Source organism: Camarhynchus parvulus, chromosome 18 (assembly GCF_901933205.1).
Source record: "Camarhynchus parvulus chromosome 18, STF_HiC, whole genome shotgun sequence".
In the NCBI taxonomy this organism is placed as follows: Eukaryota; Metazoa; Chordata; class Aves; order Passeriformes; family Thraupidae; genus Camarhynchus; species Camarhynchus parvulus.
In genome coordinates, this window is record NC_044588.1 from 135,952 (window position 1) to 424,309 (window position 288,358).

At 39.6% G+C, this 288,358-nt stretch overlaps 1 protein-coding gene across 1 annotated transcript; it reads right to left on the bottom strand.

Annotated features, from left to right (window-relative positions):
• Positions 1-4,617: 4,617 nt before the first annotated feature.
• Positions 4,618-217,249, bottom strand: CA10 (carbonic anhydrase 10). Its single transcript, XM_030962298.1, is given in 10 exon segments — positions 4,618-4,828; positions 5,698-5,872; positions 8,091-8,245; positions 13,646-13,718; positions 15,311-15,354; positions 15,357-15,405; positions 44,983-45,168; positions 131,716-131,858; positions 177,630-177,704; positions 216,687-217,249. Coding segments are annotated over 10 exon segments (984 nt in total). The 5' UTR covers positions 216,748-217,249; the 3' UTR covers positions 4,618-4,805.
• Positions 217,250-288,358: the final 71,109 nt, after the last annotated feature.

Genomic DNA, 288,358 nt, shown 5'->3' on the forward strand with positions numbered 1-288,358 from the left:
TGCTTTTCCTGTTAAATAAACAGTTTTTTCCACTTTTCTCCAAGGAGATAATTTTCACCAATCAGTTAGGAGAGGGGCCACTTAAATATTTTTTTCTAAAGGAAAGCCCTTTAGAGGTTTTTCTCTCAAAATAACCCTAAACCAAAACAGTCCCCTATGAAGAAGTTCTCTCTGTAAGACAAGAAACACATAAGGAGTGGAAAGAGTCAATTTCTGAAAGCTGAAACCTGGAATTATTCCACAGTTCTTCATCCTTTGTATTTGGAATTACATAGGGATTCATCAAGACTTTTAAAAGCCAAAGTCCTGTTGTTCTGTAGCTTGGACTACATGATTTAACATCTCAAGCGGTGATGCTTGCCTTTAATAGTTCACATGCTTCCAGGAGACACTACTGCCTGCAGGAGGGCCGAGTCTCAGTGATTTAGTTTAAGTGTCTCGGCTGCCCATCTTTGTGGGAGGAACACAGGGAGCAGTTGGGTGAAATGTTTGTCAATGGAGTTCAATTTTTGTATCTTTTCTGCAGCTCGAGGAACACAGATATTAATAAATAAATGTTTAATGAGAGAGGTTTCTGGTATTGTGAAACTTTGGCATGAATGTCTGAAAATGCCATTATTACTCCTAGTGCCATCAATTTTAAATTATGTCTGAAAGGAGGCAGCAAGCTGCAATCAGCTTGCTGCTATATTGCTGCATCATTAAGGAGAAAATTCAGGACAGAAGGAAAAGATTGATCTTTTCCCCTTGTGATTCTCCCAAACTCTGTTTTCTGCCATTGTGCTTATGACTTTTTGTGTTGTCTTAACATTCCTTCATAAGATTTTAACAGCATTTTTGAATATTAATACTATATTTCCTCATCATTTTGACATATTCCTATCTCTTTACCATGTGGGGTTTACAACTGTTTTCTCATCCAGAACATTAAATCTTGCACTTATCCAGAAGTCCTTTAGGGCAGCTTTGCAGGGATAAACTTCCAGGGAGTCTCACTAAAGCTTAGGTGGGACAGCAAGACAGCAAGTGAAGCAAGCATGAGGCATTTCTGGTGATTTCTTTGCAGAATCCTTGAGGAAGGTTCACAAAATCCTTGAGATGGGTTCACAAAATCCTTGAGGAGGCAGATCCAAAATGGCCCTTGAGCAATTGGGAAGGACATTCTGACCCTGATTCAGTATGACCTTCCCTTGACCAAGTCATGGTCCTGGTGCATTTGGACATGTGCCATAGGTGCAAATACCTGAATGCTTCAGAAAATGGGATGTGAGGTGTTGGCTGTCTCCTTATGCTGGGAATACCCACCCAAGGGTGAATTTCATAGCCTTGACCTTCCTTCTGGGGCAACTACACTATTTTCCACTGTAACTTTGCTCCCCTTGGATTTACTTTTGGCTCCAGCTCTTTCTACCCTAATGGGGTGGGAGCATCTGCCTAAAATCATAAACTGTGTCTATCAATATTTTTGCTGTTTTTCTAATACTTCTAAGGATTTTTTCCCCTATTCAAAACCTAAGTGTTATTTTCCTGTCCTTACAAGATATATTATCCTGTTTTTCATTTTCTGTTCTGGGTATGTGGTTGACACATCTTTAGTTATTAGAATAAAGCCTGACATTGTAGGAAATAGAAAACGCTTGCCTGCATTACATTTCATATTATAAATGGTGCTTGTTCTTTGCCACAAACAGGCTCCTTGAATAATTTTAGTGTGTTGTTGAGAACTGTGCTGAGCCATTTGCCAGTAAATCAGCATCTTGTACAGTAAACTCTCCAGGCTTTGTCAGCCACTACTTATGGGGAATGAAATCTAATAAAAAATCCAAACATAGAGCAATTAGAGCTTATCTCCCTGAAAAACTTAGTTTTTTTGTGTTTAGGAACCAAATATCTGGGGTTTTTTGGGGTGCAGTTGTTGTAAAGCTTTGAGATGGAAAGTAAAATGTGCAAAACATCTGCTTTTTGCTGCAAATCTGGTATCTGCAATAAAATACATTGGCCATTTACAGTTTTCCTTTTAGTTATTGACTTTTGGGGAAGGTTCACGTCATGAAAGCTGTAAAATTTTCAGCTTTGTGTCTCAGTTTGGGACAAGTTAGGAGGAAATGTCCTGAAAGGAATGTCTCCTCTAAAGAAGGCAAGATTAGGCACTCCCTCTCCCACCAGTGATACAAAAGGAATTTCTTGGAGGAAAGTGAAAAAAACCTGTTTATTTAACACACAGAGTGCATGCGGGCACGGGGAAAAAAATGAATAATGTTAGATATTAAATCCTCGCTGCGAAGAAAGCTGGTGGATTTTAAGAGTTCTGTTCGGCTTCTCCCGAGGTCTGGAGCCGGGATGAGGTATCCCGGGGCCTGCCCGCCGGCTCCCGGCGATGGTCCATTCTCAGACCAAACCGGAGCCAGGGCTGAGCGACCACGCGGCTGCTAACCATAGGCTGCTGGCGTGCACCTTCCTCTGGAGCTAGCCGGGCTCGGACTTGCGCGCGCCAACATGGTATAATTGCTCCGTTTCTCAATTTGCAGGGTTAATCCAAAGCACAGCATGATTCCTTCCTAGGAAAAGTCCCTTCTATCACATATCTCCCTCCCCTTAAATCCCTTCTTTCAGCTTTCATTAAAATAGAAAATACGGTTTATTGCTTATTACAAGCTTTATTATCGAGGCCTGGCTTGTCTTCCTTCTGTTATAGAAAAACTTGGACCAACAACTGCTGGATATTTGTCCAGAAATATAGATTGATGCATTGTGGATTTTATGCTCTCAGTAACTTTATTGTGCACCATAAGTGAAGCTTAAAAACAAGTAGGAGAAACAAGTTTGTAAGTTCACTCAAATATATTGAAGGCATGTGGCTTCCATTCTTTTTCAGTTTTTATTAGCTAGGTAAACCTTGAGTTGGAAATGTTGCTTTTTTTAATTACAAGATTTGACAGTATTAATCTACACTGTAATACTTGCTGTGTGACATTCCTGTGGTTGTGTTGTGGATTTTTCTGTCACTGTATGGTGTTGGAAGCCATTCAGAATGCTTCAAATGAAGTAACTTGAGAATCACGTATTTTACAGGTCTGCAAAGAGGATCCTGGGAATTAAACACCTTGACAACCAAGTAATTTACCCATGTTGCTGAGAGAATCCTAGGCCAGGGTCACTGGTCCAAGACCCGGTGCAGACAGGGCACCCTTGTGTCAGCCCATCTCACCCAAGTCTTCCTTGCACTTTGCACTGAGCGGTTGAACTGTTGACAGTTCTGGGTTACTCACCGTTTTCTGTCTCCATCCTGAGTGTCCCCTGAAGGCCAGTCCTGGCCTCTTCTCACTTTTCAAGCTGAAATCTTCCCAAACCACAGACTCTCAACTTTCCTGTCAGGTGCTCCTTACACTGTTCTCTTCAGGCACAGATAAAATAACATTTTTGTCACATTAAAGCTCCCTGGCTGTTCCCTCAAACTTCTTGTAGTGCCTGTTCTTCCATTTGGTGTAAACAATTTCTTGGTGCCAGAGCATTGTTTGGCTTCATCTTGCTTTCTGTAAACTTAAATGTGGTACAATGTGAGCATTAGGAATGGGAGATCATGAGGCCTGACCAGACTGAAGAAATATCAGTCAAAAACCAACCTGAAAAATCCCTCAGTATTCAAGAAGGTCAAACATGTGCTGTGTGAACTTGTTAAACACATTTATTGAGTTCTTGACAGTAACCAAACACAGTGAATGACCGTTATAAATAAGAAAAAAAGCATTTGCTTTTACTAGACCAGCTCCTGCTTTATCTGTTAAGAAAAAATATCCCTTTCACCACCAATTTACAGAATTGAATGTTTGTCCCAATAATGGCTTCAGCAAGGAAAATGACAATTTTAAACTGAGATATGTTTCATCTGCTTTCTGCTTCTGAGCCCAGTGGCGTTAAAGTTATACCACCTTTAAGTGCATTCCCAATTGTCCTTCACTCACTTGAATGGGCTGCAAACAAAGAAATTAAGTAAAAAAAAAAAGAGAGGAAAACAAATAAAACCACAAATAATGCATCCGCAAGTAGTAAAGACTTGTCATTTCAGAAAGGAAAAAAATCAAAACAACTTAACTAAATTAATTTGTTAAACACATTTATTGAGTTGTTGATAGTAACCAACACAACGTATGATCTGTTGTAAAGCAAGAAACAGAAAATGGATATATTCTGATTTTGCCAAATCCTACTACAGATATGTGACAGAGGGAAATATTTAAATTTCCTTTATATTCTGCAGTGATATATTTACAATATTATCTATCAAAGTCTGTCCCTTTTAAAATTAAATTAACAGAAAGATCATACCTAGAAATGATTTCTTTACAGGAGTCTTGTTCTGTCTTGTCAGTATCCATTAATGATAGTGAAATGATGAGACCTTTCCAAGATTACTTGGCACACAGAACACAACTCCACTTTGATGCTGTACTGATCCACCTTTTTTTTTTTTTTTTTTTTTTTTTTTTTTCAATTGAGGGAGAGAGAGGGAGAAGAGAAAGAATTTCATATATACAAAGTCTGAAAAGTCTTTCTTTGTGACTCCAAATTAGTTCAGGAAAATTGTAATCACATTTACTGTAATACTTTTGTTTTGTCTTGTTTTGTTTTGTTTTTAAATGGCCACCAATCACATGAATAAATTTTGAGGAGTTTTCCAGCATGGCAGCTCTTTTCCCACAGCACAAGGTGCATGTGAGCCAGAGAGGGAGGTTGGGTGCATTGTAGATTATTTCAATTCCCAGAAAAAGCATTCCACTGAGGATTTGGATTTTGCCTGCTCTGTCTCATTTGAGGAGCCATTCATTTACTGGAAGAGAAACAAACAAAACCAATTATGCTTCAATAAACTCCAAATATGAAACTGGTTTAACACTGTGAATCAAATTTAACTAGTTTCACACTGCATTAGGCACTTAGACAAAATGTCTTTAAAAAGCCAGGAGGTTCAGTTTCCTCCTTTTTCTAGAAAAGAATTAAGTCTGAATGACTCTTCCTTTGAAGTATTGCAACACAGTCATCTGCCTTATTGCTGAAAATGTCCTTTCTTTTCCTTTAGTTCTTCTTCATAATGATGGTATTACTGTTGTGAGGGCACTTTAACACCATTATTTCAGGCAACACAGTTGTGTGTCTGGGCTCAAAGATGCATGAGACACATTAAAGCTCAGTTGTGAGCCACAGCTGTGGCAGTGCAGGACTCCAACTGCAGGTGACTGAGCTGCTTCATTGTTTATATCTCCAGCTTTATATCTACTTAGCAATTTAGGTGTTTGTTATGGTGGTGCACCTTGAAAGTGAAATTAAGTCTTATCAATTACTAATTTTGTTTGAGATCAGTTGTCATCAAGAGTAGCTCATCCCCCTTTGTGGATGAGTAAACCAGGGCAAAATGCACTTTGTAAGGGGAGAAGACTTTAAAATGAGGCTAGAAAATCTAGGGCCTGTCCTATTTACTTCTAAAAACCGTCTTTGATGTCCCAGGCTGGTTATTTTGTCATGCTTTTCCTGCACGTTTACCCTTCTATTTCAAATGTGTGGCATTTGACTGACACAGTTATTCCCCAAGATCTGGAGTTTTATGTGTTTTTATTTGTGTGCCTTCTTATGCCCTCAGATTTCTCAAAGAAAGGAGCTCAGTGAAAGCATAGAAAGGGTTATTCTGGAGGTGGAACATACCTCTATACTGTAGTTTCTGTGCTCTATTGTTTGGACAATCTTTTCCCTGTAAACTAAAGTTGATATTGGTTCGGATACATCGATTGTTGAGAGGCTGGACTGGTCTGAAATTGTCGCTCATGCTCAGAAATATCTGTGATGGCTGATTCTGGCTTAGGAGTCGCAAAGAATGCATCTATAAAGACAAAACAAGGGGGTTTTAGTACTGCTCTTTGCTGTAAGTAAACAACATACAACACTATTAAATAGATTAGTTAATAAATGGAAGTAAAACAGAATTTCAGTGAAACAGAATTTCAGTAAAACAGAATTTAAATTAACTCTGCCATTTTGTAGTCAGAGGTAACTTAAAACCATTCCTTGTGTGTTCCTCTCTTTCTGAGCCCCATTTTAAATGAGAGTAACCAGTTTTGTGGGGAGTGAATGAAAATAGTATTTTGGTGTCCTTGGGTGAGCCAGAAAGTAATGGAATAAACAGTGCTGGATGGCAGCAGCTGGTATGGAGCAAATGAACTTGATGAATGACAAGAGCTAATTTCCTGAACAGTGTAGCTTTCAGTTGAGAAGCCACAGTTTTGGTTGGTGTTATTCAAGAACCAGGTAGGGGCAGGCTGGATGGGAAAGAAAACTGACAGTGATGCTGCTGAAGTCGTGAAATTAATGATGGTAAAAAGTGAGAGCCTCTTTTTGCTGACAGGTCTGTCATGATACAGTCTGTGCTGTGACTGTGAGTGTTCCTACAGCAGACTCCAGCCTTCTTCTGAGCTGGTTTCACAGCACAGAGGGAAATAGTGAATCATCCTGTGCATCCAGCGCTGGTTGGCAGAAATGGCTGTAATGGTGACTATGCAACTCTTGATTGATCCAAGTCACCAAAATCAGAGAGGGAAAAAAAAGGTTTCAAGTTACAAACCAGAAATCCTCAATATTTTGATTTAAAGATATAAAAACAAATTATCTTCCACATTAGTGTACAATTTATGATGTTTGTTTATGGCATTTAATGGGGAAATCCAGTAGCTGGGGTTTATGTACTGGAAGTCTTTAATAACTTTTAGGGAAAACTTGAGCTGGGCATTGCTTTTTCAGTATGAGTACACAACATAATTAGTAAGTATTCCACAAAACCAATTTTCAGCATTAATAATGGAGGATATAACTAAGTATTAATGGAGGATGTGATTAACCGTTAAAGCATGACAAGGAGCAAGTATCATGAGGTTATAACCCATAGGTGGCAGCACAGACTAGAAATATTCAAATCCTTATTTTGCACATTAATGTTGGACCTAAAAATGTTGCTTGTAGGAAAATATTCAGGTCTTGTGTTTGAAAAGTTCGCATTTTTGCCTCTGCTCAGCTGTGTCATTCTCCCAAATCACCCATTTAGAAAGGAAACAAAGTGCTTTCACTACCTCCAGACTGAACTGGACAGAATGAATATCACAAAAATAAAACATCTCAGGCTTTTAAAAGTAATCTTATTTACAATGTTAATATGATTTTAAATCCCAAAATGATATTTGGGGTTGTTTTCTTATTCCTCATTTCATTTCTCAGGCCATATTTCTTCTGCTGCCTGCTTAGGCCAAGCAGATGGTTGTTCAAGTATACAAGAGAGGAGGTTTTAGTTCAGCTCACAGCTCTGCAGGCAACTCACTGATGGAAACTCTGGAGAAGAGGCCAGTTGGTGTTAAATTTGCTGTTTTCTGATGCCAGGATTTGGATTGTAAGCAAGTTGTACAGAAATTTAGTTTTTGAGATTTTTCCACTAGTGTGTTTTCTCAATAGCTTCCTTTTGGATGTGAAGTTGTGTTTTCTCTTGCATAATTTATCTTGCTTCTCTCTAATAGGGGCTTCAATACTTCAGTCTGATCTTTCCAAAGGTATTTGTGGTGTGTGTCCTGTAATTTTATTCTATACCAGAAAGCATTGGCTGATTTTATTTCCAGAAGGCTCCATATACTGTATCTCTGTCACATTATGTGCTATTGATACGTGTTTATTCAGACCTAGGAATGATCTCTGTAATCCTTAATAACCTCAGTTATGTTTGTACAACACTGATGTACTTGTTTTAGAGTCTCTAAGTAACTGTTCACAGCATCATAGAATGATGCAGTTGTGGAGAGACTGCTGAAAACCATTTGGTTCAAACCCTCACTGAAAACAGGGTCCCCCTTAAAGTTTGTGTGTGTAGATACTGATGGAGTTCTTAACAGTTAGTATTTTTATTTTGACAAAAAATCTCTTCAATGCTTTTGCAAACTGTATAAATGGCATGCAGGGATCCCTACAGCACAAAAGTTGAATCTAATGTAAAGCTAGAAATATTATGTTTAAAATAATACTTTGTACCTATCCTAGATTGAGTAATTTGTAAATTGCTTTACCTGCATCCTTGTTATGTAGACAGGTTTGTTCATTATTATCCAGCTTGCTGTTTCATAGCAGGGTGGAATTGTCATTGACCCATCATACGTAATGAAACTAGATGTCTCTGGATAAAGTTCCTCAATATTAAGCCCCTGTAGTAAGTATGCATCATCTGGAGAACAAAGGAGGAAAACAACTCAGGTAAAATAGCAGCATCACAAAACAAACAGCAAAAAACCCCAAACAAAACAAAACAAAACAAAAAAAAAAAAAAAAAAAACAAAAAAAACAAAAACCCAAACAAACAAAAAAAACCCACCCAAACAAAATCACCCTTTTCATGTCTCCTAATTGCAGAACATGATGACATGATGTTCAGTTCTGCCAAAGAATGAAGTTTAACAGATGCACATTTCTGGATGCTCCAGCAGTTTAGACAAGAACAAGTAACACAAGTAATACCCCTCACCCTGCTGGGTGGATCTGCACTGAGATTACCATTCACACACACTGGGAACTGAGCACAGGCACTCACAGGGCAACTCTAAGTCACATTTAGGGACTGGAGTCAAAAGCTTCTTGAAGTTGCAGTTATTGATTGAGATGCAGAAGCCTTTGAAGAATGCTGACTTTCCATCTTTTGGGGTCATTAACAATTTTTGCTCGACAAAGCCTCAGGAAGGCCAAGAGAATTAAAACTTAATTGCCTTTCTGGCATGAGAGGAAATTGCAGTTAATGCATGAAAATAAAGCTACTCCATGAAGCCTCCCAGCCTTTCATGTGCACAATGGTGTGGGTGCAGTGCCAGCTCCCTCAGAAAGCTAAACTCTAGGTTGAAGGCTTGCTGGGAAGCAGTACCAGGATTCCTGCTTTTATTGTAAGGCTCTCTAGGAATTAATGAAGTGTATTCCGCTGCAACAGAATTTATTCTGTGGATATGTACCTAAATATAATGAGATGTATCTTTCAAAATTCATCAGAGTTCCTCAGTGTTTTCTGTACTAGCTGCGCTATTTCTCTTGGGTAATGCTGGCCTTACAGTACTTTTGGCAGTGCTGTCAAAGCTAAAACTCAGATTTTCCTGCCAAATCTTAGGCTGTAGGCTGTTCATCCACTCAGGGATAAACATATTTTATTACTGATACACTGCTGCTTGTATGTATCTCAGAGAAAGCTAGGGTGGTTATGATTTGTAGCATTGTGAGTTCTCTTTGAACCCTTTCACCTGTGTGTGGTGTCTCCAATTTGGTTCATTTGCAGAGGAAACATTAAAATGCAGGCAAGGAAAAGTGCACACTGAGGTGTGTTCCCTCTTTCAATGCTCAACATAAGCTGACCTTGATTTATAGACAAATCCAAATGATCAAGGAAGTGTATAGGAGCTAAAAAAGAAACGTGCAATTTAACTTGAATTTAACATATTGTAGCTGAAGGATATAACTTCGATGAGTAAAAGACTTGTCTTGTACAACCTAATGGAAAAATAAGAAGAGCTGCAGATTATTGTCTTGGGCTACAGAAAATCAAAGAATACAGGCAGAGAAAATGTGACCTTGTTTTTTTTATTTTAACACAGCAAAGTCAACATGGTGTACAGGGTTTTGGGGCAACAATACTGGCAGCTACAGCGTCAGTTAAAGTGTCAAGGTGAGAGTGTAATGTTTCTGCCTCATTGACCAGGGCCTTACTGTTATTTAATATTTTAAATGTGTTCGTTTCTTACAAAACAAAATCTTGGCAAGTCCTCTCATGTTTGTTAGAAAAAGAGCCCTCTGCCCTGCCCTTGCAGCCTGAGCTGGGTGATTGCAGTGCTGGATGGCTGGCTAGATCCTCAAGCAGAAGGGGAAGTGCCATTAGTGTCTGGGAGGTGGCTGACTGTCCCCTGTTTTAATATGACCAGGCTTCAGTGGCCTATGGCCCATGACAGCTTCTTTCTAAACCCAAATCTTCCAGACACAAGCATGAAATCACAGTCAAAATATATATTGACTGTGATTTCATGTGATATATTCAGTTATATTTGAACAAGTAGAGATGACTGAATACACCTGGTCATTAAAAACATTATTTGCAGTGTACTGGTAATTTTGCTAGAATTGCATTGGAAGAGAACTAATGGACTTTTTTCACGCCAGTGCCTGTTTTCAGTGAGTCATCACACACTTTTCCCTTTCCCACATGAACATCCTGTTCATTATTTATGAGCCATGGAAAGTGGTGTGTTTTAACACCAAGTGGCACAGAGTCAGGCAGAAGAGATCCCTAAAGACCAAATCTGCTTCCTCACAGCCGTATTGGCTTCAGCTGGGCTAAAATTATTTCAACCAGGTAGAATTTGCCCTGAAATGTTTACTAGGAGATGGAAAACTAACTGAAGATTAATATAGATGAGAGATATTCCTATGAGAAACTGGAGGAAAATATCACTTCAGGAAAAGTCAAAGATAGGGGTGAATGAAATAAGGGTTTGTCCAAGAAAACACAGTACTTATTAATGCCTGTATATGAGTTATATTCCCATGGGAAGTCAGATGATTCCATGAGAGAAGATGACACAGTAAGAATCTGGTTACCAACATTTTTCCCATGAACAGGTCTGTCCTTTCCCCACATCTTGGTAAGGGTTTCTTGTTCTGGGGTTGAAGCAGACCTGATGGGTTAGTATTAACACCAGACTGCAGCCCTTCAAATTCTTGCTTATATTTACTGAAAATACATTCAAAATGCTCAAAATCACCCTGTATGATCTCTTGCCAGTGACAAGCTTCCTTTCATAAATCCATCCAGCCTTTCCTGGATCCTCTACATCATTCCTATCTGCCGTCCACAATGTGTTACTCTTGATCTGCTGATGCCTTACGGTGATTTCCAAACCCAGGAATTTTTCTCTCTACAAATTAGATTTCATTAAATTTCACATTCATTTATATAAAGGCCTTGACTCTGACAATTTACCTAGGAAATTATGTAAATCCTTTTATCCCTAGGCTTGTAATAGATGTGTGGGATTGGCTTTCACAGCAAAATCTGTGTGTGTTCTCTTTATAATAATGCTTTTTATAGGGAATGGAATGTTTATTGACTGGGAATAGAATGTTTATTGAGTGCATTTGATTTTAAAGTTCATATCATGATAATCCAGAAGAGGATCTAGGTTAGATTTACAGGGTAAGGAATGAAGAGATCCTCAGTTTCTCTGCTTACCAGACAATGAGAAGACCAAATTTTTATGTGGAATTTTGGGAATCTAAAAAGTTAATTTCTTCCCTGATGTTAAGCAAATACTGGATGAAAGCTCATGTAGCATAACTGTTTTGAAAGAAAACTAACTTGTCCCCTCAAATGGCACACTTAATGAGGAATAATAAAACAGTTTTCTTTTGAGATACCTAGACAGCTTCTGACTAAAACCTGCTTGAAAAAACCCTTGTTTCAGCTTGCTCACAGTTGATTCTTTGGGCTGCAATAACAGAACAGAAGAAACATTTAAAATCTCCGTAAAAATTCCTTGGAGTCCATTTACTTCACTGTAGCCATTAATATCTGTAAATAAACATTTAATATCTAAATAAACATTTAAAATCTCCTTAAAAATTCCTTGGGGTCCACTTACTTCACTGTAGCCATAACAGTAGAAATTTCCCTTTTAATGCTCTTGGCATGTGGAAATTTCACACAGCAGGAGAGACAGCACTTAATTTTGTTGCTGTTCTTTAAAAAAAAAAAAAAACAACAAAACCTTTTATTTATGTTATGAACTGTCCTGACTTTGAGCCAGCATTCTTTTTATCATTCCCTCCATGCTCCTCTTGAGCACATGGGGCCTGGGCATTTTGTCAGCACTGTGCTGAGGACTGACTTCAGGAGTGGAGCCCTAAAGCAGAAGCTGCAGAACTCCAGCTACTAAAGGCACACTAGAAATCCTTGCAGTGTAAGAGGTAAAATTAGTTTTCAGCAATGATGCTATAATCCATCATGCAAGACAACTGCAAAATTACTTTCAATAACACTTTCATGTTCCCAATTTACACTAAAAATTCACAGTCAATACTTGTTACTACAGTAAGTAACCCAATGCCTTGTGGAATATTATGTGCATTATGTCTACCAGTGATTTAATTTTAACGGATAAACTTAGCAAAAACCGTGGTTAAAAATTAAATCTATTCTGTTAATCACTGATTTTCCAGCCTGTGTTTTATGTGTTCATCTTCATGAGAAATTTCATTTAGTATACCCAAATTAGGTGAGATTGGAATAGTGTTTCCCTTGTAAAGAGACAAAACAAGCAATGGGAGGTAGTGGGATGCTGCCAGCTCCGGGGAGGAGGAGTTTCCACTGGAAATGCAGCATACAAATGAAATATTTAGTTTTGGGAGGGTGGGCCCCATGGGAGAACATCTGGCTGGTTCCCAGAAGCTGGGAATATGGAATCTGTGGGTGAAAGAGCTGGAAAAAGCACTCTCAGCCTTAACAATAATTCCTTGTTTCCAGGATGCTGCAGCAGCACTGGTAGGCAGGAAGCTCTTGCAGAACATCCTTGCTGCGTTTTTGCAAGGAATCAGGACAAGCAGTTTAAAAATGGGACTGATCTGCTTCTTCCATGCAGAGAAGATGACATTTGATACTGATAGAAAAATCTGGAAAAAACATTCTGAGGAGAACCCTCTGTTGCATTCCTTTCCATAGGTATTTTAGAGAACTGAGTTTCATGATCATAGAAGCCTCTTATTTGGACTAAAGGTGTAATGAGATTTGTTGACTCTCAGGTAAAAGCAGAGTAGCCTCGGTGTGAAAGGTGTGTGTGTTGCAGGAGAGAGCAAGGAATTATTTGTGTTATCTGTTTTCTGTGTACTTTCTGAAAGTTAAATTCTGCTGTTGTTGAACTTGCAAACTTCATAGCAGCTTAGAATATTTGACAAAAGAAACAAGGTTTTCAGGAGAAGAGGTTTAATTTATATATATTTTTCATTATTTTCTCTAAAATATCTTAATTAAGCTCCGGTTTTCCACAAGGTCAATATATGAACATGGAATTATTGAGGATCATCAGTTAAAGGCTTTCCAAATGTGAATATAACAAACATACAAGCTATGTTAATAACCTCCTTCTATATCTGTTAAATGCAGCAGTAGTTGAATGGGAATGTTGTAACTTTTCTTTCAAAAAGAAAACACTGATGAATACTAAATCCAGTGAATTGTGCAGCATCTTGACATAACCAGATCCAATATAATCCAGGCTGCTACATGTCCCTTTTACTGCTAACAGTAGACAGGTTCTCCTGAGCATTCTATGTGAATACAGTATATGTATGTGTCAAATATAATTTCATTAATTTGTTGCTGCACCTTCATATGTAAAACAGACTTTGAAGTTCAAAATTAATTTGATAAAGTGATGACCTAATGAGCTTTTTCGCATTCCTGAGTTTATCATGCAGAGTTCCTGACAATGCAAACCTGGAATTACTGCCCATACTGAGATGCCTCTTGTTTCGGGATCACTAAATATGTTATTTGATAGTGAAAGAACACAGCTGTTTCCAGAGGAAATGAAAAGAAACTTACTCTTATATGTTATTCTTGTTATGGTGTCTCTGTTAAGCATACGATTTAGAAATGGATTTGATGATTCAGATACCTACAGAAGAGAAAATGCACAATGTCAAAATCTTCTCACAGACATTTCCTTGCCAGAACTGCAGCTCTTCCATGTGTGCACACAGACACTCTCTGATACTCCTCCAGTTGAGTTCTCCTTTTTTTCATTGTTGTGGGAGAAGGAAATAATTACTCACTTGTTTTTCTAATGAAGCTTTATAGAAAGTTGGTAGAATAAATAAAACACAAGGAACAAGGCGAACAGAAATCAATGCCTGAATGAAAGCATGAGCACAGGTTTCTTCTTCCAACAGCCTTGATGAAATTTGCAGGTGGTTGATATATTAGGCAGGATTTTCACTAGTATTCTGTTATTTTATTTATTGATAAATATAATTTCCTTGCAGCAGGCTATTTTAATTGCAAATTAAAGCTCTCTTCCTCTGGTTTATGTCTAGGTAATATATGAGGTAACACCTTATGTTCAGGTGGAACTTTCCATGTGTCAGATTCTGCCCCCCCTGTTGCTCAGGAGCCCTGAGCAGAGCCTGGCCCATCCTCTGACACGTCCCTGCAGGTACTTCTAAATATTGACAAGATTCTCTCTGTCTTCTCTTTAAACTTGCCTTTTTCATGAATGCAGGTCAGATTGTTGGGTCATAATACAATACTTTTTGGATTAAAAAACCAACAACAAAAAAAGGTAGCATAAATATCTTTCTTAAATATTAGACCCATGTGAAAATAGCCCTTTTATGTCTAATTATTCAGTATACTCTGTGAAATGCATACTTTATATCTGAGGTTAATGCTTTGTTAGGACCTTTATGAAATGGGATTAGAGTACTGAGGGGAACTAATAGATATCCCATACCTAAAGTGTGATGAAGTGAACTTCAGCATTACTCAAAAATACACACTTTTTTAGACTGATGAAACAGTGATATATAATGACAGAATATAAACAATATTTGGAGGGGAGAAATAATTTTTTTCTATAAAACGAGACAAAAGGTTTCTCCAGTGTAATTAAAGAGGCTTGGGAAAACCATGAAGTTTAGAGTTTAGTGTTAGATCACTATAAATTATAGACTTAACTATGTACCTTGAATGCAACAGGATGGAGACAAAATATTCACATGTCTTTGTGGTTCTGTGAAATGCAAGATACTAGAAGTTCTACTTTTAGTGTTCTTTCAGTTTTCATAGTTTCAAGATGTTTTAAATAACACAGAAAAAACCTGATTTTGCTGGCTTTGAAACATCAGCATGACATGCCCTCTCTCCCAGGGCCTCAACCTACTAGAAGGGATTTGAATGAGTAACATTTCATGAAGAAACACTAAATCTGCAAAGCTAGTGACTTCTGCCATAGCCATTAAAGTGTTATGAGTGATGTTTATGATGTAAGGTTTTTTTTCCCCCACCTCCCTTACCCCTTTTAATTTTCTTTATATTGTAAAAGCTTTGGAGCAGAGATGGCGTGCTCAGTTTAGAAAGAAGCTGTCTCTGGGTTCCAGATCAGAGCCTCTGGGCATTGCTGTAGCATAATTAGGAGTCTAACGCCTACATTTACAGTTCATGGAAAATTTACTGTCCATATATTAGGAATCTGTAATATGGAATACTTACTTTCATAAATATGGAAACTACCACCAGCCCATTTGGACTTTTGCAGCTTCTGTGACATTTGTGTACAGCTCATGGTTATAGTGGATCAGCTGAACCTGAAAAAGGGTGAAGGGAAAGATTACAATTATCCAGTGGCAAATAATCCCATACAGAGTTTGCAAATACTACCCGCACACTGCTTGGTTTGTATGGCAATCCCATCTCTGCTTTGGGTACTTTGTAGCAGGGTAATTTTTCAGGCATTTGCAGCATATATCATTTTAACAATTTCAATCACCATCTGGCTCCAACTGGTACAGCATCAGCATGTTTTTCTCTAAATTGCCAACCACTGAATTCACCCACATCCAGTTACAGATTGCACTGCAGGGGCTGGCATCACTTCCCTGTTCCAGCAGCACTTGCCATGGGCGCCAAGTAATCCGTACTCTGTAGCCTGAAGCCAACCACAGAAGAATCAGGGGTTGAAATATTTGAGGAAACACATGGGATATGGGTTTGGAACTGTGAAAACCACCACTCACAGAATTCAAAGTACTGGTATTCATTTGCCCCAGATTCTGCAAACTTGGTTACAGAGGCTCCTACAGTTAAGCACTTACTGTATTATTGTTAACCAGGTTCTCCTTAGCACCTGCAGCTTTCCTTCTGCTTTTTAGTTTTATGATTGGCTGGAAGTTTTAAATTACAAAGGCACAGTTCCCTTCTCTCACTACCTATGTAAAATATCTTACCCAGAACCTTGATATTTGATTTGTCTGGGATCACCAGACAGTGTTAAAATTTGCATTGCAAACTTTTCTTTAAAAAAAAAAATAAAAAAAAAAATGAACAAATTTAATGAACTCTGGTGGCAGTTAAGTACTTCTGAACAGATGAAAGCTGGTCAACTTTATTTAGCCTAAAGATCTTTCTTAGTTTTCAGATGTCAGTTAGAAAAGGAAGGTTCTTGTTCTGGCATTGTCAGAATTGCAGCAGCCTGATGTTCGCATTTAAAAATCAGGTCTGTCTTTCATGTGCTGATACTTCCAAAAGCTGTTCAGAGAAATTTCTGGACTTACATGGTGTGAACAAGATCAGTATTCACTTGGTTTATATCTGGTAATCTTTTTAACTGTACAAACTATACAAGACTAAGAATGCCAGTAAAGAAATTTCATTATAATGTACTGTCCAGGTTTACAATGAGGGAAAAAATCAACCCCTAAACATCACTGAAACAGGGTTTAATGCCTGTATTGGTGAAATCATCTTTTGGATGAATGTGAGGTCTGGTTATTCAGTACTGAAATGTAATTGTGAGCATTTTTCTGCAGGAATGATGTTCCTATAGGATCTGAAGTGCACAATCAAGTTACACAGACTAAACCTTACTTTGCCACCTAAAGGGGAAGTCCAGCAATCCATGCTGATCTGATTATAGCAGTATCCCAAGTTATGTATAACCTATACCATTATTATCTCAGTCCAAGATAGGGTAAGAAATAAATGATGAGTTCAAACAGTTCTATTTCCCACGTTCTGCCCTGACTGCAAAATGTATTATTCTTTTAAGTAAATCTTATCAGCTTTATATAAAAGGCCCTCAAGCATTGTCCTCTCACCACCCCCGAAATCCCTTTGTGATGCTGTTTTAGTGCTTGTATATAGATGTAAAAAGGGGCAGTGGAAACTCTGAAAGAGAAAATTTGCATTGGTAAGATCAGAAGATTTTTGGTGCATAGCTTTGCTATTTACACCCAGCAGTTCAGAGACCAAATAAATAAGGTGAGGGTCAAAAGTACTGCCATGATGTGTTAATTTCAATTACTTTTGTCCTGTCTCAATTGGGAACTATCTAAAAAATGTCAAAGGAGTCAATGGAGTCCTCTACCAAATTCTGACAGTGAGAAAGCAGGCCAAGTGAAGGTCTTATACAGCCACAGAGGTTATAATGCTCATTCATCATCACTTTGTGGTACTACTGAACTTTGATAACATCCCTGTTCTGGGGACCGTGCACTCACTGAAATTTTTAGGCTTAGTCACATATTTGTCTTTTTATGTACAACTCTTTATCCTGGCACCCAAACTAACTTGTGAATTATCAAGGAAATAAGTGATGAAATCTGCTTTAGACTAGACCTCCTTCTGTACAAAGTCCCAGAATAACAATGAATTAGATAAACTCATTTTATATAACAAACCAAAATGCTGGGTGCAGGAATGGCTAAAAGCAAGGGACAAATTCTCCTTCCACCCATGGGAACCCTGAGTCGACATCAAACTCTTGTTTCGACTGATGGCACTTACAGAAGTAAAACCCCTCAAGTATATACAACCACATACAGGATATTTGTCCCAAACAAAGGTCTCAGTGCCTAATGAAGAGACACTCTTTTTTTTTTTCTTCTCAAACCTGTCACTTTCTCTGTGCTGGAGTTGTATCCTGTTGTATCCTTCCTCCCTGCTCCCAAATTAATTTTAAAGCTGTTTCCATGGTACCATGGTTAAATTCATTAGGTTTATCTTTTTTTAGAAAAAGGTTGACCATCTAAGGAGGCATAGTTTCAAAGTTTCTCACATGGAACAGGCTAATTTAAAAATATTCAAATGAACGAGTGTCTTAAACATAGAATACAACAGGGTAGAAAACTGTAATTCCCTATTAAATTTCCTCTGAGAATAATTTCTTTAAGTTGCCTAAAATACCTGTAAGCATTTGGTCCGTATAAAATATTACTGGGATCTTCCATGAAGGTGAAGCCACAAAAGTAAAATTGCTCATATATGAAAATCTCACTTTTCAAATGATGACACTGTATTAAAAGCACATCACAATAAGAGCAGACTTACAATGTTGAAAGCACCCTTTGAGTTTAGTTTGGGTTTCGGGGCTCAAAGGCAATACTGAATCATGTTTTAACCCACTGATTTTCTTAGGAAGATTCCCCCTTTAAGATTAATTTGCCACAGAACAAGTGATACCTCTTTGTTTTGCTCTAGCTACAGAAGATCTGTTTTGCAGGAAAAAGATTAATGAAGATTAATTACTCTCTGATGAAAAAACAGAACGTGGCCTTGTTCCACCACCCAAGAATGTGTACTGGACCAAGACCACAATCAGAAATAGAGCTTTTTAGCCTCTCAAGACCGTCCATGTTCCGCTGCAGCCAAAAGTGGAGCAATAGGAAACTGAGGGAATTTAGAATATTGCAGTAGTTCACACACAGTTTTCCACAGTCCTCTTGGGGATAATAGAATACCCTTTTTTTTTTCACTTGAAAAATTATAAACATTTTTGATTTGTAAATGACAATGGCAGCAGGAAACAGCTCATCTGTAACCACAGTATTTATAGTATGCAGCACTACCTGAGAAACTGTTGGGGTATCTCACTGAGAGCAAGCAGAAAGTGTGTTTCCAGCACAGCAGGAACAAAAGCAAATGGAATTGTTCAAAAAGACCGGTTAAATGTTTGTTTTGATTCAGAGTTCCTGTAAGAAGTTTCTAAGATATCTTTAAGGAAAATAATTATGCATTTTTGTTCCTCCAAAGTTTAATAAAAACAACAAAAGAAATGTAGTTTCTGCACGGTGGGTGCCCGCAGAGGAAAATAATTGTACTGAGTTAAAAGCTATTAATAAGAACAGTTAAAATATAGTTGCTCTTACAGGTTTTGTAAAACCTAAGTGTTATTTATGGCACTAATTTTGTGGGTATGAACAGGTATGAGATCAGTGCAATTTGTGTGACTGACAAAACTGTTTTTAAAGTTGTCCTAAATTAAATTAAATGTACCTCCTGCTTTGTGGAAAGGCATAGCACCAGCTGGGAGAACAGGGACCAGCTCTGTGGTCCTGATTTGTCTTGTTTTCCTGGACCAGTCCCTGGCAGTGATGCGGGGGAATTTTCTTATCTTTGAAGAACAAACCCATCTTTTCATGCCCAGTGTACTCAACCATGAAATGTTAGTGTTTGATAAGGTGGTTTTACCCATTAATTAATCCACAAATGTACCTTTTACTCTTTATGTATATGCACACAGCAATGCAGTGCTCTTGCTTTGTTAATAAATTGATAACATGAATTGTAGATGATCACCTGTACTGCAGTTTACTTTGCACTTTAGGAAACTACTGCAGTTTTAAGATTAAAATCTGTTTAAAAAACCCAACTTTGCTATATTAAGCTAAGGAGAAATGCAAAAAAACAGTTGCTTGAAATAAAATTTTATCTCTAACTCTCTTTGAAGTTCTCTTTATTAAAATGCAGGTTATTTAGTCTTTTGCTGACAAATGTGCTTTGTGCTTTGTTTTGCATTTTTTACTGATTTCGACAGTTATTTTTTGATTTAAAAGAAATGTATATAAATAACTGGTTTAATAGGCTTGTCATCCACATTTATAGCTATATGTCAACTATTTTATCCTAGATAAATAAGCAATATTAGAATTATTTTTTACTCTAAAGAATAAGACTAAGAATGCATGGAAGGAACTAATTTTTCTTCTGCTTCTGAGCAGACAGCTGTGTAGAGAAATGCAATAATCGTGCAGTAAAGTGGAAATACAGTTGGGTTAACTACTCTTGGCTGCAAAATCTACTTTATTAGAAATAATGGCATTCTTGGAATTAGCACTGCAGCTATAAATGGTGTCTAACCATTTTATTAGAGCAGTTGGTAACAAGAACTAACTTGCAATAAAGGGTGTTCAATAGTGAGCCTCAGCCAGTGTTCCTTGGTAGCATGTTAACATGGGATGTTATTTCCAGCATGTATTGTGGCTCCTAGGAATGAATCTATAATAAATATAGAAAAGGTTCTGCCATAACCTGCTTTAGGGTTGAAGTAGTTTTCTCTGGTTATTTCTAGATGCCATTTGGTATCTTAGAGCCTAATAAGGATCTAACAGAGCCTTATTTCTTGTTTATATGCAACCACTGCAGCTAGAAAATATTAAAAAAAATTACCTAAATGAAATGTAGACGATTAAGTCTTTCTCCTTAATATTTATATATACTCTGAATACTTTCCTAAGTCTTACTTTAATTTATTTGCAAATAGGAAACAAGACTAGTTTAGGTAATATTTAAAACTTGACATTTTTCTTAAGCATTGCCAGGACTACAGTAAAAAGTAAAAATTACTGTCTGAAGAGACCAGATTGGCCGTGCTTATCTCAGAATTTGCTTTCAGGACTTTCACCTTTGTGCCAACAACAAAAAAAAATTAAGTAAATAGGCTGAAAAAATAAAAGTGAGTGGTGATGGATTCCTGACATCCAAATGCTGCTGGAACTGTTGCAAGTTTTACAACTATTTGCACTCTCTTCCACACAGCAGAAAATTCAAGGAAAGAAAAATCCAAATTGAGCCCCAGAGGTACAGAGGAATTCCTAGGCTGCTTGTTACTGACTAACTCGGGGAGGGTTTTTGATAGGGGAGTCATTGCTGACCCAATTGCTCCAAACATGGGCATTTTTGGCTGACCTGCCACTCAACCACTCTTGTCACTCATCATTAGCAGATGAGCAAGACCTGGATAAACATAAATAAATGACACTTCTCTGCAATTTGCTTTGTGTGAGGATCAAATTGAAGTTTGAGGCTCAAATGCTTAGTGTTGATTATGTCTTGGCTGATGCAGAATTTCATTGCAAGCTGTAATTTGGCACCGACCCAATCCATCATCTGCAAAAGTTGTATCTTAAGAGAGAATAAGGGTAATATAGGGGAAAAAAACACTATTAGATGAGTCTGTCATCATTTCTGGATTCGTGCAGGACTTTCTGACTAAACACTGCATTTAAATTGTTTTCTCATTTTAAATACTGCAGATGGTCAGACACCATGATGATGAACTCGGTATAAATGCTCCATTTGGTAGATTCAGTTACATAATGGTGCTCTGTATTTCTGTTGGAATTGTGTTTCTTTAGCAATGAGCCTAGAAAGCAGCAGAAAATGGTTCCTGCATGTCAATAATGTGGGGAAGTGGTGATTGATGCTATTTCTGTTATTCAGTGCATTGCTCTGAGACACTGAATACAAAGGATGCCAGAGGAGATCACTGACAGAGGAATTAGCAGTTCAAGCCTTCTCCAAAATCCACCAGACCTCTGAGTCCACCTTGTTAAAGAACCATCTGTAGTTCCATTTCTGTTCAGGGGTTGGGCATGATGGACAAGGGCAGACAGACACATCACAGACTGATGAATAAAACGATGAGTACAAAAAGTTAAGAGAATTTGGTCTGGTGAAAATCTAGATTTTGTCCCTTTTGTCCTCATTTCATCATCTAGTAAGGAAAAAACTAAGTTTAATTAACAAGTAAATGTTAACTAACAAGTAAATTTTAGTGGTAGGGTTTCAAACCAGAAGCAGAAATAAGGCAATTATCAGTCTGACCTGCACTCTTGAGCACAGAAGTGCATTGTAAATTGAGAATGTTATTTTTCTTTTTGTGCCAGAAATGAAGCATGGGATTTTATATTCTTAAGATGCCAGCAATATGTGTATGAGGAAAGCACAGAATAAAACTGAGGATGTATTTTAAGAAGTGTTTGGTACTGTCCATTGGAGAAGATTTTTTTTTTCTCATCGTCTTCTCTCAAGAATCTCCTTCCACTTTAGTGACTGAGTTGCTCACCTGTGACTTCAAAACTTATGTTCAAGTCGTAGTCTGCCTTTGAGCAGATCTCCTTCCCATCTTGGCCCAGCTTGTCAACTCCAACATGAGAATAGCTGCATTTTTCTCCAGTATCAATATTGTGAGAGGATCAGATGTAACATTACTGGTATTGGGGAAAGCATCTTAATAATGAATGCTATGTTATGTTATGTTATGTTATGTTATGTTATGTTATGTTATGTTATGTTATGTTATGTTATGTTATGTTATGTTATGTTATGTTATGTTATGTTATGTTATGTTATGTTATGGAGTTCAATCTGTGTCATTGATCCATGAGAATGACAATTTGTGACACATCACCAATAAAAGGCACAAAAAAGATCAGAATCCAAATAGTTCTGGGAAAAGACTGTGGGATTTCCACTTGCTTTCCAGCACCTCAAATTATGGTAACAGGAAAACTTTTAAAGCCTGATAGAAGAGAAAAAACTGAAATGGACATAATTGCTGGTTAAGTTACTGTTTGAATGTAAGTTGAAAGTTCAATTACAGAAGAGTTTGAGAAAGCCCAGCCTGATTCAAAATAGCCAAAAGCATTCCTGGAATTATGCTTTATTATTGAATTTTCAGAGGTCCTTTAGGATATTAATGCTGTGTTAGGTGAGACGACAAATTAGAGTAAAAATTTAGAAATGATTCTGAGAAATGTAACACCTGTCAGAGGTGCAGAGACAAAGATTCAGTGAAAGCTGGCACAGATCTGCCCTGCAGGCAGAAGGTAAGTGGTTTTTTTCCATTTTTGTTTAAGAATATCCTGGAAGGGCATCCTAAGGGAAGTGCAAGTGCAAGCACCTTTTGCTGTTTATATGAATTGCAAAAAAGCCAGTTTCATGTTTGTAATTTAATAGGCAAATATGAAGTGGAGAAACAGCAAGCAAGAAAAAAAAATACAAGAGAACAGGGATTATCTAAGAACGTGAGATAATACAGCTTAAGGCAGACAAATACAAAAATACCTTGTTTCTGAATGAGTTAAATGTTATTAAACTCAGTAGGGAAGATAAGTGACACTCTGGAGCCAGAACAAAGCCAGTTATCTTTCTAAAGTAAGCCCTTTAGCTTCCTCTGAAGACTTTGGTGAAAGAAGCAGGTTGCTGGTAAACACTGCTGAACAAATGCAGGACATTAATGTATGGTGGTGGAAGGGGCAGCAGTAAAGTCGCATTTGCAATTTTTATCAGCTGATTTTCTACATCAGACAATGAAGTCAAAGCTTTTTTTCCCTATTACACAACACAGTCTGTATTCATTTGCAGGTGAAATGCTGAAGTGCTGAAAATACTGGAATGGAAATACCTGAAATGCCAAAGAGATATTTTGCCTTAATGAAAGAAGATCAGGGAACATGCAATGCTCTAACATGCTGAGTTCTTGAAGAACCAATCTTCTGTTTGTTGGACTTTCTGCAGTTAGAAAAGATGACTTTGGGCAGCGATTTAAATAGAATTCTTTGAAATTTGTTTTGTCCATGTAGTAAACTCTATCTACTGTCAGAAAGCCAGATCTCAGTTGGGCTGTGAAAGCAGCTCTTTACTCTGGTTGGCAAAGTGCCTGGCCTTAAGAATGTTCCTGACTGCCATGCAAAAAAACCCCACTATTCACTTCTTGCTGCCACCAGCTCCCACTGGGAGAGCTACAGACTCCTGAAATACCGAGTGGGGATGTTGTGGCTTCCATGGGAGAATAATGTCTGAGTGGGGTATGAAAGGTACAACCTACTTCCATCTCTTCATGGAGCACCGTGTCCTTTAGGACAGCACCTCAAGGTGGTGAGCAGTCAAAGGTTGGACTCAGGGGTCTTTTCCAGCCTGAATAACTCTGTGGTCAGTGAGGAGGGCAGGCAGAGAGCAGTAGTTGTGCCTGCACCTCTCCCAACCTGACAGCAGCCACGCCCCCTGCCAGGACACCCTGGGGAGGATGAATGGTTCAAAGAGTGGATGACACTGCTGCTGTCCCCAGTTTGGGTGCTTCCAGTGTGACTGGAGTGCTGCACTGTGGTAAATACTCTGGTTCCCTTTGAATTTATGCCAATCCCATAAAATCATGCCAATATTTGACTGTGCACCATGATGGAAATGTGTTGTTCTTTTGTAGGTGTACAAGAAATGATGGCTTTATACAATCAATGTCTCCTGTGGGTTTCTCTTAGTCTTTCCCCCATGCAATTACTATTCACCAGTTCTCCCAGATGCACTTTCTCCAGTTAGCCCGAGTGCTGTGCCTGACACCTTTGCCTTTATTTAATTTCTTTGTTATGTACCATATCCTCTGGTATGGCTTTTGCACAGCGAATTAAAAAAAAAACAAAAAACCAAAACAAAACAAAACAACAACCCGTTCTCTTAGTGCACAGATGAAATGGAGCTGAAAATTACTGGAGATAAAAATCCAGCTCTTTGAACTGTAATCCTAAGAATTCTTCAACAAAAGTAAACACCTAATTGAAGATAATGTTGACTCTCTCTATAACTTTATTACTTTGTCAATCTTTCATCATTAAGCATGTATTTAATTTCATTATCCTGCAGTAAACAGTTTGTTGTTGAGGTGAGATAGACTGGTTTGTGGTGTCTGTAGGCAAAGCTGTGTTTTACTTTAAATGCAGGTAGTGCTGTCTTTAGATTTTGAGTTATGTAAAAACAATGTAATTATCCTATTACCTTGCTAAAACATCTGATAATTTGTCAATGATGTGAAAACATGAGAACTTAAACGTGATAAATTCAAATAGGAATGTAGCTGTTGTTTTCTTTCCATGACACTTTAACAATATCAATTTGCCAGGCTGTTGTGAGGAAAGGATTCCATATGAACAGCGTATCCCTAAAAGGATTAATAATAAAAGATTTCTTTCTGATTTTAGTAAGCTTAACATAAATGCAAAGTTTGTGTTTAGCTGTATAAACCATTAAAATATATACAATTTAGTTTTACTGCATAACAAATTATGTGCCTCTTTTCTCTAGGCTTTGCAAAGCCCATTATCTCAAGTTTAAAGGGAGACACATAGAAAGAAGGCAAAGAAAAAAATCTAGTTCTTCCTACTTTAAAATAAATGCTGTAGAAGTGTGAGCCCAGTATAAATTCAGAATTCTGTCTCCAGAGTTCCCTGATCTCCTCAAGAAGTCCCTGAATCCTATTAAAAATTGCTGGTTTCTCAGCAAACAGCATGAAGAGTTTTTCCTGGGAGAAAGGTTTTAATAATTAAAATTAGTCAATACTGAAGTGCAGAAGGTTATTTGATCTTGCTCAGAAACTGACACTTTCCAGAAGGGGAAAAAAATGCAATCTGTCTAGTAAATCACTTTGTGCAGAACTGGGAGTCAAGTAGAAGAAATTTGCTGCAGAAGAAAAGAGGGCAACTCACCAGGGAAATAGGTTTGCTGAAAACAATTGTGAGTTTGAACATCAAGGTTGAGATTTTTAGGACATTTCCTGAAAAAAATCTCTAAGACTATCAAGATGAGATGTAAAAATGCATTTGTTAGTACTTCAGGGCATTACATCTCTCAACCACATTATATAAAGTTGCTGTTGGCTCTGGTGCTCCAGTCCAAATTTCAGTTTGTCTACTTTCCCCCTGTAATTCCAATTAAACTCAGCTGTTTTATCAAGTCAGTCTATATTTCTGCACAGAACTGAGGCTTCCCACCTTCATTTAATGGACTGAAATTTTGCTCCCATCACCCCTGTCAGTTCTGGACAGTGTCAGCAGATGACGAGATGAAATCAAAGCCATGCCCATGGCTGTCTGTGCCCAGCAGAGCTGTATTCCCTTTGAGCCTTGCTCTTTTCCAGCCTTTCTTTTGATGCTGCATGTGCCATACAAGCTGTGGCGTTTTCCTTGTGCATGTTCAAACCAAATATTCCCATTTTTATAAACACTAAACCTGTCCTCTGACCTTTTCTGATCCATTTATTTCTGTCACTTAAAATCTGTCATTCTTCCAGCATTATCACTGCCATCCAGCTGTTCCATTCCCCACTGTGCATCTCCTAGGGAGGCAAAATGGTCCTTAAACACACCCTGGTTTCCTATCTCAGAGGAGGTCAGGGGTTAGTGAATACCAGTCTGAGACCAGGCCTCTGCTTTTCCACGGGGTTGTCACAGTGGGAAAGGGCAGTGATGCTGCTCCACCATCTGCATCACCCTGGGGATATTACAGGTGGCTGTTGCAAGTGCTTCTGGAAGCAGAGAAGAATCAATTCAAGTGTTCTGGCAGGTTGCAGTATCTCACCTTTTCTTTGAACAGCTAAATTGTGTCTTTGCATTCTGAATTTTAGCACTGTTGTAGCATAATTAGAATCAACAAATTTCAGAAACAAAAAAAGTATACCAAATGTTGCATTAACTGTGTTACAAAAGTATTTTACTTTATCATACAATGAGGGCAGCATTAATGTACAATCTAAATGTACAGTGATGCTGCAATTTAGTAGAATTGATGTGGCTGAGAAAACCCCTGACCTTCTGAATTACTTTAATTTGTTTGATTCACCTTGTTTGACCTCTCTCTGTGGCAGATCAGGTAAGACAGCAAAGAGGGAGGCACAAAAAGACTGTCAACCAAACTAAGAGACGCACAACCAGCTTTTCTGCTCCCACTTCCCAACTCTGGAGCATTAAACTTGTGCATTCTGTAATTTTTTAGCTAAGTTTATTCTGTGTTATTTGAAGCACCACAAAATACATGCATTGTTTTGGAAAAAAAAAATTAAAAAGACAACAGAAGAACTGCCTTTAACTCAGAAGATAGCTGGGAGAACAGGCACAGGCTTAATCTGCTCATACTCTGAGCAGGGAGTAGAAAGTACTATATTTATACCCTTGATAAATGATTTGATGTTCTTATTATATTTTCTGGATCTTCTAATTTTTAAGTAAGGAACACTAAACAGAACATATTTCTTAGCATCTTTCATGTTTATACCATACTTTACAAGTGAAGTACTCAAAATTCAGTAAGTAACAGAGGAACATCTTGGAGACGGGCATCTGGCAACTGTCACAAATCCTGGTATCGGGAATCTCATGACACAGATTATTCTGCAGGCTGAGGTGATTGGAGTAGTTTGCTCACAGATCTGTGCAGTTTTATACGCTTATCATATTTACACTATTATTGGCCAACCAAAGGCCTGGTAAATAAACAATTTAATAATAAAAGTAGATCTAATTGGACAAGGTAATTGCTACTACTTGAAAAGACTCAGATAAAACCATACAGTCCCTGCATCTGAGGCTAGATACAGGTCACTGTTGTAGTTAGATGAGAAAATGTTCTGTGAGAGATGCTGTGGAACAGCTCAATTGCCAGTGACTTTTGCAGGATCTGCTTGTACCTTCGAGGAACTGTCTCTCAACAAAGTACTTTTGACCATGCAGGTCTATCTGTATTACAAAAACAAGCTCTAATCTCAGTCCAGACAAGACACCAGAGCAAAAAAAAAGCAGGAATGAAGATGGTGCTGCCATGGCAAAAACTCCTCTGCAGGCAGGGGAACCAGCAGCTTGGGTTCTGCGAGTTCCCCAAAATCCCATTTCCTTCTGGTTCCTCTACTGGTAATAACAAATGGGGAGAAGGATAAAACTGCCAGCAGCGATAAAGGGGAAAAGAATTCAGTGCAACATATCTAAAGCAGCAGCAGCTCACATTGCTTCAGAACAGGAGGATCAGGAGGAGCAGAAGGAGGAGTAGTAGGAGGAAAATTTTTCATGAAACAAAACACCAAAGACAGCTTCTTAATAAACATAAGAAAATATTTTCACCTAACCAACTATTAAATAGTGGATTATTCATTCAAACCAGCTCAGCATTCACCTGTTGCTGGTTTTATCTCACGTTTATATAGGTATGCACACACACATATGGTTTTTAGTTCTCACTATGCTGATCATTTGAGAAAATTTGGCCCAAAAACCTGAAGGTTGATGTATTACAGTAGGTCACAGATTTCAGATTACAAAGGCTGTGCTGTTTTTTTCTCAAGTTGTTGGCAATAGTTTTACGGTGTGAGGCTGGAGGTGTTCACCCAGCCATATGTAGCTCTTTTTGACACTTATTTACAGTGTCACTTATTAGTGTCACTGCTGTAAATAAGATTTCCAAAATGAATTAAAATTACATGGGAAGCATACTATTGTTGTCATAGTGCAGTTTGCTTGTCAGAAACTGGTGCAGCTCCACTTCTCCACAGAGAGATGGTGTAAGAAAGGTGTACAGAGGAAATGTGTGCATGCTAAGGATAACTTTATTTGCTTCATTAATAGCCAGTTTGATAAACAGCTGTTCAGTTACAGGTCTTCTGATTAGAATCCAAGTGTGAAGACTGTCAAAATAATTAAATGGTTCAATAAATCTGAGGCTATACATCCAAAGAAAAATTACTATACATTAGAGACTTTTTAAGAGGTATTCACCCCATCTTTGAAGTTCCATGAACTTCAAAGACACATCTTGTAAATTATTTTTCACTGCTTCATTGGTTTTTAATATTGTCAAATACTTATGGCCCTGCAATCCAGAAGTACTTTGGGATCTACTGAGGTTGGTGTATTTATTATACTACAGTCTTCTCTATCTGGCATCTTTTTTATCAACCTCTTTTTCTATATTTACAAGTTTGGAAATTTAAAAACTAGCTGGTGGGAGGCAGGTTCAGGTATGGATGATAAAAGGCTTTCTGGTTGGCACAATATTGTGTATATATGACAGGAGGTTCATAACATACACAAAATTGTGTATATATGACTGTTCTTTGATGCAGTTGGATGTTGCAGCTTGCACAATGCACTGTCTTAGGATGATGAACTTTGACTTGAGCAGCAACAGTGCAAGTTCTGCCTACTTAAGGTGCCCATTATTATTCTGTTCCATATAAATGGAACAGAATAATAACAGAATGAATTTTGAGAAATCAGGTGGCCAAAATTTCTGGGTCTTTGCAAACACCATGAGCTCTCGTGTCTTCACCCTGCCATGCCTGTTGTCCTGACCGCAGTTGACTCACCCTCTATCATTTGTAAACTCAGCACAAGAATTACCCTGTAAGGTAACTGGTAGTTAATGGAGAAACGTGCTAATAGCATTCCAAGGGCTGTCATTAGTGTCTGTTGTATGCAGCCATCAGCAGTTCCAAATTTCCAAGGGGACCATGACATTGACAGCTTCCAGCACTGGACATTTCTGAATTAGGGTTTTGGTTCAGGCCCAGCTTGAAACAAAACAACAAACTAAAAGGAGACAGATGGTCTCTTCCAGCTCCTCACTGCACTTTTATTTTCCTCTTCATAAACATTAAAGGACAGATTTTCAGCTGATATAGGATGATACAGCTCAGTAATTCTGTTAGTTTTCTTGAATTCTCCTTTTTTTTTATTATTTTATTTTAAACTATGTACATCTTCAGATTTAATAATAGTAATTCACTTTTAGTCATAAGTTGCCACTTATAAGGAAAAAACAAGCACAAAATAAGGAATAGTGTCTAGCAGTACACAGATAAAATTGATCTACTTCAAGCTGCCCAAAGATTGTTTGGTGATCACAACCAAAATATTGATGAGTTTAAAAGATCATTTGAAGGACAGATGACATAAAAAAACTGATGTGATATTCTTTCTAGGAAATAAGCCTGTGTCTTAAAAATTCTCTTTTCACCTTAATCTTTTGGTAATTTCTACAGTATTAGCAATTTCTGGATACTTTATTATTTGGTAATAGCTTGTGTACATAAAGTAAGAAAAAACAAAGATCATGTAAAAGCTCACAATGGAGTCAGCATTTTAAATTTAGGTGAATTTAAGTATTTTGAATCCTAGAGATTGCATCCTATTTTTTCTTGTATTGTGACCCCCATAGTTTATGTGCTTGTAACAGTTACAACATACATCCCAAATTACATCTGTCATTATCCCCATGGTTTCACTTATTTCCAGGGGTTTTTTATGTATATGAAGATTAGTGGGAATAAACCCTGAATATGCTGCCTGACAGCTCAAAATTCTAATGAAAGATTTCCAACTTTCTTTGAAGTATTCATCTTCAATACTGACTATATCTAAAAAATAGTGAGGTATTTTCAAATTGGCCATGGGTAAAAGGCTTTTGGAACTGTTTGTTGTTGTTGCTGCTTTTGGTTTTGGGGATTTTTCTGCCCTGCCATTTTTCCTTTCATCATTTTCCTGGATTTCTGAAAGAAAATCCTATGAGAATAGAATAGACTGACATTCATTAGAATCTGGAAGAATAAGGGTGATTCTTTTTTATTTCTAATTAACTGCGCCAGGGAATGGCTCTACCAGTCAGGACAGTTCCTCTATTGTGCCTTTTGTGACTTAGGAACAGTACATGGGGAGGCTCTAAGCTATAAATCAAACAGTGAAAATCCTCTTAACTGAACACACCCTTGGGCTTCACACAGAATAAGGGTTTGCACTAATCATACGCAGAACTAGTTGGGGTTTTTTTGCTGAAACAGGGTTTTGCTGGAAAATGCTTATGTGTCAAAACCAAAGTACCTTGTGGAGGGAACTTGATAAAAAAAGAGATTTTTTTCTGAAAGACAAGCAGAGACTATCAGAAATTTCCCTGATTTCCTGCCAGTTTGTTTTGTGATTCATCCAAAAGCGTGCAGATCAGATGCCTTCAGGAACTGGCTAGTTTTCCTGTGATGCCCCTCCCCAAAGAAGGGCTGGCTGAGTGGGAATAAAATTATGTTTGTGGGTACAGACAGACACTCAAAGGGACAACCTGGGTACCAAGAGCATGACAGTTTTAAGGCTCCTATAGAGTACTCTGACTTACACTAGAATTCCTGGGGTTAGGCTGTGATTTGCAGCCTTGGGTGCAGATGGAAATATTCCTGCCTGATGCATCTTTCATGGCACTAATTGTGCCCAAATCAGGAAGGGTCAGGGCTAGGTTGCACTGCTGAAACCACAGCAGCACCACCCTCCCAGGCTTGTCCATGAGCCACCTCACTGGAAATATCTCACTGCCTCCACTGCTCTGAAAGAAAAAATGGAACAAAATGTGCCAAAATTTAAAATAACTGAAGCAGTCTTAGTGTAGTAATTTGTGATTTGAGTAAAATTGGCTCCACAGGTGAGTGCCACAATACTCTTCAGAACAGCCCACGAGCTCCAAAACCACAATACTCAGAACTGGGATGAGAGATCTGCCTGGCCCTTTGATTATTAGTTTTTGTCTTTGAAATACAGGCACATCCTGCTAAAGGAGTGTGTGGTAAAGAGGGCTTCACGTTCTGCCCATGGTGGATTTTTCTGCAAATGCTTTATGTGTTTTTAATGATATTTTTATTGGTAGCATATTTTTGTGATATTTTATTGATCCTTATTGTCACAGACATTTCTTTTATGAAAAATCCTCTCTCAGGATTTTTCCTGCTGAAGCTGAGTAGTTCAGCAACAAGATGTAAATAATAGGTTATCTGCTGCTGTGGAATTCAACAGGTCCGTCTGGATTGGCCCATCTTGGATGTTTTTAGTTAGTGGCCAATCCAGGACTGAATTCTCTCAGTCAGAGTCAGAGAGAGCTTTGTTTTGATTCTTTACTTTTCTATTCTTAGCTTAGCAAGCTTCTGAAAAGCTCTCCTGCTTTTTCTTTGTAGTATAGTATAATGTAGTATATATATCTCATAAAATAACAAATCAAGCCTTCTGATCATGGAGTCAGATCTACGTCTCTTCCTTCATCCTGAAACCCCTTGTGACAGCCGTCACACCTTACCTGTTTTTTAATGTGAAGAGAGCAAGCAATGAACACTAATCTGTCTTCTAAAGCACTTGACAGTGGTACACTTAGTAGTACTAAGAAGTCTGTTATCCTTCTCTGAATCAGAATTCCTTATTTCAGGCAAGTATGGTAATTTATCATTTATGCACATTACCATAAGCTTTTCTGTTCTCCCAGAAAATAAAATAAAAAAGAGGGTAGAAGTTTGCTTCTTCTGGAGAATCTTAGCAGACCCCCAATTTGAAAGCCATGCTCCTCTAATGTGTTATTTAATGAATTTCAGTGCAGTGCAAGTGCTGCACTGAGAGTTTGGCAGATTGGAGCAGGAAGAAGTTGGGTCTGCACAACCTCACCAGGATACTTCAGTCTTCAGGGGGGCAAAAGAGCAGCAGGTAATGAGAACTGGGTGGTTGAGCTCCTGTAGCCATGGATGCTGTCAGATTAATTCTTGTGTCAGCATGGGAAGTGATGGGACCATCCCCCCATGCTGTGCTGCGAACATGGATTTCAAAGCATCAGGCTGGGCTGGAGGTGCTGTATGGGACTGATAGCTCAGGCCTTGATCACTTTGTGGTTTGATTGTCAGAGGAAATGGGAAATAAATGGCTGAAGTGGAGAAGAGCAAAGATTCATGTAACAAAATACACCAAATATATACTGTTCACAATGAACATGCCTTGGAAAAGAAATTTTAAAAAACCTATTTTCGTTATTCATAAGAATTTTGCATTTGAGAGAATGTGACAGCTGCTTCTGGCCAGTCCCACAATGAAGGCTAAGCAGATGAAGGCTGCGTTGCCAGCTGGTTCTGTTATTAGCAGAGTAGTACAGTAGTGGCATGTTCATACTTAGATAAGAAAAAGTAAATAAAGCTCAAGATGATGGAAGGAGATGGACAGTAATGGACTTGCCTTTTCTAGCTAAAATCCAGAATTCTCTTTGCCTTTGATAGAACTTCCAGAGTAAAAACTTGCATATGGCAAGTTGTGCCTATAGCAAATCATCAGTGACAAAATGTTTTCATGGCAGGTACATTAAAAACTCCAACCAAAGCACTGAAAAGTACCTGAACATAATTAATTAATTCCTACTGAATTTTAAACCACCAAATCTTGGCGGGTGTATGCTGTAAGATCCAGTTAGTTTATACAAAGAATAATGCAGACAGATAAACATGGGATAATAAAAGATAAATGGAAAGAAAACTGACTTGGAATAAATGTGGTTTAACCTTGTCAATTTTAATTCTTCAGAGTGTTAGCACTGATGCCATTGTGGCTGCCAGCACTTGCACGCTGTTTTAAAAGTAGCTATGCCTGAGAAATTGTTCTAATTTAAATAATTTTAGGAAGACATCCTTCTGAAATGATAACAAAACTGAATTTTCCTTCCCTTTATTGTTTGTAAAACATCCCAATCCCTTATCTATCACAATTTTGTCTAAAGAAAACAAAATTTAGAAGTATTTCCTTCTCAGAATTTATGGAAATTACAGAGATGGCTAAAATGAAACACCCCAAATTTAAAGTATTTTCACTTTCTGGGAGGCAGTGCATGCTAGGAAAGGTCTACAGTGATGGAGGAAAGTCAAATCAGTATTCTAAATAAAAATTCCAACTCTGCCACTCCCAGCAATCCCTAAAAGTGTAATAAAAAGGCAGCTAGAAATGATGACTTAGTTGGCTTTTTGCCATGATATTAAAATGTGTCATAAGAAACTGTTAAACATAAAGTAAGGGACAAAGACCTATCAAAAGAGTCACTGAAGCTACAGAAATAATCTGAAAGTCAGGGACCTGTGTATTAGGAAGCTGGAATGCCTCCTGGACTCATTCAGTCCTAGACGGATGTGGTGCTCCCACTCCCCATTCGGGTCCCAAGGGACAGTGACCAGCACATCTATTTGGGATGAAGAAAACCTGCTGTGCCTGCCTCCTATGCCTGTCCTGGGTACAGGAATGAGCCAGGAATTCCCATCTCTCACAAGAGACTATGCTGCAAGTTCAGACTCTGGAATTAGGGTCAGATTCATTGTCTCAAGCTCTTCCATTTTTACAGAGTAAAATAAAAATTACTAAAGATAAGTTTCCAATTTGACTCCCCACTGTCTGGATGCAAGGCCTGAGCTTGCTCTCAGAATTATTTTGGTTTCATCCCACTTAAGCTTTTACTGAGACAAACTTCTGTAGAGTGTGACTGTTCAGCACCAAACACGCTCAGGAACTTCACTGGATCCACAGTGTTGTGGCTTATCTGTCATTAACCCTGGACTCTCCTATTTCTTATCTGATACCTAGCATCCTGCATCCATCTCGGGGGTGCTATCAGTGAAGACAGATGGGGCTAACAGGGATTTTTGCAGTCCACACTTAGTACAGAAATACCAAATCATATTTTTACCCCAGACCAGTCTCCATAATGGCTTTGCCCAAGGTAATGTTTACAGTAACTGCTTGCTGATTTTTTATTGTTTTGCTGATTATAACAATAAAAATGCTTTTCATTGCTTCTTATTTTCTTTTGTGGTTGCCCATAGTAGCTGCAAGGGCTTTTGTACAGGTTGTTAGTAGGATTGCTCCTTTCTTTGGAACAATACCTTAGATATATTTGGGGAAAAAGTTAAAATTCACAAAAGATGTAAAGGAAAACTGATTACCAAGTAACATAAAACCCATTTCAAAATGAACCTAGTTTTTTGCCTGCAGAGGTAAATTGCTCTTTAATTAAAGAAGAGTGTAGCAAGTGAAGTCACCCCAAGGAAATGATAATAATTTGGAATGAGGTAAAGTGAATACTCCAAAAGTGAAACTGGAGGTTTAGAGTGCTGAATGTTTTCATGTTCCAGTGGTTTAAAAAAGCAAATCCTACAGCTGCTACTCTAAGCAGAAAAACTCCACCTTATTGCTTTATGATGCTGGATTTTAAAATTGAGGCACCAGAGGGATTTAGATTACGGTCAGTGACAGACTGTCCTCTCAGTACATTGATACTCTCTTCAACTTCTCCCTCCACCCAAAGAAGAGAACAGCTGGTAACCAAAAAGTAAACATGTGCAAAAATATGTTTATTACTAAAGGAATTTGCTTCACTTGGTATCTAAGAAATTCAATAATTATTATTCCATGCAGATATTTTGCTGTGTCACATGCTACATTAATGAACTGACAATGTCATAACAAAGCTTGGCATTTGTGTGGATGGTTCCTGCAATTCTTCTAAAGGATGGAGAGTTCATAAGATTCAGAAAACTAGTTTCCAACAAAGGAAAGTTTTCTGGCAAGAAATGCCCACATATGTGTAGATAACAGAATACAACCCCTCTAAAAATCTGCCTGTAGAATTTTTTGCAATTCAGTATAAAGCAGACAGTATCTATAGGGCTTGTATCCCAAAATCCTCAGAAAGCAAAAGACAAAAAAAAAAAATGCTGGCCCTCAGAAATGGAGCTCCTTATAACAAGCACCTGGAACTTGCTATGTAGAATCCAGGAACAATCATGTGCTTTAGTAAAACATGAAGAAATCTAGCATATGTGGATGTTTTCAGGCTTCAGTGAGCAAAGAGAGAAACATTTCTCGTTCTTGCTAGAACTAGAATTCACTAGGGAGTGAATGTCCTGTTGCATGTCAGTGGGAATGACAAAGAGAATATCAATGTAGTAGCAGCTGGTACCCAAATTCAATAGCCTGGCATTCAGTTCTTGAGGGGAAACTCCCTTAAATACCATACACAAAATTTTCAAGTATTTAAAGATGCAATTTAAAGATTAAAATGCACAAATTTTTCAAATATTTAAAGATGCTGTCTAGAAATCAGCTAATGATCTACAGAAATTAGGTGGCTTCTGTATTGTTTTGTTGTCTGAAATTAATGTATTCAATTATTCCAAAAAGGTTTAGTGCAATTTTAGCATAACTAAATTATCAGAATGATGATGTACTAAAAGACTGTTGTAAAGGTTCTTCATTTGATGTCAACTATAACTTTTCACCTCCAGTGACCATGCAAATACCTCAGTAATCTGAGAAAACGGAAGCCTAAAGCAAAGATCAAAATCCTACTTGGATACCTAAAATTCAGTCTCATATTTTAGAAGGCGTTAAACACTTGTTCTGAACATCATTCAATCTCCAAATGGTTTCTAATGATTGTTTGGGATTATAAAATTACATGACTGTCCCTTTCAATTATATGTTATTGTCAGTCTTTCTGCTAAAAGACATAAATACGTCATTCTGCCCCTGTATCTTTTTCTTAGTTTGTATCCATGAAGAGCTACAGCTGCGCCAGGTCTATTCCCAATTCCTGTTGGGGCAATCACTGAGTTTTTGGGATTTATGCACCAAAAGAAACACCCTTTTACAACTTGCTACAAACAAAACCATCTGACATTTCCTGTTTTGCCTGAACTATCATAAAATGCACACTTAGGCCTGTAGTATGCACTGTAACTTCTTCCCTTGGAAAAAAATCAAAATACTTATTTGTATTTCCACTGCTAATCAAGTTTTGGAAAGGTGAAAAAATAGCAGAAATGCTATTTATTACAGAAGCTGATTATACACAAAGTAAAATTCTTTATTACTGTTACAAAATTTGGACATCATATAACTTGATTTGTGTAATTAAGTGTTTTTTCTAAGGGAAGGATAAAACAGTCTGTTTCTAATATCTAATTTTCCTTTAAAAATGGCAGCGTGGCTACAGTGGCACTAAATGTAAACCTGTGACTGTGAGAGTATCCTGGTGCTGCCTGGCAATGTGGCCATTTCTATAAAAATTAGTTGAATTTTTTTCTATTTATAGATTTATGATCAATGATTTATAGTTGATACACCTCCAATTGATTATAGAACTTCTCCTGGCTATTGAGGTTTGGGATTTTTTATTTAACAAGTGTATTTCACCTGTAACTTGAAGATGTAGCTGTCTAGACAAAAAATTACAGGAACATAAGTTAAAAGTCAACTACTCCAACAAAATTAAACATGAAACTGCTTTTGAAGGCCAGTAAGGATTAAGATGTATTTTTATCACTTACTGTCTTTTGATGTAAAATACACCACAAAAATTTAAGTTCCCTGTTTTTGGAAAGTAATCTTTCTTGGGGGCTCCAAGAGTAGTTCAGAAGGAGAGGCTTTCTTGGTAAGAAACACCAGATGCATTTTGTTATATTAACAAGCAGTAAAAGCCCATTTAACTTAAAACATAAAATTGAATTTGGTTTAGAAAAACACAATAACCCTGTACAGGCCATTCACTTAAGGGTTGCATTTGATGATCCTTGTGGGTTCCTTCAATGCAGAATATTCTGTAAATAAGTATCTTTTTGGACTTCAACTCTGCTTTTTATTGATATTGTATAAAATTTTGGGTGAAGCCATCTGTAATCTTTATGAGGACAGAGATGCATTCTTACAACTGAAACACATATTCATGTCCCAGCGATTTTGAATTACTCACGTGAGCAGTCTCCCTATACTTTAGTGATGACAATACTACCACCTCTCCCTGATTTATATTCTGTTGCTATAGCAATTTAACTTGTTATCTACTGACTTTCTCCTTTGAAGCTCAACATTAATTTGAAGGTTATAGAGATTTTACTAAGTCTCCCTTCCTTTAGACACATGTTCCTCAGCTGGTACTTCTTCCAGAGGCTGATTTTTCAACATTAATAAGCATTGGAATATTGTAAACTTATCTTCTGGCTGAAATACGTAAAAATTACCTTCTCTACTTCCAAGAGAGGCTCCAAAATGTAATACCAGTGGCCTGTGACAACTGAAAAATCAAAATTTTGAACTTCCTTCTTCAAACTGTTAGCAGCAATGCTGGGGTTAACTGGTGTAGTAGGGGCTGCTCACAGCTGTCTCTGTGAGCACCTGGACGAGTGGGATTAGGAAGAAGCACGTGATTCCTGTCCTCCCTCCTCACTGGCATCACTATCTGATTTAATCCTCCTCCCTGAGGAAGAGGAAGGTGATGTGCTAGTAGAATCTGATTTCAAGCTTTTCCTCTATATATGACACCACCATGAGGTGTTTTGTGGAAGTTGTTTGGAACTTCACAGGCGAGTCTGGAGTGTACAGAAGGTCTCAGTAACAGAGCCACTGTTTGTGATTTAACAATTCAGAGTACTCTGATTCTGGTACAGGCTGGATTAAACTATCCCAGCTGGCTGTCTGGTTCTCATAGGCTGTCTATCTGACAGTCCTGGTTCTAAAAATATCCCAAGTTGGATTTACAACACTGATTTCCCTATAAGTAATCCTTTACTAGCACTAGAACTCCCCTACTCACACAAAACATGCAGTTAAAGAAATGGCAGTAGCAAGAGGAGACTGGTGTTTCAGAACTTCCAGTTTCTCCCTTTTATCTTCGTTTTCTTTTACTTTTGTGTTGGCTTTCTCAGCAGCTTTTAGCAGTAGTAAATCTCAGTTCCAAACTGTGTGTACAGCAATACTTATCCATTTATTCAGATCCTGTTCTCACTTTCATTTTAATTCTTCTGTAGCAAATTAAAAAATTGTCTGTTTATAATTGGTCCATGGGTTTTTGGAAGGGTGGGCAAAGAAGAAATTCGATTTTCTTTTTCTAATGTGTTGTGGACTATGGTCTCTTGTTTGAAAGTCTCCAGCTACTGAGTTTGTGAAAAGTGCATAACCCCAAATAATTAAGCTCCTTGACTTCCTGCCTTGGCAGTGATAAGGCTGCCACAATGCACAGCTGCGAAGTGACTGGAGGTCTCCTGCAGCATATTTTTCAATTTTATGCTTAGGAAAATAAAATGACCATAAAAGTCTTTTATGACTTTGCCACATGGTAAAGTTAAAGGGTCCCATTTTTACCATGAACCTTTTGAAAGTTGCTATCTTTTTATTTTAACAAGGCAGACAGTGCCTGAGCTATGGCACTCAGGCCAATTCTGCTGATTAAATGGAAAATGGGCTTTTTCATTATAGATACAGACTCTGAAGCATTAAAACCTGTTTTGCATAGAGGCATTAGGCAGCAGACACAAATGATTGGTGTCTTAGTTAGAGACTTTGCCTAAACCAAGATTTTCTTTTAATCATTATAATACAGTAGGATGCTCCTGCAAAGAACAGAGAATTAAACTCACTCGAGTCCATATCACAGGGACAAGTAAATACTCAATTTATTTATTTAAGCATTCCAAAGTCTGCCTGCCTTTCCATATTATCAGTGCCAAACATATTGATAAAACTGATACGCAGTTTTAAAGCCCTTAAACTTGAACCATTTAAACATTACTTCAATTATTCTGTCTACTAAAGTGATAATTGGGGGCTAAAAAGTAACAAGATTATTGTGGAGATATCTTTTGACAGCCTCTAACACCTAGCTGTAAGCTAAAGCCTGGAAATTACAAGCTTCTTGGTATCATTCAGTCCATAGCACATTCTGAAGCATTCTGCTATTTCTAAGCTGGTTTTCATCCCACATTACTACTCCAGTGCTCTTCAACTTGCTTTGAGTGCCTGCCCACTTGCAGAACTAGGCAATAAAGGTCCCTAAAATAAACTACTTCCTTAGTGTGGACATCAGGTAGGCTTTCCAGATGTGTAAAGAACATTACAGGTGGTTCAAGTGGATTGGGGCTGTTTAAAGGCTTCTGCTTTGTCTGGACTTGGATTTAATTTAGGCCTGAGCCAATCTAAGTCTTGCAGGGCTAGGAAGGAGAGGTGCTGTACTGTCACCTGTCTCTCTGCAGTGTCTTGTTTCTAATATGGCTTGGAGACCTCAGTGAAAATGAAGGGAGAGTCATGGATGGGAATGGAGGAAAGGAGAAGCAGGAATAATTCTGATTGTGATCTACTGGAATAGATGAATGTGGTGGGTCTAGCGCTGGCTGAATGCTATGCACCCACTAGAATATACTTACTTATTTTCTGCTATGAGACAGGATTAGGAGAAGAGCAAAACAGGCTTAAACTTTAAAGGGTATAAAGAAAAACTTCATTAACAGAACTAAATGAATAACAAGACTCAGACTAAACCCTTCAGAACAAGAACACTTCTTCTCCCCCCCCCCCCCCATCCCCCCACTGACAATGTACAGAAACAATTCAGTCCATTTATCACTTCTGGAATAGTCTTTCTTCAGTTCACTTAGGGATAGAAGTCTCTCTTGTTATGCTATGGAGATTTCTTCACAAGAAAACAGTTCTCTCATGGCTTTTGATTTCCATGAAAAGCAGCCCACCAGAAATCTGCAATCATGAAGCCCCTCCCATCTTTTGCAGCCTTCCCACAGCTGCCTTTATGGGCCATGTCAACTTATGGGGTACTATTTTAAAGATGAGTTGTTCAAAAGCTAAGGTTCTCTTTATCTATCTCTGAGATCATCTTCATCCCTGGGAACAGAGGTCTTCTTCTTTCTATGGGGGTGTTATGAACAAGTTTATGGGATAACTAAGTAAATCAATGTTTGGCCTGTTTCTTGGGTATTAAATGTTGATTACCCAGTTGAATGTGTTGATTCTGTTGACTATCAATCTCGTTGGTCACCTTACCCAGTGGCCCCTTGCCTGTGCTTTTTTTTCCCATCCAGTGTTGCCTCCACTGTTTCCCAAAATGGCTTTAGCCATAGAGATGGTGACGTCACATGCGTAATATGTAAACTGAGACACAATGTACAATTCAAGACAAGAACCCCGTAAGAAGACGAGCCAACTTGCAGTGTAAGGGACTGAGTGACATGTCCTACTTGGGAAGTCTTGCCACATTCCATCGGTGTGATTTCAGGTTGTCACCATAACCTTACAAGAACAGGACCAGGATGAGCACTTCGGACAATGAACTTAGAGTTGTCTTCCTAGGCACGCTCATGAGGATGGAAGCCCCAGCTCTGCTACCTAGCAAAGCTGTTTACCTCCTCCTCCACGTCACCAAAGGGAGCAGCGGCGGGGTGTGTGAACCCACGGGCCCCCACCGAGATCTGATTTCATAAATAAAGGCGTTAAAAAGGAGCAGGTCTCCTTGCCCATTTATTTCAGGGGAAAAGGGTCCACTATTATTTCTCTTTCCCTGTTCTCATGGGATCACAGCTACTTCAACATCTGCTTGCTCTAGCATAGATGCCTTTGCTCATATTGCTTCATCCCTCCATGCTTTTCAATGAGTTACAGGGAAAAGGAGTCTGATATACCAATTATATCTTCTCTACAGCCTTACAAGAGGATTTCAGCCCAGGACTGAGGCATCTCCTCAATCCTCCCATCTGGGACTTCTTCTTTACTGACCTTCAAGTCTCATGTTGGTCTCTCTGTATCTTCAGTCTTTTCTTTCACTTGAGAGAAAGATTTGATGTTTGTAGGTTTCATCTGTGCACTAAAAATGTTAATATCTTGCCTGGGTGGAGGCTGAAGAAGTTGAGGTGGAGTATTTTAGTCTTCACTGGAGGGGCTGGGCCAGAATAGCAAGGGCCCAGGCCAGAACAACAGCAGCTGCTCTGGGTGGGGAGTGGATGGGCAGCTAAAATCTCGGCAGCCAGGCTAGAACTCAGAGGCCGCACCCATGGGCCAATGGCTTCCCCTCCCCCTTGCCCAGCAGTTTCTGGCAAAACTCAGCAGTGGCAGAATTGCAGCCAAACTGCAGACCCGCCTGGCCGCGCTGCAGGGACCCGGCTCAGCCAGAGCTACATTGGAGCAGGCCCTGTCCCTGCTGGGACAGGCCCTGGTGGGCTTCCTGGGAAAGGGCCCAGCCCCGTGACAGAGCCCATCTGGCCTGGCCCAGCCGCGCAGAGGGGGCCAGGCAGGCCTGTTACCTCTGTTACAAGTAGAAAAGTTGTCTATTTTTTTTAAAAAGGTTGCAGAGTTAACAGGTTAAACCAATTGCTGCTAAGTTAGTTTTTACTATTTGTTGTTAATAATTTCATGTTGTAGTCACCTGTTAATAGTTTTTCTTTAATTACCTGTTGCTGATGATTAGAAATCCCTCTTCGTGGAGTATCACCCTGCTGCTTCCTGGAAAATGGCACCCGGGACTGTGAGGAGGAAGTGACATCGGGGCTGGTATGCAAACGTGGAAACACCTCACCAAATCTAGCAGGAAAAACCCCTAAAACAATGAGCCACCATGGAATTAAGAGATCTAAGTGATGTCTAGAGGTGAGGAACTGAAGCCAGTGTCTGCTAGGATCCTTTTTTACCTTTCACCCTAACCAAGAGGATGTCGGCTAGAAAGAGGACCGCAAATGTCAACCTGAAAAATGGGAATGTCCTGGTGCTCTCGTGAGGGTAGAACCCCCAGCTCTGCCTGCAGACCAGCAGACACAGCTGCACTCTTCCTTCCCTTCTGTGCCACTCCTGGGAGTAGTGGTGGCGTGTGCGTGACCCATCTGTTCTCCCCATCCAAGCTGATTTTTAATAAAGGCATTAAAAAGGAGAAAGATCTCCTGCCCTATTTATTTCACCTGTACTCAGGGCAGAAGAAAAAAAATTTCCTGGGCTTTGTTGATTTTAAAATGTGCATCTCACAGGGGTGTGTTTTACTCTTTATTTGGCTTATCAGCATGCCTATTCTCAGAGCCAACCAGCAATTGGTTTTTGCCAGGCACAGAGGAAGCTCTTAACAGCTTCTCTTAGAACATCACTTCCGTGCCTGGGTTCATTCCCTCCTCACCAAAACTCAATTAATACAAAACCAGCACAATCACCCTTCTTGGGTAACTTGGGAATAGTTTCCCCAGTGAAACAGAGTTTTCTGGAAAGCCCACAGAGAGTTTGTCCAACACAGCTGAGACCAGCAGTAACAGGACTAGCCCTGGCAGCTCAGTCTGCAATTAGCAGACACACAGTGCAGTCCTGCAATGACTTTTTCCCTGGTTCCTAAAGCCTAAGCCAGCAAATATTCATTGCTATTCTTACCTGCACCAGCTAAATTAGACTAGTGAACCTAAGCAGTTATTTTTCTTTATCCTGTCTCCACTGACAGCATTAGCTAAGGCAGGCATGAATAGTAATTAGCATCAAGCCTTGAAAGCACCCGTGACATCACAAAGACACTCTCCCAGGAAGTCGCCTGGCTTGTTTACAGCATTCCCCCTCTCACTGCGGAGAGATGAAGATGTTACATCCCCCAGTGCTGACAGCTTGTGGAAGAGCCCTCATTTATACAGGCAGCACTTGCATGGGTGAATGGACACTCAAAGAACTCCATCAGCTGCTGCCCTTCCCTTGAAATCTGCAGCCATTCAACACCACTGATTTGCATCTGGCCTTGTACTTTGGAATACTGTATTCTAGAAATAAGACTTAACTGTGGAGGTATAGGCTCAAACTAGTAATTAATGCTTGACCTTGCTGGAGTTCATCTGTCCACCTGCCCCAAACAGATTTTGAAACCTTAAAAAACACACCTTCAAAGGACAGAATTCATCTCAGTATCTGAACGGGAGTCCTTGAATCTCAACTCCTCTGCCTGCTGTTTGTCTGTGCTCTGTTGTCAAGGAAAATGCATCTCCACAGAGTGATTTGCCCTGTCCTAAGAGACCCAGCTCTGGCTGTCGGGACTGATTAATCCTTTGAAGGTGCTGAGCTCTTTCTATTCAGTGCAGGAGGATTCAGACAACAAGATGAATCCTGCACATGCTGCAGACCCAGTTGTGCCTGACTGACTGACAGCAGTTTCCACTAAGGTCAGTTTTCTGCTCTTATTAAGAAATGTTGAGGTCTCTGTTAAAAACCACCAAATATTAATAGTACTTCAGAACTCCAACGTTCAAAACTAGAACAGCCTATAGCTAATAACAATAAGTACTGCCAGACAATGCTCTACATTTTTATATTGTTATAGTCTAGGACTGATGAATTAAAAACTCTTTAAAGCATCTGAAGTGGTGGTGATACATTACAAGTGCTGTGGTATGTTTCAACCAGATTTTTACTTTCATGTTCAGTCAACTTTTTTTTTTTAATATTGCTCTCATGTGTCCTGAACAGCAAAGCCAAGACCTTGTTTACTACAACATCCTTTACTTTCAGCGCTTAAAGGAGCAATACATGATGAGTTCACTTATAGAATTGAACAAAGGCAACCAAAATCAGTTGTGTAAGTCATTAGTAATTTCACAAAAAAGCTGCCACAGGCTATATGTAGCTCATAAAACAAAGCCAATGATTACCATCAATTATAACATTATCATGTAACAATGTTGCAATTAATTTCTTACTCTTAAATAACTGCTGTTGCTCAGTGCCAAAGAAAATGCCACACATTAAGTGACTCATCACCAGTCTGTGATGCATAGTACAGATGTTAATTTGATTACTCATCTCTGAGAAAATAAGTGCTTTATGATGAAAAAGCTTTTCTATTTTGGTATTCTGAAAGAGTGGTAAGAGAGTGACTTTAAAAATAATCCTTAAAGTAACATAGAGTTATTGTGAAGCATTATTTTGAGTTGTAGAGTTGGACACTGTGTAGTTCACAGTCGTGGCCCCAGCTGGAGGATGATGGGGTACTGCAAACCTCATGCATCTCTTATATGTGAGAATGTTCCTATATAAGGAAAATGGAAGGATCCCATTTTGTTCGCCCCAGAAAGTCTGCAAACTTTATTGTAAATCTTGAAAAAGGGCTCCATCTAAGCCACTAAAATATTTATCCAGCAAGAATAATGAGCCATTCTAGAATAGGTATCAGAATCAAGAAATTATGGTCTTTCTTGGGACAGGAAATACATGTTATGGACATGTATTTACCATAAAACATTACTATTCTGCCAGGGACTATGTATGCAGTTAACTTTATTTCTTGAGCAGAATTCTGTGGAGTCATCTCCAGAATCAAGTATCACCTTGTTTCTTCATGAATCAAAGGCAGGATGGTACTCAATGTGAAGTTTTACACACCATTGAGAAGCAAAAGTAGCACTTCTGTGGGAATTTGAAGCACTTCCAGCATTACTTTGTAATTAATCTCATACTTCCCTTTACAAGAGACATAAGGCCCCATCCAAAGACAACTGATTACTTTGTAAGTAGCACAGATGAGGATAGAGTGTGTCTCTACATAGAATAAACACAGCAGTGTCATTGTACATATGAAACACAAAATTTGCAGTGCTTGGTTAAAAAAGAAAAAAACAATTCCCCGATTTTCAGAATGGCTACAGGAAAACAATTTTTACAGATTAACTTGCAAATACCTTCAGGCAGAAGTAAGAGGTGGGTAATTCCTAGTGGTACCACTTCCCCACGGTGACATACCTCTCCAGAAAAGGCCTGGCCATTGAGGAGGTGCTCTGATCCCTGGCTGTCCTCGCTGCCAAAGTGTAACCGGATTTCCTCTAGGCGGTGACTGTAGGTCATTGGGCCCCCGGAGATGTTCACCAGGTGCTCCTTGTCTAACCGGAGGGATACGTGTCTCCCTGTGTTGTACATTGTCCCACTGACCTAAACAAAGCGGAGAGGAGAAAAAAATGATTTTTTTCAAAATAATCTCCAAAATTTACAAACTGATTGGGGATTTTGCTCTTTACACACCTTCACTCAAATACAGCGATGCATCTTGTGGTTGTGAGATGAAACAACCAACCTCAGGTCACACTTCAATTTCTGCTTTAAACCTTACATTGTGTATTCAAATATTTTGCTAAAACCCTATGTGCACATTTTAGCCTTGGGCTGACATGGTGAATAGGACTGTTGCACTTCTAATTAAGTAGGTTTTTAGAGTACTTTTCTTGCCAAGTCTGAATAATGGCTTCATTTGAAAATTTCTGCACAGAAAATGGGAACATTTCAGCTGACATAAATTATTAAAGTACACTTGAACAAATCTGAAATTTAATTTCCCCCCTTATTTTAATATTTATAACAAAGTTACCCAAAAGTAAAGGTGCTGCAAAAAGCTAAGATGCAATTTTTCATTAATATGGAACTCTATGTCTCCTGGAGCTGCAGATAAAAACTTTTACTGTCTTCCTATGCAAGTCTCTTTGTTTTGTTGTAAATATTTTATGTGTACAATTGTCAGGTCTTTTAGCCAGAGAAGTACAGAACTAATTCCAACTTCATTATATATGTCTAGTTCATGCTACACATCAAATAGCTCCTTAAGATTCATCTTTATTTTTTGAAAGGCTCAATGTTGTGCTTCATTTGTAAACTGATTTCCAGCAACTGTAATGAAAAATGATTGCAGAAATTTTTCATTTGGAATATAATTCTGTCATGATTTCCACTGTCTTAGAAAAAGTTTCTAGATCAAGAAATTCTTTAATTTATGCCATTAGAAAGTCATATATACCAGTTTGAATTAGAGTTATTATTTATTTAAAAACATTCTGCATGGATACAAATGTACACTTGAATAACATTCATTTAATTTAAGAAGCAGAAGTGTAGCAACAATATGCTTTGTTGCACTTCAATGTAAAATTAAAGACACTGACTATTATGTATTATATCCTATACTACATCAGTATTATGGTAATTAATGGTAATTATTACCATAATTAATATTATGGTAATATGCTGCAGTGTCATTTTATCTATAATACTAATTACTGAGTTTAAATTATGTGTTTTCTTTCACAGTATGTTGTAAAAAGTTACACGGAACAGACTGTGCACTTGAGCTAAATGGAGGAGATTAAACAGCTTTTGATTGTTGTGGTTCTTTACACTTTGATACAGCTGTTCTACCTTTTTTTTGGTGCTTATTCCAATTTAAAGTAAGCAGTAATAAATTTCTTATGAAAAGGCATAAAGACAGATATTCCTGTTTGTTGCAAATAAACCACAATGATTTTATTTATAAATCCTTCTTACTTTTTCTACTTGACTTTGCATGCATAATAATTAAATACCAAGTTTAGCTTAATAAGTCAAAGAAGGTTAGTTTATTGAACTCAGTTTCAGTACACTGCATATAAATGACACAAAATTGCTAATCATAAATAACAAATGGAGTTTAAAAACAAACAGGGGAAAATGGATAAATCCTCTTATTCACATTTGAAAGCTCATGCTTCACTGAACCCTCAGTTAAATTCAGCAGCTATGCAAAAATATTCAGAATCTGTTTTCTTACTTAAACAGGCATAAATCTCAAATAAGCTTACCATTATTTTCTCTCTCCAAGTAAAAGTGACCCAAATAACCCCCAGTGTGAATCAAATCACACTCCACAGATTAGAGAGGGGAATTGATAAGAGGCAAATTCATGAACAGGAGTAACATTTGTCTTTCTTATTTCCCACTTCATAAAAATGCAGTGCTCATAATGACATGGTACTGACTTTTTGAAACCAGAATTTTCCTGCATAGCTGCAGATGGGAAATACCAGTAAAGCAGTGAAGCATCTGAGGTGCCTCATTTCTGACACGATGGGAAGTGTGAACACTAGAAGTGAGACTGTTAAATTCTCCTGCATGGACACAGACTGCACACCAGGCAAAACAAAGTCCAAAATCTTCATTATGAAAATACAAGGCCTGGCCCTTTTATGTGCCTTCTTAGGTTTAAAGGCAGCGCTGGTTTTATTGTTGTGTGTGCCCAAAGAAGGAGGAGCTGCAGAGACAACTTGAGATTCAGCACCAAACTGCACCTTCAGGACATGCCCATTTATGAAGTAGGGTCTTATATTTTCCATGTATTGAGATTACAGCTGAATGAAAAGGCTGAAATATTGAGGAACATTTTTTGGTGAGGAAACATTGTGACTTGCCCAGGCTCTATAGTTGGCTGTGCTTGATTATGGGAAGGACCATCATATGTGAATTTCTTTCTTGCAGTTCAGGATATTGTCTGGTTTATACACAACCCCAAAATCTTACCACCTTTACAGGTGTACATTTCAAGTATAACCATTTACAGTTAGGACACAGAAACACTTGAATGTGTTCACCCTCTGTTTGCAAGTTTAATACCCACAAATGCCTTTTGCAGAGCAAATAATATATTTTTTTTTCCTTATGTATAGTGTTAACTGCTACTGCAGGAAAATGAGGTTCTGATCTTGTTCACTACTGGTAAGAGAAGGATTCTCCATATTTATAGTACTGAGCCTTTAAAGTGATGGTGATTCATTTCAGAACAGCTAATTAAGTTGGTTTTGAGGAAAGAAAACTTGCATGTGGCCTTACAAAAGGTTGCAGGTGTGGAAATTAACAAGGAAGTATTTTCTGCATTTTGTACATTACCCTACAAAGTAAACAGTATGGAGAGTGGGCACCTTATGGGAAAGATGTTCCCTTTTCCTGTCTCAGTGAACAGTCTCTGCTACTCCAAAAAGCACAGTATTTAATTTTTATATGCAGAGTGGATAAAATGTTATAGGGTAGTTTAAAAGGCTCATAAAAAAGACCTGTTAAGATCTATATAACGATTTCCTTAATTAGTCAGATGGATCTCAGGTGTTTCAGCATGGTGGCCTTTGTGCTGCTTCTTGCTCTACTTTGTTCTCTGCGTGCTTGACTTGAAAGTTACACAAAGATGAAAACTCAGCAAACAAACCTGGAGAAGAAATAAGCACTAAATCTTGACCTCCTCTTTTTAAAAAATATTAATATTCACATTTATCTTATGTGCTAGAAATGAGACTGCAGTAGAGAAAACATAATAAATCATCCATAAAGCTGGTCTGAGAAAACAGAAAAGTCCAAAATCCTACAAGTGAATGATTAGGCCAGAATCTCAGCTGATCTCATTTTCCTCACAGATTTAGAAACATTTCCAAACAGGTAATATTATCTGTGGCAAAATCCCCAGGCAGAAGAGAGCACTCTCATGGGCTTCAATCTTAATTATGGAACACTTCAACTTTGGTAGGCTTTAATTAATTTATTAATATATTCCTGATGTAGTTATTTTCTTTTTAATATCATTGCTTCTAATTCTTGCTTCACAGAGTTTTGTGCACATCATTCTCCAGCAACATTTTTCTCTATCTTGATGCAAAACATCCACATGGGCATAGGCTGCTGATATATTCGATACTTCATTTCTCAATAAGATCTGGATATCTTGTGGTAGCTCTGTATAACTTGGCCCTGCGACCACAAAAAAAGGCACAATTCTGCTCTTTGAAAGGTGGAACATAAGCAAAGTCAGTAAAAATGCACACCCAAGAAACACAATCTCTTTGCTGCACATTTATCTTGAAATGTTACAGACTTTATGGCCATTAGGAAAAACCCTGCAATAATTAAAAAAACCAGCAAAATCCCTAAACCAAAACAAAATCCACATAAAAACCAGTTCTAAAACATTCTTCTCACCCCTCCCCACCCTCCCTCCCCCCGCCCCTCCCAATGGTGGTTTTTAACCCAGCATCTGTGGAAACATTTTTGTTTTGTCCTAACTCTGTATCTTGTTCCCTTCGTCTTTTCTTCCACAGATAGTACTGAACAAAATACTTTTCAGAACTTCCTTTGTGGCCTACATCTTTATATTACAGCCTCTGTTAAAAGAGCCTTCAAAACCCTGAGCAGGAGAAAAGGAAGCCTGTTTCAGAGTGAAGCCATGCTAGAAATGTGAGCAGGGAATGCAAGAGGAAAGGGAATGGATGCTTTGCCTTTCAATTCCATGCTACATCTGCAGTTCATTGTCGCCTTCAAGGGGTGGCACAGATCCTCTGCTTCCTGGGGCCTTTACAGATAGTGAAATATTACCTTTTGGATTTATTTAAGTTAAAAGTGAGCTGCAGATTAGTTCCAAGAACATTTTTAAACTTGTATCAGAACCTGCCATTGGAGCAGCACTGAATGTAAGGGAGCAGGAAAATCAATTGTGTATGGCTGCCTTCTCTGGTGTCCTTGGATCTTATCTGCAATATTGGGTGTTCCTTTCTTTAGGATAAAAATAGATACAGTCCAAAGAAGGCTTAGTGCTTTGGAGGGAAACAAATCACCAAGGTTTGAGTTGTCTTTTGAAGGAATTATAGTGCCCTGGTTTTATGTGCTGCAATAACCAGTTTTTGATCATCTGCGGCCTGGCTTTTCCATCTTTTCCTCCTGGAGTGCCGTGTTCCAGCAGAACAGGAAAGCAGCTGTGCAGCCTCTGGGCAGGGTGGGAATTGTGGACTTTGCTCCTCTGTGAGCAGCACCTGAACCACTCTACCATTACCTTTGGTTTCTGCTCCTCGGCAATGGCAGCAGTGCCATAGGGATCCCAAGGAACCTGTGACGTGGCACTGGATTTCTGTTCAGCTCCTCTCCCTGAGCAGCTCCATGGAGGGACAGGTGCTCCATGAAACACCAATATTAAATATGTCATAGAATCCCCCATCTATGCATCTTAAAGTGAAAAAATGCAAAAATAAGTATGCAATTGTTTTTTTTGTTTCACTGGGATATGTCAACATCTTTGCCAGGGTGATTCATTTTCCTCCCGACAGTTAGGAAGAATTGTCCCATGGAAAATTTTACTCTCTAACTAATGTTATCTGAACTTGAGTTTCTATGTGCAGTAATAAACTGAATCATTCTTCTGAGCCCCTCAAGCAAATTGCTTTCATTTAATGGGGTTATTTTGGTGGTTGTTCATAGTATCTTGACCATGTCCTGTGATTTAAAGTTAAATCTGAAATCTCACTTTAGGGGCAATGTGGAAGCACTGCACCAAACCAGAATTTTGGAGGTAACCTGCCAGAGCAACCTGCTCTGCTCTCTGCAGCACAATTATATTCCTTTATTTCGTGTAGTAGCAGTGGCTACTACATGAGAATATTTGTTCTCTTAATATTGTGCTTATGGTATCTGGTTAGTTTCAGTAGTTTTATGGCATTGATTCTTTGAGCTGCTACTAGAGGGGGCCCAAGCTGGAATATAAAATGGTTTTATAGAGTTGTTATTAAACAGTTCTTTAAAGAAGAAGTGTTTTGAAGTCTTCTCTTAAAGAGGAGATTGCCATATTCAAATAGGAGACAGGTGTTGTATCGATTTTCCAAACTTTTGAGATCTTTATTCTGGTCCTGAGGAATTTTCTGTGTGTATGGAGATACATGTACAAAAGAACTTTCAAAATTGTATTTAAGCAGTTATTTTCTACAGAAGATGCAGTTTTATTTAGGTGCTTTCAATTAATATTTATAAATTTGAAGAGTTATTTTATCCTAATACCTTTCCCCGGCCTTTATGCTTAATTGCTGTATGCAACATTATGTAAAGAAATTGTGGAAATGCTTTATCTTTGAAAGTAATTTTAGGGGAAATTCCGTTTCCTGCATGCTTTCCTTGCTGCCAGCAGAGAGCAGTGTCCATCCATTCCACACAGCCTTTACCTGTATCCCACAGGGATGGCCACAGCCAGGAAGAAAAGGAAAATTCATCTGGTTTATATGGCACGGCTGTAGTCTGCGGCTTTAATTCAGGAGTGGTGGATTCAGCTGTGGGACAGAACTGTGGGATCTGTTCCACAGCTCTGGAAGAGTTTGGGGGATTCAGGCTCTGCAAGTTTCTTGGTCACCCAATAAAACATCCAGAGTGGCTTTTCTGGCAAGAATTCAATGGACCTTATGTTGTGTTTATGAAAAAATAAATGTGGAGAGAAGGGAAATAAAGATAAGAAAACACCACTTACTGGGAGGGAGCTGCAATCTAATTGCTGGGCTTTGAAGAACAACAGGCACCATCATCAATATTTGATTAAAAAAGGCCCGTGTGAAAAATGTAAAATGTAAGAGAGAAGTGTAAAGATTAACATAATCTTTTTATCTTCTCAGTTGAAAACTTTTTAAAAGGAAATGATGTTAATGAGCCTAATTAACCCATTTACCGGCCTAATGTAATGTGTCATCTACCAGTATATGGCATGACACACTTTTTTTCTGCTTTTAAAGCCCCATTTTCAGCAGGAACTTTTCCCATTCACTCCTCTGCATTTTTGCCAGTTTACTTCCCCTAAGTGACTAGTCCATAAAAAATGTGGAGTTAACCTCATAAATTAAATATTTAGGCTTACTGGCTGATGAGAACAATATGTCAAATTTCAGTAATCAAAATAATGTGCTTCAATAATATATGCTCCATTCTGTAACACAATATAATTTTAATAGAGGACCACAGGGTCATGGTTAGTCTTGAGAAAATTATATGCCATAGGATGTGCAGGAATGAAATTGCTCCAAGGACACTGGTAACACCCCACAGAGTGCACGAGCCACATGCTGCCTTTTAGGGATAATAAAGTGCTTCATTGTGATGCCTTGTGAAGGCTGACCTAGAACAGAGACTAGACAAAGCTAAAGAATTCTTTAGACAAAGCTAAAGAATAAAGTAGGGTTTTATTAGGAGACCTCAATAGATCCACCTTGGGCAGCGCAAGAGTCTAGCCAGGGCTATGCCCCAGGTGAACCCAAAATGGTCACAAATATGGACAACCTGTCATGAGGCTTCACACTTTTTAAAGTTCTGGTCCATTAGCATATTGGAGCTAATGGCCCAATTACAGCTCCAGCACATGAAGTCCCATCCTTCTTGTTTTTCTCTCTTCAGTCCACCGTTGTTTGTGCTCTTGGGCCTGAGATCTGGATCGGTTGTCCTTGGGTCCCCAGCTAGAGAGGGAATTGTTTTATCTCCCTACTCTGTGAAGAGAGCTTACTATCCCTTTATATGAAGCCTAGACCCACACACTAAAGCAGCACAGAGTCTGAAAAATATAAAAGCTAAAACCTGAGGCATCATTTCTGTTTCCACTACTCCATTAATACAATGATTTATTTCTGCTTGTTAGTAACTATGGAGCCTAAAGCAAATGCAGCCAAATTTATGGTGTCTTGCACTAATAATTGCTGGGCATGTTGACACTAGCTTTGCAGTGATATCATTCTCTCCTTAATATAAAGCATTCCATTGTGAGTAAAAAAGATATTTTGGGGCATTCTAAGCCAGACTGCAGAACTCAGCTGTTAAAAATCCTGTGTGTCCACTGCCACTTTTTTACCACTGATAGCAACCCTCATCCAGTGCTGTGACAGTCACAAGCATTACATGAAGGAGGGAAAAAATACATTTGCATGCTCGTCTTAGTTTATTAACCTTAGTTTATAAATAGGCTAAGTCAAAAAGTAATTAAAGGAATATTAAGGGTTTTGGAGAATTCCTTACCCTAATGTAGTCTTGCAGTCTATAAAGAGATTTTAGTTTGGTTTTGTTTGAAGAATCTGCATTAAAACTTGTATTAAGGATAATTTTTATCTCTCATAAAGGGATGTCAAAAGAGCTGCCTTTTCAAAATCTGAAGGATTACATAAATATTTAAAAGGTTGTAAATGGCAGAGAAGCCAACAAATTTATGAGAAATACAGATCAATGAGAAATTGCTCTTTCCATTTTTATGTGGGTTCAAAAGGTAAAATTGAGTATGTTAAAAACAGAGGGCCTGAGTTCCTTTTTAGTGAGTTACATTGATACACTGACCTTTGGAGCTGCCTGATTTCAGAGCTCTTCTTTCAGAGAGGTCTTGGCTTGAAAAGCTAGAGGTTTTCCAAAGGAATCCAGATCAGACAGAAATTTATAGGATGTATATTGAAATTAGTGTGTTTTAATTTCCTTATGTTTACCATCTAGCAAGACAGACTTAGACATTTGATGCTTAAATCTCATTTGATCAACTGTGTCTTAATAAATATGTTCCAGCTTTCTAAGATTTTGATTTTGCTTCTACATTTTCTTCAGTACTTTCATTCCTAACACATCCTTCCCTGCTGAGAGGATGAGATATAGCCAGTTGATTGAAATTCTCATTTAAACTGTTGGTGCATCTTCTACTTTACTGTTTGTGCATAGTATTAGTAAAAAGGCTGTGCTAAATTAATTTGAGAAGTATCTTTCAGGTTAAGTAATTAACAGTGTAGTGTTGTGTAGGTAATTAATGTACTCACTGCTTTATTTACCTGGATCTATATATCTTTATACATGTATGTATATGTATCTCTATATATACATCTATAGAAGTGAAATATTTTATTTTTTACTAACTTTATTAATAGAAAGGAGGAGAAAAAATGCCCTCTTACACAGGCCAAGATTAATAAAAAACCTTTGTTCTTTGTTGTTGTTTTGCATGCAGAACAGCAGATCCAAGTGCCTGAGAATCACAGAGTTTCCTGCCCAAGGTAAAGGATGTACCCTCAAAGCTCATCTGTTTTACACCACAGTCAAAACACACCATTATTAAGGTTAATGATTCAATTTTCCAAGAGCTAGAAAACACCACATGTTGCAGTTATTTATTCCTCTAGTCCTTTGCTGCCAGGATGTTCGAATTTCTAGGCTTAAGTTTTCATAAATTCTCTAAAATAAGGAGGGGACTGCTGCTGTCTTTTGTGATCCTCTGCCTACTCCAGCCATGACCCATGAACTGATCCTAAGGAAAACCGCAGTGACTGAGCTGTGGTGTAGCCAAAGAAGAAGCATGGTGATGCTTTAATTAAATTATAAATGAGTGGAAATGTAGAGTTTATAAACTCAGCTTTTTAGCCATGAAAGGGAAAAAAGTTTTATGAGCTTTTTTTGAAAGTTTTTGAGAATAGTGTTACTTATAATATTCACTGCTTCTCAAATCAGTGCCAAGAAAAAAAATTCATAATTATTGCAATATAATTTCCCGAGCCCTGTATCTCTGGAGGTAAACTAGTATTTAGATAACTTGAAATTTGACCTCAATAAAACTCATTATGTGTCAAGGCAAATCCTTTGTGGCATGCAAAAATTGTGGGCTATTCTGCCTAGTAGCATATTTTACTGGGAGGTTTTTTTTTCTTTTTGAGCAGCAGAGAGCTGTTTTGTCCTGGCCTGCTTTTTCTATTTCTTTAAAGAAGGTGAATAAATTAGCCTTTCCAGTTCAAATTATTACTGTTCCAGTTCAACAGAGAATTGTTTTACTGTTCTCATTTTGTCTGCCTCAAAAGCATCTGTGTACTTTTTATGTTAAGAAAACAGCAGAACTGCAGAAGAGGTAGAAATAAAAGAAAAACAAACAACCAATCCCTGTCCTGAACCTATCTTTGCTTTTCTTGTCACTTCCCTCTCTGCCAAAACACTTCACTTTTTCTCCTGTCAATGCATAATGCAAGGCGGATAGAAGAGTAGGAAATTTGGGTTATAACATAAATTTGAGCTCCAGATTCACTTAGGAGCACTCCTCTGCTTAACTTGGTCAAGAAATTCTGTGTTAACTCTTTCCTCTTTTGTTTTAATTTTTGGTTGGTTTGGGGTTTTTTGTTTAGTTGGTTTGGTTTTTTTCCCATTCCCTGCCATGTTTATGGATTCCATGGCTATGGGGGAAGAGCCAGTCCTTTGTTCCACATACCAATCTCCTGTAAAGCTCCATGTACACAGCAGTTACATAAATCAGTATTTTTACAAGTAACCAAAACCAAGGCTCTGGATACCAAGAAGAACCTTTGCCCTCTTAGATCATTCCCACATATGCCTTATTCCACGTAGAGTGAAAGACATTTTTCCATTAGCTCAAATCCTAAAGAAATTGTGAGAAACTATTCTGAAAAGGGCTATTAGAAAACCAGTTTTACTACTGTGACAATTTGCCATCAATTCCCCTCAGTTTTCTTGGTTTCTGTGCTTACAAAGTACAGATTTATCTGGCTCTGCAAAAGAATTCCTAAGAAAAAGAGGAAGGAGTTATGGGATAAAGTTAGCTAGGAATCAGCATATGAAAATGCTTTTTCAATACAGATACCATTTAGACTAGAGAGAATCTCAGCTTTTCACATAGAAAAGTTAATTTTTAAGAAGTATTTTATCACCTACATTCTAAAAGTTTCAGGAATGTTTCATCTGTTGAAACCTGTTGACAAGTTCATCTTTATTATCTTCCCAGGAAGACTAAATAGTCCATTTTCAGCTATGGATCTACAATCTATTTATCAGCAATTGCTTTTCCTCCTGTTTTTTTTTTAACCTTTTTTCCTTCTTTGTGGCCAGCTGGGGCTGGATGCTCTCAAATGCCTATGTAGGAGGATCTTCCCCACCTCTGGGTGTTTGCTCACAGTTCTATTTGGGATAAATTAAAACTGAGGAATTGCGAGGTGCTGAACATCTTACTGACAGTGTAAAGACAGCTTTTCTCTCTTTATCCCTAATGGAAATGAGTTTTAGAGTTTCTTCTCACACTCAGGTTTGCTGTTCTTGCCTGCAGAAGAGGAAAATACTTTAAATGTGCTTATGTTCATACTAATTAGACAGTGCTTAGGATGAATTGAAGCTTTCAGAAATTAACTCTTGCAGATCAGAATAAATATTGCTTACAAGAGTCCAGTGAAAATTTCAGCACACTTGGTATTTTTAATGGTTTTAAATTCACAGATTCTGCTGCCCCTGAGCCACTGGAATCTGTGAGCATTACCAGGTTGTAATTGATGACTAATATAGGCTAAAGTAAAGCTAGGAATTGCTCCCAACCCTTCACTTAGAGAAAAATGTCCACTCCCTGATGTAATTTAAAGATTTGTATGTCTAATATGGCTTATGTCTTATTATTTTCATACCAACTATTACTAAAGCCTAGATGATGCCTAATAAACAAATCCTTTGATAGCCTTTAAAATGACAGACCTATTGAGTAATTTAATTTCCTCCAGCAAGATATTACTATATTCATTTTAGCACCCTGTTTTTAAAAAACAGAGAGTGCCCAGAATTACTTGCTATGATAGTCTTGAAAGTAGGGCATCAACAGACTTGGCAAAGGACTGAATTTATAACGGGAAGTTTTTGCTGGAGATCTAATCCATTATCCCTCCATTGCGGATATTCACTTGCAATGAGAACACTGGGCCAAAGTGCCCAATACTTTGAGATAACATTCTGGCTCACAGAGGAAAGGTGGTGGGAACCTCAGGGCTGGAGGAAATGGTCAGTGAACATCCAGCTTTTCACTTCCACAGCACAGTGCTACCTAGTTCCCAGCTACCTGAACACATTTTTCTCCCCACCAAGGTAGTGGGACAGATTACAAGTTCTTATTTAAATATGGATTTGGTAGTGCTGCAAGAGCATCTGAGGTAGGAACAATTTAAAACACATTGTCAGCACTGACCTACCTTCATTCCTGAATTTGAAGGCATGAACATTCTGTTCTTTACTGTGGTTGCAACCTGGAACTCTCCTATTGGAAGTGTCAGAAGCAAGATCAGGTGATAGTTGTCCAGATAGTTGTTAAATTTGAGTAACTCTTTATTAAAAAACCTCTATCTCCATGGAAGATTCCTGCTTAACCATAGGGAAGTTTAGAAGCTTCTCTAGAAAGCGTGGGAAAAAAGACAATTATGGTCCTTCTTTAGGATCCTGAAAATATTTTGCTACAAAATTTGATAGGGACAGAATTCTCTAACATATGTTTCAAATGTTCCAAACTGGGAGACTTCAGATTCTGCTCCAGGGTAAGGGTGAAGGAGGATGCTTGGTGGCTACCTTTCTTACATCTCTATTTGTTAGGATCATAGAAGAGGCCTCTCCACTTATTTTATGTATTCACAAAATAAATTGGAAGATATTTTATCAATGTCTAGTAAAGAAAAAAAAGCCCCACCTCTTGATTATACAATACGTACTCAAAATATCTGCAGAATAATTTATTCTTATTCCTAGAAACAAGATATTCACTTGGTACCCTCCTGCCCACTATCCCAGCACTGCTATTTGTAAGTCTAATTCCGGAATAAATACAAAAATAAAACAGCCCCAGCTGTGGCAAAGAGATTGAACAAACCCTCGTGAAACACAGAACAGAGCATGGATTAAAATCCTGAATGACTTCACATACTTTTAATGAATATTTTAGCTGAATATACCAGCCCACAGAGAATAATCCTGGGCATTCTCTTATTCCAGCACGAGGCTGCAGTAAGAGCTAACCTACCAAAATGCTGCTTCCAGCAATTCAGAGACCTAAAACTTAATCTACGTCATCTAGAAAGCATGTGTGCAGAAAATGTGTAATGCCAGATCATACTATAAAAAAGAAGATTAAGGCTGAAAAAGGATTAGAAATTAATTAAGGAGCTTCTTCATGTTTCCTGATATCCTTCTGATCTGTGACCAGCCTATCTTCAGGGTCTCTGCTACTGATGCAGTTGTTATAGTTCAAATCACAAACACTACAAAGGATTATTATTAAGCTTTAGGAAGAGCTGCAGCTTGGTGGTTTGGGGTTTATTTTCCTGTTCCACACTTACAGATCTATTGCAGGGATCAGGGGGAGAGCTGCAGGCTGGAAGCTCAACTCTCCAGACTCACACTACGAGGTGCAGCAGTTCTTTGGTGGTGGCAGAGGTGAGATGATATCTCACTGTAGGGCTACAACAGGGAGCTGATACAGCTCCTTCCAGAGGAGCAGCAGAGTCCTGACACAGCCCCAGCCAGGGAAAGGGGCCAACAAAACAATGGGGAGGTCTGAGCTCCTCTCTGATCCATTTCATCTGTTCTCCAAAATTAAGCAAAATAATCCTGGGCTCAGTTTTGTGAGGGGGATGGCTATAGGCTGGTTTTGCAGATGATGGTATAGACACACCATACAACTACAAAAACAAGTTAGACACTGAGAAGAAAAGTTACATCTTATGAATTTCAATTCAAGCTTTGCAGCGGGCTCACTGAAAGTTTTAAACTACATGTACTTGACTTATAGGTTAAGAGTATGCATCAGGGAAGAATTAATTCTGATTGATATTAATTAATTCTAGTAATATTAATCAGTTTTCAATTACAGTATTTACTATGCAGGTAGTTTCTTACTTTTGACACAGCAGATTTCCATTTTCTGGAACCTGATCATACTCTCAAGATTCAACCCCAGTCGGACAAAATTATTATTATTTTGTTTGGAATTCCCAACTTAATTTCTACAATATGGAATTAACATGACTGTAAGAGATATTCTATAAACAGGGCCCTCATGCTTGTTTCAGTGTAAATCAAATGTATTTTATTACCTTTATGAATAAACAGCTATAAGCAGGTTCTGAAGTAGAGAGGGTATCATGTGCACTGACAGCCTTTATGAAAGCAAGTGACAATAAAAGAGCAGTAAACAATTTTTAGCGAAAGATTAGACAGTTTGGTTTCAAAGAAGTGAGCAGGGACGAGCTGGCTTGTCAAGATAAAAGATTTTTCCTGATTGTATGAATTCCAGCACAACCAAAAATTACTCCTCAAGCCCTCCTAAACTCATGATAGTGATAAATCAGACAAAAAAGAAGCTCTGAATATTAAACATTTCCTTCAAAAAATGTTAATGGTATCTGAAAACTAGTGCTATTACTATAAGATGCAGCATGATTCAACATGAATTGAGACAAAAATCAAAGCATTAACTTCTTTGCACAAAATGTTATTACATGAGTAATTCCACAGACCTATCATGCTCAGCCCTGTGAAATTTACTGCATTCCCTTTTCCAGGATAAATTCACAGGTGGAGCCTCTCCTTTCTTGCATACATCTCAGGGGTTGTTTAAGTTTCCATTTTCAGCTGCAGGTTCCCACATTACCATATTGCAGAGTTGAAATTTTTTTCTATTTTAACTCTTGTGGTGCAGTGTTTTGGGGGGATAAAGGAGGACACTTTTTTGCATCAGCACTGACACATCCCTCAGATGTGGCCTCAGGGGACCAAAGGCCTCTGTCCCCTTTTCCCTGTGCTTGGCTTCCTATCTCCAAGATGTGCAGGACATCTCCATCTCAACCTTGGTGCTGAAACCTTTGTGTCTCCATGAGGTGTTGGTACCAAACCAGCTTTGCTTCCACTTAAACACATTCCAGGGAAACAAAATGAGATCAACAGTGATCCTGTCCCTGCTGCCTGATATTTCCAGCAGAAAACCTGGAGTTGCTGATGGCAGAGACAGCCCTGGAGCCACAAACAACATGATCCCACTGGCAGGTAATTGGTTAAATCTGTTTAGCTGGAAAGCTAAATCTAGAAAGTTGTTTTAAAATTGTCTTTGCTGAAACCTGTGCAGCTGTGGGTTCACACTGTCTCTGACATGCAAGGTAGCTGCTTCCAAACTGCTGTCAATGGATGTTAATTTTGCCAAGAGCCCCAATGTCTGAAGTCTCTGCAATGCCTGCAATATGGTGCATTGATAATTAGGGAACTACCTCTTCATTGTTCTAAAGCAAAATCCTATTTACAGCAAAACCTGTCACTTCACAGAATCTACAGAGTTCTAAAGAGAAAAACTTTTGCTTACAGCCAAAGAATATAGTAGGACATATAACTTCAGGCAATATTTAACAATACCTGCAAAATACAGGATTCCAGTCTGTGCCGTATTTAAGTTCATATCATGTGACGGTGGTCACAAGGGTTTTGGGGTGAAGGAAGAGACGAGATCCTTGACTCCATTACAGAAGGCTTGATTTATTATGTTATGATATATACATATACTATACTATACTAAAAAAGAAAAAGAAAAGAGAGTTTCCAGAACCTGCTAGCTACCTAATCTAAGAACAGAAAAGTAAAGTATGATAACAAACCTTGCTCTCTTGGACACAGTCCGAGAGAGCTCTCAGTTCTGGATTGGCCATTATTTCCAAACATCCAATCTGGGCCAATCCAGACAGACCTGTTGCATTCCACAGCAGCAGATAACCTATTGTTTATGTCTTGTTCCTGAACTTCTCAGCTTCAGCAGGAAAAATCCTGAGAGAGGATTTTTCATAAAGGAAATGTCTGTGACAATATCATTTTTTATTATTATTATGTGAAATACAGCTAGCAGCTGTTCCTCTCTTCTAACATTAAATTAGTGACCATTTTGTGGCATGTGTGTACAAATATTTATTTATCATTAGCTTTATGAGTCTCTTTCTCTTTTTGAACACTACAGCTATTCAGCTCCTCTAAGTATTCTAACAATCATGTAAAGATGCCATTTGGGAACCCTGAATTGTAAATTTTCCCCATATGTTGTACATCCAACCTGCTCACATATACATATAGATGACTGCATCAAAGTATGTTACATTTCATACAGTAAACCAGTTTCTAAGCATTAGCATATAAACATCCAGTGAAATGTAACACAGTCTAAACAGACTTTATTAAAATGTATATACTAAATAACTTCTGTCAAGTGGAATGGACTCAAGGAAGCCTCTTGCCATTTGTTTCTATGGAGCCTGGTGCTAGCCTGGGACTTTTTTTATTGATACCAATGGGGAATTGACTGATTCTCTTCTTGTGGTGGCTTTACTGGCAGTATAAATTTACTGGCTTCAGCAGAGCTTCTACTTCTGATTTACACTGTTGTGAGAGGAGTATCAAACCTGGAGTTTACAGCTGAGGATTTGCATCCGATAAAGCATCCAGAATGCACAGGGATAGGCCCCTTGTGAAGATTAGTGGTCATTCTTTATGTATAGATCACTTGGTTTCCTTCTTTAAATACTCAGTTGATGACCATTTATAGCAGAACACATATAAACCAGGCTTATGAGGTATTAATCAGATTTAGGGTAAATTTTCAACTTGCCCTAAATAACATGGCTGAAAAATTGAGGGTATATTTACTAGTACAAATCAAGTGGCCACTCACCCCTTGTTAGCACAGGCACACAGGAACTATGAATTTAGGCAAATGCATTTGGCTAAACAACTATGGTGATCCCATGGCAATTTAGTCCACATACATGAATTTTGAGTTGAAATAAAGTATTTCATGATGTCTAAATATTTTTTGTTCTTTATGATTCAAAATTCCTTGGATTTTTTTAATGAAACATTTTCTAGTAGTACAAGAGATTTGGGGATTATTGGGAAATACAATTTTGCAGATATGTGTATTTACAATGAGTTAATTAACATGCAGATTTTCCTAAAAAAAAACCAAAAAACCACCAGGTTTTGGAGCTGATCAAAGATCAGCTGGAATGAGGCTCTTTCTACTGAGGAAAGAAGCACCACACTATCCCAATTTCTTGTGAAATTTTCAACTCTAAGCAAAGCATAAAATCTTAGTTTTTGATGGACGGACTCTGCAGTGAGGCTGAAATGCCACCATACCATCCCAGGAACAAGACCCACCACCCCCCCCCCCCCCCCCCCCCCCCAGCTCCCAACAGTGCCCCTTTCTGTGCCTCCCTGTTTGCGGACAGTTTTATAATCAGCCAGGGTTCATCATGTGGTCTGTGCAGGACATCACAAAATGCCCAAAGGGCCTGACTGGGCCCTTCTGGATGTATTGAGGAGGATGACAGACCTTGAGCCCTTATGCTCAAATGCCAGAACTTTGTATTTAGTTTCAGGAAGAACAACACATTTATAAGCAAGGATGCAACATAGCTTTTGCTCATAGTTTAGGATGGGTAATTTTCCACCACCAGATGTGTGAGCAGCACTGCACAGATAAAGCAGCTTCATCTCCAGAGCAATCTGTAATGAGCAGGGAGGGTGTACCAGGTAGGGGATTCATGGGAAACAGCTCAGTCAGGCATCATTTCATCAGAACACTTGGAAAACAACCTTATAGTTTGATTTCCCTTTGCCCAACACTCTTTCTTCACCCTGCCAATTTAGAGCTCTTGGAACACTTTTCCCTTTCGATTTTGTTCCTTGTGTGGTCTCACCATTTTTGTATTCCTCGTATATAACATCCAAATTTGTGTGTGTGTGTGTGTGTGTGTGTGTGTGTGTGTGTGTGTGTGTGTGTGTCTGTATATGAGAGACCTGGTTACTTCTAGATTAATTTACTTTCATTGCCTCAAGTCTTGATCTGGAAACTGTGTAAGAATTTACATGGATTTACTTTAAATTGATAGGGAAACTAAGCACAAGACATTGTTTAAGAGGGACTTTATCTACAGAACAAGGCTGATTTATTGTTACGTAAACTGATACAAACTGCAGTGTAGACAGAACCCTTGGATTTGGAGCTCTGCAAGCATCAGTGGGAGCTGGGGGAGTTTCAAACCATGCCTTTTTCACTCAAATGATGACAGCATAGGCACATATCATTTATTTCATACATCAAGAGAGATTTTAAGAGGCCTAATCACTCAGAAAATGCAGACCCCAGTCCACAGCTCTCCTGAATAAAACAGGCCTTCCCTGAGCTGTGTAGATGGCTTAAGATTACCTCCAAATGACCGCGAACCTTTCAAAAGCTGGCAGCTCATACATGCTGCTCTTCAAGGCAGAACATTTATGCTCGGATTCCCCCATGGTCCTTCCCAACTCATTCCCTTATTCAGGGTGTGTTTTGAAGTGCCAGCAATATGCACAAGGCAGCTCTTCCTCCATCAATAGAGACAGTGCTGCTGGGGTATCTTTTCAAGTTCTGAGAGACAACATAACAGCACCTCTGTCTTGCCTTGTTCCAGGCAGCTGAATAGAGGAATAAAGCTAAAAACTGGATAGTCAAAGAAACAGGATTTTACTAGCAAGTGGCATTAGTCACCCAGTGTAGCAGAGGCTGCCTGCTCAGAAACCTTTAGGAAACTGCCTCTGTTCCTGAACACTCGCAGGGTGTCAGGAACCACAACACAGTGTGTCCTCAAGATATTAATGACTTAATGGGACATACTCAGTGTGTGAAAGAATTCCCTCCACAGTCTGGGGGAAGAATTTACTAATGATCTGAGCAGTTGCAATTCCATGATTTTACTAAGGTGCATATGGTTAAAATCTTAAATAAACATATGCTGAAATGAGCCAAGTAGGAACGTGTGTAATCGTGTGGTGGGGCAAAGCTGAAGGGTTTTAAGAAAACACTAGTTTCTCACACAGTGAAGAGAAAAAGCTAAGATCACCCTGTGCTCCAAAGTGCAGCATTTGGGCACGTGCCCAAGGGAGCCTGAGCGGTTGAAGCCCAGCTCCCAGCAGGGAAAAGAGGTGGAAGGTGGCTCCTCTTATGTTTCTGGAGAAATATTTCCCTCACTGCTGTCTCCAGACTCTGGGGAAAATCCTGCTAACTTGCACTGGGCTGGCAGTGACACACAAGGACATCAGTCATAACAATGACTTTATCACTTATTTTCTCCTTTGCAAAACAATATTGTGCAAGAAAAGACATTTGGTAGGTTATTTACAACTGAAATGAATCTAATGATTTTGGATTATTTACTATTGAAATTAATCTAATGCTTGTACAGAACTTGTAAAGAATAGTCAGGTACACCTGGCAGTTTATAAAGATATCCTTTTTTGCTTGTCCATTCCCTTGGCAACACACTATGATAATCTAGAAAATACTAAGGAAGTTTCCAAGCAACAGAAGAGAACTTGAAAACATTTACTATATGACTAAGTGCATCACAGTAATTAAATTTCCCAAAATCAAGAGGAAGAATTAAATTAATGGAGCAATAGTTTGACAAGTTTGGTTGCAGTTAACAGGCTTAAGCAAAATCATTACTTAAGCATATTGTTAATTATGTTTGAATCAAGAATAAATTGAGTGATAGCTGTTAATTAGGCCTGTGTGCACAATGCTGGGAGGTGTGAGTGAGGGAACAGGAGGGCGTGTGGGTGTGAGGCTGGAAGCAGGTGCCTTGCCTGCTTGGTTTCAGATGAAAATTATTTTATTTAATTCAGATGAATGAACAGAGGTTTAGGTTCTGCTGTCAGTTCACTCTCTGCCACTGATTTTCATTTTTCAATTAAACTTGCCAGTGAGAAAACCCAAAGAAGATTCATGATCCTGATGAAGTGCAATCCTCACACACACTTTTAGAGAGCCAAGGATCTCAGTCCCAGAGGAGCTGATGTCCAAGCAGTGGGATGAGGGCTGGGTCATGAGGGGGTAGAGTCTGCCAAATAGGTTGGACCCTTACATATTTTGCATCCTACAGACTGTAGTAAAAAAGCTATGCAGGTGTTCTGATAGCTTTAAAGTCTTGGTAAAGGAAAATACTTGGTTCTGAAGTAGATCAAATAGTATTTATTGTCTGTGTATCACTCTAAGTCACTTGTGTCCACATCCAGATGTGTCCATAAACAGCCCAGGAAATGAAAGATGAACTTAGATTAACTGATTGATTTGGTGAACCAAGCTGAACCATTCTTCTTTATCTGTGTCCAGATTTTTCTCAATTAAACAGTTCAGCTAAAAGGACAGAACTTGTGAATGGGGTTCTCTGGGACATGAGAGTAACCAGGTAGTGAGCTGACCTAAACCTGATGTCACCATCACAGCAATGGGAACAGGACAGCTCTGTAGTTGACATAACCTGTGAAAAAGGTCTTAGGAATTTTGCATTTAAATTGTTAAAATTTCAGCCTGGGCTGGCTTGTGGTCAGTGTGACAGTAAATGAAAAAGTTACACACTTCTGTGCCTTCCTATGTCCTTTTACCAAACCCAGCTCAGTGGAATCTCCCTCACTGTAAGAGACCAGAGTCTTCCCACTGCCAGTTACAAAAATACCATCTGAGGTGCCCTGGTCAACATTTCTCCAGTAAGTTTTACTTGAGAAATCTGAGGTACAGCTTGACTGAACAAAATAAAACAAGATTAAATATGGCCTGGTATCAGCCTTGGCAATGCAATCAGGGTAAAAACTGTCTCCTTTCATGGAGTTCATGCAGCCAAACCACAGCATTAGACCTAAAAACCAAACCCTTCACCTTACTGAACCCCCCTGCCCGTGCAAGAGAAGGCAGGGTGCAAATTAAACCTCCTCCACCAGCTCCTTCCTATCTCCCACAGCAGGAGACAGGACTAGCAACACAATTTGAAAAGCAGCAAAATTTAGTTACTGTAATGCAGTGCTTGGATTTATTTCCAAAGTTCCAAGTTCCTGAGACTCTGCTATCATAGCTTCCACATTCTAGCAACACATAAAAACTGGACCAAAGGGAGAAAAGGGGAGCTATGGCAAGCATTGGCTCCACATTAAGGAATGATTTGTTTTTCAAACATGCAAAAATTTATAATAAATGGAATCCAAAGCACTTGTACTAGTGTTTGAAGTATGTCGCAGACATTATCAAGCCTTCTGATAATGGAGTCAACCATCTCGTCTCTTCCTTCACCTGATAACCCTTGTGAGCACCGTCACAATTGGTGACCCCTTGACTGAGGAGGACATTTATCACTTGGTGAGACCACCAGAGGAGCACTGCTACATTTGGGTAAACCCCGAATATGTGGCATTGATGGTCATCTCACAGGTGACCACAGAAGTGGATTCTAGCCAGGAGCTGAAGAACTGAAGATCCTAATTTGGACAGAGTTCACAGCAAGGCTGACCACAAAAAGGACCTTTTGAAGCCTCCAGGAAGATGCTCGGAAATCTCAGCAGCCTTGAGCAGCAGCTGGCCAGAGCGTGCTGGATTCTGTCACAAGGTACTGTTGGTTTTTCCCTTCCTGAAAATGCAGCCCTGTGTAGACTGTGGCTGCAAAGGTAGACAAATTTTCCCACTGAGGCCGAGGTCCAATTCTCCCCCTCAGAGGAGAGACTTATTGCCCTCTGGCACAGATGGGGTGAAGAGGATGGAATTTTCCTGTTAGAGAGACATTTATATGAGTTTTTTCGATGGGCAAAGTTCTTTGGATTTTTTACAAATGTGCTCTATGCCTTTGATTCGTACTTATGGGAATGCATGGAATTCATTTGCCAAGCTGTTTGGGACTGGAGCTTCCATTGCCCTCGCAGTTACCGGTCTTCCAGGCACTTTTTCCGGTTTTGAAAAGGAGAGCAGCTGCTTTTCCTTGGATCGCTGAGGCCAGGGAGCAGGCCCCATTCCCCCCGCTCCCGGGAGAAGACCCTCTGGAGAGGGACAAACGGCTGCTTCCCAGGCCCCCCCATCGCAGCGGGGGTGTGAAATTTCGCCTGCTGAAGTTTTTTTTCCTGTGTCTTTGGAGCATGCTCAGATGGAGTCGCCTTCCCCCCCTCCTCGCTGCTCTCGGAGGGGGCTTGAGTGGGGGGGCACTGCCTCCCCGGCCAGCGCCGCAGGCCCCACCCCGGTTGGGCCCGTGGACCCCGCCCCGCCCAGAGCTGCGGGCGGCACTGGTCCATGAGGCCCTGCCGCCTGAGTGTGCGGGGCTGCCCCAGCCCGCCCTGCGGGTGCGGCCACCTCCTCCCAGGCCAGCCCCGACTGCGGCTCTGCCGGCTTCTATGCCCACAACCTCCGAAACACCTCTTCCCGCGGCTTCGCCGGTGTTGCTAGGCAACAGCAATCCGGTGCTCCTTCCGCCGTTTCCCGCTTCTGGTCCGGTGTTGCTAGGCGACCCACACGTTGACGACGGAGATGCAGCACCACCCCCGGCCCCTCCCGGGCCAGCTCCACTGTTTTTGCAGACTGCGGCTGCACTTACGTGGTCGATCTCAGAGCCAGGGGCAGAAGATGCTGCTGACCCCGCGCCATCCCCGTCAGCCCTTCCCGCAGGGGCTGAGCTTGCCCCTGCGCTGCCGCTTCCGGATCCAAGCGACACAACAGCGGCGCATTCCCGCGCAGCCGCGCCTCCCGCCGATCCAGTCCCAGTTCAGGATACTGATGAAACCGACGCTGACTCTGCGGCTGCACCGGAACCCCCAGCGGCGGCTGCCACAGCGGCTCCTGCACCCAGCATGGCTCCCACCCCGAGTTTTTCAGGTTGTCCCAAGGCTGCCCCTGTGGGGGGAGCTGGGACAAGGGAAGAGGGCATCAGCCTCTCCCTTCGTGGAGTAGGCATGGCCCAACAGCTGATTGCAGGCACAGCCTGGCTGCCTGCCTTCAAGATCAGAGTTTTTGGGGGGTTGGGGGTCCTTCTTTGGAGATTGCCATCTCTGCAGCCCCTCGTGCGCCCCAGTGGTGAGGGGACGGTGGGTCCCAAGGGGTCTGCCTTTGGTCTGCAGCCCAAGGGTTGGCGTGGAGCCAGGAGGCAGATGGGAAGAAGGACACCTTTTGCATTTGCGTTGCAGACCCAAGGGGAACGGAAATGTTTGGTCACCCGTTCTGCCATTCCATTGGCAGTGTGGTGCCGGGTTGTGAAAATGCAGAGCCCGCCTGGCGGGCTGGGCCTGGGCCGTTGGGCTCGGATCCCTGGACCGGGGCCACCTCACAGCCTCCAGTTGGATATGGGGGCTTTGCTCCCGCCTTCAGGTCATGGGCCAGGGGCCCCCACGTTTTGTGGGCCAGGTCTGGGGATCCTGATTCTGCCACATGGGCCAGGGCCCCCAGGGCCTCTCTGGCCTCTGCTGCTTGCTGCTGCTGCTCTTTTCAAAAAAATAAAAGGAAGAAAAAAAAAATTAAATTAAATAAAAAGAGTTGAAATAGCTGGCAGCAGCTCAAAAAAGCATTGAAGGGCCAAAAATTAGCTTCAGCCCAAGTTGTTCAATAAAGGGCTGTGTCTAAGACATTTCAGAAATTTTCTAAAAAATTTTTGAAACTGTTTGATGCAACAAGCTTGTTTTCAAGACCAAAAGAGACTTTCAGAAATGGCAAAGAACATCTTCAGGCCATGGACTTTTCCCGAAACTCAGCTGTTTGGACTTGGACTTTGTTTTGCATTGTTTTTGCATTTTCCTATATTGTAAGATGATTTTAGTGATATCATAGAATTTTATGTTTTACAGGTGAAGAAATTCCCTGTTCACTCCACAGCAGCACTTGATTGAATTTGATTGGCAACAGATAACCTGTCAGGTGTTTGTTCTTTCCTCTGCACGGGCTCAGCAGAGAAAATTACAAACATTTTTCTTTTTAATTTAATTAAATAAAAGGGTGACATGTCACAGACATTGTCTTTGTGAAAAATCCTTTCCTTAGGATTTTTCCTCCTGAGAATCTGTGGCCTCAGAGATAGACATAAACAATAGATTATGTGCTGCTGTGGAATGCAATACGTCAGTCTGGATTGGCCCATCTTGGATGTTTAGAAATAATGGCCAATCCAGAACTGAGAGCTCTCTTGGACAGAGTCTGAGAAAGTGGGATTTGTTATCATTCTTTACTTTTCTATTCTTAGCTTAGCAAGCTTCTGAAAAGCTCTCCTGCTTTTTCTCTGTAGTATAGTTACAATGTAATATATATATATCATAAAATAATAAATCAAGCCTTCTGATAATGGAGTCAACCTTCTCATCTCTTTCTTCACCCAAAAATCCTTGTGACCACCGTCACAGCAGTAGATATTTAATCAATTCTGCAGTATATCTTCTGCACTACATTATTACACAGAGAGCCAGAAGCCTCATATCATCAAACTTACTGATGGAAATGACCCATATGAAGCTATGACAACTTTTTTTTGGGTGTGTTGACAGACCAAATGGGTGCCAGATAACAGCTGGCCTGAAGGCGTCACAGACACAAGTAATCCTGACCTTGACTTGATCAGCCTGTAACTGTGAGGAAAGGAAATAAAACATCTTTAAGGAAGAGGGCACTGAAAAGCAGAAGGACTTAACTGCAAGGAATAGATGCTGGCCAATCTTTGGCAAGCATGTACACAGGCAGCTATTGGCCGATGAACTGGGTGGTAACCAGTTACCAGCCAATTGGGACTGGATGCATGATTTTTGAAAACCATCTAAAAGTGAGCTGTGAGCAATAAAGATTGCTATTGTCGCATGAACATTGAAGTGTTGTGTCATGTTGGTCTCAGCTGAGACATATAGTGACTTTGATAGGATCAGTAGAACCCGGCTGTGTGAAGAGCCAGAGCCCAGCAAGGAATAGCAGCCTGGAGAGCTGCAGAGAGTGGGGAGACCTGCAGAAGTCTGGACGTGTAAATAAGAAGGTGAGCTGCTGGAGACAATGGGGACTTAAGCCTCAGCCAAGGAAAAAGATGTAGTGAATGTATGGACCCTTATGTTAGGCAAACAAGAGTTAAAATATGATGAACAGGCACTGTGAACTTTATTGCTTCAGTGCAAGACCCAAGGGTAGATACCACCATAGAAGCCACATCAAGTATTAAGAACTGGGAATGTGCTGGTGCATTGATTTTTGAGTCAGCCTCTTGAGGCAATGAGACTGCTAAAAATACTATGACTGCTTGGAGGACTGTGTGTGAGGCACTCATGGGGCATGCGGCACCCACAGACTGGACAAAGAAGGATGCTTGTGCCACCATGGCAGCTGTGCCAACCCTTCTGCAAATGACCATAAGTCTGCCAGGGCTGTGGAAGGAGAACCAGAAGATGGCCTCTGGTCCCCCAATCTGTTTGACACTGGAGGGGACCTTGATGGTATCACAGAAGAGCTCTTCCTGCCCTGTGCCATGCAGCATCAGCTGGAGCAGTGTTGTGGCAAGTGGCTGGAGCCGGGAGAGCCCTTTCTGTACCATGTATTGCATGTTCCATCTCTGTTCGCCCTTTGCTAGAGCATAGTGGAGGCAGGAGGGGAGTGTGCGGAGCTGCTGGGGGGTGGTGCTGTAGTGGCCACAGTGAGCACATGGTACCAAGCACATGGCAGTGAGCACATGACCACGCTCTGCTGACGACCACATGGCACAGCTGGGTGACAGCGGCAAGCAGTAGGCCACCTTGTCAGCGGGTCTGGTGGGACAACTGCAGCTCTCTGCATGTGGGCAGTGAGGAGATGACACAGGGAGCCTGGTGGCAGCGGAAGGGGCAGCACCACGCCTCTGCTCCCCTCAGGTGGCTGGATGTGCCTGGGGAGGCACAGCTGCCATCTTGTGTGCTGGTGGAGCCCTGTAAGCCACCCCAGCACGGCCCAGACCTGCGCCACCCCCACTGCAGCCAGAGCCCCCCTCTGCTGCGACCCTCATGAGTTAACAGTGTGCTGGAGAAAGAACGTGGATGGACAGGTAGACCCTTCCTCAGGGGGACTGCAGCATTTGCAGTGGCTTGTGCCACTTGCAGGGGTGGCTGTGGACTGGGCATGTCATTCCTGCAGCTGGTCCATGGAATTCTCCTGTTTTTTACTATTCAGATGGTGATTGCTGCATGGTTTGGGGGGTCAGTACTGTTGTTGTGTTTGTGTTACCACTATCCTGGACCCTCACTATTAAGATTGTCTTTTTTACCATACCACCTTGTGACCCCCTGCATTGCCTGCATTGTGCTGATTGCTTTTTGTGATAGATGCTCCTGTAATAATTCTAAATTGTAAGCTATCCTTTCAAGTGGAAATTAACTGTTTTTTCAAAGTACCCTTTTCCTACCTGGAGAAACTGGAAGAATGGTTCCCACCTTGCTGTCTCCTTGATGTAGAAATGGTTACCCCTGAAATGAAAGACCGTAACCCTCTCATCCTGCAGCAACTCCTGACTCAGACCTTGTTACCTTTTGAAACCGCTTAGGTAGTTAATATAATTGTATTGTCCCAGGCCTGGATTTATATACTTTCTGTGAAGGAAAATTGGCAAATTTAGGTATTGTTAAGTCATTTTCTGCTTTTGCTAAAAACTTATTTTCACTAAATGACTGTTCATTAGAGAAATTTAAGGTTAGCTATGTGATTGTAGATCTATACAGCATTAATACATAAAGTTTTATAAAGAGGTTTAGTTGTAAGATAATTATTTAATCCTACTTATATGCATTCTTTGATTATATTAGTAAAGGTTTGCTTGTAGGTATTTTAGGGAAACCCTCTCAGTCAAGGATTCAGGCTCTGGCCAAGCCCGTGCCCTAGCTGACTGGGGATTATCCTATCATACCCAGGTATTTCTGCATTACAAGTGTAATCAAGTCACTTTGACTTGCTTATTTGGTCTTATAAAAGCTGGACCCTCTTTTTGAGGTCAACTTGGAAACCTTATCTGGAAAAGGTTCTCCAGGTCATTGCTGAGAAATGGGGCTCCCCAGTGATGGCAGACTCTGGGTGATGGTAAAGTATTTAGGCAGTTGTAAGTATTACCTTGTTGATTTTTGCTCAGTAGAGCTTGTTGTTTTATTATGTGTATTGTTTTACTGTTCATCAAAAGAAAAGTGCATGTCATTTTAAACACTATCCTGAATTTAATAGGTTGAAATACATTCATGCTATAGTTACCACAAAAAAGATGGAGTGCAGGGATGTTATATGCCCCCCACAAAAGCCTAATGTTGGGAGTTAGAGATGAAGAATTTACTGGACAGATATGTGCCATGATATCAACACCTACTCCACCTGTAACCATCCCATCTAAAAGTTGCATTGCTCAACTTGTACTTTTTAAGTCTTATGTCCCTAAAACAGACTCAAAGCTGTGAGGAAACTGACGCTTCAAATCGACAAGAGAGCCTCAAGTATACTGAACTCAGGTTGTATCTGATCAAAGACCAAACATGATTTGTACTCTTACAATGCTTTAGGCAAATCAGTCCAACATTAAGGTTAGTGGGATGATAGATACCAGAGCAGATGTTACTACCATATCTGTTAACACATGGCCTCGGTCATGGCCTACCACAGCTGTGGGATCTGTTGTTGCTAGACTCAGAGGTACCACACACAGTTATTTAACTAGTAAATCTGTGTTAGTTAAGAATACAGAAGGACAGATGGCCATGATCCATCCCTATGTTACTGCTGTGCCACTCAACCTATGGGGAAGACATGTTGCCAGCATGGAGAGTTTGGATAGGAAGGGATTTTTAATGAGGGCCACTGTGCTGAAGGGTGTAAAGCATCCTACATTAGTCTTGAAGTGGCTCATTGAACAACCTGTGTGGGTTGATCAGTGGCCCCTTGAAAAAGAAAAACTAAACACCCTTAAATTGTTAGTTCAGGAACAATTAAATCAATGACATACTGAGCCATCAGCAAGTCCATGGAACACTCCTGTGTTTGTAATTAAAAAGAAATCAGGCAAATGGAGGTTACTTCATGACTTATGAAAAATTAATTAAGAAAGTATGGGTGCTTTACAGTCTGGGATGCCATCCCCAACTACGATACCTGCTACCTGGGACATTTTGACTGTCCACTTGAAAGATTGTTTTTTCACTATTTCTTTATGTCCTGATGATAGCCCAAAGTTTGCATTTACAGGGCCCTCTATCAATCATGCAGTGCCAGTCAAATTATATCAATGGAAAGTGCTGCCACAGGGTATGAAAAATAGTCCAAGAATTTGCCAATGATATGTTGCACAGGCACTCTCAATAGCGAGAGAACAATTCCTGGGAGCATACTATTATCATTGTATGGATGACATTTCAATAGCAACCCCAACAAAAAAGGCCTTGTACAGATTCAGCCAAAATTCATGCAAGCACTGCAAGAGTTTGAATTGCAAGTTGCACCAGAAAATGTGCAGCAACTCCCATGGAAATACCTGGGAGTTAAAATATTAGCTCAAACAATACAGCCACAAACAATACAATTTTCAACTGAGGTTCAAGCATTGAATGATGCACAAAAACTTTTGGGTATCATCAACTGGGTATGACCCTGTTTAGGGTTAACCACCCCACAGTTATCACCCTTGTTTAATATTCTGAAAGTGACCCTGAGTTAACTTCTCTAAGGAATCTACTATTTTTAAGTTAATTGCACAATTAATTATTAAATACAATCAAAGGTGTTTCCAGCTGAATGCTAAAGATCCCTCAAAAATTATTATACCAGCACAACAAAAATATTTTGAATGGTGATTTGCAAATAGCACAGCACTCACTACAAAGTGCCTTACAAAACTTTACAGGGCAAATTACCTATCACTTAGTCACAAACTGTTGCAACTGAATGGGACGACTGTGTTGTCTTTAAAGCTGCTAAACAGCTGCACACCCTTGAAAGGCCTCACTGTTTTTACTGATGGGTCTGGGAAAACAGGAAAAGCCATCATGACCTGGACAGATGACAATGGATGGCAAACACTAGAGGGCTGCAATAGTGGATCACCTCAGTTAGTCAAATTACGTGCTGTAACCATGGCTTTTCAATTTTTCCCTCATGTTCCCTTAAATACTGTAACTGATTCTTCTTATGTTGTAGACATCACACAATAAAGGACTGAGCATTATTTAAAATAATTGATAATGCTGCAGTATTTGAATTGTTAAAAACTTTGTGGCATGCAATCAAAGCCAGAACTTGTCCCTATTATGTGTTGCATGTTCAGAGTCATAAAAATTTGCCAGGCTTCATAGCAGAAGGTAATGCCCAAGCTGATTGGTTAGCCAGCCCTGCCTGGACAGTGCCACAGTCTGATATGCTAGCACAAATGAGAGTGTCACATGCCTTTTTTCACCAAGGTGTTTGAGCCCTACAATAACAGTTTTTGTTAGCAAATACCAAGGCACATAATATCATTAATAATTGTAGTGATTGTCAAGACCACACTGCGCCACTGTAGATGAGTGTTTACCCTGGTGGTCTGCGAGCTTTACAAGTCTGGCAGACAGATGTTACACACATTTCTAAATTTGGTCATCTAAAGTATGTACATGTTTCAGTAGACACTTTTTCATCTGCTATATGGGCCTCAGTTCATGCTGGAGAAAAAAGCTGTGATGTTATTGCATACTGGCGACTAGCCTTTGCTGTCCTGGGCATCCCCCATACTGGAAAAACTGATAATGGTTCTGCGTATGTCTTGCAGAACACTCAACAGTTTCTGCAACTCCAGGATGTGTTGCACCTTACTGGTATTCCTCATTCCCCTAACCAGTCAAGCCATTGTTGAGCATGCCTATAGCCTTTTGAATGCATCCTCGAAAAACAGAAAGGGGGAATATGTGGTGAAACCCTGCAGAGTGGGGTGGCCAAAGCTCTGTATGCACTGAATCTCATGATGTTGCTGAACTCCCAAAACCCTGTTATTTTAAATCACTTTTTGTCATTGCAGTCGTCTAGTGACATCCAGTTACCCAAGCCTAAGGTATTAGTATAGGACCTCATTACCAACAAGTGGGAAGGTCCTTAAGACCTTCAATGGTCCTAGGATGCAACCTACCGCGGGTATGCTTGCATTTCTACAGATGCCAGCATTCGATAGGTACCTCTATTTTGCCAGCATTCAATGGGTACCTGCCCAGTGTGTGCGCCGTGCTCTATACTCTGCTCTGGATCACAACCGGCAACACCTCCCTGAGAGCCCCACAGCTGATGCGGTGGAACAGTAACAATGTTTGAGTATGTTGCTCCATGTATTGAATCAGATGCGATTTCATGCATCTATGGCACGACCAGAACAAGCTTTTTGCACCTGCTCAGTGGGAGTACCCTTGAATGGCACACAAGGTATACAAGTACTACAATATGTTGTCAAAATGCGACGCTCTTCCCAGAACAACTGTAATAGCACAACCTGCTGTATGGAACTATGGGATTTTTGGAATGATAATTTACCTGTTGTTTCACTTGAACCCCAAGAGTTAGACAGGGACGTATCAGCAGAAGGATGCGTACTTTTAATTATGCACCAGGACATGATATGTGAGACCAAATGGAAACCAGAAAGCAAAATGTTACCCCTGATAGTTTCTGAATTAAATAAATTGGCTTGTTTTGTAGCAGAAAAGATAAATGAAACTTCCTTAATTTGGAGTGCTTTGGCTATAGATGTAGATAGTGTGTGGCATGCTACCTTGCAATATCATGCTACTAATTGTTTTCTTTTGTTAGCTCATGGACGTGGTTGTAAAAAATTGATAGATCACTGGCTGGAGAGTTAGGTTTATCAAGCTGGGTTAAGAGCCTTATTCAAACTGGGCTTATAATTTTTTGTATTATCATAATTATTTCGCTCATTTTACCATGTTTGTTACCCTGTCTACAAAGGGCCCTGTAGAGGATGATAAAGACCACCTTTATAGTTGTAAAACAAAAAGGGGGAACTGTGACAGCTGACAGCTGGCCTGAAGGCCTCACAGACACAAAAACTCCTGACCTTGACCTGATCAGCCTGTACCCATGAGAAAAGGAAGTAAACATCTTTAAGGAAGAGAGCACTTGTTGCGGTGCGCGAAGTTGGTTTTAAGCAGTTGGATGATGTGTTTGTTCAGTTCTATGTAAGCTTGGATCAGTTTTATGAGTTACTGTTATATGTTCAAAATGGCGTTTTAAAACTCGGGTTTTCAGGGCTCCCTCCCCTCCTTCTTCCCCGCAGTTAACTGCCACTCACAAAGTTCCCATAGCAACTCCCGCCCTTTTGTATCCATTTGTCCATCCATCAGTTTTCCCCTCCCTTGTTTCCCTGGCAACCCCCCTGTCCATCACCCTCTTCCCACTCCTCATCCCTAGAATCTTCCATCAGGGGCTGAGGGTGATTGGTGCAGGGTGGGAAGCCACTCCCTAGTTGCTTTGTCATTCGTTAGAGTCTCATGCCTTTCATTTGTACGTGTGATGTTATTGGTTCTTTGTGTTTCATCCCACCCCTCGGGGATTCCTTATCTGCCCCACCCGAGGGGCGGGCTTTGGGCAGTTACTCGCACCCTCCTTCTGGACCTGTGCTCCCCTTTCCTCAATAAACCCTGTGCTCCCCTTTCCTCAATAAACCCTTCCCCTGCTGCGAGTTTCTGCCTCCTTCGTGTCTCCATTGCCTCACCGATTCAGCACTGCTGCCGTGCGCCCTTTCCAGCCTTCCTCAGGGACGCCTTCTCCTGCCCTACCGCAGGGGAGGTCCCTGGCAGCTGGCCATCTCCCCAGCTGCTCTTGGCAAAGAGCCCACACTGCCGTGATCAGCTGGCCGGCCCAACCAGCTGGCAGGCCCAACCATTCCTTAACTGCAGGGAATGGACACTGGCCAATCTTTGGCGAGCATGTGTGCAGGCAGCTATTGGCCGGTGAACTGGGTGGCAACCGGTTACCAGCCAATTGGGATTGAATGCGTGATTTTGAAAACCATATAAAAGTGAGCTGTGAGCAATAAAGATTGCTATTACCACGTGAACCTTGACGTGTCATGTCTTGTCCATCTCAACTGTGACAAATGGGCATTCACGTTCCAGTGTGTTTCTTGTTAATGGTACGTTTTGTTATTGCCCAGGTTAATGGTTTGGTCCAAATTATACCCTCCCACCCCCAGTGTCAATTTACCTTGATACCTGCCCCTTGCTTCAGTGTGTTCCCTGTCAATCCCACCTTGTACCAACCCCCTGCTTGGAAATCCCCTGAAGTTCAAAGTCCCATTAGTCCAGGTGACCCAATCCTCACCCTGCTACTTCCCTCACTGGACTATGCTTTTGTGAACCCTGCCTTTTACTCCTCCCCATGATATCCCCAATTAGTTGGTGATTTGTACCCTCCCTTTGAACCTCTCCTATATTTAAGTTATTGCGCCCTTGCCTTTTTGTCTTTTGCCCCCAGATTCCCCAGAATAATAAATCCTCTTTTATCCTATGCAAAAGGCCTCCCCCTCATCTTTGCCTCCTCAGAGCGCAGACTGACAGCCAAAAAGGCAGTAGAGCAATTGCTCTAGCCACACCTTGGGTCATCCTGCGAGAGTGGGGTGTGACCCACTCTCAGTGCCAGCCGTAGTGGTAGAGCCAGTGTAGCTCTGGCCGATGCCAGAGCTCATAACAATTCTGATCTTGTACAAGAAAGCTCAGAAATTTCACTTCCTACTTCAAAATTCTTAAAGTTTCTATAAACTAGGTCTCCTCCAATCTAGGGTAGAAGAGATCTTCCATGATACAATAATAAAGATATTAATCATGCACAAAGTAGTTTCTAACAGTAGTTATTGTAGGAAGGAAAATGTTGAAAACCATCTAAGTTTCTCACACATTACAGTGCCTGAATGCACTTTACCTTCTTCTGATAGGAAACATTTCTAATGTATGCAATTTAGTTCTTACTATTTTTGCTGCTTCCCATTACACAGGTAGAAGGAAATTAAAGGTTATCATTAAATTGCACAAGTTACAAATTAAAGGAAATGTCAGTCAGTATTAAAGTAGTTTAAAAACTGAACAGATGTTGATAGGTAAATTATTATATGAAACAGTCTATCTGTGGAGAAAAGACAGTTTCATCCTCCCTGGTGTCACCAGGCACTCGCTCCCTTTCACTTGTGACTTTTCTCCTATTTTATTTCTGACCTTTCTTTGTCAAGTGCTCATTGAAGTTGAGGTTTGCATTTATCCACCCACTGGGTTCCCATCTGCTTCTGAATCATCTGAGACCCAGACACCCTCCTGGTCACCAACCTGACAGACATGGGCAGGTTTTGTGTGCACTTTGCTTTTCATTGCAACCACTGGCAGCCTGGAACTCTTCAAGAGCTCAGGAAAAGTGAGCAGATTTGAGATGTCCCACTCAAGATGTTCTGTGGGACAGAGTTCAGATGCTGGGATGTTCTTTGTTGTGTTCAGATGGTCCCAAAACAGGTTCAAGGTCATGTTTATGTCACCTTCAGTACAGGGATGCCACATGTGCTCTGATCAGGCTCAAGACGCCCATGAGGGCTGTGTTTGCAGCAGTGTTTTGAACCCAGGAACTCAACCTGAGAACAGCAAAAGCTGCTGGGGTTTCAAAAAGGGTGATAGTTTCCAAACCATCTACTACTACTTTGAAAATCTGACTAAAAAAGCAAAGTGCATCCAAAATACTGGTTATTATCTGTTAAGACATGATTGATAATAAACATCAGACATTCAAAAGACTCACCTACACATTAATATAAGGAAAACAAGATACATATAAGCAGTTATCATTGGTTCTTTTCATTTTTTGGCCACTCCTAATTATTCCAACAAACACACTGAAATAATAGTGGCTCACAAAATATATGGAGGGATTCTTTTTTTACTGACTTTTACTGTTTCTATGTCATATTTCCATATTTTTCTTACATATCTATTGGAAGCAAGGACTTTTTTTAATACAGAGAAGGCTTCCTTTTGTGTAAATCCACTTCTTAGATCAAACTGCAGGACTTGGTGCAATTACAGGAACTGGGAAGCCATGTTATCGTCACAGTGGAAATCAGGTTTGTACACTAAGGCAGTGATAAAAAATAACACAATTCTTGTTTTTACTCCAGATATTACTAGGAAAACTTCCCCATAAAAGAGGGCTTAACTTTAAAATAAAAATCTGAGAAAGGGTGTGAATGACCCCTTGTATTTAAAGCACAACTTTCATAATTATAATTCATAAAGTGAGAGAAAAGCATTCAACCCTGAGCATAGATTTCCTTTTCCCAAAAGCCAACCAAGCTCAGCACAGCTGAATTAAATATCCATGAGAAGAAATCAATAAAAAGACTGAAGAAAAAATAGTTATAAACTATAGAATATATTGAAAGTCAAATATAAGGAAACAACATTATGCTTTGAAAGCATTCAATGAAAAAGTATACCAAGAAATCAGAAGGAAAGTAAGATCCTGATTAAGTAATGTTAATTAATAATAGTGTGTAGGTCTCTTCAGAAGGAAAACACCTACAGTTAAACAATGAAGTTCAATTAGTAATTACCATCCAGTGTTTCTAAGTATCATGCTGCCTTGGAAATGCAGATTCATGAATTCTGATTTCTGATACCTTGAGGTAAATACACAGTAACTGCAGCCAAATTATGTGGACTCCACCAGCCATAACTGAAAGCAGAATTTGGCTGTAATCTATGACTGGTAATTCCCACTGAGTTGATTATACTATTTCAAGCTCAGTCAATGATGTGCTAAAAGAAGAGCCCCTATAAAAATGTCAGTGCAAACAAAAGGTAAGATTAGGATGATTTCCCCAGTGCTGATGGAGTTCCTAGTGCTCCAGATGCTCCTCAGCTAAACTGCTAAAGGCTTTTCCCTGCTACCTCAGAAGGCATTTCTGAAGAACAAATATTTTGCTGCAAACGAATTAAATTGGCCAGGATTGCAGGCATTTTGAAGGCACTTTCCAGGGTGGTCTCTCACCCAGGCAAGTCATAATTTTCTACCTCCTTGTTATAAATGGCAAAACACCTAAGAATAATAACAGGATTTGGAGGAATGTTTCCAGAAGGTGCGCAAACTGCATGCCAGGTCTCTGCGCTGCTGCCTGCTGGAAGAGTTTCCCCAAACTCAAGAGGAAAGTGAATGAAATAACAGGAGATTGGAACTGAGTACATTTCTGTATTACAAACTCCAGCATTTGCCCAGACATCCCCAAAGATGAATTCTGAAAATTGTCCAGCCGCAGCAACATCTTTGTAGGAGGATTATTTTAAATGTTGAAATGTTGTTTTCCAGTTTATATTTTATCCTCAACACAAAGTTAAAATCCAAAGCCAGGTACCAACTTAACCAACCCAGATAAAATGTCAGCAATAGAATTATGATGGCCAAAAAAGTGAAATCAGAATACTTCTAAAAGATTCTGCTATCCTTCTCTGCCTCTGAAACTCCTCACTAGTGACAAGAACTTTTCCTAACTACAAGACCTTGGGTGAGATGACACTGCTCCAAATACCAGAAGTTTTGGATTGCTGGACAAGGATCTTGCTGTGAGAAGTGTGTTTTTCAAATGCCTTTGAAATCCCCTGCACACCCCTCCACATCCTCATCCATGCTGCTGCCCACAAACATAGTGATGTCAGATTTTTCTGCCTCTGCTCTCACATTGTTTGGTTCCCCCGATATGAACTGAATCTCAGTGAGTGGGGATGAGGAATTTGCTTTGAAAGCACACCTGGGAGCTGAACTGACATTCTGAGGTAGATGCACATTTTCAGAACTCCAGATGATTTTCCAGGACTAGGTTGTGCAGATTTTTGCTGGAAATACTGACTTGCTGCTTACAGCTCTTAGAAAGTCTAACCAGTGCAATCATGGCAGCTGCAGGTGATTATACAGTTACCAATGGGTTATTAAATCTCCTCAAAATCAATGACTGATCTGGAAAAGGATTTAAAAAGCTGGGGAGATGCATAAAAAGCCAGGGGAATCATACAGAAGCCATCTGATATTTTTTGAAAAATCTAATTAATTTGACCCCACCAAGACCATCGTAGCAGGGATGTCAGAGAAGGAGCACTAATTTACCTTCCTTCCTATTGATTTGTGGAATGTAACTGAAAGAGACAGGTATTTTTAGTATATCTTAAAAAAAGAGTTTATAAGTAAAGCCTGATTGGTGCTCAGTGAGAAGAATCTAAACAACATTTTAATGCCTTGTTCTGCTGCACACTCTATTCACATATTTCAGCAGTAAGTAGATTGTTAATAGCAGTGAAGATGGGCTGGTCTGTGCTGTCAAGTTTTAAAAGGCTGTGCTGAATTTTACACAAACCTGTCAATACAGCACATGACATCACCATTCTGGAGCTCCTCAAAGACATAAATCAGCAAGACATCCCCTCATTCTTTACTGCAGTGGTAGTATTTGTCTGGTATTAACTAACTTCTGCTCCTGTTTATGCCCTGTTGGTTGTGCTTTCAGAACATTTCAGGCTCATTGTTGTTGCTCTACCTGGTTCTGCTCTCAGTAATAGAGCAGCAGCATCAATTTAAACTGTGATGTTCTGGCCTTCTCCATGTCTGAGGACATGCACAATGGCTGGAAGTTCAAAGAATGGAATCCCAGCCTCCAAACAAATACAAAATCTATATTGATGTTCTTCAGGGATTTTACAGCTGCAAAGAAGATGGGATGGTAAAGCATAACATGAAAAATGGCTTAATTTTGCCTGGTGCATCTTTTTAAAGCCTTGAACAAGAAACATGTTGTAATTTTGATGTCTTTGTGAAGACAATGACAAAATGGGACCTGAACTAGCAAGAAGTGAGAAATTACTTGACTCAACTACCAGGCTGGTTTTCAGACAAAGCCTTTACTGTTGTGAGAAATGCATTGTTTCTGAGATACCATGTAATGATGCAGGTATTTAATTGAAAATATATTTTGCAGAAACTAGGAAAATTACTTCTGATCTTGCCTAAATAATGTTAAAACAACAATTAAATAGTAAGATTTCACCAGGTTTTAGCTGTGTCTCCTTTGGATTGGCCACATCTAGTAACATACCAGATGAGCACTTTATCTTTGAACAAAATGAGCTTTCCAGCTCGGTGTCACAGTACCCTTGGCTGTGCTCTAGCTCTTATTCCAAAAGAAAAATTTGGGTTTGGTGTTTTAAAAGTCACCTTCTCTCCATTGCATTAATCTGCCAAAGTTGGACAGCTGCAGTTAAACTCACTCCCACAACTGATCACAAACACACACACACATAAACACAGACTCTCTCACTCTATCTCTCTCCCCCCCTCACACTACTCCAGCTTATTTCTGGCAAATAATAGGTTTTCCTTTACATTTAAATCTGTGTTTTAATTTTGGTTCCCTTTCTCAAAAGCAGAAGCTTACAGTCTCCCTAGTCCTAATTTTTGTTCCATTTGTCTCTAAACTGCAGGGTAGATATTCAGTGTTATGATAAAGTGAAGCACTTAAGGAAAAATTCTTATCAAAAGTCTTGTTTTTCAGAAGTAAAAGCTAATGCACAATTTTGAGAGAAATACTGCAGCTGCAATCCTGTACAAATAATGCAACTATTTATCATTGCTGGCCACTTTTGACTGGATGATTCAGAATTTACTTCATTGCTTCAAGGCATTTACAAGAAGTTAAAAGATTTGATAAAAGATAATCGCATACCTTATAAATAATGACTTCTCTGGTGTCACCATAAAGTATCTTATAATAACAAACAAAAGCGAATAATTCACACTATTTTCTCTTGGTTTGAAAAATGGGATTGTTTTTTAAGAGCTAAGGGAACAATAAATTTCAGTCCCTAATGAGCAGCAATGCACAAAGCCTCCAGCTCTTATGCAAACACCTACATGACTAAGGGAAATAAGAGCAAAGCCTAGTGAATGTTGCCATTCTCTGCTTTCACGTTATGCCAAACCAGTATCACCATAACACTCTCTGGCAGGGTGTGCTCCACCCATTTAATGATTTTTAAAGTCTTCTCAAGCCATTTTCAAATACCTCTAAAGTTCTGTTATAATTGTTATTCCAATGACAACTGAAGTATTACAGCAGCAATCAACTAGTTTGCTCCTACATTTTAAACTTGTGCTTTCTTTTTCCACAGATAGTTTCTTTCTTCAGAGAAGTGGTAGGTGCCTTAAGTTCTTCAATAGATTTGTAGATTTTTTTTATTGCATTTAGCAGCAAATACAATTATTGTAAAATACACTGTGGGTGCAACTAAATAAAGGCAGAGGCTGAATCTCTGCTACTTCCTAGTCAGCAAGGATGACGCAGCATCCAGAAAGCTCAGAGTTTAACACTCTAATAAAATTCAAGTCAACCCCAGTGATTTGGTCTGATGTATTGTCTACTAGGTTTGGGTAATTCTATCCAGAAATAAATAGCCTATTGGAACAATAAGTATTCATATCAATGTAGTTGTGAATTGTTACATGCATACATGAAATCGCATGTGAAAGACAAACAAGGCCCTAAGGAAGGAAAATTCCTGCCTATTTTAATAATGTTTTCAGAATTAAAAACCCAAACAGGGAAAAGTAGCCTATTAATAGTAAAGTGATTGCCTACAAAATTAAAACTCAAATCCAGGTATTAGAACATTTATTATCCTTTTAGCCCCTTCCAACAGCATAGGAATTAGTTTTCCCCAACTGAAACAATTAAAGAAATGAAATTTGAAAAAACCTCTCTGATTCTAAACTTGCACAATATCTATTCATCATGACAGAAAACTCCTTGACACATTGTGCAATGGACAGGAAAGAAGATTATGGCTGTGGTAGTTCACTGTGGTGGCACAAAAGCATGTCTTAGTCACCAAACATGTCAGCTGAATTTTGGCAAGCGGCTTTTCCAGTAAAGAAGGGTTTTCAATGCCAAATGGGTCCTTAGGAATATAATTCCTCCTTGTGGCTTTGGAATATTTCTGCCATAATCTGGATGGAGCTGCAGGGCACAGGTGCAAGAGGGCCACGGCACATGTAGGGGGGGTAAAAGACTCCTCTACTTTCTCACTAGCACAGAAAATTGGATTTTCTTCTTAATATTTAGCAGTTTTCTGTGCAGCTGCAGATATATAACTGCTTCCCTCCTTGTATCTGAGGACTGTTTATCTTTGTGTCACACATGGACTGGAGGGATGGGGACAATCAGGATTTTGCTGGTGCCACCAGGACACTCCTGTGAATCCACAGCAGCTGACCTCAAGCCAGGAGCCTCCAACTCCAGCCAGGCTGTTTAATGACCAGTATGTAAAGCTGCGCACCAGGAGCTCTCCAGTTTTAATGTTGCATCCGTGGCTCTGTCAGCTGGCAGTATTTGGGTTAATAGGAGCATGAGCTGACCACTGACTTCTCACAGATTTGGATCCAAACGCTTTCCTCAGGCCCTGTTGACAGCTCAGGGCACAACTTCATCAAATCTCCCCTTTTTAACAGCTTGGTTTGGCTTGCAAATTGTATCCAAGTTGAGGGTTTTTTGCTGGAAAAGAAGCCTCGTTTCCTTGACATTAGGAAGGAATGTTCCCAAGTTTTCTTTGGAAATTAAAGGTGGAAGGAGTTTGCTTGAGATTAATTCTCTAGGTCTGGACTTGATTACATAAACAATTCCAGGAGAAACAGCCTCTTCCCACTCCAAAGCAACACTCTTCAGTAGGAACACAGTTCCATACAAACAGCAGCTTGGCAACTGCCAGGAGTGACATCCTGGTTCTGCTGAAGAAAAAGAGACTTCTACCATGCATTTCAGTGCAGCAAATTTTCTTTCCAGGTAATGTGAATCCCTTTCTCACAGCTGGCTGCCCAGGTTTCAAAGCAACATGGAATGGGTTCTGGCAGTCGGATGCTGCTGGAATACTGGATTCTACATGCCTGCCTGCTGCATTTCTTCAGCCAGAGCTGGTATGAGGCAGCAGCAGCTGCAGGCTGCCAGTGCAGAGACATTTCCTGACTAGGAAAGGGATTTTTCAGGTTTACATGCATTTCCTATCTGCAGTTATGGCTGCTGGAAACACAGCACAGCTCAATGTGCTGATGATCACCCCATCTGTGGAATTTTCAAGGAAATACCATGTTCTGGTATTTAACTGACAGTAAAGGTAAACACAACTGCTCACTGCTCTGCTTAATGGCTATGGCATAAAAGAATGTCCTCATGGTAGGAGATTCTAGCAGGCTTCATGTTGACTAATTCTATAATCAATCAGTGAATTTTCATTCATTTTTCAGCAAGAGAACTGGCCAGTGTTAGGCCAAGAAAGTCAGCAAGTCTTTTGATGCTTTCAGTTCTTCATGCTCTTAACTTCTAACTAGCTCTATGGGTACCAAACTGAGTTTTTCAGGGAAGCCTGAGGAAATTAGAATAATTAGGAAATTATTGAACTTAGGAGGGATTTGACGCCCAATTTTTTAAAGGTCTACCTAAATCTACCTTCACAGAAGTCATAAGAAACACAGGCATCTCTTTTATCCTAAAAATATAATCTTATAAGATCCTTGAATCATCAATATATGAAACATCTGGAATTACTTGATCACATCAGTGAATGTTCTCTAAACCATAGAGAATATTTCCAACATAATTATTTCTTCTGCAGTATTTTCTCCTTTTGGACTTCACAACTAACAAACAAACCTTTCTTTCAAACTGATATATTATCCTTCTTCAACTGAGAAAAACCCCATTCTGACTTGTGTGTAGTCACTAACACTAGTCACTTACAGATGTTCATTAGTTTTCCTTCCCTTGCCATCTTTCTTGACATTAAAAATACTGTCCATTGTTCTGCAGCAAAAAAGTACATTTAGAATATTCATACACACATGGATATATGTTCACCTTGTGATTGCTATGTGATATGAAGAATAAAAATATTTTCAATCATCTTCAGCCCTAACCCATAGAAGAGATTTAAGGAAATGTGCGTGGGTGATCCAGCTACTACTGCAGGAGTCTGGAATGACTGTGTATTTTGAACTTGTATAGATTTTTTGTTGCTAACTTTCAAGTTCAGAAGCTGTTTCACAGTGTAAACTCTTTAAATTTAGGACAGGGTTTGTATATCTATTTTTTTTAACTGTCAGAAAACAGGAGTTGGAATGATCTCATGTTTTCATGTTAGGAAGTTTGTAAAAAATAATTTTTTTCTTTATGTTCCACTTTGTTTGATGAGTTCTTGTGGATGATCTTGACAAATCAGATTTTCTGCCCCAGAACTTGCAACAGAACTTGCAAAAATCCATTTATTGTAGAAAGAATTTAACATTTAATGTAGTTGGATTCATCCCTGCACTGAGCCTTTCCCTTCTTACTCACTCTTTGCTTCCAGGTTCTCTTTACAGCTGTTTAAAACTGAATGAATAAGCATAATGAAAATAGAAAAGTACCTTTTCCAAATGTGAAATTGTTGTTACAGCCTGGTTTCAGCTGCAGAGTCCTTGCAATGCATTAGGATTTCTGCCCTACTGCTGAATTTGAAGGGTTGGGATGTGTTTAGACATGGGAGTGAGAGGTGACTGAACAGTGCTGCGTCAGGAGAATTCTTTGTGTTCATTTAGCCATCCCTGACTGTAGTCCTGGGCATCCAGGGCAATGAGCTGCTCAGCTGCCATCAAATTTCAATTAGGGAATGGTCCCCCAGCATGACCAGGGACTTTTGACAGTTGCTCAAGCCTAAATTGTCAGGCCCAAAGGCAATGAATGGTCAGCTGTGCCTGGGCTGCTGTGGCAGCTCTGGGCACCTCTCTGCATCCTCAAGTGCATTTTAATATTCACATTCCCATGGACCTGTGGAGATGCAGAATGAGCTGCCTTTATTTACTGGGTCCCTGGAGGAATTTGGGAATGAGCTGCATTAAGAAGTTGCTGATGCCTTGTGGGAAATCACTGAAACACATTTTGTTTGGAATCAGTTCTTTATGTGCCCCATAGCATATTTTCTCTATCTCTTTTCTTTTGCAGTAGAATCCTTATGAGATAAGTTGTTGCCCTTTTGGGGGCAAGATTTCCAATTCATCTCAGACTGAATTTCCATGTTTAAGTATATGCTGTTTGAAGCAGCAATTAATGCAAACTCTATTCCCCTGAAAGAAGAGGTTGGGATTTTTTCTCAGGGAGGATGAACAATAAATAAGGGAGAGGTATTTGCTCAAAAAAATATGTTAACTTGCCTGATGAGGGTGCAAGAGGGATATAAAAGAATGAGGAGAGGTCTTTTCCCCTCCTTCGATCCTAGCTGGTAATTTTTAGGCACGTTTTTGGTTTCTCCTCAGGATGACCTGAGAGGGTTTCAAACCAAGGCCATGTTCTGCAGCATTAAATATGACAGAAGACATGTCATCACTTAATTTGTTTTAGTTTTAATTTTTTTTACAACACAGATAACATAGCACAGTAAGTGCATTGGATATTTTGGGACTCCACTATCTCCCATTTCACTGCTGTGATCTCAGTTTGTCAGCAAAACAGTATTTTAATAAGAATGAGCCAAGAATGTTGTCCGGGATCCAGGACAACACGTGAATCTATCTATGATTCTATGAATTCTTCCACTTTCATGTGACTACAAACTCTACAGCTATGGTTAGACAAGCTCTGTCTGCAATTACACATGAGCAAGTGTATTTTCCATAGATTACACTTTGAATTACTACCAGAAAATATTAGTCCTTGTCAGTGTAATGTGTGATAGGGATCAGGTGGAATCACAGCAGCATTTATTTGTCATCAGAATATGGTGTTGAGGTAGTGGTTTGACAGCCACAGGCCTAGCCAGCTCTCCATAAGGGCTGGTCAGGAAAATTAAATCATTGATGTAATTAAATTACAGAATCAGTAAAATAGGGTTAAATCTGGACTAAATCCTTACGACTTAACTTGCATTTCAGAGGTGAAATTCTGTTGGTCTCTTCCAACCCAAGCCATTCTATAATTCTATGATAATGACAACAGAGTGACACAGAGAACTGCAATTTCTTAACTTTTGGTTAACAGTGGCCGCTGCTGTTGCTACTGCATGTATTTCTGAAAATGAAATTTTAATGCTGAAGAAAGTCTTCACTTGCAAAAAATACACAAAAAAATAATGGTAATTTTTAAATTATGGAATTTATGTTTTAGGATTAGATCCAGTCCTAAATACAGCTGGATAATATCAGTGATTTGTATATAATTAAAAGGTGAAAGATCTTCTCCTCCTCTGATGGTTATTAGAGCAAATCCCAGATGGGAGCAGGAGTAACAGCATTTGTCTCTTTGCAACTGAGAAATCTAATAAAGAACGACTTTATCCTGCCTTTGTAGAGTGTTTCATGAAGCTGAACTGAAATCTCAAGTAGCTTTATGTTTGTTCAAAAATACTACACAATATTTAAAGGTGCTTTACCAGGACTAAGCTGCTTCTGTTGCCTAATATTGTGCAATTGCTCCCATTGGAGCTACTACTGAAATAAGATAATTTTCTAGAATAAAGGAAGAAAGAAGTGCATAAATAGATTAAAACATATGAAACTAAACAGTTTATTACTGTTGGAGAATTAGCTGTATATGTGATTGCACAGGATTGCCTGTTAAGGATTTATTCCTTCATTTTGAGGATGCTCAGTACCCTAAATGTTATTTTGTGTTTAATAGCAAATTCCTAAAGCCATTGGGAGACCCATTTGTAGAGCTACTGCAGTGATTTTCTTGCCATTCTGGTTTTATATGGCTGCTGTTCAGATAGGGTGAAGTATAGCAGTGCCAAATTCAGAAAACTCTTATTTTCCAAAAGTAACATAAAATCGCTTTTTAGCCACTGCTTTCAGTTTTCAATGAGCACTTCTGCTAAATATATTTACTGTTTTCAAACCATTACACTGCAAAAGTGTAAATGACAATTTTCAATCATTCATTTGCAATTAAATCCATCTTTTAACTCCATTAAGAAAAAAAGGTTGAGGTTCCAGTGACCAGAAATATTAATTTTATTTATACATGTATGTCAGAGCCTTTCCAGAATATGGCACATGCAAGGACCTCATCCCCTATGAGCAACACCCAGAAGTTAAAAAAGTACTCAGTAGTACTCCAGTGCTACTGAGAACATATCCTAATTTAATATATTGAGAACTTTTTATTAATAGGCAGATTGTAGGAAGGAAAAAAGGGATGCAAAATTAGCATAGCATTAAAAAAAAAGACTGTCAGAGAAAAATCCACCTTTGGTTTCAGAGCACAGAGTGGATGAGGAGGGTGAATGAGGGAAGAGTGGCAGCAGAAGTGGCTCCTCTCTTTGGAACTACCAGAGACACCAGGGAGAATTCCCTTGGAATAAAGAAGAGATGCTTCACACTCATTATTTTATTTTCATATGATCATTTTTAAGCAATATTTGCCCTCCTACCATGTGACGTTGCCTTTTATTTATTGCTATTAGTACAGATTTTTGCACAGAATTGAAGTCGGAAATTTGCAGAAATGTTTTAATGACTCTGAAACAAATGGACTTTCTCACAAATCCTGGGGATTTTACTGCTGGAGCTGCACCATGTTCCAAACGTGGCCAGGTTTTATTGCTCCTGTGTTGACTCCAAAACACATCAGCCTGTTTGTTGTCAGGCACATGCTCTAGGATCCTCATTTTCTGCTCCCAACTGTGTGTACAGTGCAACAGATTCCAGACCAGCACACTGAACCCCAAAAAATGACATCAGCAATTATTTCTATCCTTTCACTCTGCTTTTTACTACCTTTGGATGTGATTCATGCTTTTTTTTTTTTTTTTTTTTTACATTTTAAGGTATTCTTTGGCATGATTAACTTAGTTGCTATTTTAGAAAAATATAATGGCAACATGATTTTTGAGGTTATACATATCTATGCATAGGGAAAAGGCAGAAACAGGTGGCCAGGAAAAAAATCTGAAATTGCTATCTCATTTTATAGTCCTGAATATTACCTTCAGAAACAGCGAGGCAAGACACAAGTGGTTTATATTTTTCAAATGAGTGTTTTGAAGCAGGTCTTCACAGAAGAATGGTATACAAATTTTCACTGATTATTTATGATAAATGATAAATGTTTTTTATCTCAGCAGGAAACTCACTCTTTACACTTACTGTAGCACAATGTAAAATAATATTACAGTTTGTTGGCATTAATTTATCTTGATTATTCTAATGATTTGATATTTTTATTGGTATGCTGGATTACAGAAAATGCAGTATAATTTATTTTTTATCATCATATGGTGGAGGAATTAAAATGATGAAAGAAGTGTTATGCTAAGATCATAAAAAAGGATGAAAAGATGATTTATGTTACTTTCATCTCCTATTTGCAGTTCATTATGTTACTGTCTTCTTGTAATGACCAAATGAAAATTGAGGTATTTCAGAGAAGAACTTTGGGTTCAAGCATCATTAGAAGAAGAGAAATGGGTTCTTTGATGAACTTGACTGCAGAAATCTATAGAACACAACTTAATCAGACTGCACATTGATCTCTAATGCTAGAAGGCAGACCTATGATTGAACAAATTTTTTAATACATATTTTTTCTTTAAAAAGCATGATATGATGCATGAGAATGATTTATTTTTAATATATTTCCAGTTTATAATGTAATATGATACCCTGCACTTGGTTTTTTTACTCACTGGAAACTGAAATCTAGAATAAAATAGGTATCTCTGAGGTTATGTATCTCCTTTTACTCTCTCTATTATGTAGGATCTGTGACTCTGGGAAATGGGATATTGTTTCTAACTAATGAACTCCCAGTTCACTCAAAAAAAAGCATCATTTACATTCCTTTGAAACATGATACATGAGTTACAGTTAGATAACTGTAGATGGTAAAAATATCTTCAACCTATTTGCTGTCCTTTCTCCAAGAAGAGTTTTTTAACAACTTAATGAGATGGTAGGTTGAATTCCACTCAGATATTTGAAATGCCTCTGATTTTGTAAGGGTACTGCAAGGCTGTAATTCATAAAATCTAATTCATAGAATCTGACCCACTGGAAAGAATAATAAGAATTTGCATGCAACACTACAATGCAGTGTAGTAGTGATTCTGCTCCAACAATTTCTACTAGTGTACAAGAGAAAAAAAGCCTACATCTAAATTTCAAAAAGAATACAGACAGTTAGAATGGAAATCTAAAATCATTACTTATGTCTCATAATTAAGACAAAGTTTTTTAACACTTTCATTCCAGAAGGATCCCTTTTCTAAAAACTGTAATTCTAGGGCTGCATTCCACAATTTCTACTTGTTTGTTCCAATTACAAAAATATGATGTGCTAAAACAGCAATAGCAAATTTTAACATGTTTCCTTTCCTTTTGGAGTTCAGGACTCAACACTCTTGGAAAATCTTGGCACTACTCCAGTTCAATTTTTTTTTGTTTCATTGGTTGTAAGTGCAGACATGGAAGTTGGAGCCAAAAGCATCCTCCCCAGATGTCACTGTAAAAGAGCTGTACCAGGACAGGATGGAGCTTTCTGAGCCTCCAGGAGTTTGCTCTAGTTCCATGTCATGCCTGAGGAAAAACCCTTCAGCATTTCGAGCTATTTCTGAAGTATAGTCTCCCTTTTTCCCATGAAACTGTTATTGCTGGTCAAATAAACCCACCGGGAATTGAAAAACTACTTCTAATATTACCAACTTTTTTTTAGTTTCAGCTGCTCCTGTTTCCCTTCTTTTATCTGCTGCTGAACTTGCCTATTCAACAGAGCAATCCCTTCTCAGTGTAAACCAATACTGCCTCAGCAGCAAAGCTGCTGGCTATTAAATACAGGATGATGGAGATAATTTTTAATCAGGTTAGTGCTTTAATTACTATAAATTAGATTTTATTTTTCTAAGCAAGCAAAGAGAATTATTTGGGCTATTTAAAACAGGAACTCTTTAAACAGTCAAAGTCATTTAGAAAACAGATAAACATTTTCATCTTTGTTCTGATGTGACAGTAACTTCATGCCTTGAGAAGCATTTTTCTGTGAAAATACGTCTCACAAACACCATGAAATTGAATTTAATGCTCATTGATACCAAGCCTCCTAAAGTCAAAAAACCCTCTAAGATTAAGCATGAAAACAAATTAAAAAAAAAAAAAAAAAAAGAAGTAACATACTCATAGGGAAAATTCAGTACATAAACCAGTAATTCCTGCCTGGGAACCCCTGTTCTATCTTTTCATGGAATTAAGCCCTGTAAGCAGTGCATTATCCTCATGTCCAACACTTAAGATTCCCTTGACTGGATCTCTGCACCCCTACACCCTTTTAATCATAACTGAGTTCAGAAAATGCAGTTCCCAGAACAAATTTTTTGTGTCAGCCAAGCCACATCTAATGAGCAAAATGGTTTTATCTGGAATCATCTCAACGGCTGCAATTTCTGACAACATGAAAACACTTTGCAAAAGGCACTGCTGATCTGCTAGTGACACATTTTACCCAGAGGTATCCTACGCTTAAATCATTTTGTCCAAATTAGATGTTTAAAAGAGATTTTTTCCCCCTCAAAATGCTTATTAAAACTTGCCTAAATGTAGGACTAATAAAGCCTGCCCCTGAATTTCAAGATAAGTGCCACATAATGGACATGAAAAATAAATGTGTGACGGGTTTGTGTGACAGAAGGCATGACAAACACCTTGTCACAGCTTCATACAGAAATCAGATGAAAAGGTTTCATGTCTGGATAATGGGAAATCTTGATCTTTGGCAAGCAAGACTTTGTTTTTCAGCTAAAGTAACCCTGAGTCTCAGTTTTATGCCCTCTGTTTTGTTTTATAAATGGAAATAACAGATAAAACTGAAGGTATAGAAAATGAGATGTCCCAGCAGCTTTCTTAACTGCTCAAGACTGTTCTGGACTTAAATTTATTTGGCACAGTGCACTGTTAACTGAACCTTTGGAATACAGACAGGATGGGAGCAGAGAGGACTTAAAAGCACTTATATCATTCAAAACAAACCTGTAAAACAAAGTGAAAGATGGAGATAAAGTGATTTATAAACTGACAAATGACTCTTCAGGTGTTTAGTCTTTGCCTGGATTCTGCTAATCAGTAGTGTTGCCTTTGTTGCCCATCTTGTTTCCTCCACCCCCTTTGGTTTTGGGGAGTCAGTAAAGAGATTCTATGAAAACCCCTCGATTTACAGTAAGTCTGAGGATGTGAAAACTTCAGGAAACTTCTCCTACTTTCTTTGTAAACCTCCTGACAGGCAGAAATGCTCAGAAGAGACCCTGCAGTGGTGTAATTTTTGGAGCTCTGCTATTAAGAGATTGCAAGGATGCTCTTGGCCTCAGGTAGATGTTGGTGCTCTTGTGGGTAACTGGACTTGAGACACAGAGTTAGCTGAAATCACACAGTTTCTGAAGGGATTGCAAGAAGCTAATATTGAGGAGGCCCAGTGAGAAACTTTGGCAAGCTGAACACAGTTTTTGTTTTTACTTTCACAATGATGCATCAAGGAGTATCTGGGGTATTTCATATCTGGGCTGAAAAGGATGTGTAATCAATAGACAGACTGTAAGAATATATCACGATCCTCTTGTATGTTTAAAAATTAAACCCTTCACTATCTTTAGAGTAGGAATTCTCTGCCTTACTCTGTGATCCTGGGATTCCATTTCACTTCTGAGAGTGACAATGACAAAGCTTTCCTCTGTCCTTTCCCTCCTTCCATGCTTGTGGTGTGTTTAAAGCTCTCTGTTACATTTCTGACTAATGTTTTCTTAAGAGATTTTCTGAATGTTACTCATGATCAACTGAATTTGAAAGAATACAATATTGTGTAATAAAAGAGGATAATTTTGATAGGTTTTATATATATTAGGTGATCAGCTTCAAAGATGATCAAAGATTAACTTTAAACGGATGCTGCTAAGAAAGATCTTCAGTCTTAAATCAGCTTTTCTGCTTTAAACCTTTCTCTTTAATCCTCAGCTTCAAGTAATTTTATCAATAGATACAATTGGAAAATCTTCTAAACTACAGAAGTATAATATAATCCGATGACCCTCAATGCTATCTTTTCTTTTCTTGAGATAACTGTAAGAGAGCATACTTTGTCTCCTTATAAGCTGCCCTGTACATTAGCAATGATATAAAATTATTAATAAACAAAATCTGGATCCTTTTGAAAAACAAACTGAATGAACCTACAGCCTTTTTCTCAGCTAAATAATATTTCAGAGACATTTCTATGTCAGGATTTAAGGCCAAGCTATACAGTCCCAGCAGCACCTCCCAGCATACATGTGCAGGACTCATAAGGGCTGCAATGACCACGTCCTGCACTGCGCTCAATGCACCTGGACAGGAATGGAAGATAGTCAAGATCATCAGTTCCACCAGTTACCTCATCCACACCACAAATACTTATGCAGTGGCATAAATAGCACCCAAATGAAGGTTAGAAGATTTTTTTCTGAGATGGTTTGCATCATCTACATTTTTCTGAGTAATCTTATTTTTGCTGTTTAATACCTAATTATCTTGCTTTAAACTAACAGTCTTCTGAACCATCACGCTTAGGGGAGAGCAAAGGGTACCTAGAGTGTACAATTTGCTCGCCCATCTTTATTGATCAAATTGCTTCTGGAAATGCCCTTCTCTCTGCATGGATGCAGCCTCAGTGAAACTCAACAATTCCAATCACAGGAGCTGAATCCCACTTTAGGAATCAGATCATTAACTCAGCTTCATTGATATAAACCTGGAGTAGTCTGAGTTGCATTACTCAGTTTATGCTAATTTCCCCAAGCCAATCTCAACCTCAGCATGCTTCAATCAATTCCAAATACCCAGCTTAGTAAGGAAACGTTAAAACCAGATTTGATATGAAAACATTCCCTGAGATCCTTGCCAGCTGGTGCAATATCATATCCAAAATAATGAATAATAAATGCAATAATGGCAAAATGCTATCGCTACTGAAAAAAAATCCACATAAAATGAGAAAAATTGATTATAGGAAGTGTAACGAAAGGAACGAAAATAACCAGGATTTGGAAAATATTTTATGCCAATTTTAATTATTTTTAGCCTTGCTAACAGCAAGTAAAAGGTAAACAGTTCTCAAATTAAAAAGTCATCTTTAAACCTCAGTATTCTTGTTTATCAGATTGGGAGATCTGATTTTACTGGTATTTAAATTGGGTTTGCAGAGATATTATTCCACTATTTCCAGTGCAGTTAGTCCTGATTTGTAGAGTGTAGGAGAAAATACAATCCTACACTCTTTGTTTTGACAGTATGCATATTTTTCCATGCAATTTAAATAATCAAATTCCTTTTCCTCCTTATCCATCGGTCACATTTCATGAAGTTGGTAAATACTTCACAACTCCAGTAAACAGCAGAAGAGGCATTTGGAAGAAAAACTACACATAATCATCAAAAGACAGAGCATAAAAAACTACCAGAGCTGTAGGGCAGCATTAACATTATAGACAAATTCTACATTTCTACTCAGTAATAGAAATAAAACCTGATAAAAACTGTCACACCCTGTGCTATGGAGGCTCAACCTGCAAAATCAAACTGCAAAGATATGAATCAAGATGGTTATAAACTGCTCTAGAAAAGGCTACAGAGCCCACTTACACATTTGAGGTTAAAACATTTAAGATGGATGTTACAAGCCCTATGTTTCTAGGAAGAATAAATAAAGTGGAGCTGAGAGAAATTCCTGACTGAAAAATAAATGCCCTTTGTTGTGTATATCAGACAATGACAGGTACCAATTGATGAAGACTTCATATAGTGAGAGAGCAACTAAATATTTCAGCTGAATATTTTTAACCTGATGTAATAACAAACTTAAGGAGCATCACTGACAAGTAGAGGAATGGAGGCTTCCCCTCAAGGCCATAGTGCCTTGTATACATGAAGAAAAAAGGATCATTTTGCAAAAGTTCTTCAGGATGTTCCTCACAGAATACTTTGCCCTGCTCAGTTTTGAGACTCTCAAGTACTAAGAGGAACAACTGTTTCACGTGGGAGATTCCTCCATAACCTACTAGCTCTCACTGTTGGAAAGTTTTTCCTAATATACAGCCTTAATTTTCTATTTATTTCTTCACATAATTCTAGGTATATGGTTCTTATGGCTCAGCAGTGTAATCCAGGATCAAAGTCTTACTCTTGCCTTTTACTATTTTAATGCCTTCTTATAATTTACAGCCTGCAAAACTCTCTAAGGAGATACTCAAGTGACCAATTGAAGAAGAAGAGGCATTTCCATGCCTTGGCACTGTTACCTGAGGAAAGAGAACCTGTGATACATTACTCCTCTGAGTAGGATGTAGTGCCAGGCACAGATTTGCTATCCTGCCTCCATAACCCTGCCCATGAGTAGTGTTTTTTTTTTTTTTTTTTTTGTTTGGTTTGGTTTGGTTTTTTGTTATAATACATATCTAGGGCTAAATCGGACTCTGGTTCCCCTTATCTGAGCATGTTAGGAACAAAAACACTTAGCAGCAGTACCTGGAGCTATTGGGATGGCTCAGAGCAGACACATAACATTTCATTTGACTTAAACTTGAATCAGCACCTGAAACAAACTCAGGTGTTCAGCAAGTTTTGAATTCTCCCTCATAACTTTCAGGCAATTTTTCTTTATCTTGTCCCACCCATCCAGTGTCGATTGATGAAATCACAGAAACAATAAAGGTGCCATGGCAGTTGCTTTCATTTATTCCTTGCTTATTGTTTGAATCCCATCTTGATGGTGCAGAGTATGTTGGATTGCAAGAAAATACAAACAAAAGCAGAATGGTAACGATTATTCATTCTGCTGGCAAAGTATAGAAATCAGGGATTAAAGCCAAAGACTTGTAAGGATCCTTGTGCAGAACTTGTATGTTTTACTGAAGTTTGTATTATCACACGAGCTGGTGACTAAGCAAGTCTATACCATGTCACATTGGTCTCACTGACCCTCTGCATGCTGTTTTTATCCTTTCCATCAACAACAAAGTCATCCTTAATAGAAACCTATATTAATTATTAATGCTATGTGAGTAAATAAAAATGGAAACCTGGGTTCCTTTTTCCAGACCTAACATTTTTAGTCTAACACTAAACCTCTTGTACTGCAGCACTTTATTTGTTAAAGTTTAATATGGTTCCAGTGCATGTTTCAAGCATTCTGTATTCAGCCATACTTAAAAAGCAAGTAAGATAACCAAGTTTTAAACAGTCACATAAAAATTCAGTTCTTTTAAACAAAGAGCAAAAAAAAATGTCAGTGAAGATGAGCTACACTTTTTCTTTATTAAAGCTAGATTTGATTTTACCCTCTTAAGATTTCGGCCTGTTTGACCTGGACATTTTAGTTTCTAATTAAAAGAGAAGAACAGATTTATCCAGACAACACACTGTCACTCAACTTTTCCAAAGCTCCAAACCTGTGTGCTCCATCAGCAGTTTATTCCTCACTGAATATTCCCAACACTGCTGTAAATCTCCCCTGCCAGCTTTGAGGATGTCAGCCGCAAGCAGGCTCCCTCCCTGCCTCGCTCCCTTCCCTCTCCCATTCCCTCCACGGAAAAACATTGCCATCAGGTATCCACACTCTTCAGGGCAATAAAAACAGCATTATTGCTTTGATGTCAGTATTTTATAGCTCTGTGGAGCAGGTGCAGCCTGGAAACAATGGAGCTGTATCCTGAGAAGTTGTGGTGCTTGCTCCTCCTCTGTTGCATTATCTGCATTAATGTGCTCTGAGGATGCAGGAGGAGACAAAAGGAGTAGGCAGAGCTGGTGCTTCTATTTTAACCCTCCTAAGAAGGTAGATTGTCCCAGTTTAGGAATTTCTGAGCATCTCAAAAGGTCCTCCTATCAAAAAACCAAATCATTCATAAAGCTTTGGGTTCAAAAGAGATGGAAGAACAGGCCCTGTGTTCCTTATTTGTAAGAGGGAATGGGAAAAATTTGGCAAAACCAGTTTTGGACAGCTTTTTCTCACATATTTCCCTCTTTTATCCTCAACTTCAAAGGACATAATGTGACCCTTAGATTTTATGCAGGCTTTCCAGGCTAAGTTTGTGATGCTTCCAAGTGAGAACCCTCCCAGAGTATCAAACTAAAACTTTTGGGTGTTTTGCTTTGTCCAAGAGAATCTATGGGAATCAAATTAGGCCGAGCAGCAGCCTTAGGGAGCATGATTGCAGGGGGGTTTGTGAAACCAGCCAAGATACTGCCGTTAGCTCTGTAAATCTCCATTATACAACCCCTGAACCCTGTTTTAATTTTTGATGATGCGTTTGTGGCCTCCACAAAGCAGCTGCTCACTATTATGTTTCTCCTGTTCCTGGGGATTGCTAACATGGATTGGGCATCATAGCCAAGTGCTGTGAAATATATAAAGCTATTTCCCAAAGAGAATTGCTTCCGTCATATATATATATTTTTTTTCTTTTTTTAAACAACTGTTAAAATTCCTCCTGTAGCTATCTGCCATCTCAGATATGGCATGTATATGCATCTCACTCTGGAAATGCATTTCTCAAGCTGATGCTTCAGACAGCTTTAAAGGACAGCCTGCAGAGGAGCACAAAGAAAGTGAAGAGAGATCACAAGATTGAAGATTTTACTTTTTCTTCTATTAGTATAAATCTGGAGTAATCTTAATGTCCATTGTGCATGCACTGGTGTATACATGATTTCAGCCCCTAATGCTTTGCTTTGCTCCCCTCTCCTTGAACATGCTGGGCAGCTACACTGCTAATGAGATTATTCTGACTTCACAGCACTGCAAAAACCAAGACAATAGCTAAATTCAACTTTTTTATTTAACTTTTTTTTATAATCTCTGCATATATAAAGAAGCTATACCTATATAAATGCATAGGAAAGCATCCCAATAAAAATGTATACTGAAAAATAACCTTGATAAAAACACACTGGCTTTCTGAAGAACCACTGATAAAAAAATACGTATAAATGATGCAATGGCTAAAACACATGACTGAGTATATGTTGCTTTTCAAATCAGTAATTAGAAATGAAGCCTTTATAAACACCTGCTTGGCTGTTTGAAGAGCATTTCATAAAGAGTCTGAAGTAACAAGTTCAGATGAAACTGGAAGGGCTATACAGGTAACACACAGCCAGTTCTACTGAGAAAGAAGTACCACAGGAGGCTACTGGATGAACCACTGCTGATATTTTTATGTTCAGAATTCCAATTAATTTTGCTCTTTATGGACAAAATGCTTGTTTTAAAATGGATAAAAATAAGAATATTCAGCTGCTGCCAAAGTGTCATGAGCATGGCAAACCCCAGGGGGACAGGCCTATGGCTTCAGCTCATCATCTCATAATTCTAAGACTTTCCACAACTACCTGTAAAGTTTTAGACTGCCAAATTTATATAGTGGTGGCTTTTCTTTTCCCAATTCAGCTCTGAAAAGTTCCCAGTAATCCTAATTTCTCCTCTTTCTTTCTCTTCCTGCCATCATCATGTACTGTGGCAGCTGTGTAATGTGTAAACTCATGGCTTTATTTCTGATTTTTACACAGACTTACACAGGACTGTCAAGACAAATATTCTCAGGAGAGCACTGATTTGCCACTGGTATCTCAGGGCATGCCCGTGGCTTTGGAGTCATCACAGTGAGAAAAGATTCCTTTATCCCTTACGAATATGAGAAACTCTCTTGGCTTGGTTGTACTATAAGGGGCTGATCATGCAGGTGAAAAGGGATCCTTTATCAGGAAAATTCTTAGAGTCTGATATGAGGGGCTCACCTGCTGTGGAGAGAGGTCTGAGGAAGCACTTGAAAACACAATAAGAAATGCACCTTGAATGACCATCTGTGCAGGTGGGGAGTGTGTTATTAACACGGAACATTCTCAGCTGTGAGACCTGGTGAGCTCTTGGGTGGACACAGTTTCCCCTTTGTCCAGGGAACTGGATGTGAGGTTCACAAGGGGGTTTCACACGTCAAGTTATTTTCTTGTGCATGTGGTGCTCTGCTCTGGCAGTGAAAAATGGTATTGTCATTAGGTGATTGAGCATGGTTAGAGAGACCAGAAGTTTTCTTCCAGCTGTCAGAAAGTCTAGATATACGGGGAAGCCTCTTACTAGTGGAGTGTTGGTCCTGGGTCCAGGACCAACATCACTGAAAATGGGTGGAATGAAGAAAAAAACGGACAATTATCCCACAGATAGTTTTTCCATTGAGTTTCTCCTGATGTTTCTTTGCACAGCAGATGCAGCCTGAATGAAACCTGAATGCTTGATAAGGGGTGGGTAATAGCTCTGTTTTCCCAAATCTGTCTATTACTGCTCTTCCTTAATTTCCCCTCTGCTTTTCACAAGACCTTCTTTTTATTGTTCTGCTTTTGAGGCTAGAGTTCTAAAAGCTGAATTCCTGATTAAGGCCTATTTTGCCTTTTCCAGATCTGTATTGTGTCTTTAACCTTGCTCCAAGACAAAGCCAGGCAGAAACAACCCCTGCAGTGAGTGCTCAAAGTGCTCCTGGCACAGGGGCTGGAGGGAGCTGGGATTCCACCCTGACAGGTTTCTGCCAAGGCTGCACACAAGTACAGGTGCAGCAGGACACTTGATAGAGAAGCTTTATACTGGACTACTCGACTACTCTGCTAGTCAAGCTTCTGCCTTGAGAAACAATTCCAAGTGCTCAGTGAAGTTCTCCATGCAAACAGCAGAACATTTTCACGGGCACTTCTTCTGTCAGCATGTCTGGCCGTGTAAAATAACTTTTTCTGGAGTTATCTGAAAGACATACTATCTTTCCTTTCCTGTTTGTCTGCATTTCCTTGAAGTACATCTGTTCTCCAGATTTCTTCATAGCCTTCTCATTTGAAATACAAACATGAGGAGGGTGAAATATAAACACTGCCTTGACATTCTGCCCTCTGGTCCCACTTCCTCTAGTCTGGAACCTGTCTCTTCTAGAATAACATTTTTATTTCTGACAGAGCTTTCGCCATATTTAATACAGAAAACTGCAAATCTGACCAGTTCAAGCTCGTAACATGAATGTGGCTATTTTTAAATGGGCTAAAAGTGGGATGGTGGGGATATGCATCAGGTTCACTAATTTTAGACTGGAAGATTAGGAAAAATTATAAAATGGGCAGAATGTGCTGCTCTAGAAATGCCTGTATTTCCAAGGAGACAGGTTTGCAAGTACCTCTCTGATCAGCAAATTAGTCAGTTGTCTACCAAAGAGAAACTGAGCATAAAACAATGCATTCAGTGATAGGCTGAACAGAGAAGTGGAACAGGGTCTTATGGAAATACTTTAAAAACACAGATTTTTGGCATTCCAGACAGGTGTGAGAAAATAGGTTTGGTTTGTGAATGTTCAACAAAGCTGAAGTCTGTCTGCTCAGTAATGTGACATGTTTAACCGAAACATTTCTAAACGGATTTGCACAGGGGATTTTTTAGCACTGTATTAATTCAATGAACAATGTAAACATGTGGTGTCAGAGTAAAACTGTAGCTATATATCCATGGATTTACATCAGTACATGTTTATTTTAAGCAATTTCAAATAGGCTTAACTCATATTATGGGTAGGTTTAATTTCTTCTGAATTAGTAATGTACAACCTGTATTTTAACAGTTCTCACCTGAATTTCAGAGATGTGAAATGGTTCCAACTCACTATGAACATGCAGTACAGTCAGCAAACTCCTCATTTCTTAATGGAGTACTGGGCAGAAATATCCTACAACATCTTTGGAAACATTTACATTCTCTTGACAGCACAACTTAATCCTGTTAACAAGAGGCTAGTGGCACAAAAGGCACAATCTGTGGAAACGTAGTGTTTCACAAGTCACCAAAGATATTTAGTTGATGTCAAATTATGTGTGGACACATTACAGGAACATTTCAGTTCTACTCATCTGTAATGCTAAAGGTCAGCACTTTATTCATAGATAAAAATAAGATATTTCTGGGTTGTGTCCTGGTGTTTCATTATTCATTTGAAAAATGCATTTAAATAAATGCAATAATCTCTATAAGGGAGGAAAAAAGTTGGTTTTGTCCCTATATACACCATTATCACCATTATTACTTCTGAAAATCAAAATATGCTATAGTTAATGGAGTTTATATTAATGCTGGACCCACCCTTTCAAAATCTACCCAGAGGACTAGTTCTCCAAAGAGATATTACCAGTGGTGCCACATGTGTGTGGGAACCACAGGCAAAGTAGAACAGAATATGAACATATTTTTTAGAAATTTCAAGAGCACACAGACATTGCTGCCCTGACCATCAAAGCTGCTCATTCTTTTAATTTCCTAGTAAACAAATTGCCATTTTTACAAGTATTGACATTTCAGAAACATTCGTTGTTCTGAAATCATAGGTGTTTAGAAGAATATTTATCAGTCATTTCCCAAATCCAAGGCCCAATCCCACAAACACAGGAAGGGTTGTGGGATGAGTCACACATGTAAATTCAAAGCAGCTCCATTGTCCAACTAATTATTTTTCACAGCATGAACCAAGTGCATTTTGACAGGTACAAACATCCACCTCACCCAGGTGGGAGTGGAAGATGAGGCCCATCAGAGAAATGCTGCCTCACAGGTAACAAAGGGTAACTCCATTCCAAAGGAATACATCTCTCCTGATGGAATAACAATTTCCTTGCAAAACTTGCAGAAATCAATCCTAATGCAGAACTGTAAGAAACAATTTCTGCCATTTACTCTCTGCAGGATGTAAATTAACTTGAAATCCTCTGCAAGTGTTTGGGCTGCGAAAGGAAGAAAGGAGGGGAGATGAAACAAAAGAGAGAAGCACCCTTGACTCCAGCAGTGAAGCAAAAACACTGTTCCAATTAAGCTCTACACTCTGAATTTCTGTACTAGTCCATGAAGCTGCTCTGTGCTTCACAGGAATGTTTGTGACAGACTGGGAGCCACACAGGCACATTCCCATCCTCAGCACTGAGAGGCTGTCATGAATATGCACACAGCACAAATAAAACGACATTGTTTATCCTCTAAAGGATGATAACCCCATCCATCTTGTTCTCTTGCTGTGAGGTGCCTGGTTTTGTGTATCCTTCTTACATCCTGCTCCACCTGTGTGCAGGTTCCATCCTTCCACACCCATTCCACCAGGTAGGATCCTACAGCTATATCCCACCTCCAGCCCCAGATCCAGTCCAGCTGCCTCACCTGTCACACCAGCACTTGGAATACTTTGAGAGTGACAACTGTTCTTCTAAGATGGAGCTGACATTTATCCATCAAGGAGACTTCCATGGAGAAGCTGCAAAGCCATCTTGGTAAATTTTAAAATCTACCCACTACACTCTAAGTAATTAATACTTCATCATCATCATCTTCTTGTAAAATAGGTAAATACTGTCATTTGCACCTTCCGTAATTCAGGCTAAAACACTTCAGTGTCTTTAGATACCAACTGGGCACCTCTGGAAAAGCTGAAATGAGCCTGGGACAGAAAATTCCCTCTGAGGTTGAGCTGACAGCTCTCTTCACCGCCAGGTCTCTGGCTGCAAAACACTTCAAAGTTGACAGTCTCAAGCTGGGGTAGGTACCAAATAAACACTCTGATGACTGCCATGCTTGTTCCCTCTATCTTGCAAATATGGTGTAGGAAAACTTGGGTCAAATTAGATGTAAAATGCACTTTTCAAAATTACACACCAGATAAACAAGAGAAACTCCCACTTGCATCAAAAGCAGTTATGCTCACCTAAGCAAAGCTGTAATTTGGTTCCTCTGTTCCCAGATACTCATTTCTTAACTAGCATCTTTCTAGAAAAAAATATTGGTTTCAAAGCTGACAAAATAATAAAAATGCAAAGGGAGGTCACAGACAACACCCAATATATTTGAAAATATTAATTTCTCTCTAGTTCACAATCAGGCAGCTTATTTACATAAAAAGTGTAAACCAAGCAATGGACAAATGCAGGTTAAACAAAACAAGAAAAAAAAAAACCAGAATAAATCAATTTAAATCATACAGAAATTGCTAACCATTTGAAAATCATATAAAGTAGAACTGCATGATGAATCACCACAAAATTCCCATTTAGAAGAACGGACTTTTTCCCTCTCTTCCCATAGCACTCTCACTTTTTACCTCTCAAAGTGCTTTAATGAATTCTGTAAACTATTTCCTTGGCAGAAACCTCTGTGAATGAATCACCAATGCTACAAAAAGGGGAAAAGACAATGCTACAAAAAGGGGAAAAGACAATCTTCAAAATACCAGAATGAACAGACTTGCAGCTGCTCAGGTAGAATACACACAGAGAGGAGAGTTGCTGGTTCCACAGCACTCTGGTGCTGTGCATGTGCAGTCTGGTGTCACCAGTCTGTCCCAAAGGAGGACAGAGCAGCCTTGGTGACACTGTGACACATTTCTGAGACATTCCTTGAACCAGGAGCTCTTTGGGATATTGTGCCTTACAATTAACACGGAGGAGCAGTAATGGCCTGACCAAAGAAGTACAGTGAATGGAAATTAAAATACAACAAACCTAAGTGCTACACTGACTAAAATTCATTGTTTTAAAGGAATTTATTCTAGGATGCAAGCTTTCAAGAGAGTGGGAAAACCCAGGTGACAAAGGCTTGCTTTTCATTGATGATCTTGAATGTTACTGCTGGTTACCCCTGGCAACAGTCAAAGAACAGCTGGGTTTCAATAAAAGAAAAATGCAAGGGAGAGCAAGGACCAATATCACCAGTGAGTTTAATTACCCACTTTCATGTTTGTATTAACAAGCGGTTTCTAGGGTGCTGGGTTTTTTTAGTGTTAAATCCATGGGATGTTAACGCCATGTGCTGTTGCTGTTCCTTATGCAGGGCCGAGCGCCTTTTTTAGGAACAGGACGCTCTGGCAGTCCTGGATGGGGCAGCTGCTCCTCTCCTTGTCCCAGCCCTTGTTGCCTTCTCCTCTCCAGAAGGCTGCTAAGCCCACCATACCGTGGATCTGCCTTCCCTAGCACCAGTGTCTGATATTAGCCGTCAGAATAGAGTAAAACATCCTGTATTTCAGGGAAATAACCAGGAATATTTATCAGGAAACCCGGGCAGGGATTGAGACCTGGTTTGGTAAGCAGGTACTGTGCTTTCCTTTCTTGCCCTCAAGAAATAGTCAAATTAATGATCCCATTTCCTGACAAACCCAGAAATTCTATTAATTTTACTGATAAATCCTAATACAGTGATGACTGCCAAGAATTAATTTTGGTCTTTGATGTGTGGTGAACCTGATGTTATTTAAAATTGTAACATTGTAAGATATGTAGTGACATAGGATTGATTTATAACCAAAATTTAAATGAATCACATGCTCAATCACCTGGAAAAATTAGTTATGGCCAGTCAAAAAGAAAGAGATGAGACTGAAAACAACAGGGGTGTGGGTTGGAGACAGCTGAGCTTCCCCATATTGGTTGTCACTGCTAATCCAGCCAGGAGCACACACACTGGAATGCCTTTAAATCACTGTGCTTGTTGGGTGAAGACATTTTTCTTGGATATGAACACAATAACATCTAAAAAAGGTGTTCAACCAATCTGTAAGAAAATCTACTGAATAAATTCTCCACAGCTACCAGCTCACAAGAATCTTGGCGATCTGCAATCTCCAAATCAATCAGCTTTAAGGAAAGCTGGAATTGTTTCTCCTAAACAATTCAGTCACGTGATTAGAAGGAAACAGGTGTACGATGCAAGAGTCAGGGAAGAGATTGTACTTTGGGGTTTTGTTTGATCTGAAAAGCCAACCATCTCATCTGTTGCATTCATTCTCCTTTAGGAAACATTAATCTGCACAGATGGTGAAACCCAGTAAATCTCTGCTACCAGCTGCAGAGTGGAATTTTTAATGAAATGGGAGTTTAAAGGTTTTCACAGAAAGCACTAGAATCACTCCTATTATTTCCTGTGACGCCCAAATTACTTTGACTGTTATTTGACAGCCCCTGTGCTGTAAATACAACCTCCATGTGGGTTCAGTCACTGCCCAAACACCATTTCAAAACAGCCTTTGTTTGCCAAAGCCAGACATTGAAAGCTTTCCAGCCAAAAAGAAATAGGTTATCCACTTATAACCTGTTATTTGGACACTTTATTTTACCTTTCTCTGAGATTTAAAACAGTCTTGCCCTGTTTGTAAACTGAAGTGAAACCAGAGGACGAAACAGAAAATAGGATTTGTAAAGAAAGGTGACACTTAAAAGCCCCACCAGTCACCACCAGTTTTTCATCTTTGTGATGTAAAGATTTTGGCTGAAGTATGTATGCCAGCACTTAGGTTTTTGGATTAAAAAAATCACAACAAAACACAGAAACTAGCCAAAAAAGGAAACCTGAACTAGAAGTAACAGTTTGGAGAAGAGTTCCTTCTAAGTCACCCTACAACAGAGTATGTGAATTAACAGTTTTAAAGTCATAAAACTAGAGATATATACATTTTACCTTGAAATTCAGGTTAATAATGTGATTTCTTTATTAGCTGACGATACCTTTGAGAATAGCAGTAATTTCTATTAGAGAATTTCTCCAGTACTTCTTTTTATAGGACATTAGAATTACAGTGCAATTAATCATATTCACTGAGCAGGACTTTACACACATGTGCAGGACAGGTGTTTCTCTTCCTAATGAGAGATTATGGATTTGCCTTTCTGAAGTTTTTTTCTCTGCAACTCTGCCATTAAAAAAGTTTTGCTTCAGGGGTTGCAGGACTATGACCTACTATAGGAATATATTTAAGATGGAGTTTTGCATTTGTATCGGAATCTTTAAGTGTATATATGGGAGCAATCACAAATGTAAATTTAGTGTAAATTTATTGAAGGTTCTGAATGAGCCATAATCCCAATCAGAAACACATTCACAATTGTGAAAGCAGTAGGAAGTTTACTGCCAGAGGGACCAAATCCTGTGATAATCCCCAGGTTACACAAAACTCTCTTCATTGGCTTTTCCTGCATTGTGATGCAGGAACATGGAGAACAGAAAACCGGAAAACAAAACAGATAAAGGGAAAGAAATCTTAAAATATACCCAAAATTACTTTGCTATTTGCTCTTTTCTCTAAAAATATTTTAAACACTTTTTTTTTTAGGAGTTGATATCTAGGCTGCATTTCCAATTGGTTTATTAAGGGCTTCTTGCTAATCAGTACAGTAGAGTTCTAAATTGTTTCAAATTGAGGAAGGATAATGCAGAATGCCTGTTTGTGGGAGGAGAGTTTTAGGCTCTGCTTCTGTCTCACCATCACAGTTACCTCAGATATTGCAGGAAAACCAAGGTTTTGGGAATAAAACTTATCTTGCCTTCCTGCGTCACAAAGTGATCAAATTCATCCAGGGATGAGAGTCAGTATCATTCATGTGACTTCAGTGGGGATGAAATCTGGCAGTCCAGATAGAAAAAAAGAGGACCAGGAGGTGCTTTGGAAATTAGCCAAATTCAGGGCTAAATTCTGAAGTGTTTGCTGCGTTGTATTTTAAAGCACTGCAAATATGATAAGTAAGTAAGGATTTTACTCCTGGGGACTGAAGACTTGTGTTTTACCTTTGTCTACTGGTTAATCTGGTCAGAACCAAAAGCCCTGAAGTTCATAAAATAACCCAAGGGCAAGGTAAATAGTTTTGAAAATAATCAAGTAAATGATTTGCGTTATGTGTGTGCAGCCTCCATGGCAAAGGTGCCATCAAAGTGCTGACTCAAACCAACTCAATCGGTTAAAGTACTATAAAATATGAATGCAGAGGGAATAGATGAGATCTCGATGTGAATAATAAAATAGCCTATAAAGTACCTGAAATAAATCAATCTTCCTTCATGCAGCAAATACAAAATGCAGTATATTTCGTAATAACTCTGGATGACAAGAAAATCTATTCAGATTAAGATACAATATTAGAAGTCTATTTAATCTAGTGGAGGACAACACTGCCCTAAGCGATCATTTACTTCACAAAAGTTTAATAGTCAGAGTTTAAAAACTAATTCAGTCCTTGAGATGCAAATAAACACTTGAAGTGATTTTTGAAAGGCAAAGACATATTCTGGCACTAAATTCTGTTGATGGAAATGGGATTCAGAACATTTGTAAATCTTCATTAGGTATGGAACTATATTGAAAATATGGTCCCAGGAGTCTTGCAAAGTTTCCTCTGAAAATTCTGTAACGGGAATGGCTTTATGTTTCAGATAAAAAAAAACCAATCCAACAAAAACAACAACAACAACCCCCCAAAAAAAACAACAGAGGAATAGCTTTGTTTCTCTTTAATTAGTCTGTACTGTGACACTTATCTCTATAGTGCAGAAAAAAACCAGAATTTATGTTTTTAATTGTAATGAACAACAAACATTTTGATGGAAAGTACAATAGAGGGAGAAAGCCCCACCTAGTCTATTTCAACCCAAGAACTCCCACTAAAAGCATCTGGCTTTACTGAATGCTCATCAGAAAAACATTCTTTTAGTTATATATAATCTACAGGTGAAATCCATGAATGAAAAATGTAACATATCTGGCCAAAAAAAAAATCTATTTAAAAAATCAGTCTTGCTTAACTCAAAATTATTGAAAACTTAGAAGAATAAGCATCTTATCTTATTTCTACAAATCTGTTCTCTGTATTATTCTGACTATATCTGAAGGTACAAATAAATATCAAAAGCTACCTAAGGATGTTGTTTACTTCATATTCATTGCGTCCAAAAAGTCCAAGAGTCCAAAAAGAGAAGAGTAAATGGAGAGCAAAGTTTGATGATTAACCTTTATGAGAAAAAATCCAAATCACTCTCTGAGAGCTTCTTTCCCAACCTGAAATGGGAACAGCTCATATCCCTTTTAGAGAAAAATGAGTTCCTAAAATATGTTTTCTATCATTAGCTTTAACTCCCATTCTGAATGTGACACCTGAAATCCTTGGCATGTTTTCAAGTGATACCTGAGGATTTTCTACCTTCCCAGGAAGCAGTCAGTTGTACTCTTCCTCTTTCAGGATGTGACATCTCCCCTGGAAAGGCACAGCACAATCCACAATGAGAAGAGCAGTTACCCTGGATGTATCCCAGCAACTGCAGATGCAGCATATTTTTCCTGGGTGTGTTTTTCCTTATCACACCCATGCCTGCTCTGGTTTGCCTTCCCTAGGACTCAGCACAAGCCCAGCCCATATCTACAGGCAGTTCTTGCATTTTCCCACAGAGCTGCTGTGCCATGAATGTCCTGGTTGCTTCTCCATGAGGGCAAGGAATCCCCCTCTCCCCGCTGAGCCATGATTTTAGTGGTTCAGGATTTGCCCTAGATAACCCTAAGAGTGCACAATGGATAAAGACATTCAAGGATAAATTTGCATTTCAGTAATACTAGTGCAAATCCAGAATTATGCTGGATTTGTGTTTATCTGTAACAAGAATGTAATGTACACAGGGTTTTCATAATGCTGATGTGATGTTCTTCCATGTATAAATGAGTAAATACCAGTTTCCTGAAAACATTGCTCTTGTAGAAATTATTAAAGGACAAGATGAAAGAAAAAAAAAAATACCTCAGCCAATTCCTAACTGGAATTACCAAACAGATTTTTTTCTGATCACTTTATCTATTAATTCTGTTTCACAGCATACAGCTTCAGTCTCAGCTGGTTACCAAACTTAGATTATTCCTTTTATATTTTGCTTTCATTGAAGATACTGCCTCAAGGTCTCATTTATAAATGAGAAAGACTGTACTACAATTTTCAGCAATAAACAGCAAAAATGTTGTCTATGTGAACCACTACAAAATATTAAATATTCTTTCATTAGACTGTAAGTTTCCTTCCATTAACATCTATCAGAATACAGCTGGAGAGCAAGACTGAGTGCACTGCTCATGACTGAAGCAGATGTGCTAAGCCTAGTAGGCTGCAAGCCCTTGCAAGGCAGAACCCTGAAGGAGGAAGCAAGAGATAACAGTGTGCGTGGTATGTTTTGTTTTTGAGAAATCATGCAGGACCATAAATGCCTGTGCAAGTCTGTGCAAAGCTATGATTAAACAATGTTACTAGTAGACATAAATGTTGTGGTTAGTGCTATTTTTAGTTATAGCTGAAAACGTATATATACTGAGCTTTGTAATCAATAAGTTGGCTTCATGCATACAAACCGTGGAGTCCCTGTCTCTATCAATCACTGTCAGACATCCATAGAAAATTAGTCTTCTGTGAGGGCTATTGGCCTATGACATATTTATCTGCCATGCAGTTTGTGTCAGCAGGTAACTGAGTCTGACTGACACACACAGCCATGGTAGTATCTACTATTATAACTGCCAGTAAATTGGGGCTGGAAAATAATAAATGCAGCTTTATTCACTGCATTTGATAGGAAGACCCACAAGAATCTGCACAAATTTATCAAATGTCACTCCATTTAAATAAAAAGTGTGTTTTAAAGAAAATTCTCTTGAAGATCACAAAGTTTAGTAAATTATAATTGCTAAAAAAGGCTGTTTGGTTTTAGATAGCTCATCATTATCAAAGCAGTGCTATTTGTGGAACAGAGATTCCCTGGCGCTACAAATGTTGTGACTCATAATACTTGTCCTCCAACCTTTTCCTTGAAGTGGCTGAATGTTCCAGCCTCAGGCATTCTTGTTAGGAAAACTCCTCAAAGTGCTGGGGAAAGTGGAGGTGATGACACCATTGAAAAGAAAAAAACCTAACCAAAACAAAATAAAAACCAAACCAATAAGTTAAATGATGAAACAGACAATGGAAATAGTAGCAAGAGGGGAAAAATAAGCTGGGAATAAAGGGAGATTCTTGTGGGGTTGGAGAGGAAGAAAGGACTGCCATCAAGAACCTCCAAAGTGATTTGAAAAAAGACATTTTGCTGCTTTTATCCCAAGCAATTACTCAGGACCCATCTCCTGTTAAACCATGTATGAGAAAAAGTAAGCCACCTAAAGCATTAAAAATGAGAAGCAAAGATCTATTTGGTGGACAAAACCTCTCAGCGCTTGCAAGACAAGGCAGAAGCTTTTATTTAACGTTGTGGCTTTTTGAACACAGCTGACGTGTTGCTGTGCTTACAATAAACAGCTTTTGGGGTTTTCCAATGCCTCAGCTTTGCTTCAGTGTGTTTAATCACCTGCAAAAGCTGTTTATTGCCTTGTATACTTCCCTCATCATGACCATTATCCTTTAAGTATGAGGCTTTATGGTGTGTCTAAGCAGGGCACAGTACAAGGCACCATCAAAGCTGTGTGCAATCACAGATGAAATAAATCCATGTGAGGACTACAGACCATGGAAGTAGAAAGATAAGCTACAATAAGGCAGTGCAATGATTTCACAGGCACTCTGCTGATTGTTTAAAATGTATCCTTGTTTACTGAAAGCCACTCTACAACCCCATCTGCAACTGCCAAAGGAAGATGTATGCATTCCAAGAAAATTATGGATCATGAGAGACAAAGCCAGAAAGTCTCATAAAGGACGCTGTGTGTATTTTACTTCAAAAGGCTTTAGCTAAGGTGCTTTAAAACAGCTGCAAACATAAAATAGCGGAACACTGAGAAAGTATTTAAATGAGAAAATGTGATATTACAGAGAGCCCTTTCTTTGGCAACAGAGAAGCACTACCTGCACTTGCAAGGAACCTTTTCTAAACAGATACCAAGACCAGGAGAAGATAATCAAGGCTTTATAGGATAAAAGAGTAGTTTTACTTCCTGCAACAGGCAGAGATAGAAAGATGGTGCACTCAATGCAAATCTTGGAAGTTATTTTGTGTGGTAGACATCCTTTTCACAAAAATCCTTTCTTTAGGATTTTTTCGTTCTGGGAAGCTGAGGCCCCAGAAACAAAAGGTAAACAATAATAATCTGCTGTTGTGGAATGCAACAGGGTGATCCGGATTGGTCTGGTGTGGATGTTTTGGTTCAGTGACCGGTCACAGCAGAGCTAGCTCTCGCAGTCTGTCGGAGAGAGTTGCCTTGTTATCATTCTTTACTTTTCTATTCTTAGGTAGCTAGCAGCTTCTGGAAACCTCTCCTTTCTTTTCTTTGTAGTATAGTTATAATGTAGTATATACATATATATATCATAAAATAATAAATCAAGCCTTCTGATAGTGGAGTCAACCATCTCGTCTCTTCCTTCACCTGAAAACCCTTGTGACCACCGTCACAATTTTGCAAGTATTTTTACTTTGGTCAATACATCACAATATCAAGGTATCCAGGAACTGGGTTCAAGAACAAAGACTCAAAGTGGAGTCTAGCATAACATCAAATAAAGCAGTGATAGACACATCTCACTACTGCACAAAAACTCCAGTCTTACTAGAATTCCTGACTTATGTGTAACCTGGTAGCCAGAGAAGACAGAGAAGAAAGGCTTACTGGAAAATAGAAAAATAAAGCTGACATAAATAATGTACTGAATGCAAAGGCATAGGTCCAAATACCCTGCCTTGTCTTTAATGTCCCAAAATATTTCTGCATATAAGGCATTTTACAGCTATTAACAAGAAGTGTGACAATTCTCACTCTGTAGAAATTATGAATTTAGTACTCCTCTGTGGGGTTTGTTTTCTTTTTTTTTCAATATCTTCCTTTTATTTAGAACTTTGTCTGTTAAGTGTCTTTTCGATTCCTAGGAAATTCTAGTGACTATTTTACTTTTCTGTCAGGCTAATTCATTAAATCATGGTATTTAATCCAGTAATCATTTTTTCACTTCCAGTGATTTCTCAAGACAAAACTCACCATGTTCTACTGCAGAAACATAGACATCATAATTAAAATTATATTAAAATAATTACAGCCTCATTACATTATGATCCTTTCTTATGCATTAAACTATTTTCTGTTTCAAATAAGTCTGGCAAAAATCAGCGGTTTTTTACTCCTTAGCAGTATTTATGCTACTCAACATTTTGTTGTGGTTTAAAGGACAGGTGTCCATCAAGGAAGGCAGAAACCTCCTTTGGAACGGAAAATGTGACCCCCCCCTTCCCTCTAAATTGTTATAGCTTTGAAATTATGGGGCTTTCAGTCAAAGAGATGGGAAAAGGAGTAACAGTTCTTTACTAGCATGTAAATATACTAGCATATATATCCATATACGCATATGTATATGGCTAACAAGGCAAACAAACAACAGCAACAGCAGCAACACCCAAGAGAGCCACGAACACAGCGGCAGCCTTCTCTCAGCTGCAGGCACCTTCCCCTTCGGTGTCGTTCTGGTCACAGCCGGCAGGGGCGCTGGTGGCCCCCGTCCGGGCCGGGCAGGTGCCATGATCCCCCCACGGCTGCACGTGGGTAATGGTGGGGGGGCCGGCGGGAGAGCTAGAAAGGGGCTTCCTTTACAAACCCACAGGTGTAGCCAGTCCCGGTGCGCCTCCGGATAGCGAAATGGACTGTAGGGGGAACCTCGGAGCGGCTGCTGAAGTGGCAGAGGCGGGCACACTGGGGTAGCAAACAAATAGAGAAGAAACTCCGCAGCCGTAGCAGAAAGCTGCGGGGTATCCAGGTGTTGGGTTAAAATGCAGCACGAATCTCTGAAGCAGCAGCAGAGAACAGCGGAGCTGGGCAGGGAATCGCTCCCCTGGGTAGCGCACCGGCGATGGCTGATCCCTGGGTCGGGCTGCGCAGACGGGGCGGCCCCAGTGGGGGCGGCGTGCTCCCGACACAGCACGCACTGGCTCTGGGCTCCCAATCAAGGAAACGAGCAGAGAAACTAGCTGGCAAGCCCCAGTCACAGTGCCAAGAGAAAGGGAAAAAAAAAGAAACGGTCAAAGCCCACATGGCAACAGTATCTCTTGTTAGAGGCGCCGTGCCCCGTGGCCACAGAGATGATCACTCCACCAAAAGGCGCAACCATCCCCCACGCCCAAAATCCTCTCAGGAAATCCTGGCTGGCTCTCACCCATTGCAATACACCAGGAGCTGGGAGTGTGACCATTCCAGACCCAAAAACAGAAACAAAAACAAAGAAAAAAAAATGGATACAGATAAAAAACATCCCCAAGACACATATCCACCAGTTCTTCAACTAGAACAAAGACTGTTTGCTGCCCACTCCCAAATGCTTTCCTTTGATTGCCAAAAGCTGCTCTACTGACTGCAATGAGATTCTGTGTTAAAGAAAAATAAGTAAAATGTGGTTAATGAAAAATTAAGCCAGTGAGATGTGCTGCATCCTCAGCTTCAAAAGGTTGTGAAGAAGCTCAAACCCATACAAAGAGTCTCCAAAAGTTCTGAATTAAAAGTTAATTTTAAACACCAACAGGCCAGAAAAATACTTCTCACTGGTCTCTGTAGAGTCAGTGCAGAAATGCAGGAATTCAAGCAGAGAGAAAGGAAAAGGACAAGAACTAAACCTTGCTGTTTTAAGTAAAAACATTACCGTGGATTCTTTGTAGAAAAATGATAAAAAATTCTCTAGGTAGGCAGGGCTCCTTGAGAAAGTATAACTTGGGCAGTTGTGGCATAAAAGACCTAGTCATTTCAATATGTTACTGACTTTCAGGAAAGCAACATAAATATCAGTGTCTGGTTCTGGTTCTTCACCTGCATGGAATGATGTGGGATTTAAAATCAAGTACTGCCAGCTGAACCAGTAGGAGTCAAAGACCTAATGCTTGTAATACATGACTGTATTGCACAAAGTTGCAAAAATAATTAAATAATCTTGATTGTTAAAGAAAAAGTTATATCAAGTATATTTCACTGTGCTTCTAAGATGATCAGTGTTATTAGTAAGATAAAAATTAGGACCTTTAAAGCAAGAAATATTACAGATGCTAAATTACTGATTTAAATATGAAGTAAGGGTTTCCATAAATTCCAATCCATTATGAAAAATATATTTCTAGTGAATGCTTTACCCATTCATCTTGTCAAATTCACTGAAAATTTTTTTCGCATCTTTAATTTATGATGCATTTACTCTGAGTCTGAACTGCTTTATATTCAAGAAACAAGGGCGGAAATTAATTTCATTAAAGTGCAAGCATCTAAAAGCTAGTTTTTTCTAACCAAGAAAAGCAGGCATTTCCTCAGGCTATTCGTAGATGCCTGTGTTAAGCAGATGAATATGAGTTAATGTTTCTGGAGAGAAATCAGGATTAAAGCAACCAGGTTCTGCTCAACAGACAGACTAAAGGCAGTGCTGGCTGACAGAGTTTTCTGTCAGTCTCGCATAAAGCAATCCATGGCTTCATCCAGCTCAGCCTTTTTTCCTTTTCCTGTTGAGAAGGAAAACAGAGGGTGTCCCTGGCACGCAGTGTTCAGACAATTCTCACTGACTGAGTAGTACTTGTGGAAGTGCCAAATCAACGCACACACAATCAAGATGTTGAATTTTTGGTTAATGAAAAGCCCTAAGCAGCCTCAAGTCCTTTGCCCACTCAAAGACTGTGTCCTGAAGTCACCAAACAGCCCAGTGACAACTCAATTTTATTCAGCTAACTGGGACTGCAATGTGCCCACAAGACTCAATGTATGTATTACAACTAAGTGACAATTTTCAGCCACAACTGGCCTCCTTCAGATGGAAAAGTTTCTCCTGAATTTTTAAATCCATGAGCAGGAAGTGCTGAAAAGCAACCAGTGAGTGCTCAGCCAGTTCAGACTTTCTGGGTAGCTACAACTGCCTCACCTTGGAGGAGCACTGGTAGTGTCATATTTGTTCCTAAATCTTGCTAGAGAAGGAATTAAATTTACATCTTAACCAAGCATGAAATTATGTTTTCAATAATAATTCAATAAAAGTCACACGTGCTGGAAACAATTACATATCTCAATGAAGTATCCAGTATCACCAAAGGTGTCCACTTGAGTCATTAAATAATGTGTGATTGCCCATCTATAGTGCACCAGGACAGAAAGCTGATAGCCCAGTCAACTTCAATGAGCCAAAAGAGAATGTAGGTGTGAGAAATAGCTACTCACTTTTCTTAAATTTGGAAAGGTTTATTAAACCTTATCAAAAATACAACAGAAGACTGAAGAGAGAAAATATTATGGTGCCAGAAGCAAAGGATTTTTCCCACGGTGTGCTCGCCCACACAATGGAAGTTTGGCCGTTTAACCCTTTAACCCCTCCCAAAGTTCTGTCCATCGACTCCTTCTTTGCTATCCAGTGGTGGAGTTTACTTCCTCAAATCCTGATTGGAGGTTGGATGTTACCATAGTGACAAGCTGACCCTCCCAGATGCCCCAACCCCGGCTGTCCCTTGATAACAATGCAAGGGAAAAACATAACTATGAATCTACAGAACTTTTTTAATATACATGATATTTGTCTGTTAATTGTGAGATTAAATCATTGCATTACTCATCTATCACACAGGTCACAAAGCTTATTGATTGGGCTTAAAATACCACAAAAAGCCAAAGAAATGTAACTTTCATTTTGGAAAAAGTTGGAAAATGCATCTCTTTAATGCTTTGTGGACTCTTGCTATCATGGCAGATCTTGAGATAAGAACTATCCTTCTCATTCTGGAATTGCTGTTCCAATTCCCTTCTTGTTTGCAGCCAGTTTCTGTCTGCTGTAACTGGGAGCTCGTTCTCCTGCTCTCTATAGCAACATCATTCTTTTTCATAGCATTTGATGTGCAGAACTCCCCTCTGTCTTCTCATGCTATTAAAAATGATTGTATTCAGCCTAACAGTAATATTTATAAAGTTTGTTGCAATAATTTGACATACTCAATATTTCATCCAGCACCAGCTGGTTTATTCTCCCATTACAACCACCAGATGCTGTAATATTGTTCATAATTTCTGTGTGGACTGTTCAGTCAAAGGCTGCTGCATGTTCCCACACCAGCACAGCTCTCTGTCTCCAGCAATCACCTCTACAAGAGTACCAAACCTGAAGATAACAGATGGTATCTCCCAGAGGCAGGAAGAAAAGTTCAAGTTTTTCACTCCTTCCAGTAGTTCCTCTTTTTAGGAATCTCTTCAGTTCACTGCACATTCCTTTGCTCGTGATTAGTTATGCAGGGCACAGTGGGGCATTAAAAAAAGAACCAACATTATTAGACAAAGGATTTTAGATGTTGAAACAATATGTAGTTTTATAGCGAAAGGACTTTCAGGAAAAGACAAGTCTAAGTGGAGGAGAGGATATGTTACAAATTAGAAGCTTGAGTAGGCCAATATTCAAGCAGCAATCTATTCATTAATATGGTAAAGTATGAGCAATACAGTGCTGGGTACAGTGGGGAAGTTTTCCCTCCAACTGCACACCGATAGTTGAGGCTTACAGGTATTTATAGGGGTACTCATAAGCTTTCTCAGCAGTTTCTATTCCAAATTTTTATGTCACAATTCTATACACTATTGTGATTTAGTTTTCTCAGGATGTACATCCTGAAAGGAGTATCCCCATATGGTGGGGTCTGGCTTCCAAAAGAAGAAAGCATCCCAGCTGGTGAGGTCCAGCTTCCAGATGTGGGTCCAACTTTTAATTGCAAGGACTATAAATCTTATGATAGTGATGTCCAGCTTCCCTTGGTCGAAACTATTAATCACTGAGTTGATATTCATCTTCCTTTCTCAAGCTGCTTTTCATTGTTTTGTTAAGGCCTCGAGATAAGCATGTTTCCTTTTTATATTTTCTAAAGCTATAGTTTCAAAGATCCTTACTACAAGCAATATTCTAAAATTATACTTCAAAACGTTATTATTGCAAAACTCTTTAAGGCTTAGCTACTTGTCAAAAAGCAACATCTTAAAACTTTAATTCAAATGCTCCTGAATCAACTTAAGATTTATAAAAGTTAATTGCAAACAAAGGATAGGTTCAAAGGCCTTCTTCTATGCTTTACTTTCGTCAAGTTATTTATTAGAATTCGTCTTTATAACTGTCCCATGGTTGGTCTCCACACATCTCACAAGCACAAATACACGCCTGTTGCCTGTATTTACCTGACACGAAACACAGCTTTGTATTTCACAGATACGAGCAAAATCCATTAGTCAAAATAATACATAATCCTTTAAATGACATAATCAGTGCAGAACCAGCTGAGAAAAGATAAAAATACCTCATTATTAACAGCATTATTCACATTATTAATGTAAAATACCTCATTATTAACAGCATTATCAGACATCTGGGAATGAAACACCTTTTAATCCAAATAATGATGGAGATGCAAGTGAAACACTTCCTGACTTCCGATGATTTCTGGGATTTCTGGGTTCTGACCTATTACCTTTGTTGAGGGTTAGGATTTTTCCTTTTGCTTCTTTCTCTCATGGAATTTTAGTCCCATCTGTTGCTAACAGACAATAACCACCGGTACTTAAGAGAGACAAAAGATGTAGCCAAGGGGGAGGGGGAGGAGAGCCACTGGCTGCACTATCACAGCAAAGGGGCATTCTCTTGGGAAAGGCAGAGACATACTGCGAGATTTTGGCTGGGAGGTGAAGGGCTGGGCTCAGCTCGCTCTTGTGAAAAATGCATGTATTTTATGATTGGCTTTTCGCAAATATTAAAATGAATATTATATTTGTTGTGTTAGAAAGTAATGCTGTATTAATTCTCTTAAGTACTGTGGTAAATATAGTTTTAGGTTATAAAAATTGTTAAAATACAAACGATGCTATGTAGAATACTTTTTTTAAAGAAAGGACTCGCAGCGAGATAGCAGCCACAGGACACCTAAATCTTTCAGAGAAAAAGAATTTATTGCCCTCTTATCAGAAGAAACAAACTTCGCTGTTAGGATTCGGAGGAAGAAGCTGACGATGACCAGACAGAATCCTGTATTTGAATGGAATTTATGCATCATGTATGAAGTGTATGAATATGCAACAGGCTATTGCTTTTAAAGGTTAATCCTTTGTTAACGGGTGTCCTTTCTTGGGCTCGTGCTGCCCAGAAAAAGGTACCCGGACGTCCATAACTTTGTATTTGTTGTCTCATATTGTCCCAATTCAAACTGTCCAACTATTACTCTAATTGTATTACTATTTTTATAACCATTTTATTACTATTGAACTTAAAATTTTAAAAACAAGTGATTGGCATTTTTCACACTCTCAACATTGGAGGAGGATGGTTGAGCTGTTGTTTACTGCAGGAAGAATTCACTGCTGCTGCTGAAGCTCAGCCTTGTACTTCTTCTTCCTTACTGGGGGTGAGCCTTTGCTCCTGAGAGCAGCCTTTGCACTGGGACCTTGCTGATGACTGGCCTGACTGGAAATGACCCTCCTCATCTGCTTGGGTGCCTCCGAGGAGAAACCTGGGGCCTCGACCCCATCCCCCTTTCCGAAGGGCGCATCATCCTGGCTGCGTGTGGTGGCTGCTGCTACCCAGCTCTGCTGTTTTCTGTTGCTGCCTCAGGCTTTTTTGCTACACTAACACAGCATCCAGTGTCCACCTGACGCCCATGGCTTCTGCTGGGGCTGCAGAGTTTTCTGTTGCATTTTGTTTGCCATGCTGAGGAGTGTGCCTGCCTCTGCAGTCCCAGCTGCTGCTCCAAGGTTCCTACTGCAGCCAAATTTTCACCGTCCAGTCTGCGCGCCATTACCACGCGAGGGAAACACGACTGAACTCGCGCCACAGCGCCCCCTGCAGCCGTGGGGGGATCATGGCACCTGCCTGGCCCAGACGGGGGCCACCAGCGCCCCTGCCGGCTGTGACCAGAACGACACCGAAGGGGAAGGTGCCTGCAGCTGAGAGAAGGCTGCCGCTGCGTTCGTGCCTCTCTTGGGTGTTGCTGCTGTTGCTGTTGTTTGTTTGCCTTGTTAGATATATACATCTACATCTACATCTACATTTACATCTACATCTACATCTACATATACATATACATAGAACTGTTACTTCTTTTCCCATATCTGTGCCTGAAAGCCCCATAATTTTGGAGTTGTAATAATTTAGAGGGAAGAGGGTCACATTTTCCATTCCAAGAGAGGTTTCTGCCTTCCTTGGCAGACACCTATCTTTCAAACCAAGACAACCTTGTAGAGGTTTTCATTAGCACAGCCTTCAATAAGCATATTTTGGAGTTTGTAAGGAAGATATTCCTAAATGTGTTTCTGATATTATATTTTTGGCTTATTTTGTAGGGTATGTGGGGTAACCATCAGCAGTCCAGGCAGCCATACACACACCATGACAGTCACTGAGAATGAAGGATTGGTCCTTTCATGACGATATTATCCCTTCACTTGCAGAGTTGAGCATTCATCATGAAAATTATTTCAGACTTCTCCCTGCTAAATAATCTCTCCTCTTTCCTTGCACTGTTTTGGGACAGTAGGAAAAGGAGGCGATGAAGCAGCTGGACACATATAAACATCTTGGCAATATTTGCAGTGATATTCTAAGGGGAACTGAGCAAACCTTCAACTTCAAACAGCACTTAAAGAACATAATATTGGAAAAATACCAGTCCATACAAATATCCTACTGTTTGGGCAGAGGTTTCCCCCAAGCCATGGACACCAGTGCAGAGATGGCCACTGTGGCTAGCTGAGCTCCACAGCAGCTGTGCAGCGCCAGCTCAGACACCCTGTTTTCATAACTTAACTGATTCCTCTGCTGGTTCTCTGAGCTGGCTTTGGTACTTCTGAGCAGATTTCCTTGTGCCCCTTTGGCCTGTGAGCCTTGACCAACAAGCTGGGGAGGATTTTGGCTGTGCCCTTGCTCAGCACAGTCCTTACAGTGTCCTTGCACTGCAGTTTTCAGTGGCTCTCAGAAGGCTTTGTGCTGCTTTACCTCCCTGACTGACATTTATCACAACTGTAAGGAAATAGCAGATCAACAAGCAAATACTGCAGGATTTTCTAAAGCAAGAAGGAAAGCTCCTTAGGGTGAGAGACTCTGTAAGATTTTTATCCAAGCAATGTTACATTTTTACTAATTTATTAACTTCATTTTGCTTATGAGGATGAGTCTGTTGACGGTGGTCACAAGGGTTTTTGGGGTGAAGGAAGAGACGAGATGGGCTCCATGATCAGAAGGCTTGATTTATTATGTTATGATATATACATCTACTATACTATACTAAAAAGAAAAGAAAGGAGAGTTTCCAGAAGCTGCCAAAGCTAAGCTAAGAAAAGTAAAGAATGAAAACACACAAGCTGGCCTTGACAGACTCCGCAAGCCAGCTCTGCTGTGACTGGTCACTGAACCAAAACTTCCACAGGAGACCAATCACAGACCCACCTGTTACATTCCACAGCAGCAGATAACCTATTGTTTATGTCTGGTTGCTGAACTTCTCAGCTTCAGCAGGAAAATCCTAAGAGAGGATTTTTCATGAAAGAAATGTCTGTGACATGAGTCCTCAGTGCTCCCTGAAAGATATTGAAAATTATGCATTTCTGCTTGAGAAAACAGCAGCCAAACAGTGATGTGATAGGTGGCAATCTGCAGGATATGCAATTTCTTCCTTTAATATACATCTACCTATGAAATTCCCTGTTTATCACTTAGCTCCTTAGCTCCTGTCTTCACAGACACTGCTTTTAGTAAGTGCCTCTGATTAAATATACTGCAAATAATTCACTATAATAGCAAATTCACTATAATAGCAACTGTTTTGAGAAGAGTTTCCTTTTTCCCCACACTCACTCCTTTATCTCCTGGCCAGTTTTATCCAGCTTTGACAAAGAAGAAATCTCAGTATTTTGTGAAAATTGGCTGAAGAAAAAAGCAAACCAACTTTGTGCTGAGGACCAGGCAAGTAAAACTCCATAATACAGATTAGTATAGAGCTCCTGTCGGCAGCAGTCAACTGGGCAGTCAGCAGGAGCATCCACTGGCACAAAGAACTTGGAAATAGCCACAGCATCTTCTGCCTTTGTCTTTTAATGAAGGGATTGTGGAGTACTGGAGAACTGATAATGAAAGACAGAGGCTAAAATGAAAGAAGCTAAAATGAGATTCTGTAGAAAACCATGCTACATTATTTCTTCTGCTTATGGAACACTTTGTGTTAACAGACAACTCGTCACAAAAAGGCCTCTCAAAAAATCAAACAAGATAAAAAAATCACATGAATCACATGATGCTTGTTCAAAGACTTGGGAGGTTAGGTTGAGACAAATGGGTAAGTAGATGGCACAAAACTTTGCATGATAAGAGGAATATTCTGTCAAAAACTGGCATACATCCCTGTGCTTCCAAACAATATTCTTCTGTAAATATACATCTATAAAAGAAATGTGGTGTAAGCTGTGAAAAATCTGGATGAAACATCCATCTGGTCGTGGGTAGCCTGTGGGTTACTTTTACTGAGAAGGTTTCTAATAAGACAAGACAAAGTGCCAAAGTTTTAAGCCCGGAGTTGAGATTTAGGGGCATGGATTCCCTGTTGTGGCTGATGAATCCAAGGATCTCCAATATCACTGCCTTCTGTCCATGCCAAATCTATCTTGGCAGGGAGGTTCTGAGGGCAGAATTTCTGTCTCCAGCGTTCAACATGTCCCTGGGCAACATCAAACCAGGAGGGCTCTTTAACAGTGTTTTGGTGCTTTTAATTGAGCAATACCCAGTAAATAGCCCCATATCTGTCCAACAGTGATTTACATCCCAATCCATCTTCGTGCTACAAAAACCACAGCAGCTCTGTGGTTTTTTAGTACCATACTGAAAGAAGAGATCACAAATGTATATCTGATCATTTTAGTCACTCAAAAGTAGCAATTAATGTCCATCACATAAATAATATGCTTAACCAAAGTAAACACACAAATAAAGTTATTTCAAAGGGCTGTGACAATATCGTAAGTACATCTGTATGATTTAAAATAATTCATGTTTTAATCCTTTTTTTTCCCCTCAAAGGCTTCTTTGCTCAGTACGTTTGAACACTGTTTTTGGTAGAGGTCTTAACTAGTCCTATGTGACACAGGACTAGAAGAAATACACAGATAAAGCTAAACATTTAGTGAAGGCAAAGGAACTTCAAAGGACCTTCTAAGTGCCACCTCAGCACAGCTGTGCTGCCATTGGCATAGCCCTGGAAGATGCTGTGATTTAAAGTCATATATGTGACAGGTTTCTCTGTACTCTTCGCAGAGTGGCAGGAAAAGGGGGACTACAGAAATGTGAGTGCACAGGTTTAATACCATCAGTAGCCAATTACTGCGTTGATATGTTGCCTCCAGCTGCTGGCTGGGACACAGAAGAAAGGATAAAGGAGTAAAGGCTAAAGCTGCTCCTTTTTTCTTTTTAATAATTTCTTTTTAAACATCTTCAGAGAGAAAAAATACACAATTAGTTCTTATTAGCCCTTGTCCACTCTTCTCCTTCCCCTTCCTCCTCATCCCAGTGTATATCCCACATGTATCTCTGTGTCAGCATGACATATTACTGTGCTCTGTGAAACATTCTCTCCTGCTGAAGAGCCTGCCTGACACAGGTGGCACTGAGTTGTTACAATGAATAAGAATGGCGTACACTCTCTTCTTCTATGCAAGCTTACAAGAGAAAATGCTTATTTTCATCATCTTCTTCACATTTTCCAGTTCAAACTGCACAATGATTTTTGGCAGTCAAGTTAAACTTTATTATCTTATTTTCCCAGCTTAAAAGATAAAATGTCCATTGTCAGACCTACCTTGGTAGTTTGTGTCTGGTTGTTGTTCTGGATACAAGCAAGGACTTGAAAAAAATACCTTGCTGGAGGTAAAATGTTCAGTTCTAATTGATTCTGTTGGAAATTACATAACACAAAGAATTACTGATTCAAACACTTACTAAGTGACACAGCTACCACACACCAACAGCACCACTATGAGCTCTGAGTGTCTGTCACTTTCTGTACAGGAACAACATATACCAAATAAAAAAGGGAACACGCAAAAGGATTATTTAATCTTTCCAGTTTTCTTATAAGGCCTATAAGCCCCTGTAATACACACTGTCCTTTATAGTAAGAACAGCTTTATACCCCAAATTTATGTACATTTTCCTCCTCTGCTACAGAATCATCTACTGATGTTTTCCCTCAGCCTGCTGGATGACACACAGCTTAAATGTTCCCACTCCTCCACCCTCTAGATCCCATGCCGATCCACAGATTTGTTTTTGATTATTACACAGTTCACTGATGACAATTTTTCAGTTTTCCCCCTTAAGCTCCTTTCTAGTATCTAATCCTAAAATACGTTGTTTAATTCTTCCATCTATAAGCAAACTGTGCCTGCTTCAGTTTTCAACCACCACACATTAACACTTCTGGGATGAAAAACATTGAACTTGCACTTCTCTCCAGCATCAGATGCTGCTCAGAATTGGGAATGGCAACAGTGTAATTTATCTCACAGCAGAACTGACATGTGTCTTTAACACAGTACCCACTCCAGCTGCAAGGCAGAAATATCTGCTGAATATCTGGTGATTTCTTGATTTAACCATTTTGGATGAAAGTGAGGAAAAAATTTTTAAAAAAAAAGAACCTTTCCCCTCACTTCCTTAATGGCTAGGTTCAATTTGTCAGGAGCTGAGGCCTTGACAGCTCCCACTTCACAGCTGCCACCAGCAGAGCTCTTTGGAAAGCCAGATCAGCACCTTGCTGCCGCAAACAGCCTCAGCCAAAGTGTGGCACCTTCCCAGATGGGCAGCAGACACCTTACACACATTACAAAGTTCCCACTCATGTCCTAATTCACACTTTCAGAATTCCAGAGCCGTTTCAGCCACAGGGAATGGCAGCCACTAGTAGCCACAGTAGCAATGTAGCTGCTTAAATGTTGAATGTCACCATCCTAAAGGATGGACTGACCATAACAGATAACTAACATTTGCTTTCTGAGAAGAAAAAGTAATCTCTGATATACAGAAAATTGCAGGCTTTTGCCATTAAACTCCAAACACAGATTTGTAAATGCTGAGGTTAGGATTTACCAGGAGGAGAGTGATGTGAATTCTTATTAATTCTGTTTAGCATGGCAAGGCTTTTGCCTCATGAACTGGTGGCCGCTGAACAATAACCTTGGATATGCCTGTGCCTTCCCCAGATATCCTGACCTTGGTAATACAGCATATGGTAGAGATAATTCATGCTATTAATGTATAAAATATTATAAGATCCAAGCTATGTCTTTTGACTACCCCAGCCGGGAGCAGAGTCTTATTCAACCAGTTCCCGGACCACGTTAAGATAATATCAGGTCTTTTAACATAAGAATGGAACCTTCCTAAGCGATGATCACTGACTTCTCTGGAATGCCAGGACCACTCAAGAGTGATTTCGCACCTCAAAGATTGCATCTACTACGATGATCACCGGGGGGCGCCACCCTGTTACATGTGAATGCCGACTTCTCTGGAGTGCTCTGACAACATCTAGACATCTGGACTGGACTTTTGTCTAACTCTGCACATGTATAGCCCCGGTTCTGCATGTGAAGGGACACAAAGGAACATTCGGTCATCTCTGCCTCAGGCGGAATGAACTGTATAAAAACGTGCTGGGCAAAGTGGCATGTGTGAACAGGGGAGACTGACATTCGGGGTCAGGTCCGTGTATTCACCCAGCGTTGATCCCGGGCTCGGCGCTGCCTTGGCTGTGGTGGTTTTTTTGCCGATCGAAATTCTGTTTCGCTGACAATTCAATAAATCATTGCTAAATTTTCTTATAAATTTGGCTCTCGATTTGATCATTTATAACAGTAATATGATTCAAATTCTCTGTACAAAATGACATGGAACATCCCCATCCATTAGAGTGGGCTCTCAGTTAACAATATTTCATTGATGTTGTGTCAAAAATACACACTTTAAATAACATATTATTATATATTATTGCATTTCAATATGTCATACATTTATTAATGTTTGTAACAAGAAAAAAAAAGCAAAGAATCATCATTTTTGAGTCCAGGAAATGTGTTTTAACAGTGCTAAAATACAAAATTATATTTCATTTAAAGCATATGGTGTGAGGAGACCTGCACACTTTTAGTATAACAGCAGGATCAGTGTGAGAGAAAAAAAATCTTCAGCCTTTTTCATACCGATGACTATAACCCCAAGTAGAGAATCATGTACACAGACAATATATATGTTACTTCTACTTCTGCAAGGCTTGAAATAAATATCTAGGTTTATAAATAGACCTAAGTGCAGGATGAAATAAATCCAAATAAGATACTATCAATGCAGCGCATAGGGTCTACTAGAAAATAGGTAAGGGGCATTAAGAACCAAGTGGGCAAATTTGAAAATTCTTTTGAATATATCAAACTGTAGCTGGAGGCCAGCTGCTGCTCCAGTCTTTTTTCTTTTTAAGTCTCATCATTAGGAACTGAAAACTGGAAAGCAACTTATTTAAATAAACATGAGGAGGGAGAAAGGATGGGCAAGGCCTTTTGTTGGGATCTGTTAGCCCAGCTTCAAAAACATCTTTAACCTTCTAATGGATCTGCTGCCCAATGTCCAGAAAAGCAGATCTTGTTGATGTTTCTGATGACATCCAGTGAGTGCATTTCCAGGGACAGCACACCCACCTTTGCAAGGACACCATGGTCTGCTTTGAATCACTGCATAACTACAGCTGAGAGACAGCAACATGATTTGAAAGGTCCTCCTGCCAAACTGAGATCATACCCCAAGCTCAACATCAGAGTACAATGCTGTTCATGGAGTGAATCATTCTCCAGGTCTAAGATCTCCCAGGAAACTTCCCACGGCAGACAAGTGAGCTTGTTTTATGGCACCAGACAAGATTAGATGTCAAGCAGAGCAATGAAGAAGCTACAGAAGTATATTCTTGTGCCTGTTCAGGACTCATTCCATGGGTGATCTGTGTCAGAAACAACCAGAAACTGAGAACACACCAAGATACCCATCTGAGACTTCACATATTCCAAACTGATGTAATCTCACGGACAACTGAAGCAGTAAGGAAAGAAAGGTCCTGCTATAGAGTAAGGTGCAGATCCTGAACTTGTTTTCCCCTGTGCACGATCTACTAACAGCAAAGTCTGCAGTCTACATCTGAAAAAAACCAGCATTTTTTTCCTGTTTTAAATTCCATATTAAGGGTGAATAAACAAGTTACTTTAACCTGCTGGTTCCACTGCAAGTTCACTCACTAACACGCAGAACACACAGAACTGTAGAAGAATTAGAAATGGTAAACAACGATTTAAGCGGCAATACTATGCTTTGTTTTTTATTCATTAAATTTTTTGATGCTTGCGTCAGACTTTTGACTTTCCAAAGCTACTCTACATCAAAAATCATTATTAAGACCTCTAAAAGTATATCACAAGTCAGTTTACAGATGACATTGATGTCTTATTGCTATCCATTCCTCCTGGACCATTTATAACATTTAATTTTTTATATTCCTGCAGTGCTGAAATATGGTGCATACCAGTATCTGTCCTTTTAGTAATCACCAAAGTAAATCTTGGCAGTTGTCATATATTGCACTCTTGAGAAAAATGCTAGTAATACTGTGAATTGATTGAACAGCATGGAATCAGAACTAACTGGCAGAGAAACCATTTAACTGATTTCAATCCATAAATCTCTTTTCTCCTACCCTGTTTTAGTTTAGAAGCTGTTGAATGTAGCCATCATCTTGTAATGCATAGAATGAACCAATTATTTATATGGATATTAATTTAAATACATTATTGTATTCATTAATGCCCCATATGAGCAGGCAGATATGTGGATCTTGCTGATTAACTTTCATTTATGCACACTGAGCTACAGAATAACAGTCCTTGGCCAGCAGACATCAATTCCTTTTATTTCCCCAGGGATCAACATCAGGTATAATGTCCTGGCTTGCCTTAAAAATAAAGTGGTTTTAAACAGAACTTTACCTGCTTTAGGCAACAATTTCAGTCCTTGAGTGTGACCTAAAATGATTCATAAGACATAAGGGCACTGATGTGGCAAGGTTTAATTACTTGGCAGGGATGCACTTGCTATCTAAAGCAAATGCTGCTGCTTAACATGTTTTTACGAGAAAAAAGGAAAAAAAATATGGCCAAGAACTGTACTGAGTCTTAAAGAATTCTAGAAATGGGGCTTTTGAAATTAAGTCCACAGAGAACCAGGAGACCAAAGTCAGATGGGCTACAGAAACGCAAGGGACAAAAATTGGGGGACCAAAGGCAGAGCTCTTGCAGAGGTGAATTGAGGAAGGAGTCCCAGCAAAGGACCAGGTCAGTGCGAAGTGGAGTGGTTTTTTCATCCACCACAATCACCCATGACAGGCTGGAAATCCCTGCTTTGGAGATTGAAACCCAAGGTGCTTCCTGCCTAAATATAAGATATTCTATTGTGCTGATTGCTTTGGTGCTCAAGTGAATCCAAGGCAAAAAGAGCAGAGAAAGTAAAAGGGTGCCTTTCTTTGTGACATGGAGGAATGATTTGCAAATGAATAAGGATTGGCATTGTTTATCAGAAAGGGCTGTTTATCTGAAATGGACTGCTTGCTAAATTCATTAAAATGGATAAATAAGAGACAAAGCTGGGCCTGAGAGAGAACTGGAACCTGGGGAGTTTCCTCAAAAGCAGCATTTCTTCTTCTTCTTCACGTAAACTCACTAAATATCTTGTGCTGAGGTTCTGGATCTTGAAATCCAACTATCTGTGTCAATGACACTCAAGGCTTCAGGACCTGCTAAGCCACTTTCTCAGGAAATGGAGAATCACACATACAGAATAAGAGCACAACTCAGAATAACATCTGATGATGCTTGAATTGTAAATGTGTGACCTGATACTGCCCTGAAATCGTTGGACAGCACAAAAAGTAATACATCACGGGTCACTGCAACCTTATTGCAAAAAAGTGGATCAAAGAGGTATAAATATTTGGCAAATAGTGCTGCCATCCCTTTACTCCTGTAATATATGTTAGAAATAATTCATGCTATAAAAGAATGTATTTTATAAAGATTGTGAAATCCAAACGAGTCTCTGACCACAAGCAGCTCAGGGACAGATGTCTACTTTGGAATGTTGAAATTCCTGAAGGGAGCAAGAGAACAATACCCCGTTTACCTATGAATAGATGTGGCCAGGGCGATGATGATCGATGATCGTTTTGCTCGACTGATACCACCAATCGAGATAACAGAAGTCGCTGGAAAGATACATCTTTACTTCCCCTGACATGAACAGCGCCTGCCACTACTCAGGAAACAGCAACTGTCCAGCCCTGCACAGTGAAAGAAACTCTCATGCATATGTGGGGTTACAAAGGAAAGCGGGGCACCTCTGCCTCAGGCATAAAAAACTGTATAAAATAGCCTCGCTGGAAATGGCATGTGTGAACAGAGGGGGATCCGATGTGATAGAGGTCGGATCCAGGTTCACTCAGCGCTGATCCCAGGCTTGACGCTGCCTCTGGCTGTGGTGGTTTTGAGGACCATATTTTGGTCGTGGAAAAAGATAAATAAAATCTTTTCGCATTTTTGATAATTTGGCTTTTTGATTGATCATTTATAACACTCCTGAATGGAATGGGAAGAATTTTCTCAGCCTCAGACCAGAAATAACTATTAAGTTGCCTGCTGTGTGATGGCCACAGACTGGGCTTTTCTCCCCCTGTAGGAAAACAGTGATGTTGTCCTTTATACCCTCCTATATATAGGATATATCCTATAGGATATATCCTATATCAGATAATTTCTTCTCTTAAGGAGAAAGAAAAATATTGCTTTATTTCCAAGCAGTCTAAAAAATAGTAGGAAAGTCTCAGTCTGGTTTACTAAAAGGCTTTCACTGCAAACACTGAAATAAAATAATCTACAGGAACTAGACAGGGATGTGCTTAAATGGAAATTTTAGACACAAATTCTGTAGTGGAATAGAACAGTTTTGGTCTGCCAAGGTGAGAAGGGAGAACTAAATAGGTAACTGGTTTACAGAAATTAACCAACGCTCCCCACTAAAAATAAAGTCACGGGGAAAGGAGTGGCAAGGAGTGAAAGGAGTAAGAGGAGATATTAAGTCAGTGATCATAGATTGGTCTTGGATTCTGTTCCTGTGGGTGAGTCACTTCTGTTCCTCATAAGCTAATTTCCAAAGTGAAGCACACCAAGTAGTTATGTTGCTTTCAAAATTAAATAAATATTTTTTAAACCTGATAAAATGGAACTTCTAAATTAATAGCAAAAAAAAATTGTTAGGAATTTGAAATTACTGTTCCAAGAACAATTGAACTGAGTATTTCCTTCCATCTTGCTCTCTCTTAGAGCTTGAATCTCCTCCCAGCCCCTTTTCCAAAAGAGGTTTATTATTGTGACTGTGTGCAAGTAGCTGTCTCTTTTGTTCACTGTGCATGTAAGCTAGCTTATTATAACTTTGATTTGAAACCACATCAAATCCCTTTTTTATTTATTCATTATTTTTCTTAGGATCAGTTCCATAAAACCCTTTCATATACAGCATAATCACGGTTAAATCTTCTCCAAGAAATTCCCTGGCTGCCACAGCAATTGGTTCTGAGCGCTGAGAGCTGAAGTGCTTCAGCCTATATGAAACACACCTCTATTTTTAACATACAAAAAACATTACTGAGGAAGTGAACACAAATACACTACCTGCCAAATCAAATCCTCAGTGAAGCAAAGAATGAACAAAGAATTTTTTATAAGGTATCAAAATTGCAATCTTTTTCTCAGAGGAGAATTTTGATTTAACTATTTTGAAAGTCTCTCAAGACAAATCACAACAAGAACAAATCCTGTTCTTGTAACATGATAGAAGGTCATCAGCGGCAGTATTTGTGAGCATGGCAGGTGTTAAAAATAGGTTAGAAATTGTTGTAAAATAGTTGATAGATCATTAAGCATGTACTGTTAGTTTGGTTATTATATTGTAAAAGGGGTTAAAAGGATAGTTACAAGAAATACGGTACTCAACATACCATAACACACCAAAACAAGCCAGCCTGGACAGAACTGTAATGGGCCAATCAAGCACCTTAAACCTTCATGCAAATGAAGGATCCAAAAAGAAACCAATCCAAAGGGACAAAAAACAGGATAAAAAGGGGCTTCTGACCCACTGAATCCTTGCCACTTCATCTGGGACATCCGGGACATCGCTGCTGAGCAGCCCCAGCACCGGCGCTGCAGCATCCTTGATGGGAACGCTCCTGCTCGGCCCGGGCCCCCTTGCTTTAGGCCTTTCTTTTTCTTATAATAAATGATGAAATCACTTTAGTACCAGAAGCCTGCTTTCGTTTTTATCAGTAAAAACCTCATCACTGATACAGCATCTCCCAGTCTGTCAGTGCCTCCAAATTTTATCAATCATCAGACATTTGCTTCACTGTGAGCTGGTACAAAAACCTAGCTGACTTCTTAGAACTGCTGAAGACATTGAATATTCTGAACCTCCTGCATTTGACTCACTGACAACTTCCATGTTCTTGAATTTAATGTTTTGTCATTCTGTAATTTATAAATTATATGAAATGTGTAAGCCTTTGCGTACATAGTAGAGTCATCAAAACTCTGAGTTTTGGTTTTTTAGTTTTTGGGGGTTTTTTAATCAAAACAAAAAACCTCTGCACATTTCCATTTAAAAAGCAAAATGTTATTATTATTCTGAAATTTGGGCCAGAGTTGGAAGCTTTACTGTCTTCCAGTAGTAACAACATCACCATTTCAGCATTTCTGTGATAAAGCCCAGATAAATTCTGATGTATTTGCACATGCGCCACCAGGACCTCCATGGGAAGTACAGAGCAAATTCCTAGAATGTCACACTGTTTCCAGTGGACATCTCATTTGTCATGACAACAAGGGAAGATAAATAATTTTCAAATAACCTTTTGTTGGAGTCTCTACTTGCTCTGATATTGTAATTCACAGTGCCTTTTCTTTCACCTGCATGGTCTTACCCAACATGTGTTACAACTGCCTGCATTGAACAAGCAATAAATACTTTAAAATACCCTTTTAGGCACCCCAACATAAGAAAAGCAACACAAAACCATTATAAATTAATGGGTATTGTCAAGACTGCTAAAAGGTTCAAGATGTTTTATGTATAAAATAATTTCAGAATTGAAATATCAATCCTTTAGCTGGATAAACAGAATTGATTATTTCAGTGATTTGAGGACAATCTTTAAAACATGCTACACTGTTATTCTGCCTCAGAGCTGACAGATAAAAGTAAATGCTTTAGAAAAATAAAATGTAGCAATTTGGTTTTTTTTATATCTACTAACTCCATTTATTTTATACACCAGAAAAGAGACCACCTACCTTTCTTCCCCCTGTGTTTAGGCGAAGAGGAGTTAGGAAGGGATCAAAAATCATATGGCTGGTTTCAATATTGACAGGTGACTGTCTTTTCCCAACAGAGCAAAGATTCCAAGCTGAGTTCACCAAACCCCAAAAGGAGGGTACTGCAAAATATAAGAAAATGTAAGTTTAATGGAAGTCTGGAAAGACTGTGGCAGTACATGCCAGGCAGATGGCCAGGTAATTAATCTTGCCCAATTGTCTGTACACATACTTAGAAACTGAAAACAGGCAAATTCATCTTGCATCTGAAATTTAAAACTTCATACAACAAGACCAAAATATATGATTTCATATAATTTTGTATCAGGAAAGAAGGTGGATTAGTTCTTTTCCTCTTTGATATAATCCCAGGTTCAATAATAAACAGCTCTTTTGCTATTACAGAATATTTACTGAGCAATAGGAAGGCGAGTCACTAGTCCTTATGCTAACTTTGCATATATTCCATGTGTCCTTGGACTGAAACGCTTCCATTCTACTGAACTTTAAAAAAAATACTTAAACTATTTAGAAAATTAATTAAAACCCACAGAAATGTTGTAAGAGAAACACACGCTGATACTGGAGAACAGACTGCTTCTTGAGGTTCTATCTATTTCTGTTCTGCTCACCCAAATCTTTCTTTAGATAAAGTTTTGATATTAAAAAAAAATCTTGTTGGAGAAGTCACACTCTGGTAGTGTGAAAGGATGAGTTCCTTCCCTCGGCATGCAATGGCTTGGAACAAGGAGGAAACACTAACTGTGGATAAACTGAGTTACCTCCTGCATTTTCTAACTGGAAAAAAATGTGATGTAACTACATACTGCTGCATATCAGAGAACTGCAGCTGAGGGTCACATTGCACCTCATCTGCAATTTACAGACAAGATCAACCTGGACCCCTCTTTGGCTACTGAAAACCTTTCAGTAAATGAGTGGAGTGTAATTACAAGATAGACAAAGGACATATTTAGATTTGTGTCTGCAACTTTGACCTTGTCAATTGTTCTGTAGTTTTGTGTAGCAGCTGAAAATTTTGCAATCTTCTTGTAAGATGTTTTTGGCTTGATTTTTTTCTTTTAACGTGTTGTTAAAAGCTTTAATAGCCTTTAAGCCTCAAAGCATTCTTCTGATGCGTGAACCACGTGTGACAAAGCCTCCAAACCCAGACTGGGGAAAACTGGGGCCCTGGGGCAGGAACACAAGTGCTTTGCCTGGTGGGTGGAGCTGAAAACAACACACTTGGGCTATAAAAAGCTTTTTTTTGTTGCTGTTGTTAGTTGGATGCAGGACTTTGTAGTGTGAATGTTTGCTCCTGATTGCAATTTTTGGCTACTCTAGGAGGAGCAACAAAGAATTTTTTCTGGACTGGAATCTCATATTTACATTGGGTTTAACACATTGAGAGGATATTCCTTGGAGGGGAGAAAGGTGGAAAATATCTTCTGAATAATGCAGCCCTAGGATTACAGTGATCTTGATATTTTCCTTATGTTTTATACAGCTCAGGTTTTTTTTGCCTTCAGAGTTTGAGTGTATGTAGGTGTAAAACTTTGGTTACGTTAACCTATATTTCATGTTACTTTTTCCAAAAATTAGATAAACTTTCTGGAGAATTCTCAGGTTGCTGCTTGCACAGCGAAACTTTATTATGTTTGTGCAGGAGTGATGAAAAGTGTTTTGCAGCTGTTGCCTGCTCCAGTAGTTTAGGTGTTGTCATCTACAAATATTAAGACTTATTACAAAATATGTGAAAACTCAATTTTCAGTTAAAACTTTTTTATTCTTAGTGCCAGTGTGTCTGTGCAGCCACAGGTGCTGCAGGTACAGGTGAACTCTAACAGCCATAATTGACATGGTGCTGCCAGCAGAGCTTAAAGCTGCCTTGCATACAAATTTTATGTGACTATGTGCTACTAATCCCTTAAATTTGCTAGTGACTTATTTTTTTTTAACACCTGAAACAGACAATCAAATCAGCAACTCCTCTTAGGATATACTGCATGAAAATTATTATCATTATATTCAAGTTGATAGCAAAATTTATGATGCAAGTGGGATTGACCCAGAAAAGCTGCACTGGAAAAGGGCTGCTAGCAGGGGTTGTTTTATAATGTTATTTCCTGTTTCTGACAGGAAACCCTGCATTCTCTGCTGTGCCTGTCACAACAGCCTGGAACTTGAGGGGAGGGAGCTGCAGAGTTGTGGCATTGCCCTGCAAAGGTCACAGCTGTCATCAGACATGTGAGCCTGAGCTGAAATCTTCAGTTCCTCTCTAAACACCCAACACTGGAGCTCCAGGACCTCTCTAGTCCTGTTGCTATTTCTGGGCACACAAAGAGAAAAGTTCCCCACAGCTGCACTCACCCCACGGATCTGAGTGATTCTACCTGTGCTTCAGCCCAAGGTTAATTAAGATGACTGACTTAGGACTGCACACCTAAGTTGACTAGAGGATGGGGCTATTAAAGCAATATTAATGTCAAATTACATTTAATTAAAGTAATTAGTGCTGCTGCTTAGATGCCCAAAGTGATCTACAAGTACTCAGAACTGTAACAGAAAAATCTAAGAATGTTCATGTAGGAAGCCAAGGCTTATATTAAACACAGGTACTGAATTAACTCTTTAGTCTGAAGAAATCAGGTGTATGAATGTAGGAAAACATATAAAAATAGTAATCATTTTTTATTCCAGCTTAACTAGCAGAAAAGGTTCTACTTGGTCTTAAGTCATTAATGAAACAGTATCTCCTTTCCCATAATTATACTGTATTTCCATAAAAATCTACTCGTGTGGAATTTGCTGCTTTTTTGTGTGTAGACCTCTGAAGCACTTAGACAATTCCTGTACTGTACAGGAAGCTACTGTGACTCTCTAGTTTGCATGCAGGCCAAATACCAGCTCTAAATATCATTTAACAAGGTGCTCCAGCTTCTGATTATTGTACCCAAAGCCTGAATATAGTGATCATGTCATCTCTGCTTCCTCTATAAATCCCCCTAAACTTGCACTGCTTGGGAGCTGAGTTGTTGCAAACATATTACACAGATATCAGATCATAAGTTTGTGTCTGATCAATGCCTTCAATTTTCTCCTAACAGAAAATTCAGTTTATATCCTGTGTATGCTGGAACACTATGGACAACAGATTTTTTTTGTGTGTGTGTGTGTGTGTGTGTGTGTGTGTGTTATATGGTGAGGTGGATTACTTACATTTTATGCCTGTGCAGGAATCTCTGACTTCTTTATTTAATCTGTATCTTATTGCAAATGCTCTCTTTTCAATTTACTGGGAATAATTTATATTGAGATAGATGAAGATGCTTCAGCATCAGCATGACACAAAAGGATGAGGGATTCTAATGGCTTTTATCAAACCCATGCAAAACAGGAGTGAAACAAAAGCAGCTAGCAAAATAATGGAAGAATTGAGAGCTATTCTGGTGATGAGTACCAAGGATTTGCTGAAATAAACATGAGCCTTCCCTCTCTAGAGGAAAGCAATGAGAGAAAGGTGTCCCAGAAAGATGTCCTTCCATAGGGACAGCAAACTCGCAGATAAGCAGAATGGTATAGCCTGCAGGGAACAGTTTGCATTTGTGCTGAGAGGAGCCAACAGTTTTCCCAGGATAGGAACTGGGAAAGGTGTGTACTGTGTATGACATCTGAATTGCCTGACTGCAATAAAAAGTCATGCTGGACTCAAAAGTTCTGGGTCCTGGAAGGGCTGTGGACAAGTCTCCAGTATGAAATGACTGGAGGCAAGGACTCTGCTTTAGCAGCAACTATAGAAGCAACACCTTTTGCATCCAAAAAATTTGTAGGTTTGGTGTTTGCTCATGGTTTAGTTGTGGGTCTGGGGTGTTGGGTTAAGGGTTCTATAATCACTGAGGTCTTTTCCAACCTCAGTGATTTGATGATTGTGTAATAGATATCCCGCTACAATGAATTCACACCTCTTTAGGAATGAAAAGCCTCATGTAGTTGATTTTTGTGTAAGCCAGTGAAGAACCAAATAGAAATGAAGAATCTTATTTAAATTGCCACCAGAATTAAGGTGTTCTGGGTTGTTTTGAGCCTTTGTTTAAATAGGGGACAGAAGCCAGAAAACTTCAAATACAGGAAATAAATAGGGTGGCTGGAAGTAAGGGAGCATTTTCAAAAAATGCTGTCCAAATAAGAAAAATGGAAAAGGTGATAAACTCTGACCAGTTAAATAAGAAACTAAAATAAGACACATCAGAAGAAGATATCAAAGAAAAATTTCCAAGGGTCTTAAAAGCCACTAATAACTTTTTTAAGAGTATGAGAAGCAAGGACACTGGCTGAGTGTGTTGGACCAGCTGGTGATCAGGTTGTAAGAGCAGCACAGGAAACATTATGTGTCAGTAAAACTGTATGAATTCTTTTCCTTACTACTCACAAAATGGTGTCAAGGGATGTTCCCACACAGGAGCTCTTTTATGAGGAATGAATCTGAGAAACTGTCTCAGAATCAAGCAACAGAAAAGTGACTTTTAGTATAAACAGATAAAATTAACAAATTCATTCAGGTCAGACAGAACTCTAGGATGAATACTGTTATAAACTAATATTTGTTCATCAAAATATGTAATGTAATTATAAGAGCCTGAATGTTATATGTCACAAGACGTTGTATACTTAACAGGAAATCTTGTAACTGCACAAGCACATGAATGTAGACCATAAACAATAGCCTTGTTTAACAGGAAAAGCACAGACCCTCGATAAACACAGCAGGAAACCCTACCCAGATAAGAATCCGCTCGCTTGGAAAATACAGAAAGGTCGGCTGGGAAGCAACTCACGACCACCAAGAGGCAGGAAAAGACCCCTAGCAACAGACCGGAGCTGGCGTGTGTACGCAGAAGAAAGAGCAAATAAAAGACGAACTCAGAGGGGTGGGAAGTGCGGCCCTGGGATAGCAGAGACTCCTGGCCGCCAGCACGCTTGTTATCCTTGCTTGTTATCCTTGTCCAATAAATTCTCAATTGGTATACCAATTGGCTCAGAAAATTCTTGATTGGCTCAGAGAATTCACAAACTTAACTTATAACAAATACCACAGTGATGTGAACTGCCAAAATCCTTGCTTAAAATCTGCACCAGTCTTGGAGAAACAAAAAGTGGCAAATGTGATCCAATTTTTATGGTGTTTATTTTTACAGATGCTTGTTTTTCCCAAGGTATCTGCTATGATCCCTGTCAATGACACAAGGTGAAGTCTAGGCAGGACAGTCAGGTTATTTCTGTTTTACTGCACCAAGCCTGTAAATTCCTCTTTGAAGTCTGCTCAACTTCCAAGAGCACAGATTCTCTGAATTTAAGTTTCTCCAGAGTTCATGAATTTAAATGAAAAGTGTCAACTTATCCATCAGCACATCTTTGTTTATATTTTTAAGCCTTAGCACTGGCCCTGGCAATGGCGTAAAACACCACAAAAGATTGTATTTGTGCAGTGATTATTCTTGCCCTGTGTAATTACTGGTACTTCAGATAAAATCTCAAGCTACTTTATTGAGGCTGGAAATTGGAACCACAGAGAGAATCAGTAATCTGTGTACATCAATAAAGCAGTCCATTAATTATTTCCACCTACTCAGCTTGAAAAAAATTATCATACCAATTCCTCTGGATAACCACATGACCTGCTCTGCCTCTACATAAACGCCAAAGGCAAAGTCATAAAGGCTTTGAGAGATAAATCAGGGACACCAAAGAAATGGCAGAGTATAGAATGACATTCATCTCAGTAACTGGTCACAGAAATCTCCAGACTGCAGTAACATTAGACACTATCACAATGGCTTCAAATTTGAGAACTGAAAGTGTTCTGTTTTCTTTTTAGCAGCAAAGTGTTGACAGCTGAAATATATTCTCCAGAGTAAGACAGCATTGCCATTATTCAAGAGATAGTAAAAAAAATTAAAAATTTTAGCAATAAATCTTGAAACATATAAAAAATTAAAATTTTGAAGAACTCTAGCAGCATCATATTCTATACTGCTAATTCCATACTGGTCCGTTCAAATGTCATCTTCCCTCTGTATGAAGGATTCTCAATGACAAGAAACATTCAACCACTGCACTTGTTAAATGAGAGATAACAGAAAACAAAAAGGGGAAAATGAGGTTTTGAAATTCTGTCTTTTAAAAAGTGGCTATTTTCTGCTATGCCTTTAATAAAGACATCATGCAATACCCTCTCAAATTTACCTTTTAAATTGTAGCTCCTTATTTATGCCTAATTAAACATTTTCTTAAATTAAGAGTTATATTACCTGGGGAAAAGTATTTAGCAATCAAAATTAGTGACCTCTGGCCCTGCAAAGCTTTTGCTTATTTTTATCTACAAATTTAGGATACAAGTGTAGAACACAGTACCACTCCTTTCATTACAGTGATTAAAAACCAGACTAATTCACTTCTATAAATTATGTCAAGCTAGGGGTAAAGAGTAGTTATACAACAGTATGTAATTACATTTTTCTCTGCCACCCTCTGGTGAGTTCACACATACTAAAACTATACAATCAAACACTAATGCTTCTGAAAAATATAGGTCAGCTGCTTGTAGAGGTATTTACAGATGCTTCTCATATTGACTTTTCTCTTTTCATTATTCATGTGGCAGGAGTAGAAAGGGGCACCTAGAGGGAGAGGTATATCCAGGTCCAAAACTAAGTAGGTAACACTTCTAGGGTCAGGGTTACTAAATTTCTGAGAAGATAATGTGTTTCTCTCTCACTCTAGTCAAAAAGATACTATAGTTTTGGGGGAAATGGGTTTTTCCATGTAATATGAGTGAAGGTCCTGTTGGTGAAAGATTTAGCACAACTATGGCAAAAAAAAAATTGGAAATGAAAACAGATTAAAGAACAGTTTGGTTTAAAGGTTAAAAAGCAACTGGGATGTTTAGTGGAACTGGCACAGATTGTTCATTAAAGTGTCAGTCTTGGGTAAGGGAAATCCTTCTTGGCAAATGAACTAAAAATGAGAAAGGGGAGGACAGCAGCATACTCTCCCTCTTTTCCATCCCCAGTCCCTATGGGCTGGATCCGTGCCCTGCCTGCCTTTGAGTGGGACATTGGGCCCACTTCCTCTGCCTGCCAGTGCCCAGGCTGCGGGTATGACTAATGAGCTGCCATGAATTACTGCCACTCAGGTGGTAATTTCTAACCGAGTCTGGTCAGCCATCAATCACTGACGGGGTTCAACAGATTTCCCTCAAACCAGGCACAGATACAACTGAGAGCATTTGTCTGGCACTCATTGTAATTTGGGGGTGGAAAACAGGGAGAGTTCAGCCTGGAGTTGAAGCACAGACTGAAAGGGAAAAAGCTGAAATACAAAAAAAAGTTGTCATGGTCGTTCTGGACTTGAAATGGGACTTTGCATTAAAATGCAGGAAACACAGATTTTAAGCTATCCTGTGATGTCGAATCTTTCCTCTTCATGTTCTTCATCTTTGGGTTTTTTTGTGGCTCATGCTGTAGAACTGGGGACTAAGGCTGTGCTGTTAAAACGAGTAACTGTTCTGAGACAGGATGAGTGAGATGTAAGGCTTTAAAGAAGATCCAGAAGAAAGGTGAAGAAAGCCTCAAATAGATGAAATTGAATAGAAAAAGTTATTCAGAGAAAAGTAATTCGAAACATTGTTTTAAGGGAAAAGACTGCTTATCCAGCAGATACCTTGAGCTCTATTCTGTAGATTCAGCTTTTGTCTTTGGGTTACTATCGATCCTCCTGCTGAAAAATATAAGTAGGAACAAAAAAAAAAAAAAAAATAAAAAAAAATAAAAAAAGCATATTTATTCTATTGAAAGTGCTTTTTCTAGGGATCCCTATGCCTTACAGTATACTGTTACTAAAATAAACATAACTTTCAGGTATTAAGTTGGAATTTAACTATTTATTGCCAAATCCAGTGCATGCCTGCTGGTGCATCCTTTATTAGAATGGGTTTACTGAGCATCTCACTCTGGAACTGCAGGGCATTAGGGGATTCGGTTTGGAGAAGGCAGGTGTAAGGAGCACTCAGGAGAGGTTAACAAGTCCCATTCTCAAAGGCATTTTTGTGTGTGATAGCAACCCCTCGAGAATTACTTATAGCTCTGCACTATTTTGGTTTCCCACAAGGCTCCTGCAGTTACTGACAGCCTGGAGGCAGAAATGTCCAGCCTCTGCTGACTTGCAAAGACAAGTGGGGAGCCAGCACAGAGTTCAGCACTGAGTGCCGTAGTTTGTATCTGTAATGACTATTCAAGACAGCAACAGTGATGTTCTCTACTCTGGTGTTTTCTGGAGAAATCAGATTTCTCTTACCCCATCCCATAGGGCTCTCGCTCTGCCTGGGAAGGCTGCTTCTGCAGTGAGATTACCAAAACACTGTAACTTTGATTATTCTTGGAAAGGCCAGAAGTGAGCACAGCTGACTTGATGCAATTACTCACAGGCTGGAATAAATGTTGTCTGGGCAATCCTGATCTCTAGAAATCCGGCCTGGTGCTGCCAAGCCACAACTCTAAACAGAGTCAGAACTACAAAATACTTTGGAATGGAAAGAAACCATGGCTTCCCCTCAGAGACTACGTCAAATTATTCAGGTAATTGCGGGGCAGTGATTGATCCTTCACTGAATGATCCATTTTCCTTTTTGTGGTGAAGACTCTCAAAGTCTGATATTTCTTTTGGGACACAATCTAGTCCCTGTTTCCCTGACCACCTATTGTACACACAGCATGTGGCACCCAGCCGCAGCAGACAGGCTGCTGAGCACAGCAGCCAGTGAAATCCTTATCTAGGAAAACTTCCATGTTCATGGAGAATCCAGATCTCTTGTACCCAGAGATTCATTTTAAATACTTTTCTGCGTTTCTGTGTGCAACAGGCAGAAGCACTTTGTGGTCCCTCTCACTTGGGATGAACCTGTTTTTATGGGAGTCCCAGTAAGGAGCCTCTAGGGAAGTCTCACTTCTGTTCTCTCTTCCTCTTGAGCAACATTTGTATCTTGCAGGTCTCTGAAGCATCTGACAAACTCTTTGCACAGGAGTTACTCTCTGTGATGTAATGGGATAGCTGAGTGCAAGGGTATTTCTTGTTTCATGCCACATTGTCTGATTTCTGTATTCTGGACTAATACACTGTATAGGACATAGAACTGTTTCTTACCCAAGAAGTTCCTGCATCATCAATCAGCTGAATGTCAGGTGGTCACTACTATGACAGGTGTAAGGCTGATCGCTATTTACCTAGTTTTCAGAAAGACTAAATGAATTGTCTGAATTCTCGGAAATTAGGTAAAAATAAGGGAAGATAGGAAAGGATGCACTTTTTCTTGAAAAATGGGCCACTTACATAATCTAAAAAGTCTGTCAATGTGGTGACTAGTCCAGAAAAATAATTTATAAACAACATAAATACTGAAGAACTTCTTAAATAGGAAGGAAACTGCACTGCTATCTGTAAATCCCCTGCAACCTAGAAAACAAATGAAATTAATCATAATTAAACCTTCACCAAATAGCTAAAATGTGATACATGGATGGGAAGACATCTAACATTGCATGTAAACCTAGTCTTTTAAGTTCCAAACCTGCTTGTTAGAGCTGCTCAGGTGGGTCTACCCATGACCCTCTTGGCTTTTCTAAAAAATGCAAGGCAAATACTACATGCTTACTCATGTTTTACATGCTATTTAAGTAAGTTTTCTGTTTTTAATCCTTTATGAACTTTCCAACATTAGAAAATCTTATACCATTGGATTAATTGCCATTTGTGATAGTCAAATATACTGCTTTTATATACTGACATACAAATATACTGATTTTTTATTGACAAGGTCACATTTCAAACCCTTAGGTCCATTAATGCGTTCAGTTTTGAACTGTGCTGTGAATCTGAACTTCCAAACAAATTTGCTGATCTTGCTGAGGCTGCTTTTGGACAGAGATACAGCAGATGCTGAGTTTTGCTGTCAGTGAGGAAACATTCTGAAAATATATTTGTTTTCACAAGGTTGTGAAGATTCTTAAATACTCACCTAAATGTGTATTAAATGATAGTAGCAAGTGTGTTTTCATTTACTTTGACATTTCTGTCTTGGCAGTTGAACACAAAGGAATGTTCTGCAGCTATCCCACTGCACAGGAGAAATGGCAAGGTTCTCAAGCTGGTTTTGTCTGAAAACAAACCAACCAAACCCTCCCAAAATTTCTCCAACCCCCAAAAAACTAGAACGGGGGTGGGGAAGGAAGCAAATAAATACTTTAGGCATTGTTTGGGAGGGGAGAAAGGGAGGAGAGGTTTGGATGTGATGGGACAGTGCAGGCAGGGAAGTGTGAGGTGAGGAGGGTGTGACTGACCCACTGCCATCCCACACCCTTTGGAAAAAATGATCACCTACAAATTTCAACAACAGGATTCAGAATGTAGAGCTGAAATTCATGTTGAATGTAGCACAGATTAGAGATTTTGATCTCTACTCTCACATCCTTTTTCCGTCTACATTTAAAACTCACTCTCTGCAAAATACAGGTAAAAGTGTACATGTCTCCATCTACCTTTAGTTCTACTACAAGGACAAGATCTTGAGTGCCAACAAACTGTAGTAGGTAAGACCAGGATGTCAATGATTTTCTATTTTTCATGCTTGAATTTAAGAAAAGGCCTTTTCAAGTTCTTTTATTAAGTAAGAAGTGCCGAGCTAAACCATTCCAAGGTATTGCCTTAACTATTCCACCAAAAATTAGCCAAGAGAGGGCAGATCATGTGCTCTTAAATGATTTGTGTGTTGTGCCGAGGCTCTGAAATGGGCAGGATCTGCTTTGTGCTTCCCACGAGTGCAGGGTCTGCACTCTCCTTGGATATGGGTCATAGGGTGGATGGGGGAGAACAGGCCAGGGGTGACACCAAGGAGCCAGAGCTGGACAATGGTGGGGGCTGTGTCCTAAAGCAGGGCTGAGCTTCAGGGCAGAGAGCAGACCACCAGGACAGGCTGCTCAGGGAATGTCTTGAACACAGCTCAAGGAGGCTGTATGTGTGAGCCAAAGGGCCAGAACAACAGCACAACTCACAGCAGCAAATGAGGGACAAGATCACAGAATCACAGAATCACAGAATTTCTAGGTTGGAAGAGACCTTTAAGATTGAGTCCAACCCATGTTCTAACACCTCAACTAGATCATGGCACCAAGTGCCAGATCCAGTCTTTTTTTAAACACATCGAGGGATGGTGACTCCACCATCTCCCTGGGTAGATGATTCCAGTATTTGATCACTCTTTCTGTGAAAAACTTCCTCCTTAATTCTAGCCTGTATCTCCCTTGGCGCAGTCTGAGACTGTGTCCTCTTGTTCTGTCTGTTGTTGCCCGGAGAAAGAGACCGACGCCCAGCTCACCACAGTCACCCTTCAGGAAGCTGAAGAGAGTGATAAGGTCACCTCTGAGTCTCCTTTTCTCCAGGCTGAACAGCCCCAGCTCCCTCAGTCGTTCTTCATACGGCTTGTGTTCCAAGCCCCTCACCAGCCTTGTTGCTCTTCTTTGGACACGCTCAAGCATCTCAACGTCCCTCCTAAACTGAGGGGCCCAGAATTGGACGCAATACTCAAGGTGTGGCCTCACCAGTGCCAAGTACAGGGGAAGAATGACCTCCCTGCTCCTGCTGGCCCACACCATTCCTGATACTGGCCAGGATGCCATTGGCCTTCTTGGCCACCTGGGCACACTGCTGGCTCATGTTCAGTCACTGTCAACCAGCACCCCCAGGTCCCTTTCCACCTGAGCACTGTGCAGCCACACTGTCCCAGCCTATAACGTTACAGGGGGTTATTGTGGCCAAAGTGCAGGACTCGGCACTTGGACTTATTGAACTTCATCCCATTAGATCCTGCCCATCCATCCAACCGTTCCAAGTCCCTCTGCAAAGCCCTCTGTCCCCCTAATAGATCGACACATGCTCCCAGCTTAGTGTCATCTGCAAATTTGCTAATGAAAGACTCTAAACCCTCATCCATGTCATCGATAAAAATATTAAACAGAACTGGCCCCAGCACAGACCCCTGAGGGACACCACTGGTGACTGGCTGCCAGCTGGATGCAGCGCCCTCACCATCACTCTCTGGGCCCAGCCATGCAGCCAGTTCCTAACCCAGCAAAGAGTGCTCCTGTCCAAGCCACGGGCTGCCAGCTTGTCTAGGAGTATGCTGTGGGAGACAGTGTCAAAGGCCTTGCTGAAATCCATATAAACAACATCTACAGCCTTTCCTGCATCCACTAGGCGGCTTACCTGGTCATAAAAGGTCACCAGGTTGGTTAAACATGACCTACCCCTCCTAAATCCATGCTGACTGGGTCTGATACCCTGGCCATCCTGTAAATTCTTTGTGATGGCACTTAATATAAACTGTTCCATTATTTTGCCAGGTACTGAGGTCAGGCTGACTGGTCCACAATTACCAGGATCTTCCTTTGCACCCTTTTTGTGAATGGGTATCACATTGGCCAGTTTCTAGTCATCCGGAACCTCACCAGTGAACCAGGTCTGTTGGTAAACGATGGAGAGTGGCTTTGCAAGCTCATTTGCCAGCTCTCTCATTACCCTGGGGTGGATCTTGTCTGGTCCCATAGATTTATGAACATCCAAGCACTTCAGTAGTTCTTTGACTGCCTCCTCTTGGATAATGGGGGGACCATTCTGCTCCCTGACACCAGGCGGGCAGGTGTCTTGAGGGCACGTCATCTTCTCACTAAAAACTGAGGCAAAGTAGGCATTAAGCACTTCTGTCTTCTCCTCGTCTCCAGATACTAAGTTCCCTCCCTTGTCCAATAAAGAACAAAGGCTGGTCTTACCCTTCCTTCTAGCATTAATGTATTTGTAAAAACATTTTTATTATCCTTTACAGAAGTCGCCATTCTAAATTCAAACTGAGCTTTGGCCTCCCTAATATTTTTTCTGCATACTCTAGCAGCCTTCTTGAATACTTCCTTAGACACCTGACCCTACTTCCAATGCTGAAACATCCTCTTTTTATTCCTAAGTTCCTCCAAAACCTCCTCGCCCAGCCAGGCTGGACGTTTACCCCATTGGCTGATCTTTCGGCACACAGGGATAGTCTGTTCCTGTGCCCTCAAGATCTCTGTTTTGAGGCATGCCCAGCTTTCCTCAACTCCTTTGTTTTTAAGGGCTGCTTCCCCAGGGACTCTCTGAATAAGTCTCCTAAACAGGCCAAAGTCTGCCCTCTGGAAGTCTAATGCAAGGGTCTTACAGGTGCTCCTCCTGACTTCATCAAATATTGAGAACTCTATTATTTCATGATCACGCTCCCCCAAGCGACCTCCAACCACCACATCTCCCACCAGCCCATCTCTATTTGCAAACAGCAGATCTAACATAGTCCCTTCCCTGGTGGATTCACCCACCAGCTGCAACAAGAAGTTGTCCTCCATACATTCTAAGAATTTTCTGGACTGACTCTTTACTGCTGTATTAAGTTCCCAGCAGATGTCTGGTAGGTTGAAGTCACCCACAAGAACAAGGGCTGATGATCTTGAAACATTATCTAGCTGCTTATAGAATAAGTCATCTACCTCTTCTTCCTGGTTGGGTGGACGATAACAGACTCCCAGTAGGGTGTCAGCCTTGTTGGCCTTCCCCTTAATTCTTACCCATAGACATTCAACTCTATCTTCCTTAGTTTCAATTTCTACAGCATTGAAAGTCTGCTTAATATAAAGGGCCACCCCTCCACCTCTTCTTCCTTTCCTGTTTCTTCTGAAGAGCTTGTATCCATCCAGTGCAGTACTCCAGCTTTGTGAGTCATCCCACCATGTTTCCATGATGGCAACTACATCATAGCTCTGCAGTTGCACCATGGCCTCCAGTTCTTCTTGCTTATTGCCTAAGCTGCGTGCATTGGTATACATGCACCTCAGCTGGGCTACTGACTTCACCCCTAACTTAGCCTTGCAGCCCTTGGGCCAGCTCACAGACGGCTCAGCTGCTTCCCCTTCCCCCTTCAAACCTAGTTTATAGCCCTCTCAATGAGGTCTGCCAGTCCATGAGCTAAAAACCTTTTGCCCTTAACTGAGATATGTACCCCATCTGGTTCCAGCAGAGCAGATGCTGTAAAAGTTTCCCCATGATCAAAGAATCCAAAATTATGCCGATGACACCAACCCTTAAGCCACTTGTTGATGATGCAGATTCTCCTGTTTCTTTCATCATTTTCCTCCACTACCAAAGGGACTGAACAGAACTGCTCTGAGTGCAGCAGCAGGAATGGATGCAGGGAACGGGAAAGGAGTGGATGCCCCCTCTTGGATGTAAGACAGAGTTTGGGACTGTGTTGCTCAGTTGCCCATAGTGCACAAAAACACTGTGACACAGGAGTAACTGAGCTGTGAAAGTCAGGTGTGCTCAAGGTTAGCTCAAACAGCACTGCACGCAGAACCCTTTGTTATTTCCAACTAGCAACTCCACAAACGCTGAATGAAAAGCTGTTTAGCACAGCAGTGATCTTTTCAGAGCGCTCCTTATCCAACTGTTTCTCTAACCAGTGGGTGTCTGCATGGCTCAGTGTCAATCACATGGCATCACAAAAAATGCTGCTTATCTGATCAGTGCTGCCAAGGGGCCTGAGTTTGAAAAGCAATAACCATGTGAAATTTTCTTTCTGTGACTTGTAAGGACTTACCTAAGCTTGTGAAAAGTGCCAGTACACAGCACACTGTTTATATGAGAAATGCAGCAGTGCATGAGCACCTTTTGAGTTGCAAGGTAACTGTTCCACCTCAAAGAACATCTCAGTAGCACCCAACATCCTCCAGCAGTGCAAGGGGATGCTGGTCAGAGTGGCAATGCCAGGATGCAGAATCCTAAAATCTCTTGGAAGCAGAAAGCAGAAACTGCTCTGCAGTGTGTCACAGAAGGGCTGTAGCTCTGGAACACTCCTGACAGCCCATTCCTCACAGACACTGTAACAACTCAGATGGAATGAGCATCAATTGCTTCCAAGGGAGATGTGTAAAAGATAATGAATGTTGCCTTTTTGGCTGCCAAGATTCAATATAAGATAGTGCCTTGGAGGCTTAATTACTTGTGACCTTCACCCAGAAATACATCTTATATTGTGGATACAGAATTTGATGGTCTTTCTAGCAGTAGAGGAATAAAATCACACCTGCCTTATGAAAAGGCAGGTTTTAGGAAGAAAAGTGTTAAATGGTTACATCAAGATTGATTAGAAAATTTATAACTATGCACATTGAAAAGACTGCAAAGGTTTCAAGAATTACCTTATGGACCCAAGCTTCTAAATCAACTCTGAAATTTATTATGAATATCAAATACACAAGGTAATTTAAAAAAATTGCCCAGAAGCAAAATCTGTAGCTTCATTACCATTGAAAATATACATTTCAATTCACCTCTGTGTTACAGGCTAATACTTTTAGAAATCAATGCACAGAATAATCATGGAAACAGAACTAACTGAGCTAGTTCATGGTAATTCCTTAGACTTTGGAACTACCAACTCTTAACTCTTCCTACATAATATTTTATTAGGAAAAAAATTATTCTGACTTATGTTTCCACTTGATATTTTAGGTTTAATTTGAATTAGCTGAATAACCTACAGTTTCTCTGCTCCTGCCAAAGGGCTGTTCAGAACAAAGTGGTCCCATCAACTGACCAGTACCTTCCATTAATGAACCAGTCTGGTTTTACAAAGCGCAAATTTTGAAAACAAATTGTATTAACTGACCTGAATACATTCGGTGTTAGTTGACATGATTTCAGTTTGTGCTCTCAGTGAAAAAGAGAACACAGACTCTTATTCATGGCCACAATGTTTATTTTTTTGTAAGAGCCTTGTGTGTTTCAGGTATCTGGCAATGTGATTTATTTTTATTATTTATACATTTCTAGTAGAAGTAATATCCAGAAGGTAGAGAAGTACAGATTAGCTCTATTTAGCATTCTTACTTCTGTTTAAACTTCTAACACAAAGCCACCAAAGTCAGTATCATAAAACCCACTAAAATTGCCACATACAAATTCATTACAGGTGCCTACTATTAAGAGGTTTTTTCAGTATGACCTGTCCAAAGAAAAGTGAACATCAGTCTTGCAAACCAAATTGTATTTTTCTGGTTTATTTAGCCAAGTTTCAGCACTGCCCCAGGCAGAGAGGAAATTTAATGAATTTTTGAGATTTTTGGGACAAAAAAAACTTTTCCTTTTAAAAAAAGCTCTCCATCTTGATCTGTGACGATACCTAAAAAACCTTTTTGATCTGAGGTTTAAGAAAGGTATTTTAAGAAGTTCCTACCCTGCTTTTCAAACAGCTGTAGAAATGTTGCTGAATTGGAGTGGTATACTTGGAAATAGAATCCTTCTTGGCCTGAAGTCATCTTAGCAGAAGAGCAGCAAGAGTTTAGCAACTATAAACTCCATGTAGTGACTAAACTTGCTCCACTCCGCTTTTCTTCTTTAACAGAAAAGAATGAACATGTTATGAGGAAAATGGAATGTGCGTATTTCAGAATAGTAGGAAGTTGAATGTGAATCACAAAACCTTAGCAAAACAAATACTGTCATGTCTGGCATTGGCTACATTATTTTCCTAAAGTCTGGACTGTACTACCCAAACTTTCCTTGACTAACATTTGTGCAAGAGGAACAGGGCAAACTCTGTGTCTCTCAGGCAGGCAATTGACGTTGGAGGCTTTACCTCCATCAATAGTGATGCCTTTTCTTTGTTCTGCACTATTTGCTGTTGTCAGCTGAAGTAACAGATATATCTATTATGCTGCCAAAGGAAACCAGCAGAGCAACAGAATGACAATTCCTGCACCACTTACAACCAGCTTGCTACAAGAGGAGTATCAATTTAGTGTCTGTAGCATTAACTGCGGCCAATTTAATAGAAAAAAAGGTCTTTATACATTGTTTCTTGGGATTTGGCCCAGTGATTTGCTTGTCAGTCTTATGATGTGAAATAATACCTTTTGCTGTATTTGCGTGTGAGTTATTCAGAAACTTCGCAAGGCCTGTGTTCTTGTTACACCACTGATTTGCTATGACTGTGCTTTTTAGTAATAATCACTCCTTTGAAACCTTCAGCATCATAAGTTTAACAGCTTTAGAAGGGAACAATACAATTTTAGTGCTCACAGTTAAGTGCTTCCCTCAACCACAGATACATTCTGAATACACAGCACTTGACAAAAGATACTAAATAAGCTATCCACATCTAATTTCAAATTTATGCCTGATATCTCTTAAAATCTCTGAAATTCCCTTTTTAACTTCCATGTATTTCATGTATGTTCTGGTTTTGCAGTGTATCATATAATAAAATCAAAATGGGCACAACCCTTTAAACAGAGGGGATAATTTCAAGGGTTTGAGGATGAATCTCTGTTTCTGTTCACACAATTAGTCTGTTTTCACTTTCTCTTCCTTCAAAACATGCACTCCCAATCTGCGAGAAATAAAACCCCATAAACTATAACCTCTGGGAAATTTCTTCTCTGATACCATGTGAAGCTGCTTCTGCTGGTGGAAGGATTTTTGCAATGCATTTTAAACCAAAAGTTCTTATGAAATGTTGTCTGGATAGAGCAGTTCAGATGGACTGACTAATGTTCCAGTCCCCAGCACTCATCACAGACCTGCCTGGGCATCTCCACACATGCCAATTATTAGGAAGCCTCCAGTTCTAGAAATTTCATTGAAAAACTGGGAAGCACAGTTTTTGCAGCCTAGTGAGGTTTCTTTAAAGGCTTCTGTTTCCCTGCGGTAACACTTCTAACTCCTTAAAAGTCTGAAAACACTCTGTAGCTCATTAAGCAGATGAGCCTCATTTTCTGCACTCAAAACAGATCAACTTCCAAGGCAACTGCTGCACTCCTCAGGCTGAGGCTGCACTGGGTTCACAATCAAAGCAGGTGTTAACAGTATTAAAAACCCTGCATATTTTTATGGACTCAGTCTTCTGGGAATTATTCCTGATGTGGACATTACAGGTAACTTGTGTGTGACTGATCCACTTCTACCTACCTGCTCAGGAGTTGCACTTTCTGGTAAAAATACAGTTGGACCCTCTCCAAGCAGGAGAAGGGGCTTCTCCTCAAGTCTTTTGCAGGAAGTTCTTTTCACCCTCAGGTAGAATCACCTGGATGGTAAATCCTAGACCTTGGGATCCCTGAAAATCCTGTAGACATCCAATCAATAAGAAAATCACCTAATGAGGACACCCAAACTTAGGAGCAGATAATTGCCATGGCCCACCAGATGCCTGTTACAAGGTGCTTATAGGTAACAGTTAAGGTTTAGGATGATTACTGCAACTTGCTAGCAAGAATACCAAACCCCCTTAATTTGAGATATGCAACATATTCTTATTTGGTTTGTTTTTAAATTGAGTATTCTGTATTTAACTTCATTTTGTAGTCTAAGATGCAAGAAAATTTTATTGTAGCAAACTATCTATTAGATGAGTTTTGGTGCATTACCTTGATGTTAGATGACTGCAAATAGCTTGTCTTGTTCTATCTGGTCTCTTATTTCCATACTCATCTCTTTCTTAACTCAGCTGTGTGAAGCAGTATCTGACAGGAAGCTCCATGGTTCACATTTAATAACTCATACATTAAAAATCCCTCACAATATAGCAGTGTGAAAACTCAGAAATACATTTAGCTTCTTAATCTGCACTCATACATACTCATATTTTGTCATGAATGAGGTTTAATTAAATGCATGGAAACTCCTGAGTTTATCAAAAGTTTTCTAATTCTTCCTTATTTTTTTCTAGTTCTTGTTATCCCTTGTACATTAGCATTTCTAAATTGTATTAAAATTTTATAAAATTTTGCATTAGAAAATGAATTCCTGAAATTGGCAGTGCTTGTTCTGATCACTGACTATACAAGACCACGTGGTAGTGAACACAATAAAATTAAGTAAGTTTCTTTCCAGTTTTAAATAAGATGTTACACGCATTTTGAAAGATGTTACACATATTTTGAACTTAGATTCAACCTTAAATAAGATGTAAGGTTAAGGCAGCTTCCCTGAAATTCTGCTATGAGATAAAAGCACCTTAGAGACAAACACCTACCCCAGCTTTTAAGAAAGGAAAATATGCCAAGCTTCACAACCATTTTACCATTTGCCTTGACTTTTCCAGAAGGAAAATAAATTGTAATTTCTAGTTCTTCTAACTTCCCTGAATCTAGGCATCTCTGATCATCCCCCCTTAGATGCTGACAGGATCCATAATTTTCATCTGCCTGTTCTTCACTGTGCACATCCTAAAAAAATTAACACCAACACTGGCTTGTCCTTTTAACACTAACATTCAAATCTGTTGCGTCTTCACATTAAGATATATTTGCTCTTTTCAAAATACCTTCAAGCTGATTACTAATTCTCCAGTCCTTAACTTCATAGGCAGTATAAAATTTTAAATGGTAATTGAGTAATCTTTTGATGGGCTAAAAGGGAGAGCAGAGTATGATGTTGCCAACAGCATGCTGTTTGCTCAGCAGTAAAGTTTATGGAGTACTGCTTTATTCAGACAAATCATTAGGTTCAGTACAGGTGGTAGCTGGATGACAGAGTCATGATGTACAGAAAATCCATACCTATTATCTGGCACCATCTTCTTGATGTGAAAGATGTGAATTTACAGCTGCCTTTGGAGCTCTGGCCAACAGTGACATTCAGCACGGAGCCTGTGTCACTCCCTGTGTGTAGGTCAGAAAGCTCACAAGCAGAAAAGGTTGTTAGGAAGATCTATTAATTTTTTTCCCTTTTTTTACTATTAAAATGTCTTTTTTTTTTTTTTTTTTTTGACAATTACTAGCAGGACCACACATGGAGGAACAAGACAGTTTTCTAATATCCCCTCACTGCAAGCATCACATTTTCTTTTGCTACAGTGAATTGCATGAGCTCCTTATTCTCTTGTTTTTAAACTGAGTCTGTCCAAATAATTTGTAAGTCAATAGTGCTATATTTGCTGCCAGGTTTTTATCTCATTGACAAATGCAGCCACTGCACAGAAAAATCCTGGTGCAGCCCATTCATAACCATCTCTACTGTTTCCATTTTGCAACACTCCTTGCGCCAGCACTTTCACATCATGAGTTGTCTGCTGATTTTCTGGATCAATTTTTTTTATTTTCAATCTCACCAAAAGTGCCTGAAACTTAGAAACTGATTTAGAAAGTGGTTCTCCTCCTTCTGTTAAAAGGCTGAAAGCCTAAGCGCCTCTTTAGTAGTCTAAATCAGATTTCGGGTAGACACTGTACGTCTCCCTTTAGATGAACTTATATTTCTATATTAAATAGAACTCAAAAGGATAAAGTAGGATTTCAAATTTATCAGCAGATTCAAACTATTTCTCCAGTGTGAACATAGCTCATTTTATGCTCCCTTAAGAGAGAAGTGCTGAACCCCTGAAAATCTGTGACTGTTACACAGGTTCTGATTAGCACACAGGGTTAGGAAATACTTGGAGTCGACTTAGCATTTCATTTGCTGCTGCTAACACTCCTATCAACACATGGTAAAGGACAAATATTAACTGCAAGGAACAGGTTCTGAACTGGTAAGAGCTCTGGTTAAATTAATGGAGTTATGCTGACTTTTATTATTAAGAGTTGAGGGTTTGATTCTCCATTGTTTTCTGTTTTAAAAATATAACCAACTTAGCCTTAACCTCTAATATTTTTTGGATGAATTGCTAAATCCTCAGATGGCACTACTTGCTGAACATATAGCATAAATAGAACTCCTCCTTATGTAGTTCTTAACTGACCCAGTTTCTCTGTTCTTCTGAGAAATTCTGGGTGCTGTCTCTTCCCTTCATGTATTGTGCTGCATTCTCTAGTCCTCACTTGTCCTCAAGAGACTTGATGCCAAGTACAGGGCTACAGGTCCCAAAATAATGACACCACTTACAATTCAGCCTCCACTAGTTTCACCTTATGGATTGAGGGATTGGATGGTTATGAAACCTTTGATTTCCTTGGATTTTGCATACTACAGGTGACAGGAATAGTATCAAAAAGCCTTGGCTAAAAGAGACAATCTATTCAGGTGGAATACAGTTAAGTGTGACTTTCACATGCCTTTCTGTCCCTCCAAAACAGGTTTCTGATTGTTCTACAATTCTAAATTACTTTCCAACAAAATTTCCCTCAAACTCATGTTGTGGACTCCTGAACTAAGGCTCTTGGCTGCAACCAAAAGCTGCAACTGACATCTTCATTTCTCTTCTTCTGGTAAGATGAAAAAAATATATATATATAAAAAACAGCATGCTCTTCTGCCTTTTCTCTGTAATGTCATTTATCTTGCTGTGAGTCTTATGACAGCTTGTAATGCTTCCAGAACTTGACTTTCAAAGCACTTTTCAAATCTCCTTTTGGATGCCAGGGTCTGGCCTCAATTCACCCAGCTGAAAAGTAGCCAAGGGCTTTGTGGAGCACCAGAGATATATTTTAGAAGAGTTAAAGGTGGAATAAGCAGTGTCAGGCTGCTTCCCTTCCCCTTCAGCAGTTTTTAAGATTGGGCTTAGCTCTCTCCCGGGTGAGATTGGCCACAGGTAGGACAGGAGGGGATATAATGACAAAGCATCATTCTCTCACCTTCTACTGAGGAAGGTTTATCAGCTTCTGAGAATCAAGTCCCTCAATGGCAGAAAGAAAAATACTTTGGAAACCTTCATTGTCCTTTATCTCTTCCTGAAGGCACAAAAAGAACAAGGAATACAAGCCACAGCAAGTGACACAATCAGGGCTATTCATAGGAACTGAGGGTGAGATCTGTGTTAAACACAGAAAAACAACGACCCCAATAGAAATGTTTTTTAGAACCAAGACAGAAATTAATTTAGCATTTATTCTTTTCAGACTAGTAGAAATTCTGCCGTCGCAATCCATGTATCTGATTAAAGCAATTATTTAAAAAATTGAGGGGGTTGAAAACACATGGATACACCATTTATAGTTATTGCTCAGTAACTTGGATGATACTAAAGATGTCATCAAGGAAGGGATAAGAAATTAAACTTGTTCTACCACTGCGCACTAATTAAACTGTTTAGTGCAGAGATCAGCATAAATAAGGAATTAGCAAACAATAATGTGAGTAGAGGATGATTTGTAATAGCAGCACACTGATGCACCAGGCTCAGATACTATAATTTGACTGGCAGCATTTTATTAAAGTTTTGGCAGCATTTAAGCAGACTGGGAGTGCTGTGATGAAGCTGAAGCACATTTATCCAAGCTCCAGCTCTTGTTAATACTGATGAGTGAAGGCAGTTAATTAAATTATGTATGAAGTAGTGCTGATTAAATATTTCGCTCCTTGCTATAGAATTAACTCTGCTTTATTAACAGCCACTGTTGTCTCTAATAGTGAATGTCAGAGGGAACTCTTCTCAGCCATTTACTTTCATTTTTCTAGCCATCTGCTCAGGTTGCTTATCTATGTACACATCTATTCCTGCTTGTACGGGCCTTTGAAAGAAACATTTTTGCTTCTCAAATGGTTGTGTGATAGTGCAAAAGTTTTATTTCCTTACAGAACAGATTTCAGTGAAACTCTTAAATTAATTTTTCTCATTGACAATAGAATAGGATTCTACAGATTACATAGACACAGACTTTTGAATGATGCCGCCTCCAGAATGAAATGCAGCATTAATGGGCAATTTTCATTTTGCTTTGATGGTGATTTCTACTTCCAGTTTTTACAACATTTTAAAAAATTGTACATAAAACCTTTGGTAATGAGGAAGAGAAAGGAAAAATCCAGACACATAATCTTAAGTCACACAGAAATTGTAAAGCAGGGCTTTACAAAATAAATAAACCAGTGTCCTTTCAGAACTCTGCTGAACAACTACAAGAATTACTGTCCTCACCAGCTGGCAGATGTTTACAATTAATCTCAAAGACAATACGACTGAAACCTCAGTTATTTAGCTGTTCAAAGACAAACATGGCAAAAGCTTATTGGGACAGTGGCAATGGTTTGGTAACAAGTACAACAAAAGCCTCGACATTCTGCAGACACAACGGTTGTTGCTGGACCACGTTTTCACAAAGCCAGGTTGGTGCTCTTTGATCCTTTGCTGAGACATGTGTGAAGAGCTGGCAAAATACAGTGAAATTTGGTACTGTAATATATGTTGGGAAATAATTCATGCTATAAAAGAATGTATTTTATAAAGATTGTTGTTGCAGTGTGTCCGCACTTCTGTTCTGAGCTTAGTTCTGTATAAGTTTAAATTCTAAACCACTCTATGTTGGTATGTTCTGTTCCCCCCATTCATCTCTTAAATGGTTCTGCCTAGGGCTCCCTTCCCGCCACTGCACCTGTCAATCCTTTGCCCCCTCCCCGGTTGTCAGAGCAACTCCCGCCATCAATGTATCTATTTTTATGTCTATCATTTATCCCCACCTTTGCATCTATGGTTTCTCCTAAACCCCTCCTTTGTTCCCTTGGTAACAGCTTTGTCTGTCAGTCTCTGCCCACACCCCTTCCCTAGAATCCTCCACTCTGAGCAGGGAGTGATTGGACGAGAAGTTGTTTCCCCTCCTCAACAAGGCCCCCATTCGTTGTTCTGTTATGTCAGTTATTACGTTCTGTATGTTCATTTGCCCGGGGGCAGATTGCTCCGCCTCTTGGGAACCCTTTATAATGTCTGCTCGCCCTGCCCTCTTTGGCAGTTGTCTGCAGCCATCACCCTCTCCTAATAAAACTCTTCCCTGCTGCAGACAGCTGTTGCGCTTCTTTATTTCTTGGTGCTTAGCTGGAGCGGCTCTAGCCTTCGGCCAAGGTTGAAGCCTCCTCACCTCTGACGTGGGGAGGTTGTCCTTCGGCAGCAGCTTGCCAGAGCCAGTCTCCGTCCCGGAGCCGTGCCCGCTGCCACAGCTGCTGTCAAGCCAGACTGCTGGCTGGTGCTGAGCTAGCCTGGGCTTTGGATTCCCACACCCCAGCAGATTGTGAAATCCAGACAAGCAGCCATCAGAAGATAGCCGAAGTCGCCAGAAAGATACAGGTGAATAAGTGACTTCTCCAGATTCGATCAATGCTGGCTATCAACCAGGAAACGGCGATTGTCCAGCTCTGCAGAGTGAAAGAACCAACTATGAATGTGAAGAGTTACAAAAGAAACTGGGACTCCTTCGCCTTGGGCATAATAAACTGTATAAAACATCCCCACTAGAAGTGGTGACCCTCCCCATCTCGTGAACAGGGGAGGGTCCTCAATGTGATAGAGGTCAGATCCAGGTTCACCCAGCGCCAAACCCGGGCTCGACGCTGTCTCTTTGGCTGTGGTGGTTTTGAGGACCGTATTTTGGTCGCGGAAAAAGATAAATAAATCTTTTCGCATTTTTGATAATTTGGCTTTCGATTGATCATTCATAACAGTACTAACATTTATATTTAAAAATATGGAATATGTGGAGTGTGCAAAGCCACAAGCTTCTACTGTTAAAAATTATTATTAACATTTTTAAATTATACCCTGTTGGAGGTCTGACAAAGCCCTTTCAGATCAGCCTTGAAATATTCTAAAAATAAGCTTTCCAGTTTGGCCATATGTAAGAGGTTTTCAGTGAAATGAAATGAAACACTGTAGTGCAAAAGTAACAGAATACAGAAAATATATTTAAATAGTAGCAGAGATCAAGGCTGGTAAGTTTTAATACTGTTGGGGGCTGGGTTTCTTTTTTCTTTTACTTATATAATTTTTTCCCCATAAGTTGCTAGGAAACTGCTGGGTACTTATGGATACTTATGGGTACTTCAGAAAGACAAAAGACTGGCTGGAGTCGGGAGAGGAACAGAACATCTGGCTATACTTCTTTTTTCTCTGGGAGTTTCTCTCCAAGGGACAGAGATACCGAGAGACTGGGGGGCAAGTAAAAAGATGGGGTTGGGGGCAGCTGAGTACTCTCGCTCTTTGGCATCGGAGGAGGATGGCTGGGCTATCGCTTACTGCAGGCAGAATTCATCAGCACCGCTGGAGCTCAGCCCTGAGGGACTGATCACCATCTGCTTGTGTGCCCCAGGAATCCTGAACTTCACCTCTCCCTGCCCTGCTCGGAGCTGGGCCATCCCTGTCCCGCCCGTGCTGTTTCTTCGGTACTGCTCTGCATTTTCTGTGTGTTGCAGCTGGCACCGTCCCAGAGTTTCAGCTACCACCGCAGAATTTCTGACACGTCTCATGGGGCACCCCGGGATTTTTGTTCATTCCTGCTGGCTGTGAGGGTAACTGCACCAAAGCGGAATGTACCAGCGGCTGAGGCGGCTTTTTATTGGGTCCCTGGTTCTGTTTGTTGTTAATGCTGTAGTTATTGTTGTTTTGTATACCTTGTTATACATACTAGTCAAGAACTATTATCCCTATCCTCGTATCTTTGCCTGAGAGCCCCTTAATTTATAATAATTCGGAGGGAGGGGGTTTACATTCTCCATTCCAGGGGAAGATCCAGCCTTCCCTAGCAGACATCTGTCTTTCAAACAAAGAAAATACCTAGCAAAACACAGAAATCTACAGGTCCACTATTCCATGTTACTTTGTAATCCATTTATTTCATAAATGCAACTGAGGAACAATCATTTTAAAACGTCTTTGGACAACATAAAGCCCAGAGTAAGTACTTTTGTATAGATGTTTCAGGACTTCTCTTCTATTTGTATTGCTTACATTTCTGTGTCCACAGGGAAAAAAAAATACAATTAAGTTGATGTAGTAACATGAATCAGTGAAGGAAATGCTTATAAAGCAATGTTTAATGAAAGTGAGTTAGGTATTTCTTAACTTAAACTGCAAGAATGCCTTTACCTAGTGTGAAAAATGACTGCTCGGTTTTAAAATTTTAAAGGTTTATTAAACCTTAACAAAAATACAACAAAAGGACTAAATAAGGAAAAATTACGGTGCTGGGAGCGCCCTTCCCCCCACCTGTGACTACCAGCCACGTGGCTTGTCTTCTAAATAGATGGTCCCCCTTTTATATCTCTAGCCCCTCCTAGAGTGCTGTCAGTAGACTCCTTCCTTGCTGTGCAGTGGTGGCGTTCACTTTCTTTCATCTTGATTGGAGATCAGGTGCTACCATAGTAACAAGTCAACCCTCCCAAATGCCTACCAAGGCCATCCACTGATAGCAGTGTGGGGGAGTGGGGGGAGGACATATTATAGTAACATAATTATACATCTCCAAAACTTTTCTTAGCATATACATAATGTTCACCCCTTAATGGTGGGAGCCAACCATCTCATTACTCATCTATAACACCTAGAATCTGAGGGTACAGCAAGACCTCCAGTATTACTTTCACACATGACTTTTCCCTTGGTATTCTTTTAATTATGGTGGTTTAAAACAAAATTTGAAGTGTGCAAATACTGTTATCTGAAACCTTGGTTCATTGTGTAAGTTTCAAGACAGGATTAGTCTTGATTTTTCTTCTACTCAAATATGATGCAAAACTAAAATCCTGTATAAGACTAAGGATTTTCATTAACAGAAAACAGAAGACACCTCTCTGGAACCCCTGATTCTCTCTCTCTTGAAGGATGAGTTCAGGAAGTCAGAACAAGGGCCAAGGGCAAAGGCAGAAACTAAAGCTAGAAAGTTATTAGTTGTTCAAGTTAGAATCTAATCCAATTGCCATTGCAAAGTTACTTTGTTTTGCTCTGGTAGACCTTTAGAGGAGAGCAGGGCTCCCTAAAGACAAACTGGATGATGCCATAACTTTCTTTGGAAAGTGCAATCCCTGGTGATTGTGGGTTAAGACTCTCCACACCAGAAACCACTGGCTAAAGCCATGTAAAAATGGAAGAAAATGGTTACCAGCAGAGGCGGGAGGAGTGCACATCCACAAAAGGTCCAGCTGTGTTGGAACTCTGATGGCTGAAAACTTTGAGCTTCTTGAATTTAAGGGTGCCAACCGTCAAGAAAACACCTTGTTCGACCTGACACCTTGGAAAAGGCTTCAAAAATTGAGTGAGAGCACAGAAACAGTGTGTGTGTAGTTTGGATAGTATTGTGTGATCTCATGGGGTGAAAAAACTTTGATTTCGGATTTTAGTATATGGTGATATATGGGAGCCAAGATGGAGAATTCTGGGTGTGGGTTAGGTAGCTGTCTTTTTTGCACCTTCTTCCTTCTTCTTCAAGAATCTAGATGGTTCCCTCTAATTGGGTGAAAGTTGTCTGCATTGCAGGTTTCCGGTGATCATAACTGGGTTAGAAGCATAAATAATACAGATGTCAACTGTTTATTGGATAATTGGAACTTAAATAGCCTTGAATAGACATTTTAGGTCACTTTCTTGACTTGTTAGAGAGAGCTCACATCTCGTGAGTTTGTAATAGATAAGGATAATAAACTTCAGGGTGAGACTTCAAAAACAACATCTCCTGAGTTTTATTCACCCTGACCTTGGAGCAAGAAAAAGCCTGGCTTTCCAACACAGCTGAATTTTGAACTGCCTGTTGTTGAAGGTTGCATGCAAGATGTTTTCCATTACCATCTGTATGGCTGATTACCTTGTCAAGTGAGCAGTTTGCCTTACCTCTCTCTTTGAATGACCACATTCACACCTCCCTGGGAGGGGACCGCTGCTGATAACAGACTATTGAATATCACTGCATGACTGATAAGAACTATAACATCCCATTGTGAGATGCTCCGCCCAGCGGGAGGAGCCAAGCACTGCTACCCCATATACTCTGATATTCTGAAATGGGGGCACAGCTTTTCTCCACGAGATTCCCCAGAAGAACAGCAGCTGCCTCTTCCTCCTGGATCTTCAGAGGAAGACTACATCCTTCTCTACAGATCCTACTTGCTCCAACAGAACCACACCTGATACTTCAGAGGACTGCAGCCATATTTTCAATCGGACTGCCACCAACACCCTGGCCGACAGGGTGTCAGGTTGGGTTCTGACTCTGTCAGTGTTGTTCCAGTGGACTGTATTGTTTATTTTATTCTTTTTATTTTTACCCTATTAAAGAACTGTTATTTCCTGCTCCCAAATCTTTGCCTGAGAGCCCCTTAATTTAAAACTATTGCAATTTGGAGGGGTGGGGAGGGTTTACATTCTCCATTTCAGGGGAGGCTCCTGCCTTCCTTAGCAGACTCCTGTCTTCCCAAACCAAGACACCTATGAAAATATTGATTTGGGAGTCACAGGCTGTGGAACGGATGAGGAGGAGGCTGACAGCCATCTGTGGAGGAAGCTCTGCTTGCTTCTCAGGGGTTCCAGAGATCATGGCGTGCTGCTGAGGGTGCCAACTGGCCCGCTGCCACGAGGCTTTTCTGCGCCACCAAACAGTCTCTGGGAAGCCTGCCCATGGAATCATAGCACATATTCCAAACAAGAATTGCAATTGCTTGGTATTTCTTCACTATGAAAGCTGATGAGCAGCAGATTTTCTTTCAAAAGCTCAGACTTCCAGGGCTTCACCTGACTGCTTGTGGTGGGGGCATGGCTGTGTGACTCTCAGGAGAGTTGCTGACAGCAGAACTGGAAGTGTTTGCTTAGGACTTTTGTTTTTATTTTTTTGGCTTGCCCACATCAACACTTCCCATGACCTATTCAAGAGACAATAGCTGAAGAATACCCAATTTACATAATTTTCCATATTCTTGAATTACTTCTGTTCCTTGAGAACATGTGATGGTTTCTGATGTTACCTTTCTGTTCTCTCAGTAAAACAGGACTTTATCTAGTAAAGAGAAATTAAACCCTCTTCTTTCTTGAAGCAAGAACTAACCTTGAGGCTCCCTCTTGTTTACAATCACATTTAACACTCTGAATGGCAATGCAGTGCAGAGCTGAAGAATTAAAACCTCAAACCTACAGGATGTTGGTTATTGCTTTAAGACTGACATGCTTTGAGATGCTTTATAACAAGGAAATCTTCATTTTATTCAGTTAATTATAATCAGTTTAAAAATGGAGATTAGAACAGGAGCTACATACCAGTCTTACATAATTACACATAATGTGTACCTAGAAACACATTTTGTAATTCTTCCTCATAAAATTTTAACTTTTTACCTCATTACTACAATTTTGGTTGTGATAGAATTCAGAAGCAATTCCACACACCCAAATTATTCTCTACACCCTTTATACTGGGGCGAATCTGAGGTAAAAATGGTGAGAAGAGGCTCAGTCCTGGAGCCTAAATTTACAACTAGATTTAGAATGAGAAATACCTACAGAACACGGTGAACTCAGTAGGTGATTCATTTCCTGTTGAAGATGATTCCTAAAAGCTCAAGTATTTCCAGAAGGTCACTCCCACCTTCAGAAAACAAACACGACAACTTATTTTTAGAGTTATGTAGAAATATCTTGCCCACACAGTAAATTGGACATATGTTCTTGGGTTCAGCTGCCAGTTTTGTTGAAGAATTCTGGTCTCACTGTTTTTACTAAACAGAATTTTGCATTTATTTTGGTCAAAGCAAAAACCAAATCTGGATAAAACCATTGCTCATGGACCTTGCAATGAGAGCTAAGTCTGCTGTTGACATTCTTATGCTAGATTGTAGGTTGCTGTTACTCCTCAAAGTACATTCCTAACCTTAGATTACTGCAACTGGAAAGAATGCTGGATTGAGCACTTGCTAAGTGGCATTGCTAAATCAGATTGAAAGTGGTAACTCTTCTGCTGCTATCCTTTACACAATATGGAAATTGTTGTTCCTCTATCCCAAACATCCTCTTCCTTTGCTGATTGGCCCCAGTAGCTTCCTGTGTCTGCACAGAAAACTGCACACTCACCAGGCCATAAATGAGGGAATGAAATACCCAAACTCTTGTGATCTTTTATCAAATTTATTACCTGCAGTAGACTCCATACCAGAAATGTGCACAAAATTTCTCATGTGTAAAATTGGGATGTATTTTTTGTAGGTGAAAGTAGAATCAGGCTGGTTCGAGGGTTCAATGATTAATGTTGTATTTGAAATTTTAAATATGCACAGATCCCCAATTCAGCTATCACCGAAAACACTGGTTTGGATAAAATACTCTACATTATTTGCAAATGACAGGGTACAAGCTATTTAAAATAATCACAAGAGTATTCTGAAGGTGTATGAAGAAACTAGAGCTGAGCATTGTGTACTGTGTAGTACACGCAGTGGTGAAATTACAAAAAAAAAAAACCAAAAAAAAAGAGCAGAGTAAAAAATCTTCAAGAACAATAAGAAATGGGGTAAAAAGGTCAGAGAAACATTGGAAATGACCAAGACAATCCACCTTCTGCATCTAAAAATAAGACAATAGGCTTTTCCCAATATTCATTGGCTGATATTAATTTGGAATTAGATACCATATCCTGATTTCCTGTGGTTTTTTTCTAAAAAACTGATTTTTAAAAACCAAAATCCTATCAGTGACATATTCACAAAAAATATTCAATGTTAAAAACCATTAAAAAATGCAAAAATAAGGGGACAGACTCCTGAAGAGACAATGTTGGGAAAAAAAGGTTTTGCATGCCAATAGTTGTTTCAATTCTTAAAAGCAATTTAAAAAAATAAAAATCCAACCTGAAATTATTTGTGCATCTTCATGCAAAGACCTTGGCATTCAAGGAGCACTTTATCCATCTTCACACATCATAAAATTCTACTAATTAAGTTCTCGCTTGTAAAATATTTAATATTTGCTGTTCTTCAACCACTAGATTAATTTTTACCACACATATATTGTTTCCTGGTGTTACAGAAGGCATGCTATAGATAAACATTTTGTATATCAAACATTTGAATTTTAAATGTGAAAAATCCCTACATGTGTAGGTATATATGCAAATATAAATGTGTCTGTCTGAAGCTCAACGGTAGAGCTATATGGGAAGGAAGATGGTTTTAAAAAAGATGCTTGAAAAAACCCAAAACCCCAGTATTAGCATGAAGAGAACAATGACATTAGAGGCTGGTGAAATGTAATACTGTGATCTTCTTTGGCTGTTGGTGCTTTGGATTGCACTACACAATGGCTAGGTCTGTTTGGAGGTTTTGGTTGCAAATATAAGAAGCAGAATTTGATCATTTATTAGTGCAATACCTAAAGATACAGGAATTTCTGCTTGTTCTTTGGAGCAGATGGTTTTATGGAGCCCTGCTGGTGGCTGAATGTCTCTGCTGAAGCATTGGGGTTTAAGGGATGAAATATCCAACTGAGCTCATGAAAATGCTAAAGTTTCATCATTTCTGTTAAGCTTCTAGTGAATTCAGACTCTGACAATGAACAAATCTGGGCATTAGCTCAGCCAGCCAGTGAGGAGATGTAAATATAGTTAGGATTATGTCCATCCATAATGTGAAATTCTCTATGTATCTGCAATTCTGTCCATTCATAGTATGAAATTCTCTCTGTATTTAAGTTACTTTCTTGTGAAGTATGGCAGGGACAGAACGGAAAATCAAGTTGTTCTGTGACAAGATTACCCACAGCTATACAGAGGTGAGGCACTGTATCATCTTGACTTCTCTTAAAATATGTCACAAAGTGAAGAGGCAAGTTAGGGAGTGAAAACACACACCAAATTTAGAGTCTCTGAATAAGGACACTTGAATCTCGTTCTGTTTGTTAAACTTCTGCTGTAAAAGAAAAGCACCTTCCTAAAATACCAATTTCCTGCATATTTAACACTACACTATGGAGGACTCCTGTGAAGTTCAAGACAGTTTTAGAAGTTACATCAGTAGGAGCTTTGGCATAATCATAGAAGAGCATGTTCTGGGCTGGTGTGCCCAGTACACTGTTTTTGACTGCAGATTCTGGCTATAAAAGCAGATATGTCAAGCCACAGAGTGGGACATTTGGAGGGAGAGTGGAGCTTTGCTTTACTGACGCAAGACAGAAACGTTCACTGCCTCTCTCTGCCCAGGTATGGTAAAAGGCAGAGAGCTCTTTAGTGTATAAAAGTGTATGGAATTCAAGGAAGAACCCAGTGCACCCCTCTGCCCAGTCCCACAGAGGTGATGTCTACAGACAGGTCATGGTACAGGATTTAGTACTCTGTTCTTCTCAGAGGCAGATGTTACTGCAGTTTAATGCAGCTTAGAAAAACTGTAGGTGTGTGACTGGTAAGCAAAACCACATGTTTAAAACACCCGTGAAAACATTGACTTACTAAAGCCAGCTGACATCATGCCAAGAACTTTGTATTTAAAAGCCTGCAACCTCAGAATCCCCTCTCTTCCAATTAGGATCAGTATGCTCCACAAAATCCTCAATGTAAATATATGGCCCAGCAACACTATTAGGTACTGAGTAGCTGAACGTGTCTTAATGTACATTATGCATGAAAACCAATGCAAAATATTGCAGGACAAGGTCAAGCAGGAAATTGAAAATTAAATGCCAGTATCTCAGTAACAGCTTCCTGAAGGGCACATTAGAAACAGTTTATCAGAAATCTTTCCAGAAGCAGGCAAGAAACAAGAATATCTTTCACTCAAACCCATTTCTGCTGCCTATAGCTCTTTGAAGTCATTTAACTTTCTCTGGATTTCCATTTGTGGCAGGGTTTAGGAGGTGGGGGGTTAACTGATTCTTCAGTTTTTTTACTCCACTTTCAACCCCCAAGAGAACAGAGGATACTCTTCCAGGCACTGAAGTTCTTACCTAAAGATTATTTGAGTTCTTTGGAACTTTACAGAAAGAATGATGAGGGTCTTCAGGCACTAAATGATACAGTAGGTGCCTCCTGGGATCATCTTACCTAAGCCAGTTAGATGCCAAACTCTCAGAGACTTTTGGAAGAAGCTGTGTATCTCAGATATTTACCTTCTTTTCCTTGGCCAGTCATTTGCATTTTAAAGCACATGAATAAAGTTTGCAGATCTGCCCATCAATCTTAACAAGCCCACAAACTGGAACTTAGATTGATAAACTGTGGAGGCCTATGAGCCTGCCAGGGAAGGATCCATGGCCATGCCCTGGAAGGGTAGACCATAGGCTCCAGGTATTCCCCACAAGTTAAGCTGAGGAAAAAGGCTTCCGCCCTAGTGCTCTGCGGCGCCAATTTAATTGATCCCAGTTCTGCCTTCCCCATTGGCCAGTTGACTTTACCTAACCCTTTTACCCTGTTTGTACCCCAGTTCTAGAAAGTTCTCTGTTCCCTGTTTCCCCATTGGTCCTCATATCCCCACCTATCCACCCAGGCATTCCTATTGGTTCTTGCCCTTTGCTCAAATGCCTTCCAGTGGAGACGCTTTTGGAAAGGTAGCAGCAATTCACCATCTACTTGCACTGCTACACTAAACCAGTTCTGAAAGTGAAAACTGTTGGAAAAAAAAATCCTGTGTTTCATTCTGCACTTTCTAAATTAAAATGTGTTGTCTGTGAAACCAAGAAAGTTTCTTTTTCTCTGTATTTCATAATATTCACATTCTGGAGCTCCTTCATGTCTTTATGTTTACAATCTAATGGTATTTCAGACAGAGTTTTAATGCAAAAACTATGCAAATATAAAATGTTTATTATGACAAACAGATACCAATAACCATAAATATTCATGACTTGATGTAACACGCTGGAAGAGTTTCTGAATCATCTTCTACAGTGATTACTTCCTTAAGCAAATATCTGAGCCTGCCCAGATGTAATTTATTAATGTATTAATTGAGAGAAGGCTGTGAAAAGAGGAGTTACAGAATCAGCAACAAAGGACAAATAACGGTAAGGCAGACAACCTGCGAATAGGAGAAGAGCTTTTTGTCTTTTATTCAATGAAATTTTTGCCACTTTAATTAGTACTTTTCCTCTGCCCTTTCCAGAATTCCATTTGGGTTTCCCTGAGAGGTGTAGGAATTGAGTCATATCTCTCATTGAGTCATTTCACCACAAAGCGTAGTGACTGGAAAAAACACAGACCCTGTTTTAAGTCAACAGAATCACTTTATTAAGCACACACCAGTATTTATGTGTTTTTTCAGTGTACAAGTTTAGGATCAAACTATGCAGCCATAACGATTAGGAGACTAACCAATCACACAAAGAAATGGCAGAGCAGATGTTTCTTGCTCTTTTATCCTGGACACTGTCACACATTCCACACAGCCTCCACAGTGCAGTATTCTGGGCTACTTAACTGAAGCATTCTCACATAGGTTTTTATGGCTGCAGATGATCTTTGGTACACACTTTCTCATGGGAAAAAGGTGCTTGTTAAGGTCAAGAGGAGCAGCTGCTTCAACATACAACTCTTATGTCACAGCTCAACAAATATGTAATTTTCATTTTTTTTTCTCATCTTGGTTACTCTTTTTTTACTAAATAAGGCACAGGAGTTGCATGAAGAATCATGTAAACAAGTTGGGAAAAAGTATTTAAAGTTCTATCTAAATATGAATTTTCTCTGGACAATGTTCTTGACTGGGAAAGTAAATCCAAGTCTTTGGCAGTAAGAATGATGTGACCATTGCCCTGAGACAGTTAAATGGCAGGAGTTCCATCAGTTTCACCAGGCTCTGGGTGAGGCACCACTTTCTCCCTACTGCACTCTCTAAAACTAAACCAACACAAGTCCTGCCACAAAGCAGCGAGCCCATAAACATAAAATTAGAATGAGCAATAAAACCTTGAGAGACAAGTTTCACTATTAGTTTAATTTATAATCCTGTTAACCAATTTTAAATGCACATTAAAATATTAAGTAATTCTGAAGATGTCAGTGTGTGGATAATAGAGCCTGCCAAGGTCATGCAATATAAGTGTTTCAGCCATAGCCTCTTAGACCTTAGTAATTTGTTCTTTATTTTAGGAAAGCCTAATCTGAAGGAAGAAAAGCCATTTGAAGATGGCCAACTGCAGGATAGGAAAAGCAAAATGGAATCTGAACTCCCTCCAGGGAAATGCCCTGACATGCACTGGTGAAAGGGAATTCTGTAGCCATGACCTATGTAGCCCAGTTTGGAAATACAGAAGAGTTGACTCCATAATCTGAGATGTTCTCTCCTATGTCATACACTGTATTCTGAGTCATACAGAACAGCTAAATCCTGCAGTTCTAAATTGGGACTAAAGCTGGGAATTAGCTATCACTCACAGCTGCATCCTCATATGGCTTTAACTGCACCTGACTGAGATTTGGAGGAGCAGCTCCTCTCACAGCTGAGCATCCTGTTCATCCTGTACCTGTTACTCCTGTGGTAACACCAGCATGATGCCAGTGCACAGGTTTAATCCTCCCATTCAGGCCCCTCTCCTCCATGAGAAGCAAAGTATTCAAACGTGATTTCCTCAAAAAGCACATTATCAGTGGAATTGCAGTGTGAACACTCTAGGACAAAAGAGATGGTGGCTCACTGCACAGCTGTGGAAATAAATAATTTCACTGCAGTTAAAAAACTTGGAAGAGATGGTTTGAAATAAAATCATTATAAAGGGAATACAATCTTGTAAATATTGATTTCTAACTTTTTTTTAAGAATCAGCTTCTGATGGCCTTTATTCGAGGGCTGTAGCATTTGTCTCAACAAGAAAATCCCACTGTTTTCAGTGTGACCTATTTTCAGACAGAAGTAATAACCTAAGACTTTCTAAACTGGCAACAGCTCTTCCTTTTGTAGCAACTACTTCAGCCAGACTTGTATCCTAATTTTTGTAGTGTAGGAACCACATGATGCCTGGATTTCAGAGACTCAACTAAACCCAACTTGACCAATTTTATAAGCAAGGAGGAAAAATCTGATCTCTTAATCTATCAATTGAAATGTCATTGTTTTACTGCAAATGTTTTCAGCCTTTGGGTTTCATTTTGAACTGCATCAAATGGCTGTGGAATGGGGCTGTTCCTTGGCCTGAATATATCCATCCTCCTTCCTGCCTTGCCTCTGAAGTTATAGTATGAGACACTGCCAAAATGTCACTGCAGATAATAATATGTAACATTCCTCAGCTCTATTAAAGCAGTGGCAGCTCTGGTAATGCCTGTGCAAGAGGTGCCAGGCCCTCGGTGCCCATCCTGCTGCTTCTCTGCTGCACTGCTTCATGTCACTTAGCCAAAGCACGGGGCTGATTCAAAGGATCTGCAGGAACATTTTTTTCTTCTTTAATCAACAGCACAGGGATGCCAGGCAGACCAGCTTGATGGCACAGGCATATCTGAACTGGCTGCGTGATTCTCTCCCAGCCTCCAGCTGCTGTTTCGAACTCAACTTATCCATTTTTCTATTTATCCTTCATCTCATTTAATATTTGTAAAATGATCTCTCTGAATAAAGACCTTCATTCTTCACCAAAACCATCACGACAAACTCATAGATATTAAAGACACAGGAAGAAAAAATTAGAGGAGGTCATAAAAGGTAATCTAAAGAACCACCTCTGTGTTGGGGTAGAACATCTGTCTGCTACGTGCTCAGCTGTCAAGTGAACAACTTCCAGTGTGACCTGGTTATTTTGTGCTCCATCCCTGACTATTTTTATTGGTCATACAGGCTCTGAAAGGCTGCAGGCTCTGAAAGGCTGCAGGCCAGGGTGTTATCTACAAGCACTTGTGAATTACAGACACGGCCATTTGCACTGCTGTAGTTAACAACCTGTTGGGTTTCCCATTATGATGTTATGTTGTTAGTTTCAGGGTTTATGTCCTGGCTATAAAGCTGGTGACTGCTTGGTCCGGAAACACTAATGCATTTTTTTTGGTACGTTTTATAAATATAAAATGAACAAGTGCCCTAATATAAAATCAGTCACTATATAGAAAGGTAAAAGGTGACAATTTTAAGTAATATTTTCAGTGCTAGGGAAAAAAATCAATAAGATTCTGGAAGGTTCCTTTTTTGGGCAGATTCATTAACCATAATAATGTGATTTACAGCTCGCAGGGGCAGCAGGTACCCAGAAATGCATTAAGTAGGTGACTGTATTTTGTCGTGAGTTCTGAGAGGATAAATTTTTCACACAAACAGTATGTGCCCAGATATGCCATGATGGGGGGTGATGGTATAGAATATCTGTATTTTAATCTGTGTAAGAAACAGCATGTAAAACTTATCCAAATAATAATTCCACATCCTCCTAGGCAGGCAGATTTAAATGGTGAGCATGGATTTTGCTCCTGAGTATGTTCAATACATCCATGGTTCAGTGAATTCAAAAGTGGCTTTTTTTAGAGAGGTGTTATGATAGGAGGAAATTTTCACTAAGTAGAAATGAGTGGTTTCAGACTATCAAGTCTCCAGCAATTCTCTATTTGAGGAGTCTGAGGAATCCTACACATATATGGACTTTCAGAAATAAAGTCAGCTTAGCAGGTTACTGAAGAAATGCTATGATCAAATAACGTTGTGAATTTGTATTTACTAGTAAAATCATAGCTGTCTATTAGGAAAGTACTTGCATACACTAGGATGTATCCACCTTTAGGTAACAGTCTCATTTCCTTTTCTTTTTGATTTCTTAATTAGGCAGGACAGGATTTGACAGAGAGGTTTTTTGTTAGTACCAGTGAAGCTTCAGTGACAATAACCAACAGGCAGAGTTACTCTGTGGAACCATGCACAGAGCAGTGGTGTGATCTTACTTCACAAGAGTTTATTTTAACGACAGATGAAGGCGTAGCTGTAGTGACCATATTTTTCTCTCTATGATGTGGCAAATTCTACACTAAATTTCACTAATGAGATGTGCAAATTAAAAGCTGCACACTGTGTTTATATAAAGTCCTCATTGGTGCTGTGTCCATCACCAGTGTAATCGGAATAATCTTCCTGAAGTCACTATAATACGCTGATGTGAACAGTCTCAGTGAAAGAGAAGCTGAATTCCTACCTGACAATCGCAACTGTAATTGTACTCTTGAAATTCTTTCGAGGTATTTTACAAGACTAATTTTTCTAAGTGGGATAATGACAGGAGTAGCGGTGGGGCAACATTTTAGTGCCACTCATTATCCCTGTTTCCATGTTATATTGCAATCCCTTCCAGTTCTATCTCATCCCACACAGATTTATGGCAGAAGTACCCAAGCAAACACAAGCTGGAGCACTGTAACCCTTCTCTCATTAAGTCCAATTACATTCCACATTATTAGCACAGAAAAATACTATTCCTTATTATTCTCAGTGACTTCTTTCTCCAAAGGACACTAACTTCTTTTACACTATACCATGAAAAATATATAAAGAGGGTTTTTATGTAGGAAGTGATGATTGCTACCGTTTTGTACAAAAACACATGCACACCCGCAAGAAAACTACTACTACAAGGTAATAAATAGCCAGAGCTCCAAATCCCCTCTTTACATAAGGAACTGTGGCAGATGTCTACTCATTTTCAGGTTGAATTATTAGCTTAAAAAGGTCCTTGAGTCTCTGAGCAGCAACTAATTCTTCTATCAGATTTCTTTGTGCTTCAATTCTACTCCTCTAAGTTGTGGTTACCACTAAAATGTCCAGTGCCAAAGGGTGTCAAGAACTTCTTAGATACCCTGTGAAGATTAGCCTGTCAAGGCGTAAGGTAAAATAAAACTTTTTGAATATATCAATACATACATCCAGCATTGTACAGGAGCCTTGCTTCTGGCCCTTAGAACTTTCTTGAATAATCCTTACAAGTAAGTAGCTATGAGCTTTCAGTTATTAATGACTTAGTCACAGACCATTGTTCCAACTGCTTTTATACTCAGCTTGTCAAGAATATCACAGAATGCTTTGGGTTGGAAATGACCTTAAAGATCATCCAGTTACACCCCCTAAACCCTTTTCTGTATACACCAGTGTTTATCCTTGGGAGTCCTTCCCTTGCTTTTAGGTCACAGTGAAGAACCTAAGAAAAGAAAGATTCCTAATACTGGTCTTAACCTTTTTATCCCAAACCCCAATTTTTGATGGTCCAGCTAAGGTAGTACACAGGAATGATCTTTCTTTTCTTAAGCAAAAGCTTAAGAGGATGTGCTCATCATGTAAAGATGAACCCTTGTAAGATCACACAGGTGGCTTGCTGGCTTTTCACTTCAAGGTTTTGTAGAGATTGTAAACACACACTGTTGTAGGACAGCATGTTTTGGATACTGCTTTCTGAGTATATGACTGCCCAAATGGTATTAACCTCCTGAACTTCTTCCCAGCTATAAGCCATCATCCATGCAGGTTTTGGTAGCTACAGCTGTACAAAAAATTCCTGGTTCTTAATTGTTCTTTGTGCTTATAACCCATATTTAGTGTCACTGCAAGATAAACGGCATCTACTTCAGGATAGTGGGAAAGAGGATTTTCAACTTCATCAGTAAATATCTGGAGTACTCCCACACAAAAAATATTATCTAACCTAGCAGCAAGTGTGAGGGACAATAATTGACATGGATCTGCAAGTCACTGCCTTTGAAGTTTTCCTTATTTGTACTTTCCCGAAGCAGAAGAGGGACACTGCTCATGTCCTGTCAGGGAAACCTGTGGGTACAGCAGGACAGGCCCTGGACAGCTGGTGGCACAGCAAGGTCCAACCTAGCACTTCATGTGTTGGTTATAACAAGGGAAAGCTTGACCTTTGCAGTGCCTGGTGGGACTAGGAACAGGCAGGAAGACAATTTTAATCATTTGGTCATGTCAGGATAACAAAAAAAGGCCAGGGTGCATGTGCTGCATGCAATTTTCCTTTCATGGATACCAATTGTAACGGAGGAGGAAAAGCCACAGCTAAGAAAGATAATCAGCCTGTTAAAAGAAAAGGGATCTGAGACCACATTAGCAAAGAACTGTGTTTCAGTCACAAGTTTATGAAGGTTTAAAATTTTAGGTCTTCAGAGTGCTTTACTGCAGTTAGTTCACTTTGCTGGCCCCCTAAAACATTTTTTTTTCCTTTCACGGAAGGACTGAATTAGAGGGAAAAACAGCATTTAGAGATCTATTTGCAAAATGGCTGCAGTTACAGGCTGTATGTAAAACAGTGACTTTACTGAAAAGGCTCCCTTTTAGTAAGGACTGCACAGATGTGTGTTCAAAGGCATGGGAAGGACCTGAAGACAGCAAAGTTTTGAGTTTCATGGTGGTAACAAAAGCACCTGTAAAGCACATCCTCAGTCCCAAGCTCCTCGGTCAAGTGAGAAGAAGGGCTGGGGGAACCAAATCATGGTGCCACCAGGTATTGTAACTGGGAAAAGTCCATGTTGTATTATATTTAACTCCCACATAATTTTTTTTTTTTTAAATCTAGTCTCCTTTCTAGCTACAGGATTTGTAAAGAGTCAATTTTTGCAGAATCACCACAGGAAGTGAGAAACCAGGAAAATAAATGTTATGAAATATATTTCCTTCAAGCTATCTTTAACTGACAACCAAACCTAACATACCATATATACTAACTTAAGTTCAAATCAGTAAGTGAATGATTTCCAGTATCTATGTTCTATCACCCTGAAGAAATGAACTGTTCCAAAATATTGCTTTCTAAAAGAAAAACTGCTATTATCGTTCCAATAAATAATTATATATGGGTGGTTAACTCCTGAGAGGCAACAGCAGACTGCATGATTTTGAAGGGTGTGTGCAGACTGTTTAAAGTACTGCTGTAGCTCAGACAGCACCACTGTTTTCACTGATAAGCAAAATGCACCAGATGGTGAATGACGCTGCAGCCTCCTGAAGTTCCAAAATAAGACCAGGAGAGATGTTATAGTTAGAAAAGTGAGCAGTGCAGGAGTAGATATCAGCAGGTTTGGTTTTTGCTGTTCAAGCAGCCACATTTAAGTGATCACCATCTCAATGTATGATATAGACCCCACTGTGACTGCAGGGTGGCACAAACTGAGAGCTGAAAGTTTAACAAGTGTGTGGGTTTGAAGTTTTTCATCTTCTCAGTTTCAAGCCATGGACAAACAGTTTAAGGTTCTTACAGTGACCTGCCCATCAAAGCTTATTTCTGAACATGTACATAAAGACATTTCTAATTTAAAAAAATGCTCAAAGCTGTAATACAAGAAACTTTAAGCCCAGACAGGAGAAACTAGGGACACTAGAACTGCCTCTGTGGGCCATAACAAAAGCACAGGGGGATAGCGAGAAGTTTAAAATGAGGTTTTGGCACTCATGATCAAGCTTGTCAATTGTTTCAGACTTCTTCTCCCTTGTATATTGTTATGAAATGCATTTGGAGGCAGTTTCTCAGTGCCAGCTGGTCAAGGTTAGGGCATAATCCCACCAACAGGATCCTTGCAAAAGGTAGGAACAGCATCACAGAACTCCAGCAGTCTTTTCCCTTTTAGTGTCAAACAAGTTGTGACGGAACCATGAACAGGGAATTCCTTATCTCAGAACCTCAGGGAAAAAGGTGGGCTTTGACTGGTGATCTGTGGCCATTAATGAATCCTAGTGGATGGAGATCTTCATCTGGAATTAGAGTTCATTTACAGCTTTTATTACATGGAAGGAGAACATCATTTGCTCCCTCAGCAAGGTTCACTCATTTGACAGATTTCCTCCTGTTAGCTGAGGGTGGCACTAGCACCCTGTGAAGTAACTTTAGATTTGGTATAATTCAGTAGGGGGCCCAAAGACAATGTCTTCCCCGGGAACAAAACACTTACATGCTTGTACTATCACATAGTCCAGAGTTTCCACAACAGGATGGAGGTTTGCCAAGTGCACTCTGTGATCACAAACTAGATTTAACAACTTTTATATTTTATGCTTACCAAAGCCCACTTTCATAATGGTATGAAAAAACAGGACCAGTATGAAAAGGATCAATACAATCACAAAGATTATCGAAGGTTATACACACCTATTTGAAGAAACAACAAGGTTACCAATGAATTTGGAATATGAGTATATCTTGGTCACCTTGGAAATTGCTTGCATCACTTCAGTGACACCACATATTCATAGTCACAGCCAAAGAAAAGACATGAAAAAGGTTATTTAAAGGTGTTTTAACCCACTAAGAACTACTTTGGTATTCCACACTGGAAAAAGTCTATGTAATAAATGTTAGTAATAATATAAATGATTTTATTATTATGCAAATCACCATGCATAAAGGAAAGTATTCCTTCTTCATTCTTGAACATTCCTTGAAGTTTAATTTGGAACTTAATTTGCACTCAATTAGCATTTTGAAGTTTTACTTACTTTCTACTTTGTTTGCTACATGATTTAAATTATAAGAGCAATTCTTTGCTTGTAGAACAGGCGAGAGATGGAGAGTGGTTTCTGCTCCAGTAGCAGATACACAAACCCAGCCTTGATGAACTTTCCCTCCTGCATTTGAGAACTCTGCATCTCTCTTTCAAGGCTGGGCACCAAGACAGACCTGAGCCACAGTTCCTGTGCTGAGAGAACCTGCCAGCTCTCAATGCTGCTTTCTCTCAGAGCACTGAAAGAAGCAAATTTGGGAAAGACGCTGTGAGGAGTCTTGTAACCTCATTTCTGCCTACATCTTTCCCTTCTGTGAGATGCATATCACTGACTGCAGCTCAGTGGCTTATAGCAGGAAAAAGCCCTGTGTTCAGATGAACATTAGAAAGGGATTTAAATTATTTTTTTCTAAAATCTATCCCAGAATATGGGAAGTCTGGATTTGGGGAATGTAATGAAATATGGCCTGATTTTATGAACTGCTCAATGGCAAATCTGCACAGGATCCAATGTGGTTTTAGGACTTGGCTTAAATGCTTTCAAAACAGACTAAGCAGAAAAACTTATGACTAGCACATTCTAACCCAGGCATATTGTGATACACTCCTAACTGCATTCTTACACAGCTCTCTATGGAAGAAGTGAGAGCTCAAAGAGAGACAGTGACTTTGCTTTGAAGTAGGTGAAAAGTATTTACCCAGCTAAAGCTGTGACAGACAAACTCTGGCAACTCCTCCTGGAGTGTTTTACAATTATATTGCCCCTAATTAATAATCTCTGCATTTGTGGCTGCTCCCCCAAGCAGTTACAGAGCTGGATTCATGTCAGTCATATTAACTGAGATGCCAGTTCTGAAATGCAGTGACTGGCTGCTGGACAAACACTCCTTTCTAATATCTTTGGGGGTGCTCACTTCCAGCCATGGGTCAGGACAAACAGCTGTGGGAAGAAAACATCCTGGCAAGATGGCTGTAGCTGTTTGCTTCAGTGCACATCAGCAACTGCAGCAACAGCTCCTCAGTCTGCCTCGCAGCTCTCATCTCTCAGGTGCTAATTAGCATCTCACATGAGATCTGATACGGGACTGCCACCAACATGGATAAACTTAATGTGCACCAGCAGATCCTTTGTGATGTGTTAGTCTGAGAGCACAGCCACAAATGCAGCCTTGAAATACTTTAAATATGGTTTTCAAAGGCTCCCAAATCTAGGAGAAAAAATTAGTAGTTTGTACTGTAAAGTCTCATGGGATTTTTCTCTTCTGCTGAGGCTAACGTTGCAGAGTTGAATTTGAAAGAAAGGTGCTCCCAAATTCCTCTTGCTTTCTTCAAGGTTGCTTCAGTAAGCTGTTCATTACTGACTTTCTGGACCAGTTCTTGAGAATGTGTGCTGGGTTAGTCAGATATTCAACATACTGGTAATTCAGGTTTCCCTCAGAAAGGAGGTATTCTTCCACACCATCTAAAAGGTCTTCCTTCCCAGAAGTTTCTGAGTCATCACTGTTTCCTCATTCACATTTCAAGGATGTACCTAAGCCTAAATGTCTCACAGCATTAAGACTAGAACACCACAAGCATAACTGATCACAGGTTTCTTTATATTCTTGTTGGGAAGGATGAAAGTTTGACAAGAAAGTCTCACAGATATGTATGCTTGGCAGAAAGATTTTTGAATGTAGAATCTGAAGAAGGAATAGAAATGAAAGCAGGTTTTGATATAGAAGAAAAGAATTGCTGATCCAGTTTTACTGGATAACTAAGAAGGCAAAGGGTATGTTAGTTAGAAGGGGTTTTTATGCCTTTGAGCAAAGGATAAATCCACCTCAAACAAGATGTTTTTACCAAGAAGAAAGATACCACAGGCAAACAAGACTGCCGATGTTGCAAGTAGAAAAAAGGTCTCAGAATTTCCCACTGCAAGAAAACTGAAAAACAACTTCTAGCCTAAACTGTAACATACTAACTTTTAGTGATTGGAGAATAGTAATATGAATATGGTAATTATAGTAGTTATGACAGGCTACAGGTAAAAGTCAAGGTATAGAATGGTTCTTCTGTATTAAGATGCTGAGCAAAGAAAAGTGTATAATGCATTGTAACCAAAATTAAAGGGTCTTCAGGCTTGTTTGCTGCTAGAGCTGACAGCTGTAGGCACAGGCTCTGTCACCCATGACCCTGGACTGCTGTGACATCTTGGATGTAATAAGCCGTCTGGAGTCCCGCATCCCTCATTACAGCCCTTACATATTCTGACAATTATACTATTTTTCTCAGTATCTTTAAGTTTAGGCCTGTTTAGCAAATATTTTTTTCATTCATTTTCTGCTGGGCATCTACCTGAGTTATGCAACTCAGGAAGGCTGAAATATCTTGAAATCAGGTGATTATATTCTCCAGGTTTCTTCCCCTACTATCACTATGAGGAACTAAACATGCACAAAACACTGGAGTGTCTGACAGCCCAAACCAATCTCAAGTACATCTGAAAAACTATTTTATGCTGCATTAATATGTAATTAAGCTCCAGGTCTGTAGATTTTCACAACCATTTCAGTGCCAGAAATGTGTGGGCTGAAATACTTAATCTCATTTGCACTAGAATTCTTAACAAGGCAATCAGCATCTTGGGAATTTCAGATGACTGTCAGGTTGTAAGAGTTCTCTCAACAGTGAAAGAACCTGATGATAGGTCAAATCTACAGATCCTCAGGAATAGCTCACATGTCGCCCTGTTCTTCTAAGTTCTTCTAAACCTTCCAACGTTTTCATTTTTGTAATGGAGTTTCTCATGCGCTTTTCATGTAAATAATGATTGTTTCGCATTCTTTTCTAGAAGAGGAGAAAATTGATGGACTGTTAATTTAACCAGTGTGGTTAAAGAAGTAGCAATTTCATCCTCCAATCCATGGTCACTTTTAAAATTCTATAAATATCAGAGGTCAGAAATAAACAGCCCTTTTTTTACCTTAGACATCTCAATGTGTGTGTGTCGTTCATTTCATGTCATATTGCAACACCCACACAAGAGCCAAGCAATATTTTCTATTATGCGAAAATAAGGATCACGTAGCAGTTTTCTCGATGCATTCATGATAAAACTTGAAGCACTACTTTACCTTATAAGATATAGCTAATACACATCAATTAATGCATGGTAATCTCAGTCACACTGAAAAGATGCTGCACAGAATCCTTTTAGCTGACCCTTGATTATTTATCATTTACTAAATCTTGATGAAGCCTAGTTATTTAATTTTTTTGATTCATAGTTTGTTCACTAAACAAAAATCAGTGACAATTGCATGTATTGGGTTCTTGTCCTAATCTACTCTAAAATCTAATCTAAAATTGTAGAAATGCTATTACCTAGAAATGCTGCAACAGATAAATTATTTCAGTTAACAGTAATACTTTTCAGTTCCTTTCCCTTTTCCACATACAGAACACATACATTCACAAAGCAGCATCATGTTGGTTTTACTGAGAGAAACCAGGAATGTCATCAAAGTGATTTCTTCCCTGAAAAACAGCCACAGTCTTTGGATGATGGATTAACAGAAACCTTTCTGCACTTCACAATAATGTGATGCTGAGTCTAAAAATTTTTGCAATGAAAACAAATCAACCCAAAGTATCTTCTCCAAACCCAACTATATTAATTCCAGTGAAAAAAATTTTTAAGTAAATCTGAAATTTTAAAATTCCACTTACCAGGAACAAAGCTTCCCTGGACCACCTCCTTATAAGCCCACCAGCCTTCATGGATTTTCGGTGAATTTTGTTGAGCTAGAAAGAAATAATCAAAGAAACTATAAAATTAGGGCAAAACATAGGACTTAATTAGCTAAATTTTAGGAACTTGAAACAGGGTACTATTCTCTACAGTAGAGTCACTCAAATTCCTAGGTGATCTTTATTCAATCTATAGAATCCTGCTATGCATATGTATCTTGGAGAACTTTGTCCCTGTTCATCACACAGTAAAATATACTCTGCTTTGGAAGAATTGATCACAAAACTTAACAATTCAGGTAGAAAATGAGGATTTATAGCACTACCAGTGGCTTCTGTGCCACTTATAAAGTCAATATGGGATAAAAATGCCAAGAAAGAGTGCTTAGTAGTCAATACCTGAGTCCAAGCTGTCTGACTGAAAAGCAGTTTCAGCCCTTCCTTTCCTGAGTTTCCCAATGATGTTTCACTTTGCATGTGAAGAAGTGGCAGAGTGAACCACAGCCAATAATATCCGTGTCTGTCACTGATTCACGTCATCCCATGAGCTTTGAGTTCCAAAACCAGGCCAGAAAGGCACAGCCCACAGCTGCCCCAACACTGGCTCAAGTTCCAGTGCTGAGACAGGAATTTGGTTTTTTCCATCTTCTCTGTCTGTGTTTGTGGTTTCTCACAAACAGAATGGGACTGCTGGGATACATTCCTTGAGATTTTATTGCAGCATCAGCCTTATTACATGGTTGAGACAACAGAAAGATGACAATAGCTCACACCTTGCCAGCAGCAGCCAAAGACTTATTTGTTGCAGAGCATTTAAAAAAACTTTCTAGCCAACAGCATACTGCTAAAGATTACAGACAGTTGTTCTAGGCAATCACTAAAAGTACACATACACCTGCCTCACACAATGCTTGCTTGTATGCTCTCTAATAACAATACACAATACTTCATTATTAAGCTTAAAACACTCAACTATCTTGCTAAGTATATTTTTCTACAGTCTAAGGTCTATCTTAGCCAAGCCTAAAACTCAAGCTATTGTTTCATGTCCTTGCTTACTGTACTATTGTAACTTTTTCTACTTTCAGACTTTGCAGCTGCAGCTAGTTCCAAGTTTTCTGTTCTTTCTTTTTCTAAGGCCTGCTTTTACAGCTTTCTGGAAATCTTTTTACCTTTACTATTTCCCACATTTTCCCCTCTTGGTACAACCACAAATAAACTCTCTTAGCTTTGTTTATTATTAACTACCTTGCACTACAAAGCTCTACTACAATACATATCTCTTTTTGTTTGTTTCAGGCACCTCTCTTACTTGCTTTAAGCATTACTATTTTACACCACAGCAATTTTAATGCTATAAAAGATCTGCTCTATTCAAAGGATGTAAGCCAAATCTGATAGTAGTTACTACTTATAGTTCTAATAAGTCTCGTCCATTCCAAGGTCTTAATTCAAAGCCTTCATATATGTCTATACTTGTATCTACTATCTCTGTAAGATCTTGAGAACTTTCTGTGATTTTATTTCCTAGATCTCTCTTTTGTACAATAAAAACTTCTTTGATATTTTTGTCCATCATTTGTCGTACACACCAAAGTATATTGGTACTACTAGTACCACCACTAAAACTACTAACATATACAAACCTATTTTATGAAGTTCCCTTAACTAAGGTGTAAAGCTCCATCCTTTGAACAAATCATCTAACCATGATTCACCATCTTCTTTCATTTGAGCTGTTAGATCTTTCAGTTTTTGTATGCTTTTGTGGATGGATTCAGAATGGTCAGACATATTCATACAACACAATCCTTCAATTCCTCACAACCATGTCCTTGTGCCAGTAAAAGAAAACCAATTGCTGCTCTGTTTTGAAGGGTAGCATGTCTAACACTGATGTCTGTCAGCATATCACTGATTGCAATGGATGTGGCATTGGTTTGTTTACTCAGCCAACATCTAACTCGATCTAACTGTTTCAATGCCATGGCAGAAGCAAGTTGGGGTAGAAGTAAACCTGCTGAAACTCTTTTCACAGTTTTCCAGGGCCTAAAATCACTGTTACAATTTTCTTTGTATTGATGGACAAATCTTTTTCCTCTATGTTTTTTCTTAATGACTGTCTTAGCACTAGCTGCTAGTACAGTAAGTTGTCCAATACTACATGGACCACCTTCAAGGCATGATGGAATATCTTTTCAAGCCCTATCTCCACAAATGAACGAATATCCTTTTGGTAACTGTCGTGGACATTGGTCAACCCCAGAAAGTCCACTCCAACTATCTGAGTAACTACACCAAAAACCTGAGTTTCTGTAAGCAGGGTAATTAGGAGTGACGCATTTTGGGAGAGAAATCCATTGTTAACGAACCAAGAATCTCCAATTCTTGGGGATCAGAAGGTGCTTTATGAAGTTCTTTGGTCCAAATGTCCCAATCAGCTACAGGATTGCTCCCTTTGGCAACCTCACCTGATTTAATATTAAAAGTTGCTTTTTGGTCAAGAATCATAATATATAGATATCGGCCAATCTTTTACTGGCACATCAAATAGACAGGTTGAAAAAGGCTTTTCTGAGTTCGAAGTGGACAGGCATATGGTGTCCGAACCTGCTGCCTTGGCTAAGGTCATCTAAACATTTGGTTTTGGTTGTTCCACAAGCAAATCTGCACTGCAAGAAGCTAGCAAAGCTAGCCAGCACCAGCTTAACACTCAATTTTGCTCTATACCTTTTGTGAGCCATTTTTTGGCAGATTTTCTCATGTATTTCAACTGACAAATTCTGTAGCATCCACGCCTGTTCCCCCTCTTCAGCCACCCAGGTAACTTGCCAAAAACTTGCTTGTGACTGGTGTCTCTGACATGCAGCTCTTTCAGTGCGAGAGCATCTGGGAGCACAATGGAGGAACACAAGAAAAGATTTCTCTGATCAATACTCTGAAGGTTGTAGCAACAAAAAGCCCAAGCTTTGTATGAGGTTTGCCCCTGATAAGACTTGTTGCCTAAATAATTTCTCCAAAGTCCTGAAAAGCCAAGAGCAGAAAGGTCTTGATTGCTCATGTTTGCTGCTCTTTGTCATCACTTCTCTTTGTCTTTAAATTGGAATTCGACAAAATTTTGTGGTCAAAATGTAAAGTCACTATTAATTGGAAGTATTTTCAAAGGGCACACAGACACACAGCAAGACAAACGTTCAGCTGATCTCCACAAGAGCAAAGAGCTGATATACCAATATGTTCTGCCTTCACCTGTGGTTTGCTTGGTACGTTCCTACTTAGAGCAACTCTCCCTGAGCTACAGAAAGCTCAGTCACCTTGTGCACCATTTGACTTAGATTTTGGGGCTGTCTTCTTTTTAAGACACTTTCAATCTCTTTCACTAGGGCCAACTTTTTTTTAACATACATTTGCAGTTACAGAAGATACTGGTTTTAACAGCTTTTTGCTGCAGTTTCAATTCTAAATCACATATTATTTAGAAAAAACACAACTACCCTGGGAAAAGTTCCAGCAGTGTAATAAAAATTGTTGCTGTCATTAAAAATTATGAAGAGGATGTGAAATTCAGGCTAAAAGGGATACAAGATAAAGACCATTAAATACTGTTCTATCAAGTTACAAAACAGTAATTATGATTTAACTGACTGCATATTGCAGAAACAAAAGTAAAACTTAAGTCAATTAAATGTACTTTAATAAAATGTACTGACAGAAGGGCCAATACGCTGCCTTACCAAAATCCAGCCATGCCAGTGGGATGGGGTACATGTGGACGCAGATTTCTCCTTGCAGAAGAGATGCTGTTCCACTAACTGAGTAATGATGGGTTACACTGAAAGGACTGTTCCACTGTGCATCCTTCACAGTCTGCAGATGAAATTTTCCTCATATTTTAGTTTTTATAACATTGCCTGGAGAACTCCAACTGTGCATGGCTTAGTTGTGCTAGACCGCACTGTACAAACCTTTGCAAAATGGCAAATCCCAACCCACAATCAAAATATATGAGCAGAAAATTGTTACTTGTCACTATTGGACACGAAAGAATGCAAGCACACCACTGTTCTTCAGGTGAAGGAAGGAAGAGGAGGTTTATTTCTCTGACTCTAACCTCTATAGTTTTCCAAAAGTGACAGCGGATTGGAGGGTGATAGGGACACCTCTCCAATGACACTGGTCAAACCAACAGTCCATCAGCTTTCTCTTCTTCCATAAAAGAAGACAAAACAATCAGTTATTTACAGAAAGTGCCTGAAAAAGTTCACTACAAGAACGTCTATATCAGAAGGCCTAGAAAATCTTAAAAAACCAGGGTGACAGTTACTATCCAGTCTGAACTGCAATTTTTTTTTATCTCAACACTTGCTTTCATGTCCTCAGCAGGAGAAGTTCTTAAAGATTTCAAAATGGCAGTAGGAGAGGATACTAAGGAGTCCCAACAAAGTAGAGAGAGGCATAATTCTTCTACTTAAAATTTCCCAGGAAATTACTCTGCATTAAAGTGCACCTCGTAGTCATACACACAGCTCAAATAATTTCAGCCAGGAAGAGGCATATGCATTTTAGAAGTAGCTGAAAAAATCATATATGTAGAGAGAGAGAGGTAAAAGCAAGCTAAGAATTCGAGTAGGATAGGTATTTTCAAATGCAGCTGCCTAATATCAGCATTCAACAAAATGTATACAATTGAAAAATATATTGCTTGTTCCCACTCTGGGGTAATCTGAATGATACATGCCAGGTCCAGAAGAGAAGTATAATCCATTATTTGGAGTTTATATTAAACCAAAATCGAAATATGCTGGCTCTGCAGTTCTGCTTCAGTGGGTTACCCCAATACTTACAATAGCTAATTCCAAAAGGAATAGCAGGAAAAAATATTTTGATGACATTTTTTCATATCTGCTTCATTAGTACGGAACAGGCTGCATGAAATGAGCAAGAAACTAGATTATCAAAGCTCTGTACTAAATATTTGGATGCCAGTGCAGTTGCTTCAGCTATCAGAGAAGAGCATGACCTGGCATCACTCCACACTTTCCGCAGATATCAGATCCTTATGTCTTCAACTCACATGAAAATGAAACACAGGAAATACAATACTAAACTGTTGTGCCCTAGCTATATCTAAGGTAGAGCAAGAGCAATGCTAGCAGCACTGCTGATGTGCAGAGAACTGAGTCCGCTGAGGAAACCAAGAGGCAAGGCAGGTGGGGTTGTGAGGGGGCAGTTAGGGTGACAATCTCCAGTGCTGTGCTCTTTCCTGAACTCTGAAACCCCAACATTTTATAGCAGTCCAGGCAAAACATCCTGCAAAGTAATGCAGAGAGTGGCTGAACACAGATTTCCACTCTGCAGTGCATGTGAAATCCAGCTTGGTGCCAAAGATTTACTTGCATGGACCCCACAGGGACTCTACTTAAAAAGGGAAAAGATTTATAAAGCTCTTATTTCTCTGAATGCAGAAGGAAGAAGCCTGGTAAGGCCAGGGAGAAAAGTCTGTCTTCCAGAAACTTCTCCAAAACCATCACTCTAATCTGTCTTATGCAAGTGGGCAAGAGGACTTACCAAAGGGGGAAAAAGCTGTTCCCTGTTTTTGACACATAATCAGACCCTACCTGGATTAGCAATGGTACAAGGGAATATAAAAATAGAATGAACAGCCATATGGACAATCCTTGCTGGGAATCCTATCTGGGACACTCACACCTGATGCACATGTAACACAGGATCTCTGCAATTGGTGTATTAATACCCATCTGACAGAATGGCTCTGTGCCTGAGTAAACAGGTTCAACCTTATGGCTCAAGGATTGCTGCCAAGGAAATGGATTCTTCCTATGTGCCATCTCGTGACACATGAAAATAGCAAAATTCTCTCAGCATCCTTTGGATTTTAGTTAAACTACTGTACCTCTTCCTGCAATTCTTCCACCCAAGGACCATATAAAGAGACACGTGGTCTCTCTGTGTGGCCTCTGACACTGCTGTGGTCCTACCAGAACACTGCAGCTCCTCCATGGCAGCAGCTCCTTGTTGGCAGGGGGAGATAAAAGGTCTAGAAAGCAATCCTGTATTCCTGAAGAGGATTAAATATCTTAAAAAACCAAAACCCCCACATTGTGATACCTCCAAGGCTCCTGCTTTTACCACTAAAACCCAGAGTATGGCTTTTGCTTCCTAGAAACACTGTTGGTTTTGCAAGACATGAAAATAAACAAGAGCCTCTGAACAGACACTGAAGGTTACCTGCACAAGGAACTCTGCAACCATTTTTAGCAGCAGCACTGCATTCTGCCATTAGCAGGAACAGTCCAAAATGACAAAGTTGTCCAAGTGCTTGAGGATCCTGAATGACCTCCATTTGTGCAGTGTTCCCTCCTCTAGCACTGAAATCTCTGGTACCTGAGATTAGCAGATTTGCTGATACAACACCATTATATCAGATCTCTTTCAATAAAGCTGCTGCAGAGGAAACAGAATATTTATTTGAAGCTCATATGACATGTGTTGCTTTCATTCTGTCAGATTACTGTAGGTATGTCTCATTGTAGAGCATACAATTACAGGCTAAATTCTGCAAGTTGTTGTGCATTCTTGCTTCCTAGTGGTTTCCATGCACAAGGAAACAGCATCGTATAGGATGCACAGTAAATGCAAACAGCAAAGGTGCCAATGACCCATAAAGTCAGCAGTTAACTCTCTCGAGCTTAGAGGCTAAAGTGAGTAGCCTCAAGCTTCAAAAAAGAAAAGCTCTTACAAGGTGAGTAAATGTATTTTTTAAAATGATCAGGTAGCATTGTATTGGATACCAGGTATCACGATGCAGATGCTGGAATACCTGCACAGCATTTGCAGTGCTAAGAAGTCTTTATCTTGCTGGAATGCTGATGTTGACATTATATAAAAAGCTGCAGCAAATACAGAACGCTCCTCAGTAAATATGCTTATTTGCAAGATATAAAAAAGCCATTCTACAATTACTTATTTACGTTCTATACTTTCATGAAGCATAGAAAGGTTTTTATCTGATGGCACCATTTATGTCATTCACATATGAGCCTGAGCCAAGAGTAGAACCCTGCCAGATCAGAATTCTCCATTCACTTTACTGCCATTTCACACAGATGAAAAATGCTAGGCTGGGGAGAATCAGGCTTGCAGCAGTTAGGAAAAGATCTTTCTTCACCTGGATTTTATCGATCTGAGCTCTTCTGATTGCTCTATCAATTATTCTGCAGGTTTATCTCACCTTACATCATAGACGACTTGCTTATAACCTGACAGTATTGGCCTGGCAGTAAGTATATGACAACATTTTTATCATTGTTACCCCTCTGCATAGTTATGAGTTTATTAAAAATAAAACCAGCTGCAACTATGAACCATTAGTTTCATAATAATCTTAGTGTAACATTAAGTCATTGCTAGTGCTTTGATAGGAAACTCACAGAAAAATGGCAGAGGGTCTACTACAAGAAAAAGAAATCCCCAAATCTGTGATTACAATGGTGAACACTGCAAGTGGAAGATATATTTACATGGTGTTAGATGCCAGCGTGATCTTCACTTAGAAACCTTATCCTGGTTCCCTCCCAGACAGCACAAGCCTATTGCTTTGGCTATTTAATGCTACTCGATTTTCCATCAGAGTTCCACAGTTCATTATGAGCAGCTTCCTCAGACTCAAGGTGTCTTACTCGGTCACTGATGAGTAATCCAAGACGGCTGTGCCTAATGGCAGAGATTAAAATTAGAGGAATTTCCCTGTAGTGTTTCAGAAGATAATGAGTCCTAACAGAAATGTAGTCCTGTAGATAACAGGAAGGACAGAGCAGTTTAAAACAAAATAAAAATAAAAGCTGTAAGAAAAATTTTGATTGCTTTTGCTGAACTCCATTTCCACAATCTTATGCAACACCTGCTTTGTAATTATTTTAAGTAGTTCTGATTACTGAATTTTACATGGATATTTTGTGGACTGTTAAATCCAAGGGTAGGTTACCTAAAATTTGGAGGGAAGATAGACTTACTCAATCTAAAATATAACTTTCAACACCTTCAGTCATACAAGTACCAGTTTTTGGCTCACACCAACAGACGCCTCTTAAAGCAAATAGGATACACATGTACAAAGTGGACCTGGCAGTAGGGGAACTAAGCAGATGCAATAAGCTAAAGATTTGACCCTCTATAATTGATATTTAGTTTGTATAAAACAAGTCTGTACATAATTGCAGCTGTATTTAAGATGTTTTTATGCAGCCTTTTTATATTAAAAGATCCTAACAACAGACATTTCAGGCACTAAATAAAGCATCATTTATAGATTAGTAGCTACAGGACAAGAAAGGTTGGCCTGCTTACGAATCTCACAGCCTATACTGTGGGCATCAGCATACGCTGAGAGAGGAGAAACAAAACAAAGGATTATAAAGGCACCAATAAATAAAATGCTTTCATCAGCTAGGCCATTTTTTTTCTTTTTTTCCCTTTTTTCTGGATAACATTTTGCTCAGAAAGCATGCAAATGCTCTTTCATTAAGTTAATACTTTCTAATTCCATAAATCCTTCTTCCTCCATCCCCACGTGTAAAAGCTCTCACTGCTGCTGTGAATTCCAAGCAATATTCAACACAAGAAAGGCGGACCTGATTTTATTACATCTGAGGGCAAAAGTAAGGCACTACCATTGGAACTCTGCTCTGGCACAGAGACTTGATTATTCTGTCTATTTCCTGTTTATTACGATTTTGTTTTCTGATAAGATTCCAATTATAAACCTTGGCCAAAAGGTTAGATTTCACACAGGCAGGCTCATATGGATGCAGGGAGCAGTGACAATGTGGTGTTAAACTGTAACAAAGCAAACTATTGCCCCTACTGGTCCCCTATAGCTGGCTTTTGAGGAGGGTAGAAATAAAATTATTTAACAACTTCTTCTGACCTCTGAATATTATCAAATGTGTTGAAATAAGCTTATCTGTAAGCAGGAATGATTCCCAATAATGTTCATGAAGAACACCCAACTGGACATGTTGCGGCGTGGCTGCTTTGCTATTGTGTTTACAGAATTTAATGTTTAAGTTATACTTTAATGTTGTTTCTATATTCCATTGGTATGCTCTAGTTTTCCCCCATATTTTGTCAAGAATGGTTCTGTCTTAGGTTCCCTCCCCACCCTCCTCCTATGAGGTTAGCTGCCAATCCCCCGGTTACCCTGGTTACTCCCGCCTTTTTGTTACCAGTTTCCTGTCATTCCTTAAATCCCACCTCAGTTTCCATAGTTACCCCCGACCCTCTCCTATGTTGCCATACCAACCTCCCTGCCCGTCACCCTCTTCCCACACCCATACCCCAGAATCTTCCATCCCAAACCGAGGGTGATTGGGCAATCCCTTAAGTCCCCACCCAAGCTCTACTTCAATTGGTTGTTATGTTCTGTCATTTATGTTGTATGGTTCTGTTATTGGTGGGGGGCGGGTTTATTCCGCCCTCTGGCCCCTCTTTATAAGTTGTAACAGTCGCCGCCCTCGTGCGCCGATCCCTGCAGCTTCCCGCCATACCTGTACCCTTCCACCCCCAATAAACCCCCCGCTGCTGAGACCTGCCTTGTCTCCTTGCTATCTTTCCTGCAACTCGTTTCCTCGGAGCCAAAGCATTGCGGATTTTTTCAGACACAGCCGGGAAGGGCTCAGTGTAGGCAGCTGTAAACGCGGCTTGCGCCGGACAGCTACGCAGCAGTCAGAATAAGCTGCTGGCGTGCTGTGGCACTAGCTGGGCAATTCGTTTGGCACGCCGACATGGACATTAAACTCTTCACCACTAACTGAATTTGGAGAATATCAAACACGCCTAAAAATCTGCTTTCTTTTTAATGTGACTAAAACACATGTTCAGGAGTTAGACCACATAATGTAAAAGACAGTGTTTGCCCTCCCCAAGAATTTTCTGGAGTACTAAGAAAGCATTACAGAATGTTACTTGCTTCAATTCTTAAAATTATACATGTTTTGTGTTTTCTTCTTTGGCAAAATTTCACTTCTGGAACAACGGAGAGACAGGGAACTTCTGTATTGCTGTCTGAGGAAGTTGAGCAGCCCTGAGTGAATGAATACCAAAGGTTTTACCTAGAAATTACTGCCAACTAGGGATGCGAGTCTGTGCTTCCTCAGATTCTATTCATATCTAAGGGGTTCATATTACTTTTGCAGGAGGTACTGCTCTCTTCCTTGTCTGGCACAAGAGTCAAAGCTTCTCCAGAGCTGAAGTACTGTTAGAAATGTTGGTGAAAAAAATACAGCTGTATAGCAGCAACTGGAACATAATACTGATTGCAAGGAGTGGGGAATTCAGCACCTTTCACCTCAGTCACTGATGGCACACTCAGGGCTTCAGGGGACCCAAACCACATTAATACATTTTGGCGGTCTTGGTGTTTCCCCAAATCACTGCTGGGAGCATCAGCACACCCAGCAGCCTATTCTATGTTGTGTTAATTCCTCTCCTTTGAGCTGTTTAATTATGTCTAGATATAAAGTCTGAAAACCTCTATAAAATAATGCAATAACAAGCAGCAAGGTATCTTATGATACCAACTTCGCAGCAGCTCATATGTTCCATAACACTGCACACCTCCACTCCCACCAATTATCAATTTCAGCATGGTTTGGGGACACTCAGGAACTTCAAAGAAATGGCCTAAATATCCTTGAGGCTTTAAAGTTCAATGCATTATTAATGCTAAATTAATAGGGTTTTCTCTAAAAGGAAACCATTAAGTTCCTTCCTGAGCAGCACATACAAGTATCGATATCTCATTGGGTTTCTGCCCGCAGCTGCTCTCTGCACTCTCTAAACACCAAGTTACTCATCAGGAGTAGCACAAACAATTGGGGATTGTCCTGTTAGCTACCACAAGCACAGTTTTTTTGTTGTTTTCCCAAATCTCTCACTTCAGGAAAGAGAAATTGCTTCTTCATCAGTCTTCCCATGGAAGGGCTGTGTCCAGAATATAAGTATTCATTACTGCTTAGGCAGACTCAAGGGGTAAAAAATCAAGGTCTTCCAATTAACCTCCAAAATAATGGTATGGCATCAGTATCAGGTGCTCAATCCTAGAAAATACACATAGCCTTGAATCCCATGGAATTCTGCAGCATGTGGAAACTTGCAGTCCACAACGCGATATGGAAACATTTCAAAGACATTAATATTACACAGAGAATTCAAAATGCTTAAGCAATACTATTATGACCATTTCCCATGGTTTTGACAAGGGACATAACTGAAAGGGGGAAGGAGTGCCTTCAATGTCCCTTGAGAACTCAGCAGAACTAGGAGTGGCAGTTCGTGGGTCTGGTACAAACTTTACTCAACTTGAGTCAACACAAACTGATGCTAATGCCTGAGACAGGTAGAGTCCTTTTCTCCTGTCTGACACCCAAACAAAAGCAATGTGACAAACAACACCATCCTTCAAAAGCAAAGGGGAGGCAAAATTATTTTGATTATACTGACCTGGATTCAGAGTCCCAGATTTTCAGTCATCCTGGGGCTGACAGGGCACTAATCCAGATCATCTCACAGCTCACTGGACAACCTAAATCCTCAGCACTTAAACTTGATGTCCTGGAGTTTTCTGAGATCACCAAGTCAAAAAAAAAATGTTTTCCTGGCCATATGAGAGGGACCAATATGATTTTTATTTATGCCTCAACATATGCTACCCACGAGGTGAAGAATTCCTGTTAAGGGCTGTACATGTGCGGTTAGCCCTGTCCCTGGGGAAGGTTCTCCTGGCAGTCAGGCCAGGGAGAGGAGACTTCCACGATGAGGCTGTGAGTGACCCTCCCACTGGCCAGTGGGGCAAAAATTGCCCAGATGCCCAGGAAAAAAGGGCTTTGGGAGGAGACTTGGCAAATAAAACCAGTTAACTGCGACACAAGCAGGGAGCCAGTTTCTTTGTGTTCCTTTGAGGGAGTGGGGGCTCGCCTGGATGGTTAGCTTGGCTTTCCTCCCACCCTCCCCTTTTTCTCTCTGCGGTCCTGCTTCTTCCCTGGCTGTCTTCCCTGTCCACATATGTCCTGCCCTGTTTTGGCGCTTCCACAACGCAGATCCTTGCTGCAGATGCCCTGTGCTCTGCTACTTCTGCAATGGAGCGGACACTGCCTGCACCCAGCTGTGGCTGCTGCTTCCCGCATTGCCCACAGCATGCACAGCCCCAGTGCCAGCCAGGGCTGGTACACCACTGTTCCCTGACAGAGCAGCCACGGCCCCAGTGCCAGCCAGGGCCTGGTGCTCCGCTGTTCCCTGACAGAGCAGCCACGGCCCCAGTGCCAGCCAGGGCCTGGTGCTCTGCTGTTCCCTGACAGAGCAGCCACAGCCCCAGTGCCAGCCACAGGCTGGTGCTCCGCTGTTCCCTGACAGAGCAGCCACAGCCCCAGTGCCAGCCACAGGCTGGTGCTCCGCTGTTCCCTGACAGAGCAGCCACGGCCCCAGTGCCAGCAGGGCCTGGTGCTCTGCTGTTCCCCTCACTGAGCAGCCACGGCCCCAGTGCCAGCCACAGGCTGGTGCTCTGCTGTTCCCTGACAGAGCAGCCACAGCCCCAGTGCCAGCCAGGGCCTGGTGCTTCGCTGTTCCCTGACAGAGCAGCCACAGCCCCAGTGCCAGCCACGGCCTGGTGCTCCGCTGTTCCCCTGACAGAGCAGCCATAGCCCCAGTGCCAGCCAGGGCCTGGTGCTCCGCTGTTCCCCTCACTCAGCAGTCGCTGCCTGCACCCGGCTGTGGCTGCTGCCCCCCGACCCTGGGGCCTGCAGCTGCTCCAGGAGTGCGCCTGTGGCCAGGGCAGCCTGTTCTCCGCCGGTGGAAGGGACATGCAGCCTGCTGCTGTTTGGAAATCACACCCAGCCCGCCACGGGAGCCACGCAGACTCACCGCAGCTTCCAGCACGCACGCTCCTGTCTGCTGAGCTGTTGCTGACAGAGCGCCAGCGTTCTTGCAGTAACGCTGTCCCTGTCCTCTTGTTTCTCTCTCCGTCTCGCTTTTTCCATCTCTGCTCTCTTTTCTGGTCCACTTTGGTAGGAAAACATACCCTTTTTATCAATTAACAGTTCTTAGATATAATATTGCCGTGTTTGTGCTTTATTTTCGTCCCAGAAATCTATCAAAAAGATAGACTCCATGGTTCCCCTTTTACAGTGAGACAGGACACTATATAATAACATCTTTTCCAGCATCAAGAAGGAATCTAGTGTTAAGACAATAAGCCAAGCTATGGATCCACTGAGGCAGTGGCATTATGACAGAAAATTGAAACAGTATGGCTTTATTGCAATTGCTCCTCACCATCACCACTGCAGTTTATACATGGCAAGTGTAGCAGAATTTTGGAATAGCAATGAACTTAAGAAACTCCTTTTAAACTGCCCCAAAAGGTTAACATCATCAGGTCTGTTTCTGTGTGCTACCAAACAATGACATGTCATAGGTTATAAAAGAAGTCCAAGGTCCACATTAACAATATAGGGATTTTTTATGTTTTCTTCACTCACATTCCTGGAAAAACTGTGAAAAATAAGTGTTTATTGCTGGAGGCAAGAAAAAAGATTAATGAAGGATATTTGCTTCTGAGATGGTTGGGGCAAGTTAGAGCAATGAGTCTTAAGAGTCCTCGAAAAGCCAGTAGATAATCTAGCCCTGCATCATCCAAAGCTATGCTACGTTGTGAAGTGCCGTTATGCTTCCCGACCGCACCATTAATGAACCCAAAATCATTTAATAAAATGAAGAGCAAGCCCAGAATCCAATTTGTATTAAACTGGCCCAAGACAAACTTGAACACTGTGTGTCACCAGCATTAACTTACTTTGCTTAATTTAAATTTACAACACAACATGAAGGTAAGAAAGTAGAGAAGAAAATTAAGTAACCTTATCAACACCTCAATCCACTCACCAACCTGTAGCCCAAATGAAGAGTAACCTTGATGGATAAAATGGAGCATACTTTTTACTTCTATGTGTTTACCCTATACAAAAAATAATGTTAGGATTAGAAGTTATCCAAACCCAGAAGAAAGGGAAGATAAGCTTTTTTTAGACTTCTAGAACAAGAGATGGGAAATCATTATGGAAAAACTGAACCTTGCAGTGGAGGAACTCAGGAGCAGGAGGAAAAGACCTTCTAGTCAGAACAGCTGCCAGAATAAGGCAAGGCAGATAAGAAAACAACATGTTTTGTTTATCCCAGTTGCCAGCCATGTTGTGTGTCAACATTCCAATTCATTAATTACTACTTATACAGTGATGGTATCCATACCAATTGCCTAAACACACAGCTTCTATAGTCCCATACTTGGGACTATTTTCAAAAGACACTCCTAAGAATTGTACCAGTTTGGAAGCACTGTTTATCCTGCTTGTCAGGTAAAGATGTGAAAGAACTTTTTTAAAATACTTTTTTTTTTTACTTTGTCATGTTCCCAACCTTGACAAGAGAAAAATCACTCTCCATACCTCCCCGCCAATAATTTCTGGTTCCCTGCAGTTCTGTGGACTATTGCCCAGAGAGTATTTCTACCATCCATCTAGTTTATCCACTAATCTTGGAAGAAATAATTTCCTTCCCACTCACTAGGCTGATTCCTCAGGCAGCAGTGTTACTCTGGCACTTGGTGCAACTATTTTGTTATCCTATCCCAACTAACAATATTCCTGACTAGAAATAGTGCATCTTGCGTTCCTTCTGAGCCCAACTTTTTGGCTTCCTGGTCCTTGCAAGGGTGTCCCCTATCCATCCTTCCCAAACACTTAAGTCATGAGTCAAAAGCAGTAATTTGGATTTGCTTCTTTTCTCTCTCCATCTTAGTTCTGAAGTTAAGATGGAAGATGTTTCATGCTGGCTGTGATGAACCTGCCTTCTTAATTTTTCTGGGCTGGAATTTTAATTGCTTTCTAAATTACTGATGCAGAAATCCCACAAAGAAAAAAAAGCCTGCCTTCATTTAAGTACCTGTTGCTCATAGCTTTGCCTACCAGTCTTTCGGCATATGAGACTTTGGATACAGATAAAAAAATTCAGAAGCCACCAAATGTAGGAATTTTAAAAATATATCTATTTCAAAAGAACTGTAAGGAGAATTATGCTACTGTAGAGATTTCATCAGGGGTTTCCAAGCTTTCCCTCTTTTCATCTGGGTGGTCTTTTTTCTTTAAAGCCAAAATCCACTAAAGTTTCAGGCAATCATTTATTCTTCCAGTAGCAAGAGGAAAGAATTTTTTTCTTGTGAGGGAAAAACCAAGGAACTGGAAATACAAGTCACAGATTTTAAATGTATGTGTTTCCTTTCTTTCGAGCCTGGGGTATCTAAAGCAGACATGACTAGTAGTTTTCAGTGTTCTTTGAAGACCAGAGAGCTTTACACCTCTTGTTCAAGTTTCTGATGCCTGCCCATCAATAATACTCCCTTGGCTACCTCATTTAATTTATAAAAATACTAAATAGTTTTCCATCTATTAACAGAAATAGATTTTAACCTTAAAAACCACAACCACAATGCAACAGCACAAAACAATATACTTCAACAGCATTAACTCCTAAAGGGCCAGTACACCAGCTTTCAAAATACCAGAATAGAAGGAAATGTCCTTGAATTGAGGCCAATTCAGAGTGGCTTTATTTCTTTCAGTTAAGATTCTTACTGTACTCACTTCTGATCAGAGAATGCTTCAATGAACAAAGCAGGATAATAACCCTGGCAAATTCATTGCTGTGCAGCTGCCTGCACAACACACTACAAACCCTGGAGACACAGCCAGCCCATACCTGATTATCCATTAAAAAATGCCTGCTGAGTCTCCCTCATATACTGAGCACTGTGGATGAGAACACAAAACAATGAGATATGTGTACCTACAGATCTGATTCCTAACACAGTGTCTCTTGGACTCACCTCCTTCCCCATTTTTCAGCCTTTCCCACTCAAGCCTTGGATTTACAGACAAAGAAAAGTTTTGAGGTACAAATGAAAAAGCCAAAGAAAGGGTGGAAAGGCACACAAAAGTCAGTAACGATGCTGACAGGAGAAGTCTGACTCCAGTTACTTCCAGTCTGTTGATCTTCGAACTAGAATATACTGAATTTTATGCATAGTATCTCAGCCAGCCTCAGAAATCTTCAAGCCCACTTGAAATAACTTCCTGAATGCTACGCAAACTACTCAGGAGATTAGCAGTTTCTAAATAAATATCTGGAATACTGAAATTAATCTATAATAAACAAAATATTGCTTGTGTCAACACAAAATAAGGAAGTTTGACATTAGCCTCAGAGATATTACAATTGTCAGGAGGCATTGAACTAATTCATCTTGGTTCTGCCCTTGGCATAAATTCCTGCTGAGCTATTCATGAAACTCTACAGTGACCACCAGGGAAACCTAGTGAGGGCTGATGAATCCTGCAGACAAGCAAAGTCCACCATCTCTGGCTGGGTGACCATACAATTATGCAACAAACAGTACTATTGATTCTGTAAATTAGATTTTCAGACCTGTTAGGCAGAGTCTTAGGGTCAAAACTGAATGACAGAACTGGCAAGGATCTCACACTAAGGTCATTTACCCAGTTTTCAACTTCATCCCAGGCCAGTTTCACTGCAACTGGCATGAGACAAAGCTAGGTTTTCCCTCAGCTACACAGGAAACTCAGCACAGTACCAGAAGATGCCAACTAACTTTATGCTACTCAGTCATCCTCACCCTTCCACATGACTGGAGTTAATCCAGTCATGTACCTAAAAGGAATCATGTGTTTTCTTAAACCCTTATGGTACTGTGTCTGTGGCATCTGTTTGTTTATTCTCCAACACAACTTTGTGCAGCAATATGTTGATACGACTGCTTTTGTTTGTGGGGTTTTTTTGGGGGTTTTTTTGGGTTTTTTTTTTAGCCCCCCAGGAAGTTGTTGGGATCATATGGTAGAGCTAGTGTAAAATACAGGTCACTTGGAAGACCCCATTATTGCACTGGAGAACAAATAGTTTAACCAAGCGGCAGCTGCTTCAAACTATTCTGTCAGACTTTTGGCCAAATCCCTTCTGTGTGTGTCTCCAGCTCCCAAAGTTAGATCACGTTCTCTTTCCCTGGCTCTCCAATTCATCTGTTTTTATGGTCTTCTTATTGGCACAGCATAAGGAACTTGAGTCTGTAACTCTCCTCTCAGTAATGCCAGCAACCATCCAAGAGTTTTCTTGTCCAAGTGATGATTAATCAGATTTAACAAGACTGACGTAGCACTCTGCCAAACACGACACTTTGATAAATGTTGCTCTCACAGCAGTTTACACCCGGGGCATTCCAAAGCACTCAAACTGATAGGAATTCTCCTGATGATTTCAAATATGCAGCAAGCACCAGTAGAGAACAAACACAAGTTTTTTTGTGACCCATCTGCATCAGAACCTTTCTTTCTGAGGAGGAATTTAACTGTGATTTTCTCAGTTAAAGAAATTCAGATCTTCTTCAACCCTCAGCTGGGTTGAAGAAGATCTGAAGAATGTGGCACTGGATTTGTGCTGCTGCTGCCCAGCTCTGCTGGTTGGATGCAGGTCTATGCCAGGAGCACACACACAGTGGTGATGATATTTACTCTAGCTCATTATTTTCTGCCCTCAGAAAGCAAGCCTGAGTGAGTGGGAGATGTCAGGACAGTGCAAAGAACAAACTCAGATAGTAATGAAGTAGTGTCTGTTTACTCCCAAAGAACCAGGAGACTATCCCAAAATAATAAACTTTGAGTTCAGGCTTTCTTAAAAGATGCTTTTCTTCAGTGGCAATCTAGTAATGCTCAATATTTATCCTAGCAGTTGTAAGGCAATATTTAGTCTAACAGTCTTTGTAGGGATAACAGTAGACTGGATTTGAGTGGAAAGGAGATCTACACTCTTCCCTCTCCCCTATCTCAGAAACAGCTCACAGTAAAAGAACAATTTTTCTCCTTTGGGTGGTATTTTATTCAATTGCTCAACTTTTTGGTATATTTGGCATAATTAAAATGACACTTTGGCCTGACTGGCATTTAGCAAACTCTACCTTTACCACATAAGCATGTCAATATATTATTTCCTTTAATTCCTTAAGTAGCTATTTTACATCAAAGAGTAAAAGAAAAAAAAATAGTAAGGTTTTGTGGGCCATCAAGCTACATTACTGAGTATTAAAACAAACCCCCAAAGATTAGACATTCTATTTTGGAAATTAAATTGATAATCAAAAGTTGTCACTAACCACTTTTCATCACACATTTTTAAAGAATTTTCAATACACAATCATACACATGTCACAGATCAGAGGCTAAACACACATTAAAATGTTAGGCATTCCCCATCCTGTTGTTACTAAACACAGTGGGAATCCACAGATAACTGCTGGAATTAGAATAAATGTCAAGGTGTTCTGGAAGGTCAGCAAATTTTAACTGTCTCAAAAAGCACAATAATTTTAAAATCCTGCCACTGCCAATGTCAAGTGCCATTCTTTCTGCTCTCCACTGAAAAACTTTTCAGTCACTTCAGCTGTAAAAAAAATGACAAGAAATGCTAAAGACAGACTAACTAAGAAAAAGAAATTAACCCTAGACTCCAAAAGCCTGCTTAAACAATAGCACCATTTTCTGTCCATTTGCATTTGGCAACCATTCTTGAATTTAGTGTGGCATCATCTGCACTGGTGCTGTGTTGAAATGTGGTTGACAGTAATAAATGACATGAGGGACATAAAATGGCCTATTTCCTTTGGTTAATTATCAACCTAAACAGGCATTTTGTATCATTCGTAATACATTCATCATCATCCTTCTCCCTAGCACTGTTTCTCAATGAAGTCAGAGTCTTGTGGGGACACCCAGAAGGGCTCAATCAATTCACATGAAGTCAGTCAACAGAAACTGGTACAGTACTAGCAGGGTTAGTGTCACTACTCCAAACACAATTTCAACCATAAATCAGCATAAATGAGGTCAGAATCCACTTAAAATTTCAACAGAGACATCTGTATTGAGTTTAAGTAGTGTAATAAAAACTGGCATAATTTACCCTATTTTGAGTATCAGCTAGCTCCAAGCTGCCCTGCCTCGCATAAATCTGCATTAAGAATAATACAAGATTTGGACCTGTGAGCCTCTAGACCCTCAAGGCAGTTTTTTCATTACTTCATAGTTTGTCTAGGCAGTTATCTCTGTGAAATGCAGTGCAAAGCATGACCATTCTGATTTGGCAGTGAACTGTGAGTCAGCTGTCTCTGACCTACCAAGAGGTTTGTACACCCTGAGCAGCAGCATCTCTTTATTTCTATATAATGAGTAGTAGAAAATATTTTGAGATATTAGACTAAAAGGTATTGTAAAAGTAGAAAGTACTGCTTTAATAGCTTATACTTCTCCAGGCTTTGAAGTAAGAACCACAGTCATTCCTAATTGATGAGAACAGGACATGTTTTACTTACCTCCTACACATGCTGGTATCCTTTTATAAAAGGCTAATATAGAAATTTGTTAATACTTTTCCATGCATTAGTAGAGGTGGATGGTCTGTGATCCTTAGTACACAAATTAATCAGCACTTTAGGGGCTGGATGTAGCCCCTTAGTTACATAAGGTCCACAGTCACATTAACAGTATCCTACAGTAACATGACAAAAATGAGATTAATTTTAGTGTTTGCTCTTTCCTCTAAAAAAGGTATCAAAAAGACCTGTCTGGACTTCATGATGGAAAAGGTTCCCAACCTTTATTCTAAACCACAGTGAACAAGAAGACTGCTCTCCTTACAAGGCTGTGATATCTCCGCTGAGCAGACACAAAAGCTGTCTTGTTAAGGGTTTGATCTTCTTTCTCCTCTACTGCATCTGGTCAAATCCACAATGACTTCAACAGAATATGATCTGAACCCAGATCTGTACCCAACAATTAGGAAGAACCTTATGGTTCCTAGGTCAGATGATCTGTTAGAACTTCAGCTGAGGCTCGTAGCTGGAAGCAGAAAAGCTGGGTAAAAGGGGGGGACTGGCTTTGTTTTATGCTTTCCTTAAGATGGCTGTTTGGTATTTTCTCCTTCACTCTGTCACTCAAGACTGAGCTTAGAGAGAAAGGGCTGCTGCTGAGACCCTCAGTGCTGAAGAAAACCCTCAAAGGCTCATTAACCGAAGCCAACTGGCAGCGCCATGAAAGGCCACGTCAGCCAGACTTCCTGGCACATCAAGGTACAAGTATAATGGATTTTTACCACACGATTCAAACTCACAATATATTTGTTTCATTCCCTAAATGTTTCTGAAGAGGTGGTGTCCCTTTTATTCAAATGTGCAAATGAAAGCCGGAGTCAGAGAAAGATTCTCTACCTTTTAGTAGACAATTGATAGCCCCAATGAATATTTTTACAGGATTTAGACATGCAGGTCATTTGATACGTATAGAATACTTCTCCCATTGGCCTGTTTCAGCTGTAAATACTCAGCACTTCTCCAAATCAGGCAGGAAACAAGGAACACACAATTAGTGACCACCGTCAAAAAATGTGGTTAAAGTACGTTGCCATGCAACAAAAATTCTGCAAGAGACAGTGATAAAATTCTATTCTCTAGATAAATCTTAAATTCCTTTGTGACTATCTTTTCCTCTTCCTGCAATCCCTTGCTTTATTCACTGCATCCCACAACCTCTGCATTAAAACAATAATGTGCTCAATTACTGTCTTTTCCCACACAACCTTTGTAATTGGAATTTCTAAAGTGTTAAGATAATCTTAGTTGTGAAGATGTACAAATTCCTCACTTGCTTCTTCTCTCATTTTTAAAGAAAACTTGGAAGAAAACCCTTTACCAAATAGCCTGATTTAGTACCTACCAAAGTGATTACAAAATGAGTTCCTTCCAGTCTTTGTCCCTCACCTCACTACTTTCTCAAACTAATTTTCTCCCCTTTTTCTGCTTCCACCATTTTATAGCTTCTCATTTGGGCACAGTCTCCTCCACAGCAGGCGTCTGCTCATCTGCCCACCCCAGCACAACTGTCTTCACCCAGCCATTCCTAGTTATAGCAGATCCCAAAATCTAGCCTAAAGCCCTTCATTTGATAAGACGTAGGCTTTGGAACTTTATTTTGAGCTTACCAAGGAAATCTGTTTCCCTCAGATGCTGACTCCATTTTTATCACACTCATATATGCAAATCTATGCATGCGTGTGATGTGGTGCGCATCTGTGGGCATAATATTTGCAACCATAATAAATGTGAATCTGATTTATATGAAAGAACAACAGCAGATGAGATCAAGCAACCTGGGAAAAACCCAGATGAGACATGAGTGCTTCCTGTAAGAGTGGGTTACTGAAGAACTCTTGGGAGCAGGAGAGGGGATATGCCTGGGGAAGTGAGTCCCTATACTGGTAGTTACAGCAATCAAAGGACATTTGAGGAGCATGGACAGAACCAGGGGACACAGGTATTGAGCTGAGCACTGGCTTTTTCAGCTTTTTTTCTTCAAAGCTATTCCACCTCCAGTTGTCCCATGCCCTGGATTCAGGTGGAAACAAGTTTGGGAACTGCACCAGTAAGCAGCAAAAACGTTGGAAAAAAGAACACAGATATAGGCAGCAAAGAGAGATCCTTTATTTTATACCTTCCTGCCATAACAGGTAGAGGTTTAGGAATCTCCAGAGCCAGAGCTTCTGCTGCATTAACCTAGGAATAATAGAACAGTAATCCTTACTGCTCTCACCTCTAGGAAGAGGCAGTCTCTAGCTAGGACAACTCAGGTGTATATTTAGAAAGATCAGTGGAGCTATGCTGACTTACTGTGCAGAATATCATTTAGGCTGTAGTAGCATCCAAATGCTCCAATTAGGAGGAGAGTTCCATCCTGTCAGGCACCAGATGAATACCCACAGTCAAGCATGCCCTAGTCCAGAGAGACCGGCTAGGCTGCCTTCATATGCTTCTAATTGGGCTCTCCTTGAAATTCATCCTGATTCTGCAACATTTGCAGATTGCAGCTGTTTGTTTACTTCACTGGACTGGAACATAAGAATTACTTCAGTGCATCCCTTGTGGAATGCAGGCCTTGCCTGTAGACTAAAGGGTGGAACCCAGGGCCTAATAGTAAGTTATAAAACATACCTTTGTCCTCTAGTTCCAAATATTTGACAGGATCATCAATTTCTGTCTATCATAAATAAAACTGATCTCAGCCCTGTAGGCTCAACAAACAGGACATTCATGTTTCAGACATCTTGAACTGCCTATGGGAAGTTGATAGCTTCATCCAGATCTTTCAGGTGACATTTTGACCTTCCTCTCCTTTTGGGGAGGAAACCATGGAAAGAGAATAAAAAGAGATGACATACATCCATCTTCCTCATTTTTTGTTCTGCCTATGAAATGAATTGAAATCAGACCTTTCTGAAACAGCCTTTTCTAGTGCTTTATTCATTGGGATATTAACATGTCATTTTAAACTCCTTATCTAATTGTCTTCAACAATGCACAAATTCTGAGCACCTAAATATGATATGAGGTCCATAATGTCACTTATAACTAAACAACTCTATGAGAGGGATCATTAAGCTCATCATTGACATCTTTAAAAAAAAACAAACCTGTTTTGAGGCTGATAAAAGAACAAAAGCAAAGTCAAGGTCCCAAGTTCAAATATATTCTACCCTGTAGATAGCAAGCAGAAGATTCTCTTGGGGACAGCGGTAACTAAAACCAACTGTTGCCTTTCTTCAGCAACAGGGATGTTAGGTAAGGCACAAGCAAAGGAGGCCACATAAAACACTTGCCATATTTCAGCCTCACCAAAGCTGTACCTGGGAAGGCTTTCACTGGCAAGCATCTGATTCTGTCAGCTCTTTGTTACATAGCAGATTTTATTCTCAGCTGAAGACCTTCAAAATAACAAAACCATGCAAAGGAAAAGCAGATTGACTTTTTGGCAGGAAGTCAATGTGCAAATACTAATGAAATAATCTCAGTAAGCAGTCAGACTCTTCAAAGGTCAACAGCAACACAGTGAAGAACTTCAGCATTTAAGTTATTAACAATTCTGTCTTCAAATATTCTGGCAGCTTCTGTGCTCTAAGTAAAAGGTTTTAAAAGAATAATCAAGATTTGATGACTGAACAGTCAGGGTCTCTACACCTCTATCTCTCTGACTCTTCAGACAAAGAGATTGTCTTGTTCCTATGGGAGCTACCAATCCAATTCCTAACTATTTAGGACCAGAACCAAAAGCAATTAGAAAAGTGGACTGTCATCAATGCTCTTTCTCATTTGTTTCTGGCGAAGCACAATACGGAACACCCAATCTCAGTGCTATCTTCCATTACTTGCATTCTCCCTATTAATCTGTATCTCATTCTTTTATCTGTTTCTCCACTCTTCTACTTCAACCTCCACAACCAAATACTCTTAGTTTATCAGTAAGGAGGATCCCTCACTGATCTCCCCACGTCCTTCTTCTCTCTTAATACAGAATACAGGGTTGGGGTGCAAGCAATGGCAGACAATGGTGAGGAGAAAATTATGCTCAGGAATGAAAGTCAATCACCTCAAACTGCCTAAGTTTTGAAATACCTTAGGTGAAAGTCACTTGCTGCCCCAGAGTCCAATTTCGGTAGAGTGAAAGTTAGTGGTGACAACTTCAGTTGTCTGGTTTTACTGGGATCAGAAGCAGGACTCCTGGAAGAGCTAAGCACAGCTTAAGTATTCCAGTTACTCAGTGGAGCACCTTCAATTCTCATGTTTATTACTTCAAATTATGAAGCACTGATACATTTCCTATATTGTACCTTTAGGAAACAAGATCAGTCCTGCTGCGCTCCTGACAAAAACCCCATCACTGGCATTTCAATAATTAACAATTAATATCAATTAATTTTGTATTAATCCTGCTTAGGGACACAATTTCTATTAACTGCATATGAAGGAATGCTTTATTCCACTCTTCAGTATCCCACTCTTCATTTTATTGATGCTGGGAACTTAAAAAAATCTCTTATTTTCTTGTTGCTACTTTAGATGGCTCCTTCATATTGCAAATCTCCTTGAGTATATTGTGAATTGCCAGGAAAAAATGTGCATATAAGGTAGACAATCCTCTTGTCTATGCCCTGAAATTGTACTGGAGAGATTTAGATTGGTTTAATTGGATTCACTTCAGCATCTTGCAAATAAACAAACTAAATTAATACAAACCAGGCTAACTTCATCCTAGGACTGCCTAAACAGTATTTTGTAGGCCTTTATTGAAGCTGTTATTAATTTAAAATACCTTTTTATTCAGCCTTTGCTTTCAGAACATTAGAAAACAAAAACTCATAAACAACAAATGCAGAATTCTATGAGAGAGTACTTGATTTTTACTCCTTGCTGTGCCTAGGTCAGACAAAGAAGGGTTGTTTTCTTTCTGTAAAAATGGTAGGGGTAGATTTCATTGCCTTCATTGCCTACTGCATTTCATTGCCACTTAATGCAGTACTGCATTTGAGCTTCCTTATCCCTAACATGGGTCAACTATGAAATGAACGTGAACTAAATCCTAACTCTCCATGAATCATGGAAATCAACAATAACTTAACCTTACTGATCCAGCACTTTACTAAAGAAAATAAAAGCTTCAGAGGAACAAGAAGGGAGCACTAAGTTTCTGGTTATATTGATGTGTTTGGGATTGCCAGTCGGACCCCATTAGTTCCAAATCAGAGCGATCAAGAAGACAAAATGAGAATTCTTATCTGCTAGTTGGGTTTCTGCATCTCTCCCCATCAATTTAGAAACATATGGAAGGTGAATTCCACACTGGCATGAAGCCCTTTTGACTCACAGTAGAGTGAGCCTCTTTGGCAAAGACGCATCCAGGGTTAGACAGCCTCAGTGGAACATCTCTGTATTTCACCTCCTCAAAGTGTCACAACTGGGGACAGAACAGCAAGAAGATCTCAGCATTATAGAGAAAGTAACCTCAAGGCAAAGGAAAAGCAGCTCAGGTGACATGGAAATGGAAACAGGCCACTAAAGGCTACAGATACAGAGGTTTTATGTCCAGCAAGAAGTCATTTAGGTTAAAGGGAAGAGCTGTTGACTATGACACTGCCAAAGCACAAATACAGCAAGTATGGAAGAAACACAGACATTCTACTCAATCTGTGAGAATTTGCTTTTGTTCTTTTATCAGTCTCAAAACAGAGTTTTTAAAAAAAATGTCTATGATGAGTTTCATGATCCCTTTCACAGAATTGTTTCGTTTTAAGTGGCAGTATGGACCTCATATCACATTTAGGAGCTCAACATTTCTGCATTGGTGAAGACAATTAGACAAGTTGTTTAAAATAACATGTTAATATCCCAATGAAAAAAGCACTAGAAAAGGCTATTTCAGAAAGGGCCGATTCGAGAGCCGATTTACCACTAGTAGCCACCAGGAAAATGGAAATTCATTTCAGATGCAGAAGGAAAAAAATGAGGGAGATGGATACACATACCTGGCTAAATTAGAATCATTTCACCAATGTATTTATAGTCTATAGCAACAGCTCAAAATCCACTGACAGTGAAAACTGCATAGGAACAGCACAGTAAGTTCCAGGCTTCTAAGCAATCGCTACAGTAACATAGTCTGTTTCCCAACATCTTTTGCAGTCCTTGGAGAGGTGTAGATGCAGATTTAATGAGCAATGCCTGCCATCTGTTAATATTGCCTCGAAGAGCAACTGAGGAAAAAAAACAGGAATACCAGAAGTGCATGAGATGGCAGAAGCTTTAGAAAAATGGACCATCAATAATTGGGTTTTCTATGTATGACTGCTATAGAAACAAATTCCCAGAAATGAGCAAACTACATATTTATTTTGCAAGAGTTGCAATATTTAAGTCAGTCTTACACCTGGATTTAACCAGGCAATAAACATTCAGGTTAACAGAGCTAGTGAGCATATCAGGCTCACCAAAATGCCTGGAAAAATGCCACATCTCAGGACCTGAATCTGCAGGATCCAAACTCTGGGCTCACTACTTTGTTAATGAACTAGAACAGCTTTTTTGAGTTATACTGATTTACATAAAGTATTGCCTATACAAAAAAAGTAAGACAGTATTTCCTCATAGCTGATAGGACAAAACCTTTATTTTCTTCATCCAGTCATACACATTTCAGTCTTATTAATTTCTTCTTCCTCAAGAAAGCTTGCCAGAAATTCATATTAGTGCTTTGGGTTTACTTCCACAGTCCCAGGTTTATTTGAACACAATATTAAATCTGTAGGGAAAGACATACATAACTGGACGTCCATAGTTTGCATGATGAGGTATCTTTGGCCTACTTTATCCTACAAAGCTTTGTGACAAGAACAGATGTAAAAGCGCCTTGCAGTCCTTAATCAAGACATACTATTAACTGAGATAACCAGAAGGCAAAAGAATAAGCCAAGTCACCAGGGTTCAGAAACAAAGATGGTTGCAGGAGATAAAGGGTTTATTTTAATCCCAGGAATTCCCAGGCAGAGTTTAAGTCAATTATAATGTTAAAGGCATATTACCTTGCTGTATGCTAGTATAAAGATGAAGAATACACTCGTAGTAATTTAACAATAATCAAATTTTACTAAATACTGACCATTTGAATCAGAAATGCATTATTTTTCAGTGATTTTAATGGGTTATTAATTTATGCAAGTTACAAAGAGACATTACTTCCATTTTCCAAGCAGATTATTCCAAGTACAGTTAAAACACAAAAACTACTGTTTCATAACTTCTGCAGAGAAATAAAAGGCAAAAAAAAATCCCTGCTTGTTTAATTACAGAAAGACAGGAATCAAAACCACATTCAGAGCAAGATATAATTAGGTGATAATACAACTGTGTTTCCTATTAAGGAGACAGTCACATTGAACTTTAAACACCAAACCTTGTTGTTTAGACTGACATTATTTATTCAATCAAAACAAAAATAGTACACCCCTTCTGTATGTCATACACATATTGTGTATGCCCACACCACTTTGGCAAGCACCAGGTACTCAGCTCCTTTCATCAAAGGAAATAATTTTTGAAAAACTGTATTTTGCATTCTTCTAGAACTCAAAATCAAATTCTTCTTTCTTTATTTTTAGCATGGGGCATGGCACCAAACTGCAAACACATGAAAGCCAAAAACACTTTCAATTCTCAGTCTTTCATGAAGAGGTGGAAAATTGAGTTCAAAACACACACACAAGGTGGCTCCATCCTTCTCCCTGCCCCATGTAAAAACATTCCTACAGATTAAATGCCCCTCAAATTCTCCCAGCCACAACCAGTCTGGTTTCTTCCACAGTCTAGTCCCTCTGCCCTAACTTTTGTCTGACTCATACTGTACTGATGAAGACCTATTAAAACTCTTATTTACAGACCCCTGCTGAAACTCCAAACCACTGCACTGTACTGTCCAAATTTACGTCATATCTCAGTAGACAGATTACTTGTTTCATAACTTTTTTCCTCTGTGTCTTTGGCATTTTTAAAAATTTGTACATTGTTTTTTACCTGGAGATTTTTTTTATACCTGCACAGAAATTAAATACTGAAAATAAGTCCAGACATTCTGTCTCACTGTGCTAGATCTCTGCAAAAAACCCTGTGCCCTGACACTCCAAATACTCTGCTAGTTTAGAAAATGTAACTCTGCAAAAGCTTAAAGAGCCATTTTGACTTTGGCCACATCCTCAAATGTCAGTAAAACCCACCTGTGGTGACAACCACCCCTGTTAATGGCAGACAGACTGAAGGGACACGGGCTGTTTTAACAGTTAGGGAGAGTTGTACCACAAAGTAAATCCAACATTTAATTTCTGTACTTCTTATTTTAGTTTCCACTAATGCCAGCTCATATCTAAACAATGTAACATTTCATCCACATTTATTAGAAATGTGAATTAGTAAGAGAAACACTCTTACTATGCTATAGAATAGGGGAAATTAAAAAGCATAAAGTTCACTTCCATTCAAGAATAGCCAACATCAGTCTCATAGAGCAATAAATAATAAGATACTGCTAACACCAAACATGAGAAGACAGTTAAAACTGTTACAAATCCGTATCTCTCAGTTACTTAACAATCTATAGGTTCAGTCAATTTAAAAGGTCTAGGAACAGAGGATCAGTGGATTAGTAACAACAGACCATTAATCTCTGCAGCCTCAATTTTAATCCAGCAATAACCAAAGTGATTGAAAATCATTCTGACACGTGACTAGTAAAGCTCCTGAGCATGGTCCTCTTCCATACCTTCATCCCCACTGCAGAGGTCATGGCACATTTCTAATGGGACTATTTACCAAGGGACCTCTGCTTAATGTTTAACTAAACTCTAGGCCAACATTTATGGCAGAGTAATTCCTCTGCACACTATCTCCCTGAATTAACAGCTGATTTTTAGGATTTTATTTTGCATTTCATTTCAGCCTATATTAGCAAAGCTTTCTTTCTTTCCTGGAAAAATATACAACACAAAATTGTTGAAAACAAATACTCATTTTCTACATAAGATTTTAAATAAACATGTAGAAATTGACAACTGTCATCCTAGGCAAATGCCAGGAGATTATTTCTGTACAGTTTATATAATATCAGTTAAAGTTACATCCAAAAAACTTGAGTTTTAAAAATAATGCACTAGTATTACATCATATACTCTGCTTTTAAATAGAAGAATGCTTTATTCCAAAGATGTTAACTTCTGGATAATTCAGTGACTAGAATCAATTCTTAAATGATCAGTAATGTGACAATATTAAGCAATACAGACACGTTTCATCATTTAGTCCTCCACAACTGTCGCAGACAACTTTTATGAAAAATCCTTTCCTTAGGATTTTTTCCACCTGAGAAGCTGAGAGGCCTCAGGAACAAAATGTAAACAATGATTATCTGCTGCTGTGGAATGCAACAGGTGGATCTGTGATTGGTCTCATGTGGTTGTTTCTAATTAATGGCCAATCACAGTCAGCTGGCTCAGAATCTCTGTCTGAGACACAAACCTTTGTTATCATTCCTTTCTTTCTATTCTTAGCTAGCCTTCTGATGAGATCCTTTTCTTCTATTTGTTTAGTATAGTTTTAATGTAATATATATCATAAAATAATAAATCAAGCCTTCTGAAACACGGAGTCAGATCCTTCGTCTCTTCCCCAATCCAAGAACCCCTGTGACCATCGTCACACACAAGAGTTATCAGGATATCAGTAAAGAAGTCATTGAAAGAAACATCTTGCAAAAAGGATTTAAATTCAGCTGTTGCTACCTGTGGCCTGAAATCTAAGCCATAGGTTCCTTTTCAGGAGCATTAAAAGTAAGATGCTGACTACCTTGTAGTCGGAAACACTCTTTTATTACTGCAAAGTAAATAAATATTTAAAAACATAAAAACACAGCAGACACAGAAGGTCCCAGTTACACAGAGCAGGGAACTAAAAAGGGGAGAGTTCTGAGAGTTACTTGCTGCTGTTTGTGAAGCATTAAGTAGCACCAAAGCTGAACAAGGGCTGGAGGAGAGAAAGGAGAAAGTTTGCAAGCTCTGTGCCCTTTGGTAGATACAATCCAAACACATAAATATGATGTAAATGTACTGCAGAGACATCCAGCTGTTTTTATAAATAGTACAAAACTTTTTTGTGTATGGCAGAAATTGATTCATAATACTATAAATGAGCCTTACCCTATTTAAAACATGAGGAACTTTTCTGCTGACACAGACTGAATATGCCACTAGCAGTGGAGAGGACACGTTTGCCTTGCTTGGTCCCAGACAGAGGAACAGATCCTCAAGTATTTTACATCTTCCCCCCAAACAGTTTTCTCTCAGTCTGACTAAACTCTGCTTATCTAATCTATTCTCTGCCAGCTGCTTGCACAGAACTAGCATGAGGTGTCCCAAACATCTGTGTAGGTACCACCTGGTGAGTGGTGAGTTCCCATTCCATTGAATGTCCTCTTTATATCAGGACTTGAGGTCAAATCAAGAGAAAATTAAAATCTGTGCTGGGAAGAAAGTGGAACAGAAACTCACATATAAAAAGCATTGCATATTACAATTCACCTCTTGTAATTTCACTTTTTAGTCTTCTGGTTTGTGTTTACTATTGTGGAAGATGGTGTCTCTTTCTTTCAGGGCATCCATACACTGAGAATTTACAAAATACAATCCAGTTTATATGAATTCTCATTGTACAGTTTCTCTTGCTGTGTTCATCATCCTAGAAAAGCCTGCATCTTTGCTTTACCACATAAAGAACTGACATTATTTTACCCAGATAAAAGCCTATTTTCCATACAACTGTATAATTTAAAGAGAGATTATGAAAATTTTTGCTCATCTTAGCTGGGCTTTTCCTAAGATTTTGTATTATTCATGTATTACACCACTGCTACTCCTTGCTTCAGCAAAGCACTTCAGCACATCCTTAATCTAAGTTGTCTTATACAATTATATGTTAAGACTCAGATTCAGCAGAACACTTAAGCATATCTTCTAAGTTTTGCATTTTGCTGAATCTGGCTGTTAGGTATCAGAATAAAATGTAAAGAGGATGACTCAGTTTTTAGTTTTTATACTTATGCTACCTAATAAAATAAATCATATTATTTATTACTGCATTTTTCATCCTGTTTCACCGTGTGCTAAATACCTATGACTCTAGAGCAAAGGTACAATTACAGACTGGCAAAGATGAATTGTTAACAATTTGAAGAGAGTGCTAGGGGGGGCTACTGAAGATAAAAAATTATGCATCTGCAGATAACTTGAAATTCCAGTTGGAATTACTGCCACACAGTACCCTCAGAATTGTCTGGGCAAGCAAAAGGAGACTGTGGAGTCCTTATAGATTACTTTGTTTTCTAGCAGGTACAAAAAACTGTGACAATAAGATAATGCTTATAAATATGGAAAAAAAATCCCAAAACACCACGTATGTTGAATCCAGGTGATTATAATGCAAAATAAAAAATGGGAGGAGTTAGACATGATAGGCAAAATGCCCTGGGGTGAGGTTTCACCCTCAAAGAAAATTCAAGTATCCAAGAATTCCAGCAGTACAGAAAGGAACCTGTTGGGCTGCTGAGACCTAATTTAAGAGAGAAAATTTAGGACCAAAATCTCTGGTGCCCTTTACTGTGTGTTGTCACCTACACCCACATTGAGGGGATGTGAAACACGAGGCAGCAAAGTGCTGTACTTGGAGGAACCCACTCGTTACTCACAGCCCAAACAGAACCAGAAAAAGACCAACGGAGTGAATCTCAGTAATTTAAACAGAATTTAAATAACACACATTTATGGAGGAACCTTGTCTGGATCTGAACTTTTCCTTAATATCATGCTAACTCCTGGAAAGCAATTTTATTCTAATTTATTTAATTCTTGTGTACGCCATAACCGTATCTCACAATAACTTCGCTGCATGTATAATGAGGATAAAAAACACCTTGTAGTAGAAAGGCAAAGAGAGAAGGAGGATCCAGCCCGTGAGGGGACACAACTAGGGTCCTTATGTGACCCTGGACTGTATATTCCCTGCACACTGCTCCAAGTTCTGACACCAAAACCCTTTATAAATTTTTTTAAACTGAAATGTAATGCAAACCTCTTTCATTCATACATTTCATTCTTAGAAAAACCAAGGCAAGCAGTCCCATTCAGAGAACTCTCCTGTCAGTAAGTGTTTACACACACCCCAGAAGCAGGATTAAGACCAGCATAAGGTCAGTTAAACTCCTTTTCTTTCTAGCAGTGGGGACAATCATAAGGTCCCTCAAACACCTTTCCCTTCCAGCAGCCCTTCCCTTCCATAACTGCCACTTCCCACGTGGGAAATAGGAGGCCTCAAGTCCAAGTCATGTGGCATTCCACTGATGTAGAAACAAAGAGGTCATTCTGCATAAAATTTCACTCCCAGCAACACTACTGAAGTACTGTGATCCTTTTTTACCAGCAGGTATAAATTTTCAGCACCACTTTTTTCCTGAAGTTTCTTTTCTCTGCCATGATGCAAATGAAAGTTAATGCTTTTTCTAGCAGCCCAAGAATGTCAAATTGCCAAACAAACTTCAGCTGTGGCAGCAGGAACCCTTCCTGACCTGCTCCTTTAACTACCCAAACACCATCCTACTGGGAATGGTAGGGCTTGCTGGAGGACATAGCCACTTCCACATCACTTCAAACACTTGTTTTCCATGGTCACACGTACTAAAGACCCTTCACTGGCACTCACTATCTTTTTCTTTTAGCATTAATAATCCATAGGAGTCCTGCTGGCAAAGCAAAAAATCCTCTTAGGATTATTCCTGAAGCAGAACAGGGCTGTATAGTAGTTAACAGCAGGAAGGAACTTAAATTGGAAACAACCCACAAAAATGACAAGAGGATGATTTTTCAGAAACCACGTTTCCCTCTAAATTCATCTACTCAAATGCTATTTCCAAAACATAGAGATGTCAACACATTTAGAGGGGAAAAAAAAAGGATAACGTTGCTTAGCTGCCTCCTCCATGCATGTGCTTAGAAGTCACTTTGGTCGATTCAGTGCACGACTCTTTCCATTCCACATTTAAAGCTTGACCAAGTTAAGGACTAATGATAAAGGGAGGGAAAAAGACTGTATGCTTATTTTAGTATTTTTCTAAAAAGTACATCCTAATTAGTTGTTTGCGGCTTACAGCTGCTGTGGTATTTTTATGGCAACAATATCAGAAAAGTTAAGAACTGTGGGGCATTTAAATTTAATGCTGTTTTTACTACAGAAATACAAATGTTACCGATTCATGAATTCAAAACAGAAATGTTTTCATCAGGAAACATACATCTGACAATGAAAGTTATTTCTTTAGTTCTGACCACTGATTTCAGAATGCAATGTATGTGGAAACTGATCAACTTCCATTTTCCAAGATGAGTAAAAGTAAATTAATATTTTAGGGCTGTGATCCTGAAGGGCTTAACCTGACAGTTTACAGGAGGACAGACACCTGCCATCTAAAGCTTTTCTCATTGTTGATAGTTCAATTTTTGCAATCTTTAAGGCCCAAATCTCAGTAGCACCAAAGCCCTTTATAACATTTTGGGAGTTGCAAGGACTATTAGGGTGGATGTAAATATAGGTTACCTTTACCTCAACTGTCACCTGCTAAGCACTACATGACAAATTCTGCCATAATGGCAAATTGGAAGTTTGCACTTATGAACACCCATGTGCATGAATGTGGCACTACTTCACCAGAAAGGCACTACACAGGATACAGGTCTACCATGTTTCAGCCCTCTATTTTCATGACAATAATAACTTGCTATTTTATCTCCAAGAAATTCCATTAAAAGACCCTTGGCAGCTTTTAAACTATCAATGGTTAAAACCAACAATAAAATACTCTAGAACTTTGAATTCAGCTGCAAATAGGTTTAGCTGTAAAGCCTCCCCTCTCTCAAATGCCAGATTATTATCCTTTGAAAAAAAAATTATTCCCCATTTATTTACAAATAAAGTTTCAATTTATTTACCGCAGTGCAATTTTTTGCTAACTGTACTTTCTGATTGCATTACAATGGAAATGCAGTCCCATTGTACAGTGTTGACTCTAATCCAGTCAATTACAATTTGATCCCTATTTCCTATTCTTCCCAACATGGTGTGCAGAAAAGATAAAAACAAGACAGGAGAAAAATAACACAGAGTATTTCAGTATTGTTCATAACTGACTGTCATCTAGTTTTGTCTGCTGCTTGAGTTGGTAATGAGATAGTGATAGAACAGTTTTATACAGTTCTCTATTAACAGCCCAGATGAGCCAATCATCCCCTTCAGTCTTTGCCATGTTTAGTCATAAACAATCAGCAATGATGAAAACAGCAACTTCCTCCTCAGCTGAATTACCACCTTTCAACCAAGTAAGAAAGTGACACTTTGACCAATAGCAACAGAGAAAAAACTCAATCTTTTAGAGAGAGCAGGAATTCCTTGTTCATTCATATGCAAGGAATATTCAAAATGCAAATGGAAACCCATTTCAATCCTTGCTATATTTAAAATCTAGCTGTTGTAGAATTAAAAACTGAGAACTTTCCAAAAATGTCAAGGGCAAAATTTCTTGATAGCCTCAGCTGCATTTTAAAGAGCACCCTTAAATTGAGAGCACTTAATTTGAGTGGGGTTTGATTCCTTATTTTAATAATTTTATCTCGGAGGCTTGGTATCTAGTTCAGTTGGATTACAATGAGGCAACACAACAAAGTGAAGAGGTTTGAAAACTGGGTATCTACATCACTGAGATTTGGAAAAGAATAGCAGCAATAACCAGCTTCTTTCCACCAGTTTATTGGATGGAAAACAGCTCAGCCTAATATGCACAAAAACTATTTATAAACATTCACTTCTACTACCTTAACATAAGCGAAAAATGTGTGTGTTGTTCCAGCACTTTAGTGCCTATCTGGTCACGCCCTAGTTGGAAAACTAACAATAAAAAAAATAAAATGATAAAAAATACAAGATACGCACACAAAAAAAAAGGTAAAAACAGACATTCACAGAAGACTTCAAAGGCTATTTCCATAGAATTTTCAAGCAGAAACACCTTCACACCTTTTGAGAAAGTGGAAAAAAAAATCACTAAAGTGAGAAAGCATTCCAGAGCTGAGGAACTGAGAGTCTCTGGATCCAACCTATGGTTCCTCCATTCTGTGAATGTGAGCAGGCAAACTGAATCTATGTGGATTTTCAGTAACACCAACAAACTCCAGGCAGACATGAAGGTTTTCCCACAGACATGAGGCTCTGGAGATGGTATTAAAGCAGGAAAAAAATACTGTAATGGGTAAAGTTCTTAGTTACCAGAAACCCTCTACAACTTACACCTTCCTTTATGCCTAGTGCTCACTTTCATATGTGTGTGTGTGTGTATATTTATATGTATGTGCTATATTCCTTTCCCTAGAATATTACATATCTTACTTTAAAAAGTGATAGAAGAAGCTATTTCTGTGACACTAGTTGAGGATAACTAACACGGTTTCAACATTTTTGTCCTAACATAATGAACCATTCACTGTTCTAATGTTAGAGCTTTGATACGCTTCTCATCTACAAGCATATTTCTGTCTGAATAATCTCAGGTTGTGTAATGCTATGAGAAGAAGAGTTATCAGACTTTACAGACCATGATTCCACAGGTAATTCCAGCCCTGGCATAATTTAGAGTTCATACAGGGCATCTCTGTGTTATGCCAGGTATTAAGAGCTCAGAGACTGCAGAAGCTCCAAGACAGAAAATGAAGTGCAAATGTGCTCCAAATCCACCTCTAGTCCTCAGTGCCAGGAGATGCCATATCAGATGCTCAATACATACTGGAATTCCTGGATAGATGAGGGTTTTTGTACACCATCTCAGTTGTTTACCATACATGATTTATGGCACTTGTGTGCTGCCAAATAGGCCACAGAAGGTGCATCATAGAAAGGATTTGGCCTCATGTGCCTTGACAGCATGGCAAAGGATGAAAATACTTCCAAATAACAAGACAGCTTTCATCCATATTGGTTCCCAGAAGCCAAACCAAGAAGAGGTAGTATATCAATTCATAGGAAGGCACAAATATGTTGACCATGCAGGTTTTAGAAATAATTTTGTTGATGTATTAACAGAAAATGCACATGGAAATCCTCTTAACAACTTCACACAACTTCATTTTCTTATTTAACCAAGAATCCTGCAAAGTTTTGACAACAACTTCCTAGCTTTTTTTTTCTGGAAATCGATTACTAGTATTTAAATTCACAAAAAACCTTCCTTATGGCTCATACAAATTATTGTGTAAGCGAAGCTGACAGCCACCTGAGAACACTGATGCTAGTTCATATTTGGTGCTATTATTACTCAGGAAGGAAATTCTGGACATCATACAACTCTTATCTTCTTTGTATGTAAACAGTGTTAATTCCTGTGCCAGCAGTATCTGCATCTTCAAAGGAACAACATCTAGTGAGGGCTTATTGCAGCATTCTGTTCACAGGACATCTTCACTTCCTTTGCTCTGTGCTCCTTCTGTGCTGAACAATATCATTAAAAGGACAAAACATCAAAAGTCATAATACAAATAATGACTATTTTTCCCAGAAACTACAACTCAAAGGACTAAGTATGACTTTGAAGGAAAGCAAGGGCTTTCATTACTGTCTAAAGGACAGAAATGATTTTTGTGGTCCTTCAGCCTGTTTGTATTTCGCATTTGCATCTGCACAAGGAAACTAGATTCTCTTTTCAAACAAGCAATTCCAAGTAGCAAAAGCCTTAATTCAGTATGCCAAGAAAATAAAAATATTGTTCCCGAAGTTCACAGATAAATTATTTCCCAAACACATGGAAGAGCCAGTAATTAAAAAAAATACTTCTAAATCTCAGCATAATTTCTTCCAAAACAATCAATCTCTCATACGCACAAGTAACTGACTCATAAAAAAATTAAGTATAAAATATTTTGAATATATATATACACCCCTTTTTAATAGATTAATTACTTTCCATATACTAAGTCTCCAATAATTTATGAACGTAAGACACCAAAGAGTCAACTGTATACCTTCACCATTACTAATTTTAAATAAACACAGCACAAGTGCTACATTCAGCATAATTTATACTTAAATGTTATATAAACTTAATAAACAACTGAATGAATAAGGAAAAAAAAATACTGCCACACTCCTTAATTCACATTCCAGTAATTTGCAGCACTAGTGCTCAAGTAGTGAGTTTTTTAAGTAACATGTTGAATGAATGACCAGTGCCGAAATGCTAAAATACAATCTGCAATCCTGTGCTGAGGCAATCCCTTAACAGGCTTCATGACATCTCCTACTTGCACTGTTATCCAGACATTCCAGCTAGATAATTTGCTACGAAACCCAGTGTAAAAAGGATGGCAGAGGCAACATACAGAGCATTAGTGCCACTCAGATATCTACAGATCTTAATCCTTTTTACTAAGACGACAGATAGTGAGGAATCCTGAAAAAAAACCCAAAATCCCCAGGAAAAAGAAAAAAGAAAACAAGACTGAAGCATGTATACATCCTCTGTGTGGTCAAAATTATCTGAAACCACAGCCTTAACCATGTGGCAGAAGCATCCCACCATTCACTCATCCCCTTCATTCCCTCCAAAAAAAAAATGGAAGAAAAAAGAGAAAAAGCAAGCAAACATGGTGTGAGTGTGTACAGTATCAGGTATTAGTGCTAGAGGGAGATGGAGAGCGATGGGAGCCCCTGCAGGACTGATCCCACTGGTTCAGAAGCCTGGGCTCCCCTGTCTGAAGAGGAAAGGAGGGCAAGAGCTCAAGGAACACTGTCAGCTAAATGCATGGCATAAGCAGCTGCACAGAATGGGACAGCTTCTTTCTGTGTCAGGATATTACTGTCACAATGGCCAAGAGAGCGGTGAGCTGCAGCTTGCTATTCTCACTTGTGGTACTTTAAAAAGTATCTGATTTGAGGAGCACTGGACAGGTGGCACATCCCACTGAGCTAAACAGATAAGTGTGAGATTTCAATGACAAGAGGCAGCAGGTTTTGCTGTTCTAAAAAGCGAGAGAATTTTTCTGATGGTACCAATGGGCACCAGTGGAAGGTCAGCCTGGGGTGCTGGCAGTGTCACCCGCGTGCCTAGTGGCAGATGGTGCCAGTCTGTAGGGATAAAAGGAAGGCTGACGCACACTGTGGGCTGACAGCGATGTTATTTGCTCAGGAATAAAGGAGCTTTGGGGCAGGTGCAGGCAGGACAAATTAACAGGGATGCTGAGCCCCCAATGTTCATGTGTGCCCGGCCCAGGGGCTCGAGGGGTGGATAAACTGGGAGGTGCTGCAGGAAGCGCAGTGGGGCTGCCAGGGGGCTGTGGCTGGGACACAGCCCAGGCCAATCTCTGCATGGTCCCAGGAGAGCTTTGGAGCTGACTCTCCTTACGGACATCCAGGCTGAACACTGAGATGCCCACCAGGACCCTGGATCTCCCTCCAGCAGTGTCTTGCTTGTGCTGCTTGTGTTCCCATTTCTGGACTTATGCAATGGCTAGAGGGCAGAGGCAGCCTGTGGGAAGTGGAGCAGCGGGAGATGCAGGCAGCCTGCACACCCATGGGGTTCCCTGAAGTGTCCCAAACCAGAAAACTGGCCACCTCACCACTCCTGCCTCCCGCAATGTAATTATTCCAGCATGACCAACATGACAAATTAACAAGGGAGCTAGGGCTTTTGCAGTCAAAGAGAGTATTTTCCCCAAGAATAAATTGTTCAAATCCTTTATGCTAGACAACTAGCCATGCCTATTCATTAATTGGACAAGCTCTGGTGACAACTGAAATGACCTGACTTTCTAAAAATTGAAGGGAGAGCAATCTTTGCAAGCTTAAAATAAAGCTGTAAATCCCAGCCAGCACAGAGGCTCCCTGAATGTTTTTTTTTTAAGAAAAAAAAATTCACAGCACAGACACACTAAAGCTCATTTTAAAAGCAGAGCCACTTTACTGTTACCCTTTGCAGACCCTGAATTGTGGCACCAGAACATGACAACTCCATCAACAAACCACAAACCCTTCAGGATCTGCACATCAGCCAAGCTTAAGAACTTCAAGAGATATGAAATTCTGGGATCACGGCAATGTTGCAAATAATTATCACGATCAGGTACACTGGGAATTATAAGCATCTTCTTTATCAGTACACCGTATTGTCTACTGCAACGAATGAACGATAATTAAGACACATGTATTGGAATTATGGGGGAGAGGGAAGTGATGAGAGTCGATTTCTGTCACAACCCGCTCACACTACATCGTTCACGGATTTTTCAACTACAGTTTTGACCTGGGTTTAACTGTTCCTCTTGCCCTTTAATAAGGGGACACTTGGGAACCCTGTACGGTATCTCCCCCGCTCCCTTGTCCTTTCTGTGCTTGCCGCATACCTGAAATGCAGACGATGAAATTCGCTTGCAGAAGAAAAAGCACCTCCCAAACAATTTCCATCCTCCGATTCTCATGCCAAGTGCATCCCTCGGCGAAAAAAAATAACAAAGATCAATATCGCAGTTTGAACGATCCCAGCAAATTTCCTTTCGGACTTGCAGACTGTATTCCCCAGATGTGCTGACAACACATGTCCGAGCTCTCTCTCCGCACGGCTCAAGTGAGATCCCTTCCCTTTCTTCGCCCTCCAAAAAAGATCACGAAGCCAACTGCCAACACCGGGCTCTTCCTCCTCGAGCGAGAAAAAATTCCACCAGATTTCCCAACACGACATAGACAACAAACCCCGACCGATCCGATATCCGGAGAGTCTCTATTCCAGGGGCGGCCAGGCGCAAATTAACCCCAAAACTCTGCACGTCTCAGCGGGGCAGTGCCGGCATGCTGAGAAGGATGCGGCGGAGGGAGGGGGATTCCCCTCCTGTTGCTGCTGCTACAGAATGAGCAGAAAGAGATTAATACCGGCTGCAAGCCCCGCCATCCCCGCGGCGCTCGGAGCGCGCAGCCCCGGCTCCCCGGCCCCGCCGCAATCCCGGCGCGCCGCGGCGGCTCCGCCACGCGACTGCAGGGGTCGGGCTTGCCCCGCGCACCGAGCGCCCTGCCCCGGGATGCACCCCCGCAGCCCGCCGCAAGTGAGAACGGGGCTGTATGGCAGCGGAGGAGGGCTCTGTGTGTGTGTGTGTGTGTGTGTCCCAATGCGAACGGCACAAGTGCGGCTTGTGCGCATCGCCCGGCTTGGCTGAGGACGCCAGTATTTTAAAACTTATTTAAACAAGAAGGAAAAGACATTCAGACCCAAACTTCTGTCGGGTTGGTGGCGGAAGGGCACTGGGAGGCTCTAAGCGAGAGTTAGCGAAGTGCCTGCGCTGCAGTGCGTATCTGATAGCATTCCCCGGGTACAACAGTTCTGCATAGCTTCCCCTCCCTCCCCCCGGCCAAAAAAAAAAAAAAAAGCAGCTCCAGTTTTGGGGCAATACCTTACTTACCCCCAAATATCCTCCTGGTTTTTATCTCTACCAGCTCACCGGACGTGCCGCTCCAGCCTGCAGTTCCAAAAACAAATCGAGGTCAAGCTGCGAGCCGTCGGCTGCCACCGCCTACCTCCACCTCAGCTGTCGGGAGGTACCATAGCTGCTCGGAGCTCCCCCTGCTCCCCGGACCACAGCTACTCCGCCATGTCCCCGGGCTGCAGCCAGTGCTGCGGGGGCCGCGAGCGGCAGCTGCGGGCACGGCGGGGCTGGGGCGGCGGCGCGCACGGGCGCGGGCTGGGGGCGCGCTCCGCCGCGGAGGCGGTGCTTGCGCGGGCGGCGACGGCGGGGCCGCTCTGCGCTGGGACCGGGCCGGCCGGAACGGGGGCAGAAGGGGAGGCCCGCCCGACCGACCTCCCACGGGCGCCCGGGTCGCCGGACTGTCTTCTGCATTCCAGAGGGTGTTGCTCACTTGTGTTTAAATGTGCGGCCAATTTGGTTTTGCTCTCCTCCGCTACCCGGGGGTGGAAAATTGAAAAGAGGTGCACCTGGCGCGGGGAAAGCCTAGTTTCCTGGCTGCGGATGGGGAAATTGGGCACAGCAAGGCAGCGCTGGCAGAGGCAGGGTGCCGTGGGCTGCGGTGGTGCGCGGGGCTACCCCGGGACGCGCCGCCCGCCGGGATGGCTCGGACTGTCGTGGAAGAAGGGAGGAGACAGAGGTTCAGGGCAGGTGTGAGAAGGTGCAACCGCTTCGACTACGGATGCCTTCGATGATCGCAGCAAGGCAGAGGAAAGGGGGAAGGAGAAAGATGCTTTGGGTAGCAAACTGATCTCCCAGCTCTTGGCAGGTGTGCGGAGGTCATATTACAAACTCTCCAGAGGGGGATGCATGCAGAATAGGTTGAAAACAGATTGGTTTGTAAACAGTTCTCAAACCTGGGCATACTTGGGGCAAATAAGGGCACACTTGTAAAATGCACCTTTGTGTGGATTCTAGCAAAAGGAGGATGTCTGGATCTCTGAATGGGGAAGGAAACCATCTTGAAGAAAAGAAACTACAGGGCTACGTTATTCCCATAGTCTCTGAGAAATGTGTGGAACTCCCAGGTTTCAAATATACCTGATGGTATTTAATTGTGGCAGATCAAGAAATGCTTGAGTGCTTCAGAGCAAATGGATGGGACAAAATCATCACTGTTTTGAAAGGCAGAATTAGACTGCAGGCACTTAATAGTCATTGTGATGCTTGTGTTCATTTTGCTGGTTTCCAGGGCAGTGCAAGTGCTCTTTGCACTGCAGCAGTGTCTGCTGATGTTTACTCCATCTCTTCTTATGGCTTACAAAGAGATTCAGGATTCTATCAAATTAATTGCTATTATCTGCCCACTGAGAACAGTGAGGCTGGACATGAGGCATTGTCATTCAAGGTTTATGGACAAGAATTCTCATATATATTGATGGGGCTGTACAGCAGGAGGAAATCCTTTCCCTGACAGGTTTGCAGAATGCTGAGTTTCATTTTAATACTTAAGTATTCTATGCAATTCTCTTCTTTAGCACTTATTAAAAACGAGATTTATATCTCCTCTTCTGGGATTATAGAAGGTATGAGTAGCATTATCTATCTCTAGTCTAGGTGCATGTAAGCACACCTAGGAAATGCTCAGTAAAGATTTCCACTGATGTTTACTAAACTCCTTTACTCAAACAGATTAATGTTTTCCATGGATTTGCCTGTGAATTCTCTTTTGGATTTTCTCAGATAATTTGTTACAATAACATCCCAATCTAGAACATAATAAACCCCCAGAGAGACCTTGTCTTTTATATTTACACAGTCATCCTTGTTCCCAAACTAGTCTCCTTGAAATTATGGCATCACCTATGGGGAAATAAATGTCACAAGCAAGTGAGATGACCTGTTGTAAAAGGGTGTGTTGACCACTAGGTCAGCAAAGAACTGAATTGGTGATGAGAGAATGCCAAATCCTAAGGGCAAGCTCATGTTTAATTCCTACTGACGATCAATCAGACTTTAATATGAGTTTAATGGCAGAAAAAAAATAGGTAGTTGATGTCGGCTGCTAGCAGATAGCCAAAATTCCCAAATATATTAAATTTTGTGCACGTTTTTAGTAAGCTTATCATCCTCATGCAAACCTTATAATTATTTCAGTCGCCTGTGATAAATAAGTAGTTCATGACTCAGACTAAAAAATCTGTGAAAGATCAAAGGTAACTTGGAAGTTTCCTTCACCTGAAAAACACAGTAGTGAACTTGGAAACTGGATTTTTTTTTAAATCTAGATAAATAATAATGAATTAATTCTGCTGTCATTTCCTCTCTGTGATGTGATTTGGCTGGCAGTGGCCTTCATGTTTGGTTTTGAAGTCATTATGCCCATATTGGCTCCTGCAGCTCCCCAGGAAAACTTAGTTCAATAAAGTTGAATAGATGCCAATATGGGCCTGTTCCAAAGCCCACTGAAATCAATTGGAATATTTCTGCCGACTGAGATGATGTTTGGATCAGGCTTTCACTGCAGAATTTGGCATAGTCTGTTTGATCTCAAGGGAAATGGTTTAATATAGTAGGGTGTATTTGAGACAGGAGCAGAACATCACTCTGCTGTGTACATTGCAGGGTCATTCCAAACAGACAAAAATTCGGGCTGCAGCGCCTATTTTTTTTATTGTAGGTGTTTCCATTCAAAGCTCCTGTAGCTCACTTAAAATGAAGGGGGTTGATATTTGCTGCCGTTATTTGAATTCCATTCCTTTATATACAGTTGGCTAAACTTCTTAAACTTAATCTTGGCAACCTTTAAGCTGTACTGGAGTCATTGGGCTGACTACTCATGTATGGAAGTTAAAATGACTGCAAAGTGGATTCGGACAGGTCTCTGAAGCATGTTTGTGTAGGTTAGTTGTGAGGATTTTGCTATCTCAGATTTTCAGCCGGGACTTCTGGCAGCTTAGAAGCATTCAATATATTACAAGCTGGACACCCAAGTTTCTTCAGGCCAGATTTACATAGAAACACCTTTTTAGCTCTGTAAACAGAGTTTAAAACATACTTACTAACTCCGCATGCTGAAAGGTTTTTTTAATACTAACATAACACAGGTTCATACCTGCTCAGAGGAGCCAGCACTTGACTCATGTGACTCAAAATTAGCTTGGATCAGGAAAGATCAATTGTAGAAATTATTCTGAACTGGGGAGTTTCTGAGCTAAATAGGTTGACTGTGGCTTCCCCTGTGTCACTGGAAGAAGTTGCTGACATTGCTCACTCCTGCCCTGCTGAAGGTTCCCCCAGTCAGGTACTGGAGTTTTCCTGTGCATTCCCTGGCTCAATGCTGTTAAAATAAGTCCCATCAGCAAGGGCCTTCTATTGAAGTTGGTTAAAGATTCTGGCATATTTCCAGCAATTAAGCTGGCAGAGCTGGAGCAGTTCCAACTCTTTCTCAATTTCTCCCTGTCCCAGGAGCTTCTGGCCCCATGGCAGGGATGATGGAAGAACTTGTGAGTTTTTTGTGTGTGTCTGAGCTCAGCCCTCTTAGCCACAGGTCTCATTGTAAGCTTTTAGGTAGCCTCACTCAAATTGCAAAGATGCTTAAATAACTTCTTAGTTCAGAGGTTAAGGAAGTCACCATTGGAAATCCACTGGTGAATTGCTGAGAATGTGGCTATACTCAGTGGTAATGTTGCCACATCATTTCTAGTGTTCCTGTTCCACATTTTGTTACTGCCATGATTGTATTTGCTGATGTCTTCAGTGCTTATAAATAATGCTGATCTCACTAGGAAAACTGATAAAAAATTTAACATATCATTATAAAAATACTGCCCCCTAAGAGCCCATCTGTTCAGTAAGCATTAAAGTAATTATTTTCTCGTATTGATAGTCCTTATCAAAACTGAGATGGAATTTCCATTTTGCTGGTAGAGATAATGATGCAATTTATTTGAAATTAAAAGCGCCCCCAACAAAGGAAGAAGGTAGATGATTGACACTTAACTATGAGGTCAATCAATGTGTTTTTCCTTTGAGTCAGTCTATTCATTATCATAAAGACTTATTTTCAGTCCAACTCCCCTTTTTCATGTCTGAACTCCCGCAAACAGTGCTAAGACATCAAGTATTTGTGAAATAACATTCTTCAGATTCAAAAAGCCATATGTAAAATGCCGTGATTTCGTTTTTCTGTGAGAAGTCAGTCACAAAAGTGTTTAAAATGTCATATGATCCTGCAGTTCCTCGACAAACCCCAGTAGGTTTCCTAGGATTCTTTTCAGTTTAGCACCCACAGATTTGGGGTTTTCTGAGTAGGCACATAGAGTGGGAAAACTGATTTTTTTTTTGCTAGTGTCAAAGTCACCAGATGAAATTGACTTCAGGTGGTACAGTGGTTACAGTCATTGTAATATTCATATTTCACATCATATTTCATATTTCCCAGAGCTGGGGAGTAGATTAGGAAAGTTGCCTGTTAAAAATAATTTAAAAGATGAAAAAATAGGGTTTGAGGATTGAGTTGTTTTTTGTACTAACTGACTGCAGTATAGTCCAAGAGAGGTGGATGATGAGAAGGGACATTCTTGCAATCCAGTTTTTGGCTGACTCACATCAGAGATTATGGGCAGATGGAAGTTTTGCCAAACTCCCAGTGTTTCAGCAGGGTCATTAAGGCAAACAGGGCTATTTGGTCTCTATTGGTGCCTCTTCTATGACCCTTTCTTTTATCAACAGTCACAGGTGGCTGTTTTCCCACACTGCTTGTAACTGCACCTTGCCCCAGAACCTGTGCAAGACCATTTCTGCCACATTCAGGCAACTTCTGTTGGTGTGAGGGAGACTATTTCTACAACCACCTGCAGCAGCTACAAAGCAGAAAAGAGAACTTTTTGATTTCTGTTTCTCTGCCTTCCTCCTTATCTCTTGCAAGCTTGAATTAATTAAAAGATCAAAAGCAATATGTATTTTCTGATATTGAGAATTATTTGTCATCTCAATATAAAAGTAAAGAACACACATCTTGAAACATTTTCTGAAATGGATCTCACTGGTTCCACATTACAGACTTTGACAGACAATTGTCACCTGGTGCCTGTTTAATATAATTTTTTAGAAATGGTGATTGCAAAATCATAGTAATATTCCGGATGTGTGAGTCGAGGTAGCTATGCTGGAAATTTTAAGTAGATATTGCTTTTGAGGTGGATTGAGTTGAATACTTATGTTCCACTAGAACATGAGATAAGAGGTATTTTGCCAGTTTTCCCATTGTGCCAAGATTTGCCACCAGGACATTTGTCAGGAAAAAGGTAAACTCTGAGCACTCATTGACTCTTGTGTGACTGCCCAGGGTGAGGTGCATGGACTCATTAGAAGTTGTTCTCTCCTGAACTTTGTTCTAGAACCTAAAGGAGGAACATTTAGGAAAAAAAGTCACGTTCCTTGGCTTCTCTCTGTGTGGAGGATTTGGTTTGTGCCTTTGTGGAAAATGAGACACAATCTTGTTGAAATTGTTGCCTCTTTCTCGTTGCTATTTTTCTGTATTAATGCATTTTGTCTTTTTTCTGGCAAATACATTGTCTTTTTCTGCAGTTATGAATAGCAATTAAGAAGGAAGAGAAGCATGCTTAGTAGCTAGCATCCTTCTTGACTCTCTAGATTTTTTAACATTTTGTAGTCAAGGTTTTCTTTAAACAGATTTTTATTCTGCAATAAAATACCTTACATCTCCAGTATAATTTTTTAAAGCAAAATCAGTTGAGTACTGCAAAACCAGAGATTAACATGCTCAACATTAAATGTTGTTCCATGCAACTTCTCACATGTTGCAAATGTCTGTAAAGCAGCAAATATGGGCCTGAGCTCCTCCCCATTAAAGTGAGTGAGAGACTCACCCTTTGATTTTTGGCACATCTCCATTGAAATTAAGTCTCAATTCGGCTGGATAACTTTCATCACAAAAGTAATTGAGCAAATGGAATTATTAATGTGCTTAAAAGAGACCATGCTCTCAGGTTTTGGGGGTTTTTTTAAGTCCTGGAGAGGTGCAGTGTCTCATACAGCGCAACTGCAGTTTATAGTCAATAACTGGAATAGCTGCAGCTAGCACTTCCACAGCTCCTGTGTGAACTGAACTTTTGTGTTCATTTGCAGAAGAAAACATTTCTCTTCTAACTCCTTCCTCTAAATCTTCCAGGTTCTGGGATGAATTGCTTGTGCTGATGCCTGCTTCTAAATCGGCTTCATCTCCCTCACTTTTCCTCTGTAAAATGCTGCTACTGCTCACAAAGATGTAAAAAAACCCAGCAGATAATGCTTGCAGAAAGCTCTGGTGATAAATACCATGTGAGTCCTAAGAAAAGCTGTTATTTGAAGGAAGTCCATGATGACTGCTTTGCAGGTGCTACCAGTGGATTTATGGGACATCTGAAACTTATGCTTTGTATTTTTCTAGAAGGAGAGTGGAGGAATTGACATCTATCACAATTCAAAAGGATGAGAACAAGCCCAAAAAAGAAAAGAAGACTCTTCTGACTTTTAGAAATCTTTATAAACATCATGTAATGTCATTTTCAAATACCTTGAAGGGATCATAAAATTTTGCTCTTCTCTGATCATTGTACCACTTAGAAGTGGAAAGGTATGAACAGCCATAACCCTGGCACATTTTTAACAATACTCAGGACCAAAGGGGATTGTAAGATGGAAGCTTTGATAACAAAAACATAAAGATGTCATTGTCAACTATTTCAAAATATACATGCTTGTTGTAAATGTCACATAAGCCCACAGCTAAGTGATGAATCAGAATTTCCTGTGTTTTCAAAGTGCTTCTTTTGATAAACACTTTTAACTCCTTCATGAACAAGTTATTTCGTGCCCCACAATTTGCTTTCTGTCCTTGTACTGTTAATCACCGAAACAAAAAACCTCATTTAACATGAGTTAGCTGGATATACAATGTAGAATTTCAGTTATAATCTGCATCAAGGAAAAAAATACTTGGAAAATGTTTGGAGCTAACATGCATAACATTGTAAATCACTTCATTAGCAATAGTATGAATTTTTTCCTCTTCATTAAAATAATAGAAATGGTAAACTAAACTAAGTGTGGAGATATATGGACTAATTTGGCCCCAGTAGAAGTCTTCCTTCAGTGAAATACTTTAGCAGATGATTAGGATTAAGTATTTGATTGTGTCTTGGATCAGCTTAGAACACTCTGCTGAGAGGAAAAGAGATGAAAATTACGTGATTGAGAACACCAGATATGTCAAGACAGATTTTGATCCCTTAGGCCCTGCCCCTGCGGTCACTCGTGGAGACAGGACAGTCATGATTGCAGTCAGGCCATTTCTGGAGAGCTGGAGGTCCCAGAGGTTGAGATGCCTGAGGGTTTCTATCTTCTGGCACTGCTAATCCCTGCCACACATGGCCCCTCACTGTGGGACAGGGAGAACGTACTGCCTGGTTTTATGTACGTGAGGTAAATACCGTGGGCTAGAGAGGAGAGAGGCAGTATTTTGGAGTTTTTAAAATTATCTATCCACACTATCTAAGAACTTTGTTATTACTTCTTCATGTCAATCATCGCTTATACACTCACCTTCACCAAAACCAAGAGCCACCAATCTGTTCTTCTTGTATGGTTTGCTCACATAAATTTGTGTGGGTTCTTCTGCAGAGCTACTGGACTTTTATTTGGGGTTAGAAATGTTTGTACTATTTAAGTGCTCTGCTATTAAACAGAATCATAATAATAATTTTTCAGTTGAGCTGCAGGTGCAGAATACAGGAACCATCTTTTGCCAAATATTACTAAGTGCATTAGATATTCACCACTTATTAAAATCTGTAATCCTAGTAAATAAAAGACAATTTTAAAATTACAGGCTGGTGGGTGGGTATCCTAACTCAACTATTAAAAACCTGTTTGTCGAGTTGTAAGTCATTAATAATTAGTATTACAAATGCTATTATGCCTTTGATTGGGGAGAAATGGACTGAAGCTAGGATTACATTATTCAATTAGATTTAATACCATTTGGTATGTGTTTTACTTTATGTGAAGTTCAGCCTGTAAAAGCATCATGGTAGCAGCCATCCAAAATGTTAATTTGTGTATAGAGCAAATAGGATGCATAATAACTTCATCATGTATTACAGCTCTGTTGACTGACAGTGTAAGTGCTACTAGACTCAGTATGGTTAATTAGATTTCTTTATGCACTGTACAGTAGCATTACACACAATCATTTATAAATGAGTTTATTAAAATTTCTATATTCATATAGTGAAAGCACGTTAAAATCTTTTGCCTCTTTTGTACAAAAAATGTAAAATGCCACTAGGAAAAAGTAAAATAAAGTGAAATTCTAAGTCACATCAGTCTGTGAGTTAGCAGATCAAATCAAAAGAACTCAGGTATAAGTGGCCTGCTAACTGGTGAAAAGGTTACTAAAGGCCTTGTATTTTCTAGGATTTTATCTTCTGCCAGCTGACTAGAATTATATACATTCCCAATTTATAAACATTAGTCATATCTATCTGAGCATCTGGAAGTTCAATATTTCTTTCCCAATTTGTTGTATTTTCTACCACATTTCATTCAATCTGTTAGCACTGCAATAAATTCATCTTTGCATTTATTTCCCAGTCTTTACCATCTGTTTCTCTGTTGTTCCTCATTAATAATTCCTTGGTATTATGGTCTTGCCATTGTGTGCATTTCTTCCTCTCCTCCTAAAACACTACTTGCCACCATGAAGAAAACAGCTTCGTAATGTGTATTTCTGTGGCAGTATTGCTCTGTGAAACACCAAAAACAATATATTCTGTATTTCTGGCATATTACACAGAAATCATCCATTTTAGAACCTCCACCTCTGGACAAGTCACTTCATCAATATCAATGTCAATGCAGAAGTAAAAGTCAAGATTAGGAAGGATATCTTTAAGATGTCAGGCAGAGAGTTCTCCTTGAAAATTCTGCCTGCAGCTGCTGTCCTGTCTGAGCTGAACAGTTCAGACACATAAAACAAATAGGAATTGACCAACAAGTTTAAGTTACACCCATTTGTTTCAGTTGTTTCCCCCTGTGCAAGGCATTCTTACATAAACTCACTGGTTACTTTCCCCCAGAGATCCAGGAGCAAGTGGAGGGCTTCATAATTTATGGATGTAGTTGGGAATTACTTTGAAATTACAGTATTGTGGGGAAGGTTCTGTAACAATTTAACTGAGCTCTAGTGACAGGAATTGGTAAAGGGGACAACTGGAAGACCAGGGCAAGGAGGCAGGTCTTGTTATTCCAGCCATATGTATTAATAGTGCTCCGATAAGTGAAACATTTCTATATTTAGTCTATTTGGGGACAAAAAAAAAGGCAGTAGAGGATTTAGTAACCATAAGAGCAACCATTTTCAGTGTGATTCATGCACCCAAATCCTCTGGTTCTTGTTCAACACTCCTATCTTCTTTTTGTCTCACCTATTAAATGTGTCATGCATGGTCCAGCAAACAGTGAAGTCATCCTATTAGACAGCCTTCTGCAAGGCAATTGATAACATATTTTTGTTGCTAAATCAGTTATAAAGAGTTGAAACATGTACCAGATCTTTTGATCTGAGTCCTGTCTTGTGCTGGCTGATCATGTCTGCAGTAGTACAGCACAGGAGAGCACCAAAGCTGGACTAGGAACATGTTCAGGATGAGATACTTCCTAAGTGCAAAAGGACGTTCTGGAATTAACATGATAATTCCTTGCAAATTCCTATCAGTTCTTATCAGTTGAAGAAGGAATGACTGGGAGCTCAAACCTGTTGAAATGTCTCCACTCAAGGCCATTGGTTCCGATTTTTCTGCACTGAGAAAGTATAGATGTGAGAACATGAAATATACATGGAAGAGTGTATTTTTTACTGTCTGCCTAAGATATACTTCTAAAATATATGTACTGTGTATAGAACTTATGTTTGCTTTAACAGAGATAAATCTGGATTTTTTTAAATTATTCTTCTTTTTGTTTAGTAGCTCCCCACCACTTTGCCTCATAGATGTGCTTTCAGAGATGGTGTAGTATTAGAAGATGTACCTATGAAGTCATACAGTATTTACATACTTAAATGTAATATGGGACCTAAGGCCAATCAGAATAAGGAACTACTATGAAAAACTAATTTCTGTGATGTTCTGGGAGCACAGATCTGATTTTTTTACACATAAAGTGCAATATATATATATACATATATATATGTGTGTGTATGTAAGCAGGAAAATATTTCCTAGGATGCAGTTAGCAAGATTTGGAAAAGGGAACCCATAGTGGACCAGAACACAGGAAAAAGATTTTTATCTCTTCATGTAGTATGAGGTTAACCTTCATACTGCTTTTTACCCTGAAATCATTTCTAAACAGTGGCCTTTCACCAATACATTTCCATTCAAGTTTTAATTTTAAGCTGAAATACAACTTTTATTTGTGAGCTGCTTTCAAAAAATCAAATATTGCACAGGGACAACTGGAACAACTGGTGTGGAGCTGCCTGCATAGCGAAGATGCAGAAGGGCAACCCCACTATAGTATTTTCTGGTATTATAATTAATTACCTTTTTCTTTAGCAGAATTGTCAGATATGAGCTGTTAGATGCTGCAGGAAGCAAAGCTTTCGCATGCATTCTATTTGCACCTCAGAAAAAGATTTCAATGAATATGCCTTGTAGAATTCATGTCCTTCATTCTTGAATCTGTTTCCTACAGACATTTAAATCATGGAAGGTACTAATGGGCTTCTAGCACAAGACTTACTATTCTTTAGGAAAATAAAACTGAAAAGAGCTCTGTTCTCTCTTTTTTTTTTTTTTTTTCCCACCCAGAAAATAACTCAGCTTTGCAGAACCAACCCAGCTCTTGGTGCCAGGGAATTTTCACTCTGCTTGGCTGAGGCAGTTCTTTCACCTGTACTTTATTTCTTCTGCCTGCATCCAAGTCCCTTGGGGTAATGGGTTCAGAAGTAAAAAGTCCAGCACACATGAACCCCAAATAATTTGACAGTGTAAGAAATACAGCTTCCACTGCTGAAATTAGAAATTCTGTGGCTTTGATCTGTTTTTCCCTGACAAACACTTGGTGAATGTTCTGTTTTCTGGCAGTGTTAGGTCTTACTCATGGAGTTTTCCCGTGGAAACAGAGATAAGCTATGTTTGTGTGAGCTGCCTCACCTCCAGAGGGGTGGGTGATATTGACTGGGGTTCACTGAGACGTGTGATAATTAGGGTGCACTCCAGTTTGCGAATCACCTGTTCACCATCTGGGTGGAGTATGCTGGCCTCCAGGTAGGGGAAATTTGTTCCCTCCTGGAGGCGCTTACCCTCGTATTGACCTCTGTTTCAGGTCAGGAGTTCTCGCCCGTGCCATCACTTCAATCTTCAGGTTACGTCATGCAGATTGCCTCATTCAGGAGCAGTTCAGACTCCTGAGACCTCGCTGTGTGCATGGATCCATGGGCTGCCATGACCCAAGGCTAATGCAGAGCACCTGCTCTTCTTGAATCCTTCTTGATCCTTTCTCCAAGATGCTTTGCCCTCACATTTTATTTTTAAAATAGTTTATGCTGCCAACTCAGATTTTTCAAGTAGGGCCCTTCTTCACCTTTGAGTTCACTACAGTCAGGTTTCTTTCCTCAACACAGTTGTTGATAAAAGGTCCCTTTTGATCTGGCTACATCATCACCAAGACCATTATAATATTTTATAAACCATGAAGCACAGTGGTTACACAACACTTAACACTGATCTTCATCATGAACTAGACCTGGCACAGAGGTGGTATAAATGAAAAACTCAATGGTCAGAGTACTTCCAAGCCCCCTCCACACTTCTGTCAAATTTAGGAACACATCACTGGGTTTGTGGGCTTCCCCTAAAGAGACTGGACAGCAGGATTAGACACAGCAACACAGTGGGACTCTGTGGTAAGAAGAGATAAAGATCTTTCAAAGTCACATTGGAGATGATTGCAACTAATGGATTTCTCTTACAACATGAGGAATGCTTTATTAGCCTTATTAACTAGCTGTTCTTAATTCGTCATTTACCCTTCTGTCCCCTTTTATTCTTTATTCTCATTGATGCATAAGTTTTCCCTTTTCCTTAAAGATGCCTAACCCCAGACGTATGGCACTCCAGAAAATTAAAAATATATTAACTCCCTACTGCTTTCTTTGAATTTCTCCATGATTTTTTTTGTTTCTTTGGGGCTTTTTTTCCTCATGAATTCCTTAGTGCATAACCTTTTGGGGAAATCTCTCATGTTTTTTGGTAACTTCCCACTTGAAAGCCTTTCTAGAATTTCTCCAGAGCTTTCTAAGAATTTCTTGCTGTAGATTTTATTCAAGGATGTTGCTGACCTAGAATTTTTCTAGGAATTTTGTAAAGCTTTTCAGAGCTATCCCAAAGGCTTTCCAAGAACTGGTAGATGTGGTATCCCTGACATGTTTACCCAGAATCTCTGCTATGTTACCTAAAACCCCAAGGACAGTTTGAGCTTTACTGAGATGGTTACCTAGAATGTGTCCCTTGGTATCTCAGTCCCTTGGTATGATTAGCTACGCCCTGTCCCAGCATATCTGTATTTTATCTTACAGTTTTAGGGAACTTTCCAAAATACAATATGGAGGAAAAAATGCCAAAAGTCCAGAAATTTTCCTCTTAAGTACAATGATGATCCCAGTAATTGGTTATGGTAGAAAGATTATTAAAAGGGAAAAAATAGCTTTTTTCCTTTATTTTACTAGCTACTAGACCTGGGGGAAAAAAGACCAAAGAATATTGCCAGAAAGAAGAATCAAATCGGCTCAAAAGTTTGAGATGTCACAGAAGCTGAATTAAGAAATCTCCACCGTGCTGTGAATGTGGAGCTGCTGTTGAAGAATGAAGTACTGATTGCAGACCTGGAGTCAGAGCAGAACTGAAAATATATCTGAAAAAATGAAAATGGCCCAAGTTCAAAACACATGGGCTTTCATTCCCCTGTCACTCAGGATGTGACTTGAATTAAAAGCTTGCTCTTCACCTGTAGCGTTCTGATATTTTATTAAACATGCAGTACTCCAGGAGCACTCGCTATAGTATCAAGCAATACCATGCAAAAGCACAAGAGAGGACTGAAATATACAGACAGAATTGAAGATAAAACACAACCATAATAAAGTCACTGTATTAAAAAATAAGTAGGCCTGATTTACTTCTGTATCAGAGGTTCTTTACTCCACTTTGTTGGAATAATGGGGCCATGAAGTGTGGATACATGTAATTACTCCTGCTGCAGAGGTCCTCTGAGCTGACAGATTGGTGCATTAAATGGAGCATTGTAAAAACGGGAATTGAGTTCAGTGTGGTGTAGATTGCATGTTCCTCTGAATTTCCAATACATTCTAAAATTAAAAGTGGGGAAAGTGGCAGGGATATCTCCCTCCCTCTGTGGGAAATATATGTATTTCAGAGTCAACATTTTGTGTATAGGGGAATTTCACAGGACTTCATTGTATACCTTTCCCCTTCCCACAGGTTTGATCATCCACAGAAGAGTGTTGGAAATGCTGCCAAGTTGTTCTGTTAAAATTTTGTACCACTTTTTGTTCAGCTGTGACTGCGAGAGAGAGTCAGACTGTGCTGTCTTACCTGGTGTAGAACAATTCAGGGGAATGTCCCAAGATGCTGGAGGTAGCTGAGCCAAGAAAGGACCAACACAGTCCCCAAAAAAGTGTTAACCCTTCTTGTCTGGCATAGGCTCTGCAACTGCCATTCCAAGTGATTACTCCAACAACTGTACTGAGACCAAAGGAGGTTTAATGAAGGATTCCCTCTGCCATTCCTTTCTAGACTGCAAGGCTGGCATACTGGGGCAGTTCTTAGGTATCAGAAGGCATGAAATACCATGTGGAGTGTGTTCTCTACTTACATAATAAATAGCTAGCTGAGAAACATCCGTTTAAAATCGTGAGATTTATCTAGGGGAAGGATGAGGTCAGATGAGCTGGGGCCATAATGTAAGTTTCTAACAAGAAAATTGAAAAGCAGGTGAGGGAAACTGCCTTTCAAGATTTCCTTTATTATTTCCCTTTCTTCCTGGAATTTCATATCAGTGCAAGACCCACACAACACTTCAACAGTCTTGCAAGTCTGTTACAGTGTAAAATGTACTGCTCTGCTCAGGTGAATTGTACCCAGTGTATCTGTATAGGTTAATGAAATCTAATCCTCCACTCTTGATAAAATCCATTTAGCAGTGACCAGATGCTTCCTTTGGAATCCCAGCTCCCCTTCGCTCCTATCTGTCAGTCAAGAAAGTTTCTCAGGGAAGATTTCCTGTTTATCCTGTTGGCTTTTGCAGCCCTTCTGCTTTTGGATCACTTTGAAAAAGAATTGCTGCAAAATGCAATAAAAAGGATTATATCTGGAACCTGATTGTCTACGTGTTTTGGATTGCTTCATTCTGGGAGCAGGCTCCCTAGAGTGTATTTGATAATTTTAAACAGGATTACCAACTATATATGATGTTGTTGGGAAATATTTCCTGAAGCTCTTATACCAGTACTATCTTTTCAGTCTAAATATGGGAATGGCTGCTCTGGAGTTTTTAACAGCAAATTTCAGTCGGTAAATTATTGTGATAACAATATATCAGGGTATTTGGGCAGACTTCTGGCAAAATGCAAACTTAAATGAGAAGAATTAACTCGCTGTGATTGGTGTTTATGGAATTTTAGGTTGTGAAATGACTGTGGAGCCAAGATGCACCCACCAAAAAGCTGGTGCTGCAAAGCACTTGATCATGATATTCTTTGCTGAATTACAGCCTGCAGCTAAAGAAGTTCCAAATTGAAACTTCACCTTGACTGCCAGATATAAATTGGTAATTTACATAGAGAAACCTTTGTTATTATGTTTTCATTCAAAAAATGTTATGGAATTAGTCAAGAATAATAATAGTGCCATAACAGACAGTCCTAGAAGATTATCCTTGATTGGAAATGTCCTCCAAGGTATAGCTTTTGGTATAAGCCTAATTTTAAAAATGGAGGCTTTGTGTTACTGAGAAGTGTGTGTTTTTAACAAGAAAAGTAGAGCTGAATCACATCCTGCAAAGCAGTCTGAGATATGTGCAGTCTCCAACTCTGTAGCACCCCTGGCTAGTTAGAAATGCATCACACAATTGTGCTGTCTCAAAAGGCAGCACTCCTCTGCAAACCAGAAACAGTGGAAGCACGAATGGATGCTTGAGAGTACTTCAGTGAGGAGGAAAGGGAAAAAAAAAGGATAAAGAAAATCCAGTCCCTGTTTCTCCTTCTGCAGGAAAAATAGTGATTCTGTGATCCCTGACCTTTTATTAACAAGCCAGTCCCTTGCAGAGGACAGTGATTCATTGCAGGGCACCTTATCTGCATGTGAGCAGGCTCACCCCCAAGGCATTCCTTTGTCATCTGCTGGAACAGTAGATGACAGTAGATTCCCTGCACCAGTTATAAAGTGCTACTTTATCCTATCTGCAATATGAAAAACCCTTTAATGAGATTTAGAAAATTCTGGATAAAGCTTAGTTTGACTTTTGTAATAAAGCATACATTGACATCTCTAACTAATGTGTATTGTTGCAGTGTAAGCCTATAGAGAAGAAAGGATGCATTATTTGAATTATGAATTGATGCAAGGAATATGATCCTGTATTTGAAGGTAATACAAAGGCAGAAATTTTCCATAGGAGTAAAAAAGAATAAAAACGTCTTTCTTGATCTTGTCAATTGCCAATCAAATTGGGGGAAAAGTCCTGCTTTAAATCAAACATTGGACAGTCAATGAGAGGTAAGAAATATTCTTTATAAGGAGTGGGTAAATGGTTCCAGTCTGATTACTCTTTCAGACAAAGTTTGGTGTGCCATTACTAACTATGTTTTTTGAATTGTCTCAATGGGAAGTAATCAAGCAGCTAAGAGACCATTTTTTAAAAAACCTTCTCAGGAAATGCTCAGTATCAATATACAGTCCTTTCAGATATAACCAAAATAAATTATATACTGTGTCTGAGTGGTTACAGTTTGAAGGGGAGCTTTTAATCTCATAAATATAAGGTTGCTTTCTTTTATTTTTATGACATCTGGAGTTCCTTGAGTTCTGGATGACTTTCATTCCTATCCACACCTGTGTTTATTGCTTTAGAATCACGTGTTGGATAGAAACACAAATGCCTGGTGACCCTGCGTGGGGCTAATAGCCTTGGTATTTCCCAGTCCTGATTTACAAATGGTCAGGATGTATGTAAATTATGTAAATGCCTTTGCTGTTTCCTCCTTAGTCCAGGCTATTTTCCCTTTGTTCCCCATCACAGCTGGTTAATTGTCACTATCCAGTCTGGATGGTTCTCTTTAACTCTCCACACATAATTAGGGTTTGTAGTACAGTCATATTAAATATTTTATCAGACATAAGGCATACATGCATTTTTTTAGTGCTGGTGACCTGTGATGCATTATCAAAAGCTACACCTGAACTGAAGGATCTAGGAACAACTCACAATATAAAGGTCCAGCCACACTTCTCCACTCTCCTACTTGGTTTCTATTCCATGAACCTGTTTTCAGGGGAAAACCAAAACACACAAATAGAGCAAGAGCTGGGACTTAGTCCAGTTTTCCAGTTTGTGTGTGGGAAGACTGTTTGCACTGTGAAGTGTGCCTCTTTTGTCATTAAGATGTGTTGACTAGAGAATGGGTATGACACATTATCAACCAGGATGATAATCCAGCATCATCCCACTTTTTCCACCTTGTCCTCTCCCACACTTCCATTTCCTGTAGTTTCTTAACATGGATGCTTGATTCCAGGGGTCTTGGTAATGGGTAAAAATCAGTAAAAAAACATCTTGTGATCATTATGCCTCAGATCCATTACCTGTCCCAGTAATCCAGCCACAAGGTCAGTTTGTAGATTTTTCTTTTCACCAAAACTATGAAGGCTTGAAATGCAACTACCTTAACCTCATATTTGTTATTCTAATTCCCTTACTGCTTGTCAAAGAATATCCTCTTAGAGATCCCATTTTCAACATCTGCAACTTATTTTCTGTTTATTTTGCTATGTTACATAGACTAATGTAACATTTGTGAACTTGACAAGGTGAATTTTTATTGTCTTCTATACCTGTAAGTCTTTTCAGGATTTTATTTTGATGATTCACATCTTTTCATAATACAGCACCAAATTCTTAAATTTACTAGACAAATTTATGTGATGCAAGTGGAATCACACAGTGCCAAGTCTGTTTAAAGTAATCTGAGAGGTGTTCAGGGGAATCCTCCTGATTAAGAGAAAAATCTGTGCCATCAGAAAGCTGCTGACAGCCATCCTTCCCCCTGTTTCTAAAAAGGTGAGGAGAGGGATTAAGTCTGGAGGAATTCTGGAGGGGACAAGGCATGAGGCCATGAGATAGTGATAATGGAGCAATATTCCCACTTTGCTACCAGCAATGGGCAAAACTGAGGATATGGTAGGTGCAGTTTACTCTCTGTTACCACTCTCCTCCAGCTCCAAATGTTTGCCCTGTTTACTTTTCTCCTGTTCTCATTATAATACATTCCTTTTTGGGGTTGAGTCTGTGTTTTGATTTAGTGATCTCCTTGGCCACCTTCTGCTCTTGCAAGTAATCCTTATTCATAAAAAGCTCATTTACAGGCAATAGAGCCTTAAATCTAATTTTTGGTGTCTCTGCTCTATTTATGAAGAACTACTCTTGTGAATGAAGTGTTAGCTTGTGGTAAACAATGGTAAATAATGCCAACAGCTACAGTGTGGTTACAGCTATAGCAGTCAAAAGAGCTGAAAACTCATCTCTCTGTCAGGCACTGTCATGTTTCTAATATGGAAAACTGAGTAATTCCATGATATTTGGAAACATTTCTCCCCCTAGCAGATGATGAATTTTCAAGGTAATGCTTAATTAGTCTTGTTATTTTTTAATGAACTAAGGAGAGATATTATGGAACTGCTAAAGGAGGATAAATCTGTGTATCAAAAACTCTTCGTAGCTGGGAAGCAGATAAAACAAAATCCCACTGCTTTACCTTTGTGCAACAAAATGTTTTAATCCCATTTGAACTGTACACTCAATATCAATACAGCACTATTTGAGTAATAGGGGACAGTGCAGGTAACAAAGAATGTGACTGGAAGACCATAAGAAATACACATATTCCTTATTCTTGCTTGAAAAATACTGATGAAAATGGATGATTTTGGTAACTTTTGATGTGACAAATAACAGAATCATATTGTCATGAAACTGTGGCCACTTTCTTTCAGTAGATAGATAGATAGATAGATAGATAGATAGATAGATATCCAATCATTAATATATTCTGCCTCTCCTACTAGTAAGATGGGAGGGTTGCCCTGAGTAATTACTGGCTGCCTTCTCTCCATTTCTGGCCTTCCGAAGTCGGCCAAGTTCAGGTGACAAGCAACTGAAGAATGCAACAAGCTATGTCATTATATTAACAATATAGATCATGAAGCTGTATAGGAGAGAAAAACTGTAATATACAGGAGGGTTGGGTTTTTTTTTCCCTCTTTTGCTGTAGATTGTTCTCCCATTTCCAAGAAACAGACATATGAACAAAGCCCCCAAATCTGCTATGTCGCTGTAACATCCAATGACCCTTCACTGCTCTGTGGCCATTATTTCCACATTTAAGAAAGGTGTCTAACTAGCAAAATGGAGTGATGGCAGATTAATACAGTCCAGAATTCTTAGTTTTTGAAGGATTACTGAGTGGTGCAACACCTCAGCACACTTCATTCCCTCTGACCTTCCATTCTTCCCAAGCATAGTTCTGGGCCAGGTCAGGTGCTCACTTAGGTGGAAAAAAGGGAAGGTACAGCACTGTTGGGCACCTGTTGAGCCCTTCTCCTCAGCTGTGCTCCCCACCTCAGGCAGCACAACAGAGAAATGAAGGGTCTTCTCTTCAGAAGGATTTTAAAGATGTTCACAGGTTGCACATGAGCACTTACAAGGCTTTGGAATTGAAGAAGAGCAGCATCACTTCAGCAGCATCTTGGAAAGTCATGGACAGGTGCCTAATTTTGGTACAGCCATGCTCTGTGACCTTGGGCAAGGCACTTGACAGGTGTGTTTCCCTATTCCCTTCTGTGTAAAATATTGCTGATGCTTATCTAGATTAAAGAAGAGGAGCAAGGATATGTTCATTAATTATTGTTGGAGGGTGTTCTGAGATCCAGTGCAATAAATGTTTAGGATACAATGTTTTCCCATCTAGAACACATTTGGTTGAGGAAGGTAAAACTTTATATCTTATGCTTTTATGTAAAACGAAAAAAAAAAGTAAAATGCAACTTGGGAGCCTAATTTTGATTTGCTTTGTTGTTATTTTTTAGTGTTTTTTCCTGTACTGTACCCAAGGCTTAATTCACAGAGGTGTTTATAAAACAGGAAAAGATGTAGACAGACACCTTATACAATTTGCATAAATACTCTGGGAATCTGCTCCCTATGGAGTCAGGCATCTCATGAGCTTGGGTGGCTTCACCAGTCCCTAGGGAATGCCCACCTACGTCCTTATGAGTTCAATTTTCCCTTGCAGTCTAAGCTGCAACTTCAGTATTTGCAATGCTTAAAGACACAAAGTAACCTTTTTTAAACCATTGTGAAGCCATTTTACAGCATATCCCTCACTATCATGTAAGATTTTTTAAATAGTTTCTAATTTAAAGTGTTAGGATGAGTCTTTATTAAAATGTTGCCCTCATTTCTTTTTGCACATTAGTCCCATTTTATTTCTGAATTGAATTTTATTGAAGCAAAAGACACTGACTGGCTCCTCAGATGTAGATTCTCCCAGGGCTATGAGAGCTTCTGGATCACACAGACAGCTGTAGAAACTGTTATTCCTGATGGAAGGGATTTACTTCACTGCAGCTGGTCTGAGTATGACTGGAAGAAATTTGGAAGCCTTGACATGGTAAGGGAATGGTTGGGTGATACTGCACTGGGACTTTGCCTGGAATATGCTGTTAGAAGTTTTCCATTGAGATGTCTGTTCAAACAATTCCTGCTTCTGTGAGTGTTACTTAGTGCACATACAAATCCTACAGGAGAGGCCCAGTTCCATAACCGTAAAACTAGAGTTGTTTTTCTGGGTACTTTCTGGACTTATTATGAGCTCTGTAACCATTCTTCTCACTATGCATCCCTCAACTGATGTTTTCTCGTGGAAAGAAGAATTTCTGCCTATCTCATGAGACACAAGGAAATAGCCATTCAGTTTGTCATTGTTTCATTACTAGTGTGAAAACCACTTCAAGAATGAGTCAGAACAGCCCAATCTTTGTATTTGAGAAGAAAATAAAACTATTTTACTTACTCTTCAATAAATTGGTAGGTACTTCTTTTGGGTGTGCTGGCAGGAAATTTAGATTCTTTGGATATTTTAAATTCTAACTAATAGTTTAGACAATATTTTTGCATTTGGAAAAGAGAGAAAATTGCTCAGGGTTCAATTTTTGTCTGCTCAGCAACACCTAAGTTAAAAATACAGGTTTATGTCATAGCCTGTGAAATGTAAAACTCTCCTTTCAAAACTGGCCCAGGAGAGTGGACCATCAGTCCTATGTGACCTTCTGCCGTGGGGCAAACAGGGAACTAGGACAAAAGTATAAAAATCCGACTACAATTTAATAGGAAAATTAAAATAGAGGCAATAGTACAGAAACACTGGCTTAAACTGACAGAGTCAGGATACAATCTGACACCCTGTTGGTCAGGGTGGTAGTAGCAGTCCAATTAAATGGTGGCTGCAGTCCTTGTTGGAGTGATAGATGTAGCTCTGTCAAAGCAGTGAGCTTGTAGAAGGATCTGGTCCTTCTCAAGTGGTGATTGTCAAGCTCTTGTCCTCGGGAATCTAGTGGTAGGTGCTGCTCCGATGTTCCACACTCAGATTGTATCCAGGTAGGAATGCTCAGTTCCTCCCCCTGGGTAGAACATCTCACAGTGCCATTATGTAATTCTGTTAGTAATGCGCTGAGACTTGATGGCCCGTTAACAGAAGATAGCCCCTGGAGGGAGTTATCAGGGATGATTCATGGAAGAGCTAAAGAACACTGCCCCACTTAACTTAAGAGCTTGCATAGATGATAATAGAATACATACTTTTGGTTACATCTTACATTGCAGCCTAAGACAACTTTATAAATGGTGAGCTAACCTGAGAGTGTGTGATTCAAATGGTGAACTGCGAATGTTCTTTGCATCCAGCTGCATCTTGTCCTATGGTGGATTCTGTGGGAAAGCCCTTTTTGGTCCTTATGGTGGCTTTGCTAAGTGTGGAACTCAGCATGGTGCTCCCTGCTTGTTCTCCACAGCTTCTTCTGTAGAAAATAAAAGTAAAATAATCTCAGGGAGGGGAGAGAGAGGTTCCACTTTGGCAGTCACTGAGTATGTGCATTTCCTCCCATAACATTCACACTTGATTTTTTCCCATTGTGAGCTGTCTGGGTGATTGTTATCATCCTAAATGCTTAGTAACAAATTAGACGCCTTTTTCCAGTTACTGCTCTGAGCAGCAGCTGTCTCACTTGGATAACAGTTTGTTTTGGTTTTTTTTTTTTAATACAGTTGGAAGAAAATGAAATAAACCAGGGGGAAAAATCAATAATTCTTCCAGTAATGGAAGGGATGTGCATCTAGCATAGTTGTTGTCAATATGCACAGTGAATCATTCTATACATAACATAAAATTAGGTGAATTTTCTTCTATTCTTACTCAGAGGTGTAGTTTCAGGTTGCCATCAACTAGAAAACAAAGCTTTCTGTACCTAGAAAACAAAGTTTTGTTTTTCTTAGAAATTTAAAATTTAAATTCTCTGTGATAGAGCTCCCCAAAAGAGATCCTGCTCAGTTTGTGTAACTAGCTGCAGATGTTTGGATACTTGGTCTAAAAGAGATTATTTTGTTAGGTTTTATTTCCAAATTGGTGCTACTCCAAATAGTATTAAAAGATAAGGGTCATGTCTTACACTGATTAAAGAAAAAAACCTGCTGGGTCTTGTCCTGGTTTAGGGCAAATTTGGGAGAAAAGCTCCAAAGGGGGCCCCTCCAGAAAGCAAACTCCCACGGCCCCTCCCCCCAACAGGGTCAGGAAGGATTCCTTGGAGAGAAGTGGAAAGAACCTGTTTATTTAACAGGCAAAACACCCCCCAGCACACAGAATGAACAAAACCAGATGACACCACTGTGAAAAAGATGACAAATTCAGAAAGTCTCTCTCGGGGGTGGTCACTCTATTATCAGTCTGTCCTGTGCTGGGGTAGCTGCTGCAGCCACAAGTTGCAAACTCTCGGTGTTTCCCGGGTCCCAGTCCAGAGCAGGTTTGAGTAGGGCCAAAAAAGGGAATGGAGAAACAGTCCAGGGAAAAATTTGGACTGCTTAGCTAAACTAACTAACAAGCAGAAGCAAAAAGCAGGAGCAAAGCAGAAGCAAGAGCAAGAGCAAAGTGAAAAGCAAAGCAAAAATCAAAAGCAGCACCATGTACTGCCCTGTCTCTGTGTCCCACCAGCTGTGGGGGAGGAGCTGATAGCAAAACCAAAACAAAACTCCACTCTTCAGAGCCAGTCTTGAAGATACAGAACATGATATCCAGCATAAACAGAACACATGGATGAGGATACAAGCATCATAATGTCACTAGGACAGTCTTCTCTTTTTTTTTTTTTTTTTTTTTTTTTTTTTTCTTTTTTTCCCTTAGATTTATGGTTTTCTATTTGCAGTTCTTTCCTTGCCTGGGATATAGTCAAGATTCTTTGGAAAAGAGCCAGAGAGGATCTTTCTGAAGGAAAAAAAACTACCAGAAAATGTCCACCTTCACTGTTGTTCCCTTCCCTTTTCACAGCCAAGGGAACTTAGTTCCTTCAGTGTTTTTAATTTGCTCCTCCTGGGGCTGACTCAGGAGGATAAACAGGAAGGTCACGAGGATTTTCTGCTGAACTGATGCTGTGGTACTTGCAGGAGATATTTGATGTGTGAACACAGAGGGTCAACACAACTGAACTTAGAGATTCCAAAACCTTGCAAAGAGATAGAAAAAAATAATAAAAATACCATGGCAAATACCAAAGAGGAAAAGGAGTACTTTAAAATAGACAGGAATCCAAGAGGGGCTTAATAATTGCATGAGGTATATTAATTTGTTGTGTTGCTTTTCCTTTTTAAGAGGTGTCCTGCCTTCTAGGATTAGCCTAGAAAAGATGTACTGCATTGAGCCACTTGCACTGACAAGCAAATGGCTCAGATGGGCTGTTGTAAATAGTCTTACAAAGTTTTTCCTTTGAGCAGTGAATTTCACTTGCCTTAAAGAAATAATGTGTGAGATCTTTAGCTTGAATGAAACTTAGTTCTTCTGGAATCTTCAGCGTTGCTGCTCTCATTCATCTGTCTGAGGACCATTCCCTGCAATCTCTTTCTTCCTTTTCCATCCCATTCAATTTAAAATTTATTTTAAAACCTGTTGAAGCCTCAGCTTCTGTAACAAATCCTAGAGTCACATCACTTTGACAGCATCTCTTGCCTACACGATGATGTAGAGTAAGGACATCTTTGTTCTTAGTTTCTTTTCATCCGAGGCAAAAAATCCCCAAAACACCCAACACAAAACCCTGAGGTTAACAAGAGATCTTGAAAGAGAAGTGTGAAATCTTTCTTTTTCTCTGGTTTGTTAGTTTTCCTCCACCATGCTGAGGATAAGCTAATCAAGAACATGAGCCAACAAGACCAATATGGTAAGTGTCCACCAAGTCATAAGGAATAGAAAGAATTTGTTTTCCCTTTTCTCTGTGGTTTACTTCTAGTTTATTAGTACAGAGTTTAAGGAAGCTCTTTGCGAGACCTGAAGGGACTGTTTGTCTTCTTATTTTTTTTCCTCCTTTTTCTTTGTTCCTTTTAGACTGCCACCTTTAAATTACACTTAGAGGCTTCTGATCCCGGCAGTGTACACTACAGTGGCTTGTGACACTGCTTTCTGTTGTGATATTGTAGTCATTTAACACATGATAGTCCCTCCAGCCAGCTGGTGCAAAGTCTTCTTCAGCTTCTAGTATTTGGGAACTGGAGGTCTTGACTCTAAATGCAGGGATGATTCCAGCATGCAGAAAGCAATTACCAGCCCTGGAACCTGTCCAGAACAGCAAGGCTGACAATGCTCCTTTTTGCAGTCATGCCCTGGCAATGCTAATAACCCAAAGCTACTTGTTAATATATCTGCTGGGAGATGTGCATTCTAATAAGCACTCACAGTCATATACTTACTTTTCTCAGTTTTCATTTGAATATGTATGAATACATATAACATCAGCCAGAGCAGGTACAACAGTGAATTTGCAAATAGACATGCAGTATGGAGATGTACAGAATGATTGCTTTAGTAAAATTGTAGCAGGTAAATTATGAGTGCTGTAGTCTATAATCTGCACTATTATCATAATTGCTATCTGCATTATCTTTTTGGATGGTGATGAAAATATTTTATATAATAGAATTAAATACCAGTGTTTGTTATACTATGTTTAGTACTTTGATGCCTTTTAAGTATGCTGTAAAGAATAACTCAAGGGGAATTTAGATCAGTGATTGCTTGTAAAATGCCTGAGATGAAATGTTGGAAGAGTGAGTGTAAAGATACTTTGTGAATGTAAGACCTTGAAACCAAATACAAGGTCACTAAAGAGCACTGCTAATTGAATAATAAGATTATTATTATAATATTTTGAGAAACTGTTGCAAAATAAGTCTCTTTGTTCTCTGGGTGTTTTCTGTGATTAAATGATTTATGGCTAATTATCCCCTAAGACTCGCCTGCTCTAAACCATCTCCTTGTCTGAATGCTGCCGTGGTTTTCCACCCTGGGGCACTTGGCAGTAGTCGAAAGGGTTGTCTCTCAGCTTTCTGCTCATGAAGACTTCTGTGCCTTCAGCTTCACAGCAGGCACTTGGTGTTCACAGTTTTGGGCTCCCAAACGAAGTGTGGTGGGAGAAGCTGCCACACATGTGGGATTTGCAGCTGCTGACAGGCAGGACCTACTGCATTTAATTGCCTGTTTTTAGGAAGCTTCTGTTGCAGTTATATTTTTGTCCTTTCTAATATCTAAACCAAATGTTAATGCATTGAAAGGCTTGATAACACCTCAAAATAAATATCTAAGTTTGGGGCTTTTCTATATGGACAGACTCAATCTCTTCTCGTGGTGTCTTTCCCTGAAATTTTCACAAGGTGGGCTCTCAGCAGAGGGGTTATTGGTGGGTGTGGAAGACTGAAGCAGGACAAAAAGAATGGTAGTAAAAGATCATGGAAGCTTTTACTGGATCTAGAATATACCTGGGGATGAGTTCAGTCTTCTGCTTCTGCAAGGTTCTCGTGTTAATTTTCTATCAATTGCAAAAATAATTGACCGGTCAAGCATTTAATCAGCCACTATTATTACATCAAGTTCTCACCTCCTGAGCTTTCTCTGACACTACAAATGTCACTGTCATGGATTTTACTCATTCATTTCATGCTGTTCAGATAGAGGATATGGGAGAGAAATATCTTACCCTCCATGTAACCATTCAATAAAGATAAGAAAAAGTGAGATAAATCCATGAAAAGAGATGCTGGTGTTGAGACATTGTAGAAAAACAGCACAAACTCTCCTTTGTTCACAGCAGCTCTTCTACCTCAATCCCAACAGTAAAATCCAGAGTAGAGAGGTTTTTTTAAGTATTAAGTATATCTTTTACCCTAAATTCAGACTGGAAAATATCCAAGCATACAGGAAATCTGTTTACATTTTATGGACTAACTTGATATGCTTTCATGCTGTCAGGGCTGACTAAACTCATACATCAAGTTCGTGAAGCAACCCAGAAGCATCTCGTGCCTGATTATCTCACCTGTGTCAGAGCTAGCTATCTCAATTCCACTGAAATTGTGAATGAGTCTCTGGTTAGAGCCATGGAATGGTGAAGGCAAGGGAGATGTTGGTCTAAACACACCCTGGCAGCTTCTGGTTTTGTCTCTGTGCAAAAGGGACAAAGCCTTGGGGGCCAAAAGCACAAGTGACATTATGAGAAACAGAGAAAGGCCCCCTACTGTTATGGTCAGAGTCATCCCATTTCTTCCCTGTGCTGTGACCACTTAATGAGTGCTGCTCAGAGCTTGGAGCTTTTAGGACAGAGAGGTGTGTGTCTCTGTTGTTACATTCTGTTCTGCCAGTATTTACTGGTGTGTGGTAATAAACCTCTTTGTAAGCAAACAAAAAGCACATTTTGCTTTGATTCACAGGATATTAAATCTCATGTTGAGTCAAAGAAACAATTTGCCATGTAGCAGAGAGTGACCTGTCCAGCTGTAGTCAGTGACCTTTATCCAAATGAAAAAACTTCTTAAAAACATCTGCCTTAAGTGGGAGAGATTTCTTGCAAGCATATGTTGAGTGCTTAAGTCTTGGGCACTGTGATGCATTTTGACAAAATAATAAAAGTTTGGGGAACATTTCATTATCATAGGAAATGTGATCACAGGATATGAAATGTAAGTCACAGGAGAATGTGATAGGAGTTCCCTGACTTTGGTCACTTTGGGATTTCCTTCCCACTTATAATATTGTGAATGTAGTGCACATTTGACCCTTGTTGCCTAGGTCCCTGAGGACTTACCTGGTTATTTACTAAAGGAAACAGATATATAAATATTATGCAATAATTGGATTCCTGAGAGCAAGTAAAACCTTGAACAGGATATATAAATTTGTATTAAGCCTATGTCCAAAACTGGATTTTTAATTGAGCTTTGATAGGCATTGTTTTGGGCACCTACTAATGTAGAAATTTTTGGGGTTTTGTCTCTATAAGTGTGTGTTACACTACAGACACTGGACTGTGTTTGTTTGAGTACTGTGCTTCCAGTACAGAGCAGGCTAATCTGTAAAACTGCTAGTTGCCTTAACTGGAAAGCTTCTAATTCTACATATTTCTCTATATTATCAGTTGAATAGTAGGCTAAATATCTGATTGAGCAAACAAAATAAGACTTCAGAACTTCATGGTGTTTCTTTAAAACTCATTAAGCAATGTTAAAAATCTACCAGTGAATCATATTAATTGAAACATAGATGGAGGTAAATTAAATTAAAGAGCTGGATGGCTTAAATTATTCAAATGTGAATTTTGTGTGTGTACGGGCTTAATCTTTCTTCTGTAGTTTGTTAACCTATAGTTACATGTGAACTTTTTTGTCAGGCTAAATGAGCCTTCCTTCTCTGAGGTGTTCATCCCTCCTTTCAAGGGGCTGTGTGATTTAATTTAGGGGGTCTTGGAGAAGTGGGCAGGGCAGCTGCTGCTTCAGCTGTTGTAATCAGACTGATGGTGAACATCTCACTGTGGCCTCATTCTCTTTGGATCACCATTTTACAAAGTCATCATGAAATGGGTGATCTAATTCCCATTCTTTGACCTTTTTGTTTTTAAGGGATCACTACAAACATAGCAGGATGCACTTGGAATGCTTCACACACATTTTTGTTTTGTGTCCCTTTTCCTCAGGCTTCTTAAGCAAAATGAATTCTTGAATGTATTTACATGCTGTTGTGCTGCAAATTATGTATTCAGAGATTATTTTTTTGTCTGCACACAACTAGTTGGGTGTAGATGCTCATTTTAATAAGTGGCAAGATTCCAATACATTGTTTTCTGCTTTTTTGTTTTTAAAAAAAGTGTCATTCTCCCCAAGGAATTACAAACTAAGATGAGGCCGATTGAGGGCAAGCATGTGGTTACAAACAACTTCTGAATAATTTCATTTAAGATGCTCAGTAATGACTTTTAAAACTTTGCAGGTAAAACAAACTTTTTGAGTAAAGCAAAATCCTTCAGATAACAATTCCCTGTGTGTGCATCTTCATTTTGTTTTGTTTCTTTACATTTTTTATTTTGTCTCTTGCAAGGAAAGTCTAAAATAATCCTGATATTTCATTCAGGCATAAGGTTTAAAAAAAAAATCAATGTATTTCAGTTCTCAAACTTAGTTTATTTTCTTAATTAAATCTTAGCTCTTGTGCAGTGATCTCTCTTGGTTTTGTGAGAGACGGTGGCCTTTGGAAAGAAAACCTGAGAACATAAGATGAGGTCTAGCAAAATAAGTGGTTTTTTGTCTCAACAAACTCTGGAAGACTTTGGCAAGAGTGCCTTTTGCCACAGTAGCTGATGGATCTCAGTTTAAATGCCTTTTTTGCCTGATTTGGAATTTTGATGAGCCATTCATAACCAAAGTACCTCTGTGCCTCCAGCTGAGTTTTTTCATCTTGGATTATCTAATTAAAACCATCAGGTACAGAGCAAGTTGCTGGCTCAGAGGAATACACAGTGTGGTCTTGCCCCTTACAGGTTGCTGATCTACCATGTTAGACTAGGACATTGCATATTTTCTGTGGAAGAACTGGCTGAAATAAACCTTATCTTGCAGTCTTCGTCCAGGGGTAGTCACAGGGCTCTGGACACTGTGACAGCAATGACCGTGTGGCTGTTCCACAGCTCTGCCCCAAGGTCTGAGGTTGGAAGATGGAACAGACCTCCCTTCCCTGGGAATAATACAGTTCTCTGGATCTCATTTTATACCACAGACTTCAGCACAGTGTCCCTGGGTGCTGCTGGGTTGATGGCTGGACTAGATGATCTTGAGGGTCTCTTCCAACCTTGACAATTCTGTGATTTTGTTCCTAAACTGGCCAATCTTTGGCTAAAGTCTTCCTGCAAAGAAGGAGGTCACTCTGCTGGTTCCAGGTGTAGCTCTCACAGTATGGAGGGTGATGAGATATTCTGGCTTTTAGTATTGACTTCCCAGTCCTAAAGCAGGGAATTTTTTCGTCTCAGCACATCCTGCTCCTTTCCTGGATGTGGTAGTGGAGTAAAAGCAATATATAATAATTTGTTTCATTGCTTCAAAGAACCAGACATGATCACAGCAGAATCAAAAAATGAATGCTAAAACAGAGGCAAAAGGGTGAAATATATTACACAGATGACATTATGGCAACATAATGAAGAAACTGAAAGGCGCAAAATGAGATCTTATACTTTCCTTAAGTTTAGTAAACCCATTCTTTTCAGCTTTATGGATGTGATGAACATCAATAAGATTGATTTTAAAAGGCTGTAGAATGTTAAAATTATACCATGTTGCTCCCAGCCTCAGTATTATGCTTACAATGGGCCATTACTGACACACCATTCTTTACTGAGGAAAATAATAAATTAATTGCTTTCTTCTTTCTGTTTTTACCTTGCCTAAAGCTTGTCAACAGCTTCTCTGTAAAGATTGCTGCAATTGCCATTTGCATAGTAAAGTCTGCTTCTTCAGCTTGGGAGATACTTTGCCACCAGCCTGATTTGCTCGAACAATTTTCTCTGCTCACTCACAGTGCCCAACATGGTGCTGTTTGCTGGGGGCTATGAAAAAGGGACAGAGCTCTTGGAGGTGGCAGTGGCTTTGGAGGGACAAGGGCAGTGGATCAGCCATGTTTCAGCTGAAGTTTCTAGCAGCCTTGCTGTTACCACCATAACCAAACCAAACTTGGAGCCTGTGGCTGCCATAGGTCATGTGCCACTTCGGTGTTTTGAAGGATATGTGATTATTTAAAGCCTTAAATTCCTATTTATAAGGTGCAAAAATCTTCCACAGAGAATGATTTTCCCTTGACTCGACTGTATACCAAGAAAAGGAAAATCTGATTTACCACAAACACATTTGTTCATCCAGAAGACAAGGAGAAGGATTAGGGGTGGTACAAGGTTGATTTGAAGTGAAGCTGAGAAGGAATGGTCAGGCTGTGTTTGTGTTTATTTAACTGAACAGATGGTTTGTACTTCTGGGAGGGGAATGTTTACATGGGGGAAATGTAAAGGGATAAAAAAAGAAATTTAATCCTTCACTACTTTCACCATAGAGCTGACAAGGTTTGGGTAATTAAACTGTTTACCTATATTTTGTGTGCCTGGTGTTACAGCTGGATGCTGTCACCCTCACTTTCCCCCACTGTACAATTTACTGCATTAGCAAGTTGCTGAGCTTTCACCTGCCTGCAAACACATCATCCTTGGAATGGAGAAAGGGGTTTGCACTCAGGGTACAGCTACTTTAGGGATCCATTGTGGGAGGAAGATGATTTTGATTAATATATTTATATTTTTAATTATTTTTTCTGAATTGTTCTTTTTCTGTGAAGGAGTATTTGTGCAACTGCAGTTCTGTAGGGAAGCCAGCCAAGCCGTTGTTTTTTTTTTTTTTAATCTGCTCATGCTACTCAGAGTCACTTACTAGTAAAGATAGTTTATAAACAAGAGGACCATATGTGGCATTTTCATCATGTAAATGCTGTGTGATTTCCTAAGGCTGATTTGGGAAATATTCTTCCTGGATAGGAGGCTGTGTGGGCTCCTTTCAGTGCTTTTTTTTCCCTCATAGGAAAGCCAGCCAGACACCTGCTGGCAGGAACAGTAGCAGAAGCAGCCAGGCAGGACTTTACCATGTTCCTCTCAATTTGCTTGACTATTTCCTTAATATTTTTCACTTCATACCACTTGCTCTTTCTTCAGTTCTAAGTTTCACTAGGTCTTTTCTTGTTTTTTATTTTGGGTTTTTTTTTTTTCACATTCCTTTACCTAATCATTACTAACTCCTCCCATACCTGAGAAAAAGACCTGATGTTTGTTTGAATCAGTTCATGTATTGTATTTTTCCTTCCTTTGCCAGGTATTTTCAGGGCAAAAAGACTTCTCTACCCCATATGTACAACACAATGGCATCTAAATGTAATTCTAATAAGCTTTATCAACACTATTTATTTCTATCATTGACTTCATCCCAAATACATGGAATGGTCAGTTTGGCTTGAAAAATCGATGGAAAAATTAACCCTTATTGCTTTGAAAACTCATACATTAATTTTTCAAGAGGTGTTCTTTCCAAAGGTGTCCTCTGCATTCAGAAGATGAAAAGCTTTTTTGAAAATATCAGTCTTAGAGATTGCTGGGGTGTGGGAATCCAAAGCCCAGGCTAGCTCAGCACCAGCCAGCAGTCTGGCTTGACAGCAGCTGTGGCAGCGGGCACGGCTCCGGGATGGAGACTGGCTCCGGCGAGCTGCTGCCGAAGGACAACCTCCCCACATCAGAGGTGAGGAGGCTTCAACCTTGGCCGAAGGCTAGAAGCCGCTCCAGCTAAGCACCAAGAAATAAAGAAGCGCGACAGCTGTCTGCAGCAGGGAAGGGTTTTATTAGGAGAGGGTGATGGCTGCAGACAACTGCCAAAGAGGGCAGGGCGAGCAGAGATTATAAAGGGTTCCTGAGAGGAGGAGCAATCCGCCCCGGGCAAATGAACATACAGAACGTAATAACTGACATAACAGAACAACGAATGGGGACCTTGTTGAGGAGGGGAAACAACTTCTCGTCCAATCACTCCCTGCTCAGAGTGGAGGATTCTAGGGAAGGGGTATGGGCAGAGAGTGACAGACAAAGCCGTTACCAAGGGAACAAAGGAGGGGTTTAGGAGAAACCATAGAAGCAAAGGTGGGGATAAATGATAGACATAAAAATAGATACTTTGATGGCGGGAGTTGCTCTGACAACCGGGGAGGGGGCAAAGGATTGACAGGTGCAGTGGCGGGAAGGGAGCCCTAGGCAGAGCCATTTAACAGATGAATGGGGGGAACAGAACATACCAACACAGAGCGGTTTAGAATTTAAACTTATACAGAACTAAACTCGGAACAGAAGTGCAGACACACCACAACAAGAGATGAACCCAGATTCTCCTTTCCTTTTTCTCCAGTAGAAACAGAAGCACTACCTTAGCATGGCCTTTGAAACTTTGGCTTTTCTGATGGTGCTTTAATGGTTTCACAGAAGTTTTACATAGAAGCAGATATTACATCCACCCTGCTACACTCGCTTTCATCTTCTCCTGATGCTTTGTGGGAAATAGTGCCAAAAATTGCCAGTGAAATTAAATTTTCAGAAGGAGGCATAAAGAAATGAGATTTCTTAGCACTGAAACCAGACTTGGGAATATCTCTGGCATCTTCATGAGTGGAAAAGCATCTAGAAAGTGAGCAAGGGTGATGCAAGATGGACTAATGCAATTAGTGGTGCTAGGTATAATAAGAAATTTCTTAAAGACCTGTGAATATTTACTGCGTGGTAGATTCCTTGAATGAAACCAGAGGAACAGAGATGAGATGGCATACCAGCATCTGCTCCAGGCTAAAGAAAGAGAGGGTAAAAAAGCACAGAGAGTTTATGCAAAACCTGAAAACCAAACCAAAGAACCTGTTGAGTTCACAGTGCATGTTGTGCGCAAAGGCAAAGCCAAGCCATGTAAATTCTTTATCTCAGTGGGATGAAGTATTTGGTAGGTGGCTTTTCAGGGATCCCCTGTAGGCTCTGGATGCTGTTCCCAGCAGGATTCCTGATGGGATTTCACCTTTGAGAAGCAGCTCATAGGTACCCTACAATGCCTGACATGTGAATGGGGAGTTGCTGATGCTGTGGATTCACATTGAAATGGTATTTTTTTTTCTTTAGCATTAAATTTATCCTACATAATATGGGAAATTTGAGTTCTTTTCTGTTAAAAACTCGCATGCTTTTTTCATGCAGAGGCAGACTTGATTTCAGTGTTTCTTTACCAAACTCAAAGTATTTTTTTGTTTGTTTCTACATAACTGTTTGTGTTATTCTACATTAATTTTCTCTACTTAAAATCTTACTGAAAACAATTCAATTATTCATTTCAACAGATTTGCAGTTCAAGAAACAAGAATAAAACTCATGTGGGGTAAACGGTAAATTTTTAAAAAATTAAATATACTTTAAAATTGCTCTTGATGAAACAAAAGCAGAACCTACCAAACATGGTGTCTTGAAGCTTGAAGTTGAAGCTGGTCTTATTGTTAAGTTAAAAAAAATAATGACTTACAGAAGTTGTGAGAAGATTTCTCTTTTCAACAAGATCCAGTTTTAAGCCAGCTGTGATTTAACATGGGCTGATTTAATTCCTTGTATTTTCAGGGGGAAAAGTCAATGATGGATGCTAGTTCTTGAACAGCATTATGTAGTAGCATTGTACAGAGCACAGTAAATAAGGTAAGATGGTTCTGGTAGAACTTGTGCAGGCATGTGAAAGGGAGTAATTCTGGGGAAACCCAAGTCTTTATGAATACTTATTTTGATTTATTGCATCTACAAAACACATTAGCACTCTGAAAAAGACCATACCTATAAAAGCCGATGAGCAAACAGCAACTGTATACAAATGTACTTATAGACGCTGTAGGCCACTTTCCACTCATTTGAAAGAGAGGAAAATGAGCAAACAATTATGTCTTTTTCCTGCCATTGTGGCTCTGACACTCATTTGTTTCTGCCTCAGGAAAAGCTTTTATTCCTTCCTAGGCACAGTAACAATTTTCATCCAAGCTTCTATAGCTTATCTTCAGGACAGTAATCCTGTTGCAGCAGGTTTGGGTTTGGCTTTTTTAATACTTCAGGGCAGCTATTTTGCCTTTGCATTGATGAGGACGTACTCAGGGGCTGGTTCTACAGCTGACCTGGGCAGAAACTCAAAAGTTTAATTATTCCATCTCCCTTAACAGAGATGATCAAAGCAGTGCATGGGGAACATGGGGAGAAGGGATTGCACCAGGCTGAGGAGGAAATAAATGTGTAGATAGAAGCATCAGCAAATTTCCTTTTCTTCCTTCATGTAGAGGGCAGAGCAGAAGGGAGTTGGAAATCTGCTTGTTTGTAATCTCTCTGTTGTGGGAAGTTCTGACCAGTCACACTGACTTAGTCCTGGAACCAGGGCCTGTGCTCTCTTATGCTATGTAAATTTGAAAACTCCTGTACTGGGATCAAAAAGAGAAGGAGAATCCTGGCTTTTGGGTCTGGTTTGTAAACAGTGATGGTGTCATAGGGGAAAATAATCCCCTAAACTGAGCCCTGTTTCCATTTGTCTCAGTAGGGGTGCTATGCCTGTCCTGTTGGACAGAGCTGTAAACAAGCTCTGTTCCATGCTTGAGACAGGGGAAAAGCTGAGCCACTGACACTCCATGGTCATGCCCATTCCCACATGCTCCTGGGTTTTATGGACCAAGTAGGAATTTTTGGAATCAGTCTATAAATTCTAACTTCCATAGTTTCTGCAAGACCTACTGCCAGCTGCAATACCTATAGATGAAGGATAGATCTCTTATTAGCAAGGCAGTTCTCAAAAACCTTTCAAAAACAAACTACATCTGCAATTCTTGCTAGAAGAACCAACGCAACCCCTTAAAAACTTCCAAATTAAATCAAATATTTTATTATTGCTCCATATATGTTGACTCTTTTAGTTCTGGTAATGCCTAAGCTTTGTTGATTCCTCTTTGTGATGGACAACTCTAGAAACTGTTTGGCAAATATTGCAGAATCTTGGCATTTCTAGTTTTCAGCAGTCCTACTTTCTCACTAGTGTGTTTTTAGTGTTCTTTGTTTTGTTTCAGATTACACTGATTCCACACATCTGAAGTGACTTTGTATCTGCTTTGTAGGTGGCAGCTATTTAATTCAGGAAGAGAGTGACTTCATCTGACAGCTTTGGAATTGTACAGCTCAGCCAGTTACTATTTATTTCTAATAACAGCAAACTGGTTTGTTTTTTTTAAAATTATTTTTTGTAATAATACTGTTATATAGGCATTAAGAACGCCTGCTTTCTGTAATGGCTCTGCAATTTAAATTACATGTAACTTATACTTACCTTATTATGAAAAATACTACCTTCTGTACTTTACTCTGAACTGTATTCTAATGCATAAATCTCAACTTTCTCTTGTTAAGTACTGGAGTGTTTCAGATGTTTCATACACTGACCTCCCCGAAAAACATCCCCTATAGATCCAGTGTGCTCTCCACCATTGAAATGGGTACCATATTTCATAGCAATTTAGAAATATTCTCTTTAATTCCTTTGTATAAATTATGATCCATTAATATTTCACCATGAGGAAAACAGATGCGCCTATCTTTAAAGGGGGAATGCAGGCTGGAACTGGAATGAATAATAAAATCTTTTCTGTCTAATGAACATCTGATCTTTTAGAAAAATATTTCTGAGGCAGGAGTGTAAAGTTCAAGCCTTGGAATGGTTTGTGAACTGAATATAAAAAAAATATGAACTAAGTTAATCAAGGCACTTCATTGAGTTATTGTCCTACATTTAGGACAAAACCTAAAAACATCAAAACATTCTGTTATTCTGAAGTCTATGTGAAGAAATTGGTTATAAAATGTCAAAACATGACTTTTCAGCAACTTTATACTTTTCTATTTGCATTTTTTTTTCTGCCAGAAGAGAAAGTTCCTCTGCATGACGAGAAAATAAATTTTAAAAATGGCCCATTTCCCCAAAAATGATTAGCAAATCAGTATTTATTAAGAAGTACTTTAGAATAATGAGCAACTCTAGTGGAGATATTTTAGAAAATAACTCAGACAAGACCACTGAACATTAACTAAGAATGTACTGTCTGGCCTCTCTGTTGGCAATCAGAAAGAGCTGCTTGTGCACCTTAATCTTGGACATTTTTGTTCTGTTTTGATATTGCCTGCTACAATCCATGTGCTGTCCTTCCTCTAACCAAATAATTTAGGTAGTCAGCCACTTAAATACTGTAAAAAACCAGATGATATCTTTGCAGTATCAATGTAACACTGTATGGGGCATTGTTTCAGCCAGAAAGAATTTCTCTTGAAAAGTGAGCATGGCTAGAGGAGTTTCTGACACTTTTTTTCCTGCATGGTGCTCAATTTAGCATAGGAATCACCTCATCAAATCGCTGAGTAAGGCAGGGGCTTATGTGCTCCCCTCATTCTTTTATTCTTTCATCCTCCAGTAGAGAAGCAGAACGGAATTTCTGGGTTTCCCAGGAGTGCTGCAGCTGATGCCAATTCAACAAGCCTTGTTATTAGGGCTAATGCTCCTTGTGCTCTCTCTCCACCGCTCTCACACGCACAGAGGAATCACAACAACCTGACATGAAATGTTTAGAACATCCACTCTCTGCTATGCAGTTATTGATTTTTACACTGCATTCCTACTATGCATTTCAGTCATGCTTCAATATTTTACTGACTCAGAGGTAATGTGGGTCTGAAAGGCTTGAAGGCTATAAATTTTATATTGATTGACATTATAACATCTGAATTTAGAAATACCTGGCAATAATAAAATGTAAAACAGGATGATTATGTGTGATTAAATAGTTTACTTTTATATTGTATATTAGTCATGCCATCATCCAATTAAAAGGATAATGGAAACAATAGTGATTTTAAATTTTTAAACCAGTGTGGGCTGCATTAAGGGGATTATGGAGCTTTATGAAGTAGTTTGCATAATGTAATGCTCAAGAATAGAATCTGAGTCAAAGCTGAGCTGCACATGGTAAATTAGGCAACTTTTACTTTCTTTTTGACATAAATCCAGTCTATAAGTTTTGCCTGTGAAATTTAATGCAAGTGTCTCCAAGTTAGGAAGAGAGTCTCAAAACAAGGTTGCAATTTGTGCTCCTTTTTCAAGAATTCTTCTCAGACCTGACTTTGTCATGTGAGTACTGAGACCAGGATGGCTGGCTGTGGGTTTTGTGCTCTGCTAGACCAGACTTTACTTTGTCTTCAACAGAAACTGATTTAAATAATTGTTGCTACTTCATGCCAGTAGCTGCCATTACATGTTATCCACTGAAGCCTGCTCTATGCATTCTCATGCTTATTACCATTAGTGAGCCTTGTTCACCTAATTAACCCAATGATCCTCTTCATTTAATCTGATTAACTGCAAATGGGTAAGAATATAGTAATGTGGCCTCTGATAGGACTGGTAAAGATCAAATGCATTGAATGTGGCTTGTTTGCCTTTCTGGCCCAAGAGCACAAGAGCAAAAGGCAGAGACGTTTGAAGCACTGTGGGAAAGGTGTTTCATTCCCCCCCATCTCATTTAAAACTGGCAATGGTTAATTCAGCATCTTCAATTTAGTTCTGTTCTTCCCCAAAAACCAGAGCATTTCAGATACTTGATTGTTGTTGAAGTGGAGACATTTTTATAGTGAGGCTTTTTTGTCCTGCTTGTGTGAAAGTCTCAGCCCTCGCATTATTATTGTCAAAGGCAAAATGTTGCATATGTTGTATAAAATAGCTGCACATTTGTTGTTTTTAATAATGTTTTCACCTTCAGGACTACTTTGAAAAAATAATTTTATAATCCAACATTTTATGCATTCTTATTATTCTGTAATTCTTCATGAGTTTGTTTGAATTGACTGACAGTTTTAATCTGAAAATCCCTGATCTTCATATTTTGTCACACCGATCATGAGTGAAACTGAATGGTAAGAAATAGATTTATACTGGTGTGTTAATGACCTAAACTAAAAGATCCCAGTGCTCAGTCATGTCACAAGAGAGAAACAAGCTTCTTCTGTTTTTAACAAGAAACCCTTTAATGCAACAAGAGATTTATAACTTAGCTGCTCTAAATTCCTCTTGGAATTTCAGTGGTTTAATGCAAAGATAGTCAGTCTAGGGCTACCTGGCTGTAGGAATGTCTGAATTAAAATGGTTTCCTGAAACTGCAAAGGAGACATTTGCAAAGCAGTCCTAATGATATGTAAAAGTAATTGAAATGTGAAGATACTATTTTTCCTGATTTCCTATAGCATTTGACAGCCGCTTTCCTCCTTCATTATTATGTGTGAATATAAGGAAGAAAAGAAGAGATTGGGGTACAGTCTGTGTGAATTTTTTCTGAAGCTGAGGCTGCACAGACAGCATGAAATACCAGTACTGTGAAAAAGATAAAAGCTGCCTCAGCTTATCTGTACTAAGAGGTACTAAAATGCTATTTTCCCAGGAAGCACTGTTGGATGACTGGGGGTGTTTTACAGACCCCTGTCTTGCAGGGCAGAGAGACCACCTGCTCTAAACATTCCATGGCTCACCACAAGTTGGTTGCTGTAGTTTGGTGGTGGCAAAGGACAGGGACATGAGGATCAATGTCCCATGTGGTTTGCCCACAGCTTGGACTGAAAACTTTTAAGTAGCCACAATGCTTTCAAACATGTAAGTGAATGACTCCTTGTTAGGGTGGAGAAATTTAAGGTGACTGAGTGTGATCTGCAATGGCTGTGTAAAGCAGAGGATGGATTAATTGCATCCAAAAAATAAAAGCATTGCCTGAACATGGTAAGAGCCATGTTAGAGGAAGAAATGTACAGAACAAGCTATGCACAAATTTGGTGCACGAAGAACTCGAGTCATCCTTCATGGTGTTGTTGAAGTGGGTTGTTTCTGAGCCTTTTATTTACTTTGTCTCCCTCAGAAAACCTGGGAATTCTTTATATTTAAGGACTTATCTTCTACTTTATTATTGCTATATTTTGTAATAAAATGTGGCTTTAGAGACTGTGAACTTTTACTGTCTTTAGGTCTGTCTACTTAAAGGAAAGACTGATGGGGAGAGCAGTCCACTCCAGAGTTGTATCTGAATTACACCATCAGTCAGCCCTGGAAATGAGCCTTTTTGGTGCTTTAGTGGAAGAGAACCAGACACATGAACTGATATTCCAATATTGATAATTTTTGAAAATACTTTTTTTTTTTAAATGTCTGCTTTAGAGGAGCAACAAAAAATTGGTTTCCCAGAATGTCATTGCCTGGGAGTTTCTTTGTCCAGGTAGTAGGTGCATTTTTGAGTCATGATCATCCTGGGAAGTTTGTTACTGCAGTGATTTGCACTCCTTTGTGTCTTAGCCAGGCACAGGCTATAGTTTTGTGCTTACCTGTGGTTAATCTGTATCCACTTGGCATCACTTTGTGAGTGAAGAATCAGGGCTACTAGGCTGTTTTGAGTTTAGCTGATTCTTCATGCACTTGCAAAAAACCTATAAATTGCACAGGGCACCAATTTCTTTAGATTGGTGCTTTCACTGTCATGCCAACTTCTGGTCACTTCAAAGCAGGTAGGACCTGGCCACTGGTACTCACACCTTGCATTGAAAGCTGTGTGGTGGAGTCTCCATTCTCTGCTGTGCCCACCGCTGATGGAGAGTGGCCACCTGCAACTGGTCACTGACTAACTGCTCCTCATGCCATAAACCCCACAGCAGGGCAGCAGGTGGTGTGTAAGCTGTGGGAGCATTGAGCACGGTGGGATCTGAGAAACAATCCTACTGGACGCACAGCAAATTACTTCCCACAGTGAAACATTTGGGTAATCCAGTGCCATCTGGCTTTATTTTGCGAACCCACTCAATTGGCCAACACATTCAAAATATCACTGCAACTTCTTTCTCTCATCAAGAGTCTTGAAAAAATAAAAAAATAAGCTGATAAAATTACCTACACTTTTTTTCCCCTCAGTCCTGTTTAAATTGTAAAGGATTTCTTTATATTCAGGTTATCATTAGGTTTTGTAAAATAGCCTTTTCTTGGACTAAAACATGTCCTTCTGTGGGAAATGCAGACACAGGGTACCTTTTACAAATGCTGTGATTTTATTAGGGGATCAAATAAACTGTGATAATGAGCTGGTTCAGCCAAGTAGACTGAGAGGCAATGACTCAGGGTGTCATACCCATATTTATCAGGGTATGGGTGGTCTAACACTTAGAGACAGAGATACTGGTGCTTGAACTCACCTCTCTGGTTTCTCCCCTGCCTTCCAGATGCAATAGATGCTCCTGTCCGCATTTGCATGATTGGAATGCCTATGCCTCAAATTTGTGTGGGTTTTGTGGGGCAAATCCAGAACGGATAGGAATAGGAAGTCAAATGACTTGAAAATACAACTGCTATTCATTTTTGGCTCATCTGACAATCTTTTGTCATAGAAGGTATTTCTGAGGGATTAACAAGGGCAAGGATTATAAAGGAGTATGCTTTATATCCTTAAAGTTTCTTGAAAGATGCCTAACTTAAACTTCAGTCTGTATTTCAGACCCACATGTGACTGTCTTAGAATGCAGGACATATTCACTTCGATAAAAACAGCTAGACTATAAAAAAAAATCAAAACCAACAATAAATGTACACCACACATACACACCCCCCTGAGCCAAGACTCCAAATCTCAGCCCTGGTGCAGTCGAATAGTCTAGTACTGTTCAAATATGCAATGAAAAGCTATTTGTATATCTCACTCTTAGATAGTTGGGGAAATTAATGCCCTAGCTCGAGGCCTCTGTGTTAATGACCCCCAGCTATGCAGGGATGAAAGGTTTTGTACGTCAGTTTGTTCCCCACAGCTGAAATTCTTTGTGGAGCTACAGCCTTTTATGGAAGCTTCTTTAAAATTTAAATTCATAAGTGTATCGAACACGGGCATTCTTTTTCATACCACCCTCTTTGCATTAAGGTGTGATCATATTAGAGTGGATGTTTACTGGGGAGAGGCTCCTTTTCAGAGTGATGTTTATGGAGTCTTAATTGGTCTGATGAATGTGCTCTGCAGATTAAGCTACTCCCCATAGAAAAAAAGATTACAAGGGCATGCATTGATAGAACAAGGGAGAATGTCTTCAAACTCACAGAGGGTAGCTTTATAATTAGCTCTTTGGAGGAAATTTTTACTGTGAGGATGGTGAGGCACAAGCTGACCACTGAAATCCTGGATTTCCCATCCCTTGAAGACCAGATTGGATAGGTCTTAGAGCAACCTGCTGCAGTGGAAGGTGTTTCTGCCCATGGCAGGGGGTTGGAACTGGATGAGCTTTGAAGGTCCCTTCCAATCCAAACCCTTCCATGAAAATTATAAAGCAGGCTTAAACGAAGGATAATGATTTTTCCAGCTGTTTATGGTTCAGTAAATGTCCTCCTCATTCCCCTGCTTTGCAGCCATCATTGATTCATAGGCAAACTCTGCCTGTTTCTAACTCATATCTCTGAGAAGGCATTGACTATACTGAGCATATCCTGAGCTCCTTTGCTTTTCCATACAGAGCCCTTGGGTTGCTCTGGCTTAAGAATTGCTGTTCCATTTTCTCTCTGGCTGCTTCCATCCTTTCAATTTTACAGCATTAAACAATCTCAGGCCAGGTCTAAGAATGGTTGATTTGCTGGGTTTTCAATGAATTATACTCAAAATTATGCATCTAAAGGCACCTGCGCTCCATTTGATTAAAGAGGCAAGCCTCCTAGAGATCTCTGACAATGTCTTGATGTAGATATTTCAGCACCTCCAGCTACATAAACTCAAATCTTGTGAACTCTTATAGATAAATATGCTTTAGACCTTATCCTGTGCCCTGCGTCTATTGATCAGTGTGATCACTGACACAGGAAAAACCCATTTGAAAGCAAGCTTGAATATAGTCCAGAGGAAACTGAATGTAAACATGAGAAAATGCATAGATCCTGGGCGCCAAAGAGGACATTCAGATTGGCTACTCTGCTCTCCTGTAAATTGAGCAATTCATGTTTATTTTGATCACATTTTATTTTCCCAGGAAAAATGACAGGTCTCTGTGTCCTTTGCATCATCTGTAACTTTTTACCTCTGCAGCTGCTAGGCAGTAACTGCTTGGCAGTCACATGCAAGTTTCTGGACCATTTTGCTCTAGGTTGCAGTGCTGTTGTAGCCTGTATATAACTCTGCAACACACTGGCACCTCTCATTCTAACAGAGCAATGTCCCACCTACAGGAAATACCTGGTGTTTGGGATTTCAGGGCATTTCTAGTCAACTTGGACTAAATGAGCTCATATTAATGAGAAATACTGCTACATATTTCAGAGGTGAGAAGTTATCTTCTATTTAATATACAATCCTTAACCACGTTGTGAAGCTGGATTTAATTCTGAACCAGATCATGATTGTTCTTAACACCTTTTTAATTGCAATAGTTCCTGTAGGAAGGGACAGTGGTCATTTTAAATGTAAAATGTTCAGCTTATTGCACAGGAGCACAGCTCAACTTGAACTTGAGTATTGTGGGATGCTTTCTAAAGCACTGTAGGAACAATTAATTCATTTCTGATTATCAAAGTTGTGCTTTTGAACACCCTTCTTTGATCAATCTACAATATATTTTCTTTCTTTGTGTGGGAGTGTACTAGTGTGAGGATGGCACTTGTATTATTAATGGACCTGTGGATCACCTGCTTGTTAGAATTCAAACCAAATGAAAAAATACTAAAGCTGGGCTTAATAAGGCTATTTTTAATATATTTGTTAGTCTTCTTTAGTTGCTTATTTAAACTTAATTTACTTGCATGAAAACTGAATGATACAATGCAGACTTCTCAGTTCTGGAAAATACTGTAAATTGATTTACTAACTGAAGTTAGAGACTCAGACATGTATAATAAGGCCAGTTGTTCTTGCATGGTAACAGAATGAACATAATAGGCAAACCAATCAACAGTAATCACTGATTATACCTCTGTCATTCATATGGGTGGCATTAAGAGATCGATTTGGAACAGAGCTCATGTTGTCAAGAACTTATTAATTCAGAAGTCATTGTAGAATTAAAGCAAAATGCCACTGGACTAAATTTTAGCATATCTGTATTCAAGCTACAATACAGTATTTTCATAGAGGACACTTAAGTGACTGACTTTAATGCTCCTTGGTTTAAGGTTTTTGTAGAATAATGAGAGATGGGATGGGGGGAGTTGGGTCTGAAAGATTGTCTGATTATTGTAATATTTTGCTGTAGGACTGTAAATGAGACCTTGCCAATGGCTGGGCAGAAGAGCCCCTGACACTGTCCTAGGCACACACTTGAGGAGGAGATAAATTTGTTCCTGCAGCTCTGTCTGCCCCCATGCCACCTTCACACTGGGTTGCTCATTATCTCTATGCCAATTAGATGTGAGGGTTTGATGAACATTGTCAAGCTCCACCCACCCGTGACAAAACACGACTCCTGATTAGATATTTCTTTTTTTCTTTATCTGCTGAAAACCAAATAATGCAGTTCTTTAACTCTGTGTCCTCTCGACAGCTTTAAAATTATATACATTCACACATCCATCATAAATATATATATATATATCTCTGTTGTTTCAGGCTGCTGGCAGACTCAAGTTGTAATCAGTTTAGATTTTGACAAGAATATGCAGATGCTAGATATTCCATGAAATTTTTACTGAATTACAGTTTCTGGAAAACCAGCTACCAGCAACTTAGATGATTTCTTAGACTGCTGACTTCTAGTTCTCGTCATGCTTGATCTCTTTACTCCTGAACAGCAGAAGAGCCTGACATCAGTATCCTTGGGACACCTGTAACACAGCCTGTATTTTGTTCTGAATGTGCTCCTGCAGTTTCGTGCCTCAGCTCTTGGGAGTTTGTGCTGTTGATTAAAATGACAACTATTTATTTATTTAAAACTTAATCACAACTGCATTCAGGGATGTGGGAAAAGGTGGTTTTGACATTTTTCACACATCTATGTTTAATTAAAAGTCACTTGAAAACAAATAAGTAATTGGGATGACATTTTACAGGAGTTTTTACCTGAGGTCTATAATTCCTGATGAGCAAGACATGAAGGCAGGCATTATAAAGCTGCTGTGTGGGATGTGAATAAAATACTATCCCATTTCATGGGTCTGAGAGACCTGTAAGGATAAGTCATGGCAGAAACTCATAGAATGATCAATATTATAAGCAAGAACTCTGCACAGTAAAATAGAAGCTTAAAAAGTGGTGGGAAATGCTAAACTTTGGACAGTAAAATAGAAGCTAAAAAGGGACGGGTGTTGCTTAAATATTTTGAATAGATTTCACTTTCAAACCCTTACAGACCCTAGTGGTCTGCAGAATTGATAGCAGAAATTAATATGCAAAGCTGCCACAAAAATGATGGTGAAATCTAAAGCAGCTGTAAGCTGACAGTGTTGTTGCAGCCTAAGAGAAGTGTGCCCTTTTTTGGCAGCTGTAAGTGGACATCTCTATGCAGTTTTGGAGTGATTGTACTCCTAGGGCAGGTTCTATGTGATGTGTGACATAATTAAGGTGGTTTTTGATGAGCATTAAGGTTGTCCATAGATGTCATATGCATAGATGTCATAATCTATCAAAATATAATTGCAAGAGAAATAAAACCTTAAATAACTATTTATATAACTATACAAGACATCTTCGATTATTTCCAATAGATTATTTTTTCAGGCTAATGAATTTAAGACAATAAAGTGGGCTTGATTTTTAAAATCTTTTAATAGAGATAGACTTCCTGTGAAGTTGCTAAGAAATGCAAGAGCAGCACAAACCCCCACAGCTGATCATCCCTCAGCATAGGCTAAAGGAGGTTTTACTGGTGTGAAATGAGAGGCTGCCATGTGGTAGTGGCATTGTTTTTCAAGTAATGTGTCTGGACAGAGCATAAGTTGTGACACCTCTGAAGCAAGAAAAGGCAGTTTTGCTAATGACAGTTTGTTAAGGTTGGCAAGATACCTATTGCATGTTTTCATTTTTGCTGTATTCTTGCCTTTTGCCCAAAGAATTGACTATGAGGGAAATTTGGCTGTTCCTAATAAGCACTTAATAAAATAATCATGGCAGAATTACCACAGCCCATAGCATGTTCTGTGGAATTTCTGTTAATGGCCTTTCGGACTGATGAATTCATAAATTGTGATGTGGAATAAGGGACTCTCATTTGAGTCTGGTTTACACTGCAGGATCGAAACAGGAGTCTGTTACTGCACCTAAGGACAGGTCCCTACATGATTTTTAAATGACTGCAAAAATGTTGACTTGACAGGAGTGAAATCAGGCAATTCCCATCAATGTCAAGACCAAGTGAAGATGGATAGCTATGAATCCTGACTATGTCCACAGGTCAGAAAAATCCTGACTCTATTCCATGAAACTGAGAGAGTGGAGAGATGTTCGGCAGATTGCTAAAATAAAAATCTGGAAAATCAGGAACTTGATCCTAGTTCCTTTTGACAGTTTAAAGGATAAAAATAGACTACTTTTCTCTCCTCAAGGAGAAAATGTTCAATTGCAGAGCAGGTATCCAATAGCTACCTCATGGCCAGAGCAAAGCAAAGACTGGCCCATTGCTGATAGATTTACTCTGACTTGGGGCTGCATTCTGGTATAGATATGCCTGAGCTCTGCTTGCCACAACAGATGTTCTTCTAGTGGTCTCAATTTCCTTGCCACCCAAAATTTAGGAATGCATTGGCTCAGTCCCTGAAGTAAGAGAAAACAGACAACAAACTTTATGGCAAAGCTAGTAGATCTTGTTTTAGGTGAGGGATCCTGCATGGGGGAATTCTGTCAAATATTACTCTGATCTTACCTTAATTCACAGAGAATCTCATAAAGAACCTACTGTCCTCTTCAGCTGAGTGTGTTAGGGGATAAGTAATTTGTCATCAGATGTGCTCAGCACCTTTCAGAATTTGACCTGCATTTATTAAAATCTTTGATACAATGTTTAACAAAGAAACAGAAAAATGTGCTCTTCAACTTCAAGAGTTTACAGCGTCCTAGTCTTGGGGGTTTTTGGGTTTTCTGCAGCTCCATTACTCGTATCTTGAAAAGAGCTACAGGTTTCTGATTTACCACCCCATGCAACAAATATGACAATTAAAAGTGGTTTTCTGCTGATTAATGGCTGTGGATCCCTGCGTGACTCTACATTCTATTCTGTTCTCTCTGGAAGTCCATGTTTTGATACAATAGTAAAATCGAGGGAACATCTCCACACAGCTGGGTAATGGAACACATTTATCTGGTTCTGTTCTCCATGGTCATGCAGAAAGTATTTTGTCTTCTATAGGTGACTGCAAAATTACTTTCTAAAAATTCCTGGGGAAGTTACAATTAAGCCCATATTTACTGGAACTTTCACAATCCACTGACAATGGTTCTGCAGAATATTTTATTTCACAGTTTTGGGAGTACTTCATCTACATTTATTGGTTCCAACAATGAATAAAAATAATTTTAATATTTTAATGGAAAATACATGTATACTAAATAACTTCTTTGATGAAAATCCGTTTCAAATGCACCTAAGTGGGCTTCTCCAATGCCCCTTTATTCATAAGGGTTCAAAACTGGCAACCCACAATTTCATTCCAAAGCAATCCAGTTTAGTTGCCATGGAGACAGTCAGGATGTTAGTGATCTGGATTGTTATTTAAAAAGCTGAACCACTTCCTTGCATGCTTCCTGCTTCCTCTTCCCTAATCCTGAGATCCCATCAGGCTTTAAACATGCAACCTGCTCTTGGCAGTGAACTGTTTTTTAATCCTTCTTCCTGTTGGAGGAATTTTGAGGCCTGGGCACACCCCACTCCTTAGCTCTGAGCCTTACATGCCCTTTTCCCCAGGAATTCATGTGTACGGTGCTCTAGATATTAACCCACACATCAGTGCTGGTCAAGGCTTTTGCATTTGGGGTCAATCCATGTTTTTGCATCCTCCTTCCCATGCAAAGAACCAGGGTTTACACTTCTACACTCTATCAGTGGTGAAGCTTTACTTCTCTTTGCATAAACCCCAGATTTTTGGGGGAATATATGAGGTTTTATCCTCAAAAAGTATATAATATTTTTCCTTCCTGGCTGACTGCAGAATGTGGGGTGGGCTTTGCTTAATGTGATCAGGTTAAATGTTTAATGACATCTATAGCGAAGTTGTCATTAGCTCTTGTTTGGTACCCTTAGGCAAAAAGTAATTTGAAGCTTGAATTATCAAGACTGCTTCTAGTTGACAGAAAAATATGATATTATTTTTTAAAAAATTAATTACCAGACCAAAGTATGACAGATGTTTGTCATTCCTCAGTGCATGAGGTGTTGACAAGTTTAAAGGAAAAAAAAAAGGCTAAAACTGAGAAGGGGAAAAGACCAAAACAAACACTCCCCCAAACTTTGTTTGTAGTTCCTGTCCTTGAAAGGTACAGTGTAATCTTTCCTTATTTATTCATTCCACTCCACTTTGCCCTCTCTGCCATTATGCAGGCTCCAACAAGGAAGGTGACCCTTAACTATTCAAAACAAGTCTGGAGTAATATACTAATAAAAATTCATGTGGTTTTAAAAAAAATGATAAAGAAAAGCTCAAATCTTTGTTCAAGGTCCATTAAAATGTACACATCATTCTGCAATACTTTCATTAGCAAGCTCTTTGCTTGGAAAAGTCCTGCCTATTTTGTGATGAATCCCCATATTGACTGTCTTGTCCTCTCCAAAGGTAGAAGATAAATATAACAACAACAACAACAACAACAATACTATGGTGGAAGAACGATAGCAGACAAGTTTCATATGCAGTCCAGTATGAGATGCATTAGCTTTTGGCAAACTCTGTTTGATCTCACATCATTTGGCCATCCATTATCATTGAAGGGATCTGTAACTCACACTACAAATAAATAAAAATGTTAGCAAAGGTCCACGTTAGTTTGCAATATAATACCTGAGCCCTAACGAGAACTCTTCTAATGCTGCCATGGGGAAGAAAAGGGCAACAAAAACCAGAAGCAAATGCAAACTTTTGGGCTAGAATAATTTATCATGCCTGAAAACCCTGGTGCGATGAATGATCTGTTCAAAGGGGACGTTTACAATCCAGCAGATCTTTTCTCAGCTTTAGGGACTAAGGGAATATTGTTGCTTAGGAACAACCTGCATATTTAAACACTGTTTTAAACAAAAATGCCATAATCCAGTTAATGAATTCCAAACTCTGAAATTCTAATTTCTGCACTACTGTCTTGTCTAAAGGCTGTCTTTGTTAGAAGTATATGAAAACACACAAGAGCAAGTTCTCAATCATTCAGACAATCTTTATTTCTGTTTTACTGTCTCTCAGTCAAGATTTTCCAACTGGTGGCATCCCTGTGTATTTTAAGTACCACACCTTCTTTCAAGGCTGTGTAAGTAATTGGGTAACTGAGCTGTCACCATTTGGTTCTGTCTCTACAACTCCAGAGTCTCTTGGGCTGTAGACAATAATAATTCCTGCATGTGAATCCAGCAGCCTTGGGCCTTTTTCTTCTCTTTATGCAAAATCAACAATGAGGAGCTGCTCAGTGAACTGCTGTGACTGCAGCATTGGAAGGCTGAGAAATTGCTGCTTGTCTGGCTGGATGATGGACTGTTAGGATGCACAAAACCATGGGTGTGCCTCTGGGGCAGCACCGTGGGACAACAGAGCTGAGATCTTCTGAGTTGTGTAAAAAAAGTCACCAAAACTCTGTTCAGCAGCAAAATTGCAGGTGTTTTAGTAAGGTTTGGGATCATTATCCCAGTGAAATCTGGAAGGGTCTGCTCCTACCTCCCAGCACTGTGGGTCTCTGTGAGTGCTGCTGCTCAAACAAGAGCAAGATGGAATGCTGCAGTTGACACGAGTACTTGTCCCATGATATCATTCTCCTCAAAGAGGCTGTTCCTGATGAATTTCAGCTGTCACTGAATTAATAGTCTTCTTAGGGATATTATGTCTGTGGCAGGTCTTTCCTAAATATTCTGTTCTGTTCCATGTTAGAATTGAGAAGGATCAATGCATCCATGAGGAGAGGGTTTGGTTTTCAGTTGGATTTGCCTGAATGCACAAATACTTTACCAACTCATTTATTTTCTGTGTTCTATTGAAGGTTTTCTAAACATGCAATAAGCTTATTTAAAAAAAAAAAGGAAGAAGGGAAATCTGGAAGATAAAGGGCTTAGAATCAGCTCAGAGAAAAACAGTCACTTGTGATAAATGTAAGGTAGCTGGTAATTGAGCGCAATATTGAAGAATTTTACTTCCATTAGCCTTATGGTCTCCCATTACATGCACTCTAATCTTAAGTAAAACTAGATCCATGTGAACCTTTTGTAAATAAGATCAATCAAAGATACTTTAAAGATTACCAAGATGGTGAAGATATTTTTTCCAAGCATTGCTCTGCAGCCTTACCCATACATTTTGCTGGGAATTAAAATCTCTGGTTTTGGCAATGGCAATGGAGGGAAAACCAGAGTCTTTGGCTTTACCTGATGTAAAGGAAGTGCACAGGAGAATTTGATGAACTCTGTGTCATAAGGTGAACACAGGAGCACTTTTGTAGGAGATTAATTTTGAGAGCTGTCCAGGCTTCAGTAAGTGCATAAATATGGGATCAGTATCAAAGTACGATTCACCTAAAATCGCAGGCAGAACTTTGGGTTTTGGATAGCAAGTTTTTTGTGTGTGGTTTGCTGCTTTTGTCTTATGAAAGGGATGAGTTTTCTTTTCCATTTTCTATTGCCTTTGTGGCTGCATTTACGCTTCCTCCTGACAGTTAGTAGAGGTTTCAAACATCATACTTAGTGCTTATTACTATTATTCATCAATACAGTGGCACGCAATTCCACTGATTTTAATATAATTGAAGCAAATTAATTTTAATAACTAAAATCTGAACATTAACATTAGTTGAAATGGAAATAAAATTGCTCCCATCTCATGTTTAAATTACTGCTTCTTTTCATAAATTTTAAAACAGCTGACTCTGGATTCCTACCTGCATTTTGGAGGAAAATTTATTGCTACTATTTTTTAACAAGGACTCATGCAGAATTCTATGGGAGCTGTAGGTAAGGTAAGCTGTAGGCAATAGGTAAGTACAACAAAAAAGGCTGAGGACTGCTGCTCTGCTGCAGGAGTGTACAGCAGAGAATATTACATCATAATTTCCTAATACATAACTGGGCATCCTCAAGGGGTGCAACACATTATTAACCATATTTTCAAACTGTGCTAATGGAATTAATTGGAAAGAAAAAAAATCAAATATTTGACTCATTGAAATAAGTGCATTTTATTTCACATTTTATGGAATTACTTGTTTTATCATTCTTGCATAAAAATCTCAAAATGTTTAATGCTGGAATTATTTTGACCTTTGTTACAGCTTTTCCTGGTGAACTTGTTCTGCTGTTTTGGCTTGAAATTATTTTTTCCTTAGTGAAGCAGGGCAGTACTTCTAATCTTTTATAATCAAAAATAATAATCAAGCTGCTAAAAATGCTCTCCTACTGCTTTAATCCTTGCTGAGTCTCATGGCAGCCTAATGTCAATGTACCCAGCAGTGAGAGAGTTCTGAGACCTGTGACTTGTACAAAACTAAGGGAGTTCTCAGTTCATCTTCTAATCCCACCCACACAAAAAAAGCACTAGAATTTTATAACTGGTTTTAGATTTCATTTTCCCAATTATGTGTCAATAAAAGAATGCTCTGATTTCAAAACTCTGGGGATCTCTAGTCCATGTTTACAGGTTTGTAAACTGAGGGCAGTAGAAGTTGTGTCTTAATTGATCTGATTTTTCCTGCTTGGGCAAATGGACTTGACAGAGCCAGTAACTTTGACAGAGTTCCACTGTTGGAGTGTAACTCGGTATTCAACAAGATAAATGTTTCTGCATAGGTCTGCTTCTCCTGTGCTGTTTGGTATTTCACTTCTGTGCCTTGCTCATGGCTCTGACCTGCAAGGAAAGCCTCTGTCTGCAGCCAAAAGCTTTCTCTCTGGCTGCTTTTATTGATTTGGAAAGTTACAGTGGATGAGCGTATTAGTAGAACTGCCCTTCTAGAAAACTGCATCTGGTCTATTTACTCTGTTTTCATCCTTTCATGAGCTGGTTGATTAAGAAGGTGATACTCCAAACTTTTACCTGCAGTAGGGAGTTGAACAGTGCTTTGAGGGCTGTGTTTAGACAGTAAGAATATCTTGCTCTGGCAGCAGACATTTCCACAGGCAGGACGTGATGTCCAAGGCTGAGGGATCCTGTTGAATTTTACTGCTATTGCAGTTTGCAGAGGTGCTTTCCTGTTCCTGTCATTCAGTAACTTTCCTATAAGTAACCTAATTGCTACTTACAAAACTGTGTGCAGGAAGCAAGAAATGCAAATCACTGTGGTTGATGAAGACTGCCTCTTAATTTAAATTAACGCTTGAAAATAATGGTGTGTTTTATCTCTGCTCAACTTAACGGAGCCTTATTAAATTTTAATATTTTACTTCCCTCTTTTCCCTGAGTGCAAAGGGTGCACAAACCTTACTGAATGCTGGTAGACAGTATCATGTTGGAGCAGGCGATTTTGGAAGGAGGATTAGAGACCTTGCATATGAGAACTGCTACTGGTGCATTAAAATTTAATGGTTGATGTGCAAGGGTGCACGAAGGGAGTAGGCTGACTTCTTACTTTGGGATAGTGGGTGTCATTAACTTTCTTCATGTTTATGAAAATTAAAGTTTATTTATGAGGCACTTTTTTCTCTTTGCCTTGCCTTTGTGCTCAGGTTGAGGACTGGAAAGTGAGATTACGTAAATTGTTTAATTTAATTAGTAGTCTCATGGCAAATGTTCTGGAGAGCATTAGTGACTGACCTGTGCCCTGACATTATTGAACTATAAAGCAAATACCCATTAGAAGAAACTATAGTGAATGAGCAAATTTTCTAGCAAAAGCTGAAAATTAAACTCTGATATGATTGTGTCTATGCAAATCCCTTGTACTAGCTCTGAGACTCTGTAACTTGAGGAGGTGAAAAGCAATTTCTAACTCTTTGTTGAGCTGACAGGGTGCTAGTTAACCCTTTTTTACCATCCCACCCCAAATCCTTTCCCCCAAACCTTTGTGTGTCAGAGCTGTAATTCCCCGAAGGGATGGAGGGAGGTTTGCAATGTGTATTAGTAACTCTTAGAATCTCTTGTAATCACTATATTTAAAATGTATAGAAAAACTTTGTGAGTGGTGATGAGAATTTAAGCCATTTCGTGTAATGCCGACCCATTACCAACCATTCCTTCCTTATTTTTTAAACATAAATTCTGTAAGTGGAGCCTAAGAGAAATCAATAGCACATGGAGGATTTAATGTAGATGAAAGTAGAATTACTTTAGGTAATTTACCTTTAGAGATCAGTTGCTAATAATTAATGTCTTTAATTTTATGAGAAGCTATTAGCAGCTTGTAGAGGAAATGTAAACTTCTATAGATAAAGAATGCTACATGTGTGAATGTATGTGCTAGCTTCAAGTGTGAATATATGACTCGCAAAATGTTTCTAGTGCTGTCATCTATTTAGTAAAACCAAGCCATCTGCCACATTGATTATGAGAGAAAGCTGTGATAATTTAGTTTCCTAAAGAGATTAGACTAATGAATTTTCACCCATGTTGAAAGCTGGATGTTAGAGCAGAAAGTGTGTCCCTGCTCACCAGCATTTCATGAGTAGCATTTCTTAAACCCAGGCTTGTTTTATTTTTGTGAAGGTAGCTGTTGTTTGGTATTTGGGTTTTGGTGGTTTGTTGGTTTTGTTGTGTGTCTTCGAGATTTTCCAGTATCTCAGAGCTGTTTTGTCATCCCTTCCAAGGCTCCTGCCATTCTGAAGGTATCAGTGCTGATGATTGGACTAAGGAAGAGTTTTGTATATCTTAATGACACCTTGATGAGAGCAAAAACATTGCAACATTGTTGCATAATCTTTTAAAAATATTTTAACAATTCTAATAGCTTTTTTTCCCCTTTGAAATCTAAATCTCTGACACTCTGTATAGCTTAGATTCCATTATGGGTGGGCTGTGATATAGTTCAGACACCTTCCAGCTTGCTATAAAGTGATCTTATCTTCCTTCTCAAAAGTTTGGTTTCTAAAGACATCCTCTTTTATTTATTTACATCAACTTCTCCATTGCATCATCAAAAAACAAAATGCGTATCATAGCTTGAAAGCAGCACCCAATCAACTGATCAGTGCAGGAGTGAAACAGGGCTTTTGAACAGCTTTGCCAAGAAGGTGCAATGAGGAGGCTTGGAATAATCATCAGGTCCCAGCATCATTTTTCTCTGAATTCTTCAAAGCAGTAGCAGTGTTGTTAAAAGAATATATCTGCTTTTAAAGGAGGAGATTGTTAATTAAGTGATGTTTGCTGCCAAATATTGGTAATATTTGATGTGCAAAGCCAGGGCTTGTAGAACAGCTTGGTGTGATGTTTCTGGCTCCTGTAGGCCTTTCAACAAGCTGCACAGAACTCAGCAGAGCCTGTTGGGCTTGGAGCCTGGCCTTGGTTGGGTTATTAAAGGTAAATCCTTAAACCTATTGTGTCCAGTGTGCTTCTGCTGAGACCACAGATACTGGAGGGTGAGGGGCACCAACTGGCACCGTGACCAAAATGAGCTGATTTTACATCAATACTTCCCTGGGTTGTTAATGGAAATACTGACATTTACCTCCAGGAGCTCCTGTGCCATTATAGCACAATTGTTTGGTTTGGGGTTTTTTTTGGATTGGTAAATATTGACGTCAGCAACTGCAGGTACAACATGGGGCTGTGCATTCTGAAGCTGACAATCCAGGTCTGGCCTAACAGCTGAACTTGCAAAGAAAATGCTGCCCAATTTTTAGGACCTCAAGCTCCAAAAATCAAATCATCCATGTGTGGGAATCACCCTGCACCAGACTGGGAGATTGGCTTGGCTCTTTCAGCTAGATTAGAGAGCCAGAGTTAACACAGCCACACAGCAGCAAACAGCTGAAATAATGATCACAATTTACAATCAGGATGCTTAGGGCTTTAGGGTAAAGCAGGACAGGAGAGGGGGAATGTGTCTGAGGGCAGGAGCTGGCAGTTGTCTAAGCAAGTCTTAACTTCATATGGCTTATCCATTTAATCCCTGTGACTCCTTGGACCTTCTGCCCTAACTAGCAGGTGGGCTTAATGTACTGAAGAGCCCTGGAGCAAAGTGGGGAGAGCTCCTGGTACTAACAATATAAAACAGTTCCCAACAGAGCAGGGAGCTGGAGAGAAAATTATCTCCTCAACATGATGCAGTGGAAGAGCCTCAAATAGTACTTCTGGAGCACACTGCACAGTCACTGAAATAAAGCCCTTAAGCAAACCAGGCAGAAAAGTATAAATTAGCTGAGCAGGCACATCTATCTGAAAAATCAGTTCAAGACCTGGAAGGATATTGCCAGCAGAACCACACTCTTAGACTTTTCAATCCAACAGAGATGTTCAACACAAATGTATTTTTGAGTACCAGCATTAAATAAGAGTCCTCTGAAGCAGTGACCTGGAGTCTGCTAAATTATCCTCTGTCTCAATAAGGCACAGTAGAAGTGTTCATAACTGGGCAGCGTAAATGGACACGAGTTGATTACTGTCTCAGTCGCTTTGGAAATGAAATTCTGCAAGTCTTCACAGAGAAGGGCAAGATGAAATTACACCTTTGCTAATGTTTTGTATTAGATCCTACCTGCACCATTGCTTGAAAGCATTTATGCCTTTTGAGGAGGATATAATTCAAGGCGTAAGGGAGATGGATGCTGGAGTTACAAGACCTCCCTTTCCCTATGCATGGTACAGTGACAAGTGTTAGCTCCCTCATTTCTTGGCAAATGCTGAACTATAGAAATCACTGCAATTGTTTGTTAATCATTGAAAAACAGAGCTGCCCCAAGCGAGAGTCTATCAGAACTCAGAGCTCACTTGATCAGATTGAAATCGTGATGTTTGTATTTTCAAAGTTCCAGTAAGCTGCTCTTTCAACTGGGAGTTGTACACACACATAACACAAGCTAATAATTGTAGGGGATGGATTGGAAGGCAAGGATTTCCAGGATTAGCACGGGGGAAGTTCTTCACACCCGTCAGAGTGCTCTCTGTGCACTGAGCTCCCACCAACCTTGGTGAGGGTACAAGCATGGTACATTCTGTCCTCATCCAAACACATGGACCTTTTTTGTCAATTTTGCACCTTTCAGGGCGAATTCAAGCTCAACTTACCATGTTTATTAGTATTCAGGGAGAAAAGCTGACACTCCAGAGAGCGCGTATCTGAGGGTCATGGTGCAAAAAATGTCCAATTATGAAAGAAAACAGAGTAATGGAAGAACATATATAGTGAGGTGGCAGTTTCCATTCCTACACATCATATGAGAACTTCTGGCTGCAAAATTAAGGGTTTCCTTTGCAAGCCCTTGTTCACAAGAACTGTTTTTGCTCATCTTCCTTACTCCTTCCAAAGAATCCTAATCTTTCAGTGTATGACACCCTCTTTCACATGGCAGCTGTGTGACAGGTGGCTGAGGGACACTGTAATGGTTATCAAAGCCAAGCAATCAGCAGAGATTACACCTTTTGGTTCTGTGGACAGGAAGTTGTCACCCACGCTTAATGGCAAAAGGAGAAAAGTCAATAAAAAAAAGTTCCACAAGTTTCTAACAGTGAGATTTTGGGATTCCAGAGGTAAATGAAAAACTGGGTAAAGATGGCAAGTGAAAATACAATGAGCTTCTGCAATCCACCAGGAATTCCATCATATAAGACAAGTATTAACTTTTACTTTTCTGTTTTGAATATTTTGATTTCCCACTTGCATTTCACACCCATTCCATATTAATTCCTAATTTTTACTGACCCAGATCCTTCTGAAAGTAGCTTTAAAACATGTCATAACCCCCCTGCAATTTCTGCTTTTAGTGATCTGTTGGGCTCAGTGATTGTTCTCCATTAATTTAAGTGAACAGTTCTTTTTTCAACTGATTCAACTTTTATTTTGGATCTCAGGATGGCTTAAATTTGGAGCTCCTTTAGCAAAGGAAGTGCAATTATGACAATGGGGAGCAGAAATGTGATGATGATGCAGTAGCCACACTATAGGGAAGGCACTGATTCCTGGAAGGGTTTTCCCATAAATTACTGAACTGTTTTAAATGACAAACTACTGGGATGTGATGTACCTGCATGCATGAAAGTCTGGTCTACCTTTTTGTCTTTCAGCTGTTGTGGATGATGTGTGTGAATGATGAATGGTGAAAAGCTTTTGAAAGGCTTCTTTACTTATTTTATAAACTGTTACTTCAAGGGAACAGCAATAGTTCTACAATAGGATTGTTGGTAGGATCTCCTTGGTGTGGCTGAGGGATACAGGCTTTCCCTGCTTGTCTCCCTGTGTCATTCTAATACTGAGTGATGTGCGCAGTGGTGCTGGGAGGGGAGCACATCATTCCCTCTCCCAGTGAGGAGCTTGCAGCACAACAGAACCTGCACTCTTCATGCCTGTCTCTCTGTCCTAGGTTACAATAGTAAGATATATTCTATTCGCATCCTCAAGAGCTGCTGAAACCAGGAGGGGCATCGTTTTTTTCCATATCTCCTGTTAATGGGCCCCTCAATGCTTTTCCACATGACTCAGAGATAACTCCCTCCAGGAGCCATTTCTGTTTAATGGACCCACCACATGACTCACAGACCGATATCAGCCCATTGTGAGATGCTCTGCCCAGAGGGGAGGAGCTAAGCAAGCTAAGCAAGCTAAGCATCGTCACCTGGATATAATCTGGGATTTGGGACAGAACAATCAGTCTTTCCACATGATTCTCAGAGGAACAGCTGTCTTTTCCACTGGATCTTCAGAGGAAGACTACACCCTTTCTACAGGATCGCTGCTTCAACAGAACTGTATCTGCCACTCCAGGAGGACTGCAGCCACCAATCCAACTGGACTGCTACCACCACCCTAATTAGGAGGGTGTCAGGTTGTATTCTGACTTTGTCAGTGGTTTGGTTTTTTTTTCCCTTTTGTATTATTTCATGTATTTTGGTTTTCTTTTCCCTTTTCCTAAAAAACTGTATTTCTGACTCGGAGTCGCTCACTGGTTTTGCTTTCAAACCAGAACACTCTCTCAACACCTTTACTGTATATCATCATTTAATGACAACTGAACAAATAAACAAATCTCTAAAAGGATTTCATTGTTCCCTGCTGCCAGTCTGGGATGGTGCTGGAATCAACTTCAACAATGGCCTTGACATCCCACTGTGCATTAAATTGAGGGTGAAGGGAGAGACGGGGAAAGGAAACCAGAGGCAAGTGGAAAATCCCTCTTGCTCCAGTCTGTCACCTTACATCTTGCCCAGTTTGTTATGCATTGCCACACCTTGAACAATCCTATTGAAGGGGCTCAGGGTGTACGTTTCCCCCATCTCCAACAGGTCATGTTATATTCCTGTAGAAAAGTAAGGCACGTGTTCCTCATACTTCAAGCAGCTGAAGATGAATACAAATCACCAAATCCTCTTGTATCCCTTTGTAAAATATTCCAAGTGATTTTTCTATTATTTATTTTAATGGCCAGAAAAATATTTTTATTATATTGTGTGAACTTTCAAGAAATAGTCACTGCTCCATTCATTGTTTTCTGATTTTAGTGATTCTATGTGGCCACTTTAGTCTAAAATCCAAATCTTCTGTTTTATTCAGAATTTTGCCACAACATACCATGAAATGGTTTGAGTTGGCTTGGAAGGGACCTTAAAGTTCATTTTGTTCCAGCCTCTGCTATGGGACACCTTCCACCATACCAGGATGCTCCAAGCCCCATCCAACCTGGCCTTGGACACTTCCAGGGATGGGGCAGCCACAGCTTCTCTGGGCACCTGTGCCAGGCCCTCCTGACTCTCACAGGGAACAATCCCTTCCCAGTATCCCATCTATCCCTGCCCTCTGGCACTTTGAAGCCATTCTCCCTTGTCCTGTCCCTCCATCCCTTCCCTCTCATCCATTCCCTCCATCAAAGGTCCCTCTCCAGCTCCTCTGGAGCCTCTTTAGCCTCTGGCAGGGGCTCTGAGGTCTCGCTGGAGCCTTCTCTTCTCTGGTTGAACACCCCCAGCTCTTCCATCCTGGCTCCAAAGCAGAGGAGCTCAGCCCTTGGAGCATCTTCCTGAAGATTAATGGTCATAGAAATGTAGCATTCTAGCATTCACACCTCACTTATCTTCTAATTAATGTGAGACACACCTGAAATTACTAAAGACATTCTGAAATAATACCTGATGCTGAAAAGATACCTGAGAACCTGTGCTCAAGGGAATTTTGACTTTTCTTTGGAATTTGGCAAAATATCTATGCTTGGCATAAAATAATTAAAAGGAAATCTAGTCCTATGGGAATAACCCTCTTTCTTTTTTGTTTATACACAAACAGGCACAAGACTCTGAACAATGGCTGAGCACAATACATTTTGTTTCAAGAGATCTGAAATGCCTACAGCTATTCTTGACTCCAGTAAAAATTCTGTGTGTTCGCTCCTTCTGAAGATTAGGTTCTTTGTTCTTTTCCTAGAGCAATGACAATCTGGGTCTCAAAAGTAAAACCACACTGTACCATAACCTGGTAGTGTAACAATATGTTTTTGTAAAGAAATTTGCAAGTCAAAAAAGAAAAAAGGAAGAGTTGAATTTTTAAAAACTGGTTTTGATTTAACACCACCGTCAAGATTTTAAAATCTTATACTTCTTCTCCAGTCAGTATTCCTACAGGCAATTCTCTCACTCTTTTCTATCCTAATAAAAATGGAGTTAAAATGCATTGCTCATGTGTTTTAATTGTGAATAAGAAAGCATTCTAACTGCCTCATGTAGGAAACGGAAAATGGACAGTTCTTTTCTTTTTCCAGATCCCACTGACCTCACATAAATAAATGTTTTGATTTTTCATCTGTTCCACACACATTTTTCTGAAGTCTCTCAAATTCCCTGTGAAGCAACTTGTTTAAGTGTTTCTTATTTAGAGGGGGAAAAGTTACTTTCCCCAGAGATGTTATGTGCACATTGACAATTACATTTTTGCAGTGAAAAGTCTTTCCTCTATGCATACGTAGGGGAAGCAGATCTGTTCACAAGGAAATATTGATTGGAGAGCAACATTCAGCCTCTGAGTGTTGTTACCTCTGAAATACCCACCAGGAATCCTCTGCTGGAAGCTGTTGGATGGCAGCAGTGCCTCACTCACATGATCATTCTCTTCAGGTCATCTTTGTATCCTATTTTAAATAGGGCAGGGTGAGAAGATCAAATCAATGAGTGTTTCAGCCATCTCTTGGTTTATCTGTGAAGGTAATCTGTGTGTTCCAGCTCCTTATCTCCTCCAAGAATTCCTGTCTTTAATATCGACTGGGGGTTTGGTGTCTGCGTGCAGAAAGTACAAATCCCTCTCATTAACCCATAATTGCATACTTTGGGCACTTACATTTGCTCTAAACCTATGGATGTCAGCATAATGGGACAGGATTCAGCAAGAAATTACATAGACTCCATGCATTTACAGAGGGTTGAATAATAATCTTTCTTAAAGAAGCCCATACTTTTATAGACAGTTATGATACAGCTGGACCTAACTGGTCCTCCAATCAAAACACCATCACTATTGGCTAATTAAGAAACCACCCTTTGGTAAACAAATCTCCATAACACATTCCACATGTTCACAATACCAGGTGCAGCAAGTTAAGAATTGTTTCTCATTCTTTTCTCTGATCTTCTCACAATCCTTCCCAGAATGATGCCTGGAAAAGTTGTGTTCCTCTCTGTGGCCAGAGAACTGCTGCCACATAAGGAGATGTTGTAGGAGAGAATTTGGTGTTTCTTTCAGTCATTCGAGCTGTATAAACTGGATAACTACATGAGTGGAAGAAAACAGAGGGGAATTTTGCTAAGAACATGCAGTTGGAAAAGAACTAAATAACCCACTGGCCATATGTGATGTCTTATGGATGAAGTACAATTATTATTAAAATAGTAGAAATCAATAATTTTATGAAACCCATCACACTGGCTGGGAATAGTAATTACTCTTTCTAAAATAGTGTAATTAGTGGCATTTGGTTGAACTTTGATGGTGTTCTCAGTATAAGACATGTTCTCCACTAGTCTTTCCCATGGTAAATGTAATGGCTTTTTAATAGTAATCGTGGAGTCTCGTCCTGCTGAGATCTTTACCACAGATGCTTTTACAGAGGGCTTTGGCCACAGACTGGCAGACAGTATACTGAGGGGGGCACCTAGTTGGGTCACAGTGGGCACCGTGGGTTCTTGGGAGCCAGTATGCTAAAAGGAGTAACCTATATCTGGCCAAGTTTCCAGTTCTTGTTTCCAGTTGGCTCCATGCCTTGTTCAAATAAGGTCAAATCCCGAGTTCATGTTGTGATTGGACCTGTGACCCTATACCTGCCTGTGTTTGCCCAACCCCCATCATCTTTGGAATCTAGTCTCTGTGTCTGTGCCATGTTTGCTATTTTGGTTATTAAAGTTTTTATTTTCTGGGCTAGTTCCATTGCTCCCATTCCTCTTTATTAGCCAGCTCCTCCTGGCTAAGCAGAAGCAGGGGGATCACAGTGGACTTCTAAGCCCATAGTAATGTGTAAACTAAATGAATTGAACATTTCAGTGGAGATTTGGTAAAATGAATTGAAACTCAGAATCTTCTGACTGATTTGTTAATTGCTTGATAGTTACATTAAACTGAATGGAAAAATTGATAGTATTCAAAAGAATAAGCTGAAAGTACTCTTCCAACTCCAAGATAGCATGTCAATTTAGGTTTTACAGGCTTTCTCATTTACATTATTATCTGTGCTAAATTTTACTGTCTGACATTTTATAAAATCAAAGTAATGAGCTTAATATAGAGAACATATTTGAAAACATCTTTGTTGGAGCTGGATGGAAATTTCAACAACTGTTTTTGATCACAAATAGCAATTTCATCAAATACAAAATGTTTTCAGAAAGTCTGAGTTGATTTTTTAGCTGGGTGAAGTTAAAACAATACCTTCAGAATTTCTTTGTTCCAGTTACTAAGATAAACCAAGAAACTGTTCAGATGACTTCTTAATTCCAGTTCAGGCTTCTCATACTGATTTGAATTTTGAAATGACTGGATTACCTGTGGAACACAGGTTTGATTTTATGACAAAGTCTAACCTTATTAATCAAAATAGTTCAATATTTCATTTTGCTCTTTGGTTAAATAAAGTCTATTTGACTCAAATTGAAGACCTTGAATTTTGCTTCTAGTCTCAGTGATACTTTTTTCCTGCTATTTCTCCTTACACTAGAACAGTCCAGATTTCATGTTCAAGCCCACTCAGCTTTACAAAATTTGTGTCTGGACTGTGGTTGAGAATTGTTTAACTATTTCTATGTTCTTGTTGGCAGCTGGATGATCCGAAACCTATGTGAAAGATTTTGCATTCTCCTAGCATGAATGGATCCAGACTAGGCAGACAAGGAGGTGATTTTGCTGTTCTTAATTTACAAGAAATGCAAGTTGCCCTTGATAGTAGTGAGCAGTTCGTCAGTGTTCCAGCATCTTTTTTATTTGTTTCTTTGATGATAGTGCCTGCATTACAGCATGTAATGGGTGAGAAAAGGTGATGCACATTCCTGTCCCTGCAGGAGCCATCCTATTTCTTTCTCCCTTTGTCTCACCTGTGGATTTGCAGACTCCAGGGTGGGACTGGGGGCTCTTAAACTTTTGTACCTCAGCAGTGAGAGCTGAATTGCTCCATGACTGTTGCAGTCTTGCACAGATAATAGAAGTTGACAAACTTTCTCTTATAAATTGGATTTCCTAATAGCTTTTCGTTTCTTTAATTGCTTGTCATGGTTACAAGGAGAGCTTTAGTATAAATATTAATGTTATGAATGAAACATGAGACTCTTTTATTTCAGTAGTGTCTTCAAACTCAGGGTTTCCTTCTAGTAGAATGATTGATGGAATGTCTTGTTGAGAACTGGACTGACAGCCGTAATTGTAGTTCAGAAGAAATAGTTTAGATTATAAAAGCATTTAGCTCTTGTTATGTTGCAAGAAAGAGTTGAGCACATTTTAAATGTCTTTAAAATCCTCTTAAGTAAGAGCTGACACGCTGTGTCATTTGTAGATACTAGGGCAGCTTCCTATACTGAAACTTTTTCCTTTAGTATTCTCTCATCCTGCTTCAGAATCCATTGTCCTTTCCATAAAAATGTGCTACTTATTGCAAAGATTTTGCTGGGTGATTGAAACAATTTCCTGGTAAGAAACCTGTAGCTGCCTCTTAAGTCCTATGCAAGAACAAGGAAATAATTATTATGCTTTAAAAAAATTGAAAAAAAAAGTCACTTGTTCCATAAGTATCTCTAATAATCTCTGCACTGGAGCAGGAATAGTCCTGGATTGAAGTAAATAAGTAACAGCAATAGTTTGAAGAGAAGACAAATTTATAGCAGTTTTTTTTCCCAAAGTGGCTAAGGATTAGAGCTGCAATTCCCAAAGTTCTCTGCTGAGAAAACTTAGGGGGATGTTCCTAGAGTGTATTTGGCTCTACAGATGAGTTTCTCAATAGTCAACATTAAAAGCCCTGGCCATGGATTACAGTCTTTAAATGTGCCACCATAATACTGGAGACAATTTGTCTTCTGAATCTTATTTAGTACAGTGTGGCCTTATCCAATGGATGGAAATCATAGGAGAGTCTATGATGAATCATCATCTTATGGGATTTGGTGGAGATATTCTGTATGAACAGCCAGCTCCTACATCCCCTGCCCCACTGATAAGATCTTCTTAGATTATATTTGCTTTTTTGTGGAGAATATTTTTCTTAGGCAGATATTTTATTCCAACAGCATCTTGCTCTCAAAATCTGAATCTTACATGATCCATTCATTCCTATTTGAGCAGGGATTATGAAAGCTGTATGCACACATCTTTCCGCTGGAAATAAGAAGTGTGACAATAGGATAATTATATTTTTAAACACTCCTGCATATGTATTAAGCCATCCATAAGTTTACTTCAAATTTAAACACTGATGTTCACATTTTCGTCTGTGTGTGAATGTCCCTGAACACTTGTTGGTTTGGGTTTTTTAACAGATTTCTCTTCTATGTTAATGCAAAGCTTTGAAAAATTAGTATTGTAAGAATTATCATCCCTGGCTTTAATGTACTCAGGAAGCAAACGTAGTATCTTTAATCAGTCATAGCAGCCAGCCCTAAATAGGGTGAGAGATATTCTATTTCACATTCCCTATTTTTAAAGTGAAAATTAAACTAAGGAACAGCCAGTCAGTAGACTACATAAACTTTATAGGCGAAGTCATGGGGCTTTTAACTTGTCAAACGATTTCATACACCATATGTAGTCTAATTCAACAGTTTCAGTGAGAGTATGGAATCGTGTCTGGCACTTTTTGCCAAATATAATGGATCTCCTTTAATGTTTTCATTATCACATTCTGTAGCATTTATATAGTAATTATTTTATGTATGTTTAAAATTCTAAAGCTCCAACAAAAATCCTTCCAGATGAAAATCATAAGTGTAAAAATGACACTTGGAGCTGGATTCCTTTTGAGAAGGTATCTGCACCTCTCCCTTCATTCTGCATTTGCCTTACAACTTCCAGGCTTTCATTTAAAAATAACTTTTTCCTCCTTTTCCACCAGGAAGTTATCAGCTAAGCTTGTGTAAATCTGCGCTGACACATATTAATTCAACTTTGCTGAGAACTGTCTACTTTTAAATTGCAGTGGCAGCAAATCTATAAACTCTAGAATTTACTGAGGGTCACTTCAGTATTAAGATGCATTAGCACAGCTATGGCAAACCCTGATCCTGCAAATGGCCACACTCAGACTGGAGATCTGGAGCAGGGACCATGTTCTTACGAAGACAGAGCCTGAGCATTACTCCTCCTAAAATATCAGCATATTTATTCAAAGAGAGTAAAGATCTGCTGCTCATTGGAGCTTAATTCAGCTGTCAGATCAGATATGAGCCCTGTTGAAGGTTTGAGGTCAGTTTTGGAAGTGTGTGATAAGTTTTTAGCACCTTGTGCCAGCACTGGTGTCTCTGGTCCTGGAAGAAGTGGTTCTGGTCATGTGTAAGGTCAAAAAAAGCCCTTGTGAGGAGTGGAAATGTCCATGATGAGCATAAAATGAGTGTGGATGATCACACAGATGAACAAATCTCACAAGCTGACCTCTTGCCTGCCCAGGGGTGCAAAGAAAACAGATTTTAATAGCTGGTTAATGAAGCTTTTAACCTAAGCACAACAAAGCTCTGGTTTGTTTACTGTGTCTCCTGGGCTGGGGGAAGTTGTACTCAGAGAACTAAAAGCTCTTTCTCCCTCAGACTGAAAAAAGATGTGCAGATGCCTTGAGTGATGTGGACAAAGAAAGGAAGGAATGGGACAGCCCTGCTCAGCCTGACACAGTCACTTGTTCTGGAGGTGATTTCTGTCTGTGGCTGCTGTACAGAGCAGGCTTGGAAAGTCTTAGGAAAATCCTGTGTGCAGGAAGATGTGCATGAGGTGGACATGTGCATACGTCTGTTTGCAAGAAGGGTTGTGCTTTTATAGCAAAAAGTAGTTATTTCTTGTACATTGTTTACAAAGACAATCTTCCTCTCACAGTATTTCCTTGTGTAACAGTTTCCTTCATCAAGCAGAAATATAATAGAATTCTTTCCTCCTTCATTCCTTGGCCTCAGAAGAGTTTTTTTATATCATTTAAGAATCTGTCACAGATTGTCACCAGCGATGCTGAAAAAAAGGCTAAATATTTAGAGCAAGTAACAGTTGAATTTGTCCTTCAGCCTTTCTGGGGAAAAGAATCGGTGTTCACCTTATGCCCTCATTTGCTATCCTCAGAGGAAAAAAGAATATTTTTTCCTCAGTGGTAATGGTCCAGCCAGGGGAATGTCATTTAGCACCAAAGGATGTCAACATCACAGAGCATTTGCTAATTTTATCAAGATTAATATGATCCTTGGCGCTTGGTCCTTAATCATTACTGACAGCTCATGGCAAAATGGGAAATATCACAGGGACCAATGACACTTACTCCAGCTTCCCCTTCAGCAATAGCACTTCTGATATATTTATCTTAATTAGCAGCAGCAGGAGGAAAAGGAAGAAATAGAGGCAGAGAGAAACTCAACTGAGTTTGAGCGAGATCATAATTAAGAAAGCAGTCGCTGTACAATTCCAAATGTAGATTTCTGACAATGAGAAAGAAAAGCAGTTCACTTACATGAAAGGCAGAAATGAAATGAAGTTTAATGAAATATTTGTCATCATTTTTCCTTTTCTAAGTATCAACTGTAAATGCCATTCCTGTGTAACTCATTCATAAAATCTTGTGTTCCTTTATAGTAAAATCTTCCTATCAATGGAAAAAAATAACAAAAGTAAGTAGCATCATTGCTGAGAGATGAAAGATGAATCATTCAAGTTGTTTAAGCTGAAAATGCCTTTGAAAATTAAAATTAGATGGGTAGAATTAAATATAAAATCTATTTTTTGTAGCTTGTTTGATTATTACCCTGTTTTCTGGGTGGTTGCATTGTCTTTACCTCCAGTAAATACCAGAACAATGTGCTGAGTAACTCAGCAGCACCAGTCTGGTTGTCCCTAGTTTTGTGCTTTTGGAAATGAAAGACACAAATATTTATTTTTATTAGTAATGTGCTCTTTATAATCTAACAGCCTATCACTAATATTTATAAACTGTTATAAAATTTATAAATATCTGTATTTTTAAATTATTAAATTAAAACCAGGAAATCAGCTGCTTCTGAGTATTTTGTTTTTCTCTTCTACAATTCTATGTGAATTTTGCTCATAAATTAGTGTTCTCTAATGGCTGATGTTTTGTGGGTTTTTGTAAACCCCATTAAACTAATGGAACAGTACAAAAACTGTTGGAATTAGTTAAAAAGGTACTGCAGAGACTGGGGCTGCATGATGATAGAGGAGGAAATTCTGTCTCAAATTACTGGAAAAAAGTGCGGTTTGGGTCTTTATAGAGACAAGAGTAGAAAAACTTTAGTAGTTCAAGACACAGGATAAAATTATTAGGAAAAGTAACTGCCAAAGGACTCCACAATAATACTGGCCTTAAAATATCTTCTTTCATCTATATTTTTAATTGTTTATTCTGACAAAAGCCAACACAAAATTAGTACAGTTTCTTTTTAGGGGATCTTATTAGACTAAAGGAAGTTTATGCACAAAAAACACATTTGTGTGGGTTGGAGGGGTAGTTCCCCTGTCTCACATGATAATTATGTGGCCAAAATATGAAAAACTCTGCACTCTGTAGGAAAACTGGAGAGCTGAAGGCCAGCTGAGTGTGCAGCAGTGCTGCTCATTCCAATATCTCCATTCCCTGCCTAACTGGATTGCTGCTGGGATGGCAGCAATATTAAAGTCATCCTTTTTACCTGCTGTCACCTGCATCAGGTGCAGCTCCCCAGTATTGACAAATATCTAATAAGCTCAGATCTGCTCATTGCTATTTTTTTGGAGGTACTGTGCGTCTAGTGAAGGCTATTTGGTCCCGCAGATAGATTTACTCTTTTGTCACTTAGGAAACAAAATGCCCTGTTCAGCTTTACCTTAGAAGGCAGATATTCATTATTACAATTTACCTGACAGAAGAGCACCTGCTGGCTGCAGAACCTGTCTCAAATTTAAATATGTAGCAATAATCTTTGTGAAAACCAAGCTTTCCCTGGTGGGGAAAAAACCCAAACAAAACACAAACCAGAGTGTATTTGAGAATTAGATGTTTAACAGTGTAAGTTAACTATTACTAATTAGTGAACTGTGATTATTTAAAAAACCCCAATAAAATCATCCACAAAAAAAGGAGGAAAACCCCAAAGCTTGCAGAAATATTTGGTTGCTCTGAACTGACAACTGGTTTTCACAATCTTCAGTTTGTGTGAGCAAAGGAGAAACTTCAGGCTCAAACTGTCCCAAATTCCTCTTGAATTGAGCAGAATATTTAGGTATTAGATTCAAGATCTCAGTTGTTTGTAACACCCTTACTGGTGGGTTCACTTGGTGAGTGTGAGCAGACAAAATTTTGAGCAAGCAGCTCAATCTCCCTTCAAGTAATAACAAACTGAAGTGTTTCAAGAACTGATGACTTAAATTTCACAATTTCAGTCCAGCAAAACATATGTTCTAGTGATGAGAAGATCCTGAGCGTTGTAATATTAAGGGGAAAAAAATTTAAACCAGTGATGTTAAATATTTAGTGATGAGAAGATCCTGTTGTGATGTTTTTAAGGCTGAGGGAGTTTTGATGCCTTGACTAAACTCTGTGGATGGCAGTGTATGGAGAGGAAATGTGGGGCCTTGCTGCTTTTCTTGGGTGCATTTTCCACAATTATTGGCAAATCCTGGATGTGTCACTGGGCAGGGCTGTCTCCAGCTGCAGGTGGGGTGATTTTGGCCCATCCCTGCTGGGTTGGACCCACTGTGCAGGTTGGGAGAGTTGTTCTGTACCTGTCCATCCATAAAGCAGAGGTGTCTGTGCCCTGCACCTTTAGAATACACTAGAATGAGATACTTAGATAATTATCCCACCTCAGTGTGTAACTGTGGTTAGAAATACTGAACACATGTAAAAGGAAAGGGTAGATGTTTTTGTGTATCCTTCCTGAAATATTTTTAATTTTCCAATTTGGCACTTTTTTGGCATTTCCTGTGAGAGACAGCTTTCCTTTCTCATTAGACTCCAGATAAATATTCTCCTTCCACTGAGCCAAATGACTTTGTTACATCTCAGTTTGAGATTAACACACAACAAAGTTCTGCCACCTAGCAATTAGTCAGATGAAAAAATTGAAACTTTCATGACTTGTGACAGGATTTAAATTTTCAGGGGCTTTATCTCAGTCTTAGACTCAAATAAGTTCACGTAACCTAATAGCTATGATTAAAATCTAATTTTTGTAGAATGTGCTCCCGTTTATCATCGTAATTTTCTTTCTGTCCTGTTTCTCACTTTGGGCTCTTTTTTCTCTCTTTGTGTGAGATCTGAACACCTGTTCCGTTCTTCATCAGTAAAATAACCTCTTTTCCTATAAAATGGTATTAAAGTCTTAATCTGAGTTCTGCAAATGAGTAGAAGAAGACAACTATGTCTGTATGTGTGTGTGTGTGTATGTCTGTGTATGTCTGTGTGTATTTTCAGTGATAAAGTATTTGGTCTCCTTTTTGGACATTTTCTATTTTGGTTTCCTGTATTTGGTGCAATGAGTGACAAAATTTAATTTGTCTGCAAGAGGATACTTCCACAAGCACGCACTAATCCGGGAGTAGCTACAGGACTTGATGAGTGAAAAATAACTGACATAACACAAAAGTATTTAGTAAGAGCCTTTAAGATAGAAAATTTGCTGATTCAATTCAAGTTATTTGAAAATATTTATGATTTTTGAGATCAGCAGAAAAGCAGCAAAACTACTCTTACGTATTAAAAACTATACATTCAGGATGTTACAAGTAATGGTTTTTCATGTCAGGGAAGGACAGGTCAAATACGTGCTCTCCAAAAAAGAGAAGTTCTGGGAAGTTACTACAGTAGAATTGATTGAATGGCTTACACCAGATTTTGGTGTAGCTGATATGATCATCCTAAATAATTCCTTATTATGATATATTTTATTTTATATAGCTGAATCCCCCATATGTCAGGCACAGCCCAGCCCATTTCTTAAGTGACCATTTAAAATGGTCAGAATGGCTGCCCTCTCTGTTCCTAGTACAGTCTGGGTCTGGCTCACCAATATTTACCTTTTCAAATACCAAATCTGACACAACAGGTAATGATTTGAACTATTCCCTTCTGTTATTGCATTAACATCTCAATTTACTTTACATTACTTCATTCTCACACAGTTTTCTTATTTCTGAAACTGCTGTGGTTGAGTTTAAATCTTTATTCTGGTTTTGTTTTAATGAGTAGTGTGATATTTGATTTTAATTTCTTAGTGAAGCTTCAGTATTTCTAGCTATAAGAGTTATTACAGTGCTTCAAGAATAACAAAAAAAATGATGCCATATTTCAGTATTATTTACTGTGACATCTAATGTGAAAGTTGAGTGCTTTCACACTCACTAAGACCCTAATTTAGGAAAACACTGGAACGAGTGTAGGATTATGTGACATAGTTCTCCATAGTTCTTAGTCCACTTAAAATATTTGGGTTTCTGTTTTCCTTCAAGACAAGCATTTTGAGAATTTCTTCTGTGTAGCATTTCTGGCTCTGAACTGGAGTTGCTGTAGAAGAGGAGGTGCTTTATGCAACAATAATGTTTTGAATTAGGGACTTGCTGTGGACACAGTAGAACTCTGTCAGATAGGAGATCATAGAATCATGGAATGGTTTGGGTTTGGAGGGACCTTAAAGTTTATCCAGTTCCACCCCCTGCCATGGACAGGGACACCTTCCACTATCCCAGGTTGCTCCAACCTGGCCTTGGACACTTCCAGGGATGGGGAATCCATAACCTCTGTGGCTAACCTGTTCCAGAACCCCACTCACAGTAAAGAGTTTCTTATTGTACATAATCTAAATGTAATCTCTTGCACCATAATGCCATTCCCCCTTGTCCTATCACTGCTTGACCATGCAAAAATTCCTTGCAAAAGGAGATATAGACAGCAATGCATGCCATATGGTCACAAATAAATACCGACAAGTTTTATTTTTAATGTCACTTGTGATCTGCTGGTGGTTCCACATTTCAGGTTTCTCTGTGCAATACAGGGTGTGGGGAACTTTGTGTGCACCTAAGTACAGAGACATAGTTCCTGATTACAGCTGGTGGCTCTGCCTTGTGTAATTCTGTCTGTACTGCTTGGTAATTCTGTAGTTTCCCGGCAAAAAAATTACAACCTGATTTGAAGAAGAGAAGGAGGGCAAGAAATTAGTCTGGCTTCCGTAAAGTAAATGTGAGCTGTGAGCCAGCCCTCGGTGCTGTTGCCTCTGGAGAAGCCCCATGAGCACCATGCTCAAAAGTTGAGATGGATTGCCAAGATGCCCTGGGTCCTGTGCTGGTCCTTTGCACAGGGATGAATTTTTCCTCTGACATGGAAAGGGGCTACAATAACTGCTACAAATGTATTTTTTATTCATCTTCTGGTTTCTTCATGCCTCACAGGTACCCTGTGGGGAGCCTCCCATTCTGTCTGTTCTGAGAAGTGGAAGGTTTGGTGCATATTTTAGGTTAATTCTGAAATCTCAGATGTCACCTCCTCAGCCCATTTCCATAATTACTTATATGGAACCAAATCAGGCAGCCATGATAGGAAATAAAAAGTTAGGAGTTAAATAAAATACAGCAAAATTAAGTTAAATTAAATTAAAAATTTCACACACTCCCTCCCCACCACGCCCCTGCCACACCTGTGACTTCCCAAAATGTGGGCCTGATCCCTTGCCTATGGAAACCCACACAAAAATCTTAGTTCTGTGTGTTTTTAGGCTCTTTCCATAAATCATGATTTCAATTTGTGTGTGATAAGAGTGCGTGTTTTCTAATGTACTCTTATTAGCTGTGGTCTTCACAGCACTCTTAACTTATTTATCTGTAGCTCTGATCTACTGACCCTCTCACAGTGTGGTTATTGGACTTGTGTGAGGTTTTTTATTTGTAAGACATTTTCCTGGGCTTTAATATTTAAGTAGTCATTCTCAGCTCTCTGAAATGCCCACTCCTACACTCCTTGCCCCCTTCCAATTAATTTGTCCTTTCATAGGGGCTGAACTCTTGGATCTTTTGTGATTTGTGATGAATTTCCCATGAGCTCTGTGACTAATCCCAGTCTTCTCAGGGTGTTTCTTGCTTTGGTGTCTGGTGGCAG